This window comes from Sarcophilus harrisii, chromosome 3, assembly GCF_902635505.1.
Source record: "Sarcophilus harrisii chromosome 3, mSarHar1.11, whole genome shotgun sequence".
Classification (NCBI taxonomy): Eukaryota; Metazoa; Chordata; class Mammalia; order Dasyuromorphia; family Dasyuridae; genus Sarcophilus; species Sarcophilus harrisii.
Window position 1 is genome coordinate 567,327,925 of NC_045428.1, and position 288,358 is coordinate 567,616,282.

General features: G+C 41.5%; 4 protein-coding genes and 1 long non-coding RNA gene across 10 annotated transcripts; all 5 read left to right on the forward strand.

Annotated features, from left to right (window-relative positions):
* Window positions 1-34,390: 34,390 nt before the first annotated feature.
* FBXO42 (F-box protein 42) lies at window positions 34,391-146,479 on the forward strand. Of its 2 annotated transcripts, none has more exons than XM_031962776.1 (10): window positions 34,391-34,672; window positions 84,986-85,252; window positions 88,854-88,970; window positions 103,149-103,283; window positions 136,601-136,754; window positions 137,738-137,848; window positions 139,468-139,564; window positions 140,246-140,302; window positions 140,941-141,057; window positions 143,973-146,479. In XM_031962776.1, exons 2-10 carry the CDS (start codon window positions 85,003-85,005, stop codon window positions 145,086-145,088), a joined length of 2,154 nt encoding a protein of 717 aa, XP_031818636.1. In that variant the 5' UTR covers window positions 34,391-34,672; window positions 84,986-85,002; the 3' UTR covers window positions 145,089-146,479. The 2 variants fall into 2 exon arrangements, with proteins under 2 accessions (XP_031818636.1, XP_031818637.1); XM_031962777.1 differs by having other exon boundaries at window positions 34,467-34,586.
* Window positions 146,480-160,798: 14,319 nt separating this feature from the next.
* On the forward strand, window positions 160,799-180,984 carry CPLANE2 (ciliogenesis and planar polarity effector 2). Of its 5 annotated transcripts, none has more exons than XM_031962778.1 (6): window positions 160,799-160,874; window positions 175,081-175,264; window positions 176,529-176,681; window positions 177,298-177,422; window positions 178,024-178,160; window positions 178,762-180,984. In XM_031962778.1, the coding sequence occupies exons 1-6, from the start codon at window positions 160,836-160,838 to the stop codon at window positions 179,021-179,023; spliced, it is 900 nt and encodes a 299-aa protein (XP_031818638.1). In that variant the 5' UTR covers window positions 160,799-160,835; the 3' UTR covers window positions 179,024-180,984. The 5 variants fall into 5 exon arrangements, with proteins under 5 accessions (XP_031818638.1, XP_031818642.1, XP_031818643.1 ...); XM_031962783.1 differs by lacking the exon at window positions 160,799-160,874 and adding an exon at window positions 173,907-174,022; XM_031962779.1 differs by lacking the exon at window positions 160,799-160,874 and adding an exon at window positions 173,932-174,187.
* A 1,952-nt stretch (window positions 180,985-182,936) lies between these two features.
* LOC100925864 lies at window positions 182,937-206,467 on the forward strand. Its single transcript, XM_031962784.1, has 23 exons — window positions 182,937-183,177; window positions 186,303-186,411; window positions 186,983-187,134; window positions 187,703-187,810; window positions 187,930-188,066; window positions 189,917-189,974; window positions 190,072-190,182; window positions 190,368-190,533; window positions 190,616-190,706; window positions 190,815-190,911; window positions 191,984-192,127; window positions 197,922-198,059; window positions 198,263-198,361; window positions 198,953-199,055; window positions 201,383-201,494; window positions 202,409-202,463; window positions 203,049-203,146; window positions 203,281-203,417; window positions 203,704-203,909; window positions 204,447-204,592; window positions 204,690-204,780; window positions 205,468-205,602; window positions 205,989-206,467. The coding sequence occupies exons 1-23, from the start codon at window positions 183,061-183,063 to the stop codon at window positions 206,028-206,030; spliced, it is 2,652 nt and encodes an 883-aa protein (XP_031818644.1). The 5' UTR covers window positions 182,937-183,060; the 3' UTR covers window positions 206,031-206,467.
* A 1,593-nt stretch (window positions 206,468-208,060) lies between these two features.
* On the forward strand, window positions 208,061-230,649 carry ARHGEF19 (Rho guanine nucleotide exchange factor 19). Its single transcript, XM_031961548.1, has 16 exons — window positions 208,061-208,265; window positions 215,312-215,745; window positions 218,739-219,035; window positions 219,590-219,698; window positions 219,790-219,866; window positions 220,301-220,563; window positions 220,722-220,882; window positions 221,423-221,575; window positions 223,634-223,763; window positions 224,170-224,244; window positions 225,435-225,524; window positions 225,867-226,033; window positions 226,750-226,908; window positions 227,281-227,338; window positions 229,005-229,281; window positions 230,038-230,649. The coding sequence occupies exons 2-16, from the start codon at window positions 215,340-215,342 to the stop codon at window positions 230,193-230,195; spliced, it is 2,580 nt and encodes an 859-aa protein (XP_031817408.1). The 5' UTR covers window positions 208,061-208,265; window positions 215,312-215,339; the 3' UTR covers window positions 230,196-230,649.
* A 13,637-nt stretch (window positions 230,650-244,286) lies between these two features.
* On the forward strand, window positions 244,287-252,591 carry LOC116422137. The gene is made up of 2 exons (XR_004232702.1): window positions 244,287-244,501; window positions 252,213-252,591. It is a non-coding gene; the product is annotated as an uncharacterized LOC116422137 (long non-coding RNA).
* Window positions 252,592-288,358: the final 35,767 nt, after the last annotated feature.

Here is a 288,358-nt window from a genome sequence, read left to right on the forward strand (position 1 = left end):
TGCCCAAGAAGAATCTGAAAGGGATCACAGATCAAAAGGAATTACAGTTTCTTAAAGGGACCACAACCTGCTTCACCTGAACAGGTGGTAAGCTAGAAATTCCAAGAAGTAAAAGTGGAGAGGGAGCAAGAACCTGGCATGAGAGAGCCTATGTAAAGACAAGAAGATGTGCTGAGTTCAGGAAGTAGGAAACAGACCTGTTTGTCTGGGATATGCAATATATGAAGGGAAACAATAAAAAGCAAGCCTAAAGAAGTGAAAACGAAATTGGTTTTAAATGTCAGTTTGCATTAAATCCTGGAAGCAACAGGGAGTCCCTGAAGGTTTTTGAGTAGGGGAGTGTCTTGGTCAGTGACATATTCTGGGAATATTAATTTGGCATCTGTGGAAAAAAAGTAAAGAGGGAAGTGACTGGAAGCAAGAAGATCAGTTAGGAGGCTATTGCAATAGTCTAGCCAAAAAAGGGCCTGCAACTGGGAGATGACCATTTCAGAGAGAAGGGGACAGATGTGACAGGACAGTAGAATTGGCAAGACTCTTGGTAACATAATATTTTGTGTTCAGGATGCCCTGTTCTTTTAAAATGTTTTATTGATGGTATTCTTTCTTTTTATATCACTAATGCTTCCCAGGGACTTGCCTGCTTACAAAAGAACCCTCCCATAATCAAGCAAAACAGATCAATATGTGAATATATCTGAAAATGGATGGCTTATTTTGCACCTATTACCCACCAACCTCTCTGCCAAGAGGTGGAAGGAATGTTTCACCTTCAGGCCTCTGACATTATGCTTGGTCATTGTATATATTGCTGATGTGGCAGCCATATTTCAGATAGGTTATGACTTGCTCAGTGTCACACAGGTAGGAGGCAGTAGGAATTACATATTTACCCTGGTAAATTTCACTCTGTTGAAATTTGCTTACTAGTTTTCATCCAGGAAATGAGGTTCTTTTAGGGTGTTATGAAAAGAAATTATCCTGCACACTCTGCATGAGGTATTGCATCATTTCATGGAGAAAGGAGACTCCAAAGACGTCCTCTGATTTGGAGACCCTATAATACATAACTAACTCAGACCCATAAGGAGTTGACTGACATTACTCAGCACAGAGATGCAAGTGGCAGAATACGGACTCCACTTTTTTAGTTACAGCTTTTATAAGTAGCCTGGAAGAATGTTTTGACCGAGATCAGGTAGCCCATTATTTTGTGTCAGAGGTAGAATGTGAATGAAGGTCTCCAAGCCATTACAGACTTCAAAACACTGGCATTATCTCACCATGCCAGAGTTTCTGGGTTGGTTTTTTTTATTATTATTATTATTATTAATTTATTTTTAATACACATTGCTTTATGAATCATTTTGGGAGAGAAAAATCAGAGCAAAAGGAAAAAACCATGAGAGATTAGAAAAACAGAATAAATAAGTGAACATAAAATATGTTGATTTACATTCAGTCTCCTTAGTTCTTTTTCTGGATGCAGATAGCATTTTCTGCCCAAAGTCTATTGGGATTGCTTTGGATCACTGAACCACTGAGAAGAACCAAGTTTTTCATAGTTGATCATCACTCAATCTTGCTGTTATTATATACAATGTATTCCTGATTCTGCTTGTTTTACTCAGAATCATACCACAGTTCCTTTGAGTGAACTATGACAATTTTTATTTTTGTTTTCTTTTTTACAAATGAGAAAACTTAAGTTACTTGACTTCATGATCACATGGTCAGTAAGCAAGAGAGGTAAGTTTCAAGTACTATTTTAAATTCAATATTCTGTTAGAGCCAGATAACTCACAAAAAAATAAAATTTGGTTTTTACTTAATAGATAGAGAAGACATAGATAACTATAATACCAAAAAATTCTTTGTGGATGATGAAGTAAGTCCTCCAGAAACTCTGGTTTCTTGCATAAAGCTACAAAATATTGAAGTCTCCTGAAAGGTGTGTAAGCACTCATACTTCAACTTCTATTGAAGGAGAATCAGTCAGTGATGCTGAATCCACTAAATGTCATCATTTAAACCCTATTTCTCATCCCCTACTGCCTGCTTCTTACTCCCTTTCCCTCTTAACTTATTCCTTCCTAGCCTCTTGCTCTAAAGCTATCCACTCTTTCCACTGTGCTCTCTAGAATGTCTGCTATATGGAGAAAAAAAAACCAACAAAACATAAAAAATTCACTTTCAACTTAGCACATTTATTTCTTTTTTCACTCCTTCTGGGTTCTTGTATCTGACTTTTTCCTAATGACTCAGTCTCGTTGTCCACTCTTTCCAACATTAGTGGCACTTTGAATCATGCCTCCAAATCACTTGTGAAGGAGGAACTGAAATTCTCTAGGCTTATTACCATTTCCAGCCTTTCCATCTACTTCCTTTATTCAGTATTTCTCTTCCTCTTATGATGTTCATTAATCCCAAATTTAACATTCAATTAAAATTCTGGTAGTTGTTATCTACAGAATATGCTCCTTCCTTCCTCAATTAGTTCAATCTCTGGCTCATAGTTTTTATGTCCTCACAAACTAAAAGGCTTCAGTCATATCTATTGATATATCTTCAAACACCCTAACCTCCCAGTTCCTCAACCTGTACTCCTTTATGCTACTTCAGCTATATATAGAGATAGTCATACCCTTTATCTTACTGTCACTCACAAATGTTCATGAATTCTGAATTTCCTTTATCTGATCATAATCTGTTGTCCCTTCTCCTTTCTCACTATCTTGCAACTCTAAACCCTGTTCTTTGTCTGTGGAATAAAGACCTTAGTTCCATACTAGCTATACTCTCTTCCCTTCACCATCTTGAACCAAGTCAAATCTACATTGCCTTCTTCTCTCAAGTCCCTTACTCCCCATCCTTTCACCCATCTTTCCTTGCCATGCTTGTCTTGGATTACTCTGAAAATATACTGCCTTTGCTCCTACTAATGTACTGCTAAATAAAGATGGAGAAAATCATGAAACAACAAATATATATTATATAATCTCAACAGCGTCATTATCATGATGAGACAATCTTAATTCATATTCCCAACTTATCACAATGGCTTTTCCAAAGCTTTTCATCCCTTCTCACCCTTCCCATGGCTCCCCCCCTCTTTCTATCTTCTCAAGAACTTTGTCTCTTATTTCATTGAAAAATTTGAGGCCATTCTTAGAGAGCTCCCTCTTCTCTGTTCCTCATCTCACATTTCTTAGATTTCTTCTGCCTCTGTCTCCTTTACTCCTGTTTCATATGGATAGTTGATACTTCTTTCAAAGATAAACCTCTCTGCATGTACAAGTGATCCCCATGCTACATCTTCTTCAACAGATTCTATCCTTTGGCATTTCCATACTCTCAGGAATTTTTATTCCCTTTCACTTACAAACATGCCCATTTCTACCTCATGCAAAGTTTGATCCTTACATCCCTACTAAGTATGATCCCAGGATCTCTCTTTCCTTTTGTAGTTAAATATCTTAGGATGGCTATCTACAAAAAAGTGTTGTTGTTTTTTTCTTTTCTTCTTACTCCTTTACAATCTGGCTTCTGATTCATCATTCAAATGAGAAAACTCTTTCTCAAGTTACCACTTATCTCTTATTGACCAAATATAATGAACTTTTTCTCAATTTTTATACTTCTTGATTCCTCTGACACTCTCTCTTCCTCGATGCTCTCTTCTCTTTCAATTTTCATGACACCACTGTTTCCTGGCTCTTCTCCTATTTATCTGACTGCTCTTCTCAGCCTTCTTCATCTGGGCTGTATCCTCTTGATGTTGATGTCCCTCAGTCTCTGACCTGGATCTCTTCTTTTCTCTCTCTGCACTATTCCTTTTGATGACCTCATCAGCTCCCATGAATTCCATTTTTATTTCTATGCAAATGATTTTGCAGACATATTTATTGAGCCCTAACATCTTTACTGACCTCTAATCTCATATTTCCAGCTACCAAATGGACATGAATTTAATGTCTTACAGACATCTTAAACTCAACATCTACAAAATGAACTCATTATTGTTCTTCCCCAAAGTCTTTCCCTCTTTCTAACTTCCCTTCAAGGGTACCATCAACCTCCCAATCATCCAGGCTCACAACCTAGGTGTCAACTTTAACTCCTCATTCTCCATTCCTTCCCCTTCCTCATCCAATCATCTAGTGTGAAGTTATGTCATTTCTATCTTCAAAACAATTCTCATATATTCCTAATTTTCTCTACTGATACTGCTACAGTTCCTTATCACTTCCTATTTAGAATATTGCTATAGCCTTTTGATTGGTATTTCTGATTCGTTCCTCTCAATTCCAGGTCATTCTCTATTCAATTAAATTTTTCCTCCCAAAGAACAGGTCCCAAGTTATCCCAGTATTCAATAAATTCTCAATTCTTACCTAGAGTCATTGAATGGGTGTTGCCTCAGACAAACTGAGAACTGGAAAAGACTTAAATTTAGAAAGGCCAAGATCACTAATTGCATTGGCAATAACAGGCAATGGCCTGTTAACTTTTGTCCTGCCTCTGGACTTTATTGACTGGAGGAGAAAGTGAGGCTGATGATTTTTTGAAACTCTGCTTCACTTAAACCCAATTCATAAAGGAATGAAGACTTCATCTCTTGGAGAACAAAGGACAAATGACCACCATAACAAATAACTCTAAGGGTTTCCAATTTATTCCAGGATTAACTATAAAGTCCTCTCTCTGACTTTGTCACTCATAAAATGACCCCTTCCTACGTTTCCAGTCTTCTTACACTTTTCTTCCCTCCACATAGTCTATAATTCAATGGTCACTGGCTTCCTTACTGTTCCTCACATAGAACATTTGATCTGGACTCTAGGCATTTTCACCGGCTGTCCCCTAAGCTTGGAATTCTCTCTTTCCTCATTTCTACTTCCTTGCTTCCCTGACTTCCTTTTCAGGGCTTTTCCTTCAGCAAGAAGCCTTCCTCCCACCCTTAATGTTAGTTTTGTTCTCAGAGTACCTCCAATTTATCCTGATTATATCTTCTTTCTGCAATCAAAGAATTCTTTCAACTTCTTGGCTGGGACCTAATTATCAGTGGGGGAGGGGCCAGTGACTGTGGATCAAAGATAGGAGGCCAAACTGAAAATAAAAGATTCATTGACATGCTAAAGAATCTGTTCTTGCTGATAACAGATTCAGATTCCTAGGGAAGAGATTTCTTTCTTTCTTTTTTTTTTTAAATTGCCCTTCAAGCCTATTTAGCCTTCCCAGTCAATCCGGCATATTCCACAGGAATTTAGGACTGAAAAGTAAAAGCATTTGGAGTAAAGAATGGGAAGGATAGGTCAAGGGAAAAGGGGAATATTTGGAATGCTTACAGCAGGTTTTGTTATTGGAATGTAGCATGGTGAGCTCTTTGTGTCTCTTCCCCCTACCCCTTTCTAAAATAGACTAATTCTTTTCAGAAAGGGAAATAAGAGGTTAGTGCTTGAGGCTAGTTGTGTTGGTCTCCAGAGAAAGAGAGAGAGAGAGAGAGAGAGATTATTAAATTAGAATTATATCTATCTGCTCTTTTAAATATTATTAGTCTAAGGGATATAACTTTTAGGTTCAAATTAAACTCCTGATTGCTATATTTAATGGGGAAAGGAGAGCTCTGGGTTCAAGACTAGACTTCCTTTCTCTTCAAATTCCAGTTCCACAGTAAACCCACATAATATCGAAGAATCCTATTTATCCAAGTTGATGGCAAAATATAATACAAAGTACATGTATGACAATATATACCAGACAATACAGAGTGATGGAGTTTTTTTCTTTGGGAGTGAGGTTACAGCTCAACTGAGAAGTCCAGATCTCACTCACCCAAAGGAAAGTTCCTCAGTCTTTCTTTAGTCTAGCAAGCTAGAGATAAGGATATGATAGATAATCCCAGCTCTTCTTATATTGGCTTCTTTCCAGGGTTTTTTTTTCTGCCTTCATCTGCCTAAAGAGAGGTCTGCTTATGTATCTTCTCTCTTGAAGCTGGCATCTGAAAATTTGAGGCATCTGAAAAACCAGAAGAGAGTAAAGAGATCAATTCTCTCCTGTCTCCTGCTTTCACCAGTTTTGCTCTGCCCCTCACATAAGTCTGAGGGGTTGATAAGGAAAAAGTCCCAAAGTTTGGGGTTTGGTTTATAGGAATAAGAAAATATTCCCAGTTCAAGGACAGGAGATAAGAAATCTAGTATCATTGCAATTGTAAAAGAAATCCTTTCAGATAAAACTATGGGCTCTCTTGTCTAAGGTCAGCAAGTAGAATGGTAGATGAGGCCATTCCCTTTATTGCTTCCTCATACAGGAGTTGGGAATATTTTATTATTAAGATACCAGGGGATTGCTGAATAAGTTATGGTATATGAATGTTACAGAATATTATTGTTCTATAAAGAATGATCAGCAGGATGATTTTAGAGAGGCCTGGAGAGACTTACATGAACTTATGCCAAGTGAAATAAACAGAACCAGGAGATCATTGTATAAGGCAACAAGATTGTATGATGAATAATTCTTATGGACGTGGCACTTTTCAACAATAAAATGATTCAGACCAGTTCCAATGGTCTTGTGATGAAGAGAGCCATCTACTCAGTGGGAACTGAATGTGGATCACAGCATAGTATTTTACTCTTTGTTGTTGTTTGCTTGCATTTTGTTTCCTTTCTAATGTCTTTCCTTTTTGATCTGATTTTTCTTGTGCACCATGATAATTGTGGAAATACCTATAGAAGAACTGCACATGTTTAATATATATTGGATTTGCTGGAGTCCATTTACCTCATCAATTTCACCTAATATTACACAATCATTTTACCTCATCTTCTCTATTATATTATGAGCTCTTGAAGAACAGGACTATCTTTTCTTTTTTCTTTCTTTTTTTCTTCTTTTTTTTTGTATTCCCAGTGTTTAGCACATATACTACTGTGCCAGCATATAGAAGACATTTAATAAATATTTGTTGATTTAACCAATTGTTCCTTTTTTTTTTTTTTTTGGCTGAGGCTCTATCCACTGCACCACCTAGTTGCCCCCCAGTTGTTCAAATTTCAGTGTGAGGATTTATACCTTGGAAATCAGCAAACTATAAATTATTGTTTCATTTATTGTTTTATTGATTTTTTTTTAGACTTAAGAAAGTGGGAGAGAAAGTAAAGTATGCTATACATACGTTTTTTTCTTTCTTTTTTTTCTCAATAGTATTTTTTTACATAGTATGTAAAGATAGTTTTTAACATTCATTTTGGTAAGATTTTGTGTTCCAAATTTTTTCCTTCCCTCTGTTACTTCCCCTCTCCCCATGATAGCAAGCAATCTGACAGAGGCTATACATGTAAAATCCTTTTAAACATGTCTCCATGTTTGTCATGTTGTGCAAGAAAAATCAGACCAAAATGGAAAAAAAAAAAAAAGAGAGAGAAAAACAAACAAAAAAGTGAAACTACTATGCTTTGATCCACATTCAATCTCCATAAGCCATTTCTTTGGATGCAGATGGCATTTTTCATTACAAGTCTATTGGAATTGTCTTAGTTTACTATCTTGCTGAGAAAAGTCAAGTCCAGCATAATTGATCATCCCATAATCTTGTTACGTGTACAATGTTTTCTTACTTCTGCTTACTTTATTCAGTATCACTTCATGTAAGTCTTTCCAGGCTTTTCTGAAATCAATCTGCATTTCTTATAAAACAATAATATTCCATTACATTCCTATACCATAACTTATCCAACCATTCCACAATTAGGGGCAACCACTCAATTTCCAATTCCTTGTTACTACAAAAAAGAACTGCTACAAACATTTGGGTCCTTTCCCCTCTTTTACTAACTCTTTGGGATACAGACCTGTAATGACACTGCTGGATCAAAGGGTATGAAGAGTTTTATAGCCCTGTGGGCAAAGTTCCAAATTGCTCTTCATAATGGTTGCACCAATTCACAACTCCACCAACAAAGCAACATAGTATCCCAGTTTTCCCACATCCCCTCCAACATTCATCATTATCTCTTCCTATCATTTTAAGCCAATCTGAGAGCTGTGAAGTGGTACCTCAGGGTTGTCTTAATTTGCATTTTTCTAATTAATAGTGATTTAGTACTTTTCTTTGCTAAGGCAATTGAGATTAAGTGACTTGCCCAGGGTCACACAGCTAGGAAGTATTAAATGCCTGAGGTTGGATTTGAACTCAGCACCTCCTGACTCTAGGGTTGATGTTCTATCCACTGTACCATCTAGCTGCCCCTCAGTACATTTTTTCATATTGAAGCAGGTTGTGGTCTTTTAAGGAACTGTATTTCCTTTTGATCTGTGATCCCTTTCAGATTCTCAGCTCCTCCTAGGGAAGGCTTATCCCCCAGATAAGTTATCTTTCCAGAATGCTAGAGTCTTTGATTCAATTAGAAATCCTGGTCAAAAAGCACCCCTTTGAAGTGTTGTTAATTCCTATAGGAGATCTGGGCTGTCCCAGCCCCCACTGGATCTGACTTGCTTGGGCTGTGCCAACCCCCACTAAGATCCAATATAACAGCTTCCCTCCACCAAAGTCTTTGCAGACAGACCTAGATAGCTCACTCAGCTGTCAGGATCTTTCTGCCCACTGAGAAAGCATTCTCTCCGTGCCAAAATTCCATTTTCCCGTAGATCTGGCCACTATAGAAGTCAGTCTTTTCGTAAACTGATTTCTATCCAACACTAAACTTTAATTTTGCAACAAATAATTCGGGAATGAGTGAATTCTTTCACTCCTAGAACCTGCATCTGATTTAAAGGGGATTCTTAACAACTCTCTTATAGCCACTAACCTCTAGACCACCAGGAATTGAGACCACTCAAACCGCATCAACATGACTATAAATGGCTTTAATTTCTTATGTAAAAATTCATACTTTTCTTTGAGAGCTCATTTACTAGCATATCCGTTCTTGACTAAAAAGAATTTGGCCTCTTCATCCACACTGGAGGGACCCCTGAAAACATGTTAAAACCTTCCTTTTAGTTCACCTGAAAATATTAATAAATAAATATTTCTCCAGTCTAAAATCCTTGACTGAAGGAAAGCAGTCTTATAACTAGTTAATCAAAGTTCTCAGGAAACAGAATGTTTGTCATTAAATCCTTTCTCTTAGGCTTAACCCCTTTCTTTTAGCAAATCCATAAAGAGTGAAGAATGAAAGATACCTAGAAAATGATGGGAAACTAGAAGATGGGAACTAGACACAGAAAGAGAAATACCTCCATGCTGCCTTTCATTATCCCCTGAAGGAAGCAGAGTTATGACCCACTCAAAAACTCTTTCCCCATTTTCAGAAGGGATTAGAGTATTTATCCAGAGAAGGAGCTCCTATTGATTACTTCAAGTCAACTGAATCTAGCTAAGGGAGTGTCCTGAAGGTAAAGATCAAAATAAAATTGAGTGGTTTTAGAAGTGCTCTTGAAAAATTGATTATTATTCCTTTAGAAGAAATAAAAGGGAAGCCATGGACTGTGTTTTATCATACTGTAACTTTTCTATTTCAAAGTTCCTTGTTCAGTTTTTCAGTCATGTCTGACTCTGTGATTCTATTTGTTTTGTTTTTTTTTTTCAGCAGAGATATTGGAGTTTATTATTTCCTTCTTCAGCCCATTTTATGGGTGAGGAAACTGAAGCAAACAGAGTAATGTTTGCTTGCCTAGGATCACACAGCTAGCATCTGAAGTCAGATTTGAACTGAGGAAAATGAGTGTTCCTGACTCCAGGTTGGCAATCTACCCACTAAAGCACCTTTCAAGTTTCCCTTTCAAGATTCCTATAGACAGCCATGTGAATACACGAGAGAATTCTACCAGTTTGGATATTTCCCTTTTTCAGCTAGAAATATTTGGATGTAGAGCAGTAATAAATTTATAAAAAATGTTTCTGGCAGACATAGGCTTAAAATTCAGATACAGCATTAAGATTTTTTATCGTTTTGGCAAACTAAATAAATGAAGAATGTCTCTAGTCCAGATTTCAACATATATCTCTGTGGACATCTTCTAGAACTTGTGTGTATGTCTGAGACAGAGTTCTGATGGACCATGAGCTGAACCCAGAGTTGACAATGAAAAGATTGGGCTGAATTCTTTTGGGAAATTGCAAAGCATTTTTACTGACCCCAAACTTTTCATAACACTTTACATTACAAACAATTTACTGCAATTGCTGCCTGACCAGAGAATAATCAGGAATATGATTCTCTGAAGAACTAAAGATGAATCACACAGAGGCAACTGCAAGTTCATGGTGGTTGAAAGGTAAGCATGAGCATGCTGCAACATACAGTCAAAGAGAAATTCTTTTTTTTTTTTTTTTGCAAATTATTTTTTTATTAAAGCTTTTTATTTTCAAAACATATGCATGGATAATTTTTCAACACTGACCCCTGCAAAACCTTATGCTCCAAATTTTCCCCCTTTCCCCTCACCCCTTCCTTTAGATGCTAAGTAATCCAATAAATGTTAAACATGTATAATTATTCTATACATATTTCCACATTTATCATGCTACACCAAAAAAGTCAGATCAAAAAGGGGGGAAATGAGTAAGAAAACAAAATACAAGCAAACAATAACAAAAAGTGAAAATACCCAGTTCCCACAGTCCTCTCTCTGGGTGTAAATGGCTCTCTCCATCATATCACCATTGGAACTGTCCTGAATCATCTCATTGTTGAAAAGAGCCATATCCATCAGAGTTGATCTTCATATAATCTTGTTGTTGCTGTGTACAATGATCTCCTGGTTCTGCTCATTTCATTTAGCATCAGTTCATGAAAGCCTCTCCAGGGAGAAATTCTTAAGCAGGAGTAAAGGAGGAATTGTATAAAAGAGAACATGGCAGCTAAATGGCCATAGGATTCTACTGAAAGCCTCAAGGATCCCCCCAAAAATGAAAGGAAGACTTCCTTGGGTGCATTTTGGGTGGCTCCCTGGTGATAAGCCTTTGGGAAGATATGGGGTAGAAAACTCACAAGATGGATAGATAGGAATGGGTTACACTCTGTTTTGTTGGGAGGAAATCCTGAAAGGATGGCACAGATACATTTGAATATTTGAGAGTATCATATGACCAGTGCATTAGGGAAGGAATCTTGGAGCAGTGAATGGAAAGCTAACCTTGGAGTCAAAAGGACCAGGATCAAGTCTCTGAAACATTCTAGCTATGTCACTGGCTCAGTGCTCCCATTAAAATTCTAGTTGTTACTTAAAGAAGGGCTTTTCCTCACTAGCAGTTCCTTATACCAATCAAATCATAGGTCCAGACCAAAAATCTCTAGTGCTCCAGAAGGGAACTGAAGAAATGTATGAATAAAAATAATAAATAGGGACAGCATACTATGATAAAAAGCATATGGATTTGGATGCAGAGAATCTAGTCAAATCCTAGCTCCGTTATTTATTGCTTGTACTTGAATTTATATAAACATTTAACATTGTTGAGCTTCTTTTTATCTATGAAATGAAGGAGTTGGACTAAATGCTTTCTTGGATTCTTCCCAGATTTAAATCTATGCTCCTGTTTTTGTTGTTGTTTCAGTCATATTCAACTGTTTGTCACCCATTTGGGGTTTTCTTGGCAAAAATCCTGGGGTGGTTTGCCATTTCCTCCTCCAGTTCATTTTATAGATGATGAAACTGAGACTAACAGAGTAAAGTGATTTGCCCAGGGTCACATAGCTAGTAATTATCTTAAGCCAGATCTGAAGTCAGGAATAGGAGTTTTCCTGATTCTGGTCTGTCACTCTCCTCTATGGTGTCTGCTAACTATCTCTCCTATGCATCTATACTTATCCCCAAATTTACCATTAACTAACAGTGTGATCTTGGGCAAGTCATTTAATCACTCTGAGCTTCCATTTCCTCATCTCCTAAACAAGGGTTAGATGAAAGCTTGGTAAGATTATGTGATGATTAACTATGACAGACTTAGTTCTCATCAATACAGTGATTTTAAGACAATTCCAATAGATGTGGAATGGAAAATGTCATCTGCATCCAGAGAGAGAACATGGAGACTGAATCCTAATTGAAGATACTATTTAATTTTTTTTAGACTTAATTTTTGAATTTTAAAATATGTTTTTAAAATACTATTGTATTTTTCCAAACACATGCAAAAATAGTTAATAATGAAGGTTAAATGCTGTGTTCCAAAGTTTTCTACTTCTCCTGCCTCTCCCAAGATAGCAAGCAATCTGATATAGGTCAATCACATGAAGCATAATATTTTCACTTTTTAAAAATTTGCTTTTTTTTCCCCCTCCTGATTTTTACCCTTTTGTTCTGACTTTTCTTCCACAACATGACTAATATGGAAATATATGTAAAAGTATTGTACATGTATAAGCTTTATCAGATTGCTTGCTATCTTGGAGCAAGGGGAGTAAAGGAAGGGAGAGAGAAAAAATTTTGGAATTCAAAATCTTACAAAAATGAATGTTGAAAACTATCTTTATATGTAATTGGGAAAAATATAATATTATTGGAGGGGGGGAAGATGAGAACTTGGAATCAATGGCTAGAAGGGTTCTAAGAGCAATTAACCTCTTCTTAGAAGTCATTAAATCCAGTGGTTTTCAAACTTTTTGACCACATGCCCCATTAGTAAAAAGAAATTTATCATGTAGCTCAGAATTCATATATTTATTTACAAATTTTATGCTCATACTACTATACTAAAAATTATGTACATCATGAAACATGCAAAATAGACTTTCAAAACTATGAGGTAAAAATTAAAATCTAGGAAGCCATTGGAATTTACTGAATAGGGGAGGTCAGACCTATATCTAAAGAAAATCACTTTAACAGGGAGGATAAATTGAAGTTGAGAGATTTGAGGCTGAGAAACCAACCAGGAGGTCATTGCAATTGTCCAAGAAAGAGGTGATGAAGGTCGGAACTAAACTATTGGTTATAAGAGAGGGGAAGAAGGTCTTAGATAAAAGAAATGTGGACATTGAAACAAGATTTGTCAACTGATTAGGTATGTAGATGTGGGGTGAGGGGCAGGAGTATGCTCTAACCAGCTTGTACTGGTTGTGAGAGCTGATTGTTATTTTTCAGTGGTAGCATTTATACTCCAGAACTGGCAAAAACTACAAATCAGTTCTTAATTTATTTCTTGTAGACTAAGAAAGTGATGGAGAAAACGTCAATAATGAAAGTTAAACGAATGTGTTATTTGTATAGTTGTATGGTTGTGTGTCATGTATTACTTCCCTCTTTCCACAAAGAGCCAGCTGTTAAACATTTACCTCCAGGTGACAGAAATGAGTTAAAAATAAGGTTTCCTATTATTATTATTATTTTGGCTGAGGCGATGGGATTAAGTGATTTGCCCAGGTTCACACAGAAGTATTAAGTGTCTGAGGTCAGATTTGAAACTCAGGTCCTCCTGAATTCAGGGCTGGTGCTCTATCCACTGCGCCGCCTAGCTGCTCCTAATTATTTTTATTTTATTTTTTTTTACTGGTTTGATTTGATTTTTCTTGTGCAACACAATAATTGTATCAATATGTATGTATTTATTGGATTTAACATATATTTTTACTATGTGTAACATATATTGGACATCTAGGGGAAGGCATGGGGGAAAGGAGGGAAAATTGGAACACAAGTTTTTGCAAGGTCTGATGTTAAAGAATTGTCCATGCATGTGTTTTGAAAAATAAAAAGCTTTAATTAAAAAAAAGAAAGAAAGAAAGAAAGAAAATAAGATGTCCAACCAAGGTGACTAAAAAGATGGTGATGTCCTAAATAGCAATAAGGAGAGCTGGGTGATGAATGGGTTTGGGGACAAAATAATTAAATGGCTTCTGTTATGAAGATCACACCCGTCCATGCTTGCTCACAGTCTGACTCAATCTGTTCCACCCCAAATAAAAAGAGGGGAGGTGGGGTTTTTACTCAGTGTTACCTGACCGAAAGCTCAGATCCCAACCTCTGAGAGCTATTTAGGGAGACATAGAAGAGAACAATTTTCCCAACGATTCCTGGGGGGTTTGTTTGTTAAGATTATAGTCTCCCTGCTGGATCACTGGAGTGAGGAGAAGTGGAGGGGAAAAGTTTGGTGAATTCAAACAGTAAAGGGAGTGTTAGAATGCTGGGAGATAAAGGCATTTGTGATTGTGTTGAAGACAATCCCATGATATGATTGTCTATCAGCAGAGAGAGAGGGAATATGATCTGTTTTCCCAAATTCTGACTGGTAATTCACATATCTCTTGATAGCAGGCCACAACTCACCTGGCATTATAGCTACAACCACAGCTCCTACCTGGAGGCCATTTATCTAATCATTCAGCAAGGATTTTTTAAGCATGTGCCAAGCACCCCTATGTATTAGTAATACAAAGACAAAAATGAAGCAGTTTTTGCCTTAAAGGATCTTACCTTTTTTCAGAGGAGGCCATGAATACAAAAATGAAAGCATGTAGAACATAGTTTGGGGGGCAGGGCTACTAGTTGCAGGAAAGATTTAATGCAGAATGTAGTATTTATCTGAATCTCAAAAGCAATTAAGAATTCTAAGGAGCTGGAATGCATTCCCAGCAGGGGGGAGTGGATCAAATCACTAATAGATCTGTTTAGTAAAAGTCAAGTATGCTTGTACCTAGTGGCAAAATCTAGTAAAAATTCTCTTATTCTAAGAGAATAGGAAACAACCCCAGGAAAGGGACATAATTTGCCCAGGGTAAAGACAGGGAGTAAAGGAAAAGTCCATGTATCTACAATTTCTTCCAACTCTAAAATTTTTAAATTCTGTTTCTCCCTGATATCTTAGAAAATGGAGATTTCTGGGATACCCAGCAGAATGAGTAGGTACTAAACTCCCTTATCTTTGCAAGACTGCCTAAATGTTTCAGTGAACTTTAAGGTAAGTGTTCACATGATGGTCAGAAGAAGCAGTATAAGGGGGGCAGGTAGGTGGTACAATGGATAGAGCACAGGCCCTGAAGTCAGGAGGTCTTGAGTTTAAATCTGGCTTCAGACACATAACACTTCCTAGCTGTGTGACCCTGGGCAAGTCACTTAACCCCAATTGCCTCAGGAAAAAAAAAAGAAGTAGAAGCTGTATAAGGACACTTTCAAGATTTCAAGCTATCTATGGAGAACTCAATATTTATTGTGAGACATGGGGAAACACCTGCACAAGGCTGTCCATTGAGGCTTCCCCACATCAAAGAAGTCACTATCCTCTATGAACAAAGTAGAATCGTAGAAATATGAAGGAAATGTAAACCACACAAATCCAGCGCCATTTCCATTCTAAATGTTCTAAAGACCCACACATGCCTGATCTGGGGCAGTGCCCTCTAAACTTACCTAATTGGCCACAGCTAAACCTCCTACACTGAGTTAAGACCTATGTTCATATTCTAACTCTGACATGTCATAGCTTTAAGTTACTTAATCTGTTCAGCTTCACTTTCCTTCTCTTTTTTTAAAGTGGGGACAACAATATCTGCAACATTACAATCGTAGAGAAATTCAAATGGAATAGTATCTGTATAATTAGTTTGCTTTAAGACTGATGGTGGTGGAGGGACTATAATAGCTTTTAAAATCCTTTGGTTCCATCGTTTTATTTTTTATTATTTAAATATTTTATTTAAATGAAAAGTTTCAAATTCAATTAAAATAATTCTGAGCCCCCAGTTAGAAAAATCCCTAACATCTAGGCAGATCTCTGCCTAATTTTACATTTATATTTGTCTCTAGTTTGATGTCTAGCATCTTTGTGATTGATATTAAATTCATTTATTGGAAACATTTGGGTAATGAATCCCAGATGATATTATAGTGTCACTATATAAGTAGGTTTGGGGAGGGGAAGTTGTGAAAAGAACAGATTTTTTTCTTGGATTAGCTTGGGGGATCAGAGCTGAGGTACCTGTAAAACCAGTATCTCTGTATATTTCCCTTCTCTGTCACAGCTCAGTTCTCTTTGCCCCTCAGAGATGTATGAAAATTGCCTCCCTCCATTTGTGAATCCAGATTTCTCACAAAATAGCCTTGATAATTCATGAGATTCATAGCCCTGGTTCTGATTGATTTATTTAAAAAGTGTTTTTAATTAAAGTATCAACATTCAAATGGGGTTATTTCTATCCTGTCCTCCTTACATCTGTAAGAATGGTTCAATGGAGAGGGCACTGTGTCTGGTATCAGGAGATTTAAGTTCAAATCCTGAGTCATTTAATTTCTCTGAGTCTTGGGTTTTTGTTTGTTTGTTTGTTTTTCCACTGTAAAATGAAGGAATTGTGATAGATGATGTGAAAGTTCCTTTCCAGCAATAAATCTACAATTCTTAATATCAATTAGAGAGACCTTGAGGGTGCTGTTGTATGACTTTTTCTGATCACCACATGAGTGTTTACCCTGTGTGAGGTCTCCATAAAATTATCTTTTTTGGCAAGAGTAGGTTTGGTATTTGAATAATGTGACTAGCCCAAAGGAGTTGCGCTTTCTACAATAGAGTGAATGCTTGGCAGGTTAGCTCTAGAAAGGACTTCCGTGTTTGGTTTCTTATCTTGTTAGATGATTTTCAGAATCTTCCTAGGAATTTAAATGGAAGTAATTTAGTTTTCTGGTAGGAGTTCAATAATGCCTCGATTGTCCATTTCTATAAAGTAAAGGGAATAGATGGTCCTGTAACAATCCCAGAGGGAGTCTGTCTCTTAGTTATTGCTGGCAAGATTCTTGCCAGAGTCCTCCTTGATAGGCTGCTCCTTCACTTGGAAGATTTGGAAGATGATCATGGACCTGAGAGCCAGTGTGACTTCAACAGGGACTGAGGGACAATCAATATGGTGTTTGCAGGAGAGATTCCAAGAGCAGAAGACAAGACTGTATACAATGTTTGTAAATCTGACCAAGGCCTTGGATACTGTCAGTAAGGGCCTATGGAAAATTATGGCAAAATCTGGCTGCTCAGAAAAGTTCAACAGTGTTGTACCTTGGTGGCATTACAAAGTATATATTTACCCCAAGTAGATTACTGATAAAGGGCCAGGTACAACAAAATGGCAAATCTCTCTCTGTCTGTCTTTCTCTGTCTCTCTGTCCCTCTATCTCTGTTACTCTCTCTTTCTGTCTGTTTCTCTGTCCGTACGGTTGTCTGTCTCTTTGTTTCAGTGTGTGTATATGTCTTTGCAATAACAAAGATTGGAAACAAAGTAGATACCCATAAAATAGGGAATGGAAACAAATGTATATAATGGAACATTACTGTGCTCTAAGAAATGACAAATATGATGTGTTGAAATATAGGAGCCATCTGTCAGTGATTGTTGGAGGTCTAACGCAAACCTGTAGAATGGATCTCTTCATGTGAGTGGATGATGAGGATGATACAAGGAGACTGAGAGGCAGTTGCTGTTCTCTGACCTCTCCACTGAGAGACAGTTGTATTGTCTCCTCTTCCCTCTTGCCTCCAATTTATTTCATTCCCAATTCACAAGGAATATCTTCAAGTCCATTGATTCACAGCTGTGGAGGCTCTCAGAGAATCGACCTTTCCTTTCACCCAGGAATGGTCCTTAACAATGATGAATACAGAAAATCATGGGAAGACTTGTTGTTGCAACTGATTGTTGCAAAATGAAGTATAATTGAGAAAACAATATATACAATGGCTGCAACAATGTAAATCAGAAGAAGAACAACAAAACAAAAGTGAATGTTGCAAGATTACACAGAGCAAGCACAGCCCCAGAGAAGAGATACAAGAAGATTCTTCCTTCTTGTTCTTTGCAGAGCTGGGGGGAGACTTTAGAGCTATAGGGCATTACATATGTCAGGGTTTTTTTTCCTATGTATTTATTGGTTTTACTTATTTTTTTTCTCCCAATTTTTCTTTTTTTAAAAAAAGTATTTGTTATTAGCATAAGGAATACAATTTTTTTTTTAAAACAGTCCAGATTTTTAACATTTGCCAATTTCTAAAGAAAGAGACTTTAGTATTATAGTCTTTAGTATAAACCAATACCAGGGATTCTTAACCCGGTGTCTCTAAACTTAATTTTTTTTTATTTTTTATTTTTTCCTGAGGCAGTTGGAGTAAAGTGATTTGCTCAGGGTCACACAGATAGGAAGTGTGAAGTGTCTAAGATCAGATTTGAACTCAGGTCCTCCAGACTTCAGGGCTAGTGCTCTATCCACTGCTCCATCTAGCTGCCCCTGAACTTAATTTTTTAAAATAATATTTCTATATAATTTGTTTACTTTGTAATTCTTGGCATTTCATTTTAGACATTTAAAAACAATCTTCTGAGGAATGGTCCATATACTTCCCCAGACTTCCGAAAAGATCTGTGACACAAAAAAGGTTTTGAATCCCTGGTTTAGATCAAGTGGGACAAATCCTTGGAAGAGGAATGAATAGCTCAGGAATGGTGCTGTGATGGGAGAAGGAAACATGATCATTTTCTAGGACTACTTTATAAATTATCAAGTTTGTTTAGAACTGGAGTTACCCAGGTGGTTGGAGCAGGTGTGGCTTGCGGGGAAAATCTCTGAGTCAGAACTCCTTAGGATGGGTGGAAGGATGAGGGAAGAGAGGTCTCTTCTGTATCTTGTCCCCCAAGGTGATTGGATAGAGGAGAACCCAGTGAGTTCTGCACAGCCCAGAGGATGGTGTACTTAAGGTATTCCTATCAGTCAGTCCCTGAGACATTCCCAGATCAACTCGTGTGAGTGTTTATACTGAACATCAAGGACAAATTGGGCATGGATTTGTGACTCCAAAAGAAGCCCAGCACATAAGCTGGATCATGTGGAAGGAGAACTTTTCATGCACCCCACAAATGGGAGAAAGGCAGTTAAACCATGAAGTCTGAGTTTGTTTCATGTGCTCTCCAAAATTAAACTCACTTTCCCATGGACTCTATATATACTTGTGGGACAATGTGATGCAGACTTTTTTGGGGAGATGTTCTTGTACCAAATTTTCTTTCAGTATCCCTTTAGTGATGATCCCTTTCTAAAAGCTACTGGATTAAAATTAAGGAATCATGTCTGAATCTTTTGGGGGAACCAGGGATGTGTTAGTTTGAGCTGATTGTTATATTTCCAGGGTGAATATTTATACTTTAGAAATTGGCAAATGTTAGAAATCTGGACTTGATTTATTGTTTTGTTGATTGTTCTCAATAAATTTAATACATATCTATTAAGCAACCATTGTGTTCTAGGTACTTTCTTCTTCTGGGTACTGTGCTCAACACAAGGGATACAAAGAGAGACAAAAGTTAAGTCCTGTCCTCAAAGAGCTTACAGTTTAAACACTTTAGACTTTAGAAAGTGATGGAGAAAATGTTAATAATGAAGATTAAACTTTCTTTCTTTTAGAGACAATTATAGTTAAGTGACATACCCAGGATCATACAGCTATTAAGCATTTGAGACTGGATTTGAACACAGGTCCTCCTGACTCTTCGGCTGGTACTTTATCTACTGTGCCACTGTAACACCTAGCCGCCCCCAAATTAAATTTAAATATAATATGAGTACTTTTTCTTTTAGAGAGCTGGTTGTTAAACATATAGCAGCTCACTACTAGAGGTACCACTATACTCTTAAGAGGGAGATGTAGCCTTACTCTAAGACCTAAGACTCATCTGTGAGCACAGGAGTTAGGATAGGATCTTTAGAATTTACTGTTGAATAGAATGTGGCCGAAGGCAAGGCCACAAAGATAATAAATTGGGACAGCCAAATGATGCAGTGAATAGAGAACTGACTAGGAGTCAGGAGAATTTGAATTGAAATCCAGCTTCAGACACTTACTAGCTGCATGACCCTAGGCAAGTCACTTAATCCTGAGTACCTAAAAACAAACAAACAAACAAACAAACAAAAACAACCAAAGGAAAGTGAGTCTTAGATCCTGGAACTGAACACAGGTCCCCTGATCTCAAGCCCAGTAAACTGTCCATTATGTCACAATCCCATAATTTCTGCTGATTGCTAGACTTTTCCCACTGGGATTGCTATCTCAACAAAATACTCAAATGGATCTGTGACCACACCAATATGGGAGTTCCCTCCAATAATGCAGATTACAACCCAAGACTCTTGTCCATGTTCTCTCAAAAATCCACCCAACGTGATGGAGTTATAAGGGAATATTATAATTGAGGAGTAGAGAGATATATTGGGAAATGAGTGTACAATTAAAAACAAAAGTTTCTATTAAAACATATATAGAGATTTAGATCTAGATACACACACACATGCGTGCGCGTACCCGTGTGTTGTGTGTGTGTGTGTTTCCTTATTGCTTTTAGGGTCAAATATAAAGGCATTTTAAACATTCCTCAAAGGGTTTATCCAATGGCTTTTAAAGACTTCTAAATTAATTAAGGATTTTATTGAACTTATTTGAAGCCTAGGACTGATTGATTTAATGTTCTCATAAGGTATCAGGGCGTGGTATCATGATACTTTAAAGTGGACTAAGATGATTTGATTGACTCAATCTCTTTTCTCTGATAACACATTTAGTTACCAGATTAAACCAAGTTTAAGAAACTGAGGCATATCAGATTTGATAGCTCTAGTGGTCAGTGTTGCTTAATTGTTTTTCCTTGTTACAAGGCAATATTATAGTTAGGGGTAGGAAGGGGAAATAAGGTTAAAATAAAAAATAAAAGTTATTATTAAAGCCTAAAAAGAAAAAGTAGCTTATCTTATGTGACATTACTGAGGTCTTATTGGGTACCAAGATTGGGCTAGTAAATAGTGAGAAATGGATATTCTAACAACTGAGCAGTCTAGGACTGTTCAGTAAATTAGTGCCATTCCATACTGGAATGAGAGCCTTAGGGAGGTGGTAAGTTCTCACTCAATGGAGGTCTTTTTTTTTTTTTTTTTTTAATTTAATAGCCTTTTATTTACAGGATATATACATGGGTAACTTTACAGCATTAACAATTGCCAAACCTCTTGTTCCAATTTTTCACCTCTTACTCCCCACTCCCTCCCTAGATGGCAGGATGACCAGTAGATGTTAAATATATTAAAATATAAATTAGATACACAATAAGTATACATGGCCAAACCATTATTTTGCTGTACAAAAAAATCAGACTCTGAAATATTGTACAATTAGCTTGTGAAGGAAATAAAAATGCAGGTGTGCATAAATATAGGGATTGGGAATTCAATGTAATGGTTTTTAGTCATCTCCCAGAGTTCTTTTTCTGGGCATAGCTAGTTCAGTTCATTACTGCTCCATTAGAAATGATTTGTTGATCTCGTTGCTGAGGATGGCCTGATCCATCAGAACTGGTCATCATATAGTATTGTTGTTGAAGTATATAATGATCTCCTGGTCCTGCTCATTTCACTCAGCATCAGTTCATGTAAGTCTCTCCAGGCCTTTCTGAAATTATCCTGTTGGTCATTTCTTACAGAACAGTAATATTCCATAATTTTCATATACCACAATTTATTCAACCATTCTCCAACTGATGGACATCCTCAATGGAGGTCTTTAAAGAAAAGTTAGATGCCCACAAAATCAGGAAAGTTAGGATTTGAGGTCTGCCTTTGACACATGGTAACTCTGTGACACTGGACAAATCACTTAACACTTTGGTGACCCAGGAAACTCTGGAAGACTAGGAATTACATCATCATCACAACTAGCATTTATGTAGCTCTTTAAAGTTTGTAAAATGCTTAACAAATATTATCTCATTTTATCCTCCCTACAATTTGGGAGGTAGGTATTATTAGTATCCTCATTTTACAGATGAGGAAACAAAGTCAAAAAGTGGTGAAGAGACTTTACCCAAGATAATACAGCAAAGTAAATATTTGAAGCTTTTCCTGACTTCCATTCCTGGTGCTCTGTCCATTGAGTTACCTCGCTATCTGTATAATACTTTAAAATTTAACCAGTGCTTTAGATACATGGTTTCATGGTAACTTCCCAATAGCTGTTAAATTTTACAGGAATTATTATCCCCATTTAATAGCTGGGGCAACTGAGACTCAGGTTAAGTAGCTTGCCTATGATCACATAGCAAGTAAATGATAAAGTAGAAGATGACTCAGGTCTCTCTGTTTAAAAAAAAAAGGAAGGAAGGATGGATAATCCATTATGTGGGGAAAATGGACAGAACATGATGGCTGCTGACTAGATGTGAGTGATGAAGAAAAAAGATTTGAGTAAGAGAGGACTCTAAAGTTTCAAAATTGGTTAAATAGGAGATTGGAGGTAGATAAACCTTTCAGTCTGGCATTTTAAACACTCCTCAACCAGTTTATCCAACGGCTTTTAAAGACTTCTAAATTAATTAAGGATTTTATTGAACTTATTTGAAACCTAGGTTATACTGTTATATACAGTTATACTGGGAAGGAAAGGGGAATTTGGGGGCAGATGATAATTTTATTTTCAACATATTTCATTTGATGTGGGGTGACACATCACCTACCATTAAAGAATTATACATTAGAAAGAGAAGATGGACTGGTCATGGGGCAAGAGTAAGGGATATAAATTGGAGAGTCACAGTGCTATATTAGTGGATATCCTGGTGAATGAATGTTAGAAGAAAGCTAAAAAGTATTATTTGTTTGACCTTGGGGGAGCTCATTTTCTTTGATGGCCAATTCCCCATGAGGGGGATTGTATTTGATGGCTACAATACTTTCTATGACTAGATCCATGGTCTTTCTATATTTTGATAGCTAACTTCAGAATTCACCCTGCCCATGGATGACTATTTGGCACATGATCTTTGCAGTTTCCTACAAGGAATCTGTACCCTCTATTTTCTGCTTCTTCAAATCCTCCCATCCCTTTAAGGCCCACTTCCTTCTTTTTTTTTTTTTTTTTTTTTTTTTATTTAATAGCCTTTTATTTACAGGATTTATACATGGGTAACTTTACAGCATTAACAATTGCCAAACCTCTTGTTCAATTTTCACCTCTTACCCCCACCCCCTCCCTAGATGGCAGGATGACCAGTAGATGTTAAATAAATTAAAATATAACTTAGATACACAATAAGTATACATGACCAAAACATTATTTTGCTGTACAAAAAGAATCAGACTCTGAATTATTGTACAATTAGCTTGTGAAGGAAATCAAAAATGCATGTGTGCATAAATATAGGGATTAGGGATTTAATGTAATGGTTTTAGTCATCTCCCAGAGTTATTTTTCTGAGGCATAGCTAGCTCAGTTCATTACTGCTCCATTAGAAATGATTTGGTTGATCTGTTGCTGAGGATGGCCTGGTCCATCAGAACTGGTCATCATCTAGTATTGTTGTTGAAGTATATAATGATCCCCTGGTCCTGCTCATTTCACTCAGCATCAGTTTGTGTAAGTCTCTCTAGGCCTTTCTGAAATCATCCTGTTGGTCATTTCTTACAGAACAGTAATATTCCATAATTTTCATATACCACAATTTATTCAGCCATTCTCCAACTGATGGACATCCATTCAGTTTCCAGTTTCTAGCCACTACAAAAAGGGCTGCCGCAAACATTCGTGCACATACAGGTCCCTAGGGCCCACTTCCTTCATGAAAACTTCCCAACATGCTTCAGCCTTCATTCAACTCATATCTCCTTTGAACTTCTATTTAGCACCTTGTGGGCCATAACATATAATTTAGTGCTTAATTATAACCTATTCTTAAATAAACTGATGCTGAGTGAAGGAATCACATAGTGACCATAGCAATGAAAATAAAAACAACGATAAAAGGCAGCTGAACTCAGATCAAATATGACACCCAGTCTTGGACACATTTCCTTCTTCTCAGTAGAGATGTGAGGGTGGAGACTTTGGGTATGGAATGTTACATAAGGCAGGGCTTCTTAAACTTTTTCCATTCATGATTCCTTTTCTCCTGAGAAATTTTTCCAGGAGAGGAGATATTTAGGTATTTAAATAAACAAATCAAACATGTATTGATAATAAACCATAATTTCTTGACACTCACATTTAGTTACCTGATTCCATATGGGAGCTTGACCCACAGTTTAAGAAACTGGGGCATATACCATCAGGTTTGGTAGCTCTAGTAGTCAGTGTTGCTTGATTGCATTTTCTTGTTATCAGAGAATATTATAGTTAGGGGCAGGGAGGAGAAAGATGTAAAATAAAAAATAAAAATTATCATTAAACATATGTATATTTGTATAAATATATACATATAGATGTAAATATCTTATCTTATGAGATATAAAGACATTATATTGTGAATGACCATAAAAAGAGCTGAGCTAGTCACAACAGGAATTATAGATTATAACCACTAGACAGCTTGAGGGTGATATGAGGAAGAACTGTCCAGTTATTTGGGCCATCTGAAACTGGAATGGGCTGCTTAGGGGTCTAGTAAGTTTTTTCTCATTGGAGGTCTTCAAGGAAAGGTTAACTGATCATTTGTCAAGGAAGGAGCTTCTTATTCAGATATCAGTTTGATTAGATAGTTGTTGAGGACTCTTTACTCCATAATATTTTGTGAGATCTTCCATTGGTGAGGTCCTTTTGATATCTCCATTTTTGGAAGGATCCAGGCTGCCCCTCCTGGCCCTGTTTCTGGTTCTCTGTATTTCCATACCAGATTATTCTGGTATTCCTATTCCTTCTACCTTTCTACTCTTTTATGAGTTGGAGGTCTTAACAAATATTGCTTTATCTGCCTATGTGTCAGTTGCTTGGGCTTCTGAGATTTTTTTTTAAATGATAGAATGATGATAAGTGCTTGCTCTTTGGAAAATTTTTGGAAGGATTTCAACTTGAAAATTATTGTATAGAGCATGAGGAGGTATCAAGGAGATGCAATCTATACAGGTAGAGGAAGTTTCATTCTCATCATTATTTCCATGATTATGATCCTGATAATCATCACCATCATTGGCTTTCACCTCCTCTTCCTCCTCCTCCTCCTTCTCTTCCTCCTTGGCCTTATCTTTTTTTTTTTTTTTAATTAATTAATTTATTTAATAGCCTTTCATTTACAGGATATATGCATGGGTAACTTTACAGCATTAACAATTGCCAAACCTCTTGTTCCATTTTTTCACCTCTTACCCCCCACCCCTCCCCCAGATGGCAGGATGACAGTAGATGTTAAGTACATTAAAATATAAATTAGATACACAATAAGTATACATGACCAAAACGTTATTTTGCTGTACAAAAAGAATCAGACTCTGAAATATTGTACAATTAGCTTGTGAAGGAAATCAAAAATGCAGGTGGGCATAAATATAGGATTGGGAATTCAATGTAATGGTTTTTAGTCATCTCCCAGAGTTCTTTTTCTGGGTAGCTAGTTCAGTTCATTACTGCTCCATTAGAAATGATTTGGTTGATCTCGTTGCTGAGGATGGCCTGATCCATCAGAACTGGTCATCATCTAGTATTGTTGTTGAAGTATATAATGATCTCCTGGTCCTGCTCATTTCACTCAGCATCAGTTCGTGTAAGTCCCTCCAGGCCTTTCTGAAATCATCCTGCTGGTCATTTCTTACAGAACAGTAATATTCCATAATTTTCATATACCACAATTTATTCAGCCATTCTCCAACTGATGGACATCCATTCAGTTTCCAGTTTCTAGCCACTACAAAAAGGGCTGCCACAAACATTCGTGCACATACAGGTCCCTTTCCCTTCTTTATAATCTCTTTGGGATATAATCCCAGTAGTAACACTGCTGGATCAAAGGGTATGCACAGTTTGATAACTTTTTGAGCATAGTTCCAAACTACTCTCCAAAATGGTTGGATTCGTTCACAACTCCACCAACAATGCATCAATGTCCCAGTTTTCCCGCATCCCCTCCAACAATCATCATTATTTTTTCCTGTCATCTTAGCCAATCTGACAGGTGTGTAGTGGTATCTTAGAGTTGTCTTAATTTGCATTTCTCTGATTAATAATGACTTGGAGCATCTTTTCATATGACTAGAAATAGTTTCAATTTTTTCATCTGAGAATTGTCTGTTCATATCCTTTGACCATTTTTCATTTGGAGAATGGCTTGATTTTTTATAAATTAGAGTTAATTCTCTATATATTTTGGAAATGAGTTGGCCTTCTTATCAATGTAAGTACCTTGAGGGCGAGGATTGGTGTTACATTTTTGACTTCCCTGGTAACTGGCACATAGTAGGAGCTTTATAAATGTTGGTTGAGCATGAATGGAAATGGTATGGAATTTATTAAATTCTTACCATTTGCCATATATTGTGCTAAGTTCTGGTGATATAGATACAGCTTTAAACTCAATGTTCTATAATTGTACTGGTCAAGTATTCAACTAGTCTTTGCTTGAAGCTTCTGGGGGAGCCTACCACCTCCTGTGTGACAGTCCATTCCATTTTTGGATGGCTCTGATTGTTAGGAAGTTTTTGTTTACATTATATTCAACTTTGCCAGTTTGCAATTTCTACCCACTGTTCTTGATTATGGGTAGGCAGCAAGATAGTACAATACATAAATTCATGGGCCTGATCTTTAGAAGACCTGAGTTCAAATTCTGCTTCAGATACTTATGGGTTCTGTGACCTTGGGTGTAGAGAACTCCCAGGAAGCTTGAAACTTTGGTAACTGAGATGTTCCCGTCCTCCTAAGATTAATCAAGGTTGCATTTAAGTTTGAAATCATGAGAAAATATAAGGTCCTGGCACAATTACTGGGGCATTGTGAACTTTATATAAGACTGAGTCCCTAGAAACTAACAATATGCTTCAGAGAGTTAGATCATAGGAAATAGAAGCCAGGGTTGGTCACAGAACAATGACTTTCATAATCACATACTGTTTTAAGATATATAAGTAACATGATTTCTCTTAACAAATGGCTCTGTTGAATTATCAGCAACCCTGTCACTATCCCATTTGTGTCATGCTGGCCATAACACTTAGGCAAACAACCTAACTTCTGTTTGCTTCAGCTTCCTTAACTATAAAAATGAAGCTAATAATAGCACCTACCTCCTAGCGCTGTTGTGAGAATTAAAGATAATGTTAGTGACATTCTCAGCACATTGTCTGGCACCTATGGAAGGATCAACATGACATCACTAGGTTGAGGTAAAGGTAAGGGTATCCAACTGTGGCTGATCAGACCAATAGGAGCTCAGAAGGTTTTACCACAGCTGGGGGCACAAATAGTCCATATGAACATTTGGAATGGAGATGCCCACTGAGTGAAGGAGACAATTTTTAGGACATATTTTCTTTTATTATTATTATTATTATAACTTTTTATTGACAGAACATATGCATGGATAATTTTTCAACATTGACCCTTGCAAACACTTCTGTTCCAGCTTTTCCTTTCCTTCCCTCCAGCCCCTCCCTTAGATGGCAGACAGTCTCATACATGTTAAACATGTTAAAGTATATCTTAAATACAATATATGTGAACATATTTATACAATTCTCTTATTGCACAAGAAAAATCGGATTTAGAAAGGTAAAAGTAACCTGGGAAGAAAAACAAAAATGCAAGTAGTAAGACACATTTTCTATTCCCTTCTTTATGCCAGGAGGTAAGTCTGCTCCTTAAAAAGGCTGCTCAGGATCAAAGCATACTATTTTCACCTTTTATTCCTTTTGTTTTTCCCTTTTGATCTGATTTTTCTCTTCCAACATGACTCATATGAAAATATGTAAAAAAATAAATATACCTATATCACCTAAAATTTTTTTTAAAAAGGTTGGTCAGATAGCAAGGGGTTGTTAAATCCCACTGCTGTTTCAGTTCAATAAGAAGATGGGTTTGGGTTGCCTGTGTATAGGGTTGTGGCTATATAGCTCCCAGTGTAGCAACACCTGTTGCTTTTTCACTTGCCTGTTGCCAAAGAATTTTGAGGTAGATAAAAATGGTAATATGGTATGGATAATATCTTTTGACTTGACTTAATGACATTTGCTTTAGTTTTCTTATCTGAAGGATGAGCTGGAGAAGGAAACGACCAAACACCACACTATCTTTGCAAAAAAAAAAAAAAAAAAAAAAAAACAACAACTCCAAATGTGATCAGAAAGAGTGGGATAAGGCTGAAAGAACTCACAACCACAACAAATAAGAACAAATGTTTGTTTCCTTCCTTCCCTCTGTGGTCAATTAGAGTAGGACTTAAACTTTTTCTACTAAGGATCTCTTCAACAGAGAAATTTTTACATAACCCTAGCTATATAGGTCTAAAATAGTTATACAAATTAAACATTGACTGATAATAAACCAAAATTTTGAGACCTCCCATTCAGTTATAAGACCCTATATAGGATTGTGAACTGCAGTTTAAGAAGCTGAAGATTAGAGCACATCTCATTTCTTTTCCTCATAGGAATCTATCAAATACTTGAAGACAAATCTCATTTCCCCTCTCCCCCTAAATTTCCTTTTCTTCAGTGTTTAGCTCCCAGCTAATCCTCATATGACATGAACTCAAGGATGTTCACTGTCCCACATGCCCTTTTATAGACATTCTCCAGTTTATTAATCCTTCCTAAAATGTGGTAGCTACAAGAAGAAACCCATATGATCTTTTTACAAAATCGTTCTTCTATTAACAAGAGGCATCTATCTAATCCCATAAACTATGGAAAATGTTCAGTCCCCAGTTGATAAATAATCAAAAGATATGATCTATGCTCAAAGGGCTATAAAATCTGTATATCCTTTGACCTAACAATACCACAATTAGGTATGAATCATAAAACAGATTTAAAAATAAAGAACCTATATGTATAAAAATATTTATAGCAGCTATTTTCTCAGAGCTAAGAATTGGAAATTTGAGGGATGCCCTTCAGCTGGGGAGTAGTTGAATAAATTTTGGTATGAGATTATGAAGAATTATTGTTCTATAAGAAATGATGAGCAGGATGCTATCAGAAAAACTTGGAAAGTGCTCCATGAGCTCAAGTAAAGTGAAATGTACTGTGTACATAGAAATAGCAAAATTGTGGGATTATCAGCTTTGAATGACTTTGCTATTCTCATCAATACAATGATCCAAGTCTGAAAGACTTATGAAAAAATGCTATCCATACCCAAAGAAAGAACTGATTGTGTCTGAATACAGACTGAAGTATACTTTTTTTTTAACTTTCTTTTTTTTTCTTGAGGATTTTTTTTTTTTTTTAGTTGTTCTGTGTGGGGGTGGAGAGCTGTTTTATTTTGTAACATGACTTTTATGGAAATGTTTTGGAGAACTTCACATGGACCTTTTCAATGGGGGAGTGTAGGGAGAAACGGGGAGAAAACAAATGTAAAAAAAGTTTTATGTGTAACTGTGGAAAATAAAAATAGTTTTTAAAAAAGAAGTTGAAATTCAGGAACTCTTACTACAAGGCTTCTCTCTCCATCACTACCACATAACAGAGTCCATATACTCGGTCTCTCCAGGACTAAGTCTGTGTGCTTTCAATAGTTCACAAATTGCTACCCTCTCATAAACATTTCAAAGGGCACATGGTTATGTGGTTCCCTCATTTTGTAATAGCCACGTGGTTGAGAACAAGTGGTTTTCATGCAATTGTCACAGAAGGAGGAGTTTCAACTCTCAATCCCAGAATCTAGCCTTCCTGGAAGAAGAGTAAGGTTATTTTTTTCCCCCTCTGGGCAGGGCCTGTCTATGGAGTTGTTTCTTTAGAAACTTCAAAGCCAAGAGTCCTGGAATCTATTCTTCCTTACAGAGAAGGGAAGTTCCTGGGAGGATTATGTACACAGTTCTGGGATTTGGGACTAAGTCCACGATAAATCCTGGACTTTATACACCATTATTATTATTATCTAGTTGATGTGGATCAGATAAGGAAGAGGAGGCCTATCTCAAGAAACAAATACCTTTAGATATCTCTTGTCATCTCTGAATTAAAACTGGATTAGTTGCTATGTCAGTAAGTCATCTCACCTTTGTTCCCTTCCCAGGAAGAGTCTAATAAATAAAATTACATTATGAACATGGATAGCTTTAGGACCTTTTGGAAAGTGCTTTGTGAAGAGAATTGTGTTGATTATTTATGAGTCCTTCATGTGTTTTGCTGCATTGTTTATGGATTGTTATGAATGAGTCCTTTTATGTGTTTTGGCATTTTATGTGGGTGGAAAAAAGACAATTACAATTCTATTTATGAGCTGTTAACTTGAATATAAGAACAGCAGTCCCTTTATCCATATATATATCCATACATACATATATATATATATATATATATATATATATATATATGGAGTTCCAAATGAGATGTTTGATATTTTCCCAGAATAAACTTGGGGTGGAATTATGATTAATCAAAAAGCATGTTTATTTGGAATAGCTACCAAGACTGATTCAAGTCCATGTAACCTCAGGTTGATTGTTGTCCTTTGTTTTGGAAGACCAAACATATTAATATGATCTATTTGTGTCCTACCTGTGGCAGAGCATTCTGAGCTCACATCGGTCTGATCAGCCACAGTGGGACACACTGTAACTCTACTCTAGTATAGGGATGTCGTTTTGATAAGCTCAGAGTACTGACCTTTGAGCCATGAGTTTTAAAAGGGTTTGATTATCCGCTGGTTTTGCTCCATCTTAGTCCCTTTCATGCAGTTCTGCTTTGCGACCAGTAGAGGGAGATGTGCTTCTTGTAACTGGGCTAGATTTAGGCTATAGAGCTTTGAGCCCTGATGTTCAATGAATCTATGATCTTGTGAATGTAAGTCTTCCTTCCAGAGGTACAGATTGTAATGCATCCATGCCTGGCCATCTTGTACTACTCTTCTCTATAAGTTTCCAGAAATCCCAGCAACATGAAGATGCTCAGAATTTCTGGCTCTAAGCCAAATCAGGGGCAATACTATGAATTTGGACTTGCTATGTGATGTTCATTCAAAGAATGAATCTCTAGCTTGTATGGAGTTAGACAATGTCTAGGTTTAGGAGTTTATATTCTTGAACTAGTGATAGAGTCATGGGGCAGCTAAGTTAGGATAGAATACCAGGCTTGGAGTCAGGAGTAACTGAGTTCAAGTACAGCCTTAGAAACTAGCTTTTGTAACTCTAGTTTGCCTGTTTGCCTCAGTTTCCTCAATCTATAAAATGAAGTGGAGATGGAAATGGCAAATCACCTCTATTTTTGCTAAGAAAATCCCACACGGGGTCAGAAAGAGTCACAAAGTGACTAAAACAACTCAACAACAACAAATGATAATATCATAGATACTTAATCAGAGGGGACAACCAGACCTAAACACTTCAGACCTGAAATGTCCCATTCCACATGCCTGGGCTTGGGGGCTAGTCTTCATTCTTTGGTCCTGAGATCAAACTTCCCTCTAGAATGTAAGCTCTTTGAGGGTAGGGACCGTTTTTTCTTCCTTCCTTCCCTTCCTTCTCTCTCTCTCTCTCTCTCTCTCTCTCTCTTTCTTTCTTTCTTTCTCTCTCTCTTTCTCCCTCCCTTCCTCCTCCCTCCTTCCTTCCTCCTTCCTTCCCTCTTTCTTTCCCTGCCTCCATTTCTTCCTTCCTTCCTCCTTCCTTCTTCCCTCCCTCTCTCCCCCCTCTCTCCTTCTCCCTTCCTTCCTCCTTCTCTCCCTCCCTCTCCCTCCCCCCTCTTTCTTCCTCCCTCCCTCTCTTTCTTTTTCTTCTTCCTTCCTTTCTTTTTTCTTTCTCTCTTTCTTCCACCTTTGCATTAGTGGCTTCTAGCACACTATCTGGTATATGGTTAATTGTGGATTGATAACTGCTTTATTGACAAACACAGTTGTAAAAACAATCTTAGAGATGATACAAAGATGAGAACAAAGCTTGTAGAAAAATGAATATGTTCTGTACAGGTTTTTTCCATTGCATGAGTTTGTGTTTTTACCTTTCTACGAGCTCTTCTTAGAACAGAGTAGGTGTTGAATGCATAGCTGTTGGACTATCAACAACAGTTCCTGCCATTTATTTAGCATCTGCAAGTTGGTTACACATCTCATAGCCTCACAGCATCCCTGAGAGGCTGGTCCTACAGGCATTGCTCTTTGTCTTTTACAGATGAGTCAGTCACTCCCACAGCTCAGAGGTATCAGAGATAGAACTGAAAGCCCTCCATTTTCCTGACGTCAGTGATCCACTTCACCAAGCTGCCTCATTTAAAGTGTAATGAATATAAGAAGTGGAAAGTAGAACTTTAGAAGAGGGGGGAAATTTTGTGGTGATGAGCATTTCTGGTAGATCCCAAACTTTTGGACAGCTTCAATTGTAAGGAAGTTTTTCCTGATACCAAAACTGAATTGGAGAGAGAGAGAGAAATGGGGGGGGGAGGGGGAGGAGGAAGAGGTAGGGAAGGGAAGAGACAGAGAGAGACTCAAATACAGGACAGAGATAAGACACAGACAGAGACAGGAAAGAGATAGAGACAGAGACAGAAAGACTGAGGAAAAAGAGACACAGAGAGAGTCAAATATACAGGAGAGAGAAAGAGAGAGAAGGAGGGAAAGAGAGATTGATTTGATTTAAGATTTGCAACAACCTTGTGAGGGGTTGTAAAACCTATTTTATAGAGGAGGTAAACTGAGGTTGACAGAGGTCTAGTTCCTTGTGCAGTAGGTAGAGAGAGTGTGAGGAACAGCAAGAAGATCCGTCTGGCCAGACTGTAAAGTGCAGGAAAAGGAATAATGTATAATGAGGCTGACTATGTAGGTTTGAAATGTGAAAAGCTTTAGATGTCAAGGAGAGGAATTTAAATTTGACCTTCAAGGTAATAGGGAGCCATTGGAAATTATTGAGTAGAAGAGGGACCTGATTAAACCCAGGTCTTCCTGATTCTTTGATCAGCACTCTTTCTGCCATGTCACACAGAGCTTGGAGTCAGTAGTTCTGAGGTTCATCTCCTGGTTTAAACACTTACTACTTGTTCATGTTTTTGTAAGTCACTAGACTTTCTGTAAAATGGGACTAAATATATATATAACTTCCCTCAAGATTTCTGTGAGGAAAATACTAAGGTGGCTTGCAGGTAGCTAGGTGGTATGGGTGCATAGACTTAAAATGTGGCCTTAAATACTTAGTAGCTGTGTGGCCCTGCACAACTCAATCTGCCTGCCTCAGTTTCTTCTGTAAAATGAGCTACCATCCCATGTTGTTTAATCACTCATTTATTAAGTATCCATTCCCCTGCTAGGTGCTAGAGACAAGAATAAATAATGAAACAATGTCTACTTCTAAGGAGTTTACATCTTATTTGGGGAAGGGGCAATAAGTATATAACAGGGTAAATATAAGGTGGATATATTCAGATAGATACAAAGTAGTTAAACATAAACTGCTTTGGGAGAGAAGGTCCTAGGAGTCTGGGACATCAGAAAAGGCTTTATTCAGAAGGTCCAGCTGGGTTTTAAAAGGCATATTAGAAAGTTTGTTGATGAAATGGATAGAGCACAGAGCCTGGAGTCACAAAGACAGGAGGTCAAAGTCTTTTTCAGATACTAATTGTGTGACCCTGAGCAAGCTATTTAACTGCTGTCTGCCTCAGTTTCCTTATCTGTAAATCAAGGATGATAAGCATAATTCCCTCCTAGGATTCTTGTGAGGATCACAGGAGACAATAATTACAAAACACTTGATAAATAGTGCTATATAAATGTTAGCTATTATTAACTGACATAATTCTTGTAAGGCTTAGCACAGTGACTGACACATAGTAGGTGTTATATGTTAGCTATTATTATTATTATTATTGAGACAATTCTCATAAAGCGCTTAGCACAATACCTGCTATACCTGCTACATATAGTAGGTGCTATAAAAATCATTACATGTGAATGAATCATTGCTATCGTTATTAATTGGAAGCTACGAAGTATGGTTTGTGTATGTTTTTATTAAATGCCTCGGTCCTTCATTGGTCACTGGGCTACACCCACAGTTCAGCTCATTTCAGAGCATGCTAAATCCAGAGCAGCTGGACAGAGCCTTAGGATCACCTCTTTCTTTAAGTCCAATCCCTTTGTTTTACAGCTGAGGAGACCGAACCCCAAAGGAGTTGGGGATTTCAGATTTCCCGGGCTGGCTCTCCCTCTCTCCAGGCCAAACTCTTTCCTTCCTAAATAAAGAACAATAACAAGAGCAAAGGACGACGGGAAGAAGGTCTTAGCTCCATCTTCCCCGCCTCCTCCCGACTTCATCCTCCCTCCCTTTTCCCTGCTTCGCAGGGTTCCTCCCTCGGAGTCCCGCCTCCCCCCGCGAGGCGGGCTCGCCTGGGCCTCGTGCCTCCTTACGTCCGTGCGTGCGTGCGCGCGCCGAGCCGTGCCCGTCCGGCCTTCCCCGGGCGGCTCTTGACGCATGCGCGATCTCGCTGTCTTCCCCGGGCCGGAGCGGCGGCGGTGGTGGTGGAGGCGGCGGCGGAGGCGGCGGCAGCGGCAGTAGTAGAAGCTGCAGTAGCGGCGGCGGTAGCGCGGCGGCGTTGAGCGGAGGAAGATGGCGGCTCCAGGGAGTTCGGGGACTCGGCGGCCGTGAGGAGGCGGCAGCGGGAGAGGCCCGGCCGAAGGCCCGGCGTAGCGCGGCGTCCTCCTCCCCTTCTGCCCTCCCCCGGTCCGTAAGTCCGTCCGTCCGTCTGTCCGTCGTCCGCGCGGCAGAGGCCGCGGAGCGAAGGCGAGAGCGGGTGGTGGCCAGGCCAGGTGAGGCCGCTGCCCGCGCTTGGGACTCACCGGCTCCCTGGGGCCTGGCTGGCGAGGGCAGAAGGAGCCTCGGACCAGCAGACCCTCCCCCCACTCCTCCACCTCTCCGTGGGGGAGACCCTGCCCGGTCTCAGGGTGCTAGACCCTTGGGCCTGTCCACCTCCGGACCCTTCCAGCCTCCCCTGCTGGGGTGCGGCCCGCCTCTTGGGCTTTCCCTCTTGGGGTGGGAGCCCCTTGCTCCACCTCCCCAGTTTCCCCCGGAGGATACAGACCCCCTTACCAGTCTTCTTTAGGAAGTACATACCCCCTTTCCAGCGACCCCCGGAGGATGCAGACCTCCCCACCTTTCCCTGGGAAGTGCAGACCCTCTCTTCAGCGATCCCGGGACGGTGCAAACCCCTTATCCAGCCTCTTCTCGGAGGGTGCAGACCTCCTCCCCATTCTCTGACCTCGGAAGCTTCCTCCGGAAGGTGTAACTCCTCCATCCCCCCTTTCCCCTTTCGAGGGGGCGATATCCCCCTTCCCTCCCCAGTCCCCCTTTTGAGGCTGCAGCCCTCCTCTTCCCAGTCTTTTCTGAGGGTGCAATCCCCCTTTCTTATCCTCCCTAGTCTTCTCTCTGAGGGTCCAAGCCCGCCTCTGCCGTCTCCAAACGCAGGGTCTTCACCTCCCCCCCAGTTCCAACCTTCCCTCTAAAGGCGCTAGCCCTCTGGCATTCTTTCCCCAGCGGCCCTCCCCTCCGAAGGTGCCGAGGCTTTCAAAGGCCAGCCCCTCCCTGACCTCTTTGAAGATGTGTCGGCTCTTGCTGTTCTTGTAGCCCTCCTCTGGCGTCTCCCTCCAAAGGTGTAAGTGCCCCTAGCATGAGGAATGACTCTTGTATCGGGATCATTCCACTCCTCCCCCATCTCTGGACAAAATGATAAAGGAAAGGGAGAAGTGAACCCACACACTCACGAAATAGCCAGCTAGCACTGGGACCAGCATCACCTCCGTGCCCGAGAAAAATAAAGACATCCTCTGATTTTAATGCACCTAATCACCTTTCCCTTCTTTCCTTCATTGGCCCTGGGATGAAAGGCTGGCACTCCAAGCTAGTAGTGCGAAGAAAGAGTTCCAAAGATTTTGAAAGCCTCTTGAAAGGCTTTTGACCTCCGAGGTTCCTCTCGACTCCAAACCCTGATCCCATGAACCTTTTTAAGATAACCCCTTCTGGGTGGTTTTTTTTTTTTTTTTTTTTTGGAAAGAGATGGGAGCTGAAACTCTCGTTAAAGAAAGGCCGACGACTTGGGGTGGTGAAAGCTTGTTTCTGTGAGGTAGTGCTGAAAAGGGTGGGAACTAATTAGGGACATGAATTAACAGTTGAAAGGTCCTGCTTATCTTGTCTTTAGGAATGTTGAGATTTTCAGTTTTAACCGAAGTTCACTTTTGTGAGTGTCCTTTGATGCTGTTTGAGGATTAACCCTTTTCTTTGTCTACCTCTTTTGATTACTAAATGTTAGGGAAATATCCATTTCCCCTCTTTTAATTGGAATGCTGTTTGGATTTAACTTTTTTCTTGTAGAATACTGGCTGCTCCACATGGAGATAAACTTTCTGTGTTAGAATCTTTTCCACTTATTTGTAGCAGTATTTTATTATGTTTAATATTGCCTTCAAATTCAGTGCTAACGGGATCTACTTATGTTTCTATAGCTGTATAGTATAATTGATTCTGAAGTCTTACCCATCATCTTATTTAGAAATGGTGTTTTAGGCTGGAATTATGGTGTGGCAAAAATGTTGATATCCATGTGTATTGAGCCCACTCTAAATTACTTAAAGTTAGTTTGGAGTTTTCCACGAATGAAAAAATTGTGTCCAAAGGACTAAAATATTTAATACATATATATATGTATAATTTAGAATTAATATTTTAAAATCTGACAATGCAGATTTTTATGTTTAGCAGTGGTGACCTTTCTGTCAAATTCTTAACTTTTGAGTGGAGTCGTTTGTACAGACGGATTCACCTTCTGGGTCTTGTTTTATGTTGTATCATTTTATACCCTGTAACTTTTGTTTTCTGTTTTAGATTTATCATGAGACAATTATATAATTTACTTTATTTATGTTTTGGTATGTTGCTTGCTTCAGCATATTTTTGATTGTCAAAATGACAGTTGTTTGGGTTGAATGCCAGTTAACATCAGGATGTTTGCAATTTGATTATTTCTTTTCTTCTTTCAAAAACTGAAGTCTTTCCCATAGAGAGCTATATGTTCTTAGGGGTTTATTGTTACTTGTTAATTGTTGCTAAGAGAATACCTGAATGCAGCAAAACACACCAATGTGGTTGTTTAACATTATGCTGACTTGCTGAAAATATTGCATTGCTGTGCTGAAATATCAGGTTCATGTCACCTATAGCTTCATTCTTTCTCTCACGTTCTGGCTTTTGGGAGAAAATATTTTCTTTTCTGGATCTTTTCCAGACTTTACGGACCAAGTCAGAAAGGGAAAATAAGCAGGAAAATTCTTTATAAGGAAATCATATTCATATTTTACTTCTAAAAGAGTAAAAATCTTCATTAATATAGAACAAAAGGCAGAGTGCCTCACTGAGTTCTGACTGTGATCCATAACTGTGTAAAAGCTAGGAGAATATCAGCAAAGCTTGTGGATATTAGGAACTTTTTGAGCAGTATGATAGAGAGTGTGGTTAGATGGCACAGTGGATAGAACATTGCACCTGGAGCCAGGGAGAGTTTTGGTCTAGCCTCAGACTTTTAATTGTGTCCCTGGGCAAACTTTTTCATCTTGCTTGCCTCAGTTTCCTCATCCACAGCTAGAGAAGGAAGTGGCAAACCGTGACAAGAAAGTCACAAATGTGGACATGAAGAGTTGTATGTGACTGAAATGAGTGAATAACAACAGGAGACAGGTGTGATCTTGGTAGCTGGAAGACTAGGGTTCAAGTTCTGGTTTTAATACATTCTAATTATATGACCAAAGGCCAGGCTCCTAAACTAGAAACATCCTAGGCAACTTTCTGATACCTGTTATAGATGGGTAGTTTATTTACATCTTTTCATTCATTCAGTCACTATTAAATATTTCCTTTGTGCCAAGCACTGTACTAAGCTCTTGGGTTATAAAAAGAGGCAAAAGACTCTGCCCTACTCTCAGTGAACTTACAGTCTCAATATGTAAATAAATATATGCAATTCAAGTTCTATACAGGATAAATAAGAAATAATTAAGAGACTGAAAGCATTGGAATTGCATGAATTTGGGGGAAAGTTTCCTGTAGATGGGATTTTATTTGGATACTAAAGGGAGCCAGCTAGTCAATAATCACAGCAAAAATGGGAGAACATTCCAGATATTCTCTGAGGAAATGTCTAGAGCAGAGAGATGAAGTGTCTTATTCTTGGAATGCCCAAGATCTAGGTCTCTCTTCTCCCCTTTTCTCCTCCCCTCCCCCCTTTTCTCCTCCCCTCCTCCCACTGATAGTAGGAATGAGCCACATAGAGCGGATACCAAAAAATGTGAGATTCCAAAGATAATACATTCAGAACTAGAAAAGACCTTGGAGACCATCCAATCAGTCCTTCATTTTATGGACAAGAAAATTTATGTTCTGTCAGGTTAAGTGATTTGACCCAGGTCATAACAGGCTTAAGGGAGAGTAAAACTCAGATGCTTCCAATGCTCTTACTAGACCATGCTATATAGATTTGTATAATTTTGTGTCTACTTTAAGTTGGTCATGAAAGTGCTGTATAAGTGTGTGTTAGATTGTAATGTTGCCCTAAATTCACATTGTGGGGAGAGGGGGTCAGTTTACAGCCAGCAAACAGGTACTCAAGTTTATTATGCTTTTCAGAGTGAGGTAACTTGGTTGAAAAATAGAAGTTTTTTTTTTTATTATACTTTTTGTATTTGTAAGATTTCTTTTTTGTTTTATTCATTCACTGTTGTGACCCTTCTTAAGACTTTTGCAGTCTCAACTGCTCCTTAGAGTGAGTCTTACCAAGCTCCCAAACACAAGCATTGTCATTGCCACTGTTAACATAACTTGGATTACTTTGTACTGAGATGATCCAATAGAAGAAGCTATTTAGCCATGTTTATTAAAGAGTGGGGTGTAATTCTTCTTTTAATTAGAAATATTAAGTATCTGTTTTTATCTCTTTTCTGTGTATAATAGAGAGTAGAAATCTACTCCTGTAAGATATTCTTTTGTGTCAAGAAAGAACTTTTAAATTAATGAAGAATGGTGTAGTAACTTCAGCTTAAGTAGCTACTATAGGAGTTAATTGAATTTACCTTAGCATTTTGTGATATCAATAGCAAAACAATTATTTATTTACAATGATGCTTTAGGTATTTCAGGATTAAGAATATTATGTTCATTGAGCACTCAGAATTTCTAGCCCTGTGCCAAAATTTTTGAGGTTCCAAACATATTAGCTCCAGAGCTAGAAGAGCCATAGAGATCATCCAATCTAATCCTTCCTCTCACTGTGAATGGTTTTTTTTAGGGTTTGATGAGGTACTGTTTTTTGACAGAGAAAGGAAAATTTTCATTTTTAAAAATGATGTAACAATTTACTATATTAAGAGGGAAGTAAGTTGCAGATGATTAAGTCATACTTTAAATTTTTCAGTATTAGCTCATATTTCATCCTATTTTAAAAATAGTCTCTTATGAAATTCCTCCATGTCTTGTAAAATTTATAAGTTATTGGTGTCCTTGTAGCCTTGATTTTTCATTTTTCTGACTTGTATACTTAATGGAAAGTTGTTGAATTTGAATTAAATTTTTCCCTGACTTAAAATTTGTCCTAGAGTTACAATAAGAAAAAAATTTTTTTCTCCTATATTCTTTTTGTTTTTGCAGTTGTGCTACTCTATTTTGCACTGGTAGTGGGTAGTTATCTTTATCATTCAGTTTAAGAAGCTTTAGAGGTTTTTCTTTATTTGTTTTTAAATGAGAGACTTTAATTATTACTTCTGCAAAGCACGAATCATTTTGTAAGGCTGCATAATTCATCTTTATCTAGTCAAATATAGAATTGAGTATCAATAAAAACATAAAATTTCTTAGATTCATATAACAATATATTGTTAGGGTATTTAGTATTTTGTGTGTTTTCATTTCAAAATCTTAAATATCAAAATACCTTTGATTTTAAAATATCCTATAAAAATATCTCATGTAATATGGCATTACAGGCTAGACATTTGCATTTTCTTCTGGATCTTAGTTACTATTTTTACAGCTTTAATCACCTTTTGAATGTTTAATTTTTTTTCATGTTATATGTAAAGCAATTTTTCCATTAAAATAAATATCTGGAATATTGCCTGGTGAAGGGCTAATAATGAAATGTCGTTAACAATAACATTTGTTTAATTTTGATTTAAAAAAATAATCTAGGGTTTTTTTGCAAGAAAATAATCATTTTTTTTGGAAAAATCATCATTTTAAAAGATTTTGTCAGTAAGAGTTCTGTTTCTTTTCAAGAAACACATTGTCATTATAGAGTTTTCTGCAGGATTGCATCCTTGGTTTTCTCTTGAAGATAATAGTATCTTTCTGTATAGATCTTTTCTGTATCTGTACTTTAAAAAGTGTTTGACTTATAATAATGTCTTCTGATTTTTTGCTCCTCATTTGAATTTTGCTTTACCAACTCTTTTCTGTTGACCCACTCCTAACTCCAGTCCTGTATACTCTTTTGCTACAGATAGTCATCAACTTAAAAGCTATCCTATTCCCAGAATCTTAGTCAGAAGTGACTTTAGAGGTTTTCCTTTATAAAAATCTCTTCTTCAACATCTGTGACAATATTACCCATCCTCTCTTGGAAGAGCTGTAGGAACGGGTAAACTATTTCTTTTTTCTGTTAAATTTATTTAATTTTAGTACACATTACTTTATGAGTCATGTTGGGAGAGGAAAATCAGAGTGAAGGGGAAAAACCATGGGGGAGAGAAAAAAAAAACAGAAAAAAGGTGAATATAGTATGTGTTGATTTACATTTAGTCTCCTTAGTTCTTTTTCTGGATGTAAATGGCATTTTCTGTCCAAAGTCTATTGGAATTGCATTGGATCATTGAACCACTGAGAAGAATCAAGTCTTTCATAGGTGATCATCGCACATTCTTGCTGTTATTGTGTAGGATGTATTCCTGGTTCTGCATGTTTTGTTCAGCATCAGTTCAGGCTTTTCTAAAACCAGCTTGTTCATCATTTTTTATAGAACAATAATATTCCATTATCTTCATATTCTACAACTTGTTCAGCCATTCTCCAGTTGATGGGCATCTACTCATTTTCCACTTCTTTGCCAGCAGAAAAAGGGCTGCTATAAACATTTTTGCATATGTGGGACTTTTTCTCTCCATTAAGATTTTCAGTGCCAACAATGGCACTGCTGGGTCAAAGAATGTGCACAATTTTATAGCCCTTTGGGCATAATTCCAAATTACTCTCCAGAACAGTTGGTTTATTTCATACCTCCACCAACAATGCATTAGTGTTGGGGAAACTATTTCTTCTGAGTTAGTCCGTTCAACTTTTAGGTAGCCCTAGTTATTAAAAACTTTATTTTAAACTGGAGTTCCATCTTTTCTGTGAACTCCTTCATTGTTCTTTGGGCGAAGCAGAAGAAATCTAATCTCTTTTTATGGCATAACCCTTCATATACTTGAGACTTTTGTGAGTCTTCTCTAGGCTTATCTTCATAGATCTTTCCCATTGGTCTCTTTACCATCCTAGTTGCTGTTCTCCAGATTTATTCTTTTCATTGTCATTGCTTTCTTTCTTGGTTTATCCAGAATGACATGCAAGTGTACTTTTGTTAGTTCACAATTCAGGAGAACTGGTGAGTACTTCCCTTTCTGGACATTGTACATGGCTATGCAACCTCATGTCTCATGAGGTTGTTGGTGATTGCTGTGTTGTTTAGATTATCAAAATCTTTTTTGAATTTTTATTTTGACATTCAATGCTTTAGCTTTTCCTCCTACCATTAGCCTTCTGAAAATTTTATTAACATTCTATCTATTTTAATACAGGTCATTCATTGATAAACCTTACTGAAAGCACAGAGTCAAATTTCCTTGCAAGTTAACATTGATTCATTAAACTATTTTTAGGATCTGATTATTCAACCATTTCCTAATTCATGTAATTCTAATGTAACTAGTCCAGATTTCCATCTAAAATATTTAGTTAAAATCCAAGTTATAACTATGTCTGTTACATTCCTCTGATTGACCAGTCTAGTAACTGGTTGAAAAGAAAAATCAAGGTAGTTTAGAAGTTAGCATATCAATTAGTTCTTTGGAATCCTTGAATTTTTTGGCGAGAAAATTTAATGTTTTAGTGATGATTTGGTCAGGCAGTGTCTAATTAATACATGAACTAGTTTGGAAATATACCATATTTTCTGGGAAATGTGGTTAGGAAAGAAATAATAGTATATTCCACATATAGTTGTAGGTGTCTTTGGTCCCTTTGCCTAGAGTAGCCCAAATTTATCTCCTTTTAACCAATTGCTTTTTTCAAAACCTTGCAGCTAGTTTTGCCCAAGTAGACCAAAGTAGAATCCATTCACCAACAAATTTTTTTTCTATGTTTACCTTCTTTGTGCTAGGCACTACGCTGGGTAGTGGATGTACAAATACAAAGAATGAAATTGTCCATATTCTGAAGGAACTTACATTCTAACAAGTCTGTTTCTTTTTCCACACAAATTTCTACAAATGCTTGAATATAGCCAACACATCAACTCCTTTGTCCCCTTTCCTCACTCATTCTCTCCTTCCAGCTAAACATTCTTATTTTCTTCAATCTCATCTTTGTAGCAAGAAGTCAAGGCCTTTTACTATTCTAATTGTCTTCTGGTTCTCTTCTGGGCACTTACCAGTTTATTATCACAATAGTGCCCCAGATTGAACACAGTACTACCCGTATCATGGATCACAATACTACAGATATGTTAGATCTTAATTTCTGATGGCTTCAGTTTCCTTATCTGAAAAATATAGTTCTTAGTATAGCACTATAGTAGACTATAGAATTATTGACAGGATCAAATGAAATAATGTATATAAAATACTTTGCAGATCTACTAAGTGATATATTCATGTTAATTATCACCTTCTCCAAAATTGTTTGACTAATTTATAGTGTCACCAGCAGTGCATCAATTGGTATACCTAATTTTTCTTCCAGCATCTGTTATTTTCCTTTTCTGTTGGGTTAGTCGATCGGATGAGTATGAGGTGGTGCTTCAGAATTATTTTCATTTGTTTTCTCTACTTATTAGTGATTTAGAATATTTTTATATGACTGTTGATAACTTTGATTTCTTCTGAAATGAAAACTGTTCACATATACTATATTATATATGTATATATATGTATGTGTACACATACACACATATATACAGGATAAATTGGAGATAATCATCAGCAGAAGACACTAACTAGTATTAAGGAGGCTGAGGAAAGACTTCTTATAGGAAATGGAATTCTAGTTGAGATTTGAAGGAAGTCAGAAAAACCAGAAAGTAGATATGGGGAGGGAGAATATTTTATGAATGGGAAATAGAGAATATGTCTGGACATGATTATCTTGGTTGGGGAATAACAAGGAGGTCTTTGTCACTGGATTGCAAATTATGAGAGACTGAGAATGTAAATATGTAAGAAGACTGGAAAGGTAGGAAGGAGCCAGGTTGTGAAGGGTTTTGTACCAAACAGGATTTTCAGTTTGATTCTGGAGATGAGATAGGAAGCCAGTAGTCAGACCTGTGTTTTATAAAGATCAGCTCAGTAAGAATTGTGTAGAGAGTTTGAATGAGGAGAGATTTGGGGAAAAGAGACCAAATGGCAGATTATTGCTGCTAGTGAAGTCCTGGCAGGAAGTGACAACGGCTTGCAACAGGATGGGAGCAGGATCAGAGGAATGTATTCAGAGGATTTCAGAGAATCAGAGAATGTATTCAAGAGAGGTTGTTGAGGTAGAAATCTACAGGCTTTGGCCACAGATTGGATATAAGGGGTCAGAGAGAAGGAGGAGGTGAGGATGATATCTAGGTTGTAAGCTTGGATAACTGGGAAGATGGTGTGCCCTTTACAATAATTGAATTTTGAACATGTTGAATTTAAGATGTCTATGGGACATACAATTGGAGATTTTAGTAATTGGAGATTTAAGAGGATATGAAAGAAGTTAGAACTATAAGTATATCTGAGAATTATTAACCAGGAGATAATAATTGAATCTATGGGTGCTGTTAAGATCTCCAAGTGAAATAGTATAGAAGAAGAAGAGGGCCAGGACAGAGATTGTGACTTGAACAAAGACCCAGCAAAGGAGGCTGAGGATTGGTCAGTCTGTGCAAAGGTACCAAGATAGGAGATGGGATGCCATGTATGGGAAATTGCAAGTGGACCAGTTGGAAGAGAGAATGTGGAGGAATAATTATAAAGTGAGCCTGGTAAACCGGATTGGGGCCAGATTATGAAGGGTTTAAAGTGCCAAGCTGAGGGGCCTGTATTCTCTCCTAATGATAACAGCCACTGAAGTTCTAAGGAAAGGAGCCTTTCAGGTCTGGGCTTAGGAAGATTCTTTAGTTAACTGGGTGTGGGGGTGGATCAGAAAGGGAGAGACAAGAGGGGGAGCATTTAGAGAGCTATTGAAATGGTTCAAATGCAAGATGGATGCTGTCTTCTCCCTGTGTATTCATGATCCTGCAATTGTTCACACAGCATCTCCTACTCCCATGCTTTTGTGTTGCCTACTAGCCCTTGCGCAGCTCCTCACATCCACATCTTGGAATCGCTGGTTTTCTGGTCAATTTCAGCACTATGATCCATGAAATATTTCCCTTTTATTTCCACACTTCTTTCTTGCCTTCAGTGTTACATTGTGTCTTCTTTTGTAGTTTTGTTTTGTATTTGTATGTTTTTGTATACAAAAGTGTGTATCTTTTCTCCTCTGTGAGAATGTAGTAAAAATGTGGTGGGCAAAGACTGTCATTGACATTTTATTTTTGTTTTCCCAGTGCTTCACACTTAATAAATGGTTACTGATTGATTGGCTGGCTGGATGTCCCTGCTCTGTCTTCTAGTCTCTAGGCCAAATGCCCTGATTGTTACATGACTTGATTTTGCAGCCCTTTGCTCTCCTGGTTTGCTCTCCAGCCTTGCCTAGATGATTTGCACATTAGGCATTATTTTTTTTTTCCTAAAATGTAGTGCTCAGTTTCTTTATCTGTAATAGTTACCTTACCTCATAATTGTTGTGAAGAAAGTGTTGTATAAGCTAAATAGCCTAATGTAAATGTGAGTACTTTTACACCAGTGGTATACAACTCAAATAGAAACAGATCCCTGCTATCCACATAATGACTTCGAAAATTACAAATTAACATTGTCTATGTTGTATTGTATTTTTATTTATTTTGGTAAACATATCCCAGTTAAATTTTAATCTGGTTCAGGCCATTAGCTCCTTGAATTTGATTTAGAAGAGGTATGTGATACAGTTGAGTACTCACCCTGGAGTCCAAAAGACTAAGAAATGTATTAAATTAGATCTCAGACACTTGCTGTGTGACTCCAGGTGTATCACTTAACCTCTGTTTGCTCAATGTAAAATGAGGATAACAGTTAGCACCTTCTAGAATTGTTATGATGATTGAATATTTGTAAGGTGCTTTACAAACTTCAACATGCTATATATATATATATATATATATATATATATATATATATATATGTCATGATTTGAGCTGTAGTAATTTAAGTTGTGGCACATATACAGTGAGAGGAGGGATTTTTCTGCACAGCTATGACAAAGCTGGGACTATGTCTCTTGATGAGAACCCGAAGCAAAATTGGCATATGAATGGAAAGAGACATGCTTTGAAGAAATTAGTGACTTGGCCTGACTGATTTGGACATAAGGGTATGCAAGAGGTATTTAAGATGTCATGGATCAAACTTTGTTTTAGTATTACTTTACCTTAACTTTTTTTTTTTTTTACTCTCTACTCTTGTTGTATAAAGATCTCCAGAGATCTTGCTCTGGGGGATTTAACCCATATCATTCTGAAACTGTGGCCTAGGCCTTATAGTATCCTGATTCATGGATTCATATCAGTGTAAACTCACATTGTATTTGAATAGGGTGGATGGCAAGAAAATGATGGCCAGGATAGGATGTGAAGCATGTCTAGAACTGGCTAGATACAGAGAGTCATTCATCAATCTAAGGAAACACAGAGTTCTGGGATAGGAATTCTAAAGCTACAAGGTTAAGTTCCTCCCTGAGTATGGTTTCTGTAGGTCTCATGGTTTTGTGGTCTGGAGTTTGCAAAGAAGATGGTCATGGTAGAATATGAGGGGTGGCTGAAGCTAGCTAGATATAAGGTTCAGTGATAGATATTAGCTTGATATTTATCTTTTCAGATAACTACTATGTGAGTTAGTGTCTAGAATGAGCACTATTTCATTTACAGGTAGAGAAACTTAATAACAAAAATTCCTGGGGGATGGATTTTTTGTCCTTGACTCCTGAAGGACGTATGTTAGTCACAAGGAAGTTGGGATGTGTGTCATCTTTATAACAATGAAATTCATAGATTTAAACTTTTAAAGTGATTGTTACTAATTGATAATTCTGTATAAATCAGAAATACCGTCTTTGTTTAGGAATGTGAACTTTTAAGAGCAAGGGCTAAATATATTTTCTTTCTATGATGGCTAAGTAAGCCTTTGGAATTTTAAAAAATTCAGATAGTGATTACAATTAAACCCAGAGTTCTGAATTCTCCTTCCTCTGCAGGACATCCATTTATTCAGAACAGCCCTATAAAAAATAACATGCCTATAGTGTCTGATCCATACAAATTTTGATTCTTTAGTGCTCTGTCCAAAGACTGTTAGTTTCACCGCATGTTTCATTAGCAATATTGCTGATGCCTAGAGGATTCCTTTCTTTTTTTAATTAGACCATAAAAAATTCTTTTCCTAAAGCTTTTTGTGTCTATTAAGAATAGAGAAAGTGGGAATAAAAAGGATGGATAGAGTGGGATTTTTAGCAGTTACTAAGCAAATTCCTTGCCACACTTAGGCTTTGACCTGGAATTTGCAACATCTGTCTTAGAAGGACACTCTGCAAATTATTTTGATTGTGCAGCCATATTGGTAATAAAATTTTCAAGTATGCAGTTGCCATATATTTATAAATTATATGTACTATTTTACTTAATGTGTATATCACACAGAATAGAAATTAAGAAAGGATGAGAATAAAAATGACAAACAATATTTTAAAATTTTATTTATAAATAATGAATAAATCCTATTTGTTGAGTAATGCAATTGAATATACATCACTATTTTTTAAAAAAATAACTTTATTGACAGAACCCATGCCAGGGTAATTTTTTACAACATTATCCCTTGCACTAACTTTTGTTCTGATTTTTCCCCTCCCTTCCTCCACCCCCTCCCCCAGATGGCAAGCAGTCCTATATATGTTAAATAGGTTACAGTAGATCTTGGATACAATATATGTGTAGAGAACCGGACAGTTCTCTTGTTGCTCAGGGAGAATTGGATTTAGAAGGTATAAATAACCCGGGAAGAAGAACAAAAATGCAAGCAGTTTACATTCATTTCCTAGTGTTTTTTCTTTGGGTGTAGCTGCTTCTATACATTACTATTTTAAAAAAAAATGCCTGTGCCTGGCTTGGAGGAATAAATTTTTAGTAACTTAATTAATTTGATCAAGCAGGAAAATAATTTTTTGAGTATTTTTAAGTTGAAAGATATACAATATAACAATCACAAAATGGTAATAACTTTTTACAAGTAATATTTCTAGTTATTCCTCATATATAATGCAAAAACAGGCAAAAAGGTGAATTATTTGTGATTTCAACTAGTAGAAAACTTTTAATATAAATCTATTCTTGTTTTCTTTGTGTAGTTCTGCTTAACATCTGTGATAGCTGAAATTGAAATAACTTAGGTAACAAAAGTTTGAGCTTGTTACCATATCATTTTATTAAGCAGTATATTGCTAATCACGTAACAAATTGGAGTCAAGCCTCCTCAGCTTGGTACTGGTCCCCAAATACAGAGAGAGACAGATTTTTATGCATTAAAAAAAATTAACAGGGATTATATATATATATATATATATATATATATATATATATGCACACGTACATACATACATACATACACACACACATATACACCAGGATAAAAGAAGATTAATCAGATTTCTACTTGGAGAAAAGATTAGGGACTTTCCAAGTTGTGATGGGTAATGAAGAGATGCCATTTCTTCTATCAGAAACCCTGCTGAGTGTTTGTATTATTCAGCCAGTGGAATAAGGAAACAGTAATTGACCAGTATGGGCATAGTTTTCAGTTGCTTGAGGTGTATAATTGTAAGAAAACTCTTATCAGTCTTTGGATCTGACTGGGTTTCTGGTCAGCAAAACCTACATTCCCTAGCAAAGAGTCTCTAAGTAATAGTTTCCTAGCCATGAAGGGCTGGGTTCAAACAATGCGATAACATTTTTTTATGATTTCCATTATTGAATAAAAAATTCTTACAAGACAGAAATTGAATTATACCTATAATTGAATAAGAAAGGGTGCTGCACTAGTACCAGAAATGAGTCATAAGATGGAATCAGTATGGCTCACTCAATCCCCACAATTCCTACACATTATGCTTTAATGTCCTATTGATATTTGGATTTTAATTATTTTTATATGAGAAAGAGCAATATGATTGATTTATCTGGACCATAGAGTTTGAGAAAGGGAATAGTGTTTAATGAGCTTGAAATGAAGATTAGGATTGGATTATGAAGTGCTAAAGGAAGGAATTTGGTCCTAGAGGTAGTGAAGGAACCACTAGGGTAACATGGTCAGCCTTGGGCTTGTGGGAAATTCCCCTGGGCAGGATGTATTGGAGAAGAGGGAGCCTTAAGGTGGTAAGATACCTTAGGGGATTGGCTGTAATCCTGTCCCAAGAGATTAGGATAGTGACTGAGTGGAGATAAAGGGGTGTAAGGAGAGATGTTGAGATTGGCAACACATGTTAGTGAAGTGAGCTGTCTGGCATAATCCTCAGGGTATGAAACTGAGTAACTGGAATAATGATGATGTACTCAACAGAAATTGGGAAGTTCAGGAGATGGGTGGATTTTTTTTTTATTGTTTTTTTTTTTTTTTTTTTTTGGACAGGAAGATAATGTAATGAGATCTGTAATGTAGGTCACCACACATCCATTTTTGTACTTGTATATTCAGTAATTCAACAAACATTTATTAAGTGCATACTATGTGTCAGACATCATGCTAAGTATATAGTATTCTACCCCAAATTATTGAAGAAATATTAACTATTTGTCAATATTTCTAAGCATAGAGCCCAAGGAATATCTGCCAACAAGTGATCTGGGGAGTGGAGTGGGCAACAAGGGTTGTGTATATTTGGTAGGTCAGAATTTTCCTGATGTCCTCTGGGCAAGCATGTAGTAGAAATGTAGTTAGAACTACCTTGGGTGGGTGGGTGGGGCCAGTGACAATAGTACTGATCCCAAAGAGCTTATATTCTAACAGGGGACATCCGAGATGTACATTTGTATGTGTATTTGTATGTATGTATGTTGTATGTACAAATATATACATTTGTATGTATATTTTTTCTTCTTGATTTGATTTTTCTTGTGTAGCAAGATAATGGTATAAATATGTATTCCCTATATTAGATTTAATGTATATTTTTACCTACTTTAACACATATTGGATTACTTGCCATCTAGGGGAGGGGGTGGAGGGACTGAGGGGAAAATTGGAACACAAGGTTTTGCAAGGATTTATGTTGAAAAATTGCATATGTTTTAAAGCTTAAAAAACTTTGATTTAAAAAAGAGTTCTCTGCCCAATCCTTGAAATTCATCTTCTCGATTCAAAAACAAAGTAATATTGGTCATATCTTCTTGTGAGTCTCTGTTTCTAAAGTTAGAAACACAGAGAAACTCCTTTAATGGTCTTTCTTCTCATTTTGTTGTTTGTTTCTATTGGAAACAAATTTAAATTTGGAGATATTTTTGAAAACATTTTATTTTGCTTTTTATCATTTGTTAAATCTTACCTTCTATTGTTTTAGAAGGCATGAAGCTCATTGGTCAGTGTTTTATTTCTTTAAAAAATTAATAGCTTTTTATTTTCAAAAAATATGCAAAGATAGTTTTCAATATTCACTCCTGCAAAGCCCTGTGTTCCAAATTTTTCTCCTTTCCTTTCCTACACCTTCTCCCCCAGTCAGCAAGCAATCCAATATATTAAATGTGCAGCTCTTCTATATCTATTTCCACATTTATCATGCTGCACAAGAAAAACCAGATCAAAAATGAAAAAAAAAAATTAGAAAAAACAAAAAGCAAGCAAACAACAAAAAAGGTGAAAAGACTATGCTGTGATTCACATTCATTCCCCACAAGTCTTCTTTCTGGGTGCAGATGGCTCTCTTCATCACAAGTCTGTTGGAATTAATTTGGTCAGTGTTTTACATAGAAAAGTACGTATATTATTTTAATACTGTTTATAATTTTTGTAGCTAATTTAGCTCTCTAAGTTGATCACCATAACTGCAAAACCAGCAGACAGGGCTCAGAAATTCCTCAGACTCAGTGATAGTACTGGTTATAGCATTATTTAAAAGATTTGACCCAAAGAATTATGAGTTTAGTGATTGGATTTTCAATGGTGTCTTCTCAGTATATGGAAGATTGTGCATATTTTGGTGTTTGTTTATTTGGGATGATTAATCAAAAGCCTGAATTAATTCTCTTATCTTAGCATGTGCAATATGTAATTTCTGTTTTGTTTTAAAAATCATTCTAGTTCACAGGGAACATCTGGAGGTGTTTCATTTTCTAGTTTTAGTTTACTGAAAGCTCTGTAGTTTTCCTAATTTCCAGAAGTCTTTAGGTATATGCTAACACCATATAATTTTTTGAGGTAGAAAGTAATAATTTATTAAACTAACCAGCAAATATTTTGTTGGGTTAGTTTTCCTTTCTTTACTCCGAAAGAAAAAAAGCCTACTCAGAAATGGAACTTTAGGCATGTTGAAATACTACATAAAGTATTGTGGATATTGTAAAAGCCAGAATATTGAGAAAAGTTGAAATGTTATTTTTATCCTTTTACTATGATTATTGGGAAAAAACAAGGGTGGAAATTCCTCTTGTGCAGCAAGAGCAGATGAAAAATTAGCATAAAGCATAGAGCAGTGTTCATTTTCAAGGTTTACTTTCACATCCTTTGATGGCTTTAAAAGAACTTCTGCTTGATGCAGGCACTTCCTCTACCACTGACATAGATTGTAGCTTGTTTATACTTTCTTATTCTGCGTATTTCTTCTATTTCATAAATCCTCTACTGAGCAGCCAGCCAATGTGCTTGAGACCTTCTATTGGTCTTTTAATACTTTGTGGATGCTAGCATGTGGCACAGTCAAGCTGTTAGCCCTTTTATTCATTGTGATTAGTCTGTCTGCTTGTGGCATAATGCAAAGACTATTGATTGGATCGTCTGGGTTTTAGTGACACTTCTGATGCTTGCTTACTACTTATGTAGGCTGGGGCCTCATTTTTCTCATCTGATGAATGTAGGGGTTCTGTTACTTAGTGTCTGAGCTCTGTTCCAGCTCTAAGTCTGTGATCCTGTATTCTTTTATAAAGTTTTGCACATGTGGGTTTCATTACTGGTAAACAGCAGTTTACTTAGATCCAGAATGCATTTTCCTTAGATTTTTGGTCTTTTGCAATTTTGATTCTTCTAAGGATGCAGTGTGCCATAATTTGTGTCTAAATAGCATCCTGGAGAAAATTTTGCCTTAGAAAGATGAAATTTGGTGACAATAGAGATGACTTAGGATCAGTAAAAGCACTAGACAGTTTCCCAATGGTGATCTAACTGATATGTTTCAAATCTGGACCCCGTTCACTGTCTAGTGCTTTTATGCACTGATGAGCACGTCATAATCTGGGAATTCTTGGTTTGGTTTTTTTCCTCTGTATTTGTTAAATTGATCTATTTTGTTTGTTACTTTCACTAAGGCCCAGTAATGTCCTAGAACTTGATGAAATCATCATGATGTCACCTGTGCAAATAGGAATATAAAAGTAATTTCTCTAACTACCGGAGTTCTTTGATCTGCTTGAACTTTATATAGGATGTTGATAACTAAATAGCCTCATTTTATGACTTACTTAATATTCACATGCAGAGGATTGTTGAACAAAGTTATCTTTATGATTAAATGCGGACTAGAAGACTTATAAATTCTCTTCTAGATTTTAATCTATAATTTTCTCTGATCGATCAAAGAATTTTATAGGATTTTAACATATGTATGGGAGTTATAGAACCATAGAGAAGTTATAGAACCATAGATATAGATATATTTATAGATATAGATTTGGAAAGGACTTTAGAGACCATCTAGTCTAGTTGTCTTATTTTACAAATAAGGAAACTGAAAAATGAGAGAACCTTTAAGTTTGTATTGAGATTTATTGAGCTGAAAGCATTTTTATAATCGTGTATCAAGCAGGTATTTTGCATACCTGTTAGTCATTTGTATCATTAAGCACTCTGCTAAGTACAAGATTCACAAGTAAAATTATGAGACAGTCCGTTCTCAAAGAGCTCACATTGTGATGGAAGAAGCAACACATATCCAAATAAGAAAACAGACAATATCTTTTGATGTCATACAGTGTTTTAGGAACAAATAGATCAGAAAATAGTGTTAATTCCTTTTCTTTTTACATGCCACTTTTAAATATCATCCTCTCCTCTTACCCAGTGCTTCTTCAAATGTAACAAAGAAGGGAAAAAAAGATCAAAGAAAACCAACTGACATACCAATTGCTTCTGCATTGTATGTAGCTTATCTCCCTATTGCACCCCCTCATCTTTTTTTTTTTAAATAATAGTTTTTTATTTTCCAGATTGAAAAACCTTGTGTTCCAAATTCTTCTCCCTTCCTTCCTGTTCTTCCCCTCCCCTAGACAGCAAGTAATGCAGTGTATGTTAAACATGTGGGGTTCTTTTATACATATTTCCACATTTTTCATACTGCTCAAGAAAAAATAGATCAAAAAGAAAAAAAAAGAGAAAGAAAAAAAAAGCAAGTAAACAACAGAAAAGGCAAAAATAACTATGTTGTGGCCCACATTCAGTTCCCACAGTCTTTTTTCTGGATACAAATGGCTCTCTCCAAAACAAATCTGTTGGAATTGGCCTGAATCACCTCATTGTTGAAAAGAGCTACATCTATCAAAAGTTCATCATCACATAATCTTGTTGCTGTGTATAATATTCTTTTGGTTCTGCTCACTTTGCTTAGCATCAGTTCATGTAAGTCTTTCCAGAACTTTCTGAAATCATTTTACTGATTGTTTCTTATAGAACAATAATATTTCATAATATTCATATACCATAACTTATTCAACCATTCAACTGATGGGCATCCACTAAATTTCTACTTCCTTGCTATTACATAAAGAGCTGCTACAAACATTTTTGCATATGTAGGTACTTTTCCCTTTTTTGTGATCTCTTTGGGATATAGACCCAGTAGAGACATTGCTGGATTAAAGGGTAACACCCCCCCCTCCCCATCTTTAATGAAAGAAATTTGATAAATTTCCTTGTGTCTTCTCCAGGACCATGATTGCTAATTATACTTGTGTTTTAAAAAATATATTTTTTTTATTGACATCTTTTGTTTTAATTCACTTAGAGTTACCTCTGTACATCTACTTTTCCCTTTCTCCAAAAAACATCTCTTAGAACAAAAAACCTTTTTGGTAAAAGAAAAAAAAATTAACAAAACCAATTAATACATTGAAAAAAATTGGTATTACTTTGCTTGTGGCATCTCCTTTATTCCAAACAACTTCTTTCCTAAAACTTTTTTATTTTCTTTAATACATAATAGAATTCCCCCCCCCCCCCAAGATACATAAGAAAATTTATTGTATTCATTTTTACCTGATTTTGAGGTTGTGTTTTCTCCCTCCTTCCCTCTTTTTCTGTTCTCTTCTGAAGAAGTTAGGCAGTTTGAGTTAATTTATACATATATTATTAGTCATATTTAAGAAAGAAGAAACATATCCAAAGGGAGAAAAAACCACAAGAAAGAAATGAAAAAAGTAAGTGAAAAAAATATACTTTGATCTGCATTCTAAGTTCACTAGTTCTTTAGATGCTTATAGAGCATTTTCCTTTGTCAGTCCTTTACTTGTGACACTTTGCATTATTGCTGAGAGTTGAATCAGTCATAGTTAATTATCCTACAGTGATATCATTGATGCTGGGTGCAATATTTTCCTGGTTTTCATTTTGCTTTGCATCAGTTCACATGCGAGTCTTTCTAGTTTTTTTTTTTTTTTTTGAAATCTCTTTATCATTTCTTAATGTGCAATACTGTTCCATTACATTCCTATAGCACAGCTTATTCAGCTGTTCCCCAATTGATGGGCTTCCCCTCAATTTCCAATATTTTGTTACCACAAAAAGGGTTTTGTAAATATTTTTGCACATAGGACCTTTTTACTTTTTTATGATCTTTAGTATACAAACCCAGTAGTGTCTACTCCAAACTTCTGAAGATGATAGGTAAAGTATCTTTTTATATTTCTTCTTTGTAGCTAAGTTGGTTTCTCATGTTATAACATTCATTTTTGACTATTTTGTGGTGGTTTTTTTCATTTACATGGTAATGATTATGTGTATTGTTTTTCTGTCTTTGCTTATCTCTTTGTACCAGGTCATTTCCATGTATCTCTGTGATCATAATATTTGTCAATTCTCAAAATATAGTAATATTCCATTATATTCATGTACCATGATTTGTATAGTTTCCCAGTTGATGGGCCAGATGTTTCTAACTGTCTAAGATGCTAGAATAACCTGTGTGATAAAGTGAATGACTTGTTTGCTGTGAGTTCTTGGCCTGCGGGTATAATTGTAGTCATGAATGTATATTTGAAGTATTTGTATTTATTATATAATTAGAGGTGACAACATTAAGAAAGGAACCAGTATGCAAGTATGATAAGTTTGTGTCAAATATCTATACACAAATTACTGATATTTAGGCAACATTGGAAAAGTAGCCAGAGGTCCTTAATGCAAGAAAGCAAATTCACTTTTAGGTAAAACTCATGGTTGGAGTTACTTTAGTTAAAGGAAACAATATAAGTAAAATGAGGGAAGTGAGATAGCATTGTACATTAAGAAGATTTACTTAGGTGAAGAAATCCCAGAACTTGGGGAGAAAGGATGACAGGGTATTTGGGTAAAAGTCAATTTGATTGGAAATAAACCATAGACACTATATTATAACAATGTAGTAGATTCCATTTGGAATATTATAGTGATAGTATAATTGTAATATACAATATACAATATGTAATATACGTAGTAAGGAATTTTCTAAATTTCTCATCTATGTGTAGATGATGGATTCTGTTCTATAAACAGAACACATTTCCACAAGAAGAATATAGTAGAGATGTAGGATTTCAATTATCCAGACATTTGCTGGAGTTCTTTTTCTAACTTTGACTTGCCTGAGTGAACATTTCATCCTTCATAAGACATAAGTGAAGTCTTGTTTTGGATTTGATTCTCCTTAACAGGGATAAACTGGTCATTTAAATCAACATTAGATGGATCCTTATTGTCATACTTGCATCAGTGTGCAAAACACTGCTAGCACATTTACATCCTGCTGACTTACTTGTTCATAATAACAGATAGTGCTTAATTTTCTGAGCCTATTGAAAGCATCATGATCCTTCTCATTTATTTTTCAGACTGTTTTATTATTCTTTAATAAATAAAAAGGCTTAATGAACCAAACTTCCTGCTGTGAAATTGATAAACATTGTCAAATACAAACACATTTTCATTTATTAGTGGCTAAATCAAAAGGGTCTTACTTTAGCGATGATGGAAATAGAAGGGAAAACAAAATCTTTTCTTTTGTGTTAAGTATAACTTTGATGTTTTCATAAAGGTAGCATCAGTTGAATATTTTGTTTCAGAAAAAGGTAATCTCAGAAAACTATAATTTGAAATCTTTTAGGTTTTTAATATGTTGATTAAAATTATTTTTCATTTTTAAACAGCTTTTTACTATAGTTTTATTGGAAGAAATGGAAATTAATTGTTTCCTCTGTAAATTGTAGCACTACTTGCTATTTTCTCAGAACTACATTTCCTTCATTAAGTTCAATTCATATTTTTGTTAAGGACCTTGGGTTAGGTGCTGGGAGAACAAGAATTAGATGATGATCTATCAGTTGCTCTTGGTGCTTCATAATATTGAAGATTCTTGCAGCAGCAGTTTTCTTTAGGTATTTATTGAACTCTTGTCCTGATAAATATAATACAGTTAGACAAACTGTTTTTTTTTCTTTTTTTTTGTCATTACAACATACAAAAGTAATTTTTGGGAGCAAAGTACTTATGAAGGCTTATTCAGAACCGGAGTAAGAGTAACTGGAAAAGCAGACACATAGTTTGATTGACTCCAGGATCCCACAGAACATGTTAGAGAATATGTTTAAAATGTTTCTTTTTTTTTCCCCAGTGCCTAAGGGATATGATTTGCCTCTTCTGAATCCATATCTGACATTTTTTGTGCAAAGAGGCATCACAAGTATTCTTGTTCTTGACTGCCTTCTGCATAAAATGGTACTTAATACACGCCTGTCTAGTATATTTCTGATTTCTGCTAGGTTCTAGTTCACATCTCATTAAAGCTTGATACAAATTACAAGGAAAGAGAGAGAGCTAAAAGCGTCATTATATATTTACTGGATCCAAACTGTGGAGAAATTTTGTAACTCTTTGTATCCGTTTTGGTTGTGGTACCATAGAGAACTTAATTTTAGAATTCATTAAGTTGTAACCTAGAATAGCAGTGTTGAACACAGTGGTTTGATGGGGGAGGGGAACTTATTTTTATCTAATGATGTTCTTATTTGTGGATTGCTATAAAGCTTATATTAAAATAGATTGTTTAGAATAGACTACACAATGGCCTTTCCCTCCAAATTACCAGAAAAGTCTTGGAAGGATATTATTAGTCATAACTTTAGAGTCAATTTAAAAGGGATACTGGTTTTTTTTCCTCTTCTCGATTCCATCCTTCACCTTGGAGGTAGCATCTAATTAGATCCACTCTTTTATCATCTTTCAGTCTTTTTCGGCTTGAGGTTAGTTTTTACTTATTAGTAGAGATGAACAAAAATATTGTTTGCTGAAATTTCTGATGTTAGCTTCATATCACACAGTTGAGATTTTGACACATTTATCATTAAAATCTGATTATTCGACTCCTTGACTTCCCCTTAAATACCAGCTTGTCAAATTGGAGCTGAGGTGTTGAGTATCAGAACTTAAACCACCTTGTGGGGCATTAGAAAGAATTCTTAATCAGGACTTCAGTTTGTTTCTGTCATTTACCACTTTGTTGTGACCTTGGGCGATTCAGTCTCTATTACTGGATCTAGGTTGGGGTAGACTAGATGATCTTTTTTGTTCCAAACTTGGACCTATGAATTGACTTTCTGAAGCATAACATAATTTTTGAAAAAATTTGTTTCTTATTAATGAGTTGATGTGGAAGGTCATTTTCAGTCTGTCAGGTTAATATGTATTAAAAAATCACTTCATCAAAGTTTCAGCAAGGCACTGTGCCAGGGGCTGTGCATACAAAGACACAAATTTTTTTTTCTGTTTTCATGGAGCATATATTTTACTGGGAGATACAATATGTATGTCAATAAATTCAGAGCAACCTCAAGAGGAAGAAGCACTCAGAGTTGGGAAGATCAGGAAAGATATCTTATAGGTGGTGACGTCTGAGTTGTAGGCAGAGGATTCATGATGATGGAGGTAAGGAGAGAATGTTTTGGGCAGTGTGAACAACTTGTGCAGAGAGAGGGAATTGATATACAGTGTCCTAATAGTAACCAGCAGGACAGATTGACTGAAGTTGGAGATTGGGAAGTGTAGTAATGTGAAACAAGACCGTAAAGGTAGATGGGATCCAGATTGTGGAGGTCTTTTTTTTTTTTTTTTTCCTCCCCTTTTGCTAAGGCAGTTGAGGTTAAGTGACTTGAGGTCAGATTTGAACCCAGGTCCTCCTGACTTCATGGCTGGTACTCTGTCTACTGCGCCACCTCGCTGCCCCCTGTGGAGCTCTTTAAATGTTTGATTGAGAACTTTTATTCTAGATGTAATAGAAATTCATTAATGATTTTTTAATAGGTGATCAGGTCTGGGTTTTAGGAATATCAGTTTGGCTACTGTGTTATGGAAGGATTGGAGAGAAAATGCATTCAGAGGCTTTGCAGTAGTCCAGATGAAGAGGTAATAAGGGCCTGAACATGCGTGGATAGAAAGTTGTTTTTGTGGGGAGAAGAGAGAGTTACAAGAGCTGTTGATTGTAGCAGTAGAATTAACAAGGTTTGGAGAAGGATTAGGATATGGGTGACAACAGGAAGGGAATAGTCGAGGATGATGCCAGGATTGTGAAGCAAGGTAACTGGAAGGTTGGTGCCATAAAAAATAAAAAAGAAAGAAAGGTTTTGGATATGATTATTTGGATATGATTATGCATTGGAGATGCCAGCAGTGACATCTAGGTGGCAGCTGGAATTGCTGTCTGGAGTTCAGGAGAAAGATGGCATATAAATGTTTGTCGTCTGCATGGAAATAATTCATTGGTATATGATGAACTCACCGTGAAGAGAAGAGGGCCTGGGAGGGAATTTTCAGTGGGGATGACATGGTGATTCAGCAAGAGAAGAATGATAATGTAGTTAAGGAGTGTCACTGAAGGCAGAGAGATGGGAGAATGTGGAAGCTTAAGAAGGAGGGCATGGTTGGGAAAAAAAGGTGGTAGGGACTAGAAAAGGTCAGTGGCTTTAGCAGTTAAGATAGTAACATTAGGGAAAGCAGTTTAAGAAGAGTGGTGGGTTAGGAAAATGGATTGAATGAGGTAGAGAATTGGGAGGAAGGTGAGGAAATAAAAACAGTGGAGACCACCCTTTTTAATAGTTTGGCTGTGAAATAAGAAAAAGTACAATATGATAGATTCAGGAACGATGGGACAAGAAAAAGAGATACCTCATCCTTCAGAGAAAAACATTTTAATCTTTTCGAAAGAAATAGATTTCTTAGTGCCTCTTGATTTAAGAATAAGATAGCTGACACACAAAGATCATCTAGTTAGTTGTCCACAGTAAAATAGTCTCCTCAAGCCAATATTATCATCACTCTTTTACAGTGAGATACTGGGAGGTAATGAGTTGTCTAAAATTTCATATCTAGGAAAAGATAGAACCAGGATTTGAATCTTAACCTTCTGAGTCCATATTCAGTGTATTTTCCTCTATAACACAGCTAGGTCTCTTGAGAAAATGTTGAGAAAATGAAGGAAATAACTTTCTGCTAATCTGGAAGAGGACCTTTTCAAAATTAATTTCATTCAGCATCATTTAAAACCAAGCAAAACAATTCATGTGTCTTGCTTTATTGAAGCATGCCAAAAGGCAGTAAAATTTTATCTTCATCTACCCCACTCCCTTTTATTATTATTATTATTCATTATTGCTCAGTTTAGTAACCCAGAACAAATCAGATTTTTTTTTTAAGTAAATTTTTTGGACATGAAGGAAAACCCCCTGTTTTAATGCATTCTTTTCAAAAGTAGAATGCTTAATCAATAGAGATCAAATTTTATATGTATTCAGTAGTCTCCAGTGATCAATATTCTACACTTTCTCCAAAACTTTTAAAATAATTGTTGCATTTCTGTCCACTACCTGTTGTTGCATCTAACTTCTCAATCCCCTTCTGTATTTTATGTGACTGTTTTAATTATTTTCATTAAGGATGTTTTGGTTTAAGGAATTGGATTTTTGCTCACTATATTAGGCTTGCTTTAGAAAATTGCTGCAGGAAATTAATAGTAAACCATCTTAACATTTGCCTGGTTATATAATTGTAAGTTGTGAGGACAAAGCAGGGGCTCCATCTTGGAGCTTAATTGAAGGCTTTCCTTCTTAGTTTTCATGTAGTATTGTCATTCTGCTCCTTTATACACTGTCTGTTTTGACAACTCAAGAGCAGTGAAGCTGTATAAATATTAATAAGTATTTATAGTTGTGCCCAATTAAGTAGAAGAGCTATTATTTATAAGCCAGAGATTTATAACAACATATTTGCCAAATGTTGTGTCTTGCAGTAAATCTAAAAAATAGTCTATCCAAGCAGAGTAAAAGAATGCTCAAAAACTAACTTGAGGATCAGTCAGTTACCATTTATTAGGTGCTTACTATGGGCCAGATCCTGTGTTAAGAGTTAGGAATACAGAAGGGCAAGAGACACACCAGAATTAAAAGGGGTTGGGGAAGGCTTTTCATAGAAGAAATTTTAGTTGGAATTTCAAGGAAGTTTACAGGGAGAGATAAGAAGAAGGGAGAGCATAATGGACATTAGGGATAGCCAGAGAAAAAGACAAAATGCCTGGAGGTGAGAGATGGAAGGTCTGTTTTGTGGAACAGCCCAGAGACCAGTGGAGAGAAGAGGGCCTGGGAGTGCCATTGGATTAGAGAGTACATTGTGAGGAGTAAGGGCTAAGAAGACTGGGCAGATAGGAGGGGGCTAGCTATGTAGAGGTTTGAATGCCAAACAAAGGATTTTGCATTTGATTCTGGAGGTTTTAAGAAGCTACTGGGGTTTATTGGGAGTGGAGGGTGACGTTTTTCATTTTAGGAAAACCACATGGGTAGCTGAGTAGGGAGAGACTTGAGGCAGACAGACCCATTAGTGTGCTATCTCGATCACCCAGTTGTGAAGTGATTTGGGCCTGCTCTAGAAAGGTGGCAGTATCAGCAGAGATGAGTTTAAAATGGAGACGAACTCTCAGGTGTCCTGATTAGATGCTTTGCAAGTGTTCCCATTTGACATTTTTTAGCATAGATTGACCAAAAAAAAAAAAATATATATATATATATATATATATATATTTGTCCAAGGTGGGAGGAATAGATTTTGTATGAGTCTCATGATTGAAGTGATTGTTTCTTTGTGCAATGTAAAACCAAACTGGGATCTCTCTTCATTGTATACAAACTGTGGGAATTTCTTGTAAGTTAAGTTTTAAATTATAGATCTCTCTTTCTTTGGTAAATAGCTTGGGAATATTTTCCATTTGAAGGTTATTGTATGGATGGCAGGAAGAGGTGAATATTTTCTTTAAAAATAAAAATTTTAAAATTATCAATTTGTCAAGTAGAATGAATCCAAATCATTTTTTTCATTTGTTTGCTAATTTTCTTTTTTAAAATTTTTATTTTTATTATAGATTTTTATATACAAAACATATACATGGGTAATTTTTCAACATTGACCCTTGCAAAAACTTTTGTTTTAACTTTTCTCCTCTTTCCCTCCACCCCCTCCCCTAGATGGCAGGTAGTCCCATACATCTTAAATATGTTAAAGTATATGTTAAATACAATATATGTATACATATTTATAATAGTTATCTTGTTGCACAAGAAAGATAAGATTTAGAAAGAAGGTAAAAATAATCTGAGAAGAAAAAACAAAAATGCAAGCAAACAATAACAGTGGAAATGTTATGTTGTGGTCCATACTCATTTCCCACTGTTCTTTCTCTGGGTGTAGCTGGTTTTGTTCATTGCAGATCAGTTGGAACTGATTATCCAAATCATTTTTACTGTTAAACCTGTTGTAGGCCAAACCAATCTCAGGATTGGTTTAAAATGGTTGAGAATTTTGATGTGGTCTATCTCCCACAAATGGATTTTTGATATTTAGATTTAGAAATTTTATCTTATTGATCATATGTTTCATATAAGGATCATAAAAACAAAAAAATTTTTACAGGCAGATGGGACTTTAGAACAATAACATCTTTTTATTCCTATCCTGATCAGATTTTTTAGCATTTATGTTTAGTGATCTTAGTCTTTCTCTTGCCTGTTCCCCTCCAGTGACTGCCCACTATTTAGGAAGTTTTTCATTTAATCAGCTATTAATTTGCCAGTTACCTTAAGGAAATAATTGGAATTATCCATAGATATTGGTTTTTGTCAATTATGTAGGATCACAGTTGCTCCTAATATTTTAGTATGGTGATTCATTATCTAGGCATTCCTTTCCCTCTAAGGCTTTAAGTATGATTTTTCAAATCCCTCATTTTTCAGTTTCTTTAACTCATTTGCTTAAGGCAGTACTAATGAGGTCAGTCTGCAGGCCAGTTCCTTTGTGTGTTAAGAAAATAATATGGGCCAAATAGGTCTTAAGTGAGTGTATGATTGAGAGTAATTTTCTCTTGGAAGGACAACTTATAATGGTAGTGTATCACATTTTAGATTTAAAACTGGACAGACTCTTAGGGTCATCTTGTTATACTTTCTCATCTTCTAAGTTTTGTCATATTTTTCTAAATTGTTCTCATTCATAGTTTCTTACTGCATGATAATATTCTGTTCCATTGAGGCAGCTAGATAGACCAGTGGGTAAAGTGAAGCTAGAGAGTCAGAAAGACTTGAGTTCAAATTTGCCCTCCAACCATTACTAGCTATGTGACTCTGGCCAAGTTAAAAAACAACAACAACAACAAAAAATGCGTGGTGCATAGTAGGCACTTACTAATCTAACCTCTTTTCTTCTTTCCTTCTTCATCCCTTCTTCTTCCCTCCTTCCTTCCTTCCCTCTCTCCTTCTTTCTTTCCTTCCTCTCTTCCTCCTTCCCTTCCTTCTTTCCTTCCTCCTTCTTTCCCTTAATATTCCACATTCTACATTATGTAGTGTGTGTGTGTGTGTGTGTGCGTGCGCGCTTCCAGAGCAGAAGAACTAAGACCAAATTTTTTGGTCTTAACTTTGTGGGACATATCATTGAAGTTTTTTTTTTTTTTTTAATTACGTGCAGATAGTTTACAACATTCATTTTTGTAAGGTTTTGATTTCCAATTTTTTTCCATTCCTCCCTTCCTTCCTCCTCAAGATAGCAAGAAGTCTGATATAGATTATGTTACAGTCATCATGTTAAACATATTTTCATACTAGTCATGTTGTGAAAGAAAAATCAGAACAAAAGGAAAAATCATGAGAAAGAAAAAAAAATTTAAAGTGAAAATAGTGTGCTTTCATTTGCATTGTTTCCCCTAGTTCTTCTCTGGATGTGGATAGCATTTTCCATCAAAAGTCTTTTGGAATTGTCTTGGATCATTGTATTGCTCAGAAGAGCTAAGTCAGTCATAGTTGTTCCTCTTTGCACAGTGTTGCAGTTATTGTGTACAATAATCTGGTTCTGTTCACTTTTCTCAGCATCAGTTCATGTTAGTCTTTCCAGATTTTTCTGAAATCTAACTTCTCATCATTTCTTATAGAATAATAGTATTTCAGTATATCTGTTCATCCATTTCTCAATTGATAGACATCCCCTCAATTTCCAATTCTTTGCCACTATAAAGAGCTGCTGTCGGTATTTTTATACATATGAGGATACACCATTGAGAGCACAGGATTTGGACTCGGGGACATTCAAGTGTTCTTCTGTTTGCTTCTTGTAGAATCTTGGGCAGATCACTAAATCTTACCAGGTCTAAGTTTACTCATTTATAAAATGAGGGGAATTCAAGCTCTAAGTATGCATATAACATCTCAGTCTCTTGTTCAGGTTTGAGTGACAAAACCTCCACTTAAGTCACAAACATTTAAACACTTGCTATGTGACTGAAGAAAGATCAACATTGTGGATACCTAATATTTGATACTATCCTTTTAACCTTTCCCTTCCTCCCCCACCCCAGCTTTTTAGCTTTTTTTTAAGCTGTTTTCCTTTATTAGGTTGTATCTCCAGCATACAGATTTTGTCCTTGAGGAGCTTGAGGTTTTTTGTTGTTGTTATTTTCTTTTTAAAAAATTTTTTTTATTTTATTAAAGCTTTTTATTTTTCAGAACATATCCATGGATAATTCTTTGACATTAACACTTGCAAAAACCTTGTATTCCACTTTTCCCCCCTTCCCCCACTCCCTCCCCAGATGGCAAGTAGTTGAAAATGCCATGTTGTGAACCTCATTCATTTCCCACAGTCCTCTCTCTGGGTGTAGATGGCTCTCTTCATCACAAAATCATTGGAACTGGTCTGAATCATCTCATTATTGAAGAGAGCCACATCCATCAGAATTGATCATCATTTAATCTTCTTTTAATCTTGTTTGTTGCCATGTACAATGATCTCCTGGTTTTGCTTATTTCACTTAACATCAGTTCATGTAAGTCTCTCTCCAGACCTCTCTGAAATCATCTGCTGATCGTTTCTTAGAACAATAATATTCCATAACATTTATATACCATAACTTATTCAGCCATTCTCCAATTGATGAGCATCCACTCAGTTGCCAGTTTCTTGTCACTACAAAAAGGGCTGCCACAAACATTTTTGCACATGTGAGTCCCTTTGTAGGAGCTTGAGTTCTAATCAGTAAAATGTAAAGCATTTTGCATACAAGCTATATATGGGATAAATGGAAGATAATCTCAACCATACTGCTGTCTCATGTTCTAAGCCAAGAAAACCTCAAATGGAGTTATGAAGATGGGGACAACTGAAAATAACTAAACAACTCATAATTTAACACGAGTCTTTTATAGGATGCAGATTGTTATTAAGTACTTACTATGTATGTGTTAGGCACTGTACTAAGCACTGTACTAAGCAACAAAAAGGAAAAAGAAAGTGTCCTTCCTTAATTAGCTTATAATCTAATGGGCTTGACAAATACTAGAGGGAGAGTCTGTCTTGTATTTTAATATGATACTTTAAAAAATAGCCAAATTCCTTAACTTACCCTCTTTCTTCTTTCTGTCTGTCAGACAAAGGAAATGCAGGTATGTGAGATGTATTGATGTTGTCACAAGGAATATACTATGATTCTAAGAATCATGTAGAATTTTTGGAGTTAGAAAGACATTTAAAAATATCCCAGTTCAGTCTCTGTTTAAACAAGGAGTGCATTAATGAGCACTTTCAGGCTTCTGCTTGAGGTTCGTTCCATTGAGGATCCATTGATGGCTCATGTAGCCATTTATAGAGATTTATATCTTTTGGACAGCATACCACTTTTTATTGTGAATTTCATCTTGTTGCATTATAAATTACCTTCTTTCCCCTTTCCTCATTCTCTATAAAGAAAAAGGTTAAATATGAGTGTGCTTAACAATAATAATCTATTTGAAACCATCTACTTCCACTCCATTTCCTCTCTAATTTTCCTCCTCTGAGATTCCAGTCACAAGTTCTTAGTTTTTCTTCTTTTCTTTTTAATCCCTTTTCATAGTTCATCTCCATTCAGATGTATTATGATTATCCCTTACTGATCCTACTTACCTTCTCAAATACTCCTGTCCCATTTCTCTTGTCTATTTCAATCAAGTATTGGAGTCGTTGAGGAAGAAGTAGAATAGTCTAAACTCAAAGGATGGGAAAGGCTGTGAGTGATAGTGCTACCTGGGGATTCTGGAAGTAAAACTGGGGAGCCAAGAATATTCTAGTTTCCCAACCAGGTGGCTCACCTTATAGTAGAAGCAGAGAATGCTTTGGCATTACTTTAGTAAGTAGGTATCAATGGGAGGGTAGATCTGCTCCAGGTATTGACCTCTGGAGTTCTCAGTAAGGCAGGTGAAGCTCATAGGAATTGCTTAGAAGGCCCTCCAGAGAAGAGAAAAACCAAGGGTAAGTAGCTAGGATTAGTTTCTAGGATACACAGGCTAGCTAGTCCATTAGCATATTAGAGTAACAGTTTTGCTGGAACATGTTTTAAAATGTGAATTTATTCTAATATGATTGATATATTAGGAAACATTTAGAGCACAACACAAATTTTGGATTTGCTTCTATGAAATTTCTTCCTTGAGAAATAGTGAAAGAGCTCAGAAAACTATTCCTTCACAGTAACTCAGTAGCAACTTTTCAGATATCGTATGTTCAAGCAAACGTCAGATTTTTTCAAGATAAGGGGCTTTATTGAGTAATATTTTCTGGTGCTGCAGGAGATGTGAGCAAAGAAGGGCAACTCAAGCCCTTAGTTTGCTCTTGCATAGAGCCTGAGGCTGGGAAGACAGCCACAATTTATTGGAAGAGTTATGTAGTTTTTAGTCATTTAACACTTTATGCTTTTAGAAATTAGATTCCTACCTTTCATTTTAATGTTACTGATGACATTTTTGAGTATTATACCCTTCTTTATTCCCCTGATAAGTTCAGTGGATTTTTTTTACACAATTTTGTATTGTATCATGCTTTTTTAGGAACACATTTCATTATAGCAGAATTGTTTGTAATTCTTCTTGATGGGAGAATGTTATCTTCTCCTCCAGGAAATGCAAGGTCTATTCAGGGTAGGAATTAGAGATATTTATGATTTTAATTTTTTTAATGTTTCCATTAGTGTTAAAAAGAGGAAGAAAGGGAGAAGTACTTGGACAAAGTTCTCTTTTGAACTAAAAAGTTACTTATTTTTCCTAAAAATGCAGAGAAATAACTTTTGTTTCCCTGAAGTCTAATTTATCAATTAAAAAAACTGAAGCATAATTTAACAGATTATGGTCATTATTATATAGTCTTCCCTCTGTGTCCTGTATTGTTTTATAACTGTAATAATTTAAAGAGACTTGGGTTTGTTTTTTCTTTTTTTTGTGGGGATGGGGGAGTTGTCATTTATGTGCCACTTACAAAAAAAGAATCTTATTTTTGAGAACTCAATTTTTTTATTAGTAACATCAAGAGAAAGCTAAGAACCCCAATGAATATGACTCATATCATGTTAGTTTTTAGTAAAAAGTAGTAGTTGCAGTTATGTCTGCAGTGTGACTACCATCATCGGCAATGTAAATCACAGTGATCTTGCTATCTTTTTAGTACATGACTTTTGTAAGTTACTGTGTCTGGGGGAAAAACTTGCCTCACTTGATGATAGAGTTTTACAAACTTAGATTATCTGTCATTTGAAGTATAATCTAGGTGTCCGAGATATCCATACTCAGAGAATCACACAAGTTGACAAGTGGTCATCCAGCCTTTATTTGAAGACTTTTAGTGAATGTGAAATGAAGGCAGCCGTTTTTTTTTGGATAAACTATCTTACTAGATTTGACTGTTGTTTTGTTACCTTTTTTCTCTTAATTATCTACAAATTATCTTAAATATAACTAGTTTGTACATAGTTGTTTGCATGTTGTATCCCCAATGCTTAGCACAAGGCCTGGCACATAATAGACGGTTAAAAAATGTTTTTTAACTGAATGCTATGATTCAAAATGTTAGCTATCCTTTCTAAATTTGAAGAAGGAACAGCTAACATTGTGCTTAAGTGCTTTCCATACCTTTATTCAAGACACTGATGCTTGAGAGCCTCCACTATAGCTCTTCTAAGTCAACACTGAGCTCATTCAGTGACTGTTCTTGAGGACTGACCATTCTGTTAGTTTTGAATCTGACCATTTGCATTAATGAATAGTCTGTATCCATGTTTTTCAGAAGAATAGCTTGGAAGAATTGTTAAATGTCCTAATGAAATATAGCTGTATTATGTTTACAGATTTTCCATCATCAATTGCTCTACTGATACTGTCAGAAAAGGAAACATGATTTGTCTGGCACCCTGTTTTTGATGAATCATGTTGTTTGTTTCCCTTTTCAAGGAGGACCAGTGCCATTATGGATGTCTTGCACATGAATTGAATTAAGTGAGGCAGAATTGAACAAATTTGTCAATCTCACTCTTTCTTCCAGAGTCATGGAAATTTAGTGGCAAGACAAAAGTTAAGACCACTGATTTGGGGTTAAGTGACTTGCCCAGGATGTCTTTAATATTTGACCAAGTTCTGAGTGTTCTACAGTGCCCGTTTCAGTTGCCTTCATGATCATTGGAACAAATTGTTTTCATCTGTCCATCCACCTGGGAAAGTGTTCACATGTTTGGAATAGATACCCCACTAACTGGGTTTGAGACGCATTGGTTACTTTCAACCTGATTTATCTCATCGGGGTTGTGACTATGATGCATACTATAGTTTCTTGGAGCCACAGTTAAGAATTAGGTTAAAGTTAGACACCAAAAGGGCTAGTTTTCCCTGGGTACCCCATACACCATAGTCTAATATCCAGATATCCAGAATAACCCATGCCTGCTAACCACATATCTAAAAAGTGACCTTTGCTTGAAGACTTCCAAAAAGAAGAACCTACTGCCTTTTGAGAAAGCCCAGATTCTTTTGGAGAGCCCTAATTGTTTGAATCAAACCTAAATTTAACTCTTTGCAAGGTCCATTTGTTGCTAGTGATGCTGGTGTTTAGAAACAAGTAGGATATTTAATCTTTCTCCCATATGACAGCCCTCCAAATACCTGAAGATAACTATCATGTGCACTGCAAGCCTTTTCTTCTCCAGTTTAAATACTTTAATTTCCTTCACTTTATTCTTTTTATAAATGGCCTTGAAACCCTTCATTCTGGTCGATCTTTAGTCATCAGTCTCTTCTTCTGTGGTACACAGAGCTTAATGCAGTGTGCCAGATGTAGCTTGGCCAGAGAAAGAAGCAGTATACACATCAGCTTGTTGTTTCCACTTCTGTTAGTGAATTCCACTAGCATATAAGTCCTTGGGTACTTGTAGGATTGTGGGTGAGCCCCAAGGGTGAGTGTGGAATTTTTATTTTTATTTTTTAGGGTTAAGGTTGGGAGTGCACATCTTTTAGAGTCAAGCTTAGGATTAAGGTTAATGTAAGGTAAATGTCATGTTGTTAACTGACTTAGCTGTGTGCTAGAATGCTCAGATCTTTTCTTTGGACAATTTCTATTGCCTAACCACCTTCCCATATACATACAAGATGGGCTGTAGTTTCTGAGGAATGGAGATAAGGCCAATTTGGCTCAATTTTAGAATGTGGGAGAGAGTGTAATGTTTAATGGAAAAGAGTAATGTTCATTTGGAAAGATAGATTGAGGCCAAATCTATGCTTAAGAAAATTGATTCTCAAATTAGTGTATAGCAGGGCTTCTTAAACTTTTTTCACATGTGACTCCTTTTTTGCTCAAGAAATTTTTGTGACCCCTGGTATAAAAGTATATAGATGTACAAATCAAACATTTACTGATAATCATGATTTCATAATCCTCACATTCAGTTACAACATCTCATATGGATTATGAACCACAGTTGAAGAAACTGAGATATATAGTATAGAAGGGAATAGAGAATGACTTGAAGCTTAGAGACTTTTGCAATAATGTAGGCAAGAGATGATGAGAGCCTCAACTTAGACATGGCCGTAAGTTGTGAGTTGAGAGAAGGAGTTGGAAGTGACAGTTGTTGTGAATGGTAAGATGGAGTGAGAGAGAATGGAGAGTCTAGGATGAGGCCAAAAATATGAATTTGGGAGACTACAAGGATTGTGATTCTTTTGAGAGCAGATATCTTCAATTTTCTTTTATTTTTTCAATCTTTTGGTTTGGGTCTAATGTTTCTCAGTCTCATAGAACTACTGATTTCTGTCTGGCCTATTCTAGTTTTAAGGAACTCTTTTTAGGAAAGATTTATCGTTTTCTCTTCTAAGCTACTTGGCTTTCCTGTTCTTTCATCAAGAACCTTTTTAGCCTCAAGAATTATAAAAATAGTTTTAGACATAGTGAGTTTAAGATGTTTCTAGGACCCCAAATAGAAAAATGCAATAAGCAATTGGTGATCTGGTGATGAAGGTCAGAGGCAAGACTGGAACAGAATATAGTTTTGTGGTCAAATGCATCTTAGAGATGATGGTTAGTCCCATGTCATCTAATGAGGGAAGAGAGAGGGAAAACAAGAGGAAGAAAGAGAAATGAGAAGGATCAGAGAGAATCAGCCTTTACTGGGGTCCATGAACTTAATTTTAAAAATTATTATCTGAAATTTATTTTCAGAAATTTCTTCTTAATTTTGAGTACCAAATTCTCTCCCTCCCATCTCAACCCCACCCCCCTCAGAAGATAAGCAGTGTGATATCAATTATACATGTGAAGTAATGCAAAACATTTCCATATCAGCCTTTTTTTAAAAGCAAGAAAAATAAGGTGAGAAAATTATGCTTCAGTTTGCACTAAGTTCATCAATTCTCTGGAGGTGGGTAGTATTTTTTTCATCATGAATCTTTTGGAATTGTCTCAGATTACATTATATTTTAACTCTATGTGCATATTTCAGTTTCAAGTGTATCTCTTGTAAACAACATTGTTGGATTCTGGTTTCTGGTTTCTAATTCATTCTGCTATATGTTTCTGTTTTATGAGTATGCTTCTCCCTTTCATATTCACAATAAAGATGATTATAATGTGGTGTTTTTGTTCTTTAAAATAATAATAATGGTTCTCTCTGGGAGGAGGTTTTCTCGGGGAGGTTTTCTGGAGGCAGCCTTAGTTTTGGTTAAAATCAATAATTACTCCAAATGCAGCCAGGTGATAAGTTCAGATCTTTTATTGTCTCCAATATAGCCCGGTTAGTTTTCTTAGAGGCCTCTCTCTCTCCTTGGTTCTAAGAGCTTTTGCAGCTTTGTCCTTTGCTTCTGCTTCTGTTCCTTCAGCCTCCAGCCAGCACCAAGGTGGAAGATGAAAATCTCTCTTGCCTCAGAGATAGGGCTTGTAGGCTTCCTCCCAGAGTGCTCCTCTCTGACCCCAGTCAATGTTCGGAAGTAACTTCTTGAAGCTCGAGCTTCCCCTCCCTCCCTCTCCCTCTCCCTCTTTCCCTCTCCCTCCCTCTCCCTCCCTCCCTCCTTCCCTCTCCCTCCCTCCCCCTCTCTCTCTCCTCCTCCCCCCTCTCTCCTCTCTCTTTCTCTTCTCTTCTCTCTCCTCTCTCTCTCTCTCTCTCTCTCTCTCTCTCTCTCTCTCTCTCTCTCCATATATATATAATCTCCCAAAGGTTAACTCCTCCTCTGAGAGAATGGGATTATGGGTTTCTCCCAGAGTGCTCTCTGGCCCTAAGAGCTTCAAGGGAGATGTGAATTCAGATATCTCATACTAAACCCTGAAATCTCCCAAACGTGTGAACTCCAATGAATACTTAAATATTTCTTGCTTATATGAGCTCTCTAAAGGTGTGAACACAAGCATTGTTTCTATCAGTTGTACTTAGTACCTTGTTTCAAGTTCTGACCTATAACATCTTGTAGGATCAGATTAATCATACTGAATCATGCTAAATTAGATAATTATTGTCTCTAGCAACTCTTAATGACTTAACACTTTGTAAAGATTCCAACAATTATGTTTTCTTCCCATCCTATTATCTTCTTTATCTTCTCCTTTTTCTTTTTCTTTTTATTCTGTTCTTTCTCAAAAGTATATTTTACTTCTAACCACTGCTTTCTTAATCTGCACTTTCCTTTATTCCCCACCCTTTTCTTATCCCCTTTACCTCCTGCCCTTATTGGGTAAATTATAATTCTGTATATAACTGAATATGTATGAGTGTGTGTATATGTATATATGTGTGTATACATATATATTGCCTCTTTGAACTACTTCTAGCAAAAATGAATTTCAAGCATTGCCTGCTCTTCCCACCCTTTCCTTATTTCCCCTCCATTGTAAAAGCTCTTCCTTGTGTGCCTCTTTTATGTGAAGAAATTTCTCTTCCCTTTCTTCCATTGTGTGCCTCTTTCTCCTCCCTTTTTTTTGAAGAGCATTCCAACATAATGTACCCACATCCTTTTAGTCTGTTTATATAATGACCTAATAATGATAGTTTTCAGAAGTTACATATATCTTTCCTTGTAGGAATGTAAACTTTAGTTTAGCTTTATTGAGTCTTTTATGATTACTCTTTCATGTTTACCTTTTTATTCTCTTGAATTTTCTGTTTGAATGTCAGATTTTCTATTCAGTTTTAAGTTTTTTCATCAGCAATGCTTGAAGGTACTTTATTTCATTAAAAATCCATTCCCCTCTTCCCCCTAACCCCTCTGAAAAGGATTGCACTCAGTTTTGCTGGGTAACTGATTCTTGGTTGTAATCCTAGCCCCTTTGCCTTCTGGAACATTTTATTCCAAACCCTCTGCTCCTTTAACACTAAATCTTGTGTAGTCCTTACTGTGAGGTTATAATTTTTTAAGTATTTCTGTCTGCTTGAAGTATTTTCTCTTTGACCTGGGAGGTCTAGAATTTTGCTATAATATTTTTGGGGATTTTCATTCTGGGATCTTTTTCAAAAGATGATCTTTCAGGTGAATTCTTTCAATTTCTATTTTACTCTCTAGGTCTAAGCTATCAAGACAGTTTTCCTTGATAATTTCTTAAAATATGATGTCTAGGACTTATCATTGATCATGGCTTTCAGGTAGTCTAGTAATTCTTAAATTCTTTTTTCTTTTCTTTTTTTTTAATATTTAAAATGTTTAATATTTAAAATGTTTTTAAATACTATTGTTTTTCTAAATGCATGCAAAAATAGTTTTCAACATTTACTTTGCAAAACATTGTTCTAATTTTTTCTCCTCCCATAAGACATTAAGTAGTCTCATAAAGGTTAAATTAAATATGTTCATCTTCTGTACATATTTCCATATTTGTCATGCTGTGCAAGAAAAACACATCAGGAAGGGAGAAAAACATGAGGAAGAAAAAAAAAACCAAGCAAACAAATAGCAACATCAAAAAAAGGGTGCAAATACTATGTTTTATTCCACATTCAGTCTCCATAATTCTCTCTCTGGATGTGGATGGCACTTTCTATCACAAGATACTTGGAATTGCCTTGGATCACCTCATTGTTGAAAAGAGTCAAGTCCATAACAGTCATTCGGCTCACTTCCTTTAGCATTTGTTCATTTAAGTCTTTCCAGGCTTTTCTGAAATCAACTTGCTCATCTTTTTTTGGACTTAAAATTTTTTTTTTCAATTTTAAAAAACAGAATAAGAAAAAAAGAAAAATAGAACAGGAATATGAAACGAGAAAACAAGACCATTTATCATGCGCCTAGGGAGGATTCAAAATATAACAACAAATACCAATTCAAGAAAGTATATATATTAGTAGAAGAAATTATATTCATGAGTGTCCATCTTTTCTTTACTTCCTTGTACATTGTTCTTTTGTTGTCTGCTGTGCACCTTTTTTACTTTATTTTTCCCCTTTCATCCCCCACCTACAAGTAGGCTAGAGTTAAGAAAGGATATATTTATGTATACATATATAGATATATACACACACACACACACACACACACACACACACACACACAAACTGGGGGCCCCCCCCCCCACTCCATACACGTCTCCCATGCCTGATGATTTTTTACTTTAATTCTGCTCCTTAATTTGTCTTGCTATTACTTAACCTCCCCTCCACCCATGAATCCCTCCCTTGTCTTCTTCCCTTACCCTTTGTTCCCTGTCCGCCCATCCCTCCCCCCTTATATTTTTATAGATTTTGAAGTGTGCTGTACCTCATGGTATATGTGTAGTGTGGTCTATTTAACCCATTCCCAATGTGATTGGGTTTTCAGAACAACCAGCCTTGCTCCCCCCCCCCCGTAATGCTACTGCATCTGTTCCTTCATCTGCACTTCATTCGTAATGATTATTATTTTTACTTTTAACTCTGTCCCAATCTTTCTTTTGAATTACCATATTGTTGATGTCAGCCTGAAATATATGATATTCATTTCCCATGTGGAAAAAAAACAAATAATTTGTCCATTTGCAATTGATCTTTGGTATTGGCTCTTATATGCTAAATTTTCTATTAAGTTTGGGTTTGTTTGATAGAAAGTCCTGAAAAATCTGCAAGTTTGTTGAATATTCATTTTTTCTTGTTCGATATTACAGATAATTATGCTGGATATGATATTTTTGACCACAGGCCTAGTTCTTTTGATTATTGATAGATATGATTCCAGGACCTGCAGCCTTATTGTCCTGTATGATTCTGATGATGGCTCCAGCGTATTTCAATTTTTTTTTTCTTGTTTCTTGCAAAAATTTCTCTTTCATCTGGGGGTTTTGAAATTTACAATAATATTCCTATGTATTTTCCACAAAGTATATCTTAGAGATGGTGATCGGTGGATGTTATCTGTTTCTACTTCATGTTCTATCACTCCAGGACAATTTTCTTATATTATTCTTGGCATTATTGTGTCAAGGTTTTTTTTTTGGTCACAACTTTCAGGCAATTAAGTTTTTCTTAATCTTGATCTGTTTTCCAAATCTGTTGTTTTTCTTATAAGATGTTTCACATTCTGTTTTTTCATTCTTTAGAATCTGTCTTAGTCTCTCATAGCTTTACTGGCTTCCCTTACTCAATTTTAATTTTCAAAGAATTATTTTCATCTTTGTGACTCTATATCTCTTTTTCTAGTTGGTTAACATTTTTCATAGTATTCTTGTTTTTCTTGGATGGTTTTTAGTTTTTTTTTTTTTTTCCCCCTCAGTCTCTCTCATTTGATTTTTAAATTCTTTTTTAAGTTCTTCTTTGAATTCTCTCTGGGCAGGGAGCCATTTCACAGTACTCTTTGAGGTAAAAGAAGCTCTTTACTTCAATGTCCTTTTCTGAAGATGATTTTCCCTGTTTCCATAGTACTATGATGGAATTCTTTCTTTCTTAGATGGCTCATTTATTTATTTATTTTTGCTGAGATGATTGGGGTTAAGTGACTTGCCCAGGATCACACAGCCAGGAAGTGTTAAGTGTCTGAGGTCTAATTTGAACTCGGGTCCTCCTGACTTCAGGGCTGGTGCTCTATCCACTGCGCCCCTTGTTGCCTCCATTTTTTTTTTTTTAAATTAGAGATATTAGTGTAAGCACCTCTAATCATGGGGTGAAGGGATGGTATCTCTAGCTTCATTTGAGCTCTCCCCTTTGACCTGAAATCCCAAACCAAGAACTCCATCCTCCAGCAAGTGCCCACAGCCAGCAGCGCCCCTGCCCACTGCCTCATGCACCAGCATGGTGTGCTGGTTCCTTCTCAGAACAGCTTCTCTGCAGCTGAGCCTGGTATTCCTAATCATCCTAGGTTCCCTCAGTCTTCCTGGACTGAGACTCCAGTATTATTCTTATGGAATAGTAATATTCATCACACCCATATACCATAATTTATTCACCCATTTACCAGTTAATGGGCATGCACTCAATTTCTAGTTCCTTGCCACTTCAAAAAGGGCTGTTACAAATATTTTGCACATGTGGGTCCTTTTTCCTTTTTTATAATCTCTTTGGGATATAGACCCAGTAGTGATACTGCTGGATTAAAGGATATACAGAATTTTATAGCTCTTTGGGCATAGTTCCAAATCACTCTCCAGAATGGTTGAATCATTACACAGTTCCATGGACAATGCATTAGGGTCTCTGTTTTCCCATTAGGGTCTCAGATTTCCCACATCCCCTCCAACATTCATCATTAGCTTTTCCCTTCATCTTAGTTAATCTGAGAAGTATGAAATAGTACCTCAAAGTTGGGACACAGCTTTTTTTTTTTTTTTTTTAATTTAATAGCCTTTTATTTACAGGTTATATGGGAGGGTAACTTTACAGCATTGACAATTGCCAAAGCTCTTGTTCCAATTTTTCCCTCCTTCCCCCCCCTCCCCCAGATGGCAGGATGACCAGTAGATGTTAAATATATTAAAATATAAATTAGATATTTAAAAATATACATGACCAAACCATTATTTTGCTGTACAAAAGAATCAGACTCTGAAATATTGTACAAGTAGCCTGTGAAGGAAATCCAAAATGCAGGGGGCAAAATATAGGGATTGGGAATTCAATGTATGGTTTTAGTCATCTCCCAGAGTTCTTTCTCTGGGCTTAGCTGGTTAGTTCATTACTGCTCCATTGGAAATGACTTTGGTTGATTCTCATTGCCGAGGATGGCCAGGTCCATCGAACTGGTGATCATATAGTGTTGTTGTTGAAATATATAATGATCTCCTGGTCCTGCTCATTTCACTCAGCATCAGTTCGTGTAAGTCTCTCTAGGCCTTTCTGAAATCATCCTGTTGGTCATTTCTTACAGAACAGTAATATTCCATAATATTCATATACCACAATTTATTCAGCCATTCTCCAACTGATGGGCATCCACTCAGTTTCCAGTTTCTGGCCACTACAAAAAGGGCTGCCACAAATATTCGTGCACATACAGGTGGGTGACCTTCTTGAAGATCTCTTTAGGATATAAGCCCAGTAGTAACACTGCTGGATCAAAGGGTATGCAGAGCTTGATAACTTTCTGAGCATAGTTCCAAACTACTCTCCAAAATGGTTGGATGTATTCACAGTTCCACTAACAATGTGTTAGGGGACACAGCTTTTTAAAGGAGTTTGGAGAGATTTGAGATTTACAATTTTTCTTGTGCAGCAAGATAATTATAAATATGTATACATGTATTGGATTTAATATATATTTTAACATAATTAACATGTATTGGACTACCGGCCATCTAGGGGAGGGGATGGGGGGAAGGAGGGGAAAATTTGCAACACAAGGTCATACAAGGGTCAATGTTGAAAAATTACCCATGCATATGTTTTGCAAATAAAAAACTTTAAAAAAGTTTAAAAACTTAAAAAAAAGAGAGAGATTTGAGATCTACAGGTTGAGGGATGGTAGGGCTAGTGAGGGTTTTTAAAAGATAGGGGAGGGCTAAATGGGCATATTTTAAAGAAATAGAGAAGGAATTGATTTATGAGAGAGAGATTAAAGATTTGACATGATTGAATTGCAGAAGACCTTAGGAGGGGAGGGGATCAAGTACACATATAGGGATATCAAAGACTGGAAGAAGAGGGAAAGGATAGCAAGAGAAGTTTAAGGGAATGAAAGAAGAGGGAATCCATATTGAATGATCTTAGTTTTTTTTTCCCCCCCAGTAAAATAAGAGGCAAAGTCCTCAAATTGAGGGGGGATGGTGGTGCTGGTAAAGATGAGGTGGGGGAGGCTTAGTTCAAGTTGGATAAACATGAATTTGTAATGTGTCTGATAAGTGAAGCTGATAAATTTCTTCTTGTTTCTTTCAATTTATGAGCAGAAGTGGAGGAGTTGAATAATGATGGCAATCAGGGCTGAGGCTTTTGAAGGTATGAGTGGTGATAGGAGCAAGGGGCAAAGGATCAAAAAGACAGAGCAGTGTAGAATTTGAAGAGGTTAGCTGTTAGGTTCAGGTTGGGTGGCTTATTGGCTGTGAGAACTAATGACTTCTGTCCTTACCTGGCAGCAACTGCTATGGGAAAATAAGTCATTTTTTGTATAAAGTGCTTATCTAGCTAATGATAAACCAAAAACTAGTAAATCAGGTAGTTGGGGCATATATATATTTGCCTTTTCATTTATTATAGGACTCCCTACTGTAGGCAACAAATTAAAAATTTAACCATTTATAAGCTATTTTTATTTATATATAATCATTTATAAACTATATTTATAAGTTAAAATGAATATTAAATGAAAAGCTTAAAAATACATCTCTGTGTCTCCTCAGTAGCTAGTAGTTTGCTAATAATAACAGAAGTTATGCCAAGTGGTTCTATTTCCAGACTCTCTTTGTCATAACATTGACTGCTAGAAGCTAAGCAGCCTCCAGATTTTGAGTGCTTCTGTTAATGTAGATGATGTATGAAACAGTCTGTGCATTTGGTGAAACATCTGCTAAGTGAATGTGTCTCTTACCCTTTTACTCCATGAAGAACAGCTGTGCTCTAAGAGGCAGAGGTTTCATAGTACAGTAGTTAGTGGTTTCCAATTTAAGATTCTTTGAAACGTCCCTTCTTAAAAATAAACTTTTTTTTTTGTTTGTTTGTTTCAATGGGAAAACCACCGATTTATTACTTGTGTCTACCAAGTTAAACCAAAGGATAGCAAAGACGCTGGTCCATTACCATCTATGTAGTTTTCTTTTCTTTTCTTTTCTTTTTTTTTTTAATTTAATAGCCTTTTATTTACAGGTTATATGTATGGGTAACTTTACAGCATTAACAATTGCCAAACCTCTTGTTCCAATTTTTCACCTCTTACCCCCCTACCCCCTCCCCCAGATGGCAGGATGACCAGTAGATGTTAAATATATTAAAATATAAATTAGATACACAATAAGTATACATGACCAAACCATTATTTTGCTGTACAAAAAGAATCAGACTCTGAAATATTGTACAATTAGCTTGTGAAGGAAATCAAAAATGCAGGTGGGACAAATATAGGGATTGGGAATTCAATGTAATGGTTTTAGTCATCTCCCAGAGTTCTTTCTCTGGGCGTAGCTGGTTCAGTTCATTACTGCTCCATTGGAAATGATTTGGTTGATCTCATTGCTGAGGATGGCCAGGTCCATCAGAACTGGTCATCATATAGTATTGTTGTTGAAGTATATAATGATCTCCTGGTCCTGCTCATTTCACTCAGCATCAGTTCATGTAAGTCTCTCCAGGCCTTTCTGAAATCATCCTGCTGGTCATTTCTTACAGAACAATAATATTCCATAATATTCATATGCCACAATTTATTCAGCCATTCTCCAACTGATGGGCATCCACTCAGTTTCCATTTTCTAGCCACTACAAAGAGGGCTGCCACAAACATTCGTGCACATACAGGTGGGTGACCTTCTTGAAGATCTCTTTAGGATATAAGCCCAGTAGTAACACTGCTGGATCAAAGAGTATGCACAGTTTGATAACTTTTTGAGCATAGTTCCAAACTACTCTCCAGAATGGTTGGATTCGTTCACAACTCCACCAATAATGCATCAATGTCCCAGTTTTCCCGCATCCCTCCAACAATCATCATTATTTTTTCCTGTCATCTTAGCCAATTTGACAGGTGTGTAGTGGTATCTTCGAGTTGTCTTAATTTGCATTTCTCTGATTAATAATGACTTGGAGCATCTTTTCGTATGACTAGAAATAGTTTCAATTTCTTCATCTGAGAATTGTCTGTTCATATACTTTGACCATTTTTCAATTGGAGAATGGCTTGATTTTTTATAAATTAGAGTTAATTCTCTATAAATTTTGGAAATGAGGCCTTTATCAGAACCTTTGACTGTAAAAATATTTTCCCAGTTTATTGATTCCCTTCTAATCTGGTCTGCATTAGTTTTGTTTGTACAAAAACTTTTCAGCTTATATAGTCGAAATTTTCTATTTTGTGATCAGTAATGATCTCTAGTTCTTTGGTCATAAATTCCTTCCCCTTCCACAGGTCTAAGAGGTAAACTTCCTCTAATTTATTAATAATTTCATTCTTTATGCCTAGGTCATGAACCCATTTTGACCTTATCTTGGTGTACGGTGTTAAGTGTGGATCAATGCCTAGTTTCTGCCATATTAGTTTCCAATTTTCCCAGCAATTTTGTCAAACAGTAAGTTCTTATCCCAAAAGCTGGGGTCTTTGGGTTTGTCAAAGACTAGGTTGCTATAGTTGTTGACTGTTTTGTCCCTTGAACCTAACCTATTCCACTGATAAACTCATCTATTCCTTAGCCAATACCAAATGGTTTTGGTAACTGCTACTCTGTAATATAATTTTAGATCTGGTACAGCTAAGCCACCTTCATTTGATTTTTTTTTTTTCATTAATTCCCTTGAAATTCTTGACCTTTTTTTTTCATATGAATTTTGTTGTTATTTTTTCTAGGTCATTAAAATAGTTTTTTGGGAGTCTGATTGGCATAGTGCTAAATAAATAGATTAGTTTAGGTAATATTGTCATCTTTATTATATTTGCTCGCCCTATCCAAGAGCATTTAATATTTTTCCAATTGGTTAGATCAGACTTAATTTGTGTGAAAAGTGGTCTGTAATTTTGCTCATAAAGTTTCTGATTTTCCCTTGGCAGATAGATTCCTAAATATTTTATATTATCAGTAGTTACTTTAAATGGAATTTCTCTTTGTAACTCTGACTGCTGGATTTTGTTAGTGATATATAAGAATGCTGATGACTTATGTGGGTTTATTTTGTATCCTGCAATTTTGCTAAAGGTGTGGATTATTTCTAATAACTTTTTAGTAGAATCTCTGGGGTTCTCTATGTATACCATCATATCATTTCCTCAAATTTCCAGGGTTTGCCTTGAGAAGAGAGCTGCTATGAATATTTTTTTGTCCATATTAGGTCATTTTTCTTTTTCCCCTCTTGAATCTCTTTTGGTATTCATGTCTAATAGTGATGTTGTAAGTCAAAGGCATGAATTTATAACTCTTTGGCCATGGGTCTTTTGTCAGTTGGGACATGATTAAGCCATGTCTTCGTGGGTTTCTGAATCTGTTTTGCTCTTCATCAACAAATAGCATTGACTTGAAGGTGTGCTTTATGCAGCTTGCTCCTGGAGCCTTGATTGCACCAACTAATTTTCTCTTCTCTATTATGTAAGGATTACACTATATAAATCTTAAAACTCCTTCTAGCTCTTATATCTCATATGTGAACAACAGCAGTCATCCACTTTAGAAGACAGTTTCTAAAATAGTTGTTAGCTATGTAGCAGTAGAAAATACAGAAACTTTGTCATGAACTTTCTTATGGCTTTTCTTGTCAGAACTCCAAATTCTATACTTTTTGAAAAGATGTCAAAACACATATTTAAGCAAGATGTGGGTTGCAATAGTAGAAACTGACTTTTTTTTGAATAATTGAATTAACAATTGAATAATTTAATAATAATAATTTAATAATTGAAGATAAGTATCTTTTGTTTTTCATCACCTACACTTTCCTCCCATTCCCTTCTCTTGAGAGTCATCTGTTATATAATAAAGCATGAAAAAGCAGTTTAGCAAAGCAAACTAATACTTCATTCAAGTCAGATAGTATATGCTATATTCCATACTATAGGCCCTCACCTTTGCAAACAAGAAAGGGAAGCCCACTCATATTCTCTTCTCTTTTTCTGGGCTACGCTTGCCCATTTATAATTATAACAATGTAAAAATTTTTATATTGTTATGTTTTATATTTTTGATTCTGCATCCTTCTCTTTGCATTAGTTAAAATATGATTTCCCATGCTTCTTGGCGCTCTTTAAATTCCTTACTTTGAGTAACAGTGAGGTTACTCAGCTACCTGATGTGGTCCTGGGACAAGAGAGGCAGAACCTGGAATGTGGGGTTCTAGATTATAACTTTTTCTATTTCTCTCTGACTCAGAAGGGAAAGAACAAGAGACTTAGACAAGGAAACTGTTAAACTCGGCATGACAATGACCCGATCACATGCATCAGAATAAACGGTTAAAGATCCAAGATGCAATGGTATTTTTAAGCTAATTTTTATACTATTTGTAGAAAAGCAAAAGGAATTCATAACTAAAAGCATCAAAATGTGTATCTTCTGGGAGTAAGATAATTTTCATGGCTAAATCAATGGAGTCAAAATGGAGCACTTCCCAAATTGGGAATGAGCCTATCATTTCAGAGTAAATGTATTTGGGCCCATCTCAGTGTTCTTACTGTAGCAGCTATGTGTATGACTCTTACTTAAATATTTTTATAAATGTGGAGAAAAGAATTGCCTTTTAGAGCAGGGATTCTTAGGGGGTTCAGGAACTTCTGTTTTTATTTTTTAAATATAACTGGTTTCCTTTTAATCCTTTTAATTTTATACATTTAAAACTTTATTCTGCAATGGGGTCCATAGGCTTCAACAGATTGCCAAAAGGTCTATGACACAAAAAAGGTTAAAAATGCTTGTTCTAGACACATAATGTCATTGAGGTTCACTTAAAATTCTAGGTCTTTTAAGATTGAATTTTGTAAAGGCCATCAGTTACATACAGTAAAATTCCAAATCACTCTTAAGATCATAGAGTCATATATTTGGAGTTAAAAGGGATCTTAGCAGTTATTTTTTTTTTCTACTCTCTCATTTTATAGATGGGGAAACTGAGGCTTCAAGAGGTTGAATGACTTGTCCAAGCTTTAGGTAATAAGTGACAGCATCAGGATTCAAACCTTGGTCTTCTGACTTAAAATTCCATGTCCTTTCCTTCTGCTTTGGCATTCAAGGTAGCATTAAGGTGAATATCACAGAGAATTATTTTGTTACAAATCATTGATCTTATATGGATCATTCACTTAGGAACTGTATTAAAATTTAAAAAACAGTAAATCATATACTCTAGACCTGAATGAGACCTTAGCAATTATTTCTAATCCAAATCCATTCATTTTATAGATCCCCAGATCTAGATCTTTTTATATATTAGTTTTAAATGTATAAAATTAAAAGGATTAAAAGGAAACCAGTATATATATATATACACACACACACACACACACACACACATATATATTATTTTATAGATTCCCTAGAGCAAAAAAGTGAGTTACCTAAGATGACCCAGAATCAGAATTCAGATATAGACCTTGGTCTACACATCCCATGATTATTCCAGCTTGTCATATTGCTGTTTTAGAATTTGCAAATGAAATAAAAACGCCATTCTTTTTTTGTTAAAAGGGCATTTTTAAAGGAGCAGGTTTTTTTTTTTTTTTTTTTTGATTAGGAGCAAGTTTTCAGATAGGATATACACAATGGGGATTTTATTCTTCCAAGTATGCACCTTACCTACATATGATTCTTGTGGCTGCTTGTGCCTTTGACATCTTGATCTGCAATGGAATTACAAGGTACACAGTTAATCATTTGATTAACTTGCTGCATTTAATTCAGCTACTAAAAATACTTCATATACTCAGAAAATGAAGTTGAGTAGCATTAGTATCATATCTTCAAACTCAAGGAAAAAAGGTTTCCTTATTTGATGTAGTTGTTTGGGAGTTATGAAATTGGGGAAAATAGATAAGGAGCCAGCATTCTTAAAGGTCATGTTCCTGACTGTTCCTGTAATTTTATGCACTTTGTACATTATGAGAACATGTGAACAGGTAGAAAAATTACTCAAAGTATTATTGTCTTTCAGACTTTTCCTGATTTCAGTAAAAAAATTTTGTTTAGATATAGTGTGGTGTAATGGGAAAAATTAGATTAGGAGTTAAATCTCTATAATTGGGATTGAGTTTGACTTTTAGCTCTGTAATTGATAATGGTACTTACATGAATTTTTTTGGGTTTCATTTTCCTGATCTGTATGATAAGGAATATGTACTAGATGGTCTCCAAGTTCTCTTGTAGCTCTTGTGATGATCTTGTGATTGGAATATTTTGTGGTTGACATTTTTTGTTTGTATTAGAGGCAATAACACATGCTAATACATTTAGTGTGCTTGTATGACGTAAAAAAGTGTGGGCAAAAGGCAGAATGCTAACTGCATCCCCATTTCTCCTCCCTGTGTTAATTTGAGGTACTTTGTATGGGATGCCTCTTGATCTTTCTCATATTGAGACCCTGTATTCTTGCCTTCAACCAAGGAAAAATGGAGGATGATTCCTTTGATGTCTCCTTCTTAAACCCTTTCTTTAGAAGCCCTTTGCTGGAGAACTATTTTTAGGTATTAAAATCTTATCTGATCATGTTAACTGATTTTTTTGTAGAGAAAAGTCCATTTAGGAGTCATTAGTGATTCTTTGATTCCTAGAATAGATTCTAATTGCATAATGGTAAACTGAAGCTGTTTATAAGCTGGGTAGGAACAGCTGTAAATAAAACTTTTATTTTGTTGGTTTTTTCATAAAAAGCAACTCTTAAGTTTACTAGTTCAGTAGTTTCCTTACTTTCAGCTTTATTAATCTCATTAATTTTCAAAACTTGCAATTTGGTACTTAATCAAGGGTTTTCAGTTTGTTCTTCTAGCTTTTTTAGTTGCATGTCCAATTCATTAATCTGCTCGTTCTCTATTTTATCTATGTAAACATCTAGAGATACAAAATTTCCTCTAAGAACAGCTTTGACTGTGTCCCATAAGTTTTGGCATGTTGTCTCATTATTGTCATTCTCTTGGATGGAATTATTAATTGTTTCTGTGATTTGTTGTTTGACTCACTCATTTTTTTTTTTTTTTTAAGGGTTAAACTATTTAGTTTCCAATTAATTTTTGCTCTTTTTTTCCATGGACCTTTATTCCATGTAATTTTTATTGCATCATGATCTGAGAAGGATACATTTACTATTTCTGCCTTTCTACATTTAATATGTCCTCTTTCTGGGTGCAGATGGCTCTATCACAAGTTTGTTGAAAATGGTCTGAATCGCCTCATAGTTGAAAAGAATCACCTCCATTAGAATTGACCATCATATAATCTTCTTGTTGCTGTATACAATGCTCTCTTGGTTCTGCTCATTTCACTGAGCATCAGTTCATGTAAATCTCTCTAGGCTTCTTTGAAATCCTCCTGCTGGTCGTTTCTTACAGAACAATAATATTCCATAACATTCATATACCATAACTTAGTCAGCCATTCTCCAACTGACGGGCATCCACTCAGTTTCCAATTTCTTGCCACTACAAAAAGGGCTGCCACAAACACTTTTCCACTTGTGGGTCCTTCCCCTCCGCCCCCCCCCCCCCCTTTTTTTTTTTTTTTGCTGAGGCAATTGGAGTTAAGTGACTTGCCCAGTGTCACACAGCTAGGAAGTGTTAAGTGTCTGAGGCCAGATTTGAACTCAAGTCCTCCTGACTTCAGGGCTGGTTCTCTATCCACTGTGCCACCTAGTTGTCCTCCTTTGCCCCTTTTATGATCTCTTTAGGATATAAGCCCAGTAGAGGCACTGCTGGATCAAAGGATGTGCACAGTTTGATTGCCCTTGGGTCATGGTTCCAAATTACTCTCCAGAATGGTTGGATCAATTTATAACTCCACCAACAATGTATTGGTGGCCCAGTTTTCCCACATGCCCTCCAACATTTATCATTATCTTTTCCTGTCATCTTAGCCTATCTGAGAAATGTATAGTAGTACCTCAGAGTTGGTAAGACAAATTTCTGTACTAAACTGTGTAGGCTATTAGCTCTTTAAGCTAAATCCAATGAGATTAAGGTTCCAACAGTACTTGTCATGCTCCCCCCCCCCCCCCCCCCAACTGTAGTAGGTCTTTGTGCCTCTTTGTAAATAAAACTTTTAAAAATAAAACTGATTTCAAAGCTGTTATGTGCTTCACATCAGGGCTGTGCCAGAATATAACTGTGTTTCTGACCAATTTTTCTCTTTATCCTTCTGTAGCTATCAAGGGGAATGCCATGGCCAGTTCCTCGGACAGTGAGGATGACAGCTTCATGGCCGTGGATCAAGAAGAAGCTGGAGTGGAGGGGACAATGGAGCAAGATGAGGAGCCCCGCCCTGAACTGGAAATTGAGGAGACAAGACATAACAGGTCTATGTCTGAGCTACCTGAAGAGGTTCTGGAGTATATCCTGTCTTTCCTCTCACCATATCAGGAGCATAAAACCTCAGCCCTTGTCTGCAAACAGTGGTACCGACTTATCAAAGGTAAGATTTGTGCTACTGAAAACATGCTCATTAGATTTGTGAAATTCTGTCTTTCATTTCAGATTTTCAGCTTCAGGTGCATGTTCTCCTTGACATTTAATTTATCTGGCCTCTTCAAGTTTGTTTTAAAAAAAATTTGTGTTTTTTTTTTAATTAAATTAAAAAAAATATTTATTAGAATATAAGCAAAGTTAAGTACTTTGTTTCCATTCATAGGCTAGACTTTTGAACAGCTCAGTATGTTTGGGTGCTGCTACAGATTAGACATGCATAGTTTTGGAGCAGGAAGAGACTTGAGAGGTTATTGAAGTCAGTTGTCTTATTTTATAGGCGAGAAAATAGACCCAGAAAGAAGAGACTTGATCTGGACAATCACACAGTTCTCTAGTAAGGAAAGTTAGGGCTAAATTTGACATTATCAAATCAAACTTAGACTTTGTTCTTAACTTAAAGTTGTATCACTGAAAGATAATTTCATTTATATGAAGAAAAGCACCCTATTTTCAGCATCATGATTATTATGAAAGATTGTTATTTCTTTTATCGTTGATCCCTCCCTTCTTCCCATTTTTTTCATTAGCTTTTTTGTATAAGTGTTTAATAGTTCGCAATTTCCTGGCCCCTTTTGTCCCAACTTGACCTCTCAATTTAGGATACCAAGTGTAGATCAGATGAATTAACATTGAACCAAGTCAGCATCATGTATCAAAGCACTTCTTTCAGATGTGAACATAGTAGCTAAAATTGTTGTGAGAGAATACTTTAAAATAATTTTTTTATAGGGGCAGCTAGGTGGCACAGTGGATATAGAGCACCAGCTCTGAAGTTAGGAGGACTTGAGTTCAAATTTAGACTCAAGACACTTAACACTTCCTAGCTATGTGACCGTGGGAAAGTCACTTAACCCCAACTGCCTCAACAACAACAAAAAAAAATTTAAAAAAATTATAAAGCTTCTTACATCCAAAACACATGCATAAAATAGTTTTCAAGATTCATCCTTGCTAAACCTTGTATTCCAAAAAAATTTTTTCTCCCTTCTGCCACCCATTCCCTTAGACGACAGTAATCCAATATATGTTAATGTGGAGTTCTTCTGTGCATATTTTCACAATTATCATGCTGCACAAGAAAAATCAGATCAAAAAGGAAAATGAAAATGAGAATGAAAACAAAACAAGACAAGCTAAAAAAAGTGAAAGTACTATGTTGTAGTCCACAGTCAGCCTCCACAGTCCTCTCTCTGGGTCCTCCATCACAGCACCATTGGAACTGGTCTGAATCATGTGAGAGAACATTCTTAAAGTAGTATCAGACAGTCTTAAGAGGTATTCCTAGTTTTTGCCCCACCCAGTGATCCCAGGAATTTTATCTGATTGGACAGCCAAGGTCTGGCTGTGAGGTGAACTCAGAATGAAACTAGCATGGCCCATCCACTTCTGTTTGTGATGTGAGTTAATGGGCACTAAAGAAGAATGTTGGCTTTAGTACATGGGAGAAATGCACTTTTACCCCAAAAAGGAACATGAGAAATGGTGAGAGAGAGGAGATGGAAATGTGTGTGCTATATTTGACATTGATGTCATTGTGGTAGAGAGGGGCTCTAACTATATATTTTAAGGCTGCAAAGCCTTCAGTCATGTCTTTTAAACCCTCAACTGCTCAGAATAATATGAAACTTTGAAATCCTGGTATTGATAGCAGTTAATTTTCTCCTTCTTTAAAATGGGTAAATTGTTTTTAGACTCATCATCTTAACAGTCACATAATCTGACTACTAAAAGTCCAAGTCAGCTAGCCTTTTGAGTTTGGGACGGTTTCACAGTTTCTGATTTGGTCCCTTTCTTGTATATATAGTTATAGAATTTCAAAGTTTAAAAATCATAGTCCTTAACCTATGCCATGACTTTTGTTTTTGAAATTCTATCCCTCTTGAGCCATCATCTCTTCTAAAATTTCAGACTAAGGATCGTACTTTTATCTGAAATCTGCTGTAGAGTTTACATTCTCACATCTAACAAATTTAGTTTAAACACATTTTCTCTAGATTTGTCTTTAGTAGAGATCAAAAATGTGGACTGCCTAAAAAGGTCTGTGTTTTCCCTCACCAAGCTATTACTTCTCAGCCTTAATGATAAAGAGGGTTGGGACATTTTGGACTTAGTCCCATCTCTTATTAACTAATTGCAACCTTGGGAATCACTCAAGTTTTCTAGGTCCAGTGTCTTATTTGTAGAAAAGAGGAAGTTCAGCTAAATAGCCATTAGTCTTAGTCACTCTAAAATTCTATTGTTCATTATAATCTTTGATTTTCAAGCCATTGTCCAATTGATAAATGGTCAAAGAATATGAACAGACAATTTTCAGATGAAGAAATTAAAACCATTTCTAGCCACATGAAAGGGTGTTCCAAATCACTACTGATCAGAGAAAAGCAAATTAAGACAACTCTGAGATACCACTACACACCTCTCAGATTGGCTAAGATGACAGGAAAAGATAATGCAGAATGTTGGAGGGGATATGGGAAAACTGGGACACTGATATGTTGTTGGTGGAGTTGTGAACGAATCCAACCTTTCTGGAGAGCAATTTGGAACTAGGCTCAAAAAGTTAACAAACTGTGCATACCCTTTGACCCAGCAGTGTTACTACTGGGCTTATATCTCAAAGAGATCTTAAAGAAGGGAAAGGGACCTACCTGTATGTGCACGAATGTTTGTGGCAGCCCTCTTTGTAGTGGCCAGAAACTGGAAACTGAGCGGATGCCCATCAATTGGAGAATGGCTGAATAAGTCATGATATACAAATTGTGGTGTTTTTCTTCTTTAAATAATGGTTCTCTGGGAGAGGGTTTCTTGGGGAGGTTTTCCGGAGGCAGCTTTAGTTTCAGTTAAAAGTAATAATCACTCAAAATATAGCCAGCAGATAAAATGCAAACATTTATTTTCTCCTTCCAAGGCTTGTCTCTTTCCCTGGGCCCGGATAGCTAGATTCTTAGAGGCTTGGTTCCAAGAGCTCTTGTTGCTAGCCTTTTGCTTCTGCCTGGGCCTCAACTCTGACTCGTGGCATTCTTCCAACTGACACTCCTCCACTCGGAATCTTTTCAACTGGACTAACTTGACTGGGCCTCTGTCTGCTTCTTATATATGATCTCCTCTGAGAGAGTGGGATTATGGGTTTTCTCTCAGAGTGCTCTCTGGCTCTAAGAGCTTCAAGGGAGATGTGAATTCGGATATCTCATACTAAACCCTGAAATCTCCCAAACGGGTGAACTCCAATGAATATTTAAATACTTTTTGCTTATATGAGCTCTCTAAAGATGTGAACACAAGCATTGTTTCTATCAGTTGTACTTAGTACCTTGTTTCAAGTTCTGGCCCATAACATCTCCTTTTAGGATCAGATCAATCAATACTGAGCCTGCTAAATTAGATAATTATTGTCTCTATCAACTCGCTTGTAAATAGCTTGTAAAGATTCCAACAATGAATGTTATGGAAAATTATTGTTCTGTAAGAAACTACCAAAGCTTTAATTAAAAAAAAATAATAATTTTTGGTTTCTAGTCACTGAAGTATTTTCCTTCAATTTTTTACAGGTGTGGCTCACCAGTGTTATCATGGCTTTATTAAGGCTGTCCAGGAAGGAAACATACAGTGGGAGAGTCGAACTTATCCCTACCCTGGAACCCCGATCACTCAGCGGTTCTCACATAGTAAGTCCTTAACCAAAAAATGAGAAGCTAGAACTTCCTTTCTTAGAATTTAGTATTGCCTTGGTCCAGAGACTGCCTTATGTTATAGCTTTTGTTTAGTAAGAAGGACATCAAAGGAGAATTTCTCATTTCTGTTGAGAGTGAAAAGAGAATCTGTGCCTAAGTTTCTCTTCTTGTGCTTTTATCCAGTGATATGCTCTATTTACTCTTGGGACTTGCTCAGCACTTATCTTCTGAAAAGCATAAGATTCTATTGATTAAAATTTTAAACATCTTCCGTTATAAACATTGACAAAAGATAAAGAGCATATTTGAGGATATTTTTCAGTTTTTCTTTTTTATGTAAACAAAATTTAATATTGTGACATTTATATATGATACTTATACATAAATATACATTTATACATAGAAGCAAGTGCAGAATATAACTGGATTAACATTGAAGAGAAAAATGTGGATGATTTTTTAAAATTGCTTAAAGCAAACTTGAACTAAGTAGGTTATAAATAATGATCCCAGATCAGTACTTTATATGGATCAGAGCTGATTAATTAGTAGATATTCATAATTCTGTTGTTTACTTATAGAATTTTGTTAGTACTTCAAATTAGATGGGAAATACATAAGTGTTAGGAGGCCTCACATTGTATAAAGTTAGTATTTTTGTGAACCCTGCCAGCAGAGGAGTGTTTTTAAAACAGGTTTTAAATCTTTACCATTTCCTAAGCATCTGCAGAACAACCATGTGGATTCTAGTATTTTTATTTTTATTTATTTATTTGTTTTTGACTCTAGTATTTTTATAAAAATCATAACTATTCATTTTTAGAACTGCAATGCTATAATAGACTTTGGGGAAAGAGGTTTATATTAATGTGTATTTTTAACTGACTTTGAGTAAAATTTTTTAGTGAGTGAAATTATATAATGAACTTTTAGATAACTCACTTGGGGTAATAATATATACAAATTATATGTATTTTTTCCTTCAGGGGAGATAGTGTTATGCTACTTTTTTGAATAAATAGATCTTGAATCTCTTGGCAAGCGAGGGGGCAAACTTAGATTTAGAAGTAAAGAATTGGTCAATTTTTTTGTGGAATCATAAAAGAAAGGATCAAAGAGATGTGTCCCTGTTTTCTTTAGTTTTGTGCTAGGCACATTGTTAAGTACACAGTAAAAACTTTTTAATCACAGTTGACTGACTTTCTGATTGTTTGAATTGTTCTGATTGTTAGAAAGTAAGAATACTCTTGCTATCTTTTAAGCAAACCATATGTAGGATTGTCCATAGAAATTGTTAAGAAGGGTGAGTTAATTATTGTCCTTATTATGCATATTAGGAAACAAAATTTTAAAAAACAGGTGAAGTTGCTAAAAGAATGGAGTCAAGTATTACAAGTTCCCTTCTCTGTCCCATTCCGTTTTTGGTCCAGTTAGTTACTGATTCTCCTGAAAACAGTAATTTGTCTTAAATATGTAAATAGATTGTGTGAGTTTAGGATATTGATATGAGTCTTCTAGAATCCTAAGTGATTCCATACCCTTTAGCTATGATTTATTAAGTGAATATAGATCACAGAAATATTTGACAAAGGCGGCTTGGGAGATGCTACATGACATAGGTTTTAAATGGTATAATTTTGAAGATGACTCATGAAGAAATAGTTTGTAACTTTATAAGGTTAGGAAATTTTTTATCCTTCCTTCTGAGTTCCCTTTGTGAAACTATTTCCTTGTGTAACCTTCCCTCCCTTCTCCTTTTCCCACTTCCCTGCTTCTGAAATCTTCCAAGGTATGGGACAGAAGTTTGCTGATCCTTAGAGAGGCCTGTTAAATATTAAGTGGGGCAGAAGGATTGGGTAGAGAGAGCAGTAAACAAACAGTCTGTGGTCCTTAAATAATCCCAGAACTGGGAAGGACTTCAGAGGTCATTTACTTCAATTTATATTTGAGCAGGAACAACCTTTGCAACATTCTGGATTAGTGGTGAGCATTCAGTTTTTGCTGGAAAATATCCAGTAATGTGGTATTCACCACCTCCAATAGTCTGTTTTGCATTTGGATAATTGGGACGATTTCCTTTTCTATCAGGCTAAAATTTGCCTCTCAGCAGCTTTCCTGTTGTTCTGAGTTCTGACCTCTGAGACAAATAGATTCTCTCTTTCACATGGCAGTCCTTCAGGTGCATCAAGACAACTGGCATGTTTCCTGTCACTTTTCTCTTCTTCAGCCTCAATAGCTGTAGTTCCTTCTGCTGCTGCCACATGACTTGACTGCCAGTACCCTTAGATACTTGGATGCACTCTTCTAGTGATGGTCTAGTCTGTCAGTGCTTCTGACTGTGGTGTATATTGGTTAGAAGGGAAATAGAATGAACTTGATTGAGAATAGGATTCAGAGATGGAATAGACCTTAGAGGCCTTTGAATCCAATCTTGTCCACTGTCACACACATTGCATATGAAACAGGATTTGACTCCGGATGTCTTGATTTCAAGGCCAGCACTCTGTTTACTGATAAAGTGGGTGTACTGTACCTCTGAACTAGCTATCATAATGGGAATTCAGTTTTGTTGTGGGAGAGGGGAAAAGAGATATGTTAAGCTGTTGCAAAACATCTTGAAAAGGGAGTGATTTTATAATATGTAGTTATTAATGATGAAATCTTGAAAGTATACCTTGATATTTTCCATAATTTACAGTACACTTTCAGTTTTTGTTTTTTTTAATGATAAGATGACAAAAGTTAGGAAAAAATAGAAATGAATATTTTGGAATAATTTGGAAAGTTTCCCAGGAAAGGAGATTGTTAAGAGAAATACTGAGTGAGCAGGATGTAAATGACCACACATTTTCCCCAGGGTTTACAAAGTGCTTTCCTTGCAATGACTCTGTGAAAAAGATACTACAAGTATTATTGATCTAATTTACAGGGGAGAAAGGTGAGGCTGGCAGGGGTGAAATACCCCACATGTCGTTATTCATCACATTTAATTTTGCCCCAGGTGACCTGATTTATGGTGCCATTTTTCTTTTTAGCCTCTAGGGCTGCTGGTCAGAGCTGAACCTGAAATGATGTCGGCAGAAAGCAGATAGGAAGAATGCTTTTCAAGGGTTCTCCCAAACCAGCAAATAAAATGTTCTTAGGGGAAACAAAGATGGCAATCCAATTAGAGAACCAGAGATAACTTGTGCAAGATATTTCCTAGGTAATGAAAAAGTCAGAGACAAAATCAGTGTTTTCCCTCATTCTTTGGTCAACTAGTAGCTTAGTGAATGGACTGTTGAACTTGAAGTCAGGAACACATGATTTCCAATCTGGCCTTAGACATTACCTAGCTGTGTGACCTGGGTCAGTTACTTCACCACTTCCTGCCTCATTTTGTTCATCTGTAAAATGAGGATCATACTAGCACCTATCTCTCTGTTACGAGGATCAAATAGAATAATAGAAAGTTTTTATAAAGCTTAAAAAACTATGTAAATACTAACTAGTCTTATTTTTGTTGTTACTGCTGCCGCTGCTGCTGAAGGGTCACATTTCCAAATTGTCCTTTGAGGTAAATCCATTAGAGTGGAGAAACAATGGTGAGCATACAGCATGTTTTAGACATGATAAATTAATTAGATGTAAATAAAGCACCAGAACAGATTGACTTCCATCAAAGAATTTTGAAAGAACTTATATTTAACCAGGGAGTTATCATTTCATTATTGTGGGTACAGTTTTCCATCAGTGCACTTCACAATCTCTCTACAGCTTTGTAAACTCTTCACAGGTCATTGTAGCTGGAGTGAGTGAAGTAAGAGGCTAGCTTCTGGTGATCAACCTCTTCTCATTTAGCTAAGATGATCCCTCAGCTGTAGGTGATGTCCAATACTTAAAACTCTCCACCTTGATAAGATCTGCCAGGACTTGGATTTCACTGGCACAAATTTTGAGAGCCCAGTTAACCTCCATACTACTAGGAGGCATAAGAATAGGATTTTAGTGGAACTAAAAAGACCTAAAAGGGAAAATTGGGAGAATTATGGCACTTGTACAAATGAGCACTGTGCCAGACGGACTGGTAGTAAGTGCGCTTCTCTTCTAAGAGAAGGCCTTCAAGGAGCATCCTAGGAGCTTCACGTTAGTGAATCTCATTTTCATAATGGGGGAGCTACTAGAACCTTAATTTAAAAAATTATAAATTTTATATAAAATATAATATATATATCATATAAACAAAGATAATATATAATATAAAAATTATAAAGCTTATAAATGAGAATCATTGGTAAGCAATCAATAAGTATAACTTATTGAGGGCAAGGTGACAGCTTTTTGTAAAATAAATGCTGTATTAATCTTCTTGAGTTATAGGAGATGGTAAATAATTATGTGTCTAAAGAGGAAACCAGTGGTGTTTAGATTCTTCAGAATGCCTTTGATAAGATTGCATATCAGGGACTTTTCCTGTAGATAAAACCAGCAGTAAAACTCAGAGCATAATCAGTCAACTGAGAAATAATCAGAGACAGGTACTTCTTTAGATGGAGAAAGATTAACTTGGGAATCAAACAAATATTCCTGCTGGACCCAGTACCATTTAAAATTTTTATATATGACTTGAAAGATGGAATGTACAATGAAATAGTCTGGCTTGTAAATGGCACCACTGAAATAAAATGCTAAGCTAATGGAGAAAAATGGCAAGGAGATGTCTGGAACCTGTGTTGTAGGCCGGCCAAGACCAAGTCCATGACCTTGATTATAAATGAATGTTGGAAAATGAAACCATTTTAGAACAGAGATTCTAGACCAACTTCCCTTCCATATAAATTTAAGAAACTGAGGCCCTGAGAGGAGGGGAAGTGACTTAGCTAAGTCAAATATATTTTTAAAAAAATAGCAGCTGGTACATTTTATTTGGATGTAATAGATTCTACCAAGCAACTTCCTCTCCCTCCCCCAAACTCCAACATTTACAAAATACATTCTCCGAGGAAAATTTGGTTTTTGATAACACAAGAGGAACATGTTCTTTAACTTTAGTCATTTGCCCTAATGCTGGCATAGAGGTGCAGCCAACATTTGTTGCTTCTTCATGTTGATTTTATTCACCTTATAGCAATCATTTTATAGTTTATTTTTCTGATCCTGCTTTGCCTGCTCAGTATCACTTTATAAAAATTGTTCTTTCTGAATTCCACATGGTTTTCATTCCTTATATCCTAACAAAATTCCATTATATTCATGTACTATAATTTGTTCAGCCATTTCTCATTTGTTTTTATTATCACAAATAATGTGATGTGAACATTTTTGTACATTAAGAATTTTTTCTTGTCATTGATTTCCTTGTATTTTTCTTGTGTATTTCTAGATTGTTTTCTAGAACAATTAGATCAATTTGTAGCTTCTTGAGCAACAGATTATAAATGTCATATGTATGTTGGGGGAAATAATTATGCCTTCAAAACTGTTCATTTTGATGTTATAAACTAGGAAAGAAATTTAGATACAGGCTATGTGACCTGTGTCGTATCCATTCCCATTCTCTAGGTCTCAGTTTTGTTATCTGTGAAAGTGATTGGGTTGGATTAGATATTGTTTAAATGTGCTATATTGCTCCAATCAAACCAGGAAATTGTTGAGTATCTTCAGCAAAGGTTCTTGGTAACAGAATTTTAACAAAGAGACATTGCAGTGGATGGAGTGTTGAACCTGGAGACAAGAAGACATGAATGAATTTCAGTCCTGCTTCAACTATTTCCGAACAGTGGGACCATGACCAAGTCACTTAACCTCTTAGTCTCAGTTTGCTTCTCTGTAATATGGACACAATAGCACTTGCTTCCCAGTATTGTGAGAATAAAATGAGAAAATATTTGTAGAACACTTTGCAAATCTTATTGTACTATATAAATTCTCCATTGCTTTATGCAAGTTAGGGCTCTACAAATGTGTAGCTGGAGAAGGTCTAGAGACTTTAGGTTAGGGATTTGCAACCTTATTTTTTTATTGTATTGCTGATCCCTTTGGCAGTCTGGTGAAGCCTAGGAACTCTCACAGAATTGTGTTTTTAAATTCATAAAATAAAATACTACAAAGGACACCAATTCTGTTGATAATACAGTTTCCAAAATATTTTTTAAAAGCCAAATCCATGGACCGCAGATTAAAAACCCTTACTTTTTAGGAAAATAGCTACAATGATTAATGATTCTTTAAGAGAAAGGAATAAAACAAATAGCACTTTAACCTCGGGAAGGAAATGAACTTAAGTGGAAGATTTGTGAAAAGCAGGTCAAACTCTGAAGATTTGATTGTAGTGAACATGGACTTTTTTTTTCTCTCAAAGTTCTAGAATGCTAGAATTGAAAGTCTGCCCTTGAAGCTTCAAAAGGATAGGGTTAGGACAAATAAGAGAAAATTCTAATTTCCATATCAGGAAATAAATTTATGAAATGTAAGGAATTATGGAATATTATGAATGAAAGAACCTTTAGAAGTGGTTTAGTTCAACTTCCTAATTTAATAGAAGGGGAAAGCAAGCCCAGCTCAGGGTGTCACAGCTACCCTGGTTCCTAATTCTGTGTTCTTTCTGTCGCACAGACTTGCTCTTCAACATGGTACTGAAAACATATTTATAAGAACGCTTTAATAAACTCAGGAATAAAAACTATATGGCATGTTAGGAAAAACTATCAGTGTTTAGGGGAAACTGATTACTCTTTATCTGCTTTTGGTTGATCTCTTTATTAATATTGTTGACTATAAATGTTTCTTGTCATAGGATTCAGAATTTTCTGCATTCTTGGTTTCATCTTGTGTGGCATTTGTTTTGTTGTTCTGTGACACATGATCCTGTTCTCTTTTCTGATGCTGGCTGAGTAGAGAGGTGATAAATTATCTTCCACTTAGCTTGTTTTCCACTTCTAGTTGCAATGAGTGGTCAGAATGGGTGATTAGTAACTACATCCACCAGCAGTTTTAGGTCATTGTTCAGAAAAGAAGCTTTCTGGTTCTTTAACTTAGAGGGTCCCTTCTGTCATTTCAGAAAGCTGGGCCTTGTAATTGTCTTTTTTTTTCTTTTTTTTCTTTTTTTGTGAGCCCACAGCTAATCATGATGTCTTTGAATAAAGCAGCCAAGCAGAACTTGGCTCAGAGACCTGTTAATTTGACAGCTTCTCTCTTTTTGAAAGAAATCAGAGGGTTCAGTTTTTACATATTTGTTCATTCATTCAAGCATTGGAGTCTTGCAGTAGCCAACAGGGCTGCACTAGATAATTAACCTTGCCTTTTCCCTCTGTCTTTCCAAATTTCTAATGAATATGAGTTGACATGTATGCCTGAGTGCAAGACTCATGAGGGCTTCATAATCTTGGAGTGGAGGACAAATGCCTGAGGACATTTCTGTGTCGACGTGTGGCAAACAAAAAGGGTTTATTTAGCATCTCAAATATCAGAAACCAGTGTATGTAATTTGTTTATTCGTTCAGTGAATATTCATTAAGTACCATAGAGAATACTAGAATAGAAGATGGAGATTTTGTAGTAGAGGAGAGTTAAATTTAGTTAATTATAAAAACATTAGATATGTATGAAATAACTCCAGAAAAGGCTTTGCAGTATGAGTAATGACAGAATCTTTGGATACATCTTTGAAGGAGAATTGTTGAAGATTTCCCTTTGCAGTTATCGTGATACTTGAGGAAACCAGGGCAACTCTGAAAAGCATCTGTTAGAAGCTAGATATGTGCTTGCTTATTGTAACGGAAAAAAGGTACATTGAATGGATCAAACTTTCTCTTTGCCTTTCTGGTTTATCCTTGGTAATTGTTCCTTAATAAAATGTACATAACCTTTGTAGGTTACATTGATTTTGCACTAGATGGGACTTCAAAGGGTTATCTTGTCCAACCTTTTCAGTTTATAAATGAGAAATGAGGGTTAAGGAAGTTAAATGACTTGCCCATTGTCCCTCAGGCAGTACTTGAACCTAGACCCTTGTCTACAAAGCCATCATTCTTTCCATTGTACCATGCTAAATTAGACAACCATATTGTGTTCTTAAGTGGGAATTCTTTATAACATGTGCCAGAGGTTTGGCCTTGGAATAGAATATGAAAGGGTGAGTGACTTTGAACTTTTGCACTTCATTTTTTTTTTTTTAATAAGTCAGTACATGATGATTTTAGCACTGAGATTGTTAGATCCAGTTAAATTTTGCAGTGCTTTTTTCCCCTGTGAGTAGGATGTTAAGGTGTTTTTGTTTTTTTTAAAGAAGTATTAAACTATTAATATTTACTTATTTCCTATAAAAAGTTAAGCTTATTATTGATGGTTACCAGATTCTCGTTCTATTATATTTGAGGGCTAAACATAGGTCTTTCAAGACTATTTTCCTCTTTTAATTTTGTTGATGGGTGGCTCCTGGTCATTGAATAAAGTATGTGAAACTTGCTATTTCAATCCCATTAGTTCTCACATTCATTGGACTGTGCCTTCCTTTTCCAGAAACCTTTGTTTGCTCAAAAAGAGTCAGGAAAATGCTGGTTGCTTTATTTTCGTATAAGATTAAAAATACATGACATGGACGTCATGGGACCTGGCCGGGTGGCTGAGTTTTCAATCCAAATAGAGGAGAAGGAATGTTTGCCACCTCTTGGAAAAATAAAGGCTCTATACTTTTTTGCTGTTTGAAGGAAGTATCAAGCCAAGAGTTGATCTTTAAGGTGGGAAAGGAGGCGAAAGATGAACAGTTTTTATATTTGAGAACTTAGGAGTTTATACAAAATGTGTGATAGTGGAGGTCCTGATGAAACTTTCATAGGCTGTGAAAAGACTGCCAAACCATTTGGGAGCGCTACATTCAAATTCCTTTAGAATTATCATGGGAAAATGGGCGCCCAGTGTGCAAGGAACTAATTGGCCTGAGTTAAAAATGATCTTTTCTTATCGTCAGGTTTAGTTAGCTTTATAAAGATCTAGATTTAAGCCACTAGGATCCCAGTCCTGGTAGTAGAGAGTGAAATGTTCTAAGCATCCTTTTAAATGGACCCGTTGGAGCATGAGTAAAGGAACTCCTGGGATTTTAATTTTTTTACAGTTCTTCTTGATGGGTTCCATCCAGTAAACATTTATTAAAGATTTAATGTATACAGATTGCATTGGACCAAGGGCTCAGGTAACCAGGGCCTGGCCCCACCTTTGTGAAGCTTAGTCTGTTTGGGAAGGGGAGGCTGCAATGCACATGGTGATGGTGCAGATAACGATATCTATATCGTACTTGCTGTGTGTCATTGATTAAACACTTTTATAAATATCTTGTTTGATCCTGGGAGACAGTTGCCATTTTACAGATGAGAAAACTGAGGCTAACAAAAGGTTAAGTGATTTGTCCAGTTGCACAGATAGTTTGAGGCAGAATTTGAACTTGGGTCTTCCTAAGTCCAGGTCCTGCACTGTTCACTAGGCCACCTCACTGCCAATATATAAAAAGTATATGTAAGTATTAGACATAATAAACGTATAAATATAGAATATATATTATATAAATATATAAATATAGAATATATAGTATATATTAAAGTAATCCTATTTTATTCCATATACATATATATATAAATATAGAATATATATTATATAAATATAGAATATATAGTATATATTAATCCTATTTTATTCCATGTATTTAAAAATAAGATTCTGGGAAGAGGTTTATAGATTTCGCCAGATTGCCCAGAGGCCTCTCTGAAGTAGAAAAGGTCAGAACTGCTACTCTGAAGAGAGGGATGGAGGCCCCCCGGAGAGTGCACGGTGTAGTCAGGGCCCAGTTTGGTTGGTGCATGCAATAAGGCTAGAAGTGTAGGGAACACCACCAGATCAGAGAATGCGGGGCACGGGTGCATGAACTTTTTTCAGCAGGGACGAATTTTGAGTGGAAGGAATGACAGATATTACTGTACACAGTCAGCAGCTGGATGAGTTAGGGCTGTGCAGGGGAGCAGATGATCCTTATTGGAGAAGAACGAGTAAAGGGAGGAAAGAGCTGGTTTTAGCAGTTTGCACATACGGTAAAGGTTGTATGTACAAGTGGCATTAGTGGTAGAACAGAACTGAAAAATGCCCAAGGTGTTAGGGAGCTCCTCCTACCTTTCTCTCTTCCTTAGTCTTCCTGCCTGGACCAGAATCTGTGTTTTAAGGAGTTAACCTTTTCGGTTCTGGCATTCCTGCACAGGTTTTCCTGAGGTCCTGGTTGGTGAGCCTCAGTGTAGTCCATTGTATCAGGCCATTCTTCACTTTACTCTCCCACCACCTTTACCTCCCTCCTCCCCCTCCCCCTTTCTACTTCTGGAACCAAAATAAAGTCAACTATAGCAAAATGCCATTGCTCCCAGAAAAGAACATCATTCTACTCCTTCAGGAGTGCATCCTTGTAATTTCCAGCCCTGACCATCACTCTGCTATATGTGATTATCTCCTTCATTAGAATATAAATTGGAAAATAAACTTCTTGAAGAAGTTTTTTTCACATTTCTTTTTGTATCGAGTAGCTTAGCACTGTGCTTGGCACATAGTAGGTGCTTAATTAAAGTAAGGTGGTGCAGTGGATAGAGCATTGGGTTTGGAATTGGGAAGGCTCACCTTCATTGGTCTACATCCCTCCTCAGGCACTTAGTAGCTATGTGACCCTAGGTAAGTCACGTAACCTGTTTGCCTCAGTTTCCTTATGTTTCAAATAAGCTAGAGAAGGAATTAGTAACCACTCCAGTATCTTTGCCAAGAAAACCCCAAATAGGGTCAGAAAGAAAAAGAACCAAACAGCAACAACAATCCAGATAAGAAAAGGAAGGGCATTGACCCCCAGGTTTCTAGGTTGGAAAACTGAGTTAATTATGGTGCGATAGGGAGAAATAAGTAAAAAGGAGGGAAGGTTTGGGGTATCTGTGAGACATCTAGATTGAAATGTCCTATAGGCAATTAGAAATGGGGATCTAATGTTCAGGTGATAGATCAAGTCTGGAGCTGATGTGAAGGAAACAGAGAAATAGATTTGTGAATGACCAGATAATGTTTCATACCTACAAATCCAAGGTTCCTTCTTCATGGTTCGTTGAAGAGCAATCAGCCCTAATTGCCCTGACATTATAATTGATCTATCTGACAAGCTACAGGCCAAACAATGGAAGGCTTCTTAAATGATAAAGGTTTTAACTACTTCCCCTACTGAGCAAGGTTATTGTGTATGTGACTAAACATACTGTTTTATTGCCTCTCATTCATCTTAGTGTGCTGGCTTGCCTAACTAGTGCAAGAATTACTGAGGGGACTTAGTGGATGGGTTGAGTTAGAAAGGGTCATTCATGTAAGTAAAGAATTATAGCAGAGGGCATTTGGTAAGTAAAAATCAATACAATGCTTTTTCTTTTTCTAAAGTTGAATAAATGGTGCTAGAGTTCCAAATAAGTCTTAGAAACAGTGACTTGCTAAACAGATTCTGTCCAAAGGAGGATTTCTTTCTGGTCATTGAAAACATTGAGTCTCCTGGTTACTTCCCTTCCCCCTTCCTTTTATTTACCCCATGACTGTTTTGACTTAGTTACATCCCACAGCTTTTATTTCCCTGGTGATATGTGTGAGGGAACAAGGAAGGACGAGGTTTATGTCCTATACTCTTCTTGAGATCCAAAAAGTTTGAATATAGATAGCCCTGACGTATACATTCCAAAAGATAATGAATAAATGAGACTTCTATTGAGAAAGCAGCTGTGAAGCTTTATTCCCATACTTATTAAATGACTAGGGCCATTCTTTTTTCCTTTTGCTTACCAGGAATGTAATCTTTCCCTGAGCTATTGCCTCTTTTTTTATTATGTGTACTTTATAGTTGTAGATGGGATTTAACATCTGTCATAAAGACTTTACTTTTCAGTGGTAATAAAAATAAGAGTTCTCATTTCTGTAGTACATTAATATTTATGAGGTGTTTGCAACTCTAAGGAAAGTAGTAGGTTGGATTTTTTTTTTTTAAGTTTCTGTTGATGTCATTTGGTTTTTTATTTCATCATAGTTGTCCCTAGTAATCCTTCTTCATCTTCCCTTCCAGAGAGCTGTTCTTATAATAAATGATAATTTTTTTAAAGAGAAAAAAGGGGAAAAATACTAAATCATGTTCAGTGTGTAACACTTTGTACACTCCATGACAGTATGGATTGGGATCATCTTCTGCCATGTATTCTCTTGTATCATTCCTTTTTGATTTTTTGGCTGTGTGTACGTGATTGGTTCTTTCCATTTACATTATCGTGGTCTTCCTGTATGGACTTCCTTTCTGGACTCTGTTGGTTTCACTCTGCATCAGTTCATGGGATCCCCTCATACTTCTCAGTGTCCATTACACATGGCAGTCATAGTTCATTATATGGTACATCCAGACACTGACACTCACACTGGGGTCTTAGGGCTCCGCCAGTTTTCTGGTGAGTCCTGGTAAGCAGGCCAGACTGAGAGCTTTCCAAACTGACTCTTCTACCACCTGCTCTGTAACGATTAGTTACTGTCCTATGGTTTCCAAGCTCTTTTGACTGGCCCAAATGTAGGGCAACTTTGCAGGGCTGATAAAAGTTTTGTTTGTTTCCTTGATAATTTAAGTGTATATATTTTTCAAAGGGAGATTTTAAAAAAAGATGGTGCTGTCATCTTCATCTATGCTAATAGAATTAGAATGGAAAGGATCTCAGAAGCCATCTGAGAAGTCAAGATCTGCAGCCCAGAGAAGTCAAGAGATCACAAAGGAAGGAGGTCCTTTTTGTTCTGATTCTTTTTTTCACAACATGATTAATGTGAAAATATGCTTAAAATTGATGTTCCTAGCTCCAAATGATGTGTTTGGAGTTTAGCATCGAATGGTGAGATTGATATGGGCACCAAATGTTGGGATTCAGTTACATGAAGAATTTACAGTGGCTGGACTCTTTGGCAAAAAGTAGATGGATTTAGGAGAAAAGGTTATAGATAAAATGAAGAGATTCAGTAGATACCAGGAATGGTAAATATGAAAGAGTTGGGAGAGCATATAGTTAGCAAGAAAAGGGGTTTTAACAATTAACAAGGAAAATACAAATTCCCCATTGGAACTCACAATTTGCCAGGAGAAAAGGAATAACTCATGAGTTGGGAGTCTGCCCTTAACTGGCATCCTGAATCCACAGAAGAGTTTAGTTCCCTAAAACTTAGCTCTAAGAAGGAGAAATACACCATGAGGCATGGGGGAGGGGTGAGAGGAAAGACACTGTGAGACAGAATGCTGTGGTGGACTTACCCCAAAGGGGTTCAGCAAAGATGGCGTGGGCCATGGACACATTGATAGGGGAAATTCCACCTCAGGGGTTTGACATAATTTGGATTTCTGACCGGACACAGCAAAGTGGGATTACCTATGACCGCCATGGAGAGTGAGACTATAAGGTTAAACTGATTCCCATCATTGTCCTTCCCTGCTTGCCTCAGGGAGTAATTATTACTTCTGGCTTTCTCTCTATTAGCAACTCAGGACTTCATCAATATGATTGTACATTTATAATCTATATCAGAGTGCTTGCTGTCTTGGGGAGGGGGAAGGGAAGAGGGAAGGGACAGGGAGAATGTTTGAAATTCAAAATCTAATAAAAAGTGAATGTTGAAAATTATTTTTACATGTAATTGAAAAAAATACTATTAAGGGAGGAGAAAAGTGCTATTTTTTGAAACCATTGATCCTATGTAATGTAGTCTGAAAAATTAAAATATTGTAGCCCTCAGCATTACTAGTTAATACTCATGTCTCTAAAATTATGCTTTGATGCTGTCTCTATTTAGCTGGTTATATGTTTCAGGAATCGCTATGCAGGATTGCTGCACATATCTGATGTGTTTGGGAAGCTCTTGAGTTTTCAATAGTGGGGAATTATTAAAATTCATGTATCTTGGACAACATAACCAAGAGTTCCTGAGTTGGGGGTGCTTTCTGATTTTTGTTCCACTTCCCCAGACAATTCGTGTATAGATTTGGACCCTAGCTAAAGATAAAGTGGAGAGTCTTTTTTTTTTTTTTTTTTTTTTCTTGAAGCACATCCAGAGCCAGCTGCTTGTGGGGCTTTAGAGAGAAGCAGCATTTTCTTATCTTTGTTTTCCCTTCTCTCTTTCTAGGTGCGTGCTACTATGATGCTAATCAGTCAATGTATGTCTTTGGAGGCTGCACCCAGAGCAGCTGCAATGCTGCCTTCAATGACCTCTGGAGACTTGATCTCAATAGTAAAGAGTGGATCCGACCTCTGGCTTCAGGTGAGAGATGACAGAGTGACTTCGGTATCTCTTGTGACTTCCTTCAGCGTTCTGGTGCCTTAAGTTAAATTTTTCCTTAGAAGCAGCTTTGTCCAGGAAAGAAGACCTGCTGAGTTCTTTGTACTGAAAAATCCTCACTTTTATCCTTCGTCCTGGTGCTTTGCCAGGATTTCCAGATTGCTGTGTGAAGAGAGTCTTGTTGTTTTCTCAGGGTCTCTTATAGGTATGGAATGCTGCTTTGTGCCGGGCTTAAATAAGGACTGACATGGAACCGTGAGAACCCTCGCTGGCTGACAGGTGTGATTGTCCGGGGGCTAAGGTCTCGGAATCTCTCTGGTTGTTACCAGCCCAGATATTTGGGGAGTGTAGAGCAACTTGTCTCTGCTTGTCTCTCTTTAAGAGCCGGAGTGTGGGAATATTTCACAGCGGGCATATTGCTGCCTACAGAGCCCCTCTGTGCCAACAGTTCTGGCAGAAAGACTCCGGTTCTTCTCCTTGGCTTTAATGTTTTGTTCCATTCTCGAACCATCTCCCAGATGATTCCCATAAGTAAGGCCCTGTGCAAGGCTCTAGGAAAATAAGCACGAACAGGCCCATCATCCTCAGGAACATAGGCTCCTCTGGGGCATCCCCTCTGCTTTAAGATGAGGAAACTGAGTCAGCTTAAGTGTCTCCTCTGGGTCACGACACAAGTGGTCGGGGGCTGAGCTGGCCCTGGGGTCCGGGCCTCCGAGTCCAGCCCAACATGTTGTGCATTACATCCCTCTGTGACTGCTGGGAAAAAGAAACATGAGAAAGCTTAATGAGGGGCTTGTGAAAGGGGAAAAGGCAGGTTCTAGGCAAAGCAGGCACCCCAGGACGGGACTTGTTCGCCCTTCTCTACATGGCGCCTCCTTTACCCAAAGGGTTTCTATGTCACCTGGTATACAGATGTAGGTTTATAAAACAGTACACGAAGCAAACATTTACTAGTGATCAGTCATAAGTGTGTGTCCCCCCTGCAGTCTGTGAGGCCCCATGTGGGGCCATGGCCACCATTTAAGAAGCTGTTAGGTGGGGGAGCCAGAGAAGGAGCCTGCAGAGAATGTGCCTCTTGCCTTGATGGGAGGGAGGGTGCTGAGCTGGGCTGTGTCCCGATCACTTTGGGGCAGAAGTGAGGCTGGAGACATGGAGTGCGAGCACAGGCCGAGGCGAGGGAGGGAGGGAGGGTCCCAAGAGCTTGGGCACCAATGGCGCAGCTCTGCGGGAGCTTAATGGGAAGGGAGAACCCGGGCAGTGATGAGGGCTGAGGGCGCAGGGGATGCTGCCCCCAACGAACTAGGGAGGATTCGCCAGCAGGGATGTTTAAGTGGGGCATGCGGGGATACCTTAGATCCTGCCTAGGGATACCTTAGATCAGGGTACGGTGTCATCCATTTATTCTGGACTTCTTCTGTTTTCAGCCTTAAACAGCACCCGTAGCGAGGAAATGCCTTCTCTACCCATAGTCAGAAAACACTTCAAGACAAACCAGTTAGGGCTCTTTTTTAAGACATTCATTTAGAAAATAACTTGGAAATCAGTGCAGTGAGTTTAACTATGTGACCATGGGCAAGTCATTTGATCCTTGGCTACCTTAATTTGCTTAACTGCAAAGTGGGGATCATAACAGCCCCTAACTCCCAGGGTTGTTGTGAAGATCAAAGGAGGCAATATTTTCAAAGCGCTTAATTAGTACAGTGCCTGGTACATAGTAGAAGCTTAATAAATCTTTATTTCTTTCCTCTTTTTTTCCTTCCTTCTTTCCCTTTCTTTTTTTTCTTCTTTCCCTCTCTTCTTTCTCTTCTCTCTCCCTGTAGCACTTTGATTGTTGCCATCTCTTTTAGACTCGCCATTCTCTAAATAGTCCTTTGAAATTTCTTCTTAATTAATCAGCAGCTCTGTTAAAAGATAGTTCTGTGAGAATATCGTTTAGACAGAGTCCCATGGGAAGATTCCCTGAGGAAATGTTTCTGCATGTTGTCATGAGTGTTGACCAGAATCTATTCTGACCTGAGATGTCAGTGACTCTTTCTGAACAAAACGTAGTTGTTGATCTGCCCGTGGTGAGCGTGACTCACTGAGTTTGGTGTTCAGGGTGGGGAGGGGACTCCCACAGATTACTGTGCTAGTTAATTGTGTGCCTTCTTCTCCATATTTGCCAGGAGATGGAGTAAGTACTTATTGCTCCTCAAAAGCAGAGTTTGTCTAGTGCAGTTGACACGCTAATGAAAAGGTGGGCTCCTTTGATGGAAAACAGAAAGTCTTAGTAGAGACATTAACAGCTACCAATTTCATATGTGACCTTGGTAGTATTTGTTTTATTAGCTCATCAATTCACAGAATGTTAAAGTTGGAGAGGATCATAGTTTCATCATCTGTCCAATGAAGGAGTTAGACCAGATAATCTTTGCAGCCCCAAGATGGGGATTAATTTGGTATCAGAAAGAACAAGAAGAATGAAGAGATAATAACAATAATCTTAGCAGAATGCCACTGAAAAAGATGAGAATGAAATGATAATTCAGGTTGTGCAATAAGGTTACAGAAATTATGCAACACATTGTAGGTTGCAAAAATGTAGCATTTATTGGGTATTAAGAAAGACAGTGATCAGACAGCTAAGGTTATGTGCCAATTTATCTCACTATCCTTGATAAAGTCCCATATTGCAATTAAAAAAAACATTGTTCTGACTTTGAGAATTCATTAAGTAAACTGTATTAGAAATGGAAAATCATCATAATCAGAAACCATTGCCCCAACTGCTTGAACATAACACTGATCTACAAAAATTTAAGAAACTTGTTTTTGCTTACATGCCAACTGTTTATAATCTCTGAATTATGTGGGATGAGTTTTCAAATTGTAGAGAGTTAGCAGAGAAGATCAGCATTATGTGGGAATGGGACAAGCATCAATTAATCTCTATGTTCTGAGAGTTATAAAGTCATTTGTCTTCAGGTTCTTTTAATATGAACATTATCGAGCACTATAAGAACAAGACCAATAATGATAATACAGATTTATAATATAATAACTTTAACAAAAAGAAAAATATAATAATTTACAATTGCATAACACTTCCAAGCATAAAATACTTTAAAAAATTATCACTTGATTCTCATAATTAGTCAGCAAGCATTAAGTGCTAAATTTGTTCTAGCCACTATGTTTAATTCTGATAATACAAAGAAAAACACTATCACTGTCTTTAAGAATCTCACATTTTGATAAGGAAGATAGTGTGTATGTAAATAACTGTAACTTAAAATATGTAGACATATTTTAAGGAAATGGAAATGGAAAATGATCCTATAGATAACAAAGCAGTAATAAGGGAATACTAGGAAAGGCCTGTTCCTGAGTTTTAAAGTTCAGAATCAGGAGTGAAGAGTTAGCATTTCAGCCATTTAAGATATATCAGTTTAGGATAAATGGGAGAGAAGGAGGAGAGTGATGAAAATAATCCAAAGTATTTTAGGACAAAGGGGCAAAGGCTTTGAGTGCAGGGGTAGTATCAGTTTGGGGTGATTTACATAAGAGAGCCAGGGGAGAGAGCAGAGTGGAGCCAATGCTGAGGCGATGGCCTGGAAAGTGGAGAGATTGGAGCTTATGGTGAGCTGGGAGATGGGATGGCATCCAAAGATGGAAGGTCACTTCTATGGAACAGCAAGCAGACTTTCTTAGCTGGATCATGGCATGGCAGGTTAAAGCAGAGGAAGACTGGTAAGGTGGGAAGATACCAGATTGTAAAGTGCTTTTGATGTCAGATAAAAGATTTTATATTTAATCTGGGAGCTCCTACTGAATAGGGACCTTTATTGAGTAGGGAACATTTAACAATAATTTGGATATGTGGAGTGAGGATATGTAAAGATGACCCTAAATTTTTGAGCCTGGGTAACTAGAAGGATGCTGGTGCCCTCAAGAATAATAGGGAAGTTGGGAAGAGGACAAAAATTGCAGGGAGGGGAAGAGAGATGAGCTCTCTTATGGACATAATGAATTTGAGGTGTCCCAATGGCAGTTGGTAAGTGGAGCTCAGAAGGGAGATAAGGATTGTGTAGATCTGGGAGTCATCTGCAGAGAGATGATAATTAAGTCCTTGGGAGTAGGTCACCAGTAGTGAGAGTGTGTTGGAACAAGAGAAGAGGAAGCTCTTGGCAAATGGCTTCAACTTTTTAAGCATTTTTAAATGAAATGTGAGTGAAGGTCCTAAGCTAAGGGGGGAAGGAGGGAAGTATAATAGGAGGCTTGAGGTTTGTCAAAAAGGTTTGAAATTGCCATTGAGATGAGTTTGCATTTCTGCTCCTCCAGCAGATTGATTTGGTAAGTATTAAAGGATTGCCTTCTTGGAGAGAAGGCTCAACTCAGCTTATGTGATTTGTAGTGTTCCAAATCAGCAGGGTTTCATGGTTTTTCTCTCTCTTCAGCAACGCATAAATGGGAGAGAAGGAGGAGAGTGATGAAAATAATCCAAGTATTTTAGGACAAAGGGGCAAAGGCTTTGAGTGCAGGGGTAGTATCAGTTTGGGGTGATTTACGGGAGAGAGCAGAATGGAGCCAATGCTGAGGCGATGGCCTGGAAAGTGGAGGGATTGGAGCTCATGGTGAGCTGGGAGAGCAGGTTAGGGCCTCTTGAGCAAAAGGAAAGAAAGAGTACGATAGAAGGTTAAGCTCAGATCAAGGACTTGCGTCCTTTACAACATCGAAGTGGGACGCTTGTGGGTGAGGGCAAGATGAAGGGTATGGGGACTCTGGGTCTGAAGTACAAGAGATTAAGTAACTGAGTATTAGGATAGTTGGGATGGTGAAAACTTTTGTTAAGGTAGGACTTGTGGGGGAGAGGCTGATGAGCCAGACATCTAACTTCCTGAGCACTCAAGGAGAGTGCCCTGTGTGACTAGATGACCATGGCTACAGTTGTGAGGATCTGGATCAGGGAGTTTAAGAAAAATTGGATTACTTCTACCTCAAAGGAAGAGAACTTGTTGCTAGTGATGAATGTAGAGGGAAAGTCTGGAAGTGGTCCTGGAAAGCACGGAGCGTTGTAGCCTGGGAAGCCTGAGCCTCAAAGATGGCTAGAAAAATGAAGAAGGGAGGGAGGAAATGAGTTTAGATAACAACAGATTTTTAATTCAGATCTGCTGTGCGGGGCTTGTTGACTTGCCTCAGTCAGAAGGTAGAAGGTCTTGTTTGAGGAATAGCCAAGAGACCATTGTCCAAGAGGACCTTGAGGTGGGAGGGACGGAAGGTTTGAATGGACTGGAAACATGAAGTGGGGACAAGTTATGAATTGTTCTGAAAGCCAAACAAAAGAATTTATATTTGATCCTAGAGACAATAGGAAATCACTGGAGTTTATTTTTCTGTAGAAATTCTGATATAATTGGGATTAAATTCATAATTTAGGGTCTGATACCCAAATTTCCAATTTATCAACCTCCTTATCTCCCCATGATCTCATCCCAGGGACTTTTATTCTCCATGATCTATTCCTCCATGTAGAACCTCCTGACCGCCTTTGGCTTTCTCTGTGATCTTTTATGTCTCCTAAAGTTATTTTTCATTCTCATGGGGCTTTCAGTCACTTTATTCCTCCCCTTTCCCCAGGCCATCAGTCTTGCTCTGGCTTTATTTTTCTCCCATAACTTTTTAACCTTGTAGACGACCAGTTCAACTTTATGCTGTCCTTGACTCTCAAGTCCTTTGGTTTCTCATTACATTTCCAAGTCCTGACTCTGTGCTGTGTACATAGTGCATAGTAGTCACTTCATAAATGCTTGTTACAGGCTCCTCGTGCTTATGGAGGACAAGAGAAGGCAGAGTGTGCAGTAAGTAGAACCCTGCTTAGGATCGGGGAGCCCTGATTTCGGATCCTTACGAGACTCTCAGTAGCTCTGTGGGCAGCTGGTTTAAATTCAGCCTCACTTTACTCATGTGTGAGTCACCTTCCTCACACTTATGAACATAAAAATGCTATAATATATGGAAAGCTTACACTGAAGATGTGCAAACCTTAAAGTGTCAGATGCTACCCCCTCAGTTTATTAGAGTTGTGATTTGGTGTCTTGTCCCTGACCTAGACTGTGAGGTTCATGAGGGTAGGGTCTCTCTTACCTAAACATTAGCTCCCTCCTTTCCTTGTATATGTCTGACATAAGCTGGAATACAGTACTTCATTAGATCAATAAGCATTTGTTAAGTATTTGTTATTAAGTATCAGGCATTGTGTTTTTGCCTTAAAACATCTACCTTCAAAAAAAGAGCTTACATCTAAACATAAAGAGGTACAGATAAGATCCATCTGTCTACCTTTCTCTCTGCTTACAGAGAGAATAGATGAAAGGTGATCTTAGAGGAGAAGGCATTAGTCTTCTGGAGATTTTGGGAAATATCTTTTGCAAAAAATATTTGAGCTTCCTAAAGGAAACCAGAAATTCCAAGAGGCCTTCCCAAGGAGGGAGGGCATCCCGGGCATGGGAACAGCTACTACAAAGACCTGAAGGCAGGAGATGGAAGGGCACGTGTGAGGAGCAGCCAGAAGGTCAGTGATGCTGCATTGTTGGAAATGTGGCAGAGACGCCTGGGAAGGTAGGAATCTGTGGGACTATGGAGAGTCTTAACAGGTTTAAAGAAAAAAATCTCTGTTTGATCCCGTTGGAAATAGAAAGCTTCTGGAGTTTGAGAGGGTGCAGGGTAACATGGTTCGACAGGCTCTTCAGTAGGATTCTTTGGTGTCTCTATGGGAGGTAGATATTTACTGAATGAATGGTTTTATAAGGACTCCTTAGTAGAGTGTGGGCAGGAAACCCTGGTCATTTTGGCTCTGGTGTCTCAGCAGCTTGTGCATTTCCAGAACTTATCCTTTTTTTTCCCCCTTGAGACACTTGGGGTTAAGTGACTTGCCCAGGAAGTGTTAAGTGTCTGAGACCAGATTTGAACTCAGGTCCTCCTGACTTCAGGGCTGGTGCTCTGTCTACTGCACCCCCTAGCTGCCCCTAGAGCTTATCCTTTAGAAAAGAAACAGAATCAAGCTTGGCCACACTAGCTGTGACTTAGAAAAGGTGCTGTTTGGGCTAGGTCCCTTTCACCTTGAAGACGGTGCGAGTTAATTAAAGGCCTGGAGAGACTGACATGAACTGATACTGAGTGAAATGAGCAGAACCAGGAGAACCAACAAGATTATACGATGATCAGTTCTGATGGATGAGGCTCTTCAATAATGAAGTGATTCAGGCCAGTTCCTATGGTTCTGGAATGAAGAGAGCCATCCTCATCCAGAGAGAGGACTGTGGGAACTAAGTGTGGATCACAGCATAGTATTTTCACTCTTTTTGTTGTTGTTTGCTTGCTTATTTTTTTCTTTTTGATCTGATTTTTCTTGTGCAACATGATATTTGTGGAACTATGTATAGAAGAATTGCATGTGTTTAACATATATTGTAATACTTGCTATCTAGAGAAAGGGGTGAGGGAAGGGAGGGAAATATTTGGAGCAATTTGGGTGAATGTTGAAAATTATCCATGCATATGTTTTGAAAATAAAATAAAAAGCTTTAATCTAACCCTAAATTAAAAAAAATTTTAAAAATAAACATAAAAGCTGTAACTTTCAATTTTATAATTGTAATTTTCAGTTTTGTAATCTGGGAAAAGAGAAATCAGGCAGACTATTAAAATGTGTCTGCAGATGTGTGTGTGTGTGTGTGTGTGTGTGTATGTATTTGTTTCTATCTTTACACTTGACAGTTTATCTGAGGATATAAGTGAAGGCATGGCTATTTGGTTTGTCTGAAAACATTTTTATTTTTTAATTAGAGCTTTTTATTTATAAAACATATGCATGGATAATTTTTCAATATTGATCCTAACATAGCCTTGTCTTCCAAATTTCCCTTCCTTCCCGCCACTCCCTCCCCTAGATAGCAAGTAATCCAATGTATGTTATACATGTTAAAATATATGTTAAATCTAATATATGTAAACATTTGTACAATTATCTTGCTGCACAAGAAACTCAGATCAAAAAGGAAAGTGAATAAGAAAAGAAAAAGAAAAAGAAAAAGGCAAACAAACAACAACAAAAAAAGAGAATGCTATGTTGTGATCCATACTAGTTCCTGCAGTCCTCTCTCTGGCTATAGATGGCTTTTTTCATCATGAAATCATTGAAACTGGCCTCAATCATCTAATTGTTGAAAAGTGCCATACCCATCAGAATTGATCATCCGTTCTCTTGTTGCTGTGTATGGTTCCTGGTCCTGCTCATTTCACTCAGCATCAGTTCATGTAAGTCTCTTCAGGCCTTTCTGAACTCATCCTGTTGGTCATTTCTTACAGAACAATAATATTCCATAGCATTCATATCCCCTAACTTATTCAGCCATTCTCCAATTGATAAGCATCCACTCAGTTTCCACTTTCTTGCCACTACGAAAAGGGCTGCCACAAACATGAAAACAATTATTTTTGAGCGCAGAAAAATTTCAGAGAAATAGATTCAGAATCACAGAAGTTCAGAGCACAAGTCTGACTCCTCAAATCTATGCTCATGCTTTTTAAATCTTTAAATGTTAACTCATTCAGAACCTAGGTATGTGACCTCATTCTTTCTATCAGGTTGCATAATACAAAAAAAAAAAAATTAATCATAGTTTATTTCTGAAGGGAAAAACTATTTCATTTACTAGGCAGTCAAGATTGTCAAGTACTAGGGGTGTATTTTGAGAAGGGTAGATAATTTTATTAGCATTAATAACACTTGTAGTTATGCAAAGATAATCTAATTTCATGCTGGAAAATGTTGCTTGTGAAAGTCTGGAATTTTTTCCATGTCCAATCTTATGCATTTGGCTGTCAAGCCATTTTTAAGCAGTTGTGGGCCCTTCGTTATATTTTCTCTCTACTTTTCTCAGTGATGTTAATACAATTTTTGTTTACATTCAAACCTATTACAGAGAACAGAATGTAGGAAAACCTTGGAAAGTAATGATGAAAGAGTAGTTCTCAACTGCTGCCAAGACTTTACTCTTTCTCCAAAGTGAGGATAGTTCTGTGTATTTGATTGATAGCCAGTAATTTTCTTTTATGTTAAACAGTTATTATTGGAAATGGTTAAGTTCTTAAGTGAACATTTGGCACCTACATTTGAAATGTAGTATTTGTTAGATTTTTCCAATCAAAAAAATTTGGCCCTTTTTTCTCCAAAGGGGGAACTAATTTAAGTTTTGGAATTTTCCCTAGTATGATCTTTAAATAATGAAATAATCAATAAATGTTCAGCAAAGACTCAAAACTAAATACATAATCTGTGTTACCTAACTGTGGGAGAAGCTAGCTTTCCTATTATATTTCTCTTCTTCCCTCCCTCCCTTCCTCTCCTTCCCTCCCTCTATTTCCTTCTCTCTCTCCCTCCCTCCCTCCCTTACTCCCTTCCTCTCTCCTTCTCTTCCTCCCTCCCCTCTCTTCCTCCTCCTTCCCTCCCTCCCTCCCTTCCTCCCTTCCTCATTCCTTTCCTCCCTCTTTCTCTCCCTTCTCAAATACATGCTAAGATAGTTTTCAACATTTGCTTTTGCAAATACTTGTGTTCCAGTTTTTTTTCCTCCCCTCCCCCTTTAAGCAGGCAATCCACTATAGGTTAAACATGTGCAATTTTTCTAAACATATTGCCATATTAGTTATGCTGTGCAAGAGAAATCATATCAAAAGGGAAAAAAGAACAAAAGAGAGGAGAAAAAGCAAGCAAACACCACCACCACCAAAAAAAGATGAAAAACTATGTTTTGATCCATTCAGTCTCCATAGTCCTCTGGATGTAAATTACTCTTTCCATCACAAGTCTATTGGAACTTCTGTACCTTTCTTACAGAGCAGTGCATTCAAGGGCAGGAACAATTACCTACATGAGATGTTACTTGTCAGCTTCTACTCCAAGCTCACTGTGTGACCTTGGACTTATGCTTTCCAATTTTCCTAATAAAAAACCTCTAAGATGCCTTTAAATTCTAAAATTCTGTGATCTCAAAGTTAACTATTCAATCTTAATTAGCTGATAGCTTTTGTGATCTTAGAAAGGACTTTGATCTTGGCCCTGGCTAGAGATTGAAAGTCTGAAAACATAGACTAAAACAACAAAGTGTGTCTGCCCTCACGCAGTTGTACTTTATAGTGCATTTTAACATAATATTAGGATATTACTAATACCATATATTTATAGTACTTATTGGTTTTCTTATTACTTGTGGAGAAGGCAAGTGGCAGGAATCCCTACTATACAAATGGAAGAAACTGAGACTTAGGTTCAATCACCTAAAAGTCATAGGAGGGGCAGAGCTGAAAAGCAGACTCTTAGAAATTATGTTCTTTCTACTACTATTTCCTCTTTTCTGATCCCCATTAGTAAAATTATTGACATCTTTTTAGCACTTTTTAATAAGTTTGATTTTTATATCTGTTTTGTTTTATGCTTTTCCCATCTCTCCTGCACTGAGGACTAAGGAATGATCTCCTTTAGACCCTTTTGCTTTGGGATCCCAAAGCTGGAATCATCTTTCCCTATCATCTTAACAAGAAGATACTCTGATTCTGTTTCTCCTGCTGCTGTAAAACCATAAAGCCATCTAACTCTGTTTGTCCCCTTAATAGAAGTCTTATGCTTTATGACCATGGGAAACTTCATTTTATATGGTGTCTTTTTCTAATGTATTTCCAAATTATTTTTTGATAGTTTAATTTTATGCCTTAAGAGGTGTACCTTTCCAGGTAGAAAAGGAAAAATCTTTTAAGGTTGATATCTTTAGGGCTAACATGGAAGATAACTTTCTGATCTCTCTGTATTCCCCTCACCAGTAACCACATAGGAACACCCTGAGCAGTTATGGCTTTGTGTATCATTCATGACCATTCTGAAGGAGAACAGTATTTGGCTGTAATCCAGTCATACCTACATCATACCTACATGTACAGTCTCCAAACAACTAGCGAAAAACTAGCTTCTTAATATTTTTCCAGATCTTATCCCTAATAGGGTAAATTACAGCTGAGAACTGAGTGTCTCTGTTTCCTCAGGATTTTGACAACAATAAAGGATTAATCATTTTACTGGTTTGTCAGATATCTGTTTTTGTAATGTTCTGGTTGGTTTTCTGGAGGTCTCTCCACCAGCCTTCGTTTCAGTTCAGTAATAACCATGAGAATAGCCAGGGATAAGTCCAAATTCTTTATTGTCTCCTTCACAGTCTAGTTTCCTTGCCCGGGGCCTGGTCAGCTTTCTGGAAAGCCTTTTAGACCAGTCTTGGTCTCAGTGAGGAGAGCAGGAGGACAGGCCATCTGAGGCTGATGAAGATGGAATGAATCTCTCAGAATCCGAGGGCTTGTGCTTCAACCTCCAGCCACTACAAAGGTGGACTATGGAATGAATCTGTCTCTCAGTCCCACTGTGGCTGAGTTCATCCCAGCTTTATATGCTCTATTATAATTACATCATTGTAGGTGTGAATCTTGTAGAACTATATTAAGTACTAAGTACATGTACTGAACTAGAGTACTATTAATCCCCATGCTAAACTAGAGAACCATTGTCTTATCAATTCCACTTTGTAAGATTCCTTGTTTCAAGTACAAGAGTTCTGGCCCATAACATGTTTTCATTTAAGGGTAGATGATTTCATCTTTTCAAAATTTCTAACTTCTGAAGAAAAGTTCTGGGACTTCCCCCCCCACCCCCACCCCCCCTTTCTGGTTCTTCTATAGAAACAATATTCCTGATACTTTGTACATTCAAATTGGCTGGCTTTTTTTTTTTTTTTTTTTTTTCTGTTTTCTTAAATTTCATATGGATATCAGCTTTTACATGAAGGATAAATTAATTTTCTTTACAATATGCTTTGCTTTTCCCTTTTGCTTTTTCTCCCTTTGTATTAAGAGATGTCACTTTTACTTTCCCAGCTTTAAAACATACACTTTTATATTCATAGCTGAAGGAGATGCTAACCTGGGCCCATCTATATCTGGGCAAGCAGATTTACCTTAGAAATTTTAAAAGTCTGATTCTACCAGTTGTCAGTTCTGCCTTTTTCACTTGGGAGAAATTTATAAACTAAGATTATAAGTTCCCACATTTTGCACATGAGGAAATGTTTGCCCATAGTAATAGTAACTCTTGTGTCACTTTGGACAAATAAGCAGCAAAGCTGGCTCTAGATCTTAGGCTGTCTGATCTAGATCAAGGACTCTTTCCAATGCTATCATGAGGTTTAGACCTGGAAGGGACGTTAGGAAACTTCTTCCTTTTCTAGCTGATAGAGCAGCACCTGGCCCAAGCTGGCCCGCCGCCAGCATCACTGAGAACAGAATTTCTGAAACCTCATTTTTTTTTCCAACTAACGCTTTATCATGGATTGTTTTTCTTTTACTTTGGGAAAGCAAACACCACCTCACACTGTGTTACCAGTGAGCCTCAGATAGTAGGGAGTGACAAACAAATTTGCTTCAACTTTGTCAGATTTAGAATTTGAAAGAATTCTGTTCTGCATGGATTTCTGCAGACGTGACGCAGGAGTTTCTGCCACTAGCTCTTTCACTAGTCTTTGGCACCTGAAAGAGACTAGTAGAAGATTCACCCCATCTCTATTATGGATAAAGAGGACAAGGGTAGACAAGGGTAGATCTAAAGGTAAAATAATCACTGTCCTGAGGCACCAGAAAAAACATGAATGTTTTGGAATTCAGAGCAGAAATCTGGGCTGATGGTCTTATTTCTATTGTTCATTTCTTTAGACTCTTTTCCAGGATATCTGTAACAGACACTTTTCAAAAATGTTATTTAGGTACTTAGTAGACAGTTGTACGGACTATCATAGGGAGAAAACACACAGTGCTGTGATGTGAACATGACACTGGGGCTAGCGCGGCCAGCGACCTTGATGCGCGCCTAAGATCTGCCCTAATCACCTCTTCTTAAAAATAGTGACACTAGTGACTGATTTGGCCTAGTAAATTCAAGGTAACCTCGTGACTTCGGGGTTTGGGGAGGGAATGAAACAAACTGGAACAGAACTCCCTCTCCCGCTCTCACCCTTCAATACACGCTGCACTTTTTTAGAGGAAGGTGCCGAGAGCAGCTGTGACACACCTTTAATCCCTTGTCTGGGGGGGAATTCCGAACAGCAGGAGGGGCTGAGGCTGGTCCCGTGCCGTCAATCTCTGGGAACCGAAGGCCTCTGCTTACCTCACGAGGGCCAGACTCGCCCGGGTCGGAAAACAGAGCCGGTTATTGTTTCTGTGCCCATCAGTGGTGTGTGAGCCCGGAAGCAGCTGCTGCACTTGTCTGCGGGTGGGACGGGAAGACGCAGCCCCCAAATAAAACATTACCGCCCTGAACGGGGCAACGTCCCATCGCTGGCGCAAAGCCCTGGCCCGAGCGCGATCTCCCTAGCTGTGAAGCCCCCTTGGAGGGCCCGAGAGGCCTTCCAAAGGAAACGCGGACGAAATGTCACCGTAGCCAGGGTCGGGCCGCCCCCCCCCTCCCCCCCCCGGAGCTGGGACTTTCGGGACGCAGGCTTGGGCCTGCATGAGGACTTTTTTCCGTTAGTAAAAGTTAAGGCCCCCGCCGCGGGCCTGCCCAGCTCGGGGAGTTCGGCCTCAAAGGCCCGGGCCCCGCCCAGTCTGCTCTGACGTCTGCCCCACTGCGGCCACGGGCCTGGCGGCTCCCGGAGCCTCTCGGCGCCCCCCGGAGAGTCCGCGCTCCCCGGTGCTGCCGGAGACCTGGAGGCCTCTCAGGGCGGGTTCTCAGCGCGCAGCCCCGGCCCCTGACCCCGGCCCCACTTCTCCTTCAGATGGGGGGGGGCTCGGCGGCGCCTCGGTCTAACAGCTTCGGGAGGGAACGCGCGCAGAGAAGCAGAAGCCCCACCGGAGCTCGCACCGCTCGGCCCGGTGCAGGCTCCGGCCCGGGCCCTGGGACCCCCGGCCGGGATTTCTCTCAGGATCGTCCCGTCAGCCTCCGAGGAGTGAGCCAGCAGGCGCCTCCAGGGGGGAGGAGGGAGTGTTTGCTGCCCCCTGGTGGGCGTCTCTGGGAACTGCTGAGTCCCCGCTGGAGGGAGCAGCTCTGGCCGAGGCCAGGGCGCAGCGCTCCGCTTTTTGGCTCCTTTTCGCGCATCGTGATGGGGTTTCAGAGACCAGCCAGTGACCTGGCGCAGAGCGTGCAGGGAGCCGGGCAGGGAGGGGCAAAAGGGGGGAAGCGGGGAGCAGGGAGCAGGCCTGGGGGGAGGGGAAAGGGGGGGGGCCCGCAGGGAGCTGGCCTCCAGGGCAAGGCCACCGGGTCATCTGTCCCATTGGTCCTCTGGCAGGTGGTGCCTCCTGGGGCCAGACTCTGCAGGCGGGTGGAGAAAGGCCCTTCCGATAGCTGCCTGTGGGCCCGGCGTGGAGAGGGCGCCTGGGGAGAATCGGCAGCTCTAAGGGAGCCCGGGGCCTGGGCGGGCTGTGGGAACAGCCAGAAAGAGGGCCCCGAATGGGGGTGCGAGCTCTTGTTCGAGGAATAGCGGGTGAAAATGGGGCTGGGAATAAGATTTAGAAAGACTGGGGAGCTAGGAAGAGGCCCGCGGATGAGGAGGCCCGCGGATGAGGGCCAGGCGGGGCCCCTGTGCGGGGGCCCTGTGCGGGGCCCCAGAGGCTGGCTTGTTGCGCAGGGGTGGGGCGCCGTGCCTGGCTGGGCGGGCTTGCACGGGTGTGGGGGGCTGGGGTTAGCGCGCCTGTGAGCTAGGAAGCCACGGCAGGCCCGAGCCCCGGGCCCTTAGCTGGTTGGTTGTGAGAACAGCTTACGGTCTGTGGCTCTTGCATGGTTTCCCCCTCAACGCTCCCCGGAAGGGAGAAGGAGGAGCGGCGGTGTTTGCGTTTTGCCTTTGAGGTCACAGTCTGGGGGGCTCATGGTCACAAGCTGCTGGGGGTCAGTGGGATGGGACCCAGCTCCCTGCGGAGGCCGGCCCAGCATTCTTTCGGTTCTGCTTTGTTAGGCCCCGAGGGCAGAGTCAGCGGGAATCTCAGGGCCTGCCTTAGTGGCCTTCTTTTGGCTGCCACTGATCCCTGCAGAGGATGTCCATGAGACTGCAGGGAAGAGCTGGGAGCCAGCCCGGGGTTCAGGCAGTTGGAGGCCAAGGGCCCAAGGGCTCCCTCCTGCAGCTCTCGGCAAGTCCCCGTCCCTCCCGAGATCTCAGTTCCTATCACTCCCTGCCCCACAGAATTGATTTTGTGAGGCTCAAGTGAGAGAATGTGGGTCAGATGCTTTCTAACTGATAAATGACTGTATGTCAATGGAAGCCAAATTCTCATTTCTTCCTGACTGTCTTCAGCCCCCTCACCCACCTGACCTTGTAGTGCTTGGCTTGGTGCTTTGCAGAAAGTACGTGTTTATAAATAGATGGTGACTGGAATGGCAAGGCAGTCCTGCCACTGGGTTATGGTGAAGGGAGAGGATTTGGGTCTGTGTTGTCTTGGGCGCCAGAGAAGAGTCTCCCCCGGTTATGGTATCCTTGCATTTCCTAGGACTACACAAGAGGGAACGGCTTGAGTGGAAAATGTTTCACTATTTACTTTGCTTGGTCTGTAGGTAGAAGAGCTACACAAAATGCATCTGCTAAAAAAGACTTGGGAACCTCCTCGGTGGATATTGCTCCATGACTTGTAGTTGTGTCCATAAATCAGAGCTGAATGGCCCCTGTACTTTAAAAGACAGTTTTAGTTCCTTGAGATCTCTGTAATTGGGATTCACAGAAAACATACTTTATGGTTATTATAGTAGCTCTGGGAATCATAACTCTAAATTTCCAGTATACTCTATGTCCAAATCCTTCCCTAGAATGTGGTTTAACACTTTTTTGGCTCTTAATTTTTCTTTTCTCCTGTGAGAAAATATGCCTCTCAGTACTATGAATAAAACAGACCAGTAAGACCAATATTTCATCAGGCTGCTTGTGGGAATATGGTTTGAATTGATTTATTCATGAGCATACAAAGTCCTTTCCCCACAAATCAGTTTTTATATTTGAATTCACTGTAGCCCAATAGTTATTTCTGTTTTCTAGACTCACGCATCTTTAGGATAATAAGTAGGTGGAATGGATAAATCTGGTAATCCCCTTCCCTTAATTCTGAAAACTCCTTAATTATCCACAGAAGCATCACTGTGTGCAACATTGCCCTTTTATTCACATCATTTGAATTCTTTAGAGAGCAGCTCCAGCAGAAAATAACCATGGCAATTAGTTTGTATTGCAATTTGAGATGTTGGGACTTTTGAAAGGGGTTAGAAGAAACACACTTTCTCTCTCTCTCTCTCTCTCTCTCTCTCTCTCTCCTGGTGATAGGCAATTTAGTTTCACTTTTTCTGCCAGAAGGAAAGCATTACACATATTCATATAAACTTTTGTTTCCATGGAAGTTAGGTAAGAAATAGAAATTACATCTTCTGCCTTTAGAAAGCTTTAAGGGAATAGTTAAGTTTGTGAACCTACATAATTGGAAATATCTGATTTTTGTGTTTTATCCTGATCAGTGAATCAGGATTTTAAGAATGAATTCATTTTTGATCTCCAAGAAGAAAGCTTTCAAATGTGTTGTGGTTCTGTTTTGTTTTCCTTAAGATATTATACCTTAAATCCTTTGTTTCTTGGTATTCAGGGAGGACCTTGGACATAATAATAGCATATGCTGTTGTGTACTAATATTTGTGATAAAGACACAAGACTTGGTTTAAGTTACAAAGAAATTTGTGTTCTTTGTTGTTGTGATATAACTCCCTTCTGAAATGTGTATAGTAGCCTTGTCTCACTGTTTAATTTTGCTTCTCTTGGCTGATTTTCCCACATAGTCACATACTGGGACTGGGAGCAGTATGAATGTATGAACCAAGGAGCTGTAGTAGGCCTTTTGCTCTGAAGGGAAACAAAGCCAAAAAGTTTTGGAATGGTGATGATTGATGGTATTTATGTGGCTCTTTAAAGTTTACAAAGCATTTTGCAAATGTTTTTTCATTTGATCTCATAACAACTGTGGAAATTGGGTTTTATTATTTCTGCCAATTTAAAGATGAGACAGTCCTTTATCCATTGCAGACATTCTGCTCTGTAAACAAACATTGGACCTTTGCAATATGTATGGGTTTCTGTTTAAAAAATATATTTTCTTGATGTCTTCTGTTTTTCATATCATAGTCATTATCCAGTATGTTCTCTTACCCCATATAAGTCTCTATTTCTCCTTTGTTACAAAAAACCCAAAAAACAATTGAGTAAAATCAAGCATTCTAATCCTAATAATTTACCCTATGCAGCCCATATCCTGCCTTTTTTCCTGAGAGCAAACATGATTTTTCAGTGTGATGAGAATGTGACAGCATGCTCTCGGGGAGAAAATCTTGTCTGCATAATTTGAATAAACTGAAGAGAGCCAAGTAGGAAGGGTCATAGTGCTTATCCTGGTTCTTCCTCCACTGAATAGAATTGACTGACTTTTTATTCAAAAAACATCTATTAAGAGAGAGATAGATCATGGTAAAGGGCTGGGAGAAATGTGGGGATAGTAGAGAGATCAGAGATAGGAAAGGATTTATGAAGGAGGTTGGCCTTTTAGGAAAGGAGGAACTTTTCTTTGAACTCTTTCTTGAACCCAAGATCAGCACTATTGTTTTTGCTTCTAAATAATTCTCATTCAATTCTGCAAGTTTATACGTAAAAGCACCCAACAGTTAGAATTAATAAATTATCAGATTACACTGAGATAAATGAATAAGTGAAGAAACATTTTGTACAAAATAAAAAGTGCTAACCACTGGAGATACAAATAGAAAAAGAAAGCCCCTGCTCTCTAGTAAAAAGTATATTGAGGAAGTTTCACCTGCAAGTCACAGAGAAAGGGCCCATACTTTGGTTCTTAGGACACAGCAGTGAACCATAGTTCAATTTATTTTCTTTGATGTTATTTCCACCGATATTATCTATTCCTAATGCTGCATCATTTGACAGTGCCAAGGACTTGGGTGCTAAGAACTGTGTTCAAAAATTTTGGAGTGTGTTGTGTGTGTGTGTATGTGTGTATAGATAAAATTTGCATTATACTATTCAGGTTTTTTGTTTTGTCATCAGCTTCTGGGAGATCTGTGATCTTTAGGTTTTCCCCATATGTCCTGTCTTTGACATTTGTATATTTTACTTGGAAAGAGACCATATTTGCTTTTAATATTATTGATTTTTACCTTTCTTTTTCTAGATTGACCTTCACTTCTATATATTTGCATTCCCAATCAGTTGTCATTTCTTTTGTTTCTTTGGTGAAACTTGCCATAACAGATTCAAATCTTTCCATTTTGCCCATTGTTCTGTTATTCAGGCCATAAATTCTGCTCTCATAGTTCTCATTTCTCTTTTGAATTACTCATAAACAGCAAGTTGTAATTCCTTGTTCTCCTCAAATTCCACAGGGTCCTCTGTCTCATCATTTTTCTTTGTTTTGTAGTATTAATTCAGAGATGCCCGAATTCATTTTCTAGATCTGGAATCCATATTTCCTCCTGCTGTTAATGACTTCCTTATTAATTTATCTGCTAATGTTCAAGTTTTTTGAGTTTTTTCTTCTTGAGAACTTTGGTAATTTTAGGCTTTTTTATTCCCTTATTTACTCCTATTTCTTTCTTTCTGACTCCCTCTCTTCTGCTAGTAGTTTTCCTGAGTGCTGGATCTCAAAGTGTTTGTCTCTTCCCATGCTGGGCAATCCATTGTTTACCACACTAGGTCTCTGTCCTAGGTGCCTTTTGCGCGGACAGAACTGACCCCAGCTGGAAATTGGGTTCTTCTCTTGAGGCTTCAGGAGTGCTGCCCAGTCTCCCCAGCTAGTGTTTTGCCCTGTCCCCAGTTCTCTCACCTGATACTGGTAGTTCGGAGAGCTGCCAGAATGGTTTCTGCAGTCAGAATGTCCAGTGCTCTTAGGAGCGGGGTGGGATATGGGATCGAGCTTTGTTGAGGCTCAGATTTGTAGCCTTCCCCTTTCCTTCTATTCTTCCTTTCTCCTCCAGAGATCTTTTGAAGCACAGAACACTGGGTTAGTGCTGGCCATGGCGTCGCTCCCCTGAACCTCTGCATCCTGGCTCAGATCTCCCTGGCTGGAAGGAGAAGGGGCCCAGGATTCGTTGCAGGCCGGAAGGTTGGACCCTTCCTGAGCTTTCCTAGTACCGTGTTGCTGTTGGTAACATGGTCTGGTGGGGAAGGGATCCTGAACGGGCTCAAGGCTTGCACCATTCCATGGGATTTTGTGACTTCTGACCTTCTTTGGGGTTCTCAGAAGGAAAAACTTTCTAGGCATGTTGGACATTAAGGGTAAAGGCACCATGATGGGGTGTCGCATGTGAGGAACAGTGACCCTAGGAGAGGGGAGGGAGGGAAGGCACTAAATACTACAAGGAGAGGAAGGGGCCATGTGGTGATGGGAAATGTTTGCTGGATCCTCTCGGTGTCAAGGAAACTTTGGAGTGGGGCCGTCTGTGACATAGTCAGATTGACTACGTTTGACGCTCACAAGAGAGCTACTTTGGGAGCTGTGATGATTTAAAGCGGGAAGGGACTTGAGGTGGTGAGTCTGAACAGTGGTCGCCGTTTGGGGCCTGTGAAGTGTGGGCTCCAGGAGCCCAGAGGTGAGGTCTGTGTGAGAGAGGGCCGGTTCAGGCCAGCGACTAGACGTGTGGGAGGAGGAGGAGGAGGAGGAAGAGCCACAGATGACACTGTGGTTGCCAGGCCAAGGGCCCCAGTTGCTGAGTTTAAGGGGAAAGTTGGCTTTTGGACATGTGGAGTTTGAGGTCCCGATGGGGCTTCCAGCAAGTCAGACATTTAATGAACACTTGGTGATCCAGGCTGGAGCTCAGGCTGGCGAGAGTGGCAAGGGAGACTGCAGGGGTGGGGGGTGGTCGGCCTTCCCTCCCCACCAGGGCCCTGATGAATGACGTCACTGCTGGGCTCCAGGGCAGTGTGTCTAGCTATGGTTGATCAGACCCATAGGAACTTGGAAGGCTCTGGGGGACAGCCCTGAGACAGAGCCCTGGTGGCCACCCACAGTGATGCGGCTCGGATGAAAGGTCCGCAAAGCGTATCGGGAAGGTTCAGTTGAACCCAAGAGGACAGATTCACCAAAACCAAAGAGGGAACTCTCCCAAAGGAGAACGTGGCCGGGGTATCGGATGCTGAGTGCTCAAGGAGGATGAGGGTCAAGAAAAAGCCTCTGTGCTTGGCAATTAGAAGGTCATTTGTGATTTTGGAGACGAAGGCAGTTGAATGTTAGGATCCTGGTTAGAGAGCACTTTCAAGAGAATTCTAAGAGAAGTGGAAACAGCAACTCCAAGGTTTTTTTTCCCCAAGGAAAAAGGGAAGGAGAGGAGAGGGAGTCAGGACAAGGGAACAGTGTTGGTGGTCTGAATTACTATTTGTTCTGAGCCGGATTTTATGCCTATAAGATCATATATGTATATACATGTACAAGTATATGTATGTGTATATATATGTACTCACACATGTACTCAGTCACAATTGTTATTTCCTAGTCCAAAGTTAATACAATTTTGATGTAGCCCAGGAATAAAAAAACAGACATATGGCTTTGTTTATCCAATGTGCACGTGCATTTCAAAGTTTCTAATAGACGACACATATTGTGAATGAGCTGTTATAAATCTGTAATTGTTGAGCCTTATTTCTGCATTTTTTTAAACACTGAGTTCCTTAGATCAGTTCAGAAATACATGAAAGAGGCAAAAACAAGTATTTTCCTATAACTTGGCATCTGAAGAACAGGTTTCAAGTTAGGACTCATTTCCTTATTGACTCTCCCTTGACCTCTCAGAAGCTATTTTCTTCATAAAATGTAGGTAACGCTTTCCCAGTGCATTGTGGGGAAAAATGCTTCATAAATTATAAAATATATAAATAGAAATTTTTGTTATTACAACTTTCAATTTAGTCCTGGTAGGAATACTATGTAATATATATGTCTACCTATATAGGTAGACTTATTGCCATGGGTTAAAGATCATATGTCTACCTATGATCTGATTCTGGAAAATTGGCTTCTGAGCCAATTTTTTAAAACCATTTCTAGTCACAGCTCCTAAGTTATGTAATCATTAGAGAATTTTTATTTTTTGAAAAAGATTTTTTTTCCTTTGCATGTTCTTAGTGGCCCATTAAATCCACATTTTAGAATTAAATGAAGTTCTTCCTTAAACTAGGATTTGGATTTTTAAAAAAAAAATTAGAGTTCTCCTTTGATTTGTTTTGGATTTCTTTTCTGCAAAATGAGGCTAATTATATTATTAATAGTTCATGTCTGTAGAACTTTAAAAGATCTTTATTGATCTTTTAAAGTTCTACAGACATGAACATGACAGACATGAGGATTTTTATGAATCCCTCTACCTTTTCAGCCTCAGCAACCGGTGTTGATACATAAACTGAAGTTACTTTATGGTGAATTTTTTGCAGCTACTTGTCATTATTATAATACAAGGTGACTGATGAACCCATGACATAAATATTTCAGGTTGCTTTTAAATATATGGTAAATTCAACTCCACAGCAACTTTGCATCTTTATAGCATACTGATGATACATTTGTAGGTGTGATTGGTGATGTTTAACAACAGATTTTCAGGGGTGGAGGTAGGAATGGGGAGTACAATAAGTACAATAAGTACAAAATAAGTATAATAAGTACAATAAACTAATCATAATTAGGTTCATAATAAGTTCTGTATATGTGTATGTATATGTATATATATTCAAATACATACATATATATACACACATATACATATACATACACATACATACACATACATACACATACACACATACATATATATATAGAGGCAATCAGGGTTAAGTGATTTTCCCAGTGTCACACAGCTAGGAAATATTAAGTGTCTGAGATCACTAGGATCAGTACTCTATCCACTGCGCCATCTAGCTGCCCCTACATAATTTTTTAACTCTAGACAATCAGTAAAGCCATAAACCAAATCCTGATTTCTGAGGTGTAAATGCTCGCAGGAAAAATTTAACACTATTCTTCTGAACTATTGCTATCTCAAATTAGTTGATTCAAGCTATGTATCATTATTATATTTCACAGAATTTAATGCTTGGAGGAAAAAATTCCTGAGACAGCCTAAGGTCTATCAGCATTTCACCTCTCACCTCATCTTATCTCTATCACGTTCCCAATGAATTAGAAACACACAAAAGAGACAGTGGATTAAACTGATTTTTACTCTAGAAAAGTTTTTAAAGTCTTTAAGTCATTTCTCCTAAAATATAGACATTGACATGGGTTAAAGAAGAAAGTAGACTTTCTTCTTTATAATGACCTATGGCTCCAGCCTTACGAAGCTTTCAGATAAATGTTCATTGACACTGTTCAAATCATTTGATAAGAAATGAATTAGTATAGAAAAACTCGGACATTCTTGAAGCCTTGTAAGGACTTCATAACTTTCAGACTAAAAAAAAATCACCTTTTTATTGGGATATACTTTTGGAAACACACAGAGAGGTAGAGCCAAGCCAAGAATGAGAGGACGCTTTAGAGTCTAGATCTGAATGCACCAGACTAAATTCTAATTAGAAAAGCCAAGAAATCATAGTAGTCATTTCTCCAGCCCATGGTAGCTTAGGAAAATTGATGGAAAGGTCTGTGAACTCTGGAGAGGGGTTTTGGCCAGGAGTGTATAGCTGTGGTGGTGAGGATATACTTTCTAAAGACTGAGGGAGGGCCACGGTGTCAGAAAGAGATCCAAGGAGATTCCTGAGCAAGCTCTGGGTGGAGGAACAGGTACTGTCTAGTAACTCAGTCACCCCCTCCCAGTGCCGAGTCTCAGATCCAGGTTGGAGAGGAGTAGTAATCCTAGCTGTGCACTGAGTGTGGACAAGTTCTGAGAACCAAATAGTAGCTGTGGAGATGGCACTGATCCCTGGAGCAGGATGCAGTGTTTTAAACCATAAGAGAGCCATTATCTTAGTCACTCTGAACTTGAAAAGCCTCCCAGTAGACCAATAATGGCAGAATCAAGCAGCAGCCTGTTGAAACTCCCAACCAGAAATAAGCCAGTAGACCCAAACCTGAATTGGCAACACAAAGTCAATGAATGTCTCCATCAGGATTATACTACTTTGGGGGGGACTGAAACTTGACAGGTCTGGTACTGTGAAAGCAACAGAAAATTGTAAGAGGATAGAAGCTCAATCCAGATATCCAGTCTCCTGCACAAGAAGTATGCCGAGTCCTAACATAAAATTTAACATCCAAGAAATAGGCAGGAAGAACAGGCAAACAAGAAAAGAACCTACCTGACCATAAAGAATTACTATGATGACACAAGTTTAGGATATAAACATAAAATGGCATCACTCAAAAACATCTGCCAGCAAGAATTCCCAGAAGAGTTCAAGAATTAGAGAAAGAGCTAAAAAAACAAAAAAATTAAAAAACATTCAAGAGCTGTTGAGGAAAGAACGGAAAAACAGACAAGAGTTAGGAAGGAAAGATATGGAAAGAGAATTCCAACTTGGAAATAGAAACATTGAACATATACATCAAATAGTATGTACCTAAATTCTTAAAGGAAAAGTTAAATGAGTTATAGAAAGATATAGTAAGATATGATATATATATATATATTCACAAATATATACAAATAACAAAGATAATAGAGGGGGAACCTTAATTTACCCTTCTCAGCTTAAATAAATATGGCTTCATTACTCTAGAACTTTTGACTTTATTTGTTGTATGAAATCTCCAGTGGCCTGAAGAGAAAGTGGCCAGGCCAGTCTTGCTTATTGATTATCTTAAATGTTGCAATGGCAAGAATGTTTAATTTTTTTTTAAATTTATTTTTGCCATAAAAGCCCTATCTTCTTAGTCACTGCATTCATCTAGTTATTTCATATTGCTATAAATTGTGAAACACTATGATCTCGGAAATCACAAATGCAGCTGAACCGTGGATCAGTAAAATGATATTTGATGTGTGTAAGATGTCCACCACACTTTGGCACTGAGGAATTCCTTGTATGTGTTAAAATTAGAACACATATGACTAGAAAAGTGACTAGGCTCCCTAAAGATCAAGATCCTATAGATGGATAGCCTGAATATTGCTTTTGTATACCTAAAACTTGAAAAGACTCAGAAGGTGGCTTCCACTGACCATGTTGTGAGAAACGGTGGACAGGTTTCATTTAGAAGAAGATACAGATTATCTGTATAAGTGGACACGTCAAGGGTAGTGCTCATATCAGTGAGAACTCAGTAGCATCAACATGCCATTTTAATTTGCTTTAGAAATGAAATGTGCTTCTTAGAAAAATCCTGGGAGCAGTCCTGTGTCAGTGAGCCTATGGTCATAGGGTCTGAGAACTGGGTAGATTGTCTTTCTAGTCTAGAAAGGTTGAGGATGTAAGAGTGCTTCTAAACTGTGTGACTAATCCTTCTATGTTCCATTAGTAAGCACTAGGCTGATATTTGCTGAATCCATATGAATAAGATGGAAACTGCCAGCAGCCAAGTGCAGAGACTGGAAGGAGACAAGCTTTGCTATTTGTTCCTTTGACTGTTGCCATGAGGTGAGGAGGGTTCTTTGGATGATTTACCACTCCTAATAATACATGTTGAATAATTTTTCCAAAGATTTAAATTAGCTAGAAGGAAACTTAGAAATACTCTAATTCAACTTCATCATTTTACAAATGGGGCAATAAAGGCGTAGACTTAAGTGCTAAGCACTAAGGTTACACCTAGTAGCTACCTGTGTTTTTTAACCTAGTATTTTTTTTTTTTTTTTTTACACCAGAGGTGCTGGTCTACAACACTTTTACTGGACACATTAAAATGGAATTGGAAAATGTTTAACAAAATAAAAATGCAGCAAAGTATAGATAAGGTTAATTTTGCGTTTTCTAAGTCAGTATGTGGCCCACAGGGCTCCTTACATAGAGGGAGGGGCATTCATTGCCATTTTAGTTGGATACCCCTCCTTTACTTTCCACTTTATCTTACATTATCTCATTTTGGGGTCCAGAGAAGCATTATGTAATGAAATTGTGTCGCCCCTCACTGCGACTTGTGCAGTTTTCGGTGACTTTTAGAGGCTTTGTATTGCTGAAGCCAATTTCATACCAATCTAGTGAGGATAAGTGGTTATGAATCATGGTACAAATTGATCTCAGGAAAATTAAGGATTTGTAGGATAATGACCTACAAATTTACAAAATGCTTTCTGCAGGGCATTTCCTTTGCATTGTCTTCCCCCTCCACTTTCCTGCCTTCTTTGATGTGTTTGCCCATCCTTTAGATTATAAGCTCTTTTAGGGCAAGGACTGTCTTTCTTTTTACTAATTCTGTCCCCAGTGCTTAATACAGTGTTTGGCAAGTAGTCAGCACCTGGTATATATATTTATGGATTGAATTGAATGGGTTATTAGAGTGATTATATAAGGTATTCTCCCAGTTGTGATTATTTCACTCTGTTATCAGTTCACATACATCTTCCCAATTTCTCGGAATTTATCTTAATTGTCATTTCTTAAGATACAGTATTATTACATCACATTCATATGCCGTAATTTTTTTCAGCCATTCTATAATTGATGGCCACTCACTTAGATTCTGGAATAAGCCTTTTGCAGAATGATTCAATTTGTCAAGATTCCTCCTTTCACTTCCCACCTTATATTTGACCCTTTTCTTATTTAAGCACTTAGAATATGGTGAAAGGTTGAAAGAGTAGCTCCAGCCACACAAATGGTATACACGTTACCACAGATGGCTACTTGTTTTATCTTGTCATCATATGGTTTTCCAGACCCAGTGTGTTTTAGAATGAGAAGTGGGGGGAGTGTAGTGGAGAAACCAAAGCAGAATGTGGAATTGCTTCACAGTTTTATCAGACTCTCTAGAAATGTTGCCTACTGCTGTTCCACCACAGTTGTTCATGTGTAAAATCCTTTTTCTGATTTCATAGAGAGGCAAAGCTCTTGCACATATCTAAACCAATTAGTTCTTTTTCTAGAACATTAATTGTTGTATGGAGTGTCAATCTGATTTTTTCAGACTTCCATATCTACCTTATTGGTTTTGTTCTGTTTTGAAATGTAACATCTGTAGATTCTATCTGGGGTGAGATTAGGAGAATGTTGGGTTGTTTTGGAAAGTGGATCACATATAGATAATCTACTTTTATTGGGAATATGCTCATGTGACTTTTTTACTATATAATTAAGATTTTATTTTGCACCCATGATCCTTAATAAAAATTGCCATGTTTTTACACACATATGCTCACAGTTCTTAAAAATCTTTTTTTGTTTTGAGCTATATATTACTTAGGTTGCCCTCAGAAGTCCAGTGGCTTTATAATTTTGAAGACTAGCCAGTTCCATTTCCTTAATTAGTACAAGACCTTTTATAGAATTTTCGGGGCATAGGGGTTACATTTCATCATATTATTATCATAGTTATGCTTTTGGGAATATACTCATGGGGCTTTTCTATTATAAAATAACATTTTATTTTGTACCTATGATTCTTGTTAAAGATTGACTTATTTTTACACACACACTCTTCTTAAAAAGTCTTTTTGGTTTTGTTTTGAACTTATATATTACTTAAATTGCCCTCAGAACTCCAGTGGCTTTATCATTTTGAAGGCTAGTCAGTTTCATTTTCCTACTTAATGCAAGATCTTTTATAGGATTTTTTGGGCATGGGAGTTAAATTTCATCATATTATGATCATAGTTGTGCTATGCTTTTAATTTGATTATGCAGTGTCTGCTGTTGCCAAAGTATTTAATCTCCATCCAAAAGTTCTCATTAAATAACTCATTATGTGTAGAGCTGAGCTCATAGGAAGTAAGGCATTACGATTCTTTAGGTGCAAGTTGAATGACTGCTAGCCTGTAGTATACTGGAGGGAATTGCTGCTTATCCTAAGATCCTTAGATCCTTAGAAGACATCTACGTCAATTCATCCCTAAGGATCTAAGGATCAGAAAGAAAAAAGAAAATGACTACTTCAAGATCATGTAGTACATAGGATGAACAGTACTCAATTCCACATCATCTCTCCCCTTTTGTACTATACTACATTGCTTCTCTCAAAAGAATCTCATCATCTTGGGATGTGCCTCCTTAAGTGAGACATTTCAAAGTTATTTCCTGGGTAGGTTCAAGTGAGATTGGATGGCTTCCAGCACAGGTTTGTCCCTTCTACGCCATGAACTCCAATGGCTCTCTATTATTATTATTTATCAGACACAAAATACTCTGGCATTCAAAGTTCTTCTTAATGTAGCCTTCTCCTTCTTTTCTGGTCTTCTTACCCCAAATTTCTCAACATATACTCTGATCTAGCGACCCTGGTCTTCTGGCTATTTCACAAAACTAGACTTTTCGTATCTTGGCTGTCCTTCATGCCTGGAATGCTCCTACTATTCACCTCCCTGGATGTCTTGAAGTTCTAACTAAAATCGCATCTTTAAGTGGAAGTCTTCCCTCAACCTCTTTTAATTCTAATGACTTCTAGTTAATTATTTCCTATTCATCCTGTAGGTAACTTGCTTTGTTACATATACAGATACATATCTGTTTGCAGGTCACCTCCTTCATTAGATTGTAAGCTCTGTGAAGGAAGGGACTTTCTTAGGTCTCATTTTATATCTCTAGTGCTTGGCTCAGTGCCTAAGCATATAGTAGGTGCTTAATAATGTTTATTTATTGATTGATGATCATTGGGATTCCTTCCAGCTTTGATTCAGAGATCATTAAAAGAGTTCTAGATGAGATCTGGGTTAAAATCTGACTTCAGATATTTACTTGCTGTGGCTCTTGGACAAATCATGTCATTTTGTCAGAGCTTGTTTCTTTGTCTATAAAATAGGAATAATTCTTACATTATCTGTCTCACAGGGTTTTAGTGAGGAAAATACTCTGAAAATCTTAAAGTGGTTTATAAATAAGAATTGTTATTATTTCTTTGGCACAACAGTCATTTCTTGTGAAAGTCCCAACACTGGATTACTAGCACCATCTGTTACTTTCACTTCTTTTCACAGACTGCTGAACAAAAGTGAAGCAAATCATGAAACTGTGTCGACTGGTTCTGCTACAAATTTTTGTTGCATAATCTTAATTGGTCCCACACAAGACCAAGACAACCTTTCCTTCCCTCCTTAATCCATTTACTGTCCTACTCACTCATCATAACAAGTAATCCAAACCTTTCCATCCCTCTTCAGGCTTTCTGTAACGTCCTTCTCTTCTCACACTTTTAGCTGAGGACCTTGTGTGTCCCCCGCACCCACCAATGGAGACCACTCGCTAAGATCTCTCTTTTCTTCCCTGCTCATTTCACAGTCTTCCCCCATTAAGTTTTCCCTCAGTTTATCTCATGCAAAGAGCTAGCCTTTCTCTTTCCCAAAGCAAATCCTTCTGGAAGCACATGGGAGCACATTCTAGCCTATCTTTTCTAACAGATTGTGCTCTTTGTCATCCCTACCTTCTCACTGATACTGAACATTGAACTAACCTCTGACTGCTTCCTTCTGTCCATAAACACATCTTTTTCTCTCCCTTAAAAAAAGGAATGCCCTCCTTCCAACCATTCCTTCCAACTGGCAGAATTCCTTTACAAAGCTGTCTGCTGAAAGTGCTCTCTCCAGAGTTACTAATAGTCTCTTATGCTCCTTTCTTGACCCCTCTGTGAAGAGGGGCCTGTCTCCTGGGTGTTCTTTGCTCCCTAGAGTATGTGACTCTGCTCCCTTCTGATCATCTTTCTACCTGTCTGATTACTCCTTAGTCTCTTTTGTTGTAGTTTTGTTGTATCAGTTATCCCAGTTGCCTCAATTTCCTCACTTGCAAAATAAGATGCCCAAGGAAATGGCAAGCCATAGCAATATCTCTTTGTACCTGTTTTTTTTTTTCTTTTTCACACGAAATAATTTACCCCATTCTACTTCTCTCTTCTGTTTGCAATCAGTATACTCCTCTTTTTTATCCCTTAATTTTTGTATGTCATTTCCTCAAGTCTATCTTATATCCATACCCTATGTCTATGGTACGGTTTTTAAGAATTACAAGTATCATCTTCCTGTGTAGGTATATAAATATTTGGACTCCCTGGAATCCCTTTTGTTTTCCTTTCTCTTTTTAGGTTTCTCTTGGGTCTTGAAATCGGAGATCAATCATTTTATTTATTTAGTTCTCAATTGTGGTGGTCTTATGAAAGCTTGAAATCCTTCTATTTCATTGAATGAATTTTTTTCCCCTTGAAGTATTATGCTTAATTTTGCTAGGTAGATGATTCTTGGTTATACCATAGCTCCTTTATCTTTTAGAATGGCATGTTCCATGAACTCCAATCTAATATGTGGGTTTGTGGGTTTTTTTTCCCCCCGAGGCAGTTGGGGTTAAGTGACTTGCCCAGGGTCATACTGCTAGGAAATGTCAAGTGTCTGAGGTCAGATTTGAACTTGGGACCTCCTGACTTCAGGGCTGGTGTTCTATCCACTGTGCCCCTAGCTGCCCCCAATCCTTTAATGTTGCAGCTGGTAAATCCTATGTAATCTTGATTGTTGCTCCCCCATATTTGAATTGTTTCTTTCTGGCCACTTTTTCCCCTTGACCTGATAGTTCTATAATTTGGCTGTAATGTTCCTTGTTTTTATTTTAGGATCTCTTTCCTCAGTTGATTGATGGATTCTGTTAGTGCCTATTTTGCTCTTTGTTTCCAGAATATCAGAGCAGTTTTCCTTGATAATTTCTTGAAAGATGCTATTCAGATCCCCCTTTTTATTATGGTTACCTGGTGCTGTACCCATGTTCCCCCGAGACTCATGCGGGGAGCTCTTGGGTCTGATTCTGTGCTGAGGGGGTTGAGTGAGGAGTGTCTGGGACTCCCAGAGGCCATAGGGGCCTGGTAGTTTGCCTGGACTGAGCTAGGATACTAGTGCTGGTGTCTGCTGAAACTCGTGGAGTGTTTCTGCATTTCCCCAGGGTTTCCCTGAAGCACGCATTGGTCTGGCTGTTGGAAATTGTCGGTTTGCCCAGGGCTTTACTGAAGCATACCCATCCCCTGATGCTGATTTTTTGCCTGTTCCATTGCACTGAGGCTTAGGCTCTCCCATTGGTTTGCTGAGGCAGGGCTTGCTTCTGGTATGCTGGAACACTTCCTGTCCTGGACAGCATTCCCCTTTTATCTGAGTGAGACAGACCTTTCTTGCCTATGTTCCAAGATTGGAGCACTATTTTACAGTTTTGAGGGGTGAATGTGGGAGAGTTATGGTGATTTACTGCCTATTCTACCATCTTGGCTCCCAGAAGATATATTTCCCTTTAACAACAACAAAAAAAACACCTCAGGTCCCAAACCACTGACTGTTCCATTACTCTCCCCCTCCCCCCCTCCTTCTCTCTGTCTCTGTCTCTCTGTCTTTCTCTCTGTGTTGTGTGTGTCTCTCTCTCCGATCTAGCGTACCCCCCCCCCCCCCTCTCATTCTTCTTCCCTCTCCCAATTCTTAAAACTGGAGGCTGGAATCATGATTATGTCACATTGACCCTGATGTAGTGGGTATCCCCAAAATCTTGGTGCTTAAAACTGCATTGAGATATTTTTGGGATAACTGTACTATTATTATTTTGGTTTTGCTCTGTCATGTCTGACTCATTGTGACCCCATGAACCATAACACACTAGGCCCTGCACTTTTCCACCATCTCCCAAAGTCTGTCCAAGCTCATTTTTTGCTTCCATGGTACTGCCTATCTTATCCTCTGCTGCCCTCTTTTTCTTTCCCATTCAATCTTTCCCATTATCAGGGGGTTTTCCAATAAATCTCATTTGCTCTTCATGTGACCAGAGTATTTAAGTTTTAGCTTCACTATTTGACCTTTCTGTGAATAAACTAAATTAATTTCTTTAAGTATTCACTGATTTGATCTCCTTACTGTTCAAGAAACTCTTACAAGCATTCTCCAACATCACAGTTCAAAAGTATGGATTCAATTCTCACAGCCATCCATATATTGCTACTACAAAAACCATAATTCTAAGTATGTGGATGTCTGTCCAGATTTGCCATGGCTTACCTATTACTAGTCATTTATTAAATATTTTTGCCATTTAGGATTAAAATAAGACTAAGTGCATTTTTCTTATCTTGTCATATTATTTTCTCCAATTTAATTCAATTTTTTTCCAATTACATGTAGAGATAGTTTTCAGTATTCATTTTTGTAAACTTTTGACTTTCAAATTTTCCTCCCTCTTTCCCCTTCTTCAAGATGGCAAGCAATCTGATATAGGTTATACATGTAGTCATATCAAACACATTTCCACATGGTCACATTGTGAAAGCAGACCAAAGGGGAAACAAAGGGGAAAAAAGCATAAGAAAAAACAACAAAAAATGGCAAAAATAGTATGCTTTGACTTGCATTCATTTTCCATAGTTCTTTCTCTGGATATGGATGACATTTCCCAACACAACTCTTTGGAATTGTCTTGGATCATTGTATTATTGAAAAGAGCTAAGTCTTAGTTGATCACACAGTGTTGCTGTTACTTGTGTATGACATTCTCCTGGTTCTTCTGACTTCCCTCAGCATCAGTTCATAGAAGTCTTTTTAGGCTTTTCTGAAATCTTCTTGCTTGTCATTTCCTATAGCACAATAGTATTCCTTTACATAGAATATTTTGTTCAGTCATTTTTCGTTGTTTGTGTCTGACTCTTTATGACCTCATTTGGGGTTTTCTTGGCAAAGCTACTGGAGTGGTTTGCCATTTTCTGTGTGCGTGCGTGCATGTGTTTGCTTGCTTCTTTTTAAGTCTTTTCAATTATTCGATGGCAATAGCAAATTGTGACTTAGTTGCCCTCACTTTTCTTTTGTCTACTGTCTTTTAGAATTTAAGGGGACCTCTAATGCACATGATTAGAACCCTTTGCAACATCTCACCTTTGCTTGATGAGTGATTCAGAGCTAGGTCTGTCCTCCAGAGGTGTTCACCATCTTCTTACACACCTGGAATCCAGCTAGCTTGGCCTTCTTACTGCTTGCACAAATGATATGTCAGCTCTTATGTCTCCAGTTATTTTCCAGAGGGAATCTACATTCTCTCCAACTTATAAAATCATTGGTTTTAAAGATTCAGCTCAAATTTCGCTATCTGCAAGAACTCTTTGCTGATCTCACAACCATTAGTGCCCTCCTTCTCAAAACTACATCTTATGTATATTATCAATTAGACTTGAATTTGTCTCTAACCTGGGGGTGGGTAAGGCCAAACAAATCAGCCTAGAAATAGGGGAGTGAGGAATTAAACAGAGGTTTAATTTTAATTTTAAAGTGAGGAAAACAGGTTTGCAAACTGAGTCCTCTTTGAGAAGGAGGACTTGTGGCTGGTGGCAAAGGTAGGGCTTTTAAGGATGGGAGCCAAAATAAATAATTTACACAGTTGGCATTTCTTGGGACAACACAGAATGTTCTTCAGTCCTATGGGTACGGTCCCTAAATTGATTATCTCTCAAGTCTCAGGAATAGGTATCTGTCTTTGTAGGATATATGTAAACTCTCATAGCTTGATATTAACGATAATTTATGAAGTAGTTTACACAAATTTCTCCCTTTTTTTTGACGATTGGGCAGTGACTCCCTTGAACCCTCTAAAATGTAAGTATCCTGGTCTGGATTCCCATCTTATTCCTTCTTAATCATCCTTATTCCATTACAGAACCTGACAATATGCTTAAATATTTTGTATTTCTTAAAAATAAAGTACGCGGTGTTTTTACTTTTTATGTTTCCAACTCATTTTGATGTGAATAAAGTTAGTTGTATTAGCATTTTAACTGCAACCTCCACAGACAAAACTAGATGGTTTGAGGTAATTATTTGTTTTTTTTTTTAACTTGATACCAAAGTGTAATTTTAAGGACTTTGTTAAAAACCTAGTAATTTCCTGTCACCGATTGACAGATGTTTTGCCCACAAATGAGATCTGTTTAGCTTTGGGTGATTATGAAGATATGCAATTTGATTTTCTTTTGGTACTTCAAAATTCAGTTTCGTCTTCCTGTTTTTTGGGGCTTTGTAGCAAAAGTTTTATTTTTTTATTTTTCTCTCCTCAGGGGCAGGGTGATCCATGAATAGCTTGAACTCTGTTTATGAGAAGACCTCATTCTCTAACTATACTATTTTTGACTTTTTCTAGGTTCTTATCCCTCCCCTAAAGCTGGAGCCACTCTAGTAGTGTACAAGGACTTACTTGTGCTGTTTGGGGGTTGGACACGGCCAAGCCCTTATCCTCTGCATCAACCCGAAAGGTTCTTTGATGAAATACACACATATTCACCCTCTAAAAATTGGTAAGCATTGTAGAGGAGAACCTTGCAGATCAGGAACCTCCTTCTCTGACAGCATTAACAATGAGAAAGGACTAAAATTTTGGTACTTGAGATAGCGGAATATTATTTTACCATAAGAAATTATGAAAATGAAGAAGTCAAAGGGGCTTGGGAATACTTATGTGAACTGACTCAGTAAAATAGCTAGCACTGGGAGAACAATAGACATTATGAAAACAGCTCTGTATGTGGCCAAAATAAAAGTAGATCTGCTGCTGCCCCCCAAGAAGAGAAGAGATTCACCCCTTTCTTAGTAGAGGTCAAAGAATTGTCAACTGATATGTTGTCCCCTCCTTTTTCATCTGTTATAAATATTATATTGTTAGGGAGAAGAGGTGTAAAACTAAAATAATAAAAATTTCAAAATGAAAAAAAGAACAGTGACCCATATACTTGCTTTTTGAGATTAATAAAATTTTCTTGTAATGAAAAAGTTGGAGTGATTGCAATCTCTAATCCTGAAATGAGTAATAACAACTCTTTGATACCCTGAAACCTTGGCTGCTCTCATTCTTAGAGTGCCTTGTACCGTGAGAATCAGGCAGTTTGTAAAATAAATGAGTCCTTATCGCCTCTTGTATTTTCCCAGACTCCTAACAGCTCGAAAGTTTTTTCTTTACCAAATGAAAACATTTTCCTTTCTCTATAATGAAATAAATACTGAGCACAGGGCTCTTCCACAGGAAGGCCTGTGAAATGTTGTATGATTGATTCAGTGAGGTAAAATGCAGGAAAATTGCTCTTTGTTCATTATAGGGGCTCATTCAGCAAGCCAGTTTGAAGGCATTATGAGCTACTTAGACATTTCTCATGGACCCCCTACCATAAGAATTTAGAGTTAGATTTTTTAAATATGGCAGTGTGGAGTTGGGGACTACCTGGTAGATAGTGGCTTCCAGTGTTTAAACTGCGTATCTCGGTTCCTTTTTGTCCCTTTTTGATAGGTGGAATTGCATCGTGACAACGCATGGGCCCCCACCTATGGCAGGCCACTCCTCCTGTGTGATAGAGGACAAGATGATTGTTTTTGGGGGTTCCCTCGGATCCCGGCAAATGTAAGTAGGTGCGGCTTGTTGGTCAGATGCTGGATCTCTCCTGGCAGTCTGCTCTTCACGCCTTTCTGGAGGCATGGCCAAGTCCAGTGCACAGGAAGAATGACCCAGGTCATTTACCGCCGGGCTGGCTCAGGCGTGGCCACTTCTGAACCCCACGTCCCTCACCATGAGAGGAGGAGATCGGACTCCGTCGTCTTCAGCACAAGGGAACACAGGGTGGAGATTACGGATCGCTCCTTCTTTTATTAAGTACCTCCCCAGCCCAGAGGGAGGACTGTGCTTAGCGCTCGGGAGGAGCACAGGGTAGGGTCTCATGGAGGGGTTCGGGGATATAAGGATGAGACGCAGTCCTGGGGATCATCTCATATGTGTCTGTGCGTAAATCTGTGAATTGCTTTGTGCACTTCAGTTTTTGACCTATGAGGGGCTGGGGAAGCTTTGAGGAGCTGGGCAGAGAGTGGATAGGGCTTTACAGGGGGCAAGGGAGCAGGAGGAGCAGGGTCAGATGTGGTTGTCTCGGTACAAGCCTGTCACTGTGGGAAGGACGTGGTCTAGGCCGGGGACGGCAGAAGCCAAGCTTATTGTTTATGCCAGTGGCTGTCAGCTGCAGAAGCACTTCAGCAGCTCTCCCTGATGGTCTGCTGTAACATGTCCAGGAGGAAAAACACTTTAGAAAGGGCTCTCCTCCTGTGACGGGTGGAAGCGCCTCCCAAGGCAGGCAGCTTCCCATCTTTCCATGGTGACCCGCCCATGACTGGTTCAGCTCACCATTCAGGAAAGTCATTTTAGCTTATTGCAAGTTATTTCACCTTAAAATGCAAAAGGTGGTGCTGGAGTCACAGGACTCAAGTTCTAGCCCTGCCACCGGCTGCCCCTGCGAACTTGGACAAGTCACCTACTTCTCTGGTCCTCAGTTTCCTCACCAGAGATACAAGAGGGTTAGAATAGAGGACCTCCCACCTCCCTTCTCGCTCCAGTTCTCTGATCCAGTGGGACATTCTGGAGGTGACTAGTCTTAGGAAGATGGAGAACCAAGCTTCTCTCCTAAAGGTTTAATGCCCGAGTATTCCATTGAAGCATCCCCCTGCCACGTGCCCATCTGGCCTCCTTTAGTCTTTGTGAAATTGTCATTTTTGCTTAAGAAAGCAGTTGTTGAGTCCCTGGAGCTCCTAGAAGAACATGGAACCCGGTGTTGGGCTGTTCTCATTTTTCTTCTGACCTTTGCCTTGAGAAGAAATAGTCTGGGAGGGGTCCTCATGTCCCTTGTGCTTAGACGAGTTCCTTTGGGTGTTAGTGCATAGACCTTATCCCCCAAAACAGCAGCTTTTTGCAGTGGGAGAGAGGTGAGTAGCCAAGGGCCTGATCTTGCCCCTGCTACTTGGGAGTGACCCCAGAAAGAGCGCCATTCCTTCTAGTCTCCTTGTCACCTCTGAAGTAATGTGGGAATCATTTGCGTGTTCTCCATTCACTCACAGTTCTGGTCTTCTTCTCTGCAGAGATGCTCACCTGCACAACAGGCTTGCTCAAGGGGGTTGGTCCTGCTCACTCTGCTGGCTACTTACCAGGGTCTCTGTGTCACCTTGTATAATCAGCTTTGTGATTGTGTTCTTATCTTCTAGGAGCAATGATGTTTGGGTCCTTGACCTCGAGCAGTGGGCCTGGTCCAAGCCTAATGTCTCTGGCCCCAGCCCTCACCCTCGAGGCGGCCAGTCTCAGGTGCCTAGTAGTTACTTTTATTCTTCAGCATATTCCACAGCGTATTTTGGTTGGGAGCAAGAGGGGAGGATCTTGAAGTAGCTACCAGACAATTATAACATGCCCCCCACTGAGGAGAATTCATTGTTCCCTTCTGCTTACATTAAATTTCCAGTTCTTATTGGAGCTTATTTATTTATAGCTGGTGTGGATTTTACCTCTCCCAAAGCCTTGCGTTCACTTGTTACTTTTGGCAAGAGATGCCCTATTATAATGTCACCTTTGCTTCTGTATAGATGACCAGCCACAAAAATATGGTTCTAAGGAGGTATAGATTTCACTTCAATGTAAGGAAAACTTTAGAAAAGTTTAGTAAAGTTTTCTTTACTAAACTAGTAGTTTCCCTTTAGTGGACTTTTTGAACAACAGTTGAATAACCTTAACTAAAAATGCTTCCGAGGCACTTCCAGTTTTGAGATTCTGGGATTCTGTTATCAAATGAATCACCAGTAATTTGTTTACATCAAGTAACTAGAATTTTCATAATTATGGGAAACTCTATGGGATATTGACAACCAAAATGATCAGATTTGGGCTTTAAGTGTTTGGGTGTTAAGTACATACTACCAAGGCATAAGGCATTCTGTACTTATAAAGGTACTTTAAATTCCTTCTCTTCCCACCTTCCTTGGGCTCTTCCAGATTGTCATTGATGATGAAACTATCTTGATCCTTGGAGGATGTGGTGGCCCAAATGCAGTAAGTACAGAGAACACGACCTAAGAGCCAGCTGCTTTGAGCAACTTGGAAGAATGTTTCTTAGACCCCAAGAGAGAGGGGAGAACTTTTTCTCCTGGGGAACTTTTTCTCACCTTCCCTTAGTCTACAGATGTTTCTTTGTCATCTCACTTCCTTTGGGAAAGCTGCTACTGAGCATCCCTTTGGGGCTTAAAGCTGACAGCTGAGAGACAGGGATCCTGGCCCTGGCGGGAGGCATGTGGCCTTGAGCGAAGCTCTCCTGGTTCATAGGACAGCTCTTTTGTAATTACAGAAAGTCCTTAAGAATTAGGATGGATGTTAGTGGTTCCCAGTTTAGTCATAACTCAGGCTCTTTTCTCCTGTACTTGAGATGTTTTTTCCCTGTGTTTCACAGACACTTTGCATAGCTGTGTCTTGTACACAGTAGGTATTTTGCAAATGTTAGTTGGGCAAGACTTGAAATTTTCATCATCTTTGGTTCACAAAGTAAAAAACTGGGTGTCTGATGTAGCATTTGTGATTCTTTGGGGAGCCCTATCCATAGCCCAATGCCCCGGGGGTCTCTGCAATATGTGCTTCTTCATGAAATGTCCCACATTGAGTCTGAGCTGCAGGTGTGTCTGGGTTTCTCCTTACAGCTGTTTAAGGATGCTTGGTTACTGCACATGCACTCCAGCCCCTGGACCTGGCAGCCCCTCAGGGTAGAGAATGAAGACCATGGAGCCCCAGAGCTCTGGTGCCACCCAGCCTGCCGGGTAAGCCTGGGAAGGGAGCAGCACGTTGTGGGCAGGGTGGGACCAGTGAGTAGCTTTTTAGATGTTGGAGGAAGTCTGGGTGAGCTGTGAGCTTTCTCCGTCTGCTCAGGTGGTCTGGTAGCCTCTCTTTCCAGTTAAAAGAATGGGTACTGGCCTTGGTCCTGTAACAGCTCTCCCATCCACGCTGCTGTGATTTTATTACAAAATAGCTGAGAAAGAACATGGTGATTCTGTCTCCTGAAAGAAAAAGTATTTCCTTCGTGCAGTAGCATAGAATCTTAGAATTATTCTTGCCTAACCCATAATGGAAGGTTTTTTCCTATGGTATTCCAATGAGTGATAATTCATCTTCTCTTTGAATAACTCCAATGAAAAGGAATCTACTACTTTCTTCAAAAATTTTAGATGGCGCAGTGAATAGTGCACTAACCCTGGAGTCAGGAGGACCTGAGTTCAAATGCGGCCTCGGACACTAAACGCTTCCTGGCCATGTGACCCTGGGCAAGTCACTTAACCCCAATTGGCTCGCCAAAAAAACAACAAAACAAAATTTTTTTTCATTGATATGTTTTGTTTTTTTTAATCATTATAATTTCTCCCAGCATTCTTCTTCTTCCCCATCCACAGGGCCCTGCCAATTACAAAGACTATTTTTAATGGTACTGAAAAAGAAAAGGGAGAAAAAAACAGCAAAAGTAATCTACCTTGAAAAGTCAGTGTTCCACACTCATGTCCATTCTACCTTGTGAAGGAGTAGTGTGGAGGTATATTCATCCCTAATCTCTGGGTCCCCTGCCCTCCTCATTAATTATAATTTTTCCTTATTCATTTTTGGTGAATGTTTTTTGATGATGATTTTTCTCAGTCACATTGGTGAAATCATTGTGTGTATTGTTTTCTTGGCTCTGTTGGCAGTACTCAGCATCGGTCCATGTAAAATTTCATACACAGTAATTTTCTGATTCATTTATTACCACATTGTTTAGCCATTGGCATCCACTTTGTTCCTCCGTTCTTTGTTACCACAAAAAGTGCTGCTGTAATTATTCAGAGTATATGGGAACTTTTATCAAAGTGATTTCTTTGAGGTCCATGGCAAGTAGTAGAATCTCTGAGCTGAGAGGTATGGATATTTTGGTCACTTTTTGCATAGTTACATATTTTTCCACTATAGTTGGTAGTGCTGATTCACAGTTCTACCAACAGTACACTAGTGTGCCTCCTTCAGGCATCACTCCTCCAACACTGACTCCTCCCATCTGTTGTCATCTTTGCCCGTTTGCTGGGTGTGAAGTGAAACTTTGGGATTATTTTGATTTTCATTTCTATTATTAGTAGTGATTCTTTCATGTGGTTATTAAGGACTTTGACATTCTTTATAGAACTGATTATATCCTTTGATTATTGGGGAATGATTTTTAGTTTTTCATAGATATTAGATGTTTCTTTGTGTTGAACACCAAACTTTTATCAAAGAAACTTGTGATGGCCGTGCTAGCATCCAGGATACCTTAGAATCAGCCGGAGTCAGGATAAGCAAAAGTCCTTAGTTTTTATTCTTGATCTTCAGGGGTAGAAGTGAAGGGGATGGAAGAGAATTTCCGCAACTTCCTCCTTCCTCTTCCACTGCAAGCGTGACTCTGGCTCATCTTACTCCATCCCCTAGTCCCTCCTACAATCTGTATACACCAATCATTGAGCCAGCACAGGATAGTGGGAAGGGCCATTTTCCAAGCACATGTATTGTCCAAAGCCCTAAGTACTTGACAATCCTGACCTCAGTGCATCAACTCAGTAGTTTCAGCCCTCTACAGAAACTTAATACAAAGATTTTTTCCCCCCTCTTTTGACTTCTTCCCTTTTCATCCTAGTTATATTAATATGTTTGTGTGTGTAGAGGCTTTTTATTTTATATAATTGAAGTCATCTATTTTATCTTTTCTAAATTGCTGCTAGCATTTGGTTAAGAGTACATTTCCTCCCATAACTCTGAAAGGTACATGACTTGGTTCTCTTTTAATATTTGATGTTAGGATTTGGATATTAAAGTTGGGTGTCCTTTTTGTTTATCATAGACTATGATAGACAGTGTTGGTCTAAGTGTTGTTCCTCCCACACCGTTTTTCAGTTTTCCCCAGCAGTTTTTATCAAGCAGGTAGTTCTTTCCCAAATAATTTATATTTCCCAGTTCATTGGACACTGACTAGTTTATTGAATTTTATTGTTTCTGATTCTCCTGTGTCTACTCTCTTTTACTGATATATTTGTCTATTTTTAAACAATGCTAAATGAATCCACTGTCCTCTGAGGCAGCCTGTAGAACTTTTGCAAAGCTCTGGGATATATTTCCTTACATTAAGGCTAAAACTGCCTCTGAAACCTCTCCTTATTACTCTTTATTCTGACCTGTGAAGCTAAACATTCCCATTCCATCACCTTTCAGATCTTTCTTCTCCAAGCTAAAATATCCCCAATTCTTTCAACAAGTCTCATGTTTTGGTTTGGAGGCCATCTTGATCTAGTCCAGTTTTCTTTGCACAGTATTGATGGTGCAGTGTGAAGAAGATAGGATGATCACCTTCCTGTTCTGGACTCTGTGCCTCTATTAATAGAGTTCAGGTCAGGCTGTTGACTAGTTGAGCTTGAAGTCATTTAAAATTTCCCCATAAGTCTCACCTGAGCTATGGCTGTAGCCTTGGATGAAGTTCCCCATTACCTGGCCTTTGTCACTGTGCTTTAGGTATGGGAGAAGGACTAGCCGGGCAGTGGGTCAGTGTCCTGGAGCCACCAGCTGCTTCTGGAGCTGGTTGGTTGGTTTCATTCATGTTAAATTTCATCTGAATCTGACTGATTCTCTAGTGTTCCAGCCTGTTGGGCCCAGTAGCAGAACTGATAGATATTTCTTTGTCTTTCAGGTGGGCCAGTGTGTGGTGGTCTTCAGTCAGGCTCCCAGCGGGAGAGCACCGCTCAGCCCCAGTCTGAACTCCCGCCCATCTCCCATCAGCGCCACTCCGCCGGCTCTGGTTCCTGAAACCCGAGAATACCGCTCCCAGTCTCCAGTCAGGAATATGGATGAAGCGCCCTGCGTCAATGGTCGTTGGGGAACCTTACGGCCCCGGGCACCAAGGCAGACCCCGTCGGGATCCCGGGAAGGGAGCCTTTCCCCTGCCAGGGGTGATGGCTCACCTGTCCTCAATGGTGGAAATTTATCCCCAGGAGCAGCAGCGGTTGGTGGGGCCTCCCTGGACAGCCCTGTTCAGGCAGTCTCTCCAAGTACCCCGTCATCAGCTGAAGGCTATGACCTAAAAATGGGGCTTTCTTTGGCTCCCCGACGAGGGTCCCTGCCAGATCAGAAAGACCTAAGGCTGGGATCTATGGATTTGAATTGGGATCTAAAACCTGCTTCCAGCAGTAGTCAGATGGATGGCATGGATACCAGGACAGTTGGGGGGAGTGTGAGGAATCCTCCAGAGCAGACAAATGGCGTCCACACACCTCCCCACATGGCCAGCGCACTCACAGGAGCTGTGTCCCCTGGCGCTCTCCGACGGAGCCTGGAAGCCGTCAAAGCCCTTTCCTCCAAGGGCCCACCTGCCCCTGCAGCACTGAGCCCCCCGCTGGTGTCTTCCCCTGGGTCACCAGGGAGCCAGAACATGAGCAGCGTTGAGACGGTGCCCATCCCTCGCCCAGGGCCTGCTCAGGGTGACGGGCACTCCTTACCTCCCATCGCCCGACGCTTGGGCCACCATCCGCCGCAGTCTCTGAACGTTGGCAAGCCCTTGTACCAGAGTATGAACTGCAAGCCCATGCAGATGTATGTGTTAGACATTAAAGACACTAAGGAGAAAGGGCGCGTCAAATGGAAAGTATTTAACAGCAGTTCTGTGGTCGGCCCGCCTGAGACCAGTCTGCACACGGTGGTGCAAGGCAGGGGGGAACTCATCATTTTTGGTGGCCTCATGGACAAGAAACAGAATGTGAAGTACTATCCCAAAACAAATGCCTTGTACTTTGTGCGAGCAAAAAGATAATATGGCAAAAACTTGATTCCAAACCTTTTCCTTTCTGTGGCTTTTAATTTTGAATTTTACACTGTCATGCAGGCATTCAAACTGTGAATTGGGCAAACAAAGAATTAAATAGTCCCACAAACCAAAACCCCAATTCCCAATCTAATGCTCGCTCTGGGCTAGGGTCAGATTCCCATTTAAAAAAAAAAAAAAACAAATTATATAAAATATCTATATCTATATCTATATATATATTCTATAGCCAATTCTGTTTACAAAAGGGGAGAAATCTCCGTTCTGGTTCAGATAAAATTGTTGCTGTGTTTTAGCAGAGGCTCTGCTGCCTTTTTCTATACTGCTGGTAATTAGACCAAGAATTTAGGGAAGAGATCACCTAATATCAGTTCCCTTCCAAGAGAACTGAAGAGTCCCAGGTAAGAAGAGCTGCACGCAGGGTGCTGTGAGCTTATTTCCCCCATAGATCAGTGCTGCAGGGCCCATCCAGAGTCTGCAGAGAAGCTAGTCTAGGAGGCAAGGTGGTGAGAAAAGGAGGAGGCGGGGAGAGAGAAGTCGTTCCGTGTCTCTGTGCCAGTATCACCGTGAAACACGTGTTTGTGGCCTGCCCTGGTCAGGAGGACTGGGGTGCAATCATTTGTTTCTGATTTTGAAATTTCTGTCACGATTTTAGTTGTGAGCTGCCAAAACCCACGTCCCCTCCGCTCGCTCTCCCTTAAAATGCCAGGCCTGGGAACCTGCCTTTGCTTCTTACAGGATCCCTATGCAGATGGGGACACTTCATCATTTTGCAGATGAGAGGCAAATTGAGGCTTGAAAGCCTGAGACGATCTCATCCTTCTCAGAAATATTGGGGTGGGTTTGACTTATTCCCAGTATCCTTGGCAAGCCAATGGAGGATCAATCCTCAGCGGCTTTTACACACATGGTATTTTTAGCACCTTAAAAAAGCTTTCTCCTGTACACATTTTCCCCTGCCTGTGAGCATCAGACATGTGCAGCCACATTTGTAAAGGGTGTAAGAAGTTAGAGGGCAGATAGTTCTCAGAAAGGTTTTGTCTTATTAGGTGGATAGAAAAGTGTCCTTTTCCCAGAGATTGTTTTGGTCCTTTCTCACGCAGCCGCGTTTCCTGGTGAAACAGACTCTGACATGGGTAGGAACGGAGTCCTGCAGACAGTGCCAGCTTCAGTCATGTGCAGCTCGGCTACTCGTCTCATTCCTTCTGAGATAAGTCACTCCCAGGGAGATGAGCTACTCAGGCGGCCTACGAAAACACAGCCTTGACGCAGGACACACTGGCAGAAACCTAAGGGTAATGGCATCAGGCTGATCGAGCCCTCCATCATGATTATTTGTGATTTTATCATCTAACGGAAGAAGTGTTTTTTCCCCATAACATTTCAAGTCTGATTTTTTTAATATGAAGAGTTGTCCTCTCCCCCTTTAATCTTGTGGTAGTTTCCCAAATACAAATGATCAAAGAGTCTTGACATCTGCTGATCGGGGAGCTTGATTTATTTAGCCAACCCTTGAAATTTACTTGATGAACAAGGGTTCTCTTTTTTTTCCCATGGCACGCCTGGTACATGATTTCTGCAGAACCTTCTTTTCTCACTTCCTTTCCTACCTACCCTGTCTGGTGCTGGCAGAAAAGCTCTCCTGTTGCCAAGTCCGAGTAGGAGCCAGTTCCCATCTGAGGGACATGTGTCTGGGAAGCTGTTCCATCGGGACAGAGGAATCCTCACGCGTGCCTACTTAATGTATTACCGGGCTAATTAAAGCTCAGCATGCATCTCCCCCAGAGAACCTGATTAGGGGCTTTTTCCAGTTTCCATTTGGCAAGGACTGTTAAGGTGTGTGGGGTCTCCAGTCAAACTGAAAATATGTCCTAGAATAGTAATTTAGCCATGGTTACTTCATAGAGAGCAGCTTGGTCCATGAAATTGTGTTTGTGAGCAGTTGTCTCCACACCTAGTTCCTATTTCAATATAATTAAGCATCTAGAAGAGAAGGAGTAGGGTGGGAGGAGGGCAGGAATCTCCAGAAGGCTTGAAATCACTCCTTTAAAAGAACCCCCCATAATTCTGCTCTTTTGACTTTCTAACTGGCCGTAAAAGCTCCTATATCCTCAGAGAGGAGGCAGACAAAGGAGGGGTAGGGGTGCGTGTGCATGTGTGTGTGTGTGTGTGTGTGTGTGTGTGTGTGTGTGTGTGTTGTGTACGTGTGTGTTCCTTCTGCCCTAGAAAGTTATCCCGCTTCCTTTGGAATCTGAGGGCCTACAGTGTTGCACACACAATCCAAAACAAAGCCCAGCGTTTGTTTACAGCTCTTCCAGTCGGCTTCCTTGTCCCCACACGGCAGTCTCGGGTTGGGTGAGGGACACCCGCCTCGCCTTCCTCCGGTCTGGCGGCCACCAAACTCCGACAGCGCCATTGTCAAGTGTCATCGGGGGCTGGCCAAGCAGGACAGTGCGGACAGAAAGCCAACGTCACTACAGTGGTCGTCTCCTCAGGACCACTTGGAAGCCGCACGGAGTATGGCGCGGCAGGTGGAGGAGCCGAGGCGAGTGTTCCCATGGTGCGCTGGACAGTCTCAGCTAGATGAGACTTCACCGTCACTCTGTCTCAACACTCTCTGCGCCAATTTTGTCTTAAGATCAACTGAGAAAAATGAGACAAAACTTATTTTTAGACACACCTCAGGAGCACCTAAAATGAATATTTAACAGTATTTAAATATTTAAGATAAATTTGAAGCTATACTTGAAGCTTTAACCCTTTCCATTCCTGCAAGAGTGCCTTCAAGATTCCCGGCATTGCATTGACTTTGAAGTTCACCTCATTGACTCTGTAGCAAGATTTTCCGTATCTTCCCACCCTCCCACGGACAGGACTTTTCAAATTCTTTCATCCCACTTGATATATGCAGCATGGGTTTCGGGAAGAGGGGTGAGGGTGGGAAGATTCACTTGCACATCTCCATTGTTCTTCCAAACGGGGTAGTGGGAGTTTTGCCTCTTTGAAGAGAGCATAGATTGTGTCTACATAGAAACAAAATTCCCTGTCCCCCTTCCTTCTCTTCCCCCCCCCCCTTTTTTTTTTCCTTTTTAAGGCAAAGCTGAACTTACCATTCTCCCAGCCTTCTGTTATTTGCATAACTTCATTTTTTGGACGCTTGAGGTTTACAACAAAAGATGAAACTATAAAAAGTAACCTAAGAATGGCATTGAGACTTTTGGATTTTGTTTTAATGACGTGAAGGATCAGTGATCTCTGACTACAAAAAGTTTAGAGTGAGTGGAGAATGAGTCCCTTCCCCTTTACCTGTCTCTCTGGGTCTCTTTCTCCTTTGCTTCTTTCCCTCCCCCAGTGACGTGCCATCTGTCCTCGTCCCTGTGGTGATCCAGGCATGGTGATGTACGCCGCTTTGCATCAGGTGTGGTCTCTTACCAGCTCGTGAGTCAACCGGAAGGGTCACAGTACCCCCAGCCCAAATCGGAGGAAGTCGGGACTTCCCTCTTCCTGCCTCCTGCTCCGCTCCTTCCCCCACTCCCTCCCACCATGTGTTGCAGAAGGCATGTTCTGCATGGTGATCAGTAAGTGACTCCCACAGTGGTTCATCGTAAAAGGGGAGAGAAGCGTCAGTGCCGACTTCCCTGCCCGCCCTGCTCCCCTCTCGCCAGCCAGAGTTCCTGCCAGCGCGTACGGCCCGAGCTCTGATCCGAGCTGGTGCTGCCAGTCTGCCTGGACCCCTCGGCACCAGATGACTTACCCTGGAATAGTCATTTAGGCACACAAGTGTAGGAATGATTTCATTGGTATTTAAATTGGTGTCGATTTCATTTTTTGTTAATGTTTTCCCCTGATGAATTTTTAGCAATTTAACAAATAAAAAGGAACTATGGAGAGAATAGTTTCCATTTATTATTATATTAAAAGCCCATCTCCATTCATGGCACAGAGTTGACCTCGGTTCTTCTGGACTGTGTCCTTGGGGCAGAAAATGTGACAGACCCAGTCAGCAGAGGCTCCTGACTCCTTGGTAGGGCCTGAGGTTCCAGGACTAGTGGGCCTGAGGGGACAGGCCTGTGCCCATTTGACTGGTCCTAGGGGTTGACTCCGGGCCCCCCATAAAACCAAAGACTGGGGCAACTAGGTGGTGCAGTGGATAGAGCACCAGCCCTGAAGTCAGGAGGACCCGATTTGAACTCAGATCTGGCCTCAGACACTTAATACTTCCTGGCTGTGTGATCCTGGGCAAGTCACTTAACCCCAATTGTCTCAGGGAAAAAAAAAAAAAAAAAAAAAAGAACCAAAGACCATTTTGTCTATTTTACAAACAAAAATTTTTGGTGTTTTGAATGCCATAAAAAACAAAAAAAAAATTCAAGTTAAGGCATTTTTACCTACTTCACAAGGAAGTTTCTCGAAGGGATGTTGAGTCTAATGGGGTAAGGAAAAGAGATGCGAGTCCTTCAGCTCTGTCCATAACAATCACCCTTGGTGCTTGCAATCAGGGAGTACTACTCCAAGAGCATTCGTGCGGTTATTACAACGGGGCTGGATAGTGGGCTAATCTCTCTATCCTGATGTGACCTAGAACAAAACTGAGAGATCAACTAGCACACATTTAAGCGTCTCTGGTGTGCCAGGGGCCATTTTAGGGGCTAAATACAAAGTGAAAATGCAAAATTATATGTATGATTAAGATCTTAAAATAGACCAGGTGATTAGGTAGGGAAGGACATAGCAGTGGGGGGAGTCGGGAAAGCTTCATGTAAAAAGAACTTGGGCTTGAAGGAAACTAGGTCTTGGGGGAGGAGGGAAGAAAGGTGGGGAAATGTATGGGAGATATATGGGGGCCAAGCCAGGGGGACAGTGCATGGGGTGCTATGGGTGAGAAACAGGCAAGTTTAACTGGACTGGAGCACATCTAGGTCTGTGCAATGAAGCTGGAACAGTAGTTGTGAAGGACCATGATGGGCCAGAGGAATTTCCACTTGATCTAGAACCAATCAGGAACTACTGTAAGTTATTGAGAAAGGAAATGATCTTTGCAGAGCAGAGTTTTAGGAGAATCACTTTGATACCTTTCTGGAGAATGGATGGAAAAGTGACCCAAGGCAAGATGAGATTTGCAGTAGTTCAAATAAGAGATAGGATGGGCTGAACCAAAATGGTGTCTGTGTAAAGGGATTGTGGTCTATCAAGGACCCAATGGGTTCCAGATTCTGTGCTAAGGACTAGGGACACTAAGTATATATATAAAAAAAAAAATCCTGCCTTCAAGGACCTTATAATCTAATGGAGACAGAAAATACACACATAAGGAAGAGAAAGATAGCAGAGGAAGGGACTGTGATGGAGAACGGCCTAGGATGGATAGAAGCAGGGCGTCTGCTGGGAAATGCAAGCACATCCAAAGATTCGGATCTAAAAATTAGTGACAATGTCTTGAAACTTTGTGGAAATTATTGGTTACAGTATTCCAAAATTAACATGTAATATTCTACCTACTGGGGACAGCTAGGTGGCAAGGTGACAGAGCACCAGCCTTGAAGTCAGGAGGACCTGAGTTCAAATTTGGTCTCAGACACTTAACACTTCCTAGCTGTGTGACCCTGGACAAGTCACTGAAATCCAATTGCCTCGGGAGAAATATATATATATATTTACGTACTGCCCCAACAAGCACACATCCAGCCCCATTTTCCCCCCATTTGTATCCAGGGCAGTATTTATCATTTTAGGTACATGTCCAGATGGCGCTGAGCTGGACCCTGGGGGACCTCCCCAGCCACGCAAATAACCAGACTTTGCTCCCCAGCTACATCAGAGAGGCGGACCCAGAGTCCTTCCGGGCCAAGAGGGAGGGAAGGTGGCTCTCTGAGAGGAGTGGGAATTCGGGAGATGGGGGGGAAAAAGAGAAAGTCCACCCTGCATGGGGCGGCCCCAGTGCAGGGCCACGACGGCTCACGGAGGGCAGAGGGAGAAGCCCCAAGAAAAGCCTCTTGCCGCTTCCATTTCTGAGCCGTCTGAGCAATCTCCAAAGCGCTGGGCTCACACTGGCCAACCACTCCTGGTCTCGGCACCCGCCGTCCGAGCTCTGAGGCTCAGGACGTCGGCTAACGGCGGAGAGGTCGCCGAGGCGCCGCCGGGCGTCCGTCCGGGCACACGGCGTCCGCGGCAGGGACCGAATCGGGCTCTCCCGACACAGGCGGAGGGGACCTGTCGGCAGCGTCCTAAGCTCCGGCCCAGCTCTAAAGCTACAGTAACGGCCGGCTAGGGGCTGGGGGAAGACTGGGGGAGGGGGGAGGCAGCCGAGGGACCCCCGGATGATACCGTGGCCCAGTACCGGGCCTGGGTTTAAGAGGCTCCGAGTTCCTATCAAGCCTCGGACGCTACCCGGGCAAGTCACCGCCTCGGCTTGCCTCAGTTTCCTCATCTGTAAAATGAGGGTAATAACAGCACTCTCCTTCCCCCAGGTTGTTGTGGGGCCAAAAGGAGTTAGTTGTAAAGCATTTAGCCCATAGTTGGCATTATATAAATATGATCACTCCCAGGAGCAGGGGCTCCTCCCGAACATTGGGCTCTCAGGGATGGCCCACTCTTGTGATGGGGGAAGACTTCTCTGTGGAACCACTCCCTGCACACCCTGCCCTTTCCTAATTGAATTTGCCCAAGCATTCCCAGTTATGGTTCTGCTTCCCACCAAGGAAACCGAGTCAGGACTAGAAGGCAACCCTAAGGAGAACCGAGAGGGGCTACAGCCTTGGCTTTCTGTAACAAATAGGCTCACTTTGTCACAATAAAATGTTTTTTTTTATAATTTTGATACTTTTCACATAGTACTAGGGAAAATTCAAGTAGTCTACCCATTTTCAAGCATTTGTAAAATCTGAGCTTTGTTCAGAAAAAAATGTCTAAAGTTTTCCCTAGCCTGCCCTTCAAATGATGAAATTTAACTTCTTGTCTTATACTCTTCTTAATTTTGATGAATTTTTCCCCTATTTTTAAACTCTCCCAAAAAGGTGCTCTATTTTCCTCCCTCTCTTCTTTCCGTCCCTCCCTCTCTCCCTCTCTTCCTTCCTTCCTTTCTTGTCACAAAATAATCACTTTCTTTTTTTTTTTTTTGTCTTTTTAAAATTAATTACTTAATTATTTTTGTTTCTTGTCACAAAATAATCCTATTGAGACAGAGGAGTTTAATCTGTTACTATCAGGAATTCAGTGCAAGGAGCCTTAAACACCTACTATTTGCCCCCAAACTGTTTTGTGCTAGAAATACAAAGATGAAAATAAAAACTCCCAAACTTCAAGAAGTTTCTGTTCTGCTACTAAGACCTCACACAAAGCTTAAAGAAATGATACCCAGACTTTGAGATGAGCAGGACTTGTGTCCCACCTCCCATGTAATGGATGATGAAATTGAAGCTTTAAAGACTGACTTACACAGAGACTTCTGACCTCCCAACTAGAACCCAAATCTGCATACTCCTACTCTGAATGCTCTTTGAACATTCCAGTCCAAGCTCTTCTCTAATGGTTTCGGTTTGGATCGTGGTCAAAATCTAGCGAGAGAACATGTAGAAGTGAACAGTAGATTGGGTTCAAAAGGTCTGGGTTAGAGTCCCAGCTTCAGTGTCTGTTAGCTTTGAGGTAAATCCTCTTTGACACTTTAACCTAGTACTGTGATCCTAGGAAAAGCCCTTTTTTCTTCTTGTTTAGTCATTTTCGGTCGTCTTTGTGAGCCCATTTGGATTTTCTTGGCAAAGATACTGGGCTGATTTGCCATTTCCTTCTCCAGCTCATTTTACAGATGAGGAAACAGGTAAAAAGGGTGAAATGACTTGCCCAGGGGCACCCGGCTAATGAGTACCTGATTTGTATCCTATTTGAACTTGCTATAAAGACTCTAAAGATGATGACTTCGATGGATTATGCTTCCTCTGTAGCTTACATCATGCATTTCTCAAGCGATTCCCAAGGTCACACAAATGGAATGATGAGCTCACAGCTTTAGAACTAGAAGAGACCTTAGAAGTCATCTCGTTCAATTCCCAAATTTTACAGGTGAAGAAAATTACTTTTCTAGCTTTTCTCTTCTTTTCTAGAAAAGTAATGTGACTTGTTTCAGGACACAAAGGTAATGACTGAGAAGTCCTTTGAGAGAGAGCCAAAATGGCAGAGTAAAGGCTGAAAGTCCTTTGATTCCCAATCTAGGCTTTCTACTGCATGAGATGTCAAGGATTCAAATCCAGTCCTTTTGATTCCATATTGAAGGTCTTTCCATTGTACCACCTGGCCTTCTTGATGAATACTGTGATTTCCCAGTCCAGAATTAACCTACCACCAGATCTGATAAAGTTAGACTTGTCTGGGCCTAAAACTATGGACTCTGGTTGCCTATTAATTTCAAGACTTTCAAATAACATTTTTAAAAAATTGAAAAGGAGAAGAAATTGCTGATGGGACACTGTAAAATTAGCCACTTTGGAAACTAGCTAGTTTTTATTAAGGATCCAGCCTCTCTAAGAAGCACAGTGGATGAGGTAAAGTCTTTACAAGTTGCTGGGTATATTTTTTTAAACTGGGGGTATATCAAGATTCCTGTAAGTGTAATGATTCCCTGAACTCTCTGTAGGCACAGAAGGAAAACAGTTGTGGAAGGAAAGCTGCCCCTCTCTGAGAATTGGAAAAGCAATTGCTTGAAAGTGAAGGAAAAGTGAATCTTGTTTGTTTAATCAAATCTTGTGCTGTGGAATCATGAGTCTTTTGTGGACTTTAGGAGCAAAGACTGTGTTGCAAACCCTTATTGAATATTTAATTCATGCAACACCAGAAGAAGAGAAAATATTATATTTGTCCTCTAGAATTTGAGTTCAAAGACAGATTGCCTGGAACTGGACCTGAAGCCAGGTACTGAACAGAGCAAAGAGAATCCTGACTGTCAGTTATAACTTAACTATGAGTATGTTTTTAGGAAGCTTTCTGGGCCTGTTGTATAAAAATATAGGAGGTGAATTAAAATCACAGCTGATCTTTAAAAGATTTTTTTTCCCAGTTCTAACATTGAGAAAAAAAAAAAAAAAACATTACAGGAGGGAAGGACAATTAGTAAATTTCTTAATTTTGTTTGTTTATGCCTCTAGTCCCAAAGCTAATTAGTAAAGGGTTCTGCCCTGATTACAGATAGCAGCTAATGCAAGCATTTTTGCATTTCGTTGAATTTCTTATGAGTCCCCCAAGCTCAGTCAAGACTCTTCTCTGCTAATATGTACAAGACAGACTTATTTTAATAATTACCCTCGAGACTAAAATTGGGGAAAAAGAAGATTGAGCATAAATGCCCCAGAAGGAGACAAGCATTTATTAAACATTTACTATATACCCAGTGCTTTTGGAATAAGCAAAAAGAAAAAAATTCCCTGCCCTCAAGAAGCTTATGTTTTGATGAGGGAAAATGAACTACAAAAGGGAACAGAAAAATCGGAAAGGAGTGAAGGTATCCATGAAACATGGTTTTGAAGTCCAGAAATTCAGTAACAGTAGGGAGGGGAATGAAGGCTGATTAGTCTGCAGTGGTCAACTATGTGGCAGTGACTAGAGAGCCAGGCCTAATTTGGCTTTAGACACTTACCAGCTGTGGGACCCTGAGCAAATCACTTAATCCTGTTTGCCTCGGTTTACTCATCTGTAAAATGAGCTGAGGAAGGAAATGGCAAATCACTCTAGTAAATCTTTGCCAATAAAAACCCCCAAAGGGTCATGATAAGAAGGATACAGTTTAAAAATGACTAAACAAGAAGGCCACTGGGATAGTTGGGTATCCCAAGGCAAGGAGACTTGAGTTGCTGGGGTAAATTCTAGGACGAGACAGTTACTGAAGCATGGTTCTAGAAAATCAGAGACAGAGCCAAGAGAGAATGAAGACCACCAGCCTGGACCCTTCCATAAAATGGAGGCTCTAGGAGGAAACTCACAATGGAAGAATGGGGGGATCTAATTCAAATCCAGAATCTGCCACTCCCTAACTGTGATTTAGTTGGGACCCAAGAACCTGGTTTTCAATCTTAATTCTTTCTACTGGCCATGAAACTAGTTTAGAAGGGACAAACTTACGCTTGTCACTCACTTTAGACCTCAATTTCTTCATCTATAAAATGGAAATGTATTCATCTCTAAGATCCCTTCCCTCATGTCAGGGGTTCTTCGCCTGGGGTCGAACTTTAAAAATATATGCATTTTAATAACTTTATTTTCATACTGTTGGTTTCCTTTGCAATCCTATGTATTTTATTTTGTGTATTAAAGAACAGGATTTTCAGGAGTGTGTGGGTTTTACCACATTGCCAAAGGGGAACCCCATGACACCGGGTTAAGAATCCCTGCCCAATGTGTTGGATAAATCACTTCACCACCTCAAAATCAGTCTACAAAATGTCGGGTGATGGAACCTGCTCAAAAACAGTGACTTAGGTAAAGCATTTTGTAAAAACTGCCGACTGACGTCCTGTTATTGATTGCCAGTTGAATTCACTGTCGATTCTTCCAGGAACAGCAGATCCCTTGAACACCACATCTGTCCATCCTCCCATACTTATCTCCATCTCTGCCCAGCTGCCCAGACGCCCCATGCAACCGGTCAAGTGTTGGGATCTTGGGCCTATAAAATCCAGGCTGTCATTCTTACCTTAAGAATCATTTCACATTTTTTTCCCTGAGGCAATTGGGATTAAGTGACTTGCCCAGGGTCATACAGCTAGGAAGTGTTAAGTGTCTGAGGCTGGATTTGAATTTAGGTCCTCCTGACTTCAGGGCTAGTGCCCAATCCACTGCACCACCTAGCTGCCCCATCTCACATTCTTTTAATCACTCCATAAACATTTATTAAGTGCCTACTATGTGCCAAGCATTGTGCTAAGCACTCAGAATACAAAAAAGAGCTGAAAGAGAGTTCCTGTCTTCAAGAAGCTCAGAATTTAATGGGAGGAGGCGACTTGTGGGCAAATCTATAGGCAAAGCAAGCTCTATTCAGAATAAGTAGGACACAATTAACAGAGGGAAGGCTCTAGAATTACTTGGCGGTCTGACTTTACAGAATCTGAAGGATGCAGGGGCTGTCTGATCCATGTATCCTAACTGGAGTCTCCTCTAGGACATGGCTGGCAAGGGGGAGATTTAGCATTTGCTGGAGAATGGTGACTCACTAGTGAATGAGCTCTCACTCCGGGGGCATCCCATCCTTTTTTTAGGTAGCTCTAATTTAATTAGTTTTTTTCCCCCTTATGTCAAACTTAAATTTGCAATTTCTACCCATCATGCTCCTTGGCTTATTTAAATCCCTCTTTCTTGTGCAACCTCCACTTTCTCTGGCTCAAGCATCCCCATTCCCTTCAATACATCTTACCAATCAGTCAACAAACATTTATTAAGTGTCTACTCCATAGACACTGTGTGAAGAGATGTCCTTTCCTTTCGGATTCCTCTTCTGGACTCTCCAGTTTATCAGTTTCCTTCCTGAAATGTGGTACTCAGAGCTGGCCACATACTCGGTATGTATGATCCATACATAGTTAGATAGCACAGAACGTGGTGGGACTGCTGTCTCCTTGTGGCTGGGTTTTTCAGTGAGATGCAGTGACCCAGCAGCTGTTTCTGCAACAAGAAACTCCAAGCATTTCCTCTGGTCAGACCTTGTACTTGGAATACATCCCTCTCCTAGCATCCCTGGCTTTCTTCAAGTCCCAACCCCAAATCCCCCCTTTTACAGGAAGCCTGTCCCAATTTCCCTTAATTTTAGTTCCTGTCCTTTGTATGGATTATTTCTTGTTTTTTTTTTTTTTTCAGATTTGTTTGCCTTTTGTCTTCTTCGTGAGGCTGATTTTGGCCTTTCATTGATTGTATCCCTGGTACTGAGCAGAGTCCCCAGACTTAGGTGCAGCTGGAACAAAGTAGGTGCTTAATATTGATTGACAGCCTAAGATATCTTTATCTTAATCTTTTATCTAAATCTTTTTCTTTAGCTATATTTCCCCCCATCTTATTTTTGTGACACCATTTAAAAAAATCTAAATGAAAAACTCATCATCTACTCAACTTGCTATTATTTGATTTGGCCCAATACTCAAGTAGCTTTGAACCCTTTGGATGCTAAGTCATTTCTTAGGGCTAGCTTTCCTAATTTTGTGGCATCTGCAAATTTAAGCTTCACAATTAAGCCTTTAAATCATTAATAAAAACATGCACCTGCCTGTAACCCACACCTTCTGTGAGTGCTTTAGGCATAAACCAATAGAGAGGTTTTATACCCAGAGTCACTTAGAAATCTAGTTCTATTCCCAATTTTACATAATAGGAAATTGTGGCATGGAAATATTTTGCCCAAAGTGATTTGCCCAAGGTCACACAGTACGTGTGGTAGTTTGTCTGGTGTTGTCAATGGCTCTAATCTATCTCCCTCTGCCCTCCTTCCAAAACACACACACACACACACACACACACACACTCCAGTCCTAGTGCAGTCCCCAAAACCCAAACCAGTCTCATTGGTCTTTTAAAAATATTTAATATTTTTATTTTTCCAAGTCACATACAAAATAATTTTTCACCTTTTTGTTTAAACTTTTTTAAAAAGTTAAAAAAACCTTTGAGTTACAGATCCTCTCCCTTCCTTCCTCTTTATCCTCCATTAAGAAGACATATGTGAAGTTATATGAAATATTTCTAAAAGTCATGTTGTAAGACAAAAAAGCATAAATCCTCCCTCCCTCCCCCCAAAACAACCCTCAAGAAAAAGTAAAAAAAAAAAAAAAGATTTAATCTGTATTCAGCACAATCAGTTCTTTCTTGGAGTATTGAGAACATTTTTCATTATAAATCCATCAAAGTAATCACGGGACATTGTATTGCTGAGAGTAGCAAAGTCATTCACAGCTGATCATCCCACAACATTGCTATTACTTTATACACAGTACATTTCACTTGGCTTCGTTCATGGAGGATTTTCCATGTTTTTCTGAAAGTTTTCTGCTCATCGTTTCTCTTTTTTTGTTAAACAATCTCATTTTTTTTTTTTATTAAAGCTTTTTATTTTTTGAAACATATGTGTGGACAATTCTTCAACATTAGCCCTTGCAAAACCTTGTGTTCCAATTTTCCCTCCCTTCCCCCACACCCTCCCCTACATGGCAAGTAGTCCAATATATGTCAAACATGGTAGAAATATTAATTATTAAAAGAATTAAATCAAAGGATGTACATGATTTTATAGCCTTTGGGGTGTAGATCACAGATTTTGATCATTTATCAATTTGGGGCAGCGGCTTCATTTGTCTTATGGAACCTGATGACTTGGGCCCTTGGGGAAAGAAAGGGGAGAGGGTAGTATTTGGGTGACTCACTCTGGTTCCCTCATGTCACATCATATATATAAATGACTGACTGGGACCAAGTATACGAGCTGGAATATTCTTCAAATATGAAGGGGCAGAGACTGACCCCCGACCTGATGCCAGGAAAGACAAGGTGAGGAAGACAGAGCTAAAGGGTCGAACTTCCCGGCTGCTGAACTTGATTTTTGATATGGAAAAGGAACAAAAAATTCAGATGATGCAAAAGTGGATAACTGGAAAAAGCATCGGCTCAGGAAGATGAAGTTCTCAAAGAAGCCACATGGGGGCACCCCAGGAATTGTTTTAAACTCCACTCCCAGCTGAGATTCAAATTAAAAAAACAATCGGAAGGATTTGGGCTTTTTCTCACGATAACCACGTGAGCCGTTATGAATATCCCCATTCAGCAGAAGAGGACAACTGAGACTCGGAGACCTTGTTACTTAACCTAAGATCACAGCCAGTGAATGTTGAGACTGGATCGAAACTGACATGTCTGGGCTCCAAACCCAGTACTCTGTCCACGGATAGCACCACACTCTATCACACGGTTGAAGGTTGTAGCATATAGAACCAGAAAAAACAATCTTCCAGAGGACCCTGTTCAAATCCTTCATTTCACAGATTTAGTCAATTAAATAATTATCGAGCATCTCTGCTAGGTACTGCCATGACAAATAAAAATGAATCCTCCCCCTGTCCTCCAGGAGCTTCATTTTGTCAGAAGGAGAAATTGGAGACCAAACAAGAGTTTGCATTATATAGTAGTAGCACCAGGCCTGGAACCCAGATCTCTTTCCTTTCAGCCTTTGTATTTGTACTTTGGCATCTCATAGTAAGGAAATCCCCTTGTATCCATGAGCTGCAGTTGTTTGCAAGGGGCTCTCCCATACCTTGTCTCCTTTGGGGTCTCTTGTGAAGCAGGCAGAGACTCTGCAAGTCACTTAACCCCAATTGCCTCAGCAAAAAGAAAAAAAAATATTTCTGTGTTTCTGAAGAGAAAGTTGAAACTCTCTCAGATAAAGAGATTGGCCCAATTTTAGCACCAGGATTCAAAAACCTGATCCTTCTGAATCCCTTCCTTCTTTTCCCTTCTGAGAAATAATAAATCCGGGGTAGAGAGAGCCGGCTCTACTTTGCCTCCCCTTGACGACAGTCTCAAGCTTGGAAAAACTCCTTTGTCCTTCGGCAGTTTCTGGCCCAAGATACCCGGCCAACAGTGCCGGTGTAATCATCTTTAATAACTGCATTAGTACCTTGGCCAGATCTGATTGGCTCTTCCAGGCCCTCGGCTGGGAACCCATCTGTTCCTTGCCATTCCCATGCTTTTAGAAAAGAGTTGTTTTGGCTGAGAGCAGACACCTGCCAGATTTCAGGCACACGGCCTAGATCGCTACACGATCACTGATTTAGGGCTAGAAGGGATCACAGGGTCATCTTGTTCAATCCCCTTAGTTTAAAAAGAGGAAGAGGAAGTCCTGAGTCATGGAGAGATGGTGTGACCCTAGATATGGTGTCTTGGGTAGACTGTGACCCAAACTAAACAACAGGTAGACTGTGGCTCCAAACTAAACAATAAATAATAAATGACACAGAGCATCAGGGAGGAAACAGAAGGGCCAGGGAAGGCTCTGTAGAGAAGCAGCCTCTCACTTGGGCCATCCCCCACATCCCATGCAAAGACTTCGTACCATTCCAGGGAATTTTGGAGCTGTTGGTTCCAATTCCCAACTCTGCCCAGGAATTCTTGGCTTCCAAGCTTGTGCCCCTCTTCCTTTCCTACCTGAGATTTCACAATCGGGGGATGAGGTGTCAGCTCTCCCCGTCCCTTCTGAACACGGAGTCTTAACATCTCAGTTGAAGAGAACCTTCGAGATCTTTATGCTTTTACAATTGAATGAATCCATGACCTCACAGACGTGAGAATTGCCCTCCCCTCCCCCCCCCCGACTATACATTTTCAGAACCCTCTATGACCCAGGAGAATGGATACTCCTCCTTTGTGTCACAGAAGGCATCCCATACCAAGCCCTGAGAGAAAAGAACAAAATGTGCATGGGGTGTAGAAGGAAAGCTGGAATTGGACTAAACAGATCCTCAGTCAAACTTTTAGACGTTTACTAGCGTTCATATAGTGTTGTAAGGTTAATAAAGCATTTTATGGGTCAACTAGTGCATAGAACACTGAGCTTGCAGTCAGGAAGATTCAGCTTCGTGAGTTTCAAATCCAGCCTTCGACATTTACTAGTGATCTCACCTGGACAAGTCACTTAATTCTATTTGCCTCAGTTTATTCATCTGTAAAATGAGCCAGAGAAAGAAATGGCAAATTACTCCTGCATCTCTGCCAAGATCCCAAATGGGGTCACAAGGAATCAGACATTATGAACAACATAAGGTTGGTAATGCGCTTTATATAATATCTCACTGAATCCTCACAATAATGCTGGGAGACAGGGGCTATTATTATCCCTGTTTGACATATGGGGAAATTGAGGCTTCACAGCTAATAAGTATCTGAGGCAGAATCTAAACTTATCTTCTGGGTATAAATCCAATGCTTTATCCACTATTGGCTGCCTTACTAGTTAAGCTATTTACTCAGAAAAAAACTCAAACCAAACCAAAACAAGTAGTTTGTTATTGGTATTGTTGGTTTTTAATTGGAGGCGGTAAGGGGATTCAACAGATGTAGAATGGAACGTGAACTTTCAGGTAAGATCGCTGAATTATGTCTTTCACTAAGGGGTTTTCACTGTGTTTAACAGACCTCTCACAAAATAGAGTGATCTGTAAAGTAAAAATAAAATGTGTCCAAAAGTCTTTTTTAAAAAAACCCTCCAAATTCTAAAGTTAGAAAAATGCAAAGGTGCAGGGGATACAAGTTCTTAACCAGGGGTCTGTAAATTTATTTTTAAAATATTTTGGTATTTCAGTAGAATCAGTTTCCTTTGTAACATTTCATAACAAACATTCTTCTGAGAAGAGGTCCATGGATACCAAAAAATTAAGAACTGTTGTTATAGACAATTGCTATCTATAAGATGCTTTTTTTAAGAGATAAAAATGACTTGTCCAGGGTCATACAACTAGCAATTATCAAGGCTGCATTTGATTCGGATCCTCATGTCTCCAGGACTGGTGCTCTATCCACTGCGCCATCTGACTGCACTATAAGTTTTCAGTGAGATAAATTTGTTTTTAGATGGTTTTCAATCATGTCCAGCTTTCTGTGACTCCATTTGAGGTTTTCTTGGCAAAGATATTGGAGTGGTTTGCCATTTCCTCGACATCTCATTTTATAGATGGGGAAACTGAGACAAATAGGGTGAAGTAGTTTTCTGAGGCTCACACAGGTAGCACATGTCTGAGGCCAGATTTGAACTTAGCAAAATAAGTATTCCTGATTCCAAGCCCAGTGCTCTATCCATTGTACCACCCAGCTCTTTTGAGAGATTAGTCAGATCTCAGGTTTAAAGAACCTCCTTTTGCTGACTAGGAATCTCATTGAATTTGGATGATAACTAAAACTGGAAAATCTTTTTAAAAAAAACATTTTCATTGTAATTATTATTGTTATTTTTTTTGGTAAGGCAATTGGGGTTAAGTGACTTGCTCAAGGTCACATAGCTAGGAAGTATTAAGTATCTGAGATTAGATTTGAACTCAGGTCCTCCTGACTTCAGGGCTGGTGCTCTATCCACTGTGCCTCCTAGCTGCCCCAATTGTAATCTTAAAAAAAGAGAAAGAAAATTTGAGAAAGGAACGGTCACTTTCCTAGTGGTAAAGGCATGAGTTGAGCTTTGAAGGGAGAGCTAGATGAATGGTAAAGGATGAGCCTTTTCCAAGCATGGGGGATGGTATGAGTGAACAAATGGAGATGGACAGGATGAGAAGAATCCCGTTTGCTGCTTTTTTAGGGTTCCTTAAGGGAGAATTGTATGAGATACAGTTGAGCCAAGAGTTGGGAGACACAATGGGGAGAGCCTTGATTACTGGAAGAGTTGGTTTCAGTCAATTAACCATCTCTTAGCTGTAGACCAAATGTTAGGCACTGAGGATACAAAAATGAAACATCCTCCACCCTCACAAGTTGCCTTCCACTTAGCATGGATCTTATTTGAATCATTGTCTTTTCCCCACTAAAATGGAAGTCTTTTGAAGTCAGAAATCATGCTTTTACCTTTCTCTCAAAGGGGGGATGCTTTAAGAAATATTTAGGTTCTACTGTGTGATCCTGGGCAAGTCACTTAACTCCAATTGCCACAGCAAAAAAAAAAAAAAAAAAAAAAAGAAAAAGAAAAAAAGAAAGATTTATGTATTTATTCTCTGATATCTTCCTATTTTATTGTATATTTTTAATAGTATTTTATTTTTTCCAAATACATAGTTTTAAATATTTGTTTTTATACTTCGTGTTCCAATTTTTTCTCTCTCCCTTCTTTACCTCCCCCCTTCCCAAGATAGCAAGCAACCTGACATAGATTAAATATGTGCAATTATGAAATATTTATTGATTGACCATCCAAAAAGTGCTTATATTAAATACTGATCTACCAGCGTCATGCCAGGAAACTGAATGGCTTCCATTTGAATTGTCTTAGGAATATTCTGAAAATCACCTCACAAGATAAAGTACCAGGTCTACCTTTGAACCAAACTACCATGTACTTAAACAGTACCACAGAGAGAACAGCTCTGTTGGGCTGGTCACGTTGTTCAAAGTGTGTATGCTTACCTAAAAGACTGTTCTATGGAAAACTCACACAGGGCAAGAGCTCACATGGTTGTCAGAAAAAGAAAATTGAAATGTGCAGAATTAGAGAATCCATCCCAAATGTTCGCCTGGATTATTTGTGCCAACCTGTGGCAGAGCATTTCAAGGTCATGTTGGTCTGATCAGTCACAGGGTGACACATTATAACTCGATTCTAATATAGTGACATCATTTTGGCGCTCTTTGAGAACAAAAGTTTGTTTTCAAAAGGACCAAAATGACCAGAACCAATGACATTAAAGTTGATTCCATAGGCAATAGGAAGCTACAGAAAGCCTTGAGAGGAGCCCTACCTTGACTACCTTAGGGAGATAACTTGGAAAACAATTTGGAGGGTGGATTTCAGAAGTCCTAGACTGGAAGCAGAAAGACCAGTTAGGAGGCACTCTAGGTGAAAAGAGGTGAGGACCCAAAACAAGGGTGGTGACAGAAGGAGTGTAGGGGTGGAAACACCATTGTGGTGGTGGAAACAATAGAACTTGGCAGCTGCTTGGTTGGGGGCGGAGGGAGAAGGGAAAGGTGACTCTGAGGTTATGTACCTGGGTGGGGTCATTAATCAAAGTGAAGAAGTTGGGACTAGGAAGGAAATTATTTCCTTGTGAACACATTGAGTTGGTGCTGAGAGGGTTTCTAGCAGGCAGGTTGGAAATAGGGGCCTTGGAGTCTGGGGAGAAGCAGATGTGGGAATACTCTGAAGAGAGGGGATAACTGGAGCCATGAGAGTGGATGAGATCACCACGGTCAAGGGGACAGTATATAAAAAAAGAAGTCCTTGGAAGATAACAAATAATCAATAGATAAGACTTTAAAAAGAATCCTGTAAGCAGGGCCCTGGGTCAAACTCTGGGGATTCATAGGCTAAAGGGAAGACTGTTTCTGCCCTCAAAAAACTTACATTCTAATGGGGACATGATATGACTATAAAAAAAAAAAAGGCATATTCAGAATGTATATAAGATGAATCCTAAATAGTCTGGGGAGGGAGAGTGAAAGCAGCTGGGGGCAGGGATCAGCAACCTCAAGTCAACAAGCATTTATTAAACAACTATATATATATACACATACAAAATAAAAAGTTGGAGCTGCTAGATGGATGAGGTTAGTGGCAGTCAGAGAGTTGTTAAAATCCTCTTTTAGTCGGTGCAGGTTCTTTGTGAATGAATTCACGAACCTGAAATATTAATTGGCAAAAATGGAAGTTTATTGTTGGATAGGAAGCCAGCTTTGCTAAGAGACTGACTTCTTTAGTGGCAAAGTCCTATTAGGGAAATGGAGGCTGGCACTGAGAAGAGAATGCCTTCTCAGCAGACTGGGTCCTAGCAAACTACTTGGGCCTTTGCAAGGAGTGAACCCAGAAACAGCTCTTTAAAAAGGAATCTTGAGGCTTCAGGTTTCAGGTTGAAAAGAAAGCCAAAGTTCCCAGACCTAGATGCTTGTTGGTATCCGGTCCAGATCTCCAATTGGAATTCAAAGGGTCTGGCATCCTCAAAAGATCAAAGGGGTGCTTTTTGATCAAGATTTCTTTATATATATATAAAATAGCTTTTTATTTACAAGATATATGCATTGGTAATTTTTCAGTATTGACAATTGCAAAACTTTTTATTCCAACTTTTCCCCTCCTCCCCACCCCCTCCCCTAGATGGCAGGTTGACCAATACATGTTAAATATGTTAAAATGTAAATTAAATACAATATATGTAAACATGTCCAAACAGTTATTTTGCTGTACAAAAAGAATTGGACTTTGAAAAGTGTACAATTAGCCTGTGAAGGAAATCAAAAATGCAGGCGGACAAAAATAGAGGGACTGGGAATTCTATGTAGCGGTTCATAGTCATCTCCCAGAATTCTTTCGCTGGGTGTAGCTGGTTCAGTTCATTACTGCTCCATTGGAACTGATTTGGTTCATCTCATTGCTGAGGATGGACACATCCATCAGAATTGATCATCATATAGTCGTTGTTGAAGTCTATAATGATCTCCTGGTCCTGCTCATTTCACTCAGCATCAGTTCATGTAAGTCTTTCCAGGCCTCTCTGTATTCATCCTGCTGTTGACCAAGATTTCTAATTGAATAACGATACTTAATCTCGGGGGATATGCCTTCCCCAGGAGGGCCTGAGACTCCAAAAGGGATCACAGATCAAAGGGAGCAGAGTTTTAGAGTGATAATTTTAAAGGGAACATAGTTTCACTCCCCCTCCAAGATGATACTGATTTAGTACTCATCTTCCTGAGGTCAAATTGGACCTCAGATACTTACTAGCTGTGTAACCCTGGGCAAGTCACTTTACCTTGTTTGCCTCAGTTTCCACAGTTGTAAAATGAGCTGGAAAAGAAAATGGTAAACTACTCCTTATCTTTACCTATATAAACCCCCAAATGGGGTCACAAAGAAACAGACATAACTAGAAGAATGACTGAACAATGACACAAATTTTAAAAAGCTACTTCTATGTGGATCACAACATAGTATTTTCACCTTTTTTGTTGTTATTTGCTTGCTTGTTTTTTTCTTTCTCATTTTTCCCCCTTCAAGCCAATTTTTCTTGTACAGCATGATAAATGGGAAATAAGTCTAGAAGAATTGCATACATTTATCCTATATTAGATTACCTGAATCTGTCTAGAGGAGGGAGGAGGTATGGAAGGAGGGAGAAAAATTTGGACACAAGGTTTTGCAAAGGAGCGAATGTTGAAAAATATCTTTGCATATATTTGGAAAAATAACAAGCTATTATTTTTTTTAAAAAATGCTATTCCTAGTGTTTAGCAAAGGCTGAAAAAATGGGGGGGGGCAGTCCCTGCTCTCAAAGATCTTATTATCTAATAGGAAAACAACATGCAAACAACCATACACAAAGCTACATACAAGCGATATACCGGGCAAGCAGGAAGTAATCAGCACACATAAGGTATTAGAATGAAGGCATCTTAAGGAAGGCTCCCTGAAGAAGGTAGGATTTTAGCTGAAACCTGAAGGAAGCCAGACATCAGGAGAGAGAGCTCGCTGCAAGGTGGACAGTCAGCAGAGGAAAAAAAGCAGCGAGTCTGGAGCTGGAGAATCTTGTTCCAGGATGAACCAGGAGGCCAGTGTCCTGGCTCAGAGGGGACATGGAGGGGAGGGAAGTGAAAGATTGGAAAGATAAGAGAGGGTTACATTATAGTGAACTTGAATGCTAAACAGCAGTTTGTATTTGCTCCTGGAGGTTTGGGGGAGTTTGCAGAGATGGAGGGCGACATGACTGGGGACCTGAGCTTTAGGAAAGATGTTTTAGTGGCTGAATGGAGGATGATTGGAGAAGTGAGAGAATTCGGTCACCAGCAGGCTACTGTATTTGTTGATTGTGCTTTGTTCTGGAAGAGGACCAATGGCATCAGGAAGGTGATGTCTTGACTTGGGTGTAAACTGAATTTAAGTGAAGCAGGACTGGACAAAGTCACCAGCAGGCTATTGCATCAAGGCATGAGATAACTAAAGAGCCAGAGGAGGGAAGGGAGGGTACTTGAGAGATACTGTAAGGGTGAAATTGGCAGGCTTTGGCAATAGCATGGAGGTGGGAGGGGAACCATAGTGAAGAATTCGGGATGACTCCCAAGTTGGGAGACTCGGTCTCTGGAAGGATGGTGGTACTTTCAACAATAATAAGGAAATGGAGCAACTAGGGAACACGGTGGATAGAACACCAGCCCTGAAATCAGGAGGGCCTGAGTTCAAATCTGATCTCAGACACTTAACACTTCCTAGCTGTGTGACCCTGGGCAAGTCACTTAACCCCAATCGCCTCAGGGGGAAAAATAGTAATAAGGAAATTAGGAAAGGTTTCATTTAGAAGTTGGCATTTGAACTCTCTTAAATCCAGGGATTCCAAGAGGCAGAGATGAGGGGAGCAGACCATTTCTGGGCTACAGAATACTAATATATAGTGTAAGTAAAGGTTAGTTTAAGGGGGATCATAGAGTTCATAGAAAGAAGTAGAATATACGGAAACTAGAAAGGTGATCTTTAAATGCTAAACAGAGGATTTTATATTTGATTTTAAGGGTACTAGGGAGCCACTCTTGTTGGGAGTGGAGTGATGAGATCAGTTTAATCTTTAGCAAAATCATCCTAGCAGGTGAGCAGAAAAGCCAGTTGGAAGACTGTACAAGAGTCTGATTAAGAGATGAAGAAGGTCTGAACCAGATAGATATTGTGAAAATAAAAAGGACAAGATTTGACAAAAAATGAGATAGTGAGTGAAGAGATCAGGATGATGCTGAAGGATGATCCTGGACAACTGGGAGTTTGGTGGTGCCCTTGACAAGTTGGGAAGAAGGAAGGTTTGGGGGAGAAAGATAATAATGATTTCTGTTTGGGACATGTTTAGGTTGAGGTGCCTGTATAACATCTGCTTCAAGCAGGGCATGAAGGAAGAGGAGGCAGTCCACCATGTCACAATATTTGAAGAGGGATCATGGAAGATGACTAAAAACAAAAAATAATTCTGGATTTGGCAATGAGATCACAAAAGACCTCAGAGATGGCCTTTTCTGTAGAGTGACCTCGGAGAAGACCGTTTCTGTAGAGTGGTGGGCATAGAAATTTGATTGCAAGATGGGTAGTAAAGAAGGAACATTGAGCATAGAGAGCTTTCTCAGATTATGGCAGTGAATAGAGAAGTAGATTTGTAGTTTGATGGGGTAACAGAAAAGCATTTATTTATTATTTATATATTGTTTGTTTAACTAGTGAAGACCTGAACATGTTTGCAGTTTAAAGAACTGTATTCTCAATGGAGAAAGCCCTGGAGATGCATGTGAGAAAGAATGATTTGTGAAGCAAGTCACAGAGATGGGAGGGGATAGAACCAGGGGACGGTATACATGGGAAAGGACAGGATGTGCCCTAGAGAAGGTCCACCTCTTCCCCAGAGATTGGAGGGAAGGGGAAACTGGGTGAGGATATGAAGAAGATTAGAAGCTGTAGAAATGGAGAGGTGAGGGCTCAGCTTGCACAACTTCGAGAAAGTTCAAGACCAGGTCATATGATGGCAGAGACGGGGTTGAGGGTAGCTCTGGGGGCTTGAGAACTGCTGAAGTATGAGATTGCACAAGAGATGAGTGAAAAAGATTAAACAGCCTATCTGGGGAGATAATCCAGTCAACTCAAGTTCCTTATTTTTTGCAAGAGTGCTTGGCGCCTGGGGACTCTAATGAGGCAGTTCCCCAGAGTTGAAAGGAACTTAGAAAGGGCAGAGGTTCTAGGGTGAGTTAAACGGGGCTTTTAACCAGAGGGATAACATTTTCAGGGTACTGCCAGAATTGCCCCAAGTAAACTTTTCCCATCTCAGGACTTGTCTCCCCAGCTGGCTTCATCCTTGATGATTGCAACGTTTTACTGAGGTTGATTCTTATGATGACCGTATCTCTTGAGCACTTCATCCATTCCCACAAAACGGCCTACTTACAGCTCTGAGTTTAAAGGGGAAATACGGGGCTCTGGGCTTCTTATCTCACAATGGCATCAGGCTGTCCATGACTACTGAGTAACCAGCTCCATTCAGTTCTCCAGAAGTCAAGAGATATGGAAGAACCTCCAAGGGCTGAGATGATCCAAGATATTGTTGGGGAATGGACAAGGAACTATAAGTAGACAGTGGTTAGGGTACAGGCTAGAATACTGGGATTAAGCTGAAAATGGAGTGGGATTGCCTTAAGAGGAGAGGTTTTCAATAGAGGCTGGATGACCACTTGCAAGGGGTGTTATGGAATCTTCCTGCTGGAAAGGTTGGACACAAGGAGTTTAGAGGTCCTGATTAGTCCTTGGATTCTGATATCCTAACCTAATGCTTCCTTTAGTTAGCTCTCTGGAAGGGAACTGTCTTAGAGAACTCAGAAATGAAAAAAGAGATCCAAAAGCCTGGAGAAAGGATATTAATGTTAGGCTCACAGATTCCATAAAGGGTCTAGAAATAGATTTCAAGGGGTCTAAGAACTAATATAAGTTTAAAAAACAAAAACAAAACACAAATTCTATCTTTACTCTCACTTATCTCTAACTACTGGTCATAAACAGTTGTTATATTCAGTACCCAAAAGGTGATTCTACACCTGGACATTAACATGTGGTCGTCATCAAAATCAGATTATATATTTTGCAGTCTAAGGTGGAGAAGCTCTTTATAGTAAGTTAGAAAACAAGACCTGAAGCTCACTGTGGCTCAGATCACAAACTTCTTTCAAAATTCAGACTTACATTGACAAAAGTAGGAAAAATCATCAGACGGCATAGATGTGACCTAAATAGCATCCTTTATAACATGAAGCAGAAGCAACAAATAGATTTAAAGTTTTGAGATCTGGTAGATAGTGTCTGAAATTGTGATTCAAAATATTGTACAAGAGGCAACAACAAGAAACATCCCAAGAAAGGTAAAAAAACAATGTTTGTCTGATGAGGCTTTACAAGTAGCTGAGGAGAGAAGGAAAGGAAAAGGGAAAAATAAACTCAAATGAATGCAAAATTCCAGAGAATAGCAAGGAGAGATCGTTTTCTTTTTTTTAATTAAAGCTTTTTATTTTCAAAACATATATAGATCATTTTCAACATTCACCCTTGCAAAACCTTGTGTTCTAAATTTCCCCCCTTCTCCCCACCCACTCCCCTAGATGGCAAGTAATTCAATATATGTTAAACATGTGGAATTCTTCTATACATATTTCCACAAATATGCTGCTCAAGAAAAACTAGATTAAAAAGGAAAAAAATGAGAAAGAAAATAAAATGCAAGCAAACAACAAAAAGAATGAAAATATTATGTTGTGATCCACACTCAGTTCCCATAGTCCTCTCTTTGATTGAAGATGGCTCTCTTCATCATAAGACTCTTGGAAATGGCCTGAATCAAGATAAAGTTTTCTTAAATGAACAATGCCAAGAAACAGAAGAAAACAATAGTAAAATGGGAAAGACAAGAAATATCTTCAAAAAAAATCAGAGATATTAAGAAAAAGTTTCACGCAAAAATGGGCATGATAGAAGAGAAAAATGGTAGTCACTTAATAAAAGCAGAAAAGACTAAGAAGAGGTGGCAAGAATATACAAAACTATAAAGATCTTAACATCACCTGTAACCACAATAATATGGTTACTTATCTAAAGCCAGACATTCAGAAAAATGAAATCAAGTGGGCCTTAAGAAGCATTGTTAACAATAAGACTGGTGGAGAATTCTAGCTGAACTATTTAAAATTCTAAAAGATGCAGTTTGTAGCTATTGGATATACCCTAATCCTAAAGAAGGGCAATTGTTCTCATTTGTCACACCAGCAAGGTTAGGCTGCAAGCTAGCTTTCAGCTACATGTGAACTAAGAATTCCAGAAGAGCAGGCTGGTTTTCAAAGAAGCAGAGGAACTGGAGACCAAAATGCCAGCATTTGGTGGATTATAGAAAAAGCAAGGGAGTTCCTAAAAAACACCCACTTCTGCTTCATCCACTACTCTAAAGCCTTTGACTGTGAGGATCACAACAAAACGTGACAAATCCTCAAAGAGATGGCAGTACCAGATTATTTTACTTGTCTCCTGAGGAACCTGCATGTGGATCAAGAAATGAACAAAAAGCAACTGATTTGTATCAAATTGGAAAAGAGGTATAACAACTCACCTTTATTTTTTTCACTTATACGCAGAGTACATCATATGAAATGCCAGGCTGGATGAATCAAAAGCCGGAATTAAAATTGCTAGGAGAAATATCAGCAAACTCTGATGACATAAATGGAAGAATTAAGAGGTCTCTTGATGAAGGTGAAAGAAGAAAATGTAAAAGTTGACTTGAAGTTTAACAACAAAAAAATCCAAGACCTTGTCATCTGGTAGCTTCATTTCCTAGCAAATAAAAGACATGGAAGCCATGTCAGAATTTATGTTCTTGGGCTCAGAGATGTAGATGGGGACTATGGCCATGAAACAAAAAGATGCTTATTCCTTGGAAGGAAAGCGCTGGCAAATCTGGACAGCAGACTAAAAAGCGAGACACCATCTTGCTGACAAAGGTCAAAGCAATGGCTTTTCCCATAGCCATGTTTGGAAAACTGAGAGCTGCAGAATCCTCGGTTTTGAGCCGTGGTGCAGGAGAAGACTTTTGAGAGCCCCTTGGACAGTAAGGGGAGCAAATCAATTAATACTTAAAGAAATTAATTCACGTTGTTGGCTGGAAGGTCAAATACTGAAGCTGAAATATTTGGGATAATGAAAAAAGTCACTGGAAAAGAACCTGATGTTGGTAAAGACTGAAGGCAAAGGAAGAAGGGGTTGGGGGAGGATGAGATGCATAGATGGTGTCATGCATGATATCATGGTGAGCTTGGACAGATTTGGGGATATAGTGGAAGATGGAAGCTCTTGGCGTGTCGTTGGTCCATGGGGTCACCAAGAAGAGGACACGGCTCAACAACAGTTATCCCCGTGCAAAAAGTTACGATTCCAGTTTCTTTAGGCTGCATTTTGTAGAGAAAAAAATTAAGTTCCCAAGGAGTGGGATTTTTTTCTAAACTAAGTGAAGGTGGTGCGGGGTGAGGAATAGAATTTGTAGCCCAATTATATCCCAAAGAGACCTTAAATAAGGGAAAGTGACCCAAATGTGCAAAAATGTTCGTGGCAGCCCTTTTTGTAGTGGCAAGAAACTGGAAAATGAATGGATGCCCATCAGTTGGAGAATGGCTGAGTAAATTGTGGTATATGAATGTTATGGAATATTATTGTTTTGTAAAAGGACCAGCAGGATAATTCCAGAGACTTGGAGAGACTCACCTGACCTGATGCTAAGTGAAATGAGCAGGACCAGGAGGTCATTATATACTTCAACAACAGTACTCTATGAGGATCAATTCTGATGGCCCTCTTCATCAATGAGATGAACCAAACGCCATTTGTCAATAATGAAGAGAACTGGCCACACCCAGGAAAGAACTTGGGAAATGAGGTGAAAGATGAGGTGAGATCTTTCAAGACAGAAAATAGAAGGCTTCATCTATTTCTAAAGTTTGAGAGGGGAAGGACTTTAAAATCGTAAGGGATACTTGTTCCTCCCTGCCCTAAGGGCATACTTAAACCCCTTTGTTATCCCCTCCTAGGACATCAGTGTCTTCTGTTTAGGTCAAATATGGGCAACTTGTACAATATATACAAAATATTGGTCAAGTTCAATTTCTGGTAGTTCCGTGTTTAATGTAAGATCCTCAGGTAAGGATGAGGGTCATGGTGGAGGGGTATTTGCATTAGGGATAAAAAGGTTGACCCTGCCCCGGTGCTTCCTCTCTTCCATTGTCTGCTCGATGTGTGACACCATGATTCTCTCAAGCAGATCGTGATATAATAAACTTTGCTTTGCTTCTAGAGATCTCTCCAGCTTTTTTATTAAATGCTGTCTGAACCACACAAGTGTGAACCACAACATAGCATTTTTACTCTCTCTTTTTGTCCGCTTGCATTTTTGATTTCCTTCTCAGGTTATTTTTACCTTATTTCTAAGTCCGATTTTTCTTGTGCAGCAAAATAACTGTATGGATATATAAACATAGTATTTAACGTGTACTTTAACATATTTAACATGTATGGGTCTACCTGCCATCTGGGGGAGGGGATGGGAGGAAGGAGGGGAAAAGTTGGAACAGAAGATTTTGCAAGGGTCATTGTTGAAAAATTATCCAAGTAATATTACTGTTCTGTAAGAAATGACCAACAGGATAATTTCAGAAAGACCTGGAGAGACTTACACGAACTGATGCTGAGTGAAATGAGCAGGACCAGGAGATCATTATATACTTCAACATTACTATATTGACTAGTTCTGATGGACCTGGCCATCCTCAGCAATCTAGATCAACCAAATCATTTCCAAAGGAGCAGTAATGAACTGAACTAAGCTATGCCCAGAGAGAACTCGAGATGACTAAAACCATTACATTGAATTCTAATCCCTATATTTATGCCCACCTGCATTTTTGATTTCCTTCCACAAGCTAATTGTACAATATTTCAGAGTCTGATTCTTTTGTACAGCAAAATAACGGTTTGGTCATGTATACTTATTGTGTATCTAATTTATATTTTGTGAATATATTTAATATCTACTGGTCATCCTACATCTATGGAGGTGGGGGGTAAGAGAAAATTGAACAAGAGAATAAATTATAATGCTAAAGAATATGCATATATCCTGTAAATAAAAGGCTATTTAAAAAAAATTATCCAAGGATATATCTTGTAAATAAAAAGCTATAATAAGAATAATAATTAAAAAAAAAAAAGAATTTGTAGCCCAATTGATTCCCGGTGTGTATTGATTGGTTGGAATTGCGCAGTCGCAGATGTTCAAGCGGAGGGCTCTCATTCACAGTAATTTTGAGTCAGCTCTTGCCTCTTTAAGATCCCCAGCTACTCGAGGTTGGCCACCCAGACCACCTGGGGCTCCACTTCCGCCCGGTCTGCGTTTGACTTCAATACGCATCTATAACCCCGCCCCGAGATCTAATCCCGTGGCCTAGGAAGAGCATTTTGCCAACCAGTGCATTGTTGCCAGGAAAGAACGCCAGTTTGGAAGGGGGAGGGGTAAAACCCCTCCCGGGTTTTTGCTCCATTAAAAAGAAAGCTTCGGGGCGAGCCTCGAGTTGTTAGTCAGACTTCCTTCGGGAGGCGGGTCCCGGGGCGGGGCCATGCGTGCGCAGTGAGGTCGTACTTAGCCGCGTGGAAGCTGGGGTTGTCTAGCTGTTGGGAGGCGGTGAGCAGTTCTCTGAGGGGGCCAGGGAAGAGCAAGTGGAAGAAGGGGCAAGGATGATTACCCTTTTTGGGCCCCAGAGAGAGAGGCGACAGTAAGAGGAGAGAGGGGTCTTGTTAATGTTCTCCTGGGGCAGGGGAGGAAGGGAGTCTGTCAACGTCCTCCGGGGTAAGAAAAGAAGGAGTCTTGTCAATGTCCCCCTGGGGTAGGAAGGGAGGAAGTTGTGTCAATGTCGCCCGGGATAGGAAGGGAAGGGATTTTGTCAATGTCCCTCTAGGATAGGATGGGAAGGGTCTTGTCAATGTTCTTCTGGGGTAAGAAGGGAGAGATCTTGTCAATGTCCCCTTGGGGTAGGAAGGGAGGGAGTCTTGTCAATGTCCCCCTGGAGTAGGAAGGGAGGGAGTCTTGTCAATGTCCCCCTGGAGGAAGGAGGAGTCTTGCAATGTCCCCTGAGGGGAAGGAGGGAGCTTGCATTCCCCCCGGAGGGGGGGAGGGAGTCTTCAATGCCCCCGGAGGGGGAGAGACTTGTCAATGTCCCTGGGGGGGGAAGGGGAGGTCATCCCCCTGAGAGGAAGGGGGAGTCCTTGCAATGTCCCCTGGAGGGAAGGGAGGGAGTCCCTTGTCAAATCCCTTGAGGAGGGATGGGGGGTTTCTGTCATCCCTTTGGGAAGGAAGGAGGGATCTTACCCCTTGGGGCTGAGGAGGGGGGGGGTTCTATAATTGTCCCCCTGGGACCAAGGAGGCAGGGTCTTCTTTCTAACCCCCCCAGGTGAGGAAGGGGTTTTGTAAATGTCCCCTTGGACAAGAAAGAGAAGGAGGGATGGTGGTGACATGGAGCTGCCCTTTTAGGGCATTGGATGAAGAGAGTGGACAATTAGACATCCTCAAGGGAGCAATAAAACATAAGGATGCCATGAATCACTCCCCCAAGATTCCTTTCTGGAGCTATGAGAGAATGAGGGCTGTGTAATTGCCCCTTTAGGGCAGTAAGAGAGCCTGGCCAGGTAGCTTTGTCCCTTGTGCAACAGGGAAGGCATACTTAGACAACTGTCTTCCCATAGGTCTTCCCACCAATATACCAGGTCCGTTACTTCAGCCTCCAACTCCTGGGAGTGGACTGTTTGGGGAGGGCCATGGCCCAGCTCCCAGCCCCAGGCTCTGTGATTGTCCCTGACTGGCATGAGAGCGCAGAAGGCAAAGAGTACTTGTCGTCCATTCTTCGGAAGAACCGGCGAAGGGTGTTTGGTGAGTAGTGACTCAGCCTCTGGTCTTTAGCCAGCCAAGGCCAGTGAGGCTCCCAGGAGCTTTCATTGGGAGTCAAATCCCAGCCCTCCGCTAAGTGTGGAAACGTGGGTAAGAATGCCAGTGGGCTTCAGGTCCTTCTTCAGAACATCGATGTGGTTGGAGCTCAAAGGTCCATTATAGCTCTGACTTTCAATGACCCTCTCTGGGCCGTTGGCTCCCAGGAAGAAAGTGACCTGGTATTTTAGTTCGTGTTATCTTTCATCTTTTCCTCCCATTTATCATCCCTGCCAGTTATAAATAAAGCTTTAGGGGATGACCTGAGCAATAGGATACTCATCAGATATGAGAAATGAAAGATGCTTTAGGATTTTGTAGCCAGAAGGAACCTTGGAACACAACAATGTAACCTAATTCTGAGCTGAGAGGATCATTCGTTTGCAGAATGTTTTAAGTTCTGAAGGATCTTGGAGTATAGAATATCAGAGCTGGAAGAACTCTTAGAATATAGAATGTCAGAGTTAGAAAGGAACCTAGGGTATAAAATGTCAGGGCTGGGAGGGCACTTAGAACAGGGAATGTTAGAGTTGGGAGGGCCCTTAGAACACAGTGTTGGAACTGAGAGGGTCAGTAGAGCACAGTATGTCAGAGCTGGGAGAGTCCTTAGAACAGGAACGTCAGCGCTGGGAAGGCCCTAAGAACAAGGAATGTTAGTGCTGGGAGGGCCCATAGAACATAGAGTGTTGAAGCTAGAAGGGCCCTTAGAACACAGGATACGAGAGTGCCCTTAGGCAGAGGATGTCAGAGTTGACACATAATGCCAGAACTCAGAGGGCCCTTAGAGATCATCTAGTCTAAGCTCCATATTTTACAGATGAGAAAACTGCGTTTCAGAGAAGAAAAATGATCTGTCAAAGATGGTATCTCCCCTGAGATTTTTCTTGAATCTTGGTTTTGAAAGAGGCTTCTGGTCCAAACACGCTCATGTTTGCAAGGATTATGTTTTACTCCTCTGGTACAAGGCTCTTTGTCTAGTATAATTAAAATTTATGTTGAATTCATTCATACATTTCAACCCATGTAGTTGAGCGAGCCCTGGACTGGATGTTAGAAGATCTGGGGCCTGTTTCCTGCAAAGTTGCCCTCTCTAAATTGCTGTCTTTCTCTGAGCCTGAACAATGGAGAGGTCAGACTAGATGGCCACTAACTGGGAAAAGGTTTTCTCTGGGGAGTGATGATCTGAAGCAAGGCTTCCTTATTACTCTAGGGCTGCTCGAGAGGCCAGTTCTACCTCCCCAGGTGGCTGCAGACACTGCAGGCTACAAGATCTTTGTTTCTGGGAAGAGTGGGGTTGGGAAGACGGCCCTTGTGGCCAAGTTGGCGGGCCTGGAGGTTCCTGTGATACACCATGAAACAGTGGGTAAGTGGTAATGAGGGGGAAGGCCTTGGGTCTAGAGTCAAGGAATTGGCTGCCTCTGCTGTCTTTGAAAAACTCACCTCTTATCAAGAGGTAAATAAAAGAATTGTAGAGTAGTCCTGAAGGCCTAACTGAATTCAGTTTCATGATATTATAACTGGTCAGATAAAAATGACTAAGTAACAATTCATGTTAGTTATAATCATTATATTTACATTTATCTTGAAAAGGAAATTCATTCATTACAAATAAAGAACTGGACTGGTGGGAAAAAAACAAATTCACCTCTGCTAGAAAATTTCCTCTAATTACATTGGGGTCCCTTGGTCTATTTCCTTGGACTCATGTATATATATCTATATCTATATCTATATCTATATCTATATCTATATATATATATATATATAGAGAGAGAGAGAGACTCCTCTCTTCTGTGTTTCATTGATGTTTTATTTGGTAGCTTTGTGTTTATTCCTCCTGATTGATGTCCCTCCCTCTGAGACTCGGGGCTCCCTTGTCTCTTGTTCTAGAGCCTCCCCGGTCTCTCCCCAACCTGTCTGGAGGGCCAGGGCCAGGGAAGGCCAGAGGAATGGAGATGATGAGTGTCCTCTTTCTCTAGGCATCCAGACAACAATAGTGTATTGGCCGGCCAAACTGCAGGCCAGCGACCGAGTGATCATTTTCCGCTTTGAGTTCTGGGACTGTGGCGAGGCAGCACTCAAGAAATTTGATCACATTCTGCCGGTGAGTGAAGGTGCAACAGGGGACACGAGTGCTTGCAGTTTGTTTTCTGCCGCCCCCCAGTTACATCTCGAGGGCCAAGACTGCCTCTGTATCTGAAGTTGCCGTCTGTCCCGGCACGCGGCTTTTTGGCCCCCATCCGTGCTAGAGGATGCATGGACAGCATTCCCAGGGTGGGGCCAGGGCAGCCCCCAGAGAGATCCTGGCAGAGTGGGAGACGGAAACTTTTGGGGCTCACTCCTGACTGCCAAGGGCCTTTGTCCTGCCTCGGGAGGAAAGGACAAGGGCCTGGGCAAGGCATCCTGACTGCTCCGCGAGCGGGAGAAGCCCTTGGCAGGACAGTGACTGATGGGGTGTATCCTGGGGCTCTCCTGGAGGGAGAGTCTGAAAGTGGCGAGACAGCGTGGTCTCAGGGATAGCCTGCTGAACTTGGGCTCAGAAAGACCTGGTTATATCCCAACTCTGCCACTTACTAGCTTTGTGACCTCAGGGCTGATCACTTACCCTCTTTGGTCCTCAGTTTTCCCATCTGTGAAATGGAAGGATTGTATTCAATAGCCTATAAGGGCTTTTCCACTTCTAAACTTATGCTCCTCTGATCCAGGCCTGCAAGGAGAAGACAGATGCCTTCCTCTTCCTCTTCTCCTTCACTGACCGTTCCTCCTTTGACGATCTCCCGGCTCAACTTTCCCGGGTTGCTGGAGACGCTCCCAACACTGTCAAGATGGTGATCGGCTCTAAGTATCCTTATGGCGTCTTCCCATTTTGATGGTCCTGGGAGCCCAGAAAAGAGTGCTTGTGTCTGGGGCTGCCCCGCTGCCCCGCTGGCTGGCTTCTGTCTGGGAGTAGGTTTCCCTGCTCCAGTAAGCTCTGCCCTCAGTCAGGAGGCAAGACCCCCTGGGGCTTCAAAAAGAGAGTGAGAGGCAACGTTGGCTCAGGGGATAGAGCTGGTCTCAGAGCCAGGAAGACCCAATTTTCAGTCCTGCTCAGGTAATGGTGGAGCACCGTGAAGCCTGAGGTTTCTCCTCTTTCTGAGACATCTGAGGGGATGTCGATCAGGATCCTGATGCTTTGCCTTTTCCAAGTTTAAAGGTAGATGACCATGAATGAGGCTGGACCGGGGACTTGTGGAGTGTGGGGCTCTTGGGTCTGGGACTGAACATCCTCGGGGATGTGGGGGCAGGGTGAGTGCTGGCCTTCAGCCCCGGGTTCTTCCCTGAGGGAGGTAAAGGACATTGAGTCTGAGGAAGAGAAGGCTTGAGGGCAGAATCTCAGGTCATTCAAAAGGGGCTGGGGACCGACAGGAGACACTGTCATTCATTTCCTTGACCTTCTTCACCAGGTTTGACCAATACATGCACACTGATGTTCCCGAGCGGGACCTCACAGCCTTCCGCCAGGCCTGGGAGCTGCCCCTGCTGCGGGTGAAGAGTGTCCCTGGGCGCCGGCTGGCTGATGGGCGCACCCTGGATGGGCGGGCTGGGCTGGCAGATGTGGCGCATATCCTCAACGGCCTGGGGGAGCACTTGTGGCACCAGGACCAGGTGGCAGCTGGGCTGATCCCTGGCCCCCAGGAGAACGCTCCAGAGGAGGAGCAGGGCTGAGGCGCTCCTGGAAGTAGGGCTTGGCCCGGCATTCCTGCCAGGGGAAGAACTGGCGTGTAACCTGGTGACACGGACAGAATACAGCTAGGCAGAAGGGCTGAGCCTGAGTCCCAGCGGCCACTCTTCCTTGTGTGTGTGATCTTGAGCAAGTCCCTTCGCTTTGATTCCTAACTGATTTTCTGCTCTATAAAAGGGAAATGCGCCTCCATTGCCTCCCTCTCAAGGAGATTGTTGGGAATGCATTTACAGGTTAAGTCGTGATAGAAAGGTGAAGGGGTAAGAATGATCCCCCCACTGGGCTGTTTGTCTGCGGGGTAATGGAAGGGGAGAGGAATTTGGAGTCCGAAGACAGGCTTTTGAATTCTGGCTCCATCACTTAGCACCTCTGGGACCCTTTTCCTCCTCTGTGAGAAGGAAGACATGGTTTGCAAGTTCCTTTTCCCTGGGGGGTGAGGGAGCAGGGAGATGAGATGCTCCCAGGTCTCCCCTCCCCAGCTCTGAGCCAGAATAGAGGAGAAGGGGGCAGAACCCAAGAGGACCGGGGCAGCTGGACGAGCCAAGGTCCCAAACCTTGGTGACTTCTGGAGGAAATGGAAGCTCCGCGGAGATATTCTGGTCTCAGACTAGCTCTTACAGACCTAGTCTTGGGACTGAAGAAAAACCACAGGGCTTGAAGTCAGAAGCCTTGAGTTCCAGTCCATACTTGCCGGAGGACCTTTTCAGGAGTTACCAAGTCTATCAGACTCTCCATTTACACAGTTCTCAAGGGCTCACCCACTGCAAGACCTTCTCCACCACTGGTCCTTCCCTCCTGGGTGGGCATTTGAATTCTCTTGGGTGGAGAGAAGGAGCTCTGTGGGGCGGAGGAGGGAAGACCCTCCCGGAGGAGCTGGAGGAAGAGGGGAGACCCTCCTGGAGGAGCTGGAGGAGGAAGGAAGACCCTTTGGAGGGCCTGGACTACTTGGCGTCCAAATTTAGCTATGGAGCTCAAGGGGAGGGCACCTTAACCTAAACTCGTATTTCCCCCTCTGTCTCCGTGCGCCTGGAGGTACTTTTTCTTTTTGGGACTCGGATTCTGAAGCCACTGGGACCAATTCTAGAAGCAGCGTTTCCATCTGAAAATCAGTATTAAGGAAAATGGTTCCCTGACCTGGGCCGTGGGAACCTGTTTTACATACGAATATATCTGCACAAATGTACATATTTGATCATTATTGAAATAGAACCCGTTTCCCTTGCAATTATTTATGCATTTTAAAACATCCCAAACCTCTTTGCCCACGACAAAAGAAGGGGCCAGAGCCTCTGATTTCGAGGTTAGGCAGGAACTTCGGGGCTTGGGCCCTCTCCCGGAAGTGGTTCTGTGGAGCTGGACAACGACCTCCCCGGGGGCTGGGCAGAGACTCCCCCGAGGCCAGAGCAGGGGGTGGCAGAGGGATCCCTCGCAGAGGAGTTGAGAGCCTGAACCTTCCCCTAGCCCCGTGGAGGAGGCTCTCTGCCTCCTCTCCCCCAGCCTCCTCTCTCCCAGCCTCCTTCCACATTCAGTGTTTAATAGGCCTCCCCCCCAGGGGCAGTCCCGCTCCTGCCCCAGACTCGGGAAGGAGGGCGAGGGTGTGGGCCACACTTGTGCTCGTAATTTTTCTAATAGCTGAGCAAATGCAAATAACATCGAAGGGGAGGCAGCTTGTATGGAGGAAGCAGCCAGGAAATTGTCAGGGAAACCTGGGTTTTTGATGCTAGTGATGGGGTCTTGCAGGCCCTCTCTGAGCCTCAGTTTTTTATTTTTCTTTCTGTAAAATGGGATGCCTGTGACTATTGGATTTAACATATTTCTGCCATGTTTAACATATATTGGACTACTTGCCATCTGAGGAGGGCGCTGGGGAAGGGGGGTAAAATTGGAACACAAGGTTTTGCAAGGGCTAATGTTGAAGAATTGTCCAAGCATATGTTTTGAAAAATAAAATGCCTTAATTTTAAAATATGGGATGCTAATACTTGGCCTAGAGGGTTCCTAAGGTGGCCCAAGAGTGGGCCAAGTATTTGTAAGCCTTAAAGCATAATAGGACTGTGAGTGGAGCAGAGGAGAGCTCCAATTGACCTTGGGGGGGCACAACCTTGCTGGATCCCAGTTTTCTTACTTGCAAAGTGAGGGGATTGGACTCTAATCTCTCCCAGTTTTCCATCTCTTAAGCTGATGCCCTTGAAATCAGTAGTGACAAATCCTTTGATCCCCTGCTTCAGTCTTTACTGATTCACTGGGTCCTTTGCCTTTTTTCTCCCGGGGATGAGGGGAAACCGCTCTTCAGTGGCCCAGAGACAGGATGGAGGGACCTTGAGACCTCCTCTGTAGTTCCAAACCAAGTGCCTCCTATCAATGTAAGCCAGCATCTGTGACGTTCTGACAGGTCCTCGCTGGGGGACCCGGGTCCTTTAACTGCTCCCTTCTATCTGGAAAGGGGTCTCATCTCAGGGAGGCCCTGCTAGTGGAGGACATCCCAGACAAGTGTTCTGTGGAGGTTAGGGGATGCATCCCTCCTGAGCAGGAGTGACATGGGGCATGACCTTAGGGAGTACCAAAGCTCCAGCCAACTGGGGAGCCCAGGAGTGCGCTGTGTACCTCCTCTGCTAACCCTTCCTTGGAAGATCCCCAATGTCCTAGTCTCTTCATGGGTCTGTGTAATAGCAGAAGTCAGAGTGGCAAGAGCTTTAGAACAGAATGGGAGAGGTAGGCGAACCCCCTAGAACTTGGATACTCATAGAATTTAGAAATGGGAAAGACATTTTGTTTGAGTCATGGGACTCTTCGTGAACATATTTGGGGGTTGTCTTGGTGAGATACTTGAGTGGTTTGTCATTTTCTTCTTGAGTTCATTTGATAGATGAGGAAACTGAGGCAATACAGGGTTAAGTGACTTGTCCAGAATCATACAGCTAGTTCTTAAACTCAAAACGAAGAGTCTTCTTGTCTTCAGGTTGGGCACTCTGTCCATTGCACTACCTAGCACTCAGGGAAGGACTTCAGTGACCAGCTAGTCTGGCCCAAACTGAAACGAATTTCTATTCTATCTTGAAGAATGGCCATGTCCAACAAAGGGAACCCATTACCTCCTTATTCCATTCCCTTTTTGGACAGCTTTAATTATTGGTTAGCTAGGTAATGCCATAGTGCATAGAGTACCTGGCCTGGATGAGGAAGATCTCAGAGAGCTATTGTTTGCCTCAGTTTTCACATCTGTAGAATGAGCTGGAGAAGGAAGTGGCAAACCATTCCAGTATCTCTGCCAAGAAAATCCCAAACAGGGTCACAAAGAGTCAGACCCGACTGAACAAATGAACAATTGTTAGGAAGGAATTTCTCTTGATACCAAACCTAAATTTGCTTCTTTGTAACCACCTCATTTTACAGGGAAGGAAACTGAGACCAAGAAAAAGGAAATGATTTTTTTAAGGTCACATAATATATATTACAGATGACCTGGAACTCTGGTGGGGGGCACCTTCCCCTGCACCGTGATAGATTCTGTGGTACTCTCCTTCCATTAGATAGATGATCTAGTCTTCTCAGGGTGGCCCTCACCCCTCTAATATCACTTCTTTTTCAGGATGCCATAGGGAAAGAACTCTGTAGCTGGGGCCAGAAGATGGGTCCTAAGCCTAGTAATGCCAGTTCCCGGCTGATGACCTTGGTGAAGACCTTTTTTCCTCTGTAAAAGAGTTATTTAAAGGAATACTTCCACTCCCCTTGGCAGAGGTGTTGTGAGGAAAGAGCTCTGTGCCGTGTTATATAAGAAACACGAGCTGTTATTATTGATGACTCCTAGGGACCCTTTCTGTAATGGCGCCCTCCCCTTAGGAGCTCCATGGTTGCTAGGATGTGAGGAAATACGGTGTTGCATCCTCCCTGTTCCCTCCCTCCTGTTCCCAGGGATGCTGCTAAACTGAGAAGTACAGTTTTTTGAGCTCCAGTCCCCGAGTCCCCTTTTCTCTGCTTGGTTTGGGGAGTGCCAGAGGCTGCTGATCCTTCTGTCAGCAGGATGATGAAGAAGGGGTCCAGGAAGCAGGATGTCCACTTGCTACTTGATCTGGAGCAAGGACCAGCCCATCTCTCTAGGGGAGCTCTACAGAATGGGGTACACCACACTGCTGCCAAAGTGAGTACTGTTCTCAGAGTGGGGGTGGAGGTGCCGGTGCACTCTTAGGGATGGGCAAAAGCAGTTTGAAAGTGCCACTGCCTCATCCTCCAGATGCCCTTCTTGACTCACTGACACCCTGTGGGATGGCCATCTCATCCAGGCTCTGTCTGCAGGAGGAGGGAGGGAAGGCTCTGTTAAAATGCCATAGAAAGATCACCAGCCAACAGTTAGAAGACGGGCTTCAAGTTCTGGATTCAGCTTTGTGACCTTGACTTTGCTGTTGAGGAATCCAGTTTCCCTTTTTGTAAAAATGAGGGCATTGGTTCTGTTAAGCAATAAGGTTCTAGTCTCCAGCCATTGTGTGTGTTAAAGAGTATGTGTGTTGCTGAGTAGGGATGGTGATGGTTCTGTATCTGGAGAAGTGAGGAGACAGCCCATAAGCTGAGTAGAAAGCTCCCAGATCCCTCATCTTCCAAAGAGGTGAGAATACTGTGATGGCAACTTCTTCTAGCAAACAAGAGGGCAGTTCTTTAGGTATTTTCCTAAAACTTATCAACCTTTCAGCTTCCCGTTAGAACCCCAGATATACCTACCTACCCTGGCCCATCTCCAGCCCAATCTGTTCAGGAAAGAACACCAAAGGAAGGGAGTATGATTTGCATATAATTTAAATGCTTTATGGTTGACCCAACCCTCATACTTTCTTTTTATACTTTGGACTCTTTATTCCCAAGCCTGGTTAGGCTCTGCCTTTGAAAATTTAGCACCATACCCCCCACCCTGGAGGTACTCTACCAGAGTCTGGAGTGGGGAGTTGAGATCTCCATGGCCAGGGAGGGATCTGGAGGTCCCCTTCTCACATCCCAGGAGGGAGGGGTGAGGACTGAGAGATTCAGGAGGTCTGAGAGGAAATGGAAGGAGAGAAAGTCTGAGTGGTGGGGTACCGGTAAGAGGGAGTGGGAGATTTTATTGTGAGGGGTATGGGAGAAGTTGTTGAGTAGGGATGGGGAGAGGACAGAGCGGAAGGGGCAGAATGAGATGAACCATTAAAGGAGATAAAGGAGGTAGTTGTTGAACCCGGAACAACGATCAAATGAGATAAGAATTATGATCCATAATCACATCTGACTTGACACATAATAAGTACTATAAAATTTTAGTTATTATTATTATTATGTTTGGAAGACAGAAAGATGGGGAAGGGACAGAGGAAGGCGAATGTCCCGATTTTTAGAAAGGGGAGAGAAGGGAACCTACAATGTGTAGCCTGATGAGGTTGGATTCAATTCGGGCAAAATTCTAGAAAAGAATATTAAAAGGATGATAGGAGGCTATATGGGAAAAGAAATAATGATCACTAAAAGTGAACCTGGCTTCATATCCAGGGGTACTCGAACTTTTAAAATAGGGGGCCAGTTCACTGTCCCTCAGATTGTTGGAGAGCTGGACTATAGTAAAAACAAAAACTTTGTTTGTGGGGCTTTAAATAAAGAAACTTCATAGTCCTGGGTGAGGGGGATAAATGTCCTCAGCTGCTACATCTGGCCCGTGGGCTGTAGCTTGAGGACCCCTGCCTAGGGAAAGAGGCCTCTGGCCACCTTCATCTCTGTGCAGTGTCTTCCCCATTAGAATGGAATCTCCTTGAAGGCAGGAACTTTTTTTTTTTTTTAAATCCCCAATACCTAACATAATGTCTGGAATATGATAAAAGACAGCAAAATTCATCCATCCATCAAAATCAGGTCATACCAAAAACTGATTTCCTTTTTTTTTTTTGGCAAGGTTAGCTATCATTTACCTGGATTTCAGCAAAATATTTGAAAGTCTCTCATGCTATCCTGATGGAAGATATTGGGGGGATCACGGTACAGTTAGGGGAATTTGAAAATGATTGGATGACATGCTCCAAAGAATAGTTTCACTTCAACTCAGAAGGGGATCTCTAGTGGGTGCTCCAGTGCTCAGCTCGTGTTGCTTCTTCTTTATCAATGACTTGGACTCTATCCAAGTTGGCTCTTCAGATTTTCTGCACACAGAGATGGGAGGGAGAGTTAAGAACATTAGCAGACAGATTAGATTTGTCAAAAGACCTCTCCAGGATAGAAGCAAACAAAGATGAAAAAATAACTTTTATTTTAGGGAGAAGAACGTAGAGTTTACGATATTGTAAGAAAATTTACTAGGACTAAATACCCTACTAAGTTCTACCAACTCGAAAGGAGGTTTCCGGTGGGGCGCTCCAGTGCTGGGCTCTGGGTCGCTTCTTCTTCACCAGTGACTTGGATAAAGATATAGATGATGGGCTCTTCAGATTTGCTGAAGACACAAAGGTGGGAGGGAGAGTTAAAAACCTTAGCACAGAATCGATTTGTCAGAGATCTCTCCAGGATAGAAGCAAACTAAGATGAAAAAATATCTTTTATTTTGGGGGGAAGAATGTAGAGTTTATGATAAGAAAACATAGTAGGACTAAATGTAAAGCTCTACCCCAACTTCATCATTGAGCAGCTGTGGCTGGAGAATAATTGATCTTTAGATCTGAGACTTCTGTTGAACCTTAAACCCAATTTGAATGAACAGTTTCCCGGGGGTTTTGCCAGGAAGATTTAGGCTTAATGTAAAGAGAAATTTCTTAACAATTGGAGCCCCCAAACTGCCTTGAGCTGTCTTGGGATGGAAAGAGTTCCCGCCAATGGGAGTCTTTTAGCAAAGGCTTGTTGGAGATTCTTGGCAAGGTTTGGATTCCCTTTTAGATCTAGTTCTTGGAGATCCGGGGGAAATGAGGAGGGAGTTGAGAGATGAGATTTGGGAGAGAAATAAAATGACTGGGAGGAGTTGGGAATGGGGGACTCCCTCATAGCCCTTAGGGAATTAAGAGCTGGAAGAGATGACTTTGGAAGGGAAAGTTAAAGGCCAGGGGAAAGGGCTTAAGGGTGAGGAAAGTTAGAGGGAGAAGAAGTGGGGTTCTGAGGGATGCTTTCTTTCGGAAACCTGACAGCAGTTCCATTGTTTGAGGCTCTATAGTTAGCAGGCAGTAGGAGGGTGGGTGGGAGGGAGGGGCTGGCACAGCTGGGGCTGGAGGTGGAGCTGGCCCCACTATAGTACAGGCTGCATCTCTAGCTCCTATCAATCCCCACCCCCAGGAGTGGCAGCAAGGGGAGGAGGATGATGACCCCATCTGCATCCCCTATTCCTGGACCCCCTCTCCAGACTCCAGGGGCAACTATTTCCGAGATCGGAAGACCAAGATCGGTGAGAAGTTGGTGAGAGGGAGATGAACCAGCCCTTTAGAGGTGCTGGGGGTAATTTCACCCATGGCTCTGCCTCTCGAAGGACTTTTAAGCCACCCTACTTCCCCACCCAGCCCTGAACACACACCTGGCAATGGGAAGTGTTTCCTTAAATCCAATCCCAACTTCATGCTTCATGCTATTTCCTCATATTTGGACAATTATTCTCTGATCCTATTCCCTAAGATGTTTTTAGGCTGAAAGACAATGATTTTTGATCCCCGGGTTTTTTCCCTCTCACTGAACGAATGTTTATGGCCTTCTCCAATAGAGAGGGGAAGGGGAGCATTCCGAAGAGAAGGTTAAGAGAGGAAAGAGGAACATAATAGAAGGTAGAAAGGAAAGAGCAGAGACTCTCAGAGAAATCCCAGGCCAGACCCTCAGAGAAATCCCAGGCCAGACCCCCACAGGTAGCCCAGCAGATAAGGAAACTGAGGCAGAAGCTACAGTGAATGCCCAAGGATGGCATGGTGCGAGAGCTGGGGAGCGGGACATGGGGAGGAGGTGTCCACTGAGGGCCTTCCTCCCAACAGACTTTGTGCTTGTGTGGGAGGAGAAGCTGTGGCTCCCCGGGAGGGGGGCCCTAGCGGGGCTCACCAGGACTGAACGGCAGAGGCTCCAGCATCACAGGTGGCGGCAGAAGTTCCAGAGGAATCTGCAGGCAGCGGGGCTGCTCCTGGAGGAGGTGAGGAAGGACAGGTCTTCTGGGAAGGTCCTGAAGGTAATTCGTGGGCACGTGGCCTTTCCTTCCGCTCTTCACCAGCTGGGATGCCCAGTGAGTCACCAGGTGCCTTATTGCTTCCCTTCTCAGGGGGGCCCAGGTCCTTCCTCTGAAGGACAAGTTGTTTGGACTGAATGTTCTAAGGCTCGTCCCAGTTCTGACAATGTAACTGCGCCGGGGCCTTGCTGCCAGGGTGCCACATGATGGGGCACACTCCTCCCTGCTCCGTGCTGCTCCTGTTCCCCCACTGTCAGGACCCCATCTGCTGCCCCCCAGGGACCACCCAGCTTGGTTCCATCAGCCTTTGGGGTATTTTCCCACCTCCAGGTGAAATTGTGCCCAATAATTCCTCCTAGCAGCTCTGGTCTGAGGGTCGTTGTTCCCATCTACTAACCAGAGTTTCTCCTTCCCTCCTCCTGTATCTCCAGGGCTCCAGCTCTTAGATCAGAGCATGGGTGTGAGCGGCCAGACAGGCCCCTGGTGGGCTTAGGGGGGGGGGTCTGGGCTTTTCTGACTCTCCCCACGTGCCTAGGAGGAGACCTTGGGGGAGCAGAGGGCAGTGCACTACCTGAAGCTGAGCGCCCCCTGGGAAGTGCTGATTTACTACGCCGAGGACCTGTGCATGCGGGCACCCCTCCAGGTGGGCTGTGGGCATGGGCAGGTCTGGGGCCTGCTGGATGGGCGGGGAGCTGTGGGGGAGCTCCGCCTCCTCTGTCTCCTGGGGGGCTGTTGAGAGGGACCGGGAAAGGCTCCCCACAGGTCCAGCCCAATCCGGACACCAACGGATCAGCGGAGATCCTCCGTCAGCTCCGCCTCCCCAATCCCCTGCAGCAGCACGTACCCAACAAGCCCCTGGATTTCTACACCTGTGCCTTCCGCAAGTCCAAGCTCAGCAAGTGAGTAGGAGCCCCTTCTCCACCTCAGCCCCCTCCAATCACCGTCTCCCACTCCCAAACTACCCCACCCCTCAAGAACCAGCCAGCTGAAGAGGCTCAGAAAGCAGCTCTTTCAACAGCCTGACGTCAAACACCCAGAGGTGGCTTTGCATACAGTTGGTGCCTAGTAAATATCTGCTCAATTAAATGGAATATAGCTTCCACTTGTGACAGTGAGCTCTTTCATTCCCATGCTATTTTTTTTTCCTGAGGCAATTGGGGTTCAGTGATTTGCCCAGAGTCACACAGCTAAAAGGTGTTACATGTCTGAGGTTGGATTTGAACTCACATCCTCCTGACTCGAGGATAGTGCCCTACCCATTGAGCCATCTAGCTGCCCCACTGTGCCACTTTTGAAGAATTCTCAGTGTTGGGAAATTTTTCCTTCTGTTGAGCTGTGAATCACCTCTTCCCCACTCCCAACTCAGCGGGATTCACTCCAGCAAGCCTGCTCTGGGCAGTCTCTGGGCTGGGTGATAAGGGCACAGACAGAATGGAAACAAATCCCTGCCCTCATTTACTCTAACTGCTAGTGATCCTCCATGCTCCCCAAATTTATCTTCTTTTTGTTTTGTGAAATCTTATCTGTGAGTTGTCTTTTCTTGATGGAAGGTAACCTCTCTGGGGTCAGAAATAATTTCCCTTCCATGTTTGCCTTTGGACCCTCATTGTCTGGCACATAGTAGGTGCTTAATAAGTGCTTATTGTTTGTCTCTATTGAGGAAGTGAGGATAAATAAATATATTACCCTCTTTTTACTTTGTGAAATCTTCTTATCTATGAGTTGTCTTCCTTGATGGAAGGTAACCCCTCTGGGGTCAGATATAATTTCCCTTCCATGTTTGTCTTTGGACCCTCATTGTCTGGCACATAGTAGGTGCTTAATAAGTGTTTATTATTTGTCTCTATTGAGCAGGTGAGGATAAATATATTACTTTCTTTTTACTTTGTGAAATCTTATTAATGAATTGTCTTCCTTGATGGAAGGTAACCTCTCTGGGATCAGAAATAATTTCCCTTCCATGTTTGTTTTTGAACCCTCATTGTCTAGCACATAGTAGGTACATACTAAATGCTTATTGTTTGACTTAATAAATGCTTATTGTACTGAAGAAGGGGAATCACTATAACAAGTAGAAAGATCAATAAAAATAAAAAATAATACAAAGTAATTCTGAAAGGACAGAATTCTAACAATTGGGGGCTCTGGAGAAGAATTAAGAAAGGTCATGTGCTTTGAAGAAAGCTAAGGATTGTGTGAGTGGGACAGTGGATAAAGTGCTGGGCCAAAGTCCTCTTCTTGAGTTCAAATCCAGCCTCAGACACTTCCTGATTGTGTGATCCTGGCCAATCACTTTACCCTGTTTGTCTTAGTTTCCTTTTCAAGTCCAGCTTCATTCACTATCTGTGTGACTCTGGGCAAGTCACTCATTTGTCTCAGTTTCCTCATATGTAAAATGAGCTGGGAAAGGAAATGGCCAAGAACATTGGAGTCACAAAGAGTTGGCCATGACTGAACTGACTGAACAGCAAAGGTTCTGTGAGCAGAGGTGAGGAAGGGAATGCCCTCCGGCCCAGAGAGTTCCTGTGGGAGAGTTCAGTGGGACATACAGGAAGCTGGGCTGCCACCTACGTTAGTTGGATGGGAGAGAGTAAGAGAGTCCGAGCTTCTGTTTGCCAGCTTGGGCAGACTGGCTCTCACCCCTCACCTTGGATCAGCTTCCACCGGGTTGGATCTGGGTTTTTTCTGTCATTATGGAGCTCTGATCTCAATGCCAGGGCTGTGACACCTTGGGTTCTCTCCCCTGCAGGTTTCTAGGCAGCGACTCTCCAGATTCCTACTTCTCCAGCACCCAGAGACACCGTGTGGTGAGTGGCTTCCCGTTGGGCAGAAGGGAGTGGGTGCCGAGGAGGCGCAGGCCCTCCTCACTGTACAGCTGGGCACAATGGGCCCCTCCCTCTGCAGGTGGCAGAGATCCTAGCACGCACGATGTACGGGAAGCGGAAACACGCCGAGATGGGCATTGCCCGCCTGCTGGCTGAGGGGGCCTACGCCGCTGCCTTCCCCCTGCATGAGGTACAAGCTCTCGGATTGTTGGGTGTCTCCCTGGGGAAGGCTTGGGGGTCTGACGTCCCTCCTCCTGGGCATCAGATGCCCAGAAAGCATGGAAACTTCCCCAGCTTTGAAAGTGCCATCCAGATATAAAATGGCATTACTGAGGGTAGTGGCCCCCCTCCAGTCCCCCTTCTCTTCCTTCTCAGGGCCCCTTTGAGCTTCCTAGCTATCATGTGCCTGGAGCAGACTTGAACCCTCGACAGTTGCTGTTCGCCTACTGGGCACGCTGGTGCTGTTGGCACAAATACCAGCCTCTAGACCACGTGCGCGAGTATTTTGGGGAGAAGGTGGCTATCTACTTTGCCTGGCTGGGTAAGGTGGTCCTAGGGTCAGGGGCCGGGTTCCTGGATGGGTGCCGGTCAGGCTCTTATCCCCCTGTTCCCTGACCTTCCAGGCTTCTACACTGCCTGGCTGCTGCCCGCTGCCATCGTGGGCACCTTGGTTTTCCTCTCAGGTCTCCTCACTATGGGCACCAATACCCCTGCGTGAGTGTCTACAGGGCACACCCAGAGTGTCCAGACAGGCACCTGGGAACTGGGCGGGAGGGGAGAGGGAGAGGTGGCATTTCGGCCACCCTCAGCTTCTGCCTTCAGGGAGGAGATCTGCAGCAGTGGGGGCACCTTTGTCATGTGTCCGCTCTGTGCTACCTGTGCCACCTGGAACATTTCGGAGATCTGCCCCATGGCCAAGGTGAGCCAAAGAGGTATTGAGGGTTTCATCCAGCTGAACTTAGAATCCCACCTCAGAGTTCTCAGATATTAGACTTTCTCTTTCCCAAACCATTCTCCATGCGGCTAATAAGCTGATAATACTAAAGTAAAAGTCTGATTATGTAACCCCCTTGCCACTTATACTCTTAGAATCACTGCAGCCTTCTATCTGCCCTGTCCCTGAATGTCCTGTTTCCCCCAGTGGAGTGTGGGCTTGTTTAAACACTTAAGGGCTTTTTTAAAAATTAATTTTCTTTTTTCTCCCTCTTTGCTCTCCTGCTCAAGAAGCTCAAATGGCTCCCTATTGCTATGATAAAATAGAAGTCTCTCTTTTTGGCACCCCAAGTCCTTTGCAATCTAGTTCTAACATTTCTTTCCAGACTAATTTCCCATTTCCTCACCTCATGCACTATGCATCCCACCTGTTTCCCAGAGGAGATGGCATTTTGTCTCCTGACTGTTCTCTTGTGCACATGGTCTTCCATGCCTGGGATGCTCTCACTCCTCCCTGTCTCTTCTTGGTATTTCCAGCTCTATTTAAGGACCAGTTCAAGTGAAACCTCTTACAAGATGCCTTTTATGACTGCCCCAGTTGTGACTATTTCCTGCCACCTCCCCAAACATTTGGTGTTTTGTGTTTCCTTATTTTGTGTACAAATCTGTAGGCTCTAAATTCTTTGAAGGCAGAGATTATTTTCATTTTATTGGGAAAGATATGAGTTCAAATCTTAGCTAAGTTATTAGTTCAGTAGCCCTGGATTAACATCTCTTAGACTCAGTTCCCTGCAAAATACAGATGACAATAGAGCTTCTTAGGGTCATTGTGAGGATCATATGACATAACATATAAAGTGTTGGGAAAACCTTGAAGTATCATATAAAAGACCTATGTAGGTCTTTTCCCTCTCTGTGCTTTATCTGAAAAAATGAGGGGATTGGACTTTATGGCCACCAAGATCCCTTCTGGCTCTAGATCTAAAATTCTGTGATCAATAAGCCTAGAGTACTAGGGTCCCAGACCATCTCAGCTCTCTTGTTCTTTCCCCCTGTAGCTGGGCTACCTCTTTGACAATCCAGGGACTGTCTTCTTCAGCATTTTCATGTCTTTCTGGGCCATGGCCTTCCTGGAGCACTGGAGGAGGAAGAATGCCACACTGGCCCATCACTGGGACTGCTCAGACTTTCAGGAGGAGGAGGTGACTTTTCCCTGTTTACCCTCCACCCTGGGATCCTTCTCAGGCCCTTTTTTGACAAGACCCAACCTCATGGCCACCCTAGCCCAGGTTGGCCAGGTCCCCATTTTTCCACTTCTCAGAGGTCCTTTTCCCCAGATATCCCATTCCTCCCAATTCTTGGTAGTTTCTAATGATCAGATTACAATAATGGACCAAGGTCTACTATGCTAAGACTCTGTGCCAGGGACTGTGGGGGATTCCGAGAGAAGGACAGTATGGCTTAGTAGCTCAGAGCATCCGGAGAATGTTCTTACTTTTACTTAATAGCTATGTTCCTTACCTCCTCCACGACCCAATCAAATAACTGATTGCATTGGAGTAACTGATCTCCAGCTCCATTTCACTTCTAATTCCTCTGTTCCTAAGAATTAGACACAGCTTTGACCTCAAGAAACCCACATCAGGGGAGACCCATTGAAGACATCAGAAGAGTTAAATCAAACAGTCTATACTAAATGGATAAATTGGATGGCTACGATCCAGGTATAGAATCCAAAAGCCCTCCATAGACAACATCCGAGTGAAACTGTCAAACTGAAAAAATACCTGAGTCATGTGGTCTTGCTTCTGGACACGGAGAGGTTTTTGATGGCAATTGAGTCGTTGCCAGCAGAAATTAAGGAAAGGTTCTCCTTAAGAAGACTGGTTTTCATGTTCAATGTTAACTATGTAAAGAGACGATAGAAACTGCAAGATGTCATCACCTCTGGCTGTAAAAATTTAGTGCTAATGAATATCTAAGAAGAGATGATCAGGCAGCTAGAATTATGCCTCAAAAGCTCACTCTTTCATGAACAGACATTCGACACATAGACCTTGACATATTCTGGAGAACTTGACCAATGAGTCATACTGAAAGCCCAGAGTTCCAACACAAACAGAACTACTGATTCCGATTACCCTGACATAACGTTGCTCTATAAAAACCTCAAGGACAATTTTTTAGTAGATGTTGCCAATCTAAATACTCATAATCTATAAGATATTTAGAAGAAAAAGGCTTCAGAACATATAGATCAAAATAGTTATACTCCTTTGGAATCGACTCCATCATACTCCCAAATGGGTACCTTCCCCTTTCCCTCTTCTACTTCCTTTTGTGTGTTATCATCTCACTTCATTAGATTGTAAGCTCTTTGAGGGCAGGGACTTTCTTTTTCAGATTTATATATCCGGTTTTTAAACACAGTGCCTGGCACATAGTAGGTGCTTTATAAATGTTGATTGGCCAGTTGACTGAATGTGACAATGGGATATGATACATACCAAATCCAATGTTCTGGCTGCTATTGGAGTTGTTCCAAGGATGCCTGCAGGGAGCCATCCCAATTTACTTATTATTATTATTATTTTAAATTTTATTTTATTTTATTTTTGGCTGAGTCATTTAGGGTTAAGTGACTTGCTTAGAGTCACATAACTAAGAAGTGTTAAGTGTCTGAGACAAGATTTCAACTCAGGTCCTCCTGACTTCAAGGCTGGTGCTCTATCCATTGCACCACCTAGTTGTGCCCCCTCCCAATATATTTATTAACCTGTAAAACTGTTCTTTTTATTTATTTTCATTTATGTTTTATTTATTTTGTAGAATACAAAAGAATATTAATAGGAGTCACTTGTCCCAAGACCTTTTCTCTCAGGAACTCATTGAAAAGAAAAAGAATAAGATAATGATAACAACAATAACAATAATAAGAATAATACCCCTCTAAAAATGCTAACCCAACATCCATATCCTGAGTCAGGGATAAGAGCAAAATAAGAGCAGGATAGCCAGGGTGATGTATAACAATACTCTGTGCCCAGTCAAATTAACAACCATTTATTAAGCACCAGCTCTGTGCCAGACACTGTTCTTTGTGATGAGAATAAAAAGTATGGTAAAAGACAGTCCCTTCTCTCAGGGGGAAGCAACATGCAAATAGTTATGCAAGATAAAGTGTACCATGGTAGCAAGGAAATCTTGGCAGAAATCCGAATGTTGCCCAATTGGAATCTGGTGATAGCGCTGATTGAGTTCAGTGGTCCAAGAGGTTGTTCCTATGAAACTAAGAAACGGACAGAATGGCCTAGGAATACAGATTGGCCTCCCTCAAAACCCTCGTGATGATAGATTGATGTTTAGAACAGCCAAGTAATGATACCCTTTCAAGATGGCGAGACACACGTGATCACATCAGAAATTTACCAAACACGTCACCTATAAGCTTCAGGCTGGACGGCACTGAGCAGGAAAGTGGCCAGAACCACAAGTACACATGAAGTAGATGAGAGATATAAACACTCTTATTATGGTCTAGCATTATGTCATTGATGAAACTGGAGGCAAATCTTACCAGTCATCAGCAAGGGATTCCTTCTTCTTTTGCTCAGTGGTATTCTCAGCTCCCAATTGTGGGATGTAAGATTGCACGTTCTTGAGAAGTCACTTCCTGCTTTAATCTAGATTAGATTAAAAAAACAAACAAATAAACAAACAGAAATTGAGAAACTTCTTAAATCAGAAGAGGGAGAAACTGAAGAACTTGAGGGCATTAAAATCTCTCCCTACCACAGATTCTAGGAGTGCAAGCTGATGACAAAAGCGATGGCAAAAATAATGCTGATGTCCATAATGATTTTGAAAAATAGACGAGCTGGAATTTCAAAAAGCCCCTTTTGAGTTGCATAGCATGAAGCCAGCTAATTGACCAATTATACCAAAAAGGAGGGATTCAGAAACGTTGGATCTGCTCTATCACAAAAGAACACATGTTCCCATTATGTTTGAGAGAGGACCTATGATCAACAGTATGTGCTTTGACCATTGTCAGAAGAGGAAGACGAGTGGAGTGATCTAGAAATATTCCTAATCATGTGGGTCAAATATTACTATGGCGGAATTGGCTTAAGAAAAATATTGGAGATCTGTAGGAAGATACTAAAATATTACATCAATACCTATGTGCTCTGGAAAATGTGAACATCCCCAAAGAGGCATCCTAAAAGTGAATTTCAGAAAGTAAGAGTATATGATAAGTTATCAACATCCATAATCAATAATTAAAAGTAAAAATCCCAGAGTTAAGACAACACAAAGATTCTAAGTAATGCAAAAAAGAAAATAAACAAATATACAACACAATTGATCAATGTTGATAATAGAGTAGAGAGAAGTCTTTTAAAAAAAAAAACTTTTTTTTGAGGGGGCAACTAAATGGCACAGTGGAAAGAATACCAGTCCTAAAGTCAGGAGGACCTGAGTTCAAATTTGACCACAGACACTTATTATTTCCTAGTTGTGTGACCCTGGGCAAATCACTTAACCCCAATTGCCTAAGGGGGAAAAACTTTCAATAGTATTTTATCTTCCAAATACAAGTAAGGATAGTTTTCAACATTTGTTTTTTAAGACTGTATTCCAAATTTTTCTCCTTCCCTCCTTCCCCAAGATAGCAAGTAATCTGATATAGATTAAATATGGGACATGCACTTTCTCTTTTTTCTTTTTTTGTCAGTCAAGATTTTGTTGGTTTTTTTTTTTTATTCTAAGTACATTAATTTCTTTTAAAGTTGTGGTAGAACAGGGGCAGGAGAGAGAATTCTTTTTAAAAATATTTTTATTAAAGCTTTTTACTTTCAAAACATATGCATGGATAATTTTCAACATTTACCCTTGCAAAACTTTGCATTCCAAATTTTTCTCCTCCTTTCCCCCCACCCTCTTCGCTAGATGGTGAGTAATCCAATATAGGTTAAACATGTGCAGTTCTTCGATACATATTTCCTCAATTATGCTGCACAAGAAAAATCAGATCATAAAGAAAAAAATGAGAAAGAAAACAAAATTCAAGCAAATGACAAAAAGAGTGAAAATACTGTGTTATGATCCACACTCAACAGTCCTCTCTCTGGGTGTAGATGGCTCTCAAGACCATTGGAAGTGGCCTGAATCATCTCATTGTTGAAAAGAGCCACATTAATCAGAATTGATCATTGAATAATCTTGCTGCTATCATGTGTATTGATTTCCTGCTCACTTCACTTAGCATCAGTTCATGTCAGTCTCTCCAGACCTCTCTGAAATCATCCTACTGATCATTTCTTACAGAACAATAATATTCCATAACATTCATATACCATAATTTATTTAGCCATTCTCCAGTTGATGAGCATCCACTCAGTTTCCAGTTTCTGGCCACTACAAAAAGGACTACCACAGAGATTTTTGCACATGTGGGTCCCTTTCCCTCCTTTAAGATCTCTTTGGGATATAAGCCCAATAGAAACACTGCTGGATCAAAGGGTATGCACAATTTAATAGCCCTTTGGATATAGTTCCAAATTGGTCTCCAGAATGATTGATTCGGTTCACAACTCCACCAACAATGCATCAGTGTCCCAGTTTTCCCACATCCCAGAAGAGAGAATTCTTGAAGAAAATTCCTGCCTACTCATATGGTCACACACACTCATACACAATTGTACCACTTAAGATCAAATAAGAAATCGAAAGCACTCCCACCATTCATATGATGACAGAACAGTCATTGCAAGGAATGATGAAATCAAATCTAGTTTCTCTGCAAAATGGGAAAAGAGCAAAATATTGAAACGGGAACATCATTCTAGACAGAAACTGTTAGTCATGACTGCCCGGATGTTGCATTGACACATGAAAACTTTAACAAGTATTGACATACCGAATACTCATAATCTCCAAACTCATAGAATGTAAGACTTTCAAAATGTAGAGACCTAGTGAGAAGAAATCAAAGCCATGTAGGGACAGGAAGGGGTACAGATTAAGCCCAACATTCTGCTCGCTTCTGGAGTTGTTCCAGGAGTCTTCCAAAGATGATTTATGTCTCAATACTCTTATTTAATTATGAAATACAAGATTTTATTCACCTGAGCCATAGTTTGAAGAATCTAAACTATAAAAGAGTAATGGCAAACAATCACTTATCCTTGGCCCATTTCTATCTGAACTCCACCAAAAAAAAAAAAAAGATGAAAAAAAGACAATGGTAGTAATAAGAAGAATCACAGAACCATGGGTTTCGAGCTAGAGAGATCAAGAGATTTGCCCAGTGTCATTCAGGTAGTGTGTGGCAGAGTGAAGATTTGAATCTAGACTTTCTTAAAGGCGGCTAGTAGCTTAGTAGACAAAATACTGAGCCTGGAGTCAGGAAGACCTGAGTTCAAATCTAACTCAGATATTTACTAGCTGTGTGACTCTGGGCAAATCTCTTAACCTTTGCTGCCTCTGTTTCCTCAACTGTAGAATGGGAATAACAACATCACCCATTTTGTGGGATTATTCTTCCAGGGTTGTTGTGAAGATCAAATGAGACAATATTTATGAAAACCATGAAGCACAGTGCATGGCATATAGTAGACGCTATATGAAGACTTATTTCCTTCTTGCCTTCGCTTTGGACGTCAAATCTCATGCTGCTTGCATTTCTGTCTGTTCCCAAAATGGGTAGAAGATCATTAATAGGAGATCAGAGAAGAGAGAATATGTGAACAAGCAGATCAGAGAAGGCATCCAGAAGGAAGCGATGTCTGAGGATGGGAGGATTTGGACATGGAAAGTTATTTCAATGGAAGAAACAATAAAAGCTTCAATTCCCAGCAGCCTCAGGTTCTGAGCCTCAAGACCCCCAGTTTTCCCTCTGTATCATTTCTTCTTTCATATTGGCTATTCCTAGGCCACATCAGTATGCCAAGCCAGCCAGCTAATCCCTGCCCTGTTTTCTATTGTTGACAGGAACGTCCCCGCCCAGAGTTTGCAGCGATGGCACCTCAAATGGCTCAGAACCCTGTGACTGGACTAAAGGAGCCTTACTTCCCCCCTAAAACCCGCCTCTCCCGGATGGTCACTGGATCCATGGCCATTCTCATCATGGTGAGGAACTGGGAGCTGGGAGGAAAGCATGGGATGGCCTCAAGTTGGGAAGGGCCAGAGGGAGAAGGATGGAAGGAAAAGCATCAGAGGCCCAATGGACAATGTGAAGAAGGTGCTGGGCGGCCTTTCCTGGGTCAGGACCCACCCCAAATCTGAGCAGGCATTTCCCAGGGACTGACTCTCCCATGTTTCTGGCCCCACAGCTGTGTGTGGTGATGATCTTCCTGGTATCCGTCATCATGTACCGCGGCATTGTCAGTATTGTAATGTTCCATACGGGCAACCCTGTGCTCATGACCCAGGTGAGTACATGTTGCAGAGCCGGGAAGGCATGGCGAGGCCGCTGTCCTTCTTTACGCCCTGCTTCCTGTTTCCACGACCGACCTCCAGGTAGATCATATGGTGGGAAAATCAAAGATCTGAAATCCTGGTTGTGCTTCTTGTAAGCTGGATCATGTTGGAAGAGTAATTTTTCTTCTCTGGTCCGCAACATGACAATCTTAAAAGTTCCCATACATGCCTGATAATTCTCTATTCTAAGGACCCTCTTACCAAATATTCTATTTATGTGTTCTAGGGGCCTCTTAGCTCTGACATTCTGTGTTCTAAGGTCCCTCCCAACTCTGACATCCTGTGTTCTAAGGGCCCTTCCAACTCTGACATTTTGTTCTAAAGTCTCTTCCAGATACAAACCCTTTCATCTGTTCCCTGGTGCCTCAGGGAGACACCTCCCTAAGTCTTGTTCCCTGCTGTTTGGTGGGCTCTGCACAAGAGCAGTGAGGACCAAGCTACTGGAGGGAGATGAGGAAGCACAGGGGTGTGGGCTGTGTGGGTGGGCCCTGGGCAGGAAAGGACAGGAAGTCCCAGGTAACCAGGCAGTGACTGCTTTGCAGGCTGGCAACATTGCCAACATCAGCAGTACCTTCCTCAACCTTGTGTTGATTCTCCTGATGGGAAAGGTGTACACCTCGCTAGCGGAGCAGCTCACCAGATGGGGTCAGTATGGCTGCAGCAGGGCCAGAATGGGCCTTCGGGGGACTTTGGGTTATCTGGTCATTATGATCACAAAGCACACAGATGCATAGTCTCAGAACTGGAAAACCTCCTAGACTCTATCTAAATAGGAATGTACCTGACAAAAGAGCAGGAGGTTTTGCTTGAAGTCTTCCAGTAAAATTAAGGGACCAGAGGTTGGATTTTGTCTCTGTGTGATTTGGGGGTAAATCTGGGTTTTGGTTTCCTCATCTGTAAATTGAGGGGGTAGGAGTGGATAGTTTTCAGGATCTCTTCTAACTCAATCTGTAATCTTATGAACTTTGATTTTGTCCTATTTGGGACCTCCTGAAGTAGGAACTCCCTTCACCAGAGCAGAATGCACCCCTTCTGTGGCTTTGGACCTAAGTCTCCAAGGTTCACTGAGGTTAAGAGTCAGAGGCAGGATTTGAACGTTGGTCTCGACTCTCCTTGTAACAAATATTGTGCAACAAATGCTCCACTTTTAACAACTAGTTATTTTGCAGCAACTTCCCAAAGACAGCTTATTCGTAATACTTTAGGACAATTATAATTGCTTTTTCCCCCTGAGGCAATTGGAGTTAAATGACTCCTGCAAGGTCACACAGCCGGGAAGTGTTAAGTGTCTTAGATCAGATTTCAACTCAGGTCTTCCTGACTTCAGGCCTGGTGATCAGCTGTAATTTTTACAGAGAGCTAACTCTTTCTAAATTTTACCTTACAGAAAGCTAAATCTATTTTTCTATAGTTTCCATCCATCCCTCCTAGTTATGCCCTCTGAGGTCAAGCAGAACAGAGTTAGTCTCTTTTCTACAAAACTGCCTTTAGTCACTCATATCCCTTTCACATCTTTTCTCTAGGTTAAACAACTCAAGTTTCTTTAACGAGGCTGCAATGGGTATACTCTATTAAAAATAATTTCTTAAAATTTATTTTTATTTTATTTTCAGTTCTGAGTTTTCTCCCTTTTCTTCTTTTAATTCTCCACCTACTGAGAAAATAAGAAAAATAAAAACAAAACTTATAAATATGGGTAGTCATGCAAAACAAATCCCCCAATTAGTCATGTCAAAGTTGAAAAAGAAAAAAATAAGAAACTGTTTCAGTTTGTACTCTCAATCCACCCATTCTCTATCTGGAGATTGATAGTATGTTTCATCATGAGTCCTCTGGAATTGTGGGGGATCCTCCAGTCCTTCAGGGTGGATTATCTTTACAATGTGGCTATTATTGTACACATTGTTTCTTTAGTTCCGCTCCCTTTGCTTTGCATCAGTTCATAAGAGTCTTTCCAGGATTTTCTGAAACCATTCTCTTCATCATTCTTATAGCAAAATAGTGTTTCGAATGGCACAGTTTATAGTCCCTTCCCTATCATGGATTTTTCTGGACATACTCCTTCTTATGAATGTCCTTGACAAAATAGGACGCCCAGAAATGAACCCTGGACTGCAAATGGGTCCTGACCAGGCCGAAGGATTATTGGATTTCATTCCAAATACTACACTCCAATTAATGTGCCCTAAAATCATGCAGTCAATCAACAAACATTTATGGAATGCCTGTTTTGTACCAGGTCCTGGAGAGGTAGCAAGAGGGCTAGCCTTGGAATCAAAAGTTCAAATCTGACATATTGGAATAGCAGTAGGTCATAGCCTGTTTGGTACCAGAAGGAAGAGCTAGAATCTATGGAGGAAGGTTTTAGAAAGATAAATATAGCATCCATATGAGGAAAACTTGTTAGCATTTAGGGCTGCTGACTTGGGATGTCGTAGGAGCAAAGGCATCGAATCCAACCCCCTCATTTGATAACTGAGGAAATCCAGACCCAGAGGGGTTTGTCACCTAGCTAGTCAGAGTCAAATGAGATTTCTGCCCAAGTCCTAGTCCTGGGCCTCCACTACTCTATTACTAAACCTCCCTCATGGGAGAATGTCAAGCCAAAGATGGTGACCGCTTGTCCTGTATGTCATAGATTGGGGGTGGGGGACCAACAGCTTCTAATTCAAGTAAAAGTGGGCGTGGATGATCTCTAAGGCCTTTTTCAACTCTGAGATTCTGAGTTTCCAAGACCCAAGGGCAAACTTTGCCTCTCTTGCCAGAGCCCATGGGGTTATGAAATACTCCTGAGAGTTCCTAAAGTAGGGAAGGGAAAGCAAGCCAGAAACTCCTTTGGTTATTATTGGGGGGCTAAGCAAAGCAGGAAAGGTGGACCATGTTAGGGATGGGCTTGGTTCCTCCCCAGCTGAGCCTCTGATTATCTTTAGCATACTTCCATTCAACAACATCCCTTCTCCACAAATCCCCAGAGATGCACCGGACCCAGACCCTTCATGAAGATGCTTTCACTTTTAAAGTCTTCATCTTCCAGTTTGTCAATTTCTACTCCTCCCCCTTCTACGTGGCCTTCTTCAAAGGCAGGTGAGTAGCTGTGGCAGCTGGACCTGAATCTCACATGTGGTCTCAGCCACTTACTAGTTATGTGAGCCTGGGCAGTCCCATCACTTTTGCTTAAAGAACTCGTATGAAAAAAGGAGACAATAATAGCACCTATTAAAGTTGTGAGTTGTGAGGATCAAATGAATTAATATCTGTAAAGCACTTTGGAAACCTGAAAGTGCTGTATAAATGCTAGTTATTGTAATAAGTTCTCGAGAATTTCTTAAGGTATAAGCCAACTTGTCAAGCTCTGACATCCTGTGTTCCAAGGGCCCTCCCAGCTCTGGCATCCTGTGTTCTAAGCTCCCTCCCAGCTCTGACCTCCTGAGTTCTAAGGGCCCTCCCAGCTCTGACATCTTGAGTTCTAAGGGCCCTCCCAGCTCTGACATCCTGTGTTCTAAGCTCCCTCCCTGTTTTGACATTCTGGGTTCTAAGCTCCCTCCCAGCTCTGACCTCCTGAGTTCTAAGAGCCCTCCCACCTCTGGCATCCTGGGTTCTAAGCTCCCTCCCTGTTTTGACATTCTGGGTTCTAAGCTCCCTCCCAGCTCTGACCTCCTGAGTTCTAAGGGCCCTCCCAGCTCTGACATCCTGAGTTCTAAGGGCCCTCCCAGCTCTGACATCCTGAGTTCTAAGGGCCCTCCCTGCTCTGACATTCTGGGTTCTAAGGGCCCTCCCAGCTCTGACCTCCTGCGTTCCAAGGGCCCTCCCAGTTCTGACATGCTGTGTTCTAAGGACCCTCCCAGCTCTGGCGTCCTGTGTTCTAAATGTCCTCCCAGCTCTAACATTCTATGTTCTAAGGGTTCTCCCAACTTAAATTTTATGAATTCTTGGCCTGTTGTGAATAGACTTTGGGGTGGTGTTGGCCAGCAAGTTCAATTGGTGGTTTTCCCCTGCAGATTCGTGGGCTATCCCGGACAATATGGTACCCTTCTGGGCATGAGGAATGAAGATGTGAGTACCTCTTGGGCAAGCAGGCCTAGGAGGGCCCCTTTGCCCTGTCCCTGAATGCTTCCCCTGACCTCTGCAGCTTCTGTGGGTTGCCTCTTGTCAGGGCCAGTATCCATAAAGGACAGAAGACAGAAGGTAACGTAAGCTGTTTCCTCTCAACCCGATGTAAGCTCTTTGAGAACAGAGCCATTCCATTTTGGTCTCTGTGATCCCAGAGCCTCTACATTTTATGGTGGTGGTGTTCTAGATCTGTGTTTTAATCGGATGTGGGGAACTCCTTGTGAGGAAAGTCACTCCATTAATACAGATGGGCACCACCTGGGATACTGGGAGGTTCGGTATTTTGTCCAGAGTGAATTAGCAAATTGGCGTCAGAGGCAGGACTCAAAGCCAGGTATTCTACCGAGCTACAGTCTCTTGCTTAGGAGGAACTTTTAAATGCTTTTTGAATGAATGAATGTGTCTCCTGCCAAGAGATATGAGAAGGTGGCAATGGCCATTTCCACCTGTAAAATGTGGGAGGGTGGCACTGCCCCTTCCTGTGCCCTGAGGTCATGGGTTGATGGGGCTTCTCTCCCATGCCCACAGTGTGGACCTGGCGGCTGCCTCATTGAATTAGCTCAACAATTGTTCATCATCATGGTGGGCAAACAGCTGGCCAACAATGTGGAGGAATTTGTCTTGCCGTGAGTTTCCACTGGGTACTGAGCGGGTTGGGGACACCAACCACGTGGAACTTGGAGAGGGGGGATCCAGCCCTTGGGGCCATCATGGTTCCCTAGCCCTTAGTCCTTCCCTCTTTCATCCTCTATGTTCATAGGAAGATCAAAGCCTGGTGGCAGAAGCGACAACTGGCAGGGCTGTGGGGAGCCCAAATGGGGCATGACCCCCGACGCTGGGAGGATGACTATGAACTCATTGAATGTGAAGGGCTATTTGAGGAGTACCTAGAGATGGGTGAGTGGGCCACATCCCAGGAAGTTCCCACACTGGGGGAGGTGGGATTCAATCAAACACTAGTAGACTGAGCAGCTCTCAACAGGGAGGACTTGGGACTCGAGCTCCCACAAACCCAGCATCTGCAAGACCAAGGAATCAATCAACAAACATTTACTGTTCTGTGCCAGGCACTAGGGAAACTAAAGCAAAAAATAAAAAGCTTTTGCTTTCAAAGAGCTTACATTCTAATGAGAATGTGGGTCAAGGGGAGACCTAACCATCAGCCTCCCTCTGGGCCCTGCAGTGCTGCAGTTTGGTTTCATCACCATCTTTGTGGCTGCCTTCCCCCTGGCACCTCTCTTCGCACTTCTGAACAATTGGGTGGAGATCCGCCTAGATGCCCACAAGTTTGTGTGTGAGTATCGGCGGCCTGTGGCCGAGCGGGCGCAGGGCATCGGCGTCTGGCTGCTCATCCTGGAGACCATGGCCCACCTCTCGGTCATTGTCAATGTGAGCCAGGGTTGGGGGCAGGGGAAGCGGGGAGTAGGGAATATGAATCAGAGAACAGAAAAGTGACAATCAGGAGGCCAAGCTCTGAGATTCAGGGCTCAGAAGTCAAATTCCAGGATCAGATCTAGAGAAATCAGGGCCTCAGGGCAGATGTTGAAGAAGAGTTATTGGTGATCCAAGGTTAGGAATCAGGATTGAAGCTGGGAAATTAGAAATGAGGGGTCGGAAGTAGGAGCTCCAGAACTGGGAAGCAGAAATGAGGGGTGAATGATTGGCAGCTCTGAGAGCAGATGAGGGACTGGGGATCAGATCGAAGCCCAGGAACCAGAAACTAAGAATCCAAAATGGGATTTGGAGATGGGAAATGCGGTCTCGGAGATCAGAAATGGGAGACTAGAGATTGGGAACCAAGCAACAGAGGCCTGGAACTCTCTACTGGAGACTCAGAGAAGAAAGGTAGAAAAACAAAAATGGACCAATAGAAATCGGGGTCCCCAAAGAGATCTCTCCCCTGTGACCTGCTTTTTTGTTCCCTAGGCCTTTCTCATTGCCTTCACCTCGGACTTCCTGCCCCGTCTCCTGTACCAGTATGAGTACCATAGTCATCTGCAGGGTTATGTCAACTTCACCCTGGCTCAGGCACCCCGCACCTACCTGGCCCACGGCAATCACACTCCCTGCAGGTCTGGGGGTGAAGCAGGGTGGAGGGGCAGAAACCAGGGGCATGTGTATATTAGGGGGCCTGTGTTGTACCCCGTTCCCTCCCCTTGCTGACCCCAGATACAAGGCCTTCCGGGATGAAACTGGGGACTTTACCCTCTTCTACTGGAAACTGCTGGCTGTGAGATTGGGTTTCATCCTGGCTTTTGAGGTAGGACCTTTTGGGTCACGGCTCCTGAGCTGAAGAACTGACCCTTCCTATTCCCATCTTCTTCCTCACCCTTCTCCCCAACTACTACCTCTGGGCTCCTACCAGACTAACGGGTTCTGAATGATGAAGTTGACATAAAATGTATATTTGAGATCTAGAGATGGAAGAATCAACCAGCCCAATCTCCTCATTTTCAGAAAGGGAAACTAAGGCAGATAGTGTCAGCCTGATCCTCAGATTCCTTATCGATAAAATAAGAGGACCAGGGGACTTTTTGCGGTCTCTTCCTAGATCTAGATCTGTGGTTATGAATAATAATAGTAATACTTTCCAGTTCTCAACACTTTAAAGTTTACAGACTGCTTGTCTTATCTTTATCCAATAAACTCGGTTATGGGATTATTATTGTATCCATTTTACATATGAGAAAACTAAGGCTCTGAGACTTGCCCAGGGTTACATAGCCAAAGCTGAATCCAGAGTTGAATTCAAGTCTCTCCTGACTCAGAAGTCCGGCCTCTTTTCTCTCCTCCCCTTCTCTCTGCCTTTCCATGCCAAGCACTTGAGCCCTGCCCCATCCCTGGTCAGATAGCTGCTGGCCCTGCAGGCAGAACCCAGGCATCCCCGGTCCCCTCTCCCTCCCTTCCTCACATCTCCCTGATCCCTCTGTGTCTGTGTCTCTGACAGCACGTCGTCTTTTTCTTCCTTCGGCTCATCGCCTGGATGGTGCCTGACGTGCCCGCAGACCTGGCGCTGCAGGTGAAACGAGAGCGTTACCTGGCCAAGCAGGCGCTGGCTGACAACCAGGATGCCCTGTTCTCGGTGAGGGCTCCCCGGCTCCAGCGGCCTCTGCCCCCCAATATCCCTGCTCTTCCCGGGCTCTCTGCCCTTTGGCCGTAGATCCCGGGAACCGTAGAGATCATCTGTGCTTGCCCCTCATTCTAGAGAAGGAAGCTGGCTCAGGGACTTGTCTCCATCCCACAAGTCAAAAGGAGACTAATGGGCTAATGTCTCCAAATCCCGTGCTCTGTCCACTGGTGGGCCTGCCAATGGCATTAAGGGTGCATGGGACTCATGAGATCACTTGGCTCACCTCCCCCATTTTACAGATGGCGATCAGAGGGGTAGCAGAAAAGGGGCCTGAAACGCTGCCCTTTGGGTAGCTCCATCCCCTCTCTTAAAGGAGCTTCCCCTTTTCCCCACTGCAGCAGGGCACCTGTCCTCGCAGCCCCGGTAGGAGGGTGCACTAAGAGCAAGGAAGCCAGTGCTCCAGGAGGACATCGAATGCACTGGCCTCAGGAGGAAACCTCAGAAACTGTGGAAGGGGCTAAAAGAAGTCTCTGTAATGTCTTTCCTCAGGTCTCCTGACCTTTGTATCTAATCTTTTTATTTCCCCACCCAAGTACAAGGCCATGGATAGTAGTTTGTTGGATGAATAAGTGATTGAATGAATGCATGACCAAGTAAAAGGATGAATGGATGGCCTGTGTCCCAATGGTTTCTAACACCCAGAACTTCTGAATTTCCGGAGTTGGAGGTTACATTGACCCCTCCATCTCCCCTCCCCCCTTTCTGGGTCCTGAAGAGAAACCCGTGGCTGCCCTTATGTCCATCTGCCCAGCATGCCCTTTGTTCTCCCCTGGCAGGGGCCACTCTGCACAGAATCACCAATAAATACCCACTGTGAGCTGGACCGTGTGGCTGGTGTGATGGGGAAGAGGCAGTGTGAATATCTGGGTCCCACATTTAACTGGGAGTGGGCTATTGTCCAGTCATGTCTGACCCCACTTGGGGTTTTTTGGATAAAGATATTGGCGTGTTTGCCATTTCCTTGGCAAACTGAGGAAACTGAGGCAAACAGAGGTAAGTGACCCGCCCAGGGTCACCCAGCTAGGAAGAGTCCAAGGGCAGATTTGAACTTTGAAAGACAAATCTCTCCGGCTGCAGACTTATGGCTGTATCCACTGAGGCAAAAGATGGTGTCTCTAGAAGAGCAAAGATTGATTCTTTACTGCCTAGAGGGCCATGACATCTGTCTCAAGAGAATCCTACCCGGTGGACGTTGTGTCTCCCACCCTCTGTCTTGTGACAGGCTGCCCTGTACCCCAAGGTCGGGGCTCGGGTGGAGGGGCAGGGAACAGGCACTCCCTGGGACCTCCTGGGAGAGGCGAGTCACCAGGAGTGTGAGGTCAGAAATCCTCGGCCTCGAGGCTCCATCCCCTGATCCCAGAAGGAGGAGATGACAAGATCTAGAGAAAGCTGGAGAGGCGGCTGGAGGTCAACATGGACAGTCCTCACATTCTAGGGGTGGGACGGAAGGAGGCAGCTTGTCTCACATCACGCGGGTAAGAAGGAGCAGAACTAGCATGTGCCCGCTGGCCGGGACCCGGCTGCTGCCCCCAGGCTGCCTCAGGCCTGGGACCTTCAGGTCTGGGGACCCCGGGCCTCCTGCCTGCCCCCACGCATCCTTAAAAATGGATGTGCCGTGTCCTCGCTGGTGGGGCTCCCATCGGGCTGCTTCTGGGAAAGTTCCCCTGTGACTTCCTCCCCTGCAGAGGCCTGTTCAGGGCCTCTAAGGTCACGTGGGTGTTCACCGGTCACAGGATTCAGAGCTGGAAAAGGCTTGGAGACAGGAGAAAGTGAGCTCCTCCAGAGAAGGGATTGTCACCTTTTATTTTGTCAGACTAATTGCTGCATGAAAACTTATTGCATAAATAGAGAATGTCAGGGCTGGGAGGGCCCTTAAAAGCCAGGAGGTCAGGGCTGGGAGGGCCCTTAGAACCCAGGATGTCAGGGCTAGGAGGGCTCTTAGAACCCAGGATGTCAGGGCTAGGAGGGCTCTTAGAACCCAGGAGGTCAGAGCTGGGAGGGCCCTTAGAACCCGGGAGGTCAGAGCTGGGAGAGAGCTGAGACTTCATCTAGCCTCAGGCATCATCCCCCTTTTATAGAGGAGTAAACTGAGGCCCAGAGAAGGGAAGCACTTTGCTCAAATACTAAGTGGTGTCTCTTGGGGAGTCCTAGAAAAGGAGGTGCTCTGTCTGCCGCAAATCCTGGGTAGGAGTCTGGGCTGAGGAAGCCGGGGGCCCCTTCCTAGCAGGGCCCCATTCTGGGGTCCCCCAGTCCTCTCCCAGGACAAAGGCCTTCCATTGTCCTGGGCTTCCCCTCCTTTCTCCACCTCTGCCTGCTCCCCACTCCCGACCCAGACTGGCCAAACCTGTTCTGAGAGGGGGTTGGGGGGGGGCAGGCAGGTTGGAACAGCGCAGCTTCTCCCTCCCCCTCTCCCTGCTTCCCCACACACAATACCCCAGGCCCTGATCTCGGCACCCAGGGCTCAGAGCCGCGGCGGGCCCCGGTCATCTCCCATCATCCCCCTCACCCCAGGCCCGGGAGAGTGTCTCCCTCTCGCCCCTCGAAGCCTGGGATGTGGTGGGATGGCCAAAGGGGCCGGGCCAACAGCTTTCGTAGAGGACAGCAGCTGAGACAAGGTACGGTCCCGCTCAGGCCCAGGCCGGGTCCTCAAGCCTCCCCCTCCCCCATCTCACTGGGAGCCTCGGCCTAGGGAACAGATGGCCTGGCTCCCCTCCCCCACCCGGCTCAGCCGGGGTCCTCAGCCTCTGCTTCCATCCCTCCACCCCCTTTTCTGTCCAGACTTTCTGCCTCAGGCTGCGCAGCTTCTTTTACTGTTCTGGGTGGGACAGGTGAATGCCAGCGGGATCCCCTCAGTTTGGGGCAGGTGGGTCATTGAGGGCCCTGAGGGCAGGGGAGGCTGTTGGGGAGGTGGAGTCAGGGGCGGGGCTGGCGAAGGAAGGGCTGCTCAGGTAAGCAGGGAGGTCCTGGCTTTGGGAAGCCCAGCTGGCAAGAAGGGAATCCTGGACTAGACTTCAGGGACCTGTTTTCTAGTCCTGCTCCTAATATTCAAGGCTCCTCTCAGCTGACATCCTCTGTTCTAAGGGCCTTCCCGGCTCTGACCTCCTGGGTTCTAAGGGCCCTCCCGGCTCTGTCAGCTCTGTTCTAAGGCAGCAGTTCTCAGCTTTTTTAACTATGCAGAATACAGGGGTCTTTGGCTCACTGGTTAGAATCTTTATTCCCTTGTCCTTTGACATCCCATAGTTCCGAGCATAATGATGACATACATGTACATGTCAATTTAAAATTCACATATACTTTACATTCATGAATCCGTGCGAGCCTTCCCCTCTTAACAAGGTTATGGCAGCTGGTTATGGCTCATTTTGCAGATGAGGAAACTGAGGAACCTCATAGAGATTACACGACTTGCCGGTGTTCACATAGCAAATGCTGGATGCTGGACTCGATCTCTAGCTTCAGGAAAGAAGCAGAGAGACTTGTCTGCCAACCCTGATCATGGATACCAGCCTGGGCATCCCCCTTTTATTGCCTCATCTGCATGATCAGACAGTCTGGGTGTCTGCTGGCGAGTGCCAACTGGGGATTTTGCTTCCGGCTCCTGGACCTTGTCCTGTTCTCAGGCTGCGAGAGGACAGACTGATGATGGCGATGGGCCCTCCACATGTATCCTAGTGCCAGAAAGGACCTCGGACACTCCTGACCCACTCTCCCTCCCTCAGTTCCACTGGAGACTCAGAAAAAGGAAGTCGCTTGGCTCTGTTCGTGCCTGAGTATCTCCTGGAAGTCCAAATACCTGAGTTCTAAGTCTCAGCCCCTTCCTCCCACTGGCTGGCTGAGGAATATTGGAAAGTTTGCTAAAACCTCTTTCTGGGGCTCAGTTTCCTTGTCTTTAACTTGAAAGGAATTGTTTAACTAGATTTTTTGTTTTTCCATCATTCTCAATCAATAAACCCATTTGGCATTTTCTTGGCAAAGATCCTGGAGTGGTTTGCCATTTCCTTTTCCAGAGCATTTTACAGATGAGGAAACTGAGGCAAACTGGGGGAAGTGAATTGTTCAGGTCGCACAGGGTCTGAGGCCAGATTTGAGTTCATGAAGATGAGTCCTTCTGACTCGTGCTACATTCTAGCTGCTCCCCTTAAACACTAAGATCTTTTCCATCCCCAAACTCTATACTCTGCTGTTGGATTAGGACTCAACTCTCTGTATTGCCAGTCCAGGGCTCGGATGTTTGGGGACAGAAAGGTCAGAAAGAGTCAACTTTGAATTTCATAGCCAACACTTAGTAGATGTGTGATTAGAAGGAAGTTATTCACCTTGAGTTCTATTACTCTGAGCCTCAGTTTACTTATCAATTAATTGGAGGTAACTGCCTATTGTAAAGGGATTTACAATTGATATCTATTTATCTATTTCTTGGGGTTGTTTTTCCCCTTAATAGTATTTTATTTTTCCAATTACATGTAAAAATAATTTTCAATGTTTATTTCTGTAGTTTTTTCTCCCTTTCTGCTTTCCCTCCTCCAAGACAGCAAGCAATCTAGTATAAATTAAACATGAACAATCCTTCTAAACATATTTCCATATTTATCATGTTGTGCAAGATAAATCAGATCAAAAGGGGAAAAACCACAAGAAAGAAAAAGCAAACAAACAAAAAAGTGAAACTACTATGCTTTAATCCACATTCAGGTTCCATAGTTCTCTTTCTGGATGGGATGATGTTTTCCATCCTAAGTCTAATGGAATTGTCTTGGATCACTGCATTGTTGAGAAGAGCCAAGTCTCTCATAACTGATCATCAAATAATCTTGCTGTTACTTTATACAATGATCTCCTGTTTCTTCTCTCTTCACTCAGCATCAGTTCATGTAAATCTCTCCAGACCTCTCTGAAATCATCCTCCTCATCATTTCTTACAGAACAATAATATTCCATAACATTCATATCACAATTTATTCAGCCATTCCCCAACTGATGGGCATCTTTGTCCCTTCAAAAAGAGCTGCCACAAACATTTTTGCACATACGGATCTTTCCCCTCTTATGATCTTTTTGGGATACAAACCCAGTAGTGCTGGATCAAAGGATATGTATATTTTGATAGCCTTTTGATCGTAGTTTCATATTGCTTTCCAGAATGGTTGGATCAGTTCAGAACTCCACCAGCAATGCATTAGTGTCCCTGGGATTGTTTTGAGGCTTCAATGAGATTATATAAAATTATTTGCCCACTCTAAAATGTTTTATCACGGTTGGTTCTTATTATGATGATTTCTGTAACACAAGATGTGGAAGGGGGTGCAAGGTTTTGAAGGGAAGCCCTTTTCAGCTACTTTGGCCACTTTGAAGGGTCATCTTGGCATTTTTTTTTTTTGAATTTCATCCAGCTGAGCTGGAAGGGAGACACAGTGACTCTGGATAAGGGGATTTCAGAAGTCTTGAACTTGGAGGAAGTACATTTATGGGTGATGGATGACCGTATGACTGAGGTGACTAGGGACATAGCTTGTGGGAAGGGAATAAATTGAGAAACCGGATGTTAGGGTTGTCAATAGATGTGTTGAAGTATCCTTGTATCTGGCAGGAACTTGGATGTGATTTTAGATAAATAAAAATAGCCCATTAGACTAGAGGTCCCTGAGGTCGTTTCCAGTTCTATATTTATGATCTAAAGTTCCTTAATGACCCACATGTGTAAAAACATTTGTAGCAGCCCTCTTTGTAGTGGCCAGAAACTGGAAACTGAGTGGATGTCCATCAGCTGGAGAATGGCTGAATGAGTTGTGGTATATGAATGTTGTGGATTATTATTGTTTTGTAAGAAATGACCAGCAGGATGATTTCAGAGAGGCCTGGAGAGATATGAACTGATGCTAAATGAAGAGATGCTAAACCAGAGAGAGGACTGTGGGGCTTGAATGTGGATTGTTTGCCTGCTTTTTTTCTTTCTCATTTTTTTCCTTTTTGATATGGTTTTTCTTGTCAGCATGATAAATGTGGAAATATGTATAGAAAAGTTGCACATGTTTAACATATATTGGATTACTTGCCGTCTAAGAGAGGGGGGAAAAGGAGGCAGAAAAAATTTGGAACACCAGATTTTGCAAGGGTAAATATTGAAAACTATGCATATATTTTGAAAATAAAAAGCTAAAAAACATAAAATTGCTTAATCTCCTTGGGCCTCAGTTTCCCTATCTGTAAGATGACATCCCTATCTAGATGGTCTCTGAGATCCCTTCACTTTATCCCTCCCTGCCCTCCTCAGTCTAGTGACATCAGCCTCCTTGCCATTCCCCAAATCCCACTCCATCTCATGACTCCAGGTACCTCCCTCCTCGTCTCAGCATCCTGACTTTCTGCAGGTACCATCTTTAGGTGACTTCTCTCAGTCTTTCAATCCTGGTGCCTTCCCTCTATTGATTATTTCCAATTTTCCCTGTCTCTAGTTTGTGTTTTCTTGTCTCCTCCTTGAGAGAAGGGATTGTTTTTTTACTTTTCTTTGCACCCAGCACAGTGCTCGGCACATAGTAGGTGATCGATAAATGTTCATTCATTGACTGAGAGACCCTGTGGTGCCATGGACTTGCTTTGTTTGGGGGAGATCAGTGTCCCATTGATCTCCTGGGTTCTTTTCCCAATTTTTCTCCCCACCCCCCACTGCCCTCCTCTGCTCCCTGCCAGGTCCTATTCTGCTGATGGGGATTTTGGCAGAGATGGACTTGGCACAGTTTGGAACCAGCTCAGGCCTTCACTTGCCCCTTGCAATTGGTATCCAGCTGAGTGCAGGGGAAGGGGGGCCTTGAGAGGGGGGGGCTGTCTGCTACTTGTGTCTGCTCCTGCCCCCTGACCTGATGTGCTCCTGGACCACTGGGAAAATTCCCAGGCATCCTTCCCCACCTCCATCCACTGTCTCTCATGCTCAGGAGCTGCTCAGTGCCCCTCTAGGCCTTCTTCCTTCAGGATTGGGTTCTTGGGGACTGCATAGAGCTCAGTTCCTGTTTTTGAGGTTTAAAACCTCAAAGCCTCAAAACCAGCGTCAGGGAGAGAGTAACAATGGCTCAAGTTTCACTCTATCCCACAATCCCCTGAAAGTGCATTTCCCTCATGCAGCCTGTCTTTACCCAGAGACACACATACTGTCCAGTGCTGACCCTGACTCCATACACTCACAGCTCACATGCCCTTCCGAGGCACTCTCATCCCACAGGGCACTGTGTAAGCTGCGTGGGGTCAGTAACCGGTTCAGTTTTGCCCGCTGATTAAGAGTACTTGATAATCTCACACACTTGTTCCACACTAAGCACCTTCCGTTCTATTCCCATCCCACTACTCAGCCAGTATGGAGAGTGAGTTAGAGGTAAACAGCAACAAGGTCTCTGGTTGCTGCCCCGGACACCCCAAGGCAGGCTCAGGGGCAGAGTCCCAAAGACAGACTGAGAGAATAAATGCCCAGATCTAATGACCTTGGGAACTTAGAAGTTCTCAAAACAGAACTGGGAGGGCCCTTAGAACCCAGGAGGTCAGAGCTGGGAGGGCCCTTAGAACCCAGGAGGTCAGAGCTGGGAGGGCCCTTAGAACCCAGGATGTCAGGGCTGGACGAGGCTTTAAAGATAACCTTCAATCTCTCCTCTTTTTAACAGAGAAAGCATTTTATAGTTTATGAAGTGCTTTCCAATCTCATTTGAACATCAAATGCCCTTGTTTTAGGCTGGGAGTTGTGGATGATTGTGGAGAGCTGGAGGTGATTTTTCAACCAATCAACAAACATTTATAAAGCACCTACTGTGTGTTAGATACTCCAATAGGTGCTCAACATGCAAAGCCTTTTGGCTTTGTACGGTGGTCCCTGCCTTCAAGAAGCTTGCATTCTTCCATGGCCTCCTTGCCAGCCTGGGACTGGAGGAGGAGCTAGATTGGAGAATGTGGATTTAGAGGCAAAAGGGGCCTTTGGAATCCAGCCTCCTCACTTTACACCTGAGGAAACTGAGGTCCAGAGAAGGACCTGCCCCAAATCTTGCAGGTCCAGAGAATATCAGAGCTGGGATTTGGACCCAGGTCTCTGACTCCAGGGTGATCATTGTCATTTCCTCTGAACCAGGTAGGTGAGGGGAAACAATGCTCTGAGCAGGAAAGGACCCAGCTCCAGTTAGGTTTGGGGGCTTGTCCTCGGCACCTGTGGCCACCAACTGCTTTGCCCCTGCCCCAAGTTTGGAGTGGGATGACTGGGAAGAGAAAAGTCATGCTAGAGAGGAGGCAGTGGTGGCAGACAAATGGGGGTGCTGGTCTGGATAGCGAGGGATGGCTGAACTCTGCTCCGCCAGCTGCTCCCACCTTCCTCTCTTAGAGAGGGGGAGGTTCTGTTTGCCTTCTTTGTTCCATGTCTCTCATAATCTTTCTGTCTCTGTCTCTGTCTCCTTTATGTCTGGGAAGTTGCCCGCTTATCCCTGCCACTAGCTGTCTCAGGCTCCGATACCTCTGATTTCTCTGTGTTGGAGTAACTCCTCATGAGTGCTGGGTCTCTGGGTATCTCTGCCCTCGAAAAGCCTTCTCTGTCTATCCCTCTGGCTGCCTTTCTTGCTGTCTCTTGGGTGAGCAGCTCTCGAGTCTGTCTCTGAGGAGCTCCCTCTGTGTCTCTGTGTCATGTCTGAGTTACTGTCTCGGAGGATCTCCTTGTCTCTCTGGGTCCAAGCTTCTGTTTCTACTTTTTTCTTTCCAAGGAGGCTTGCCCAGTGGGCGGGCCTGGTTTTGGGAGGAAGGGGGGCCCTCTGTGTTAGGGGTTGGTATTTCTGCCCCAAGGGAAAGGGAGCTCTGGGTGGTGCCCCCTCTTCTCCCTGCCACGGAGCAAAGGTGGGGCTGGCCAAGCCTCTCCTCCCCCCACCCCCGCTCTCCCTTTCCCTTTCCCCAGCTCACCGCAGGATCTGATGAATCAAACTCTTTGTCTGGGTGGGAGCTCCCTGAGCCAGCTGTGCAGAGCAGGGCTTCCCCAGACAGCTTCGCCTTGGGCTGGCCTGAGTCAGGCAACTCGGTCCCAGGTAGGAGAGGTAAAGCCCTGGAGGGAGTGGGTGACTGGGGAGGGGGGGAGAGAGGGAGGTTGGTGGCTCTGAACTAATTGCCCCAGAGGGACAGATTGTTCCCCAGGACTTCCTCTTCCTGCTCATCACGACTGCCAAGGCTGGGAGACAGCTAGGAGGTAGAGAGATCCCCCCACTTCTTCCCTTCAGCCACTAGATTTCCCTAGAATTCACTTTCCTTACCTGTAAATGGAGCGAATTGGATGAGGCGATTTTTAGAGGTCACTTCGGTTCCAATATTCTCTGTTTCTAAGTCTTTTCTATCTCTGACCTTTGTTTTAAGATTTGTCCTAGCACTGATGTTCTAGATTCAAGGGTCCCCCTTAGTGCTGACATTCTCTATTCTAAGGGTCTTCCAGCCCTGACCTCCTGGGTTCTAAGGCCCTCCCAGCTCTGACCTCCTGGGTTCTAAGCCCCTCCCAGCTCTGATCTCCTGGATTCTAAAGACGCTCCTAGCTCTGATTTTCTTCATTTTAAGGATTGTTCTAACACCAAATGCTGTTATTCCTCCTAGAGACTCCGTCCTAACCTGTGTCCCGGGGAGGGGAGGGCTTCTAACCAGTCTTTCCCTTTCTTTCCTACAGGCCAAGGCAGATTGAGTAAGCCCCAGGCATGGACTACCGACCTTCTCCTCATTTCCAGCCTCACCTGGCTGGCTTTTGTTATGGGGGGTCTCAGTCAGGGACCCTGGGGGGAATCCCAGGGAAAACCACGCAAGGCTTGGAGGAGCCGCCTCCCCCCGCCCGACACCCCATTGCAGTTTGCCAACAGGAGAGTCTGTCCTTCGCTGGGTTCCCAGGGCACTTGGAGCTGGGCCCCTGGCCTCTTGAGGCCCCAGATGCCTCCCATGGGCTGCTGTGGCCACTGCCAGTGGCAGTTCCGGACAGCAGGGTCCCTGCCAGGAAACTGTCAGCTTTTGGAGATGACGCCCTCAGTGAGTTCCTAGGAGGACCTCAGAGCCCCCAGTATCCAGAAGCCCGACGCCGCACCAGCCACAGCTCTGAGGAGAAATCTGCCTGTGAGTCCATTCCTTCCTTCAATCTAGGGCCAGTCAGCAGACTCATTAGAAACCAGACAGAAATCCCCGTCAAATAGCCTTTAACTGCTTCCAAAGGGCTTTTACACTCATTATTTCATTGGGTCCTCACAACAACCCTGTGAAGTAAGCAGATCAGGTATCATTATCTTCCTTTTACACAGGAGGCCCAGAGAAAAGAAGGGCTGGGTCCTTTGGGAATGGGCTCCGCCTCCAGATGTCCTGGGTCCTATGACCACTGAGCCTGGCAGGACAAGTATCAAGCCCCAGGACTCCTTTTTTTACCCTTGGGGGATTGCAGAGAGTTCTGGGAAAGGAGACAGGAAGCCTCCAAAATGGAAGGGCCAGGGAGGTCTCTCACTGCACTTGAATCCCACCATCATTTTTGAGGGGCCTGCTAGTTCTGGGTCTTACTACATAGGGCAATGTGGGGAGTTTAGGTGCTAGACTGCCCCCTCTCTTACTCTACCAGTGAGGAAACCAAAGTCCTGGCAGGTTAAGTGATTTGCCCAAACTCACACAAGGTAAAAGTGACAGAAGCAGTATTGAGACCCAGGAAGGCCTCCTGCTCCTGAAACCACTGAGCCACACGACCTCTGTGACTCAAGTGACTTGCTAGACCAAAAGTTCTTTGAGAACAGAGATTAGGTTTTAATAAATTTTTTATTTTGATAAATAGAATTGGTTTTAATAAATTTATATTTTTAAATAAAATTTTAATTTTAATTAAATTTGTAATTTAATTTTATTTAATAAAAAGTAAATTGAATTTTTTGGGAAAAAAAGAAGATACTTTAATGATCAGAGAGCTTAGGATAGTCTTCCTTGCCAGCAGGATATATAATAATAAAATATAAACAGTATTTTATTTAATATTCAAATATTAATACTTTAATAAAAATAAAATAATAAATACTTTAGGCTAGCATTTACTTTGTGCTTGGCACTATGCTAAGGGCTTTACAATTATTATCTTATTTGATACAACAATCCTGGAAGATAGGTGCTATTATTATCATCCCCATTTTGCAGATGAGGAAACTGAGGCAAATAGCAATTAAGTGGCTTGCACAGGGTCACACAACTAGTAAGTTTCCAAGGGTCTGATTTGAATTCAGGTCTTCTAGATTGTACCCTGGGTGCTCTATCCACTGTGTCACCTGTCATATTCAGGTGAGAGCATCTTGGCTTTGACACTCACCTGAGTGGTAAATCACAGAGCATCTCTGGAGCCCCGGTTCTTAATCTTTTAGTGGATAGAGCACTCACTGCATCTAGATTCAGCCCCAGATGCTTACTAAACATATGATCCTAGACAAGTCACTTAACCCAATTTGCCTCAGTTCCCCCATTTGTAAAATGAGCTGGGGTAGAAAATGGAATGTTTTTCCACTCTCTTTGTCAAGAAAACCCTAAATGGGGTCACGCAGAGTCAGACATGACTGAACAGCAACTTTGTCCACAGGTTTTCTATCTGGATTCCATCAAAAAAGCTTTATAACCATCATCACCATCATCCTCATCATCGACATAATGACTATTATCTCACACTTCTCTTGAGATGAATGAGATAAATAGGAGTCATAAAAATAAAAAAAATAAGAACAGGATGGTCCATATAATAATAATAACAGGATGAAGTCCTAACAATGATAATAATAATTAATAACAGCTTGCATTTATGTAGCGTAGCTTTGTTCCAAGCACTGTGCTGAGCACTTTATAAATGTCTCGTTGATTCCCACAACAACTCTTCGAGATGGAGGCTGTCATTACTTCCATTTTACGGTTGGGGAACCTGTGGTGATTGTCTCGGGGTCACCCAGCTTGTGAGTGTCTGAAGCTGGAGCAGAACTTCCTGACTCCAAGCTCAGGGTTCTATCCTTGGTACCTCGACTTGTTCCAGAACTTCTTGCTGAACGCCACCGAACACAGCGAGAAGGGTCAGGTGGTGGAATTATGTCCACAACAATGATGATGGAGTTTAAAAGCTTGCCCAATGCTTTATCTGCTCTGTCATTTAGACCATGTGTGCCATTAGCTACAAACCATTGTGGGAAGGACTTCCGACCCCACCCCAGAGCTCTTTCCAGGACCTCATCATAAAGCACCGGGTAGCTAACACATGGTCCTCTCTACGAACTGGGGGGCCCATTGGGTAGAGTGTTGGACCCAAAGTCAGGAGGACCGAGTTAAAATTCTGCTGTGGGAGTCGCTTGATCTCTGCCTTCCTCAGTTTCTTCTGTAAAACAGGGATAAGATTAGCATCTTTCTCCTTGTGTAGATCAAATGAAATAATATTTGTACAGTGCTTAGCACAGCCCCTGGTATACAGTAGATGCTATATAAATGCTTATTCCCTTCTCCTTCCCCCCGCCCCCACAGATAGTGCAATGAGAAGTGCAAAGTGTTTGACTCGGACGAGGGTGCCCGTGTAGGGCACGGTACCCAGTGATTTATGCAGGGGATTCATTATAACATGATTTTTTACAAGGACATATTTTTGACTACAGAAAATGCTACAGTTCACGGCTTTCTTTCTTTCTTTCTTTTTATTATAGCTTTTTATTTACAAAGCATATGCATGGGTAATTTTTCAAAACTGACCCTTGCAAAACCGTCTGTTCCAACTTTCCCCCCCTTCCTCCCAGCCCCTCCCCCAGATGACAGGTAGACCCATACATGTTAAATATGTTAAAGTATATGTTAAATCCAACATATGTGTACATATTTAGCCAGCCGCCTTGCTGCACAAGCATTTCTTGGTTTCTCTTTGTAATAATTTAGGTGACATGTTACAACAAGGGCTCGAAGCCTTGGGAGGGCTGGAACAGGGTGAAGTCTGTGGGATGGTGGTTTCTATCTTGCCCCCCTGCCCTGGGCACACTGCAGAGGTGTTAGGTCTCTCTTGCCCAGTCCGCCCTGTGCCCAATGTCTCTGGGGAGCTGACCCTTCCCTCCGTCCTTTCCCTCCAGGGCGGAAGATGCGGGTGTATGAGAGCCAGGAGGCTGTGGAGAACCCTGGCTCCGAGGACGACGCCGTGTTCCCCAAAGTCGGGGCAGCCATGCCCGAGCCGCATTCCACTTTGGCAGCGCCCCGATCTCTGGCGCTAGCAGTGCCCCATGCAGAGGGAGCCAAGGAGCCAGAGAGGAGACGCTTCTCAGCCTCAGAGCTGATGAGCCGGCTGCAGTCTGCCCAAAGGAAAGCCACTCTGTCCCTGTGTCTGGGCAAGGCTCTGAGCAGGGACCGAGGGCTCTGGGCTGCTGGGGAAGGTACCGTCTTGGGACAGCAGAACCATCTCCTTATAGGGTCTTCAGCCAGGGGAGAGAAGGCAGCTGGGGTTAAGTGACTTGCCCAAGATCATGCAATGTGTGAGGCTAGATTTGAATTCAGTTCCTCCTGACTCCGGCACTCTATCCATTAGTTGCCCCAAGTTTTCTTATTTTTGAGATGAGGGGGCTTCATCAGAGGGCTTCTGGGTATCCCATTAGCTCTAAGATCTTACTCTAAATCATGTTTTTGCCGGTTAGCCTCCCTGTGGGTCCCATTGTCCCTGCACTGCGCCACAGGCCCTGTACCCCTTGGGAAAGGGTTAGAATTAGTCCCGACTGCCTACTCCTCCCCCCCCCCCATTTCCCTGGGTACCAAACACCCTGCATTGTCAGTGCACAGACCAGGATCCCTGCTCTCTGAGATCGAACTCCCCATTTCTGTTGTTCAGCCCTGCTTTGGCTTGGGGGGGATGGGATGTAAGGATCCTTAAGCCCAAAGAAGAAGTTGGGGGGCCATTGGTGCCTGTCTGAGTCCTGGCTCTCACCCGATATAGGGAGAGCCGCTGAGAAGGGGCCGAGCTGCTCAGAGACTGGGGTCAATGGCCTTGTGCCCCCAACTGTGAGTGCTCCCGGTGAGAGGGACGATACCTGGCCTGATAGCAGGTAACCCCCCCCCCAGAAGTCTGTGCCCTGAAAGCAACACTCAAGGTTGCGTAGGAGAGGGAAGATGACCCGATATCCAAATTCTCCCCAGGTCTGATTCACTAGAGGAGCTGACCCCCAAAGCATGGGTACCTCCTGAGCGGCGCCAGTCACGTTTCCTTCTTAATTGTAAGTAGAGGAGCTACTGGCTCTGAGCTGGCCCAGGAGGGAGAGGAAGAGCCCGAGCTAGGGGAAAGGGAAGAGATACAGGGCACGAAAGAGAGAGAGTGGAGAAATCCAGACAGGGACCTGAGAACTGAGAATGTCAGGGCTGGGAGGGCCTTTAGAATCCAGGATGTCAAAGCCGGGAGGGCCCTTAGAGCCCAGGATGTCAGAACTGGGAGGGCCCTTAGAACCTTGGAAGTCAGAGCTGGGAGAACACAGGATGTCAGGCCTGGGAGGGCCCTTAGAGCATGGGATATTAGAACATGGAGCTTTTGAGTGGAAGGGAAGTCTTAGAGATTCTCTGGATGGAGGAGTGGGGGTCTGCAGTGTCAGGGTGCTGAGGGTGCCAGGCTGGACTTTGGGCTCCTGGGACTACTTCCTGCCCTCCTTACCCCCAGCTGTGCTGTACCAAGAGTACAGTGATATGGCCAGTGACCGGGAGCTGCAGCGGCAGAAGCATGAGGAGGACACTTTAGGAGAGGAGGCCGAGGAGGAGGAGGAGGGGCCTGGCCCACCCAGGGCCAACCTGTCTCCAAGCAGCTCCTTCCGAGCCCAACGCTCGGGCCGGGGCTCCACCTTCTCCCTGTGGCAGGACATCCCAGATGTGAGGAGCAGTGGCTTCCTGGCCGTCATCGGCCTTCAGGGATGCAAGCTGCAAGAGGTACGGGGGCCCTGGAGCCTTGGGGGGGGTGCACGGCAGGGGGGACACCAGGGCCTTGTGGAAAAAGGGCCCCAGTGGGAGCTGTGCTGAGCCTACTCACCTGGTCCCGGCCCGGGAGGAGGCTCAGCCCTGCCCCCCTTTCCCCCATCCCTTTCTAGGCCAAGTTTGAGCTGATCACCTCAGAGGCCTCCTATATCCACAGTCTCTCAGTGGCTGTGGGTCACTTCATGGGCTCCCCGGAGCTGGCCCAATGTCTGGGGACCCAAGAAAAGCAGTGGCTCTTCTCTAAGCTGCCCGAGGTCAAGGCCACCAGTGAGAGGTGAGGGGGCTCGGAGCCGCCCAAATCCTGGTTTGGAGGCAGAGTATCTGGGGCCAGGGTCCCTGCTCTGTCACATGTGGAAGCTGCACTAGGTCTTTGTGGTCTCTCCCAGCTCAGACCTCCTGGGTTCTAAGTGCTCTTCCACTTCTACATCCATTATCCTTCCATCCATGATCCTGTGATTGGGCTTTTCTGCCTTCTAGGAAGAGGCAAAATTACTCATGGGGCTCATTTTGGGTCAGGAGGCTCACAATTCGCTCTGTTTTCTACCCCAGGGATAGAAGGGGTCTCTTTTGCCTTCAGGACGGTCCCTAGGGCAGGGCTTTGTGTCTTTGGGGCAGGGAATGGGGGAGCTGGTTAAAGCCAAGATAAGGCTGTCATTTTCTCTGGGCTGGGCAGGGTTGGGGCAACCCTAGGAAGCCAAGAGCTAGGGCAGATTGCCAAGGACACAGCGCCCTCCCTCTGTCCGGGCCAAGATGCCCCCTGTGCCCACTGGACTCTCTGCAGCCCTTCTTCCTCTAACCCCGCCCCCCTCCCCAGGTTTCTGCAGGAGCTGGAGCAGCGGCTAGAGGAGGACCTTCTTCGCTTCTGTGTGTGTGACATTGTCCTACGCCACTGCCCCGCCTTCCGGCGCGTCTACCTGCCTTATGTCACCAACCAGGCCTACCAGGAGCGCACCTACCAGCGCCTGCTGTACGAGGGCCGGGGGGGTGGGGGGCGGCTTTGGGCTCGGGGCCCGGCGGAGGCTGCTGGGACTGCAGGGGAGGGAGGCTGGTGTGGGGACACTCACGAACTTGTGTTGGCCGGGCCCAAAGACCTGGCTCAGAGCCCAGGGACGGAGGGCTTTCCCTTTGTCCGCCTTGCTCTGGGCCCATGGGAAATAGCTCCCTCTGGGAGGGGCTCGTGTCTGGCCTGAGAGCGCTGGAGGAGAACCCAGCAGGCGACCAGTGACTGTGAGTCGGGCCAGTCTGTGAGCATGTGCCATGAGCGGCCGCGGGCCGTTGGGGGTCCAGGTCTGCCAGTCCCCGGCCCCTTATTTGTAGGAGGGGATGTCCATGATGACCTCTAAGATCCAGAGCCAGATCTAGGATTCAGGGGTCATGTGTCCCCCATCTGGTCCCATCCAAGCAACCATGCGTGCTTGGGGGATCCATGTGCCTCATGGGGATCTTGCTGGTGATAAGGAAGAGTTGTCTGATTGTGGAGCCCATTAGCCAAGAGCTCCTACTGATGGGTCTGGCTCAGTGGTGCTGAGCGTTAAGGCCGTGGCCATCAGAATATGGATAACAGGAGGCAGTGGGTAGACCCCCAGCCCTGCAGTCAGGAGGACCTGAGTTCAAATCTGGCCTCAGACTTGGCTGTGTGACCCTGAGTATGATTGCCTCAGCAACATATATGTAACATTTACATGGTGCAAGCACTGTGGGCAGAGCACTTCCCAATTCATTATCTCGCTGGATTCTCACGACGATCCTTCAAGGGATCATCCTCAGAGCTAGCTCGGGTCTTCCAGCCTCCACGTACAGGCAGAGGGGAGATCATCCCTGCCCGCAGGGAGCTCCCATTTTAATAGGAGACCTTGGTTCTGTTATGTGACCAGATCTAGGGAGGGTGGCTGGGAAGAGGGCGTTTCTGCCTGAGGAAGGCCTGGGAGGGTGAGCAGAGCACAGGGCAGGCCCCGGCCTTGTCCTTGCCAGGATGGGGGAGAGGAGGCTCCTCACTGGGGCAGACGGCCCAGGATGTCTGCACTGGTTGGAGATGAAACAGCTCTCGGTTATCCTGGACGTGGGTCTCTGGGCAATTCTCCCTCACCCGCTTGCCAAAACACGCTCAGCCGGGGCCGGGCTCCCAGAACTCACCCAGGGAGGGCGTCTGCTCCAGGTAGGGCTGCTCCAGCTGAGGGGGGGCTGCCGCAGGGTGTTCCCATCTGTCAGGGTGGGTGGCGGGGGGTGTGGGAAAAGGTCATTGACAAATACTAGACAGGTAGGAGGTCAGGGGGCGGTTGGATTTCGGAGCAGGAGGAGATGAGGAGGAGGGGCTGAGGAAGATGGCCGCTACTGACCTGAGGTCTGAAAGAGGGACAGGATTTGCTGAGGTCAGCTCCTGTAGAGAGGATGTGGGGAGGCCGTTCAGGGCTGAACAAAGATATCCCTCCCACTGTAGAGCCAGGGGGGCAAAGGCCCAAAGAAAGGTAGGGACAAATAATCAGTGAGCATTTTTTATTAAGATTTGTGTATTGGGTCCTGTGGGTTCCCCTGGGCAGGGATCTGCTAGACAAGGGGGGGGGAGACATAATGGCGGCTCTCTTCAAGTATCTGAAAATCCGCCTGGCCCCAAAGAGTGGGATTGTGAGCGATAAGGAGATAGTATCTGTGGTTAGGGACAAAACACTTCTCGAATGAGAACAGGGCTTGGAACTAAAGGGAGGGAGGTCCCTGTCTTTGGAATGGATGACCCATTTGTTTTTTGGCTGAGGCAATTGGGGTTAAGTGACTTGCCCAGGGTCACACAGCCAGGAAGTGTTAAGTGTCTGAGATCAGATTTGAACTCGGGTCCTCCTAACTTCAGGGCCCATACTCCAATCACTGCCCCACCCAGCTGCCCCGAGATGGCCCATTTGTTGAGTCTGTCCTAGCTAGGAATCCTTGGGTTGGATGTATGGTTGGATGGCGTGGTCCTTTCCCTTCCAGTTTGTGAGAGGAGGGCAGGAGTCGGGGGTGACTCTGGTTTCCTCCCCTCTCTGCCCTCTAGACTAGAGAACCCCAAGTTTCCTGGCATTCTGGCCCGCTTGGAAGAGGCCCCCGTTTGCCAGCGCCTGCCTCTCACCTCCTTCCTCATCCTGCCCTTCCAGAGAATCACACGGCTGAAGATGCTGGTGGAGGTATCTGCACAAGGGAACCTTTGCCGACCCTTTGAGTCACAGATGGTCCGCTCCTCCCTAACGTGCCCTCGGTCTCCATGGGGCAGCCCCCAGGAGAAAGTCAGCTCCTCTAGGGCACTGCCTGTTTGCCTTCGCGTTCCCAGCGCCTGGCACAGGACCTTGCCACAGAGTAGGCACTTAGTAAGTGCCGTGGGTGGGAGTGATCCCTGAGCCGTGGGCCGGGCCTGGCGAAGGTGGGGATGACGCTGTGGGACATGACTGGAGAGGCCCACACTGGTCACCGGTCTGGGAGGGCCCGTCCCACTGCAAAACTCTCTGCTGGACTTCTCTGGGTACGCCTGACGGATACTGGGAGGAGGGTGGGATGGGGTGTTTTTCCAATGAGCACCTTCCCCATTGCTTACAGAACATCCTGAAGAGGACCACACAAGGCTCCCGGGGTGAGGACATAGCCACCAAGGCCTTCAATGAACTTAAGAAGGTGAGCTGGGCCCAACGCTAAGCTCAGGGACTGCCACTTCTCTAGTTCCCACTGTCCCTGGCGCCTCCCCTGATTTGACCTGGCCCTGCCCAGAGAAGCTAGCTTCTATCTTTGAATTTGGTCCAGAGAGGATGAGAGACCCATTCAAAGTCACACAGCAAGTCACAACACCCAGAGGGCCCGACTTTCCAGGAAAATCTCATGGGAGACAGAGTCTAGACTCATCCTCGTTAGGGATTTCAGTCTTGACTGAGCCTACACTGCAGGTCACATAGTGACCACAGAATGCAGATCAAAAGGAACTTTAGAACAGAAAATGTCAGAGCTAGAAAAGGCTCTCAGAACATAATGTCAGAGCTGGGACATCTTCTAAAACACAGACTATCAGAGATGGGCGGGCCCTTAGAATCCAGGATGTCAGAGCTGGGAGGGCCCTTAGAACCCGGGTGGTCAGAGCTGGGAGGGCCCTTAGAACCCGGGAGATCAGAGCTGGGAGGGCCCTTAGAACCCAGGAGGTCAGAGCCGGGAGGGCCCTTAGAACCCGGGAGGTCAGAGCCGGGAGGGCCCTTAGGAACCCGGGAGGTCAGAGCCGGGAGGGCCCTTAGAACCCGGGAGGTCAGAGCCGGGAGGGCCCTTAGAACCCGGGAGGTCAGAGCCGGGAGGGCCCTTAGAACCCGGGAGGTCAGAGCCGGGAGGGCCCTTAGAACCCGGGAGGTCAGAGCCGGGAGGGCCCTTAGAACCCAGGAGGTCAGAGCCGGGAGGGCCCTTAGAACCCGGGAGGTCAGAGCCGGGAGGGCCCTTAGAACCCGGGAGGTCAGAGCCGGGAGGGCCCTTAGAACCCGGGAGGTCAGAGCCGGGAGGGCCCTTAGAACCCGGGAGGTCAGAGCCGGGAGGGCCCTTAGAACCCGGGAGGTCAGAGCCGGGAGGGCCCTTAGAACCCGGGAGGTCAGAGCCGGGAGGGCCCTTAGAACCCGGGAGGTCAGAGCCGGGAGGGCCCTTAGAACCCGGGAGGTCAGAGCCGGGAGGGCCCTTAGAACCTGGGAGGTCAGAGCTGGGAGGGCCCTTAGAACCTGGGATGTCAGAGCTGGGAGGGCCCTTAGAACCCAGGTTATTTCTGGGGTTGGGGCCGGCCTCGAGAAGTCAGAGGCTCCTGGGAGGTGACCTCTTCCTTGGCCTTCCGCCCTCCCCAGCTGGTACAGGAGTGCAATGCCAGTGTGCAGTCGATGAAGAGGACAGAGGAACTCATCCACCTTAACACGAAAATTCACTTTGAGAGTAAGGTGAGACCTAAAGGTGTAGGGACCCGGAGTGTCAGGGGCAGAGCTGGAGCCACAACTCCCTCTCTCCCATGGGGGTTCCAAAGCCCCTCAGACATCCTCCCACCTGCCCATTATGGCTCGACCACTTATTAGCTGTGGGACTTAGGGTAAGTTACTTCATACTTTTGAGCCTCAGTTTTCTCATCTGAAAAATGGGGACCACAGTGCTAGCACTAGCTCCATCCCAGGAGAAATGCCAGAAGAGCCCATTTAAAATCTCGTTCTCAAGAGCTTTAGAGACATGAATTGTTCTTATGATGGCTCCTGTTCCTCTTCTCCCTTTCCCATACTCCTCCCCACCAGATATTCCCACTGATCTCCCAGTCCCGTTGGCTGGTGAGGCACGGGGAGCTGGTGGAGCTGGCACCCTCCTCCGTGCCCGCTGCCCCCGCTGCCAAGCCCAAGGTGTCCACCAAGACCGTCTACCTGCATGTCTTCAACGACTGCCTCCTGCTGTCTCGGAGGAAGGAGTGAGTAGAGGGGCTTTGAGGCCAGAAGGACCTCAGGTGGGGACAGGGCGCCCTCCCTCCCTGCCATGCAATTAGCCAGTCGGCCGGTCTTCAGAAAGCTCAGGCCAGGGGGGGCAGCAGCGTGCTGCCAGTGCCAAAGCCAAGGCTGGACTCCGGTTTTCCTGACTCCTGGGCTTTTTATTCTTCCTTAATGGAAAAGCATGGAGGTCGCATCTGGGGAGTCGGGGTGAAGAGCTTCCTCCTTGGCCTGAGAGGGGGGGAAAGGATGTTAGAAAACTCCCTGGTATTGGAGCATGGTCCCCATCTCCTCTGTCTCTCTGTCTTTGTCTGTCTCCATCTCCGTCTGTCTCTGTCTCTGTCTCTGTCTCTGTCTCTCTGTCTGTCTCTCTCCGTCTTTCTTTTTTCTGTTCTGGTTCTGCCCCTTTGTCTGTCTCTCTCTTGTCTCCTTTCTTTTGTCTCTGTCTCTGTTTTCCCTTCTCTTGTCTGTCTTTGTCCCTTGGCTCTTCTCTTGGCTGGTTGGCCCCCATCTTCTTCTTTTTTCTGTCTGTCTTTTCTTCTGTTCTGATTTCTTCTTCTTCTTCTCTTCTTCTTCTCTCTCTCTTCTTTCTCTCTCTCTCTTCTTTCTGTCTCTGTCTCTTTCTTCTCTGCCTTTGCCTGTTTGTCTCTGGCCCCCCAATGCAGGGGCTTAGAGCTGGGCGCCATGGGCTGATCCACAGGACGGGGAAGTTCGCCGTCTTCCTTTCTGCCAGTTTGCCTGAGATCCAGGTGAAGGACCTGAGTTCAAAGCTCCAAGGAATCCCGGGCCATGTCTTTCTCCTGCAGTTCCTTCGCAGTCCCCAGCCCCCAAAGCAGCTCCTCCTCCGGGCTCAGACAGAGTGAGTGCCCTGCCCTGAGGCCCCTCCTTGGGCGCCCAATCCCTCCCTGTTGGAAGCTCTGGGGTTAGCCTGCTTCAGGGCTGAGATCACCAAGTGTCCCACCCAGATGAGCTCTTCCCCCCCCCCCCCCCCCAAGCTGGCATCGGGCCTTCTCTCTGGATGCACCTGGGGCCATTCCTACCCTGCCACCCATGAGAGCTCCTACGCCGTGTAGTCCCACTCTGTAAATCTGTGCTCCTCTGGGACACTGCACGGGGGGCAATGGGGATGCTTCTGGCCGCTGGACGGGGTGGGCTGTTAGTCCGGGCACCCCAGCTGAGCCCTGAGCCCCGGGACCTCTGGGCAGCTGTTGGGCCTCCAATGTCCCTCCAGAAGGAAGAAGCGGGTGGATTCAGCATGGCCTTCCAGGCAGGAAGCAAGGGGACCATGGGTGAGAAAAGGGGGTACTGTCCCTGGGAAGGGGCCCGACTTTTGAGACCGGCCACCAGAGCGGAACGCTTAGGAGAGGGGCCAAATGGAAGTCAAAATGGGAGAGAAAAAAAGAAAGAATGTTTAGTGAGGAAGAGGTGGTTCCCTAGGGAACAGGGACCCTCAAGAGTGGAGTGGGCCTTGAAGGATGAATCAGGACTGGATGGAGAGAGGGACAAGAACAGGGAGAGGGTGAAACAGCAGGAAAATGTCAAGGGGTTTGGAGAAGAGGGGAGTTTGGATAATCCCTCCCAATTCCCCTAATGCACAAAATCACAGGCTTATAGAATTTGAGCGGGGAGAGACATCAATAAGCCAGTCAGCTAGCATTTATTAAGCACCTACTATGTGTCAGGTGTGTGCTAGAATGACCTCAGAGGTCAAGTTAAACCTTATTTTAGTGACGAGGAAACTGAAGCTCTAGAACCAATTAACGTTCTACCCCGCTGTGAAATGGCAACGATGGTCATACAGTTGGAGGGTAATGATAACTCTGACCTGGCTGGAGGAGAGGTGAATTAATATTAGTGGACAATAGGAAACGAAGCGGAAACTCAAATTAGAGCCATATTGGGGCAGACTGTAAGTGCCAGGCTTAGGGATCTCTATTTTCTGTGAGGCCCAAGAGGGAGCCAGTGAATGTTCTCTGGGTGGGGCAAGGACCTGGTTAGACTAAGAAAATCACTTTGGCAGCTGTATAAGGAAGGGGAGAGAGTGGGTGCAGGGGGACCAGCTAGGAGGCTATGGCTGGGGTCTGAGTGAGAGGGGACAAAGGTCTGGACCAGGGTTATACCCTGGGAGCGGAGATTGGGATTGAGGGTGCACTTAAGGTCTTAGTCATCAAATTGGATAGGAGCAGTCAGGTAGCACAGTGGACAGAGCATGAGCCCCGGAGTTTGGAGGATCTGTGTTTAGATCCAACCTTAGACATTTATTAGTTGTGTGACTTTAAGAAAGTGAGTCACTTAAGCCCAATTGTCTCTAAAATTAAAAAAAAAATTGGATGCAGTTGGTTCAGGACAACGAAGGAGTCCAGAACTTTGGGCCCAGGGAACTAAAAATATTACTGTGTCATCAACAGAAATGGGAAACCTGGCAGGAGAGCCACGCTTAGGGGAAAAGGTGCTAAGTTCCTTTTTTCTTATGGAGGCATCTTGCATCTGAGGTGTCAGCAAGATACCCAGATGGGGTGTCCGACTGGCAGTTGTAGACCCTGGGCTCGGGAGAGGGAGAGGGAATTGGATCCATAGATTTGGGGGTTATATATATATATATATATATATATATATATATATATATTTACAGAGAGAGAGAGAGAGAGAGAGAGAGAGAGAGAGAGAGAGACAGTGCCAGAGTCAGAGAAAGTGAGAAAGAAAGTGAGAGAGAGACAGAGAGACAGAGAGACAGGAGAGACAGAGAGACAGAGACAGAGACAGAGAGAGAGACAAAGACAGAGAGAGAGACAGAGTGAAACAGAGAGAGACAGAGAGAGAGAAAGAGAGGGAGAGGGAGAGAGAGAGGGAGGGAGAGAGACAGACAGACAGAGACAGAGAGAGAGAGAGAGACAGAGAGAGAAACAGAGAGAGAGAATTGAACTGGAGGGTATGGAGGAGATATTCCAAGAGTAGAGGGAAGAAGGCTCAGGATGGAGCCTGGAGAGACCAACCTTGGAGGGCAGGAAGAGAAAACAAGGTCAGAATGAGATAGAAGAGCTAAGAGGCAGTCATCCCCAAACCTTCCTGCCCCACCCTGCCTCCAGCCTTTGCTTGGAACCCTGCTCTATGATGCTTGGCCTCTCAGAGCTCCCCCAGGTGCAGTGCATCAGGCCCTACAAGGCTCTGGAACCAGACGAGCTGACCCTTGAGAAGGCCGACATTCTGGCCGTGAGGACCAGGACCAGTGACGGTGAGAGCCTCTGAGCCCCGGTCTCCATCCCCCCACCCCATACTATGGCATGGGGGTGGAAGGTGCTTCTGGGTAGTTTTTTTATGCAACAAGGTTTCATAGGAATCATTTTCCAGTATGGGGGAAATGCCCCCCACCATTGCCGCAGAACCAGAGACATTGAGCAAGCTGCAGCTTGAGGGAGTTAGGTTAGTTAAGAAAGATCTTCTGTGAGGTGCTAGAAGACACTGGCAGTGAGAATGTGCCTCTAAAAACAGATTAAAATTCAGAAACTCCTGATGGCCTAGCAACAAGTCTGACTTTCAAAAGAGACTTTAAAGTCTCCTCTGATGGGACTGGTTTAAGTATCAGCAATCCTTTTCTAGAAAAGGGAACCTTTCAAAATCCTCCTCATCCCCCCAAACACCAAGCCCCTGATACGTATCCTCTCCTTAACTTTTGGAAGACAGATTGTACAAATAAAGGAATCCCCAGGATGTCAGAGCTGGGAGGGGCCTTAGAACCCAGGAGGTCAGAGCTGGGAGGGGCTTGAGGCCATCTAGTTCATTTTATAGATGAGGGAAGCCAGGGTATCTAGATCATTTGCTCAAGCTTCCATAATAATAAGTAACAAGATTTGAACCCAAATCTCCTGACTCCAAATCCAGCCTCCTTCCTCTATTAGCAAGCAGACTTGCTCCTAGTACAGGAGCTTTCCCAGGGCCCCAGAGCCTTGGATGCCAGCTAATGCAGGGTCTTTGGCTCCTGTGCCCTCAGGGTGGCTGGAGGGAATCCGCTTGGCAGATGACGAGCGGGGCTGGGTACCCCAGACCTACGTGGATGAGATCACTAGCCGCAGCGCCCGTCTTCGAAACATCCGGGAGACCAGGAGGATTGAAAGTGCCACCAATAAACTACAGGAAAGTGCTGGATGATGCACTAGGGAGTGACCTCTGACTCCGGCTCCCTCACCCCTTTGTCCCACCCCCCATCCCCACTAGTCTCTGCGCCCTCCCCCAGCCTCTACTGTCCAGTCCTGTCCAGGACAGGACATCCACCCCAGCATGGAAGAGTCTGCCCAGCAGGGACAGGGGACAGGGCGGCTGGTTGGAGGGAATGTGCTCCAGCTCCTTTGTGCTTAGCTTCCTCAAGGACGCCTGGGATGGAGGGAGCAACGGTGACCGTGTTAGCCTCTCCAGACTGGGGAGGGAAGCACACTGGCTGGAGGCCCCCTGAGTCTCTTGGCCCTTCTATTGCTCCCTGAGGGCCAACCGCTCTAGTGACTGATGTGGGAAAGGATGTGACCGGACCCCGCCAGCCTCTTCCTGGACAGCCCAGCAAGAGCTGGGAATTCCATCTCATTAAATCACCTGCCTTTGTTTTCTTGGGGTTCCAAGGTGTGGCTTCCTGCCCTGACCGAGGAAAGTGTGGGCCCGCTGATAGCTCGGGAACTATGGAGAGAGCAACTCAGGCTCCCAGCTGGGGGCCCTTCCTGGGGAGAGTCCTTCGGGAACTCTCTTTAATGATCGGGGGTGAGCTCAGGCAAATGGCAAAGCAGCAGAGCCTCATGGCCCATCAGACAGGGAGTGGCCTTGAAATACAAGTCCATTAACACAAATCTAGGCCATTTGAATGTCAGATCAGAGCAAGACATTAGAACTTTGATCAGAATAAGACCTTGGAACACTGAATGTCCAGTCAGAACAAGACATTAGAGCAATGAATGTCAGATCAGAACAAGACATTAGAGCACTGAATGTCATATTAGGACAAAATGTTAGAGCATTGCATGTTAGATTGGAATGCCACATTAGATATCAAAGCTCGAAAAGACAGGATTGTAGATTTAAAACTGAAAGGAACCTTAGCAGTTCTAGAATTCAACCTACTCATTTTTCAGGTGAAGAAACTGAGGCACAGAAAGGTTAAAGCGCTTGTCCAACATCACACAGCTAGTAAGTATCCAAGTAGCTTTTGAATCCAGTTCTTTTGAACTCCAGGATCAATGCCCATTACTTTTCAGACCTAGGTCTGGAGCCAGGAGCAATCTTAGAGCCTTGAGTGTCAGAACCAGAATAGCATTCTGAATATCAGAGCTGGAAGGGGTTTTGAGATCTCATCTCCTCCCTTTATGGATGTGGTGAGCTCAGTACAGGAAAATGACTTAGCATAAGGGAAAGGTCACCACTTAGGGCTAAAAGATTTGAGTTCTCTGATTGCAGCTCTTTACTTTCTACACTGTGTATTCTTGGGCAGATCACTTCCCTCTAACTCTGGACCTCAAGTTTCCTCATCTGTAAAATGGGAATGTTCCCTTGCGAGGTAATTGTTGGGACAACCAAACAAAATAATATATGTCAATAAAGCACCCTATGCTGGACGGACGCTGACCTGCTAGAGGGTGTCCAGAGGGGGGCATCTAGGGTGGTGATGGGCCTTGAGTTCATGATCATATGAATCAATCGGGAGTATAAAACCTAGAGAAGGGAGATTTTGGATAGTGGGTATATTGTGGGTATATAGTCTCTAATAGTTGTCTCTGGGCATTTGAAGAGCTGTCACCCGGAAGAGGGCTTTCTTAGACTTGTTTCTGCCTCAGTAAGAAGGACTTACTCACAGGAATGGGTGGAAGTCCCAAACTCCAAATCTTCCCCTAGGACCCCAAACAGATGGTCAGCCTCAGGAGAACCTTAGGCAACTCCTGGATGGCCACTTGTCACATGTGTTAAAGGGATCCCTGTCCACAGATCAGCTCACTGTGAATGATCTTAATTGTTCCTTCCAGCCGTTGAGAGCTTGGGATTAATTGGACCCATTGCTCAAAGTCATACCTCAAATTAGGGATAGAAGGAAGACTGGGACCCAGATATCTCCTGGGACTTCTCCCTTGCTTCTGGATACCCCTGGAGATTTTGAGAAGGTACTGACTTGCATTTTTAGAGAATGTTTTCTTATGGTAGATGGAGTAATAGGTAGAGCATTATACATGGAGGCAAGAAGGGTTGAGTTCAAATCTTGCCTCAGACACTTATTCTCTCTGTGATACTTACTGGACTCTCTCAACTATTCTCATCTGTAAAATGAGGAGAAAATAATGTCAACCTCCCGGGATGTAAATATAATGAGATTGTGTGTAAAGTGCATTTAAATCTCAAAGCAGGATATAAAACTTAGTTATTACAAATAATTATATATATATATATATACAGATCTATATCCATATATGTATTATGTATGTGATATATTTCTGGGATTTCCCAGTGTTTATGAAGTGACAGATCTGGTCCCTGTCCAGGGTCCTGGTCCATAGAGTATGGTATAGAAAATATGAGATAAGGTTATAAGGGATGGAGCCTGATTGAGTAGGATAATAATGAGGAGGAGGAAGAGGAGGAGGATAGGGCAGCTGGGTGCACAGGGGTCAAAATGCTGGTCCTGGAATCAGTAAGACTCATCTTCTGAACTTCAAATCTGGTCTCGGACACTTCCTAGTTATGTGACTTCACACTGTCTGCCTCAGTTTCTTCATCTGTAAAATGAGCTAAAGGAGGAAATGGCAAACCACTCCAGTGCCTTTGCCCAGAAAACTCCAAATGGGGTCAGGAAGAGTCGAACACTCCTGAAATGACCAAACAGCCACAGCAAAAGCAACAGTAATATAACTGTATTCCTAGAGACTCTAAGGTTTACAAAGGACTTTACAAACCTTAAGAGAATTTGTTTGTCATCACAACCCTGTGGGGTTGGTGCCATTATGATGGCCCTGTTGTAGGCTCATAAAATCACAGATTCTGAGCTGGAAGGAACCTCCAGAGGTCATCAAAGCAAACCGAGCAGCATTTATTAAGTGCCTACTGTATTCTATGAACTGTGCTAAAAAGCACAAGATACAAATCTAAGCAAAAAAGAATGACAGCTTGTGTCTTTAAGAAGATGACATTCTGATTGGGGAAGAAGACACATAAAGAGCCAATGAGGGATGGAGAATAGCAGCGAAGTCCTAAGAGACAGCCAAAAAGCCTTCAGGTCTCATTTCATAGGAGAGAGAAACTGAGTCACAGAGACATGAGGCATCTTGTTCAAGGCTTTGAGGGAGAATCAGAATTCTGGTGTTGGCACAGCTAGATGGTGCAGTGGATAAAGCATCAGCCCTAAAGTCAGGAGACCTGAATTCAAATCTGGCCCCAGATGGTTAATACTAGCTTTGGGGCAGCTAGGTAGAGCAGTGGATAGAGTACCACCCTTAATTCAGGAGGACGTGAGTTCAAATCTGGCCTCAGACACTTAACACTCTGTCTGTGTGACCCTGGGCAAGTCACTTAGCCCAAATTGCCTCAGGGGGAAAAATAGTTAATACTAGCTTTGTGAGCCTGAGTAAGTCATTTAACCCCGATTGCCTTGCAAAACAAATCAAGTCTAACTCACTCTCTTTTCTGCCAAGCTGTCTTCCTATAAAAATGCTAGCCCAGTGTCTCAGGTAATTATAAGAAAGGGAACTGAGTTTGAAAGGAGGATAAAATTCCTGGCCATTTGTCCATGGACAGGGGATAAGGAAGGGACAGACCAGATCAATGGCAGAGCCTACTTTGTTCTCCCCTTTCTGCCATCCAAATAACCTCCTTTTCCTTCTACCTTAACACCAAGAGTAAAGCCCAGGGGTCTCAGCAAGCGTCAGATGCCCATCAGCATTGGGCGTGTAGTTGGGTAGGGAACTGGCAGTTCTGGGAAAGAGGTCTTCCCGGGTCAGGAGAGGGAGCTCCCTGCCTCTAGAAGCAAAGAACTGCCTGTTGGAGATATGGTAGAGAAGATTCCTACGAGAGAGAGTGGGAGGTTGGATAAAATGACCTCCGGTATCCCTCCCGTCTCCGAATTCCGAATCATAGGAGCATGAGTCCAGATTGGCACAAGGGAAGAAAGTCAGCTCTCTCTCAATTAAACCTGCCCTAGCATATCCAAATCTTGGCAAGAAACGAGGCCCAGTCCAAAAGGGGGTGGAGAGAAAAGGGATTCCGATAGCAAGAGAAGTGGTAGGATTTAGGATTTGAGGGGTAGAAGCCCCTCCCGCCTTATGGTTGATTTTACCCCTTTCTGTCCTGATTCCTGCCAGAGGAAAATGTCCAGCCTTTCTCCAGGGGTGCCCCTCCTTGCGCCATGTTTTTTTCATGCCTATTACCACCTTTTGCGGGGACCCAGATTCTGGTTGGCTTTTCCCTGCCAAAGGGATACTGAAATGGGGAGGCCGGGCTAAATCGTCTTCAAGGTCCCATTTACTCTGGCGTTCTACGTTCTAAGGTTCCTTCTAGACAGACAGAGAGAACATTTATTTAGCACTTACTATATGGCAGATGCTATTCTAAGCAGTGAAAATACAAATAAAGAAAAATGAGCCTTGTTCTGTTCCTGGAGGAGTTTGATTCAACGAAGATAATATATAAAAAGGGAAGGGATTGGATCCAGGGAAGGAGCGAAGGTTGGAAATTTGAGGGTGGTTTCTTTTTTGAAAAGAGATGATGGTATGGGGTGCTTCCTGAAAATGGAATCAAAGAGGAATTCAAATTGGAGGAGAAAAATATAGGGGAGGTGATTTTTGCAGGATAAAGAAATATCCAGAGAGAGGATGGGGTGGGAGAAGGTTCCATTTGTTTCTGTGTTTTAAAAATTTTCCAGTTGATATTTTGGGTTTATGGGTTTCCATTTGAATTCCCTGTTTGGGTTTCCCAGTTTGAATTGGTTTTTGCTATCCTTTGAGATTGACCAAATTAGATTTTAAGAGTCAGAATAGAGGATTTAGGTCCCTTTCGGTCTATATAGTTAATGTTTTATTTTGTTGGTTTTTTGAATTTTCTTAAAGTCATTTTTTTTAGGTTTTTCTTTTTTCTTTCTTTCTTTCTTCCTTTTTCCCTTTCTTCTCTTCCTTTCTTTCTCTCCTTCTTTCTCTTTTTCTGTTTCTGTCTCTGTCTCTCTTTTTCCTCTTTCTCTCTCTGTCTCTGTTCCTTCTTCTCTCTTTTCTTCTCTTTTTCTCTCTTTCTCCCTCTTTCTCTTTTCTCTTTCTTTTCTCTTTTTCTCTCTCTCTCTCTCTCTCTCTCTCTCTCTCTCTCTCTCTCTCTCTCATATAAATGTGTGTTTGTATTTGTCTGCATGTATATCTTGGGATTCTCCTCTCTATCTCACAACATTAGGTGGAGAAAGATTTGCCTGAGTTTTCTTGGTACATGGCCACTCCATCCAAAAAGAAGAATTTGCTTAATGGTGGAATTTTAGGTAGAGTAACAAGCAGAGATAGAGAGATAGAGGGGGGGGAGAAAGAAAAGATGAGGAAAGCATCAAGTGAAACACAGTGCAGTGGTACTGCTGATACCTCTGTCAACTTTTCAAGGGCTGGGATGCATATTGAACAATCAGAGTCTGGATGAGCTGACTCAAGTAGGAACAGCAAGCAATTGTCATCTTTTACACCATAACCTGAATGTGAACCAGAGTATAGTTCTGTTGTCACTCTTCAGAACCTGTTGACCCAGATCCAAGGTAAGATCTCACACAAGGAAAGAGGAAGAGGAAAGGAGTTGGAACAGTAGCAATATGGACTTAGGTTGGACATAAGCAAGGACTTCCGACTACAAGGATTGTGGCAAGAAACTAGGCAGGGATTAGAGGGAAGGGGTGGAGTTTCCTTTCCTGGAGATCTTGAAGAACAAGCTGGATGGTCCCATCTGTCTAGAGCCAGGTTGGCTGTTGTGGAGAGGAAGAGGGACAGACTAGGTGATCTTTGAAAGTCCTTCCCAGTCTTGAGACTCATCTGCTTTGCATCTTGCATTTCACAAGAGAGAATGGATCAAAGTTAACTTAGGTCAAAAAAGATTTTAACTGGACCAGGAAAGTAAATAGCGTCATGATGTAATTTGGAGTAAATTCTGTATTTGGGCATTGTGGCCAACTTCACAACTCTAAGATGAAGAAGGAAGAGCTAGTCGTCAGTTCATCTGAAAATCTGGGGATAGGGGGAGGAGAGTGGATTGCAATTAGCAAATCAGCAGTGTGACATGTCTATTAAAAAATCTATGAGCATGTCAGGCTTGAGTATTGTGTAAAGGATACCGACAGAAGAGTGTCATAGTGGCAACCAAAATGGAGAAAGTTCTCTAACCTAATTTTTTGGTGAGGCAATTGGAGTTGTGACATGCCCACAGTTACATAGCTAGTGTCAAGAATTTGAGGCCAGATTTAAACTCAGGTTCTCCTGGCTCTAGGGCTGATCCTCTTCCCACTATACCACCTAGCTGTCCCAAGGAGGTTCTGTAGCTCTTGCAAAAAAAAAAAAAAAAAAAGGTTCTACTTGAAGGACAATGGGGCTATTTAATCTGAAGGGAAAACTTGATAACTGATTTCAAGCATCTGAAGGATTGTCATTAAAAAAAGGAAGTGGATTTTTGCTCCTGGACCTCTGAGGTATAAGTATCAAGAAGCCAGATTTAAGCTTGATATAATGAAAAACTAATGGAAAATATACTAGCCTGCCCTGGGAAATAATGGGCTTTTCCTTTTTGTCTTCATCTGATAACCTTGGCCTTCAAGAACAGATTAAATGACCAAGAGATAAATCAAGCATTTATTAGACACCAACTATATATATATGCCAGGCCTTTTGCCCTGTGCTGAGGATACAGTGACAAAATCAAAACAGTATCCTTGAGAAGCTTACATTCTAGTCAGAGGAAACAATATGTATAGTTATATGCAAAGTATAATTGAGGGAAAGCTTTTGCATTTGCAGGGTGAAAGGGGATCAAGAAAGACTTTCTGGAGAAAGTAGAATTTGAAAGTAGCCTTGAAGGAAATTAGAGATTATATGAGGTGAGGAAGCTTGAGGGAAGCCAAGGGAAATACCAGGAGACCAGAGGTGTAGAAAAGTCACGTATGAGGACCAGTAAGAAAGCCAGATCTTAATATCATGGATAAGGATGATGGTGTGATTATTGATCTAAAGTCAGATATTTTGGAAAATGAAGTCAAATGGGCCTTAGGAAGCATCGTTGACAAGAGTGGATAAAATTCCAACTGAGCAATTTAAAACTCTAAAAAATGATGCTATTAAAGTGCCGCTCACAATATGTCAACAAATTTGGAAAATACAATAGCCATTGGATTGGAAAAAGATCAATTTATATCCTTTTTATAAAGAAGGGAAAATGCCAAGAAATGTTCAAAATATTGAACAATTGCATCCATTTCACAGATCAGCAAGATTATGCTTAAGATACAGCAAACTAGACTTCAGCAATATGTGAACTGAGAACTAACAGAAGAGCAGGCTGGTTTTCAAAGAGGCAGAGAAACTAGAGACCAAATTGCCAACATTCACTGGATTATGGTGAAAGCAAGGGAGTTCCATGAAAACTTCTACTCCTGCTTCAAAGATTACACTGAAGTCTTTGTGTAACACAACAAAATGTGGCAAATCCTCAGAGACAGGAATACTAGATCATCTTACTTGTCTCCTGAGAAACCTGTATGTGGGTCAAGAAGCAACATTTACAACCAAATATAGAGCAACAAATTCATTTAAGAATGGGAAAGGGGTATGACAAGGCTCAATATTGTCATCCAATTAATTTATATGCAGAGTATATCATGTGAAACGATAGACTGGATAAATCAAAAGCTGAAATTAAGGTGGCCAGGTGAAATATCAACAATCTCACGTATACAGATAATATACAGACTACTCTGATGTCAAAAAAGTGAAAAGAAATAAAGAAGCTTTTTGATGAAAGTGAAAGAAGAGAGTATAAAAGCTGGCTTGAAGCTTAAGTTTTATTCCACAATTTTTTTCTTCATACTTTTTTTATTCTAATTTTTATTATAGCTTTTTATTTACAAAATATATGCATGGGTAATTTTTCAGCATTGATCCTTGCAAAACCTTCTGTTGCAACTTTTCTCCTCCTTCCCTCCATCCTCTCCCCTAAATGGCAGGTAATCCAATACATGTTAAATATGTTAAAGCCTATGTTAAATGCAACATATGTATATATATATATTTATACAGTTATCTTGCTGCAGAAGAAAAATCACATCTAGAAAGAAAGTTAAAAAAAACCTGAAAGGGAAAACAAAAATGAAGCTTAATGTTAAAAAAAAATGAAGATCATGGCAACTGGTTCCATCACTTCCTGGCAAATAGAGGAAAGCAGTATCAGATTTTACATTCTTGGATTCAAAGATCACTTCAGACAGCAACTGCAGTCATGAAATTCAAAGACAATTGTTTCTTAGAAGGAAAGTGATGGTAAATCTCGACAGAATACTAAAAAGCAGAGATATCACCTTGCTGATAAAAGTCCATCTAGTTAAAGCTATGGTTTTTTCCTGTAGCAACATATGACTGTGAGAGTTGAATCGATGCTATCGAATTGTGATGTTGGAGATGACTTTTGAGAGTCCCTTGGATAGCAAAGGAGGTCAAATCAGTCAATACTTAAAGAGATGAATTCATACTATTCTCTGGAAGGTCAAATGCTGAATCTGAAGCTTAAATACTTTGGTCACATAATGAAAAGATGGCACTCGTTAGAATAGACCCTGATATTGGGAAAGATTGAAGACAAAAGGAGGAAGAGATGGCAAAGAGTGATATGGATAAATAATGGCATGGAAACAATGAACTCAGACAGACTTTAGGAGACAGTGGAGGATAGAAAGATCTGGTGTCCCACCATCCCTGGAGTCAAAAGGAATTGTGCACGACTGAACAAAAACAAAAAGAAAGCCAGTAATGTGTGTGTAAAAGTGAGTAATGTTGAATGAACATGGAAAAATAAGATGGTTTTAAGTGACAAAGGAGAATGTATTTGATAAATAGGGAACTACAGGAAATGATTGAATATACTTTACTTTAGGAAAATCACTGGAGTCGCATTATGGAGAATGGATTAAAGTTGAAAGAGACCAGTTAGAAGATAACTGCAATGAACCCACACAAGAAATAACAAGGACGCAGTTTAAGGCTGACTGGAGCCTGTGTGAATAGAAAGAGCTTTATGTGGAGGTAGAAATGACAACATTTTGCAATTGATTGGCTATGAGAGTGAGGAAGAGGAAAAGGAGTCTTGTTCAGCTACTGGTTGGGCTAGTTGCCCCAAATTCCATGCTAACTCTCAGATCCTTCAATTTTTACTTTTTAGCCAAATCATGTTTGATGAAGTAAAAACATGCCCAGAAATGTGTGTTTTTTAAAAACTCTGTCATCGAGTGCATATTTTTCAGCAACTTATCAGCGAGCAGAGATTTAAAGACAAGATATTTTATCATACTTTTTATTAAAGATGTAGGGAAAGTCCATTTTAGGGTGCCAAATTATGGTTTTTGGAACTGCCCTAAGCCTCTTAGTTAATGAAAATTGAAAATGAAAATCTGTTTCTTTTCTTCTTAGAAAATACAATTTACTTAAATTTTTCCTACTTGTTACCTGAAGAATTTTAAATTTTGTGTTTTATTTTTTCATAAACTTGCTGAGGGAAGGCAGCTTTTTTATATGTAATACTTCTCACTGTTGTTCAGAAGTTCAAGAAAAAAATTGCTTTTTATTGCTTTTATTGGTACCTTTTAAGCTTAATTATGAGGACTGGTCATCACTTACCACCTGGGAGACCTTGGTCCCATTAATTCCCCTTTCTCAAATGCTGGAAGGTAAGACTAATTGATCTCTCAAATTTCTTCCAGTTTGGATATTCTCTGTTCTAAGGAGAAAGAGATTATAGACATGTAATAGAGAGAGATGTAGACTAGTAAAGAGATGAATTTAAGAGAAATTTATGGAAAATTTTAAAAAGACTCTTCAGGCCCAGATAATGGTCCATGGTCTACTCCCTGGTTCTGTGAAAGGAAATTGAAGGAAAGAAGATGGGTCCTGGAGAATGAATTAGAAATTTCTGGAGAGCAAGGATTTTTTGCCTCTTTTTTTTTTTCTTTTAAATTCTAGAGCTTAATGTCAAAAGTGCTACCAAACCTGTATATCTTTTGATCCAGCAGGCTCTTTACTGGGCCTGTATCCTAAAGAGAGCATAAAAGAGGAAAAAGGACCCACATGTGCAAAAATGTTTGTGGCAGCCCTTTTTGTAGTGGGAAGGGAACTGGAAAGTGAGTGGATGCCCATCAGTTGGGGAATGGCTGAATAAGTTATGGTATATGAATGTGATGGAATGTTATTGTTCTGTAAGAAATGATCAGCAGATGATTTCAGAGAGGCCTGGAGAGATTTACATGAACTGATGCTAAGTGAGGCGAGTAGAACTAAAAGAACATTGTACAGAGCAGCAAGAAGATTATATGATGATCAGCGCTACTCATCAACAATGAGGTGATTCAGGCCAATTCCAATAGATTTGTGATGGAGAGAGCCATCTGCATTCAGAGAGAGGATTATGGAAGTTGAATGAGGATCACAAGATAGCATGTTTACCTTTTTTGTTGTTTGCTTGCTTTTTTTCCTTTCTCATTTTTTCTCTTTTTGATCTGATTTTTCTTGTGCAGCATGATAATTGTGGAAATATGTATAGAAGAAGTACTCTGTTTAATCTATATTGGATTACTTGCTGCTAGGAGAGGAGGATATGGAGGAGGGAGGGAGAAAAATTTAGAACACAAGATTTTGCAAAGGTGAATACTGAAAACTCTCTTTGCATATATTTCTTTCTGGTTTTTTTTTTTTTTTTCTGAGGCAATTAGGGCTAAGTGACTTGCTCAGGGTCACACAGCTGGGAAGTGTTAAGTGTCTGAGACCAGATTTGAAGTCAGATCCTCCTAACTTTAGGGCTGGTTCTCTATCCACTGACACACCTAGCTGCCCCTCTTTGCATATATTTCAAAAATAAAAAGCTATTTTTTTTAATTCCAGAGCTATTGTTTAAAAAAAAAAATACAGTGGAATGAAGAAGCTGATGGTGCAGTTATTAGAGCAACTACTTTGGATGCAGAAGGACCTGAGTTCAAATCCAGCCTCACACACTTACTATACTATATGACCCTGGGCAAGTCATTACACTCTGTTTATCTCAGTTTCCTCAATTGCAAAATAAATTGAAGAAGGAAATAGATAATCCCAAAGGGAGTCAAGAGTTGGGTATGACTGAAACAACTAAACAACAGCTTAGAAAAGTAACTGGCCTATAACAGGCTATAACAAATGTTTATCAATGGAATGATGGATGGAGGGGGAAGTGGAAGGATTAAAAGGTAGATTAAGGAGGATTAAAGAAGAATTTGGAAGGAAAAGGTATTTGGCCCAAAAAAATCAAGACAAGGAAGACAAGAGAATTAGAAGGTTAAACAAACTCAGAATGGATTGGTGAGTGGAGCAAATTGGTGAAACAGATAAAAATCTGGTGCAAGAAGAAAAGGAGGGTGTGTATAGCTATAGAGCTGAGATTAAGGAAAGGAAGTTAAGTAGGATCTTCACATTATTAAAAGGTGTAATTGGCTATAACGTCAGGCACTTAGGGCAGCTGGATGATTCAGTGGATAGAGCACTAGGTTTGGAATCAGGAAGCCTCATCTCACTTAGTTCTAGTCGGGTCTCAGATGTGTACTAGCTGTGTGTCCCTGGGCAAGTGACTTCAACCTGTTTGCCTCATTTTCTCATCTGTAAAATGAGTTGAAGGAAATGGCAAACCACTCCAGTATCTCTGCTAAGAAAACTCCAAATGGGGTCAGGAAGAGTTGGAGATGATTGAAAATAACTAAACACCAACAATCTCATTAGAACTGGGAGGGACAGAATTACAGAGTCCTAGAAGGTGAGAGCTGGAAGGGACTCCAGTGGCTAACAACCTGAAACCAACTGAACAACAACAATTTAGGGAATTTAGAACACAAGCGGTTAAAAAAAATCCCAACCAGCAGGGAGAGGAGGAAAAAGAGGTGTGCAATAGCTTTACCTCAAAAACTTTACCATATTTTATGTTTCTACCATGGCAGTAGTAGTATCCTAGGCAGAAGTGGCAAGCCCCAATCTCTTCCCTCCTGTTAGTGAAAAGTGAAAAGTCCGAGAAAGACACTTACTCCTTCTATCAAATAAATTGAGAACAAAAAAAGCCTTCATAAGAAAATAGAATAAAATTTCCAGTAGGAAGTAAGGCAGGAAGAATCACAAAAGTAGAAAAAGTAGAAACCTTGTCCAAAGGTGGGTATAGAAAGTATTTACACACAGAAAAAACAGAAAAAGAACCAACAGAACACTAGATCTCCACATCATTTAGAGAAATTTGTCTGAAAGAGAAAAACAGAATACTCTGAGAAAAACTTCCACCTTCCCCAAAAACTATCCTTAGAAACTCACAAAAATTGAAAGAAACTCCAGGAAGAATAGCAAAGAAAATAAATTAGTAATGAAGCTCTCATACTCAATAAAGAAACACAAAAACATCCCTCTATCCAACATACTAACAACAACAAAAAACTCTTGTCTTCCCTAAACATATTCCCAAAACACCAACAAAAGGAAACACCAAACCTTATCCAAAACATACCAACAACCACTCAATGCAAATTTATATGGCCAAAATAATACACCAAACAAAACACTATACCGACAAACCATAAATCTTGGGCAAAAACACATGAACACCTCACTGTGCCATAGAAAGCAAAAATCAAAAAACAAAAAAGCAATAATGTCTCAAAAAACCAAACTTCACAGATCATAATTTCGCATCTACAATTTCACCCAAACACAAATTTATCTAAAAAGCCACTTGCCAAAAATTTAAATTCAACTAAGCCATATAGTAGCACAAAACATTGCATTTAGAAACAAAAAAATCCCTAGGCCAAAAGTATACCTCAAGCACTCACCGCAACATAGCTTGGAATACATCATTTATCTACATTTTACAAACCTACAAAAGCAATGCCAAAAAATTGCCACTAGCCAATTTCGCAAAATCACAAACCTATCTATTATCATACAGCCATACATAGAATAACAAGCAAAAACGCTACGTAGCCCCAAATAAAACTCACAAGCACAAAAGCTCCAAAAACAAAATTCCATCTAACCTCAAATCCCTCACTAACATAACTGAAACAAACCCTCCATCCCTGTTACACTCAATTTCTTCATATCTGCCACTTTAGTAAAAAGCAACCCACTATCCACATGTACAAAAAAAACACAAAAGCAAAGGCCAACATTAAACAAAAAACTTCAAAACAACAACAAATGCATGCAAAATTTTAACAAAGCAACACACAACTAAAAAAACTAAGCAAATAAGCAATGGCCCATTGCAGCGTAATGGCTCAGCTGCACCACCACTTTTGAAATTAAAAAGCTTTTTATTTTTCCAAAACATTGAACAGCTTCTTCGCTAGTACTTACAAACTCTGTATTTCATTTTTCCCCTCTTCCCCATACCTCTTACAAATACTTAAGCCAATACAACCATAGCCCATATAACCCCATCCAGCCACATACATACATATTTACAGCCTGCACACACAAAAAACACAAAACCACAGCAAAAAACAACAGCCAAAAATACTATATTTACTTAGTACACTCAATTCCCATAATTTCTACTCTCTGGCCAACTCTCTTCAACATTGAACAGCGTTTAAAATCATCTCGCTTATTGAAAATCACATCCATCCAAAAGTAATCGCCATAAAATAAAAGCAAGCTCTCCCCATCTAATCAAAAAACTTTAAAATAAAAAAAAAAAAACAAAGAAAAAATCATTCCTCCCCAAAAAAAACAAATATTACCATTGCCTTAGCAAAAAAAAAAACAAAATTCTCTAAAATTTACAAAAATAACTCAAAATCATATAACACGCCTCTCCATATCTATAAACAAGCTTCCAATTTAGCCAAAACACAAACATCCTAGCAAGAAAAGTAAAACTTTCCAAGCATTACTAACACATGGCAAAACCATTCACGCTTTAAAACCTTCGCTAAAACCAACTTTAATTTATTACACAAAACATGCCACCAACAAAAATTTTAAACACCGAAAAACACAAAAACAAAATCTTTGTCTCAGGTAGATGAGGTGATAGTTAATTGATAAAAGAGAGAAGGCAAAGATGCTGAAGATTTATTTGATTTCTTTTTTTTTCTGAGCTTTTTATTAGAAACAAAAGAACAGATAGTTAACCCAAGATAAAGAGACATGATGAATTCAGCGGCCAATCGTGGCCCAAATGAACTAACTCCATCCCTGAGTCCTTGATAGAGCTGGCAGGTGAGATTGCTAAATCTCTTGCGGGGATATTTGAAAGATATCATGGAAAAATGAAACCACAAGGTTGAAAAAGGGCAAAAGTTGTCCCTATTTTTTAAAAAGGAAGCGATCATACTCTACAAACTATGGGCCAGGGCCTTGATTTTGATTTCTGGGGAAATTCTAGATGGGTTAATCAAGGGATAGTGGGTAAACAGCTGGAAAGAGAATCAGTGAAGCGTAGTTCCATGAAGAAGAGGTCATGTCAGACAACTTACTTATCTCCCGTTTTTGACAGAGAGAGTTATTTAACTTGTAAGTGAGTAGGAATGTTATAGGTGTTTTGGTTAGCTTTTTAGCAAGGATTTGAATAAAGAAACCTATACTATTTTTGTGGAGGAGATGATGAAGAGGAACCTAGATGAAAATCCAGTTAGATGGATTAAGAGCTGGCTGGGTGACCAGTTGGTCTCAAAGAATAGTTATTCAATGTCACCTTGTCTGGAGGACTCTTTGTTTTTGTTTTTGGAGGCAATTGGGATTCAGTGACTTGCCCAGGGTCACACAGTTAGTAAGTATTCAGTGTCTGAGGTCGGATTTGAACTCAGGTCCTCCTGACTTCAGGGCTAGGGATCTAACCACTGTGCCATCTAGCTGCCCCTATTTACTTATTTATTTTAATCAATGACTAGGATAAAGGTAGAGATGGAAGGCACATCAAATTAATAAATGACAGACAGCTGGGAGGGATTACTAAAACAATGATTGATTGAATCAGAGTCCCAAAAGATCTTGCCCAGCAAGAACATTGGGCTGAATTAAATAAGATGAAATTCAACTTCATAAGGACCATTGGGGAAGTATGATTAGACCAAAAAAAATTTTTTTGACAAAGATATGTATTTTTTAGTGGATCAAAAGCTCACTGTGAGTCAGCAGTGGACCGGGGTGACAATTTATTGGATTTCTTTAAGAAAGGTTTATTTTAAGAATATTCTGCCATCAGTCTGGAGTATTGTGTTCAATTCGGTATAAGCACGGAGGACAGCCAAAGAAGATTCTGGTAGCCGAGAAATAGAGCGTATTGTTCATAGAACAGCCAAGGGATCAGTGTCACTTGGTTAAAGAATATATATCCAAATAAGGTGTAGGAAGACTGGAAAGGTAGAAAGGAGCTAGACTCAAAATCCTTCAAGAGCTCTGAACATCAAACACAATGTTTTGTACTTGCTCCTAGAGACAATCACTGGAATCTATTGAGTTAGAAGGGAGACATGATAAGACATGCACTTAAAAAAAAATCACTTTAGCAGCGATTGGAGGATGTATTGGGGGGGGGGGGCAGGCTATCAGATCTGAATTGCATTGGATAGTGGCTGGAGTCACTTCCAACTCTCATTTCCACGATTCTGTAATCCTGCCCTCCACAGCTCTAATGAGATCGTTGTAGTTTAGTTATTCTCAGTCTCATCCAACTCTTTGACCCCATTTGGGGTTTTCTTGGCAAAGCTACTGGAGTGGTTTGCCATTTCCTTCATTTTACAGATGAGGAAATCGAGGTGAATAAGTGACTTGTCCAGCATTATATAGCACTGAAATATCTGAGGCTAGATTTAAACTCGGTTCTTTTTGAGTCCAGGTTCAAGGTTCTAGCCTTTGTGTCACCTCGCTGCCCAGGTGAGATTAGGGATTAGAGTTTAGCCCTCATTACATTGTCATTCATCGGTTTGGAAACCTGGTTTCGGATTCAGGTATCCAGGCAAACCACGAGGGGGCAGCAGAGTTCTAGTAGTATTCTACAAGCAAAGGGTGAGCTGCAGCCATATTGGGAAGTTAAACTTGGGTCACATTCTCCATGTCTATCCCCTTTAATCCCCTTTTCCACTCAGAATCACTCCTTTTGCCGGCTCTTTGGGGCCCATTGGGCCCATGCTCTCCGTCCTTTGCCCCCTGGTCTGGATCTTTCTTTGATATTCTTTGACCAGCGTTATTACCAGTGGTATAAACCGAGACCTAATGTGAAGACTAGGATTTAAGCCTCCAGCACACTTGTATTGTGGCTTTGAATGGGTCCCTTGCCTTGCCTTCTTTGGATTTTAACTTATTTCTCGATATAAAGAGAGGATTTACTTAGATGACCCCAGGGTTCCCATCCTGCACATAGCAGAGCTACAGGGATGATGGTGCAATGAGGAGGAAGAGCACTGGGTTGGGAGTTGAGAGCCCTGGTTCCACATCTACTTGTTTATTTCCTCCTTCAGCATTCACCTCTGCAAAGTAAATATGGACTAGCTGATTTTGGAGGTCCTTTCGTGTTCTAAATCTAGAATATCTCGCTGATAATATTCCCAGATAACAGTCCTACATTATGTACTAAGCCTTGTAGGAGCAGGGTGGGAAAAGTTCTAGAAGTGGGAATCTTGGTTCCCTGGAAGGGCAATTGGGAAAGGTCTTGAGGGACTGGGAGCATTGCAGGGATATCGTTCTGAATCTATGAACAGGTGACTTTGACTCCTACCCAGGACCACCTTGGAGAGGGCTGGTGAAGGAGGCTGGGAGCACAGGGCCTAGCACAGAGCAGGTGCTTAATAAATGATTGACTGATGGGAAGGTATGAGAAACCATGGTGTTCTAGGAGGCCACAGTCACTGCTGACTCCTATTTCCTACCACACCCAACTAAGGTTCATAAAATGTATAGGACTCTGGCCTAGCTCTGAACTCTTCTAGCTCTAATGGCTGAAGAAAGACATTTGTTGTAAAGTCTTGTTAGAGGGCCATGTGAGCTGGGATAAGGAGCTTTGAGTTCTTCACAGTCCTATCAACTCTCCTCTCTCTCCTATCAAAATTCCTGTTTCTTTTGTCTCTCTGACTCCCTGTTCTAAACTCAGCTTTTCAGTGTTCTCTGGACCAAGTCATAGTTACCCAGGATCTTTGAGCTGGAAAGAATATTTGAATAGAAGATGTCAGAGCTGAGAGGGCTCTTAGAACAGGGAATGTCAGAACTGGGAGGGCCCTTAAAACACCAGATATCAGACCTGGGAGGATCTTTAGAACATAGGATATTAAAGCTGGGGGGGCCCTTAGAACACAAGATATCAGAACTGGGAGGGCCCTTAGAACCCAGGAGGTCAGAGCTAGGAGGGCCCTTAGAACTCAGGAGGTCAGGGGAAGATCCTTCATCCCTTCTAATCCAAGTCCCTCATTTTCATCAGAGCAAGCTGAAGCCCAGAGAAGGGCAGTCATTTGCCACGAGCTTTCAGCCATTTGCTGGCCAGACAGGGACTTAAGATAGATTTCGGCTTCCCTCTCCAGTCTCCTTCCACTTCAGCTCCCAGCTTCCTCCAGCCCTCCTCCCCCAACAACAGGTGGGACCAAACGGGACAACCCCACCCAATCCTATAAAACCTCCAGGGGTGACATGTGTAACCAAAGTCCCTCTCCTGCCCCCTCCCCCCCCCTCAAACTTTTCTGTTTCCCCAGCTCTAGCTCACCCTTACAAGGAAATTTGGGCCCCAATCCCCTCTCCCAACCAGGGTAATTAGGAAGAAACCTTTAAAACTCCCTCAATCCAGGTCTCCCTCAACCAATTTAAAACTGTCTAACCCCCCTCCTCTCCCTCAAGGTGGGCTCCTTACTTTAAAAAAGGGAAAACCAAGTGAGGAAAGGAAACAACTTCACCACCCAAAACAAAACAAACTTCCCACCGCACTAAATCTAAAAAACTCAAAAGGGGTGAAAACTTCCCTAAAATCTCTGAACCTGAACAAAACTCTCATTTCCCTCACTCAGCCCTTTCTTCCAGGACCAGCCCCTTTCACACCATTTCACAAACCCATCAAAACCTACATAAAAATTGGCCCCAATTTATAAAACTCCAAACATTGGGCAAACCATGAAACCACCTGGGACTTAAAAAGGAAAAGGGGAAAAACAACCATTCACATCAAAACAAATCCCCCAAAAAAAAAAAAAAAAAAAGGGTAGAAATAGAGGGGACTTTCCCTCTCCCTTTCAACAAAACCATTTAATCTTCCTCTCCATTCCCTTTTGGGCCCTTTAGACCCTCCTGGGCACTCAGTTTCCTCCTCTAAAAGGAGGATGAGGGGGTGGGACTGGATGGGCCCTGAGGTCTGTGCCAGCTCTGAAACTTGGGTCCCCCAGGCCAGGCGCCTCCAGAGCTTCCCAGGTCTTCAATAGAGGGTCAGCGCCGCTGCTGACGCGGACGATGGGCTACTGTCTGCAGGCTGACATTGAACTGGCACGGCTACAGGACAAACCTGCCGCTTCCGGGGCCTCAGCTGAGGCCTGGCTGGGAAGCCCGGTGCTGGCGTTGTTCCCATTCCCTGCCCTTGTTAATTGTCTCCCTGGCACTGCCCTCTGTGGATGTGTGTGAATCTCTCTCTGTTTCTCTCCGTCTCTGTTTCTGTCTCTGTCTCTCTCTCTCCCTCCCTCTCTTTCTCCCTTCCTCTCTCCCTAGCCCTCTCCCTCTCTCTTTCTCTCTTCTTCTCTCTCTCTCTTCCCCCTTTCCCTCTCCCTCTCTCTCTCCCTCTCCCCCTCTCCCTTTCCCTCTCTCTTTCTCCCTTCCTTTCTCCCTCCTCTTTTCTTTACCTCTCTTCCCTCCTTTCCCTCTCCCTCCCCCTTTCCCTCTCCCTCCCTCTCTCTCCCTCTCTTCTCTTTCTCTCTCTCATCCCCCTTTCCCTCTCCCTCCTCCCCTCCCCCCCTCCCTCCCATCTCCCCCATTTCCCCTCCTCACCTCATACCAAACATCCCTCCCCTCCCTCATTTCCAACCTCTTGTCCTAAGGTTTTTTATGCTTCTCTCCCAAGTAGAGATAAACTTTAATTTGGAAAACAGAGAAAACCCAAAACGGCAAGGGGCAAAGGAAAACTTTCTCCTTCCTCAGGGATAACCTCCCTTAAACAAAACCCTACCTAAATATTTTTCCCCTAAACATGGGCAAGAAGGAATAGCTCTCTAATCTCTCTAAACATTAATCAACTCATTATTATTTTAACCTCAACCTAATTTTTTTGAAAATAATCCAGTCTACCAGGTCTCTTACTTAACCCCAGCACAGACCCTAAAGGCTAACCCCCCCTCCCCAACATTAAACACCAAATTCCCCTCCCAGGAAAGGATGATGGAAACAAGGTAGTCTGGGGAATAAATAGGAAGTCCTCTGTGAACTCAATACCGGAACATCTTTAACAAGGGAAAACTTTCCTGACCGGAGGGATCAACTCTAGCTGTGTCACTATCTAACACTCACTTCTCCTCTCTGCTTTATTTATAAATACCATTTGGGGAAAGGATCCCAACCCTCCTTTCTAAATCTTTCTTCCTCCCCCAAAAAAGGCCATCAACAAGCAAATGGCTTTCGGCCCTCAGCCCCCAGGGCTGGCTGCACAGGGCATATGTCCTGGGGCCCTTCCTCCTGAAAATGGATGGCTATCAGGATGACCAGCCCCATTGGGAGAGGAAAGGAGTTAACCGGAGAAATTAAACCTGGGGGAAAGGGAAATTCCATATATGGCCTTCCACTTCCTCCCAAATCCCCAAACCCAGAACTTTTTTTCTCTGAGTCCTCATACCTAAGGACTGGAAGCCAGGATAGTGAATTAGGCTTCCTGGGTCCCTCACTTTCATGATTTATTTAAAAGGTTGTTACAACCGGAAAACTGGAAACCCCTAAAAAGAGAATATCAGACTCCCTTTAGAACAGGATTCAAACAAACCTAGAAACAATTCCTGGGGGTTTTAAACCAGGATGTCAACTGGGGACCCTTAGGACCAGGAGTCAACTGGGAAGGCCCTTGGGAAAGGGGTCAGAGCCGGAGGCCCTTAGAACCAGGATGCAGAGCCGGGAGGGCCCTTGAATCAGGGGGAGGGTTCAGGAGCCGGGGGAAGGCCCTTAGAATCCAGGAGGTCAGAGCCAGGAGGACCCTTAGGACCCAGGATGTCAGAGCTGGAAGAGTCCTTAGAACACAGGATGTCAGAACTAGGAAGAGCTTTAGAACATGGAATGCCAACTGGGAAGGTCCTTAGAACATGGGATGTCAGATGGGAGAGTCCTTAAAATGTGGGATATCAGAGTTAGGAGGGCCCTTAGAGATCATCTATCCCCATGCCCATACTGATGAAAAAACCGAGATCTTGTGAGACTTGTCCAAGATTCCATACATAGTCAATGGCCCATGGAAATCATTTACCTCTAAAGCCTGAGAACCCCTCACTTGCTAGGAAGAGGAAGGGGGATTGAAGAAGGATCATCCATGGCTCCCTCATTCCAGTCCTCACTGTCTCTTGAGCAGAATGGAAACTCCCCAGAAACTGGTCCCACGCCCTGAGGTCCGGGGGCCTGTAGCTTCTGAGATTCCCCCTCTGTCCCAGGAGGCAGGGGACCCGGTCCTGGCCCAGGCCACTGACAGCAGCCTCTTCCTTTCCTGGCTGAGAAGTTGTTTTCACATTCCTGAGGCCTGTGTCACCCTCACCACCACTGCTGGCCAACAGCCTTCACTTCCTTCCTGCGCTCTCTTTGCTGGGAGGGTTAGGGAGCCTGACCATGCTCATCTCTTTCTTCCCTTCCCCAATGCTAGGGCTTGCCCCCCAACGTGGCCCAGAAGGAAGTGGGGGACACTGAAGATTTCCTGGTCCTTCCCCCATGGCCTAAGATTCTAAAGGATTTGCTCCTGGGCTATGGGTGGTCTGATTATGGGTCCCCATTATTTCCAAGGCTGAGCAGGCTGAGCCAGACCAGGAGTACCCAACTCATCCCATGTTCTCCAACAGTCTCTGCCTCCTTGTAGGGTCTTACCCAGGCTTGGGCCCCTAAGAAGTTCTCTGCTGACCCTTGATGCATTGAAATGAAGAGCAGACCATAGGGCAGGATAGTCCGCAGCTCCCACTACCCTACCGCTTTATCTCCTGGGAGATAGGTCATTGATAAAGAGGAGGCTCCATTTAAAGCAAAACATTTTGCAAAGAAGTAGAAACAAAGCAGATTCCTGTCAACTGGGGAATGACTAAACAAGATATGGTACAGGAAGGTAAAAGAATATTATTGGGGTATAGAGGCAGCTAAGCCCAAAGTCAGGAAACCCTGATTTCAAATCCAATCTCAGATACTTACTAACTGAATGATCCCAAGCATTGGCTCAGTTTCCTTACTTGTAAAATAAAGATAATGATAGCTCTTCTATCATTATAGGATCAGATGACATAATATAAAGTTCTTAGCATAGTGCCTGGTGCATAGTAGGTGCTTAATAAGTGCTTATTTCCTTTGCTCATCTGATTGTGGATTGGTTTCAGTCATGGCCAACTCTTCATGGCCCATTTGGGGGTTTTCTTGACAAAGATATCAGAATGATTGGCCATTTTCTTCTCTGGCTCATTTTCCAGATAAGGAAGCTGAGGCAAATAGTGAAATACAGCCAGTAATTTTCTGAGATCAGATTTGAACTCAGATTTTTCTGATTTTAAATCTGACTCTGAGCCACACCTACATAGTAAGTGCAATATAAATGCTTATTCCCTCCCTCCCTACTGTCATAAACAATGACAAATGTGGGCTTTTCTCTGGGACCTTTGGAGTGAGAAGCAAGAAGAAATGCTGTGGGTCCCTGGGTGGGAAGAGGAAAAGTAGCAAGAACTTGGTTATTCTATCTACCCACCCAGACACTGTGAGGCCTTGAATATGTGCTGTTTCTGTCCCTATCTTCTCAACTCAGATGAAGAAGTGCTGGAGACATGGAAGAATAATCCACAGTCCCCCTCAACGACCAGAACCAGCAACAGCAGGAGGAGGAAGCCCTAAGGGGCAAATTGATTGACCCAGCCCAACAATAACTATATTGATTCCAGCAGCTGAGAGACCAGATCCTGCAATCAAGAATTATGCCACAAGTGAACTTATTCCCTAAGAAGCAAGTCTCCATATTCACCAAGACATCTATAGCAGCACTTTTTGTAATAGCAGAGCTGTGTATAAAGTAGATACTATTGACTGGAGAATGGCTAAACAAATTATTGCACACAAATGTGATAAAATATTCTTATATTGTGATAAATAATAAATATGATTAATAAAGAAAAGCATAGAAAGACTTACAAGGCCTTTAACAGACTGAAATAATCAGAGCCAAGAAAACTACACACACACACACACACACACACATACACACAGACACACATAGTGACTACCACAATGTAAATAGAAAGAACAATTTCAAAGCAAGTGAAAGTGAATGCTGAAAAATTACAAAGAAGCAGCATGGCTCTAAAAAGAGATAAAAGAAGAAATCTCAACTCCTTTGTAGAGATGAAAGCAGATATTGCATATATTTTCCAGATTTTTCTCAATGTATTGATCAGTTTTGCTGATTTTTTTTCTTCTTTTTTTCTTTCTAAAAAATTCTTTGATATACAGAATGACTCTCTTATAGGTGGGGAGAAGGGGACCAATGGTGGGAGACATTTAAGAGAGATTTTTTAAAGATCAAAAAAAAATATTTTAAAAATATATGATTCTATTTTTCCCAGGAACTAAATGGATGAATAGAAAGGAGAGCACATTCAACCTGGTTATGGCTTGTCGTAATTTTTCCTTTGTAAAAAAGAAAAAAGAAATAAAAAACAAAGGAGTGAAGGATATAGAGAAGCACGGGGAGACATAGACAGTGATAGATGCAGAGTGAAATCAGCAGAACCAGGAAAACAATATACACAGTGACTACTATGATGCATATAGAAAGAATAACAAAACAAAGGCAATTCTTACGGAGAAAGGACCCCTAGGTTAGCTAAGAATAATGGATCTCACCAGCTGCATAGAAGGAGACTGGGTGTCCAGTAGATAGTGTTTCCATTTGATCCTTGTATTGAAAGAAAGGACTAGAGTGGATTGGAAAGAGTCCTGGATTCAGAGTCAGATCTAAATTTGAGTTTCAATTCTGCCACTAATTTAGCCTACAACTCTGACAAATAAAATTTCTATAAGTCTCAATTTCCTTACCTGTAACATGATGGGTTTGGGTCAGATGACCTCTAACTCTACCATAGTGGATTCCTTGAGTCAGGAAGATCTGAGTTCAAATTTGACCAAACATTTATTAATGGTGGAAAAGTCATTTAGTTACTGTCTGCCTTACTTTCCTCAACTATAAAATGAGGATGATAATAATAATAGTACTCATCTCACAGGGTTGTTTCAAGGATCAAATGAAACAATATCTGTAAGCTTTATATCATGGTGTCTAGAATATAGTAGGCATTTAATAAATATCTATTTCATCCCCCTTCCTCCCTCCCTTCCTTCATTCCTCTCTTCTTTTTTTTCCTCCCTTCCATCCTTTCTTGCTTCCTCTCCTCCTATTTTCCTTCCTTCCTTCCTTCTTTCCTTCCTTCCTTCCTTCCTTCCTTCCTTCCTTCCTTCCTTCCTTCCTTCCTTCCTTCCTCCCCCCTCCCTCCATCCCTCTCTTCTTTCCTTCCTTCCTTCTTTCAGCTCTTTTTTTCCCTCCCTTCTATTCTTTCTTGCTTTCTCCCTTCCTATTTTCCTTCCTTCCTTCCTCTCCTTCCTCTCTTCCTTTTTTCCTCCCTTCAATCCTCTCTTGCTTCCTTTCTTCTTATTTTTTTCCTTCCTTCCTTCCTCTCTTCTTTTTTTCTTCCTTCCATCCTTTCTTGCTTTCTCCCTTCCTATTTTCCTTCCTTCCTTCTTTCCTCTCTTCCTTTTTCCTACTTTCCATCCTCTCTTGCTTCCTTTCTTCCTATTTTTTTCTTTCCTTCCTTCCTTCCTTCCTTCCTTCCTTCCTTCCTTCCTTCCTTCTACCTAAAGTCCCTCTTATATTTTATTTCTCTTCCCAAAACCCTTCCAATTCAATTTGAAACAAAGGGTTCAGAAGGTTCCCTCCAAGTGATGTAAAGATAAAATGTTCCTTGCATATTGGAAAAAACAAGGAATTTTAATCCAAGGCCGCCCAACTCAGAATCTTTCACAAGTGGTCTTTTCCATTCCCTATAACCCCTTCTACTTGACTTCTGTAATCCTCCCCTTTCCCCTGGACAGGAAACCTCCTCTGATATAACAACCAAGGGAATAATAAAGTCTTTTGAACTGACTATGGAAAAAAAAAATGAACTGACTATGGAACTGTTCAATGGGGGCTAATGGAACCTGCCCCTGTCCTTCCACAGAATCATGGAATCTGGAGTAGGAAGGGATTTTCAAGATTGTTTAGTCCAAGTCCTTTCACTGGAATCCCGGAAAAGAAAATTTAAAGGGTTTCCACAGATAAAATGCAGAAATGTTTGGTTCCCCCCCGCTCTCAATAACTGTTCTTTCTCGATTTTCAATCCCCCTTCCTCCACTGGGTGTCAAGGCACCAAGTCTACTTGTGCCCTCACAAAGCAAAAGGTACGGTATCCCAGTCCAGGAACCAGGATAGGAGGGGGCTTTGGGGGGCACTCCAGCCCAGCAACCAGGATAGGAGGGGGCTTTGGGGGGCACTCCAGCCTAGCAACCAGGATAGGAGGAGGTTTTGGGAGGTGTCCCAGCCCAGGAACCAGGATAGGAGGGGGTTTGGGGGGTACCCCATCCCAGGAACTAGGATAGGAGGGGGTTTGGGGAGGTGTCCCAGCCCAGGAACCAGGATAGGAGGGGGTTTGGGGGGTACCCCATCCCAGGAACTAGGATAGGAGGGGGTTTGGGGAGGTGTCCCAGCTCAGGAACCAGGATAGGATGGGTTTTTAAGAAAGTTGTTTCACTCACTCACAACTTCCAGCCCCCTGCCTTTGGGCAGGTCATTATTTAAACCTCATAAATGCTCGACTTGTCCCATCCCTTGGCTTGTCAGAGCTGGAGGGTGGGCACTTATGGCACCAGGGAGGGGAATTGGGGAGTCAGACTAGTAAGAGACAGGGAGCAGGGAGGAAACCAGGTAAAAACTGAGCAGAGCAGGTCCTGGCAGGTCACCTGTCTTTCCTCCTCCCTGACCTGAGTTTCCCTGGGATATTTGTTCCTCCTTCGCTCTAACCCAGAGCTTTCTGGGTAAACCCAGACTTGGTGGTCAATCCTGGCATCAGTGGCCTTGGGAACCTGGGTTGAAATTCCAGCTGTGCTGTTTGTTAGCTGTATGATCAGGAGCCCTTCCAGGACCCCAGGACCTTCCTTATATCATGAGGGGACCCCAAGGTCCCTTCCTACCATCCTCTGCTCGGTGACTCGGAGGCTGGGAAGCTCCCATCCACCATGGCTTTTTCTCCTTGCCCTTCCTCAGGGTATCCATGCTTTCCCTGTGTCCTGGGCAACGCGACAAGGAGAGCTTCTCAGGAGAATGGTTAATGATGGGAGCTTGTCCCAACCTGGATAGACAGGCTTAGCTGCCCCAGTCACTCTAATCTTTCTCCTTGGAGGCAGCTTAGCTCTTGGCATCGCCTAAGTGGGCGGAATTCCCCAGAACCACCTAGACAGCCCAGTCCCCAACCCCTGATTCCCCGAATCCCTGGGCCTCCCCTCCCTGCCAAAGCACTGTGGGTGGGGTAAGGGCCCTGCTTTGGTGCCTTGGGGGAGGGGTTGTGTTCTGGGTGGTGGTTAGGGGACAGGTTCTATTCTAGGTTTGACATTAGGATAAACTCTAAACAATTAGAGGTTTCCCAACGTTGTTGCCCCAGGAGGCAGTAAGTTCCTTATTAATGGAGGAGGGGGATTTTTCAAATCAGGGCTGTCAGCTAACCGATATAATAATAATAACAATAACACTTATTTAGCCCTTACTATGTGTCAAAAATTGTACAAAGCACTGCAAAATTGTGATTTCATTTGAATCCTCACAACAATCATGAGAAGTACGTGCTGTTATTATCCCACTTTACAAATGAACCAACTGAGGCAGGCACAGGCTAAGTAACTTGCCCAGGATCACAGAGTACCAATGTACTCTGGAAAAGCCTAACTCTAAATCCTGCCTCATATACTTCCTGACTATTCAGCCCTAAGCAAATAAAAGATGCTTCACAAACTGCTGCAGAAATAGGAATGCTTATTATTATTAGAGGTGCTATGGAGATGATGTCTGCTCTAGGACATGTTAAATTCCCTCTGAGGTCTCCTGTACCCCCAAAATGCTGAGATTTTACAATGCAGGTCTGTTCTACTTTTGTCTCAGGAGTTGTACCAATAAGAATCAAAAAACGTTTGATTAGTTGATTGTTTGGTCCTACCAATCATAACCCCTTCCCCCGCCATCAGCGATACCTTCCAGCCCATACCTGTGGGTTGCATAGTACCTGGTCGGGTGGCGCCTTTCCTTGGAGTCTGGAGCTCCACCACCACAGACCTGCTGGATGCTATCTACTTCAATTCATTGAATTATCTAAGCATAAAGTGCTATGAACCTTCAGCTAATACTTTTGCTATTACTATACTTTTTGATAGGAGAGGGGATTGTTTCTGAAGCGAGACCAAAAGGAATGGGAATAGTGACAGAAAGAGGGCTTCCTGAAAGAAAGAATTCTGGGAAGATGACAGAGGTCAGGAAACTTTCCACTCTCCAAATTTTCTCCACACAAAGAAAGACAGAGCATTGCCTCAGAGCAGCAGAAATAAACACGGGGTAAAGTAATTGTTCTCCAAGGACAATTTGAGAAAAACTCAGGAAAATCCTGACCTACAGGTGTAGAGGTGAAGTGCAGTGTGCACTTAGTGAAGTGCAAATACTCTTGAACAACAAGCCCCAGGGTCAGCTGGGTAGTGACCTTAGAAACTTTCATTTTGCAGAAAGTATGGGGAGCTTATGAATGAGTTGGAGAAGACAGGAGGATCTTCCACTGTCAAGAGATGCCAAGGATAGCTATTTTGGGGAAGAACTAGCACAGAACTGGTGAGTACAGGAGTCAGGGGCAGGGACCTTGTAGCTGAGGGAGCTTGCAAGAGAGCAAAATCTCTGGTTTCAGTTCTGGTGTAGAGAGAACAATTGTAGTTTGTAACTACCTGAGGGACAGCAGGAAGCAAGGTATTTGCAGGACAGTGTGGCTGGTCGTGCCTTGGGTGTGGAGAGGAGAACCTAAGGTTGGGCTCAGAGACAGACCTCAGAGAATAATAATAAGAAGGCCCTGAGATTTGGGGTATCATTCCCCCCACTTTGGGACTAAACTTGATTACCTAATAGTTGCTAAAAATAAATAAACAAATGAATGAACGAATGAGTAAATAAAAATAAGGAAGCAAAGAAGAAAGAATCCAACCATAGATAGTTGCTATGGGAAGAGAAAAGATCTGGATTCATATTCAGATAATGAAGACAATGAAGCCAAAAAAGCCAGTTTTTTTTTAGATTTATTTTTAAATTTTTATTTAGTTTTAATACATATTGTTTTATGAATTATGTTGGGAGAGAAAAATCAGAGCAAAAGGGAAAAACCATGAGAGAGATTTAAAAAAATAAGTGAACATAGCATGTGTTGTTTACGTTCATATTTTCTTCTTAGTTCTTTTTCTGGTTGCAGGTGCTATTTTCTGTCCAAAGTCTATTGGTTTTGCTTTGGATCACTGAACTACTGAGAAGAACCAAGACTTTGATAGTTGATCATCCCACATTCTTGCTGTTATTGTGTACAATGTGCTGCTTGTTTCGTTCGGCATCCGTTCATGAAAATTTTTCCAGGCCTTTCTATAATCAACTATTTCATCATTTTTGTATAGAACAATAATATTCCATTACCTTTGTGTAACACAACTTGCTCAATCATTCCCCAATTGATAGGCATCCACTCCTTTTTCCAATTCTTTGCTAACACAAACAGTTGCTACAAATATTTTTGCATATGTGGGTCCTTTTCCCTTCTTTATGATTTCCTTTGGACCCAGACCCAGTAATAACACCGCTGGGTCAATGGTATGCACAGTTTTAAAGCCAGTCCTTTTTCAACAAGAAACATCAAATGGTCCCAAACAAAAAAAAAATAATTCCTGGGAGTACTTTAAAAGGACTTTAAAAACCAAATAAGAGAGACTGAAGAAAAATAGAAAAAAAAAAATAAGAGCCATTCAAGAATATCAAGAAAATGAGGAAAAAATAAAAGTCAGCCAAATTGAAATAGAGAACCAAAAACTTAAGGAAGAAAATAATTCTTTTAAAACTGAAATAGAGCAAGAGGAAGATAATAACATTCTAAGATACCAAGAAAACACAATACAAAATCAAAAGAATGAAAAAATAGAAGAGAAAGTGAAATATTTCATTAGGAAAGCAATTGATCTGCAGAATAGATCAAGGACAAATAACATCAGAATAGTCAGACTACCTGTAAATTATGATTAAAAAAAAGAATCTTGATACACTATTATGAGGAATTAATTATTAAGAAAAATTGTCCTGAAGTTCTAGAACAAGATGGCAAAACAGAAATAGAAAAAATTCACTGAACACCACCTGAAAGAGATCACAGGAGGAAAGCTTACAGGAATGTCATAGCCAAGTTTCAAAGATCCCGAGTTAAGAAGAAAATATTGGAAACCGCAAGGAAAGAAGCAATTTAAATATTATGGAGCTACAATAAGGATTACACAAGACCTAGCAGCTACTATGCTGAAGAACCATAAATCTTGGGATACTATATTCTGTGGAGTAAAAGAGTTGGGGTAATGTCTAACAATAACTTACCCAGCAAAGTTAAGTTTAATGCTGAATAAAAAAAACAAACATTTAATGGATTGAAAGACTTTCAAGTTTTCATGACAAAAAATTCCAGGACTTAAGGGAAAATTCGACATATAGAATCCAAGAGAAATATAAGATAAATATTAAAAACCAATTGTAAGGGACTCAATAAGATCAAAAGGTTTACTTTGTAAATGTGAAAATACTTTTATGATCGCTATCATTATTCGAGTAGTTTGAAAGAAAGGCTTGTGCTGAATGGCTTGTGATAGAGTGATTCTATACAAGTAAAACTGAATAGAGGAAGGTATAAAAAGGAGTGATTATCTTATACAGATGAGATATGAAAAGTAAAGTTGATACAGAAGAAGCTAGCTAGCAAGAGAAATAATAGGAAGTGATGGAACCTTACTCTTACTGGGAATGGTTTAAAGAGGGAAAGGGATAGGTTGGGGAGAGTGGATAAAGAAGGGACTTTTAAAGAGATGGTTAGATTAAAGAATAGAAAGGAAAGGTAGAAGATAGAAATAAAGCAGAGGAGTAAGGAGATATAGGGTAAAAGGGGTGAGGACAGTGAAGAAAAAAATAGAAGGAGGAAAATACACAAGTAATTATAGCTTAGAATGTGAATAGGAAAAATTTACCCATAAAATAGAAATGGATAGCAGATTAAAATTCAAGTCAGCAACATGTTGCTTTCAGGAACCATTATAAAAATGAGAGATACACACAAAGATAAATTAAAGAGCAGGGTAGGATAAATTAAAGGAGTAGAATTTATTGTGTATAAAAAGCAGGGATAATAATAATAATAACTTTTCAAATAAAGTTAAAGTTAAAATAGGATCAATCAAAAGTGAAAAATAAAGAAACTATACTGTGTGTCAGTAATATTATTCAATATTGTTTTAAACAATTTAAAATACTTAGTATAAAATACATGAGCATATTCCTGCCAAAACAGACAGAGGAACTGTATGAACATAAACATAAAACACTTTTTATATAAATAAACTCAATCTAAATAATTTAAGTAATATTTATTGTTCATGGGTAGGCAACATTTTTTTAAATAGCAATTTTATCAAACAAATCTATTTATTTAATGTTACCCCAATTAAATTACTAAAAATAATTACTGAGTTAGGAAAAAAATAACAAAGTTCGTTTGGAAGACAAAAAGGTCAGGAACTTCAGAGAAACTAGGGTAAAGGTTATTAAGGAAGTTGATTCAACAATATTAGACTTTAAACTCTATGATAAGGGAGAATGTTGTTGAGGTATAAAAAGGATAATTTCCATTATTTTAAATTAAAATTTTCTTGTATAAATAAAACCTAAGTAAGCAATAATAGAAGAATGCAGAAAATTGGGGAGAAAACTTTCATAGACAATCAGATAGGATGTGATTAGACGGGAATATTGTGTGGTATAGGGAATGATGAGCTGGTTGATTTAGAAAATATGGAAAGGCTTGGATCTATGAAGGAAGATGTTCTCTACCTTCAGAGAAACAGATCATGAGTGGAAATAAGCATGGTATAGTATTACATATGCATATGGATGTATATGTTTCTAGCTATGGTATATGGCAGAACATGAGAGGATTCAATATAAAACAATTTCCTTTTCAAGAAAATCTACATGATTATGTGTGTATATATATATATATATATATATATATATAAATATATATATATTTTTTTTTCCATGATTAATTGTAGGAGCAGGAGGAAGGAGGAAGAAAAATAAAATAAAAAGTGTGCAGCAGAGAACTAAAGAAAACTAACAAGAAAGCAAAGTTGGGCACCTTTGAAAATAATGTGTAGAATATATCATGTAGATTTTCTTGAAAAGGAAATTGTTTTATATTGAATCCTCTCATGTTCTGCCATATATGTGACAATTTTTTCTTTTCTCATTTGTATTTGTTTAAAATTTTTAAAAATTATATAAAGAAAGCCTTAAAGCACTATATAAATGATATTATTATATTTACAAATGCTCATTATTTTATTTATACATTCATTCTGAAAAAAAGAGGGCTTTTCTTCCTCTCTTCTCTTTTCCTTCCTCTCCCCTCCTTCTTTCTCTCCTTTCTCTGTTCTTCTTTTTGTTCTCCTCTTCCTCTCCCTCCTTTTCCTTCTCCTTCGCCTCTTCCTCTTCTTCTTCCTCCTCCTCCTTCCTCTCTGTTTCTGTCTGTCTCTGTCTGCCTGTCTGCTTGTGTCTCTGTCTCCATTTATTTCCTTTTGTATATGTGTCTTTCACTCTATATCTTCTTTCAGTCTGGACCTGGGAAACTCTCTACCTGTTGCAGATTACAGTTCAGTATTTCTGGTCTTTCGGAATTGCTGAAAGGCACCAAAAAGTTAAGAGACTTGTCTAAGGCGACACACCCTTCACTCCACTCTTTCACATCCAACCAGTTCCATGAGATGAGCTCTCTGGAGTGAGCTCAGGGGCCACAATAGACCATAGAGCCTGCTCCCCAGCCCACCAAACTCTCAGATTGGAATGGCTGCTTCAGATGGAACTGTTTAGAATACCTCACAGAGCATGCCTGATCTCAGCTAGTTAGAAGGGAAGAAACCCTAGAATTCAGGATGCTAGAGTTGGGAGGGTTCTTAGAAAATAAAATGTCAGAGCTGGGAGGGAACTTAGAACCCAGGATGTCAGAGCTGAGAGGGCCCTTAGAATAGAGAATGTAAGAGCTAGGGTAAATAATAGGAGTAGGGACTTGGAATACAGGATGTCAGCAATTATAAGGACCTTAGAACCGTAGGACATAGGAAAACCTAATGCTCATTTAGCCTAATCCTCTCATTTTTCTGATTAGGAAATTAGGTTCAGAGAAGGGAAATTATTTACAGAGTAAATACCCTCTGGCCTAAGACAGCTCACTTTTGCCTCTGTGTCATTAACCCCATACTGGGCTTGTGGTGTCCCCAAATATAGACTTGGAGTTGAAAATGAGGACAACTGGGCACCCGAGGTGACTCGACCCATCACGTGGCTGATAATGGTGTGAAGCCCGATTCAAAGCCAGGTCCCTTGCTCTGCCCATTATATGACATCTGAGACGAAGCTGCCTTTGGGAAGGGTTTGCTGTGAGTACTTGAGGATCTAGGGGAAGGTCTGAAGGCTCAAAAGAGAATTAACTCTATAAAGTCACAAGGAGATGTTCCCCCCCCCCATTTCCCAAGCTTAGGATTTTAGGCACCTCCTGTCCCCCATCCTCATAAAGCCATTCCTGCCCTTGAATCCATGGTTCTCATATGGATTGCCTGCTGGGTAACTCCTGCCACAGACACCTTCCAGACCTCACAGGGCTGTGCTTGGGAGGTACCCTCTGGCTGGGCACTCACTAACCCTGAGCACTGGGCTTGGGCCTGGCTCCTCAGTCATGGACGGAAGTCTGGATTCCCCCAGGGACAGGAGATGGGAAAGGGATGCAGCCCATGAGTCCTTGGCCACTGCCCTGGGACCAGGTGCCTCCGGGGACGGGGACAGAACCACTTCAGGTAGTGAGTGTTTCATCAGAATTATCTGAAAGCTCCATTGGAAATGAAGACATTTTTGAAGCACATGCACAAGGGTTGTCTAAAATGCTGTGTGTGTGTGTGTGTGTGTGTGTGTGTGTGTGTGTGTGTGAGAGAGAGAGAGAGAGAGAGACAGACAGAGACAGACAGAGACAGAGACAGAGAGAAATGTTTTGGACTCTATTGAATTGGGCTCTGCTGAAAATGGCTGTGCCTCAGTGGAGAAAGGGAGGGGACTGGGGGTTCTCTGGGGGCCAACCCCCCCTCTTCCCAACCCCTTCCGGAGCCCAGCTCAGCCCACGCTGGGAGCAGCTGATCTCCTGGGTTTTGTTCATGGCACAAAGGAAGCTAGATCCCCAGGCTTAGCAATGAATGGTAGGGGGCCATGGGGCAGCCCTGGCTGGCTCAGCCTTCTCTCATTGTCCCCAAAGCCCCATGAGCTCAAAGCTTCCCATTCAGAGCCCTGGCCGGCCTGGAAAAATGGGAGATCAAAGGGCAGGGAAGCCAGGATTGGGACTGGAGGGGGAGGGAAGGAGGAGGGAAGCACCACCAAATGGAACTTAGGGAGCAAAGGCGGGATTTAATGTGTTCTCAATCCTCACTTCCTGTGGCACTGCCCTCTCCTACCTACATAGACTCACATACACATTTAATATTAGAACAAGAATTTTAATTTTATATTAGTGTAAAACATATCAGAACTAGGAGGGACCATAGAGTCAGGACTAGACAGAGCCTTGTAACCTAAGGTATTAGAGCTGGGGCAGGAGCAGAGAAGAGTAGGGGGGAAGAATCTTAGGATACAGAATGAGGAAGATGCAAAGAATCCTAGAACACAGGACATCAGCGCTGGGAGAGCCCTTAGAACCCAGGAGGTCAGAGATGGGAGGGCCCTTAGAACCCAGGAGGTCAGAGCTGGGGGGATCTAGAGAGCATTTAAGCTAATTTCCTCATTTTCTAGAACAAACGGGAGCCCACTGAGCCAACGTGACTTGTATAAGATCGAGTCCCAGGTTGATGGGGTACCTGGAGTGGGAAGCCAGGCCTCCCTTTCCCTGGCCCAGCATGCTTTGCACTCTGCCTTCCTGCCTGTTCCCCAGGCTGTGATGAGCCAGCATCTCCCGGAGATGACTCGAGGCACTCCCAGGAGCCTCAGAATGGGATCAAAGGAAGAATTACCTACATATGGTGACAGCATGGGAGCGGGGGACCCTGGGCCAGCAGTGAGGGAGGGGGCCCGACTCTGGCTCTGACTCTCCCAGGCCGCCCCGGGTGAGAAGGGGAGCTAGCCCGGGTGGCTGCGGCTGGGACCCCGTGGGCCCTGGGTCACAGGGCGCCCACTTTCCCGAGCCCCCAGTGCCAGAAGCGGGCAGAATGGCAGCGGCCGCCCTCCTGCAGCCAGCGCCCGAGGCAGCTACCTGTCCCTTCGGCTCCGGCCCCTCCCCCGCCTAGCGGCCGCCACACCCCCCAGGAATGCAGCCGGCATTCCTGCGGCAGGGGTGTGGCCGCCCCCGGCTCTGTTTGCCCCCGGGCAGAGGCCCGTTGCTAGGAAGGAAAAGCCTGGGGCCCGGGCGCTGAGTCAGCAGGTGAACATTTTGCTTCTTGGAGACTGAAAGATGACCTAGGCCAGGAGGAAGCTCAGCTTCCTCCCTTCTCCCTTCTGTCTCCCCTCAACCAAAGGCCTTCGGGTCTAACATCCCAGGTTCTAAGGGCCCTCCCGGCTCTGACATCCCGGGTTCTAAGGACCCTTCCAGCTCTGATCTCCTGGGTTCTAAGGGCCCTCCCGGCTCTGACATCCCGGGATCTAAGGGCCCTCCCGGCTCTGACCTCCCGGGTTCTAAGGGCCCTTCCAGCTCTGATCTCCCGGGTTCTAAGGGCCCTCCCAGCCCTGACATCCTGGGTTCTAAGCACCCCCAGATCTTCCAGTCTGTTTCAAGGCTCCCCCACCCAGTTTTCACATTTTTAGTTCTAAGGGCCCTCCCAACTGTGCCATTCAGGGTTCTAAGAGCTCCCCCCTCCTCCAGGCTGTGTTTTAAGGCCCCCCCATCCCGTTTTCAGTCTCCATTCCAAGGTCCATCTCTGCAGCCCCTCCCGGCTCCGGCAGGCTGTTCCCTGGCCGTCTCTGGCACCCTTAGCTCAAAGGCTCCTCCCCGCTGGGAAGGTCCAGGACTTGCTGACATATTTGTTGAATGAATGCTGAGGGAGATTCTGTCATCCGCCCATTTCCTTTTCTAACTGTATTTGCTTTAGATTAGTATTGACTTCCTTTCTTCCCCAGACTTTTTGATCTTCTCTCCGGGAGCCCCTCCCCCACAATATTCCCTGCCCCGAGGGCCCCGCCCTTTTGTCTTCGTGGGCCGGGAGAGGTCTACACCGGAGCCGGCTGGAGCCGGCAGGTGTCTGCAAAGGAGATAACCCTGGGGAACTTGGCGACCGTGGGTGCCAGAGCCCTGGGCTACAGGACCATCCAGTTCCCCTTCGGGCAACAGGTCACTGAAACCGGTGGGACAACTGGTCCCCTTGACCTCTAGGCAGAAGGCACGGACACCACGGGGGCTGGGTTTCCATCGCTGGGCTCCTGGATAAGGGATTCATCCGGGAGCAGAGCAGAATCTAAAAGCCCAGAGCATCTGGGATCCCCCAGACTGGGAGCGGAGAGAAGTCTATCCCGGTGCTTTCATTTGACAGAGGAGGAAACTGAGGCACATTGGGGGGAAACAGTTTGCTGTAGACCACACAAGTTGAAGTGACAAAACCGAGATTCGGAGCCCAGTTCTGCAGTTTGAAAGCCCCGGCACCTGGGGTGGGGGAGACCAGCGGGCCCCTTTCTTAGCCTGCCTTCCTCTTCTCCCAAATGGCAGTGTTCTGTCCATCTCCCATCTTCCCCTTCCCCAGGGAAGGAGGAATCCTCCGGCAACGTAGCCGGGGAGTCAGTGTTCTCTGCAGGTCATTGGGGGACCTGGGGCTGACTGTTCCACGCAGCCAGCTTTGGTTTTCATAATGAAAAAAAAAAAAAAAAAACCCACTGGGTTTAGAGTCAGAGACACTAGGTTTAAAGCCATTTCCACTCGACCTTGGAAATCAGTTCCCTCTTGTCAAAGACTATAATATCTATTCCTGCCTTGATGGAGCTTTTAGTCTGGGGGGGGGGAGGGGGAGGCAGATACACACTAGGAAGTGACTTCTGGCTCCCAGAGATCTTTCAGGGATCCGACACTCAGTTGCAGCTGGGAAGCCACATGAGAAAACAGACTCCACCGTGAGTTGGCTAGGCTCAGTCTGGGGCAGCAAGATGGAGAGAGAGCTAGATTCAGGAGGACCTGAGTTCAAATCAGACACTTAACACTTCCTAGCTGTGTGACCCTGGGCAAGTCACTTAACTACAATTGTCTACAAGCCAAAAATAAATAAATAAATAAATTGCATTATTTAATCTCAACTGGGCCCTCACCACTGCAAGGCCATCTTTCCCATCCCCTCCGAGGTGGCTTTTGTACTCCTCACAGCTACTTTTTAATCTTTCATTCTTTCCTCATTCTCATGTCATTCTATTGATTGAGAAATAGAAGCCATTATCACCAGCTCCTTTTCCTTTATTCCTTATCTCATAACTTGACATTACTCCTCCTTCATTCTCTCTTTCTTGGCTCTTGACTCTAACAAAGAGGTGGCTAGCCCTTCTCCCCATCAAGATTACCCATGCTTCTGGAATCCTTGACCCTTTCAGTCTTCTTAGGCAATTTGCCCACTTAGTCATTCTCTCCTATTTCTCTCTAGTCATAAATCTCTCCCTATCTACTGGCTCCTTTCCTGATGACTATGCACATGATTGATTTTCAAGCATTCCTAGGAAATGCTCATAAGTCCCGGATCAGTCCTTATAACGTCCAAAAGATCTCAGTGCAATTTGATGCTTTATTAACTTCAAAAGTATAAAATGTTACAAATTGCAAAGAATCCCTCATAAATTTAATTATTCCCATTTCAAGAGCAGCTAGGTGACACAGTGGATAGAGCACCAACTCTGAAATCAGGAGGACCTCAGTTCAAATCTAGTCTCAGACAGTTAACATTTCTTAGCTGTGTGACCTTGGGCAAGTCACTTAATCCCAATTACCTCAGCCCCCCCAAAATATTCACTTAATTTTGTGAATTTTGACTAATATTTTTTTAAATTAACAATATGAGGCACTGAGTCATTATACATGGCATGTGTTTACGATTTCTAGATAGGTTCTCTTCTATGGCCACCTGGGTCATCTGATCTGTCCCCATTAGTCTTTATCTTGTGGCTTGTGTCAATACTGTTGTATATGCTTCAGAACCTCATTCTAGGGAGTATGTTAAGGCAAGATTTACAAATGCTTTTCTTTCAGATACTGAGCAGCAGCTGTTTTACACAGTCTGAAAACTGACAAGAGCAATACGCAGCACAAGACAGTAGTTATGTTGAAAACATCAATATTTTTTAAATTTTAATGATTAACCTTCCAAATATTGCTTTGGGTAAGTTTGTGGCAGTTATACTTCTAAAGTAATCAAAGCTTGAAACCGCACTAAGACTGTTGGGACATGCTGTTGTTTCTCCTTCCAAGCCTAGAAAATACATCTATGCTGGCATCCTCCACTTCCTGTTCTTTCTGTCATCCTCAGCCCTTTGCAATCTGGTAACTACTACAGGAGCTCTTTCCAAGGTGATTTTCCAAGTCTTCCTGAGATATTCCTGACCTCTGTGCTGCATTCAGTACCGTTGTCCACCCGCTCTTTCCTCCTGGGCTGGTGAATCACATTTCATCTCCTTTGAAAGAGGAGATTTTCATTATCCATATCCTGATTCTTCTCCGGAGAATCTGTCCCAGACTCCTCTCTTCTCTCTATCTATACTATCTCTCTTGGTGATGTCATCTATTTCCTTGCATCCATCTATGGTGATGACTCCCGGGTCTACATACAAGACCTAGTCTCCCATCACCCTTTACCTATTGGACATTCCCCACTGGACGTCCCAAGGACACTTCAAATTCATCACAATTGAACAGAACACCCAGATTCTTCCCTCTTCAGAGAAAGAGTGTCAATTACATTCACAACTACAGTGGTTCTTGTCTTTTTCCTCCCCCCCCTCCATCCTATCAGTGCCAAGGTTTGCCATTTTATCTTTACATTTCTTGGAGCCCTTTCTACTTATCATCCAAGGTCAAGTTCTCGTGTCCTTTCATTTGGATTTTTTTTTTTTAAGGCTAAACTCCTTATCTTACCAAGGCTTAAGGGACCACTCAGTCAATCAATAAACATTTATTTAACACCTATTAAATGCCAGCATTGTACAAAGTGCTGAGGAATAAAACAAAAAGCAATAGATAGTCCCTGCCCTCAAAGAGCTTACAATCAAATGGGAGAGATAACAAGTAGTCAAATTAGTATAATTAAAATATGGAAAGCATTAGAACTAGGAGGTACTTATGGGCTGATCCCAACTTGGATGAATATGGAAGCTTTAACCTGTTCTGTTTTACTGATGGGGCTAGTTGCTCTTCCTTGTGGCCCTCCTTGAGCCACCCTTGGAGGGGAGGGGGCTCATCCAAACTTAGCTTGAATTGTCAATGGACTTTATTCAGCTCTGTTGCATCTCAGAATTCCTGAATGCAAATAATTCACTAATCTTAACCTCCCTAGCATCAGGACCTCTCCAACCAGGCTTGTGTCACCATGTCAGCATGTCACAGCTGCTGCTAAAATGATATTCTTAAAGAGTTCTATGTAGCAAAAGATAGTGCTGGACTCAAAAACTTGAGTCTGAATCCTGCCTATGATACTTATTAATTGTTTGACCCTGGGCACAGCCTCACTCTGCCTCAATTTCCCCATCTAGAAAATGGGGAGAAACATATCATCTATTTCCCAGAATTGTTGTGAGGATCTAGTGAAATAATATATATATAAAGGTTTTTCTTTTTTTTAACTGGTAGAGTTCTAAATTCTAGAATTCTAAAATACTAGAGCTATTCCATTCAAAAAAGTTCCAGGGATTTGCTGCAGAAATCAAATACAAATTGTTCTTCTAGCCTTTTTCTAACCTGACTTCAACCTACCTAGTTTATCTCTTCCTAGGCTCGACAAGCCCACCAAACTAGCCCGCCAGTGTTCTCCATGAGTGACATTTCATTTCCACTCTCCATATCTTTGCAAGGCTGTAAATCTCTAGTGCCCGTCGTGCCATCTGCCCTAAACTCCTCTTTGCATAATTTTTAACTTACTTCAAAACGTGACTCTTGTTCCCCTTCCTCCCTGAATCCTCTCCTGAATTTCCCCAATTCTCCCAAAATACCTCACCCAGGATGTATAATTTCCTTTTTAATATCTTTTTTTACATTTAATTCTCTCTGCACAAGTCACTTGTCTTTATATCTCCAGCACCTACCACAGTACCTGGCACCAAAAAGCATGCGATAAATGCTTATTGAATGAATGAAAGACAAGGAAGGCAGGAGCTCAAAGACTCTTAATCAGGCTTGTTAAGATCAAACACGCTTCCTCCAGGAATCTGGCTCTGTTTTCCCCGAGTGCCTGGTTTGGAGAGGGAGAAGGAAGGCTGCTGGGAGAGAGGGGGCGGTCAGCTTCAGGGCACATCAGTCACATTTTCTAGCTGTGACGTGACGCTGGACCCACTGTTGAAAACACTCATTAAGCATCTGCTCAACCAGACCCGGCGAGACAAGGGAAGGTCTATTATAGGGTTTGGACTGACGGAGAGTCCCGTTCTCTACAAACAAACATGCATGCACACGTGTACACTCACATGCATGGTCACATTCTCCGCTGCTCAGACACACACAGGCATCCACTCAGAGATGCAATCCCACACACACATGCCCACATACGTGCACACACACACATCCTAGCCCATGGCCCAGTATTCTCCAACAGAATAATACTCGCTCGTATTTATGTAGCTCTTTGGGATTTGGGAGGCACTTTACAAATAGCTCATTCTATCCTCAAGATAATCTTGGAAGATAGATGCTATTATTTTCTCCATTTTACAGATGAGGAAACTGAGGCAGGCAGAGGTTAAGCAATTTACCCAGAGTCACACAACTAGGCTATTTCCAAGGCTAGACAGTCTTCTTGACTTCAGGTCCAGTGTTCTATCCATGAAACATCCAGTTTCTCTTATGCAAACAGGGAAGGATGAAGTCATTGAGTTCCCTTCATGGGTAGGCTCCAGGTCTTTATATGGAGAAGGGAAGGCATGTACATAAGTCTGTCGGTACCTATGGTTTTCAGTTTAGTCTGTGTTTTTGTGGTTCCTCCTGCAGCTCCAAGGACCCATGCTTAGAAGGCCATAGTGCCCTGTTGGGTCCTAGGGATAAAACTTTAAAGGAAATTCTCCCCAGGTCACTGGTTGTATCCCCTGATGAGATTTCCTATACCCCAACACAGCAGAGCAAGCACATCCTGTCCCTCTAGCAGCCCTTACTGACATTAGAGATTATAGTGATGAAGGAATATCCTGGAAGACAGCCAAGCAACTGACAGCATCCTACTGTAAACATTTGCTTACACCTTTTGAGTCCTTCATTCTTAATCGGATCAAAAGGAGAACAGTTTGACTGGTTTATTGCATTTTGGGGGGCTTTAAATGAAGGAGGAGGTTCCATGGTGGGTCAGTCTCTTGGTGGAAGACTTCAGACTAAGGAACCTCTTGAAGAGGTGGACTCTTCCATCTGTACTAGAGGGAAGCAGGTTCTAAGAGGTAAGAGGGTGTTCTGAGGGAGTGCCATGCTCTCCAGAATCTCACTGATTATGTTATCAGAGACCCTTGGTTCTGGAACCAGGATGAGAGAGGAACATACTGAGGATAAACATGGACAGAGACATCCAGAAAGATAACCACCAGAGGAAAGAAATATCTAAGGCTATGAACCTTGTAAATGACAGGTGTTTGGAACTTAGGGAGAGTTATACCCAATAGCAACCTCGGCAGGGCTAAATTGAAGCCACTTTAAATGAGCTCTCAAGCCACATATTACATTTTCATTGTGAGCCTTTATTCCTCAAAAACTAACAAAGGCTACAAAATGGGACTTGATTTATTGTTTTGTTGAGCATCTAGACTTAAGAAAATGATGGAGAAAATGTTAATGATGCAGATTAAACTAAAAGTGGTTCCTGAATACATTTTTAAAGGCTCATCATTAAACATCTACCTGTTCAGTTGTATGCATAAAGGGAGAAAAGAATTTCCAGCAGTCAGGAGCTGTGAGATATTTCTTTGTGGCAAGCGTTCTCTCCATGGATTTCTCATTAGGTTTTTTAACTATAAGTTTGAGCCCACTTTCCTCAGGGGACCTTGTGTGTACAAGGAGAATGGTTTTGGTTTTGGTTTTTAGATGTGACTGATTTCTTTTTTTTCCCTCTGTAATATATAATATTTTACTTTTCCCCAATTGCATGTTAAAACAACTTTTTAACATTTTTTAAAAGTTCTGAATTCCAAATCATGTTCCTCTCTGCCTCTTTCCCCTTTCCCAAGGTATGAACAATTAGATATAGGTTATATATGTACTATCATGCAAAACATTTCTATTAGTCATTTTGTTCAACCAGACACAAATAAAAGAAAAAAGAAAGAAAGAAGGGAGGAGGGGAGGAAGGAAGGAAGGAAGGAAGGAAGGAAGGAAGGAAGGAAGGAAGGAAGGAAGGAAGGAAGGAAGGAAGGAAAGAAGGAAGGAAGGAAGGAAGGAAGGAAGGAAGGAAGGAAGGAAGGAAGGAAAGAAGGAAGGAAGGAAGGAAAGAAGGAAAGAAGGGAGGGAAGGAGGGAGGAACGAGAGGGAGGGAGGGAGGAAGGAAGGAAGGGAGGAAGGAGAGGGAAAGAAGGAGGGAGGGAGGGAGAGAGACAGACAGACAGACAGATGGACAGACAGAAAGAAAGAAAGAAAGGAAGAAAGGAAGGAAGGAAGGAAGGAAGGAAAAAAGGAAGGAAGGAAGGAAGAAAGAAAGAAAGCAAGGAAGGAAGGAAGGAAGGAAGAAAAAAAGGAAGGAAAAAGGGAAGAAAAAAGGAGAGGGAGGGAGGGAAGAAAAAGGCAGAGGGAAGGAGGGAAGAAAAAGGCAGAGGGAGGGAGGGAAGAAAAAGGCGGAGGGGGGGAGGAAAGAAAAAGGTGGAGGGAGGGAGGAAAGAAATGGAAGGAGAGAGGGAAGAAAGGAAAGAAATGAAAAATAGCATGCTCTACTTTGTATTCAAACAATATCAATTTTTTTCCTCAGGAAGGAGCTAGCATGCTTCATTATTAGTCTTTTGAGATTGTTTTGGATTTTCATATTGTTGAGAATAGCTAAATTCTTCATCATACAATCTTGCCATTGCCGTTTACAATGTTCTCCTGGTCCTGTTCACTTTACTTTGCATCAGTGTAAGTCTTTTGAGAAGAAGAAGGTTTTGTACCAACTGTTCTTAATACATCTGCTTAGTAAATGCTCTTTGGTAATTGAGGTTCACTCACCTATGGAGGCTAATGAATGAGCAACACTACTAAAAACCTCCTTAGAATCCCAACGAGAGTAATAGCTACCCTCTGGGGACCCCAACTGCTAGAATGAGTTCACTTTGGGCAAGCGGCCCCAAAGGGGATCTACAATGAGCTGAATCACTATCTTAAGTCCCAGATAGATTGTAAAAGGGAAAATGATAGGGCCATAGTCTTTATTGCAGCATTCACCATAGGTGAATAAATAAATAAACGAATAAATAATAGGCTTCTAGCCTTGGAGCCTGCAGGAGGGCATCTAGCTAGAACCTCGGCCTCTATTCCCAGCAGCTGCTCTGAGTCTGAACAATTCTGTATCCTCCCCACCTCCCTCAGAGGTCTTGTAGTTCAGCTGGATTCATTCATTTCTACAAACATTTATTAACTACCATGTGCAGAGCACTACATTCAATTTTGACCTCTATATTTGGGGAAACAAAAATAACAATGAGCAAAAAATCATTCTGCCTTCAAGGAGCTCATGGGGATAAGGTTGATACAGAACATACCCAGTAAAGTAAATACAAATAATTTGAAGAGGGAGAAAACGGTAAATAAAACCTGGGGATTCAGGAAAGGAGAAGCACCCAGACTGAGTCCCAAAGGAAGACAAGCATTCACAGAAGAGCTGTAGAGTAGAAAGAGCCCTGTCACTGCCCATATGGGGTCACTGGGCTGGAGGCTAGTGATGTTAGGAAAAGCCCTGATCTTGAAATTAAAATTCTTGGACTCAGTTTCCAACTTGACCATTTACTAGCTGTCTAATCTGGAGGAGATCAAAATAATCTCTGAACTACATACTTCAAAAGGTCGTTGTACATGTATAAGATTGCCTGCCATCTAGGGGAGGGGATGGAGGGAAGGAAGGGAAAAGTTGGAACAGAAGTAAGTGCAAGGGATAATGTTGGAAAAAATATTCCAGACATATGTTCTGTCCATAAAAAGTTATAATTTTAAAAAAAGGTGGTTGTAAAGAAATCGGTAAAGGTGAACTATTATTCAATTAAATTCAGTACCTATGACTGACTATCTGCCATCTGTGGGAGGAGGTGGGGGGAAGGAGAGGAAAAGTTGGAACAGAAGTTTTTGCAAGGGTCAATGTTGAAAAACTACCCATGCATATGTTTTGTCAGTAAAAAGCTATAATAAAAAACTAAGAAAAGATAACTGATAAAAAGTATTTCAATAAAAAAATTCAATACCTATTTATTAAATGCTACCTGTTTTCAAAGCATTGGGGAGACAGAGATGGAAAACCAATAGAGTCTGCCCTCCTGGAGTTTTTGAGCTAATAGGAAGGACAGGATAGTTACACAGACCCTAGAAAGAAATGAGCTCTATGTTTAGGCTTTGGAAGGAACATCTCATCACCTCTTGCCTAGACTATCATAACGGACTTCTCATTAAACTTTCAGCTTCCCTTCCTAGCCCCTTGTTCACATGATGGCCAAAATGACTTCCTCTAGTACAACTCTTACCATGTTACTCTGCTGCTCAATAATCTTCCCCATTGCTTCTGGGATAAAAGGGAAATTGCTCAACTTGGTATTTGAATCTCTTTACAATCTTACTGGGTATTTCACGTCCCTCTTCTTCATGTACTCTAATCCAGCCCAATTATATTATCTCCCAACTTCAGCATTCTATCTTCTACTGCTGAGCCTTGCTTTAAAAGGCTGATGATCCCCTTACCTGAAATATATTCCCTTATCACCCCTCTCTCTTAGAATCATTAGCTTCTTCCAAGAATTAATTCCTCTTGGAAGTCTTTCTAGTTATTCTTACTTATTGGTAGTCCTTCCCTCATCCAATTCTCTTCTCGTTACTTATCGTAATGGAGCATCCTCCGTGGTGTACTTTTCCAGATCCTCTACTCATAATGGCTACTTCACCCCTTAGGAGACCATCATTGAATAATCCAAAGGGGTTCTGATTTCTAATACTATTTCTCAGGAGCCCCCATCTGGTGTGTTCTTCCTAGTATCAATCAATTACATTAATTAGTCCTTACAAAATATGCAAAACAAACAAGACTATATTCCGGTCAATTTTGCCCCTGATACTCGTTCACCAAGATCAGAAAAGAATCAGCTAAAGAAATAATTGGCTTCCTTGCATTCCTGGATGTGAGGTGGCTGAGTAGGAGAATAAGCTCGTTGTTTTATCCAGCAGATCATACAAGTCTTTCTTCCTCAAAAGTTACTATGAAAGAGAGACTGAGAGGAACACTTTGACATGTTCTCTCCACTGTAGCTCTGCCTCTTATGTGCTGTCATGAGAGGTAACTGGTGACTCAGTGGGTAGTGTACTGGGCCTGTAGTCAAACCAAGCTTCAGAGACTTAGTGGTGTGAAATCAGTTCACTTCTGTTTGCCTCCGTTTGCTTAATTATAAAATGGGGATAGTGATAAACACCTGCCTTGGAAGGTTGTTGTAGCAGATATAATTATATTTGATAAAAAAAATGTGCCCTGAACATAGATGGTGCCATATAAATGCTTATTCCTTCTCCTGCCATAATGCCCACCAGTCTTACCAGCTCCTAAGCCGGTAAGAATTTTTAACATCATATAGCATGTATCCCTGGGTCAGTGGAAGAAGGTTCACCAAAGTTCTGTGTCTTGGATTAGAAGCAGGCAATGAAGCGGAAATCCAAGTATATTAGGGGGAAAAAAGGGTCCTCCTAGGGTGTTTCTACATGTTGTATTCTCCTCCCACTTCAACCTCTAAATAAAATGTAAGCCCCTTGAAGGAAGGAGCTGTTTGAGGCTTTGTTACCTATTCGCTTGTGCATCATTGGCCTTGAACAAATTCTCATTGGATTGAATTAGATCTGATGTTTAAGAGTGATTTAATTCTACTCTGGAGCAGCTAGTGCAGCAATGGATAAAGCTCCAGGCCTGGAGTCAAGAGGACTCATCTTCCTGAGTTCAAATCTGTCCTCAGACACTTACTAGTTGTGTGTCCCTAAACAAGTCACCTAATCCTGCTTGCCTCAGTTTCCTCATCTGTAAAATGAGCTGGAGAAGAAAAAGGCAAGCCACTGCGGTATTTTTGCCAAGAAAAATCAGTTATTTTCAGTGACTGAACAACAGCAACAACAATAATTCAATTGACTCGTTTTATAGATGAATAAACTAAGACCCAGAGAAGTTGAATGGCTAGTAAGGAGAAGAGCTGGGATTTGAATCTAGGTCATTTAATTACATGTTCTTCCACCTTATCAGGATGCCTGACTTAGTAAGGATTGGCCTATTACAGGTGTAGGTGTGGGGTGAAGAAAACTTAAGAAGCTCAGATTGAAATCCTGGCTGTGACATTTATTAACTATGAGACTTTGGGTAAGCCTCTTTTCCTCCTCTGGACCTCAAATCTACTTGCCTGTAAAATGGAAGAATGTCTACACTACCTGCCCCATGGAGTCCATTCCAAAAAAATTGCCTTTTTATGCTTTAAGATACAATAGATGTGGGGGCTACAGTTACCACAAATGGGGAAGGTATCAATTGGAGTTGTTTAATGAATGAATGAATGAGTGTCTTAAAATGAGGTTCAACAGGAGACAATTATATACTTCAATAACAATACTCTATGATGATCAATTCTGATGAACATGGCTCTCTTCAACAATGAGATGAACCAAATCAGCTCCAATAGAGCAGTAATGAATTGAACCAGCTACACCCAGCGAAAGAACTCTGGGAGATGACTATGAACCACTACATAGAATTCCCAATCCCTCTATTTTTGTCCACCTGCATTTTTGATTTCTTTCACAGGCTAATTGTACACTATTTCAAAGTCTGATTCTTTTTGTACAGCAAAATAACTGTTAGGACATGTATACTTATATTGTATTTAATTTATACTTTAACATATTTAACATGTATTGGTCAACCTACCATGGCGGGGGAGGGAATGGGGGGAAGGAGGAGAAAAATTGGAACAAAAGGTTTGGCAATTATCAATGCTGTAAAATTATCCATGCATATATCTTGTAAATAAAAAGCTATAAAAAAAATGAGGGTCAAGACCCCATATGGGATCTTATAACTGAATATGGGAATCATGAAAAATTTGACAACAATGGGAAGTATCAAATATTCAACCAAGATTTAATTTTTATGTAAAAACAAACAAGCATATATACTTTATTTGTATGCAAATTTGCTTTCATTTTTAATAAATGGTAAAAATGATATATCAGTAAATGTTTGATTTGTATACTTACTTTATATACCTATGTACCCAGGATCTTGTAAAAATTTCTATGGAGAAAAGGGGTCAAGAGTGGAAAAAGTTTAAGAAGCCCTGGCCTAAAATTCTAATAGACTTGTGTTGGAGGGAGCTATCTGCACCCAGAGAGAGGACCATGGAGACTGAATGTAGATATTTCCACTCTTTTTGTTGTTGTTCGTTTGCTTTTTTTTCTTTTTCTTTTTGATCTGATTTTTCTTGTGTGTTCTGAAATCTTGCATAAATTGATTGAAAGTAGTTGCAAGAAAAAGAGGCAACATTTCATCATAGAAACCACTTCATTTTTCCTCGTCCTCCCGTATCTCTGATTATATTATACTCTCATAGACTGCTTATGGCCACGAGATGATAAATTGTTCAAATATAAAATCCAGTGTGATAAATGTAGAAATATGTATAGAAGAACTGCATATGTTTAACACATATTAGATTACTTGCTATCTAGAGGAGGGGGAAGGGGAGAGGAAAGGAGAAAATTTGGAACACAAGGTTTTGCAAGGGTCAATGTTGAAAATTATCTTTCTATGTATTTTGAAAATAAAAAGCTATTGTAATATTCTTCTCTAAAATGTAATGTTCTCTGGGAGCAGGTTTCTTGGGGGGCTTCTGGAGGTAGCCTTTGTTTCAGTTCAGTAATCACCCCAAATGCAGCCATGAGTTCAAATCCTTTATTGTCTCTTTCTAAGGATGTGTCCTCGAGGAGGTCACAGCTTAATGGGAGAGACAACATGCAAATGAATATCTCCAAACAAGGTACAAACAGGACTAATGGGAGATGATCATCAGAGGGAAGGCCCTAGCTTTAAGAGGATAGGAAACATTTTCTGTAGAAGGTGAGAATTTAGCTAAAACTTGAAGGAAACAAGGAGGTGGAAATGGGGAGAGAGTTCTGAGCCCAGGGGACCGGCAGGGGAAATGCCTGGAGGTGAAGATGGACTGTCGAGTTTGAGGAAGATCAAGGAAGGCAGTGTCATAGGGAACATTTCATAGACTTGGAAAGGTAAGGAGATTGGTTATAGAAAGCTTTGAATGCCAAGTAAGTGATTTCTTTTTTGATTTTGGAGGCAATAGGGAGCCACTGAAGTTGACTGAGGAGGAGAGTATGAGTGACTGTCAGACTTGTGCTTTGGGAGGGAGTATTAGTTTGGGAATCACAGGATTTGAATTTGAGCATTATTCATTGTGTGATATTAGGCAAGTAACTTAATCATTAAGGGATCAGTTTCCATCATTAAAATGAGAGAATTGACTTCAGAGGGCCCTTCGGGCTATAAAACCAAAGACTGCAGAATATGTAAGGTTCAGCCCAGATTGGTTTGAAGGTCACTAATAAGGAAGTTCTCCCTGCCCATCCCAGGAAGGAAAAACTGTCCGTTCTTATTATTAACATGAGGATACTGAGCCCAAGAAGCAGTGAGCTCCAGGTTACTTGGAAGCTCCAAGGGGTATCCTCAGTGGGAGGGTAAGGGCGTATCCTAGGCAGGAGGCGGGGCATGGGCACCTGGTTCGCCCCAGGGCCACATTGGCACCTATTTCAATGATGTAACTCCCCTGGCACTATCTGCTTCAAACACCCCCTCATGGCAAGGAGCATGGAGTCAAGGGTTCCTCCATGTGACTTCTCTTGTCCCCTCTCTCCACAAGGACCCTCCCCAAGAACCATGGAAACCTAGAACATCAGAACTGGAAGAAATTGGGAAGGTCATGGGATCCAACCCTATTCAGGTGGGCATGACCTGATGAGGGTGGGCAGAGCTGGTTCAGCTGGGGACAGACACACCCCTTCACCCACACTGGGAGCTTCAATCAGAGATGAAGGCCCCAGGGGCAGAGGCCAGGCTCCTTGCTCCTAAAGAGAGATTCATGGGTGGGGCTGAAGCTAAGTCTCCCAAATCTGGCTCTTATAGAAGTCGATGGCACAGTAGATGAGCCAGCCAGCCTCGGAGCCAGGGACACCTGGGTTCGTGTCTCACCTTGAGACGGATCAATACACCAAAATGCTGTGTGGGATCTTGGGCAAGCCCCTTAACCTCTTAGGAGAGGGAGTTTTTTCATCTGAGCTCCTCCAATCCCACCAAAATAACAGGTTCCTTTCCTATTTAAATTTGAACTTACATGAAGGGAGTAGAACCAAGAGACTATTATACACAGCAACAAGAGTATGTGATGATTAACTCTTTCCAACAATGAGATAATTCAGTCCAGTTCCAATAGATTTGGGACGGAGAGAGCCATCTGCATCCAGAGAGAGGACTATGGGGACTGAATGTGGATCCTTTGCTTGCTTTTTTTTCCCTCATTTTTTTTTTTTCCTTTTTGATCTGATTTTTTTCGGTGCAACATAATAAACGTGGAAATATGTTCAGAAGGATTGCATGTTTAACCTATATTGGATTGCTTGCTGTCCAGGGGAGGTCCAAACAGGGAAGGGGTTTTGCACGGGTGAATATTGAAAACTATCTTTGCATGTATTTGGAAATTTATACTTTTCACGTACTTTTTTAGTAAACAAGATTGTTTATGTTGTCACACATCCATGTGAGTCTTTTGGGAACCCATGGCAACTAGACAGAGTGCTGACCCTGGACCTTGGGCAAACCACTTTAACTTCTGTCTTCCTCACTTTCCCATCTGTAAAATGGGACAATAATAACATCTACCTTCCAGGATTGTTTTGTAGATCAAATGCAGTATTTATAAAGCACTTAGCATAGTTCCTGACTCATAGCAGGCACTATCCAACTGCTACCTATTGTTATTATTATTTATTATTACCATTATGGAACTCACAGTCTTAGTCCCCAGCTTCCTACTGACTCCAAGACTGGTGCTCTGTTCACTGTGCCATCTAGCTGCCCCTAATCCCTAGCTTCTTAAATTGTAGGACATGACTCCAGATGAGATATTGTAACTGATTGTGGAGGTTGAAAAATTATGCTTTATTATCAATACATGTTTAATTTACATGCCTATTTTTACATATCCACATATCCAGGTTCATGTAAAAATTTCTTTCTTTCTCGGAGGTAACTGGGGTTAGTGACTTGCCAAGAGTCACACAGTTAATAAGTGGCTAAGGCTAGACTTGAGCTTAGTTCCTCCTGACTTTAAAACCAGTACTCTATTTACTAGCTTACCTAGCTGCCTTTCACATAAGAATTTCTTGTTGTTGTTGTTTTTATTTTTATTTTTCACATAAGAATTTCTTGAGCAAAAAGAGAAAAAGTTTAAATCTGGTCTAGTTAATTAAATTTAATTTAATTCAAGAAGCAACTGGTAGTTTTTACTTAGTGAAGGGACTACTTGGTGGTATAGTGGATAGAGCTCAGAGCCTGGAGTCAGAATACCTAATACATCTGGCCTCAGATACTTCCTAGTTGTATGTTTTTTTCCTTTCTTTTTGTTTTTAATAAAGCTTTTTATTTTCAAAACATATGCACAGATAATTTTTCAACATTGACCCTTGCATAGCCTGGTGTTTCAGATTTTCTCCTCCTTTCCCCCACCCTTCTGTAGATGGCAAGCAATCCAATATATCTTAAAGCATGTTGAAATATATGTTAAATCCAATATGTATGAACATATTTATACAATTCTCTTACTGCACAGGAAAATTCAGATCAAAAAAGGAAAGAAAATGAGGAAGAAAACAAAATGTAAGCAAACAACAACAAAGAGTGAGAATACTGCATTGTGATCCACACTCAGTTCCCATAGTCCTCTCTGTGGGTGGAGATGGCTCTGTCTATCACAAGATCATTGGAACTGGCCTGAATCATCTCATTGCTGGAAAGAGTCATGTTCATCAGAATTGATCATCATATAATATCGATGTTGTTGTGTACTATGATCTCTTGTAGCTGTATGTTTCTAGATAATTCATTTAACTCTGTCTCAGTTTCTTCATCTGTACAATGGGTGTAATAATAGTTCTCTCCCAAAGTTATCATAAGGATAAAATGAGATAATAATTGTAAAGCTCTTAGCATAGTGCCTGGCTCATAGTAAGCACTATATAAATATTAGTATTGTTCCTCCCAGGAACAGCAGTTCCTCTTTCTGTTGATTAGGTTCCTAATGGAGGAAGATTCTTTTGTAGTACCGTTCCCTCCACACCCCACTCCACCCCACCCCCCAATTGAATTTGCCCAGGACTTAGACATTCCTAACTATGGCTCTGCTTACCACTAAGGTGTGAGCATTCAGAAGCACCTTACACAGCATGGGAGAGGTCATGACATATAAGGATTAGATCAAGCCACAGGAAATGTTGTCACAGAGATGAAATATATCCAAATAAATACAAAATAATTCAGCATAAAGTGGTTCAGTTTATTTACAAGGAAACTGGAACCCAACGAGACAGAATGACTTGCTGTAGATCAACCAGGTATCAAAGTTGGGGGCACCGACTCAAAATTCAGTGCTCTCCAGTAATTAATAAAACCAGCTACACCCAGCAAAAGAACTCTGGGAAATGAGTAAGAACCACTACATAGAATTCCCAGTCCCACTATTTTTGTCCGCCTGCATTTTTGATTTCCTTCACAGGCTAATTGTACACTATTTCAAAGTCCGATTCTTTTTGTACAGCAAAATAACTGTTAGGACATGTATATTTATATTGTATTTAATTTATACTTTAACATATTTAACATGTATTGGTCAATCTACCATGGAGGCGGGGAGGGAATGGGGGAAGGAGGGGAAAAATTGGAACAAAAGGTTTGGCAATTGTCAATGCTGTAAAATTACTCATGCATATAACTTGTAAATAAAAAGCTATAAAAAAAAGAAAGAAAGAAACCAGTGTCCCAGTTTCAAGAAGCATTAAATATAAATATTAAATAAATATCAACAATAAATAAATATATTTCATTTGTTTTGAAAAAAAAATTCAGTGCTCTCAAGTCAAGAAGGTTAGAAAGTGGAGAGAAAGCAATGGCTATGGCGTTCCTTTTCTGGACTGGCTCTTGGACCAGCAGATATATGCCCCAATTGGTTGGTCATTGAAGACGGAGCCCCTCTGTGACCACAAGATTCAGCCTTAGTCTTAAAATGGTAGAGTTAGAGGAAGGAGAAAGGGTTTCTGACCTTGGGGACTCGCCCATCTAATGGGAGAGATGGAAAGGACACATACAGAAATAACCCCAGATGACATAAAACCAGAGAAAATAATTGTGAAATGTCAGAGCTGGGAGGACCCTTAGAAAGGAGAGAATGGGAGAACTAAGAAAGATTCTGGGACATAGAATGACAGTTTTTAGTGGGACTTTAGAACACAAGAGTTCAAAGCTGGAAAAGATCTAGATCATAAAATGTCAGAGCTGAGAGGGAGCTTAGAACATAGAATAGCTGACCAGGAAGAATCCTAGAACATAGAACACTGAAATTGGAAAGTACCCTAGAGCACAGAAAATTAGAACTAGGAAGGGTCTTACGCATTATGAGAGAACAGAATGTTAGAGCATGGAATGCTAACTTTAGGAAGTACTTTAGAGATTATTTTGGTTACCCTCCACTTTGTAGATGGAGAAATGGACACATAATTTTTTATCATATTTTTTTCTTTATAAAACATATGCATGGGTAATTTTTTCAACACTGATACTTCCAAAACCTTCTGTTCTAAAATGTCCCCTTCTTTTCCCCACCCCCTCCCAAGGTAGTCCAATACATGTTAAATATGTTAAATTATATGTTAATTCCAATATGTGTATACATATTTATAGTTATCTTGCTGCTCAAGAAAAATCGGATCTAGAAAGAAAAAAAAAAAAAAACCTGAGAAGGAAAACAAAAATGCAAGCAAACAACAACAGAAAGAATGAAAATGCTATATTGTGGTCCACACTCAGTTCCCATAGTCCTCTCTCTGGATGTAGGTGGCTCTCTTCATTACTGGACAATTGGAACCGATTTTCATTGTTGAAGAGAGCCAGGAATGGACACATAATTTGCTGAAGTTGACATAACGAATTATTCAAGATCAAAATAACACAAAGAAACAAACCTCTGACTCTCCTGGGTCAGGACTATTTCATTACAGCTCTTTCCACCAGAGTTAAGAGCTCAAAGGCCAGTGGACTTAATCATGGAAGATTTCCTGGTAATGAGGTGAGCTTTATATGTGGGGAAGGATGTGGAAGGTAAAGAGGAGAAAGGAATTAGGAGGATCAGGGAACAGAAGAGAAGATAGATTGAGACACAAAATGAATAATATGCAAAACATAGAGTAACAGGAAAAGAAGCAATTGTCATGTTTTAGTCATAGGAGGCTGGGCCGTTTATTGCTGTGACCGCATTACCCCTCGCCCAACCTTAGTGTGCTGAAAAGAGCCCTAGGCCTGAAATCAGGGTACCTGGTTTCTTGGTCTGGCTCTGCTTTTGAAAGTCATTTTCCTTTTTTGTGCTTGATTTCCTCTTGCCAAATGAAGGCGGGAGACTGAATGCTCTTAAGGATTCTTTTCTATTCTGACATTCTGTGTTCTAAGGCCCCTCCCAGCTCTGACATTCTATGCCATGCAATATTCAATGGGCCCTTCTATCTCTGATATTCTATATTCTAAGGTTATTTTTTCCTCTTAACTCTGATATTCTATGTTTTAAGGTTTCTTTTCCATTTTTGACATTCTGTGCCCTAAGATCCCTTTTAGCTTTGACATCCAGTATTCAATGGGTCCTTCTATCTCTGATATTCTATGTTCTAAGTTTTTTTTTCTTTTAACTCTGATATTCTATGTTTTAAGGTTTTATTTTCCCATTTTTGACATTCTGTGTCCTAAAGTTTCTTTCAGATTTCATTCATTTATTCATTTTTTAGTCAGGTTCTCCTCTCACCTAGGCTGGAAATGCAAAAATCCAGTGGCTGATCTCAGTCCTGATTAACCCACTCCATGGTGGTTCCTCCTCCTTAAACAGCCCCAACTCCCATTCCTATGGGGTTCCTGATATTAGATTTAGTCTAAATACTTGCTTAGCTCACTGTCGCTCATAACTCCTGAGCCTGAGAGATCCACTAGTCTGTCTCCCTAGCCGCAAGGACTGGCCGATTTTATGTTCTAGCTCTGACATTCTAGCAGGTCAAAATGGAAAGAACACTTGTTCTCCAGTTAGAAGGTCAGAGTTCCCATTACCCTTTTTACACGTACTACTTTCTAGGTTCTTGAGCGAGTAATCATTTCTGTTTTTGTTTTGTTTTCCAAATAAGCACCTACTATATGACTGGCAGTGTGCTAGGTACCGGGGCTATAGATATGAAGGGAGAAATTATCCCTGCTTGCAACGGGCTTACAAGTCAGCTCCCTTCTCTCTACCTCAGTTTCTGTGGATCAGAGGGCCTCAGGATCTCTTCGAGTTCTAAATCTAGGATCCTGCTCTGACATTCTAGTGCAGAATAGCCATCCCAGTGCACATGCTGGGGAGTCTAGGGGGGGCCTTATGGCTTCCATGGCAACTGAGGGTCCGGTTTCTGGACGTACACTTCCTGACTGGCCCCATTACAGAATTTACAAGGTGCTGGGGCCACTTGGCTGTTTGTTCCCAGTTGGAGAGCAGGGCTAGACCGGTGGCTGTAAACCTCCATCGGGGCCTTGATAAAGCCACACCTGTGGGGAAGGAAAGCAGACGGAGGCCTGGACTGAGGACAGAGCAAGAGTTGGGGGTGGGAAAGCCCTTCTCCTTCTGCCAGCATGCTGGCGACTTGTTGGTTTTGGATACTGGGGAAAGCCAGGCTGACACAAAATGAGGGCTCTAAGAGCAGATGTGATTCATGGGGTCATCGCCCCCAGCCCCCTGCCTCTACTTCCTTTGTCCCTTTCCCACCCGCCCGTCCCCCCAAAAGGAAGAGGGCTCAGAAAGCTAGTGGGATGAAACTGCTGCCTGAATCTGGGAGGAAGCCAGACCGCTTGTATGGATGAAGCTTTTCTAGCCATCATCCCTTCAGTGTTTCCATGTCCCCCCCAATTCCAACACTTTTCAACAGCCCCCTTTTCCATTCCCACAGACCTGATAATGATCAACAGCCACTACAAAGCTTTTCCCCAGCTGGAACCAATTAATTCTGGTTCACTGCCTTGCCCTCCCCCCAAAAAATGTCTCCACCTCTCACAGGAGTTAACCTGATATACTTTACCTTCCTTCCTTTTTTCCTTCCTTCCTTCCTTCCTTCCTTCCTTCCTTCCTTCCTTCCTTCCTTCCTTCCTTCCTTCCTTCCTTCCTTCCTTCCTTCCTTCCTCCCTCCCTCCCTCTCTCCCTTCCTCCCTCTTTCCCCCTTTTCTTCCTCCTTTCTTCCCCTCTCTCCCTCCTTTCCTTCCCCCCCCCCGCTTTTCTCCTTTCTTTCTCCCCTCCTTTCCCTCTTCTTTCTTCCTCCCTTCTCTTCCTTCCCTTTTTCCTCCTTTCTTTCTCCCCTCCTTTCTCCTCCCCTTTTTTATCCCTTCCTCCAGCTCACCTTCCTTCTTCCTTCTTTCCCTTCCTTCCCCTTTTGCTCCTTTCTTTCTCCCTTCCTTTCTCCTTCCCTTTTTCTCCCTTCCTCCAGCTCACCTTCCTTCCTTCCTCCCTCTTTCCCTTCCTTCCCCTTTTCCTCCTTTCTTTCTCCCCTCCCTTCCTTCCTTTCTGCCTTTCCTTGCTTCTTCCCTCTCACACTTTTCTCAACTTTCTACCCATCTCCTCTCTTCTCTTTCTCTTGCTTGCTTCCCTCACTCATTTCTCTATCACTTTCTCCCTCTCCTCTCTACTTTTCTCTCTATCGCTATCTCTTTCATGTCTCTATCTTACTCTTTCAATCTTTGTTTCTTCTCTTAGTCTTTGTTATTGTCGTTGATCCCCTTCTCTCTTTTGTCTGGTCTCCTTGGAAAGATGATCTGGACTTAAAGCCGGTAAAACCCTGGGCTCATTACTATTGACATTTGTTAGATGTTTGTAAGATTCAGTGTCCACATCTATAAAATGGGATAGTGATACCCTAAGCATCCGCTTCTCATAGGGTTGTTGTCAGTAAACACTGAGATGTTTGTGACTTGCTTTGCAAGTTTTAAAGGGTGATTAAAAGAAAAAAAAAGTTGTTAGTGGGATCATGCTTTGCCTCTGTTGTCTTCTGGCTCTCTCTTCCTCATTGCTTCTCTATGCTCTCTTTCCCACATCAACCTTCCCACCAGGATCTGGTGACAATTGCCTCCTAGCTCTTCCATGAACAAGACATTTGCAGGCATTTTCTCTGGCTGCTCCTGAGCCCTGAAAGGCTCTCATCTTGCCTTCCAGCTTCCTTAAGACCCAGCTAAAATCCCTTCTTCATCAGGAAGCTTTCTCCAACTCCTTTTAATTCAAGTGCCTTCCCTCTGTTAATTACCTCCAATTTATCCTATATATAGCTTATTTTTACATCATTATTTGCACGTTGTCTCCCCCTTTAAGCTGTGATTTCCTCCAGAGCAGAGATTTTTTTCCCTTTTTTTGTAACTCAGTGCTTGGCACAGTGCCTGGGACTTAGCATATGCTTAATAAATATTTATTGACTGACTTACTATATCCAGGAGACCTTACCCCAGACTCCAAGGCTGCCCTAAGGAAAAAAACACAAAAAAACCTTTGGGGCTCTTTTTTCAGAATGAACCTGAACCGAGAACTGACCTGAAAAAGGAGGAGCCTTGCCTACAAGGGAATTCCTCGGGAGATGGTATCTGAGAACTGATGATTTTCTAGTCTGTTACAGCTCACATTACTCACTTGAGTCTCAGAATAACCTTATGTGCCGAAAGTATTATTATCTGTATTTTACAAATCACGAAACTGAGTCAAGTCACTCATGGGCCTCAGTTTCCCCATTTGTACTATGGGGAGATAAGTCACTTAACCTCCATGGCCTCAGTTTCCCCATTTGTATTATGGAGGTTAAGTGATTTGATTAAGGCCACTCAGCTAGTAGGTAGCAGAGTCCAAGTCCTTTTGGGAAAAAATGTTATATACTATTAACCCCCATGGGCCTCAGTTTCCTCATTTGTACTATGGAGGTAAGTCACTTAACCTCCATGGGCCTCAGTTTCCCCATTTGTACTATCAAGGACAAGATGACTTCTGCTGTTTCTTCCAGATCTATATCCCAGATCCTGATAACATATGTAAAGCATCAGCCTTGAAGTCCTAGTCAGGTGTCCCCAAAGTCTTTGTGCTATTAGAGTTGAATTAAGTTGTTGTTCTTTTAATATCGAAAAGCCCCTCAGACATCACCTTGTTCAATCCCAGAACCTCTCTGAGCCATGAGGTGATGATGTATCTCACTCCTCTGCCGGGAAGCCCCAGGCAGAGCCAGCACTTGAACCCAGATCCACGAAGCTGGATCCTGGAACCAACTCCGGGACTGCGTGTACCAGGGGGGTTAGCTGGGTGACGGGGTAGCTGGGTGGTGGGTCCCAGAGCGGGGGTGGGTGGGTAAAGGCCAGGGCCCCTCCCGCAGCTACCTTAGGTCCCCGGGCTAGCCCAGAGGCTGTGGGAAGCCTTCCCTGTGGACCCAAAGCTGCCCCTCGGATGCAAAGCTATCCAAAGAAAGGGAAATGGGAAAACTCCCTTCAGTGCTTGGAAGCCCGTCACCCGGCGGAGGGATTAGCGTTCTTCGGCCTGGCCCCGGAGGGCAGAAACGGGCTGGGGGGTGGGGGAGGAGTCGGAGGCTCCGGGAGGCAGAAGGCAGCGCCATGTAAAGAAAAAACAAGTCTCACAGCGCGAGCTAGCTGATTTGCTTCTGGAAACAGTGAGCTCATCACATAGATTTAGAGCTGGGAGGGCCCGGCGAGATCGCCTGTTCCAGCCCCCCTCCTTTAATTGAGCAGGAAAGCGGACCTCGGAGAGGTCCAGGTACTAACCTAAGGTCACACGGCAGCGCTTCCCCCTCACCGGACGCTTTCAGCCAGAGCCCGGAGCTCAGCTCGTCGGGATATTGTGGGATGGAAAGGGCTGACCCGACCAACTGGTCCCGGAGCTCCCTTCCCACTCGGGGATTCTGGGACTCAGCAATGGGGGGAGGGAGATCCTGAAAAGGAACGGCGCTTGGAGGAGGCTCAGCCCCAGGCCTTTGGATCCCGTTCCCCCTCCTTCCCCCCTCCCCCCGGCCTAGCCATTCAGCTCCCCCAAAGCTGGGCCTGGGAGCCCGCGGCTGCTCCAGGAATTCGGCAGCGCCAGCCAGGAAAGTGGAAGTGGAGGTGATCCTTAAAGGCGCTAATTGGCCCCGCTTTGTTTTAGGATTAGGGCTGGCCCTGTAGGATCCTGCTCGCCCAGGCCCTAATCCCCTCCTGTTCTGGAAGACACTTCAGTCGTCTGGGGGAGGCTCTGGCCCGGGACACGGTGGGGCAGCGTGCCAGGCCCCACATGGGGGATTATAACCCAAGCTCCCGTAGGTGTGTGCAGCCAGCGCAACAATCTGGCGAGCACATGCACATTCGGACGCAAGCGCACACATTAATCCACATGGGCATACATCACAAAGTCGGGGATGTATACACACAGAGGCAACGCTGTGCACAAGCACACAGGGATGCACACAGATCCATATGGATATTTAGGTGCAACAATCTAGCAAGTGCACCCACATTTGAATGCAAGTGCACACATTAATCCACATGGGCATTCAACAAGTCAGGAATGTATACACGCAGAGGCAACTCTGTGCACAAGCATACTTAGGGATGCACACAGATCCATATGTATACTTACAGGCACAACAATCTAGCAAATGTACACACATTCAGAGGCAAGTGCGCACATCAATCCACATGAACATACAACACAAAACCAGGGATGTATACACAGAGAGGCAATTCTGTGCACAAGCATGCATAGGGATGCACACAGATCCATATGGATACTTACAGGAGCAATAATCTAGCAAGTGCACCAACATTTGAATGCGAGTG

Coding starts and splice junctions, on each gene's coding strand:
- FBXO42 (XM_031962776.1), top strand. CDS start 85,003: ATGGCCAGTTCCTCGGACAGTGAGGATGACAGCTTCATGGCCGTGGAT. Junction 136,755..137,737: donor TATTCACCCTCTAAAAATTG/GTAAGCATTGTA, acceptor CCTTTTTGATAG/GTGGAATTGCATCGTGACAA. Junction 140,303..140,940: donor GATGTGGTGGCCCAAATGCA/GTAAGTACAGAG, acceptor TTCTCCTTACAG/CTGTTTAAGGATGCTTGGTT.
- CPLANE2 (XM_031962778.1), top strand. CDS start 160,836: ATGGGGTCACAAGGAATCAGACATTATGAACAACATAAG. Junction 160,875..175,080: donor GACATTATGAACAACATAAG/GTTGGTAATGCG, acceptor GTCTTCCCATAG/GTCTTCCCACCAATATACCA. Junction 175,265..176,528: donor GAACCGGCGAAGGGTGTTTG/GTGAGTAGTGAC, acceptor TTATTACTCTAG/GGCTGCTCGAGAGGCCAGTT.
- LOC100925864 (XM_031962784.1), top strand. CDS start 183,061: ATGATGAAGAAGGGGTCCAGGAAGCAGGATGTCCACTTGCTACTTGAT. Junction 186,412..186,982: donor AGATCGGAAGACCAAGATCG/GTGAGAAGTTGG, acceptor TCCTCCCAACAG/ACTTTGTGCTTGTGTGGGAG. Junction 204,781..205,467: donor GTTTCATCCTGGCTTTTGAG/GTAGGACCTTTT, acceptor TGTCTCTGACAG/CACGTCGTCTTTTTCTTCCT.
- ARHGEF19 (XM_031961548.1), top strand. CDS start 215,340: ATGGACTACCGACCTTCTCCTCATTTCCAGCCTCACCTGGCTGGCTTT. Junction 219,036..219,589: donor GCTCTGGGCTGCTGGGGAAG/GTACCGTCTTGG, acceptor CACCCGATATAG/GGAGAGCCGCTGAGAAGGGG. Junction 221,576..223,633: donor CGCACCTACCAGCGCCTGCT/GTACGAGGGCCG, acceptor TCTGCCCTCTAG/ACTAGAGAACCCCAAGTTTC.